We start from the raw sequence: 258,496 nt of genomic DNA, 5'->3' as shown, positions 1-258,496 counted from the left end.
TTGGCCGCGCCGACCCTTGGTTTAAATATGTAAAAAACGCGCTTTCCTGCTTTCCCGGTTAAACGAATCCGGGGCTCGAGGTCCTAATACATCATATGCGAGTAGGTCTGTGTGTTAAATATTGCATTTATGTGAAATTATTAAGAGTTTTTTGACTCGAAGGAGACGCTTCCTAGTTTGACAGCTTCTCGTGGGCGTGGATTTGAATCGGTCTGACCAATCATCGTTATTCCACGAGAAACAACGTGCTCTTGTAAACAAACCCATGAGAAGAGAGATCAGCACATCTGACAGGCAATTAAAAGCCCAGTGAAAATGTTTCTTACCATCAATCCTATCATAATATTACTTGCATTTCACAATCATATCTAAATTAATCAACCAAAATATATATTTTTTCTGTTGTTTGCACAGAAATGTTGATTTTGTCACTATCATGTACCATTTTCGTGACGATGCGTTTTTTTTTTTATGCCTTTTACCCTCTGGTTACTTTATTTTGATCTGAGCATAAAAATACATGAACACACTAATATACATACTGCCGCGTTTCCGGCGAGAGAAACACAAAATAAAACACATAAGACAGTTCTGTTCATACAAAATCAACGCGACAGCTTTCGTACATAAACACATGAACAAGAAATACTTCATTCATTTAACCTTTTGAAAGAACAAAATCCCAAGAATACATTTTTGGATGCGAAATCGGCGCGAACAGTAATCCCGCTCAACCCTTTGTGTATGTTAAAATACGTCACATCCGGGGTGAAGAAAAGTGTAGCTACGTAGTACGTACAATATATAAATAAACAACTTCGTGTACTAAATGAATGTCTCCCAAATGCAAAGATCCCCAATATTCTATGTTTCATGAACATTTATACAAAACTAAATTCTGAATGTCTGAGGGACCTCTTTGTAAGGGATTTTCAATTCAGCCAGTACAAAAAAAGCACTAACCTAATCTACTAGCACTGTCACAAATGAACTTTCTAATAAAGAATGTATTTTAATAGGCATTTTAATTTTGTGAGGGCATTAATTGTTTCCCTGGCCATATAAAAACAATGTGCCACCCAATTATTAACTGAAATACATCGTTAATTTGACAAATGTTGGCATCATTAATACTAAAGCAGCCACAAATAATCCACAAGACATAAAAAAGCAAATATGGTAGATTTTAGTTAATCTTTTCAGATCAAACGCCACCATATTAGCTTCAACATTGTGAATACAGATTTCTGTACCAGCTACAAGTCACTTGTCACTAGAAGAAGCTCATTACACTTCCATTTTAAATATATATTTATTGGGCATTTTTGAACCCGTCTACTATCAGCATGTAACCATCCAGGAGAAGAACAAGGAGAGCACGATTAAACGGGTACAGTTGGAAATCTGCATTATTAAGGTTAATACCCACACTGGTACAATGAATAATAAGCTTGCACTAATCATGGCATGGGATTCTTGAGAGATTAGTTGGGTTGAGTTACAGCTTGGTATGGATTCTTGAAATGCTCCTGAGTGGAAAGCTTTCATTATAATTTGGTGAGGTGATTAGATTACAGTATAACTTGCGCATATGATGCCAGAACATGCAAACACCTACCTAAGTCTTTAAAACTTACGCCATACTTACATATACACTATTTGAACATTTCTTTTTACTAAAACAAAGGAAGAAAACACTAGTTTGTATTAAAACATTTATTGAGAAGAGAGAATACATACTGACAAATAGTAGGTTTCAAGACATATGAAATGAACAATTTATTTGCAAATTATACAACCCATACAAAACAGTTTGTGTATGACATGTATCCAAAACATATCAGTACAAGAAAAAGATAAATAAACAATGCTAAAACCCTACACTTTTGGCAAAGTGCTGTATTATTCCAGTAAACTAAAAATCAACCAAAGCATAGTCTAAAACTTAGCAATGCCACAGAAAATATTCTTCACACATTAAACACAGAAAACGTTTGCTACATTTCGTGTAAAAAGTTGACAGAGCAAGTGGCTCACAGAGACAAGGTATTCCTCTGTGCATAGTAAAATTACATTTGTTTGTGTCCCTTTGGACAAATTTCAAGTTCTTCACGGATGCATTGTCATACTGTTCACCTGGAAGGCACATGATCCCCAAATGCAATTCAAGGCAAAATGAAATCCCTGTTTTGAATACCAAAAAAATCAGGCATCTACTGACATAGGGAAAGAGGGCCTCTCCAGTATTACTCAAGGAATATGAAGAGAACCTAACGTCCCTTGCTTTCCCTTCGTCCACAAAAATTAAAAGAAAAATGTCAGAAAATGCAATATACTGCTCAGCGCAGACTGCAGCAAGCAAAAGAAAAGAAGAGAAGCTGTAGTTGTTTTCCTTGAGTTGCTCATGCATATAATATGCATTCGGCTGAATGTCAGAGTTAATGAATTCAGTTTCATTCATTTAGGGGAGACATTTACCTTGGCAGTGTGACCGGAAATTTACAACACCAGGTCTCGCGTGATAAAGGAATAAAGAGTAACAAACATAACCTACGAAGAATTTTTAGTTTTTGCTACTTTAAATATGCCGCTCAGCAATATACAATGTGTAACTAGTCAAATAAAACATGAAAAAGGCATATAACACAAAAAGTCACTACATTGATAAAACTAAAAAAACCAAAGAAAGATTAAAATGCTAACAGTTTCACTCCGTCGTCAAAGTTTTTAACAGTCAATTAAGAGAAAGAGTTTGTTTCACAGTCCTCGGAGGAGCAAGCATTTTGCTTTCATTCAAAGTGTGAGATGCACGTTATGTTAAAGATTTACATCAATTACAAATATTTCCACAAGGTAACATACACGTCGACAAAGTTAGAGGTTCTCCAGTATGTACAAAGACAGTTTACCATCTGCAAGTAATATGCATTCTTAGCAAAGAGCGAAGGTGAACAGTGATGACCCTGAGACATGTACTGCAGATATAGAGCAAACATGAAAAATAACATTACAACACTTTTTTTTGTTGGTTTTCTCACCTGTTGGAAAATTAGCACTACACAGTCATACATCAAATCAGTCACTAAAAATAGGAAAAAAACTACTTACATACATATCTACGCAGATAACACACATTCTTATCAACTTCATACTGATATGTAATATATATTCAATATTTTTTTCTTTTGAAAATATTTTGGAAGTTTTTTAAATATATTTTATATATTTTGAAATTTACTATGGAAACAAGGCTTTTAGTGATAATAAACCCAGTATACTTTTTTAAAGAGAAAAAAAAACAAAGAGGAAGAAAGCACTGATCTACAGAGTCACAGGCAGGTTCCTTCCTAACCAGAAAAGTGCTGCTGATGATTTCATCACTGATGTGATTGAACTTAGTATGGCTTCAAAAAAGCAAAGAAAGCGTCAAGCTGCCTACTCATGATGCCTACAACATCATGCTCACTAGAACAAAACACTTGGTTATTCAACCTTCATGACATATAACATAAGACCGAACATAACAGATGGAGCTTATATAGGAAACACGTGACATGATGCAGACACATTCAGGTCGAGCGGAACCTGCCGTGAAGTAAAGTGACCTATGGCATTGATTCTAAAGGACTCCGTTCCTTCTGGCGAAAGACTAATTCTCCCAGTGTGGAGGGGGCGGCTTGCAGGGGAGGACGGGGGAGTGCAGTGGGAACCGTCTCAGTAGTTGTACTGCCTCTGTCCCGGCTGGTGAACGTAGCCTCCGGTGGCTTTGGCCTGTCTGGCTCCGCCTTCGCGCAGCAGGTTGAGGCGGCGAAGGGCGTTGCGAGACAGCTGCTGGCGCTCCACGTTGTCACGGATGCGCTGAGCCAGGCGGACGTTCTTGGTCTGCTCCAGAAAGCCTGCGTGAGCAGCGACCAGAGCGGCTGCGTAGCAGCCGGAAGCGTGACTTGGCCGACGCTGAACTTCAGATCTACAAAGACAAACAGAATCTGTCAGATTTTAATATAATATTATAATGTTATATAACACTCTGAATCTGCCCTTTACCTTAAAATCGATGGCTCACGGGTGCTGTCCTTGGCTGGTCGTTGACGAGGGCTGTGAACGGCGTACACGGACATGCTGGGGTGCTCGATCAGCAGGTTCTCCAGGGGACTGGTCTCTAGCAGGACCGGCGCTCTGCCTCCAGCCATGAAACACGGCGGAGGGGTGATGAACCAGCTCTCTTCTAGCCCACATGTCGCCTCTAGACGCAAGAAGCTGCTGTCCTCTGCGTCGGTGTCTGCCGCCGAATCCAGAGAGGAGCAGGAGGAGCAGCGCACAGGAGAGTCCAGGGGAGCGACGTTTTCAGAGCACACATCCACCAGATCATCTCCACACGCACCGGAACAGGCCTTCGCTACAGGAACAGAGAGGACGTTACTACAGTGAAATTATTATTTGAATTAAACTTCAGTGTTCACAACATTAAAGTCGGCATGAAATGGAAATTACAATCATCTTTTCTTCCCTATTGTGAAGTATTTCTGAGTGAAACAGCTTCTCAAATTAGAAAAATCTAGGGCAGGACTTAATTTTGTCTATTGGGAATTGATTGGAGTATTAGATCATTGTCATTTGTTAATTGCTGGAAAACCCCAGGTGAGTGATTTTAAAAAACTAATAATGTGCATGGATAAATTATTTATAACTTACACTGCAATATTCCATAAAATGTTAATGAAACCTTAAATCACTTGGCTTGTTCAGGAGAAATGTGCTATTAAAGGGTTAGTTTACCCCAAAATGAAAATTCTGTCATTAATTACTCACTCTCATGTCGTTCTAAACCTATAAGACTTTCGTTCATCTTCGGAACACAAATGAAGAACTTTCTGATGAAATCTGAAAGATGTCTGTCTATCCACTGACTGCCTTTGCAACAACCACTTTGACTCTTCAAAAAGTTCATAAAGAGATGGTAAAATTAATCCATATAAATCGAGCAGTTTAGTCCAGATTTTCTGAAGAGACTCGATCGCTTTTTATGATAAATAGATTTATTTTAGGCATTTATTCACATGTAAACATTGATCAGCGAACATAAGCAGAAGCTCAACCACCTGAATGAGGCACAAAAACAAACCCCTTTCCGGAAGCTCAAACATGCTGCGTAACACACAAGAATGAACCTCACTGGTTACGCAGCACGTTTGAGCAAACGTGGACGTTTGAGTTTGTTTATATATGAGTAAAAGCCTGGATTAAATCAAAAAGTGGCCGTTGCAAAGGCAGTCAATGGACAGACAGAAATATCTCAGATTTCATCAAAAAGATCTTCTTTTGTGTTCCGAAGATGAACGAAAGTCTTATGAGTTTGGAACGACGTGAGGCTAAGTAATTAATGACAGAATTTTCATTTTGGGGTGAACTAACCCTTTAATTTTGGAAGCAATCTGAAATGAAGGAGTACTATATATAGTACTATATATGTGAACAGTAAGAGGCTGCCTAGAATAACCTAGCAAGCACCTATCAACATACTAACAACCATACAAATCATCTTAGCAACGACTACGAAAAAAAATCCAAAAGAAAAAAAAAAAAACACATTTTTTTAATATATCAAACTTGTGAAGTTGTATAAATAAAATAAAATAAAATAGAACCATAATTCAGCACTGGTTTATATTGAAAACATCTAAACTCAGTGGAAACGTTTGAGATATCTAATTAAAATCAAAGTGTCACTGGTTCTATGGAAAACAAGTCATGTGTTTAGACAGAAACCAAGAGAGTCAATATTTTTGCCCACACTTAATTTCTATTTGTCTTTGTGGCTCCTGGCAGGTAACCAAAACTGGTGTAAACAGCTGGCTTTTGGGCAGAGCCTCTGAAGCGCTACACTTTCAGCGGCCTCTAGATGGCAGTATGACTGAACAATCCGTCACTCCCTTACTTGGACTGACCAAACACTGCGGAAACTTGACAGCTATCACATGCAGCTCGTGTGACAGATTAAAAAAAAACAGTGATATCAACTCATATATTTACACTAAATGTAACAAGACCAACTAGACACTAGAAAGTCCCACACCCACAGCATTGATGTTATAGTACACAACAGAACTTCCCTTGCACAGAGCCACACCTTGTTTATCTGTAGACTTGCAGCATCCTGCCAGATGACTGAACATTTTCTCATCTCAGCTGGTTAGAAAGCTCTTAACCTTCTTACAGCACTCTTCAATGTCCCTGAGAAGCCAGTTAACCTTTAATCCTCTCACCATGATGGGAAAGTACTCACTTAAAGATATTTCCATCAAGCTATATTGATATGAAACAAGAGATATGTTTTTAATCTCCAGTCCCCTCCCGTCTACCTCAGCCTTCAGGCAATGACTGATGTTTGTAATCATTCCGTGTTCAAGGCCTATTCTCGTTATGTGCATAAACGGCAACTTAATCGGTCCTATTTTTATCGCAGACCCCACCTAGACACTTTTGTCTGACAAGCTAAAAGCGTTGTTGCCCATAAACATGTCTGTCTCCTCCTGTCCTAAAAGAGGTGAAGTGGGCCAACCAGATTGCCTTGCACCTGAAATATTCACACACACACACAATATGAGAAGGCCTGTATTTGGGCAGGAAACTTATGAGGGGCATCATGTTAATGAGGGCAAAGCGTCTGTGCCAGGTTTTACAGAATCTGTAATATGGCTCCAGCCGACCATGTCATCAGTATCAACTGAGGTGAGTTAAGGTCATATCATACATAAGAGGAGTTTGCAAGCTCAATCTGCGGAAAATATGCAGTATTCTGTTGAATGCATTTAAAAGTCAATGCAAATTCTAGTTTGCAATCGTTTTTATATCTCTAATGTGAAATATTTTAGAGTAAAACAGGATATTCTATGTGAAAAATGTAGAGCGAGAATTTGGGAACTTTGTTCTATGCATCGGTTGTTGATTCGATTTTGAGATGTGGGCATTCCACTCAAAAAAATGGAGGCAATGTGCACTTGTGGGGACGGCATTTAAGTAGACTAAATAATTAGAGAGGTACTACATACATCAGCAAAGAGAGGTCTGTCGTTTTCACCAGAAGATCCAGCTGAGACATTTTAATGAATCATTTACAATTAGATCAATAACATGCATTTTCATTTCATGCCAGCTTTAACATTATCCCATGGACTGTACGGCCTAAGTGACGTAAGCAGAAAAAGAAATGTAGAAGAAAAGCAAGTACATTTTTATTAAAGATTCTGAAGACATTTTGCATCACGAACATGCATTAAAAAAGTAAAAGGATTTAATTTTATTTTCATGTTTACTTGAAACGTGTTAAACGAAACTGAGACTCTTAATGCAAACTAAGCCTGTTCATATCTGCGTTCAAGAAGAACACAAGGTCCATATTTCACTTTGCTGATCAAAAACAGGAAATGCAAGAAAGATCTCTCACCTAGATAATCAACCAGAATCCACTCATCGTCCTCCTCCTTCTCGTTGAAGTCTGGATCCACAGGACATCCACTGCCCTCCTCCAGGGAGTCTCCAAACAAGATGCTGGTGAACCTCTGGAACATGTTTTTGTCCCGGGCAGAGGCGTGAGGCTGGACAGTCCTGCTGGGAGTGGGTGAGGGCTGGGCTCTTTGGTCATCAGCTGCGGGAGCCGCTCACTGAGATCTTGGTAAAGGTGCTGAAGTGCATTAGTTACTCCTTCTCAGCTGAGGAACACCTGATGAAGTTCAGCCATTGCTCTTGTTGATAGTGCAAAAACAGGCCCTGGAGGACAAGCGAGAAGACAACATTGTTGTTCACAACACAAACTGACCAGCCTTCAAGTACACAACATTTCCTGGTGATGAACAGGTCATGTTCTGTTGCGATTAGCCATAAATTACAGGTACGCTAATAAAAGACAGACAGATATTCCCGAGAACAGAGCAGCCAAAACAAAACAGTCTAAAGTGTCACTGCTGTCACAGATACTGCCTGCCCTCTTCACACGAAGCTGATGCCTATGAAAACTGATCTTTGTACAGTTACACCCAGCCTCGTTCAGGACTGTGACTCATGAGGGTACCCTTATACGTTGTTTTGCTTGCAACAACAAAGAGGGACATCTGTGAAGTGAAGGACTACAAGCTGTTCTTCACCCCACAGCATTATTGAGACAAGACAACCAATTCATACTCCCTTCCACCTGCTCATATAGTCATGGCAGCAGTCTTTGTTTGTGTGATTAGGGGGGTGGGGGGCTACTATGGGGTCACATACATATAATAAGCACCCTTCAGAACCCCTAAAAAGAGGATTATAGACTGACAAGCAGCGATAAGCAGTACTGCGATGGCTTTGTGATGGCTGTATGGCTCAGAGCCAGAGGTTACTCTTCCATAGCTCAGGAGATGTAATTGTATAAAAATGTAATTGTATAAATATAACTGGGCACTCCATTTTGTATCATCTTGTTTTTTGTTTTTTTTCCCCCATTATTTAGGACATTATTACTATATATATTATATATATATATATATATATACACACACACACACACACACATTTTCCAAAGCCAAGAGACTCAAGCAAAAGTCTTAATTTGCTGCCCATTTAATCTCATGTCTATGTCATCCATGCAAAGATGATGTACAGACTAAAAAAAAAAACAAAAAAAAACCCCCACATCAGATCTGTCCTAATGTGTACAGATCATACAGCCCACTACAAGAAAAAGAAAGTCTGTAGAAAGGCTATTGATTCTACGTCTATTAAAAACAAAGCAAAAAAAATGGAAGTGCAATAATAGTGCACATTAAACTGCACTTGTTGCTTATGCCAATAAAATGACAATGGTCCCATATAGGCTGAAAATAAAAATGAAATTAAAGCAGAATATACTGAAACTACACTCCCTTCTGCAAAACCATCTTAAACTAAGGATGCTCCGATCCGCCTTTTTCGCTTCCGATACTGATTCCGATGCCGATACTGATCCGATATTCAAATAATAATAATAAAAAAAAGTGCTGAATTACCTAATAAACTGTATGCCTCACTGTGTGAAATAGACTGGGATCATTCTTTTGTGCAAGGCATCAGGCTTGACTTAAAACATTACTTTCCTAACTTTGTAAAACAAAATGATTGTGCATCAGAGCAACTACTGTAAATAAACCAATAGCTTCACTAGCTTGGTAGACATTCAAAATAATGATAGATAGGACAGAACAAAAAAGGCTATTAACAATACTTCATTGCACAAAAGTATGATATGATATGATATGATATCATATGATATGATATGATATGATATGATAATATGAACGGCTCCCATACAGAGCGGCACAAAGCGCTTATGCGCATCCCGTGTGCAGAATGATGCGCTTGAAGCAACATGGCATCACAGAGCGCAGCAGCAGCGCTCCGCATTGAAAAGTTCAAAGCACAAAGAGAAGATACATTGATGCGTATTGTATTACCGGTATCTTTGTCTACAGATGAAGTATAATAATAGAAACACTGAATCATCTTGGAGAGAGTTTCATTGTGTTGACTATCGCAACCGAACGCGACACGCAGTTTGAATGCTGAATTGAGAATGACTGACAGCCACAGCGGAAGGAGGCATTTACGTGAACTTTAATTTAACGAATTAAATATTTATCTGTACCTCAAATTAAACTATGGAATGGCTTCAGAACACTTGGAACATAGTGCACGAAAACTTTATGGTGCGTTTTAATGTTTTGTGCCTTTTGTGGGGATTAACAATAACAAAGAATAGTACACGCAGAATTTGGATCGGTCCCGTCCGGCCGATACCCGATCCGGCAAAAATGGCAGTATCGGAGCCGATACCCGATCTGAGTATCGGATCGGCGCATCCCTATCTTAAACCAGGCTAAAACTGGCCTCCCACCCTGGCCAAGATGGTCCTCAGCTGGTTTCCGCACCATATCTGGTGAAAAGTGCACAAAACCCTTCTAAAAAAAAAAAGTCAAAACCAGCAAACCATCTTAGACTGGTTAAGCCTTTTTTTACACCAGCTACTTCAACGTACTATTAGCCTACTACTTAAAGCGGTGATGTATAGTAGATTTTTTGCAGGCCCAAAACTGAACACTGCACATATTTCAATATTCATTCACAGATATTGTTCAAACTAATGGCTGACAATGGCAAATAAATAAATAAATAAAAATCGTAGAACAAAATTCATAAACAACTAATAACTGTATAACTCTTATCTAATCTGATAAAAACGTAAACATGCAGTGGGTAAGCAATTTGCATTGGGAAAGTGAAATTGCAAAGATGCAGAAATATACGAAAGCTGCGTTTTCTTGTCATATATTATGATGGTTTATTGACCCACAAACACAGAGACTGGCCGGGGGAGGGACGAGTGTAACCCTACACCGACCGACTGGGCGGAACGCGAACCCAAACGCTTCAACTGGCTCTGCCGAACAAAGCTTAATCCGTAAAATCCAAACATGCTTACATTGCAGAAACAAACAATGAACATTTGAGATGGCCTGTAGGCTTTGACAGGTTGTGCTGTGCAGAGCATCGATATATTTAAATGCATATTTTTTCTTTTCTTTTTTCTTCTTTTTTTTTACATTTCGTTGTAAAACATCTATTAATAAAAATTTGACGAAACATTCTTAGTATTTTATATGTCCAGAACTTAACCAGAATGTCTCTGTCGATCAACAACAAAGAGGTTTTAACTCACCTGCGGCAAAAAGTAATGTAAACAGGAAGAGGGTTGGCTTCAAGAACAAAAACAGATCACTTCAAGTGGTTGAGGTAGATTATTTGTCGTGGGATATATAAAAATATATAAATACAATTCTTCCTGGAAGAAATTAAAAGTTTCTGGACCCTTTAGTTCGGAGTTTTGCAGTCTGTACTTTCTCGTTTCTCCTCCGAGGTCTCAACTGCTCCCTTTGTTATTGTTGTGGAAAATTAACAGCTGATCGGTCGTTACGTATCTGAGGACGGCCCAAAGGCGGGGCTTGCCAGAACCCTCTCAGCCAATGAATTTGCGCCCCTCACTATGACTGACTGTCACCAACGCACGTGACCCCATCCCGGGAAAGGCAAGACCGGGCAGAGCGCTCCATGTTAAGGAGTGTCACCAAGTAAATGTTGGGTTGTACAAAGAATTTTTGAAAATATGCGTTACATTTTTTTATTATTATCATTTTGAATGGTTCAATATGTATTATTATCCTCTTTTAAACGATTTTTGACTGGACATGATCATGGTGGCCTAAATAATAAACTTTGACAGAATTTTAAAATAATTTACAACAATCTACTCACATAGCATAACTGAAATGACTGGAATTGTTTTCATTGAAGTTCATCTTTAACCAGAGTGCTAAAACGATCTGATTGCTCTAAGAACTTTTAACTATGTTAATTTGTACCTTTCTCAATTTTCATCCAACTAAACAAACTGCTAAAAGAGAGCAGCAAAATACAATGTACATTTAGTCAGTCATCATATAGGTACCATGAGATAAATCATAAAAATGCATTTATTTAGCTACTACCACATAAATAAATGGACGTAAAATACAGACTTGACTTTCATTAGAATAGAACAGCTCAATCATATAGAAATATCTGAATGCCACAATTGACCTATCAGTATCAAGTATTCTAGAGAGTGTTCAATAATTAAAAAGCTCAAGCAAAACTATCATTTTGGGGTACATTGTAAATGATATGTTCTTTTTAGCCCTTTAGTTAAATGAAAATGTCTAAAACAAAACATTGAAATCCTCCCTATTGAAGATGTAGGTCACCAGTTTTTAGGGAACAAAGCACTCCACCCCCTTCAACACCACTCAGATGGATGTATTGGTAAGAGAGGCCCATTCTAAGATTCAGCAATAGCCCATTCTCTGCCCCCGTGTTCAAAAAGAAACTGGTTTGAACAAAAAGACTTACACTCCGGTGAGTCATCATCTAATAAAGCAACCTAAACATGTTATTGCATCATCCATCTATCCAATATATTCACAGATTGCTACATTAATCTATATAGCTAACAGATCTATATCTATAATTACTGTATACCACATGACTGAGTATATAAATATCAGTTTGGCTCAGAATAATCTTTGTACGCCCTTTGTCCTGTCTCACTTTGAAATGAGACAGATGACCTTTTCATCAGGGTGGAAAAAAAATGTAACTTTCTTTCCTGGTTTGGAGCTCTGTCTTGGACAAAGCTTTTTCTCATTTTCTCTCAAATCAGTCTACTTCCACTCTTGTAGACCACAACACTGGTCCCGGCCGTTTGTATACAAGAGGGACAATCTTTCTGCCGGATAAATATTTTCTAACCATTCATTTTCCCACTGTAGGATGAAGTGAGAGTGAATCAGCATTCTCATGTGTTGCCATCATGTTTTTCCCTCCATTTCCTTTATTTACCCTCCAAAACAAGGCCACACCTGGGTTAAACCATAAAGATAAGCTACAACCCACCCTGACCCCGACAGGCCTTGTCTCAAAAGTGGTGTCAGAACACTCAGTCATTTATCTAAGTTATTAAAATTAGTTATTAAAAACCAGCCTACAAAAAATAGCTTATAAATCTCTTGTTATGCTATATTACCACCAAATATTGGATTCAAACTTGTTTTCTTTCAGTTAGGACAGGTTTTGTATTTCTTTTTGGAACTGATTGATTGTAGGCCTTATTGATCTGAGCATAACAAAAGATTTATAAGCTTTTTTTTTTTGTAGGCTGGTCGTTTTTGACCAGGAACACCACAAGTGTGACTTTGTTCCAGTTTGTACAAAATAAAAGCATTTTAAAACAAACCTCCTGGTTAAACATTAAAGCACACTAGTGTGATAAACAGTGCAAATCTGTCCCACATTTTGTTGAATATTGACAAATTTATCCACAATAATGCTTTTTTTACTCAAAAACCGAGGTGCATATGCTCAGATCAATAAGGCCTATGATCAATCAGTTCCAAAAATAAATACAAAACCTGTCCTAATTGAAAGAAAACAAGTTGACAAAAAGATTGAATCCAATATTTGGTGATAATATAGCATAATGCAAGATTTATAAGTAATATTTAAAAGGCTGGTCATTTTTAACCGGGAACACCAAAGGTGTGGGTTTAAAATAATCTTAAGATCACAAAATCTGAGCAAAACACAAGCCTAATTCCCACCCTAACTAGTCTGAAGATTTCTGATCTGTTGTCTTAACTGATTCTTATCAAACCCTGCTAAAACAGAACATATTGTTCATGATGATTCCACAGTATCCTGATATAAACAACATATCATTCACTCTATAGCGTATGCTGTTCAGAAGTCCATGCTTTGACACTCTGATGTAATTCTGTTAATGTTTAGGGCATGTACCAAACTTGTGCAATAAACCTTAGTCAAGTTAGACAAATGAAGGAAATGACAACAAGGCTGTGAGTGATCGAATGGATCAAAGTTTGGTCTTTATATGTATATTCTCAGTGGTAACCTTTTTGGTGTCTTTCTTTGGTGTCTTAGTGTTCATAGATGACTGAACTCATAAGTCACAGAATCCTCGTGACATTTGCAGAGCCTCTTTTTCTGACGTAAATAAAAGGCAAACGGGGAGTGTGACGGAGTTTAATCACAGAAAGCACAGAAAGTACACAGACACACTCTCTGAAAAAATTACCTGGTTTACTACCTGTTATTTAAGGTTAAACAAAGCAGACTGAAAAATGCAAACACAATCCACAAACTTCAGTGGCCCCCAAAACGTTGACTGTCATGCATTAAATATCTAACAAAATGACTTTTAAAAAAAGAGGAAATATATCACAAACACTTTTCAATCAAAACATTTCACAAAAAGAATTTAGTTAGATTTAAAATAATAAAAAATAATACAACATAAATTGAAATCAGTATTTGGACACTTTCTGGACATGTCCATAAAGTTCATGTTATGCGCTACGCCTAAGTTGAACTCAATTAATGAAATGTATACAATTTAAGTGTGGCTTAAGTGTCCAAATACTTTTTAGGACAAATGTAAATAGATTTCAAATACACAGCAATTTTAACATACTCTGATGCCAAGTGACAAATAGCTTACTAAGAAACACTACAGTGAATGACAAACCATTTGGAATGCTTATGTAATTGTAAACATGTGCATGGATCCAAATGTCAAGCTTCTGACCCCATTAGGGTAAACCCCATAAGAGTTCACTTTAAAGCAAACCTGTCTGATACCATCTGTACCACTGTGATCACATTGCAATCCTTATTAACATCTAATATAAATTGAAAATTAAAATCCATACCACATACAGACTGAACCCTAGCATCTAAAGTGACTAAGGTCCATGTTTAACTGTTTGAGTGGAGGGAGATCATGAGAACAGATGATGATGCAAAGAAGCTTACAGTGTGACATCTGGGTAGAGGATTGCATCATGTAAAGAGGACAGACAGGTGGGAGGCACAAGTCAGTGAGCCGCCAGCCGTGACATCCTGTCAGTCAGAACCTGTAGGTCTTGTTATTTTGAAAACTGCATTAATGCATTAAAGGCACCGTGAACTTGAAGTAGCGTCCAACATATTTTCAGAGTGAAACTGAATACTGAATGAGGAAAAATAGAGGGGGTGGCTTGTTTTTCCCACTGGGAATTGATTGGATCAAGAAAAGTGGGCGTTTCATTCTGCTCACTGTCAAAGCTCACAGCAGACTGACAGTTGGAGGGGATGTTCTACCCAGCATATCAGAGAAGGAAAGCCATTCCAGAGGGGAAGTGCACTGAATGAATGAATGAATGAATAGCACTTTACTATGTACTGTACTATACACCCAAAGTGCTTTACAATCATACTAGGGGGTCTCCTTCAGATTTTGTCCAAAGATTACAGATTTTTTTTGTGAATTAACTTGCATTGATGAATTGTTCACCACAAGACTAATGTACACTAGCAAAATAAATAGGTCCATTTTGATTTCATGCTGACTTTAAGAATAGGGAACTTGTAGTAGGAATCCTGTGCCTCTGGAAATATTCGTCTGCATACCAAACACCTTAAAGAATGTAGTAAAAAAATGTGATGGCATGATCTGTCAAGTTGAGGCCTGAAAAGCCTGCTGAACATAATGTATCAGAGCACCTCCTTCTTTACACCTTAAAGTGTACAATACTATTGTTACACTTTTGTTATGCTTGTGTTTTCTTTAGGGCTTGAGAAAAATACCATATATATGACTGTTCAGATGAAGAAAATGCAGTAAGTGTAAGCAGTTGAATAATTTGACCCCATCCTTAACCTTGTCAGATGCAAAATATGACAAACATATGGGTTTTGAGTTATGTAGTGGCAAAAAAATTCCAGACAAGCATGAAAAACAATGACGATCAATACAAATCATGTTAGTGGTAATGTTCATAATTTAATGGCAATGTACATAAAAACACAAATGGCTTTTGTTATTCTTTTTGTTAGTTACAGGTGATCTGTTTTTGGACCGATGGACGATGATATTTTAATAAAAAGTTTTATGTTAACAACAAATGTTGCCAACATATTGCAAGGAGATTTAGGGAATAGCATGTGGCATACAACGCTAATTGGAATGGCAAATAAATATTAGCACAGATAACTTCTGAGTAAAAGCCCCTTTTAGCACAAAAAAATCCTCATCTTCATGAACCATCATATGGTTCTGTGTAACATATCTGTGAAACACTTTTTCTGTTGAACACACCCAGGATAAACCGGATTTTAACTTTTCTCTGGTAGAACACACCTTTCATTTCGAGCAATGTGTCCCTTAATGACCTTACAAATTCATTATCTATTCTATCTCAAAACATATAAAACAGCAGTTCATTTGATTATCAGCCTGAACAGTATAAAACAGCACAGTAACAATCTTTATATAAGCTGAAATAGTTAATTAAATTTTAATCAACTGATCCGGTGCAAGGAAGATACAAATGACATCTGTTTTGCCAGGATGCTCAGAAGAAACGAGCCCTTTTGTGCACAAACACATACACAATATAAAAATAATTACCATTTCATACAGAAAAATAGTTCACATTATTTTGGATTAATTTTGTTTTGTACGTTCATTTGAGTTCAAAAGGTTAAGGATGAACCCAAGGTCATGAACAAGGCTTCAAGTAATCATCCTGGCCTTTATTTATGAGGACAAGAGAGATGTTACCTGCTAAACAGGTCAGGAACATAGGTTAGGCTGTAACTAACTTCAATGTCAAGCCAACCTGACCAGATGATTTGAATTAGAGAGATCCATAACAAAATAAGGCTGAATATCCACGATGGCTACATCAAATTAATGTACAACACTGCAAAAATTGTGCAGAAAAAAAAACCCCCCAGAACAAAATGTACCATTATTTATTATTCATGTTCTTTTGATAGCAATTTCTTTTGCTTAACAACAGAAACACAACATAAAAATCAGCAGTTTAAAACATTGAATGCTCTGATTAGCATCATGACCGAACCGGCGGGGACAAACAAGTACCCTCTCTAACCTGTGCGGAATCTGCTTGCTTGGTTAGATTTAAAAAAAAAAAAAAAACTACATCAAAAACCTGTATTGAAGTCTTTCTCCCCATTTGCTTACAAGGTGATCAGCATAGAGGTCGCTCACAGCGAAGTTCATATGCAAAGCAGGCAATGAACCAGGTGGAAGTTAATAAACAGTCAAATGTATCACGTTGCAGACAAATGCCTTTCACTATTTAAAAGATATTTAACTCTTAGAACATCACTTAGAACATCACTTTCTGGGCAACATTTCACCTCAAAATAAAAAACAAAACGCACATATATACATATATATAAATATATAAATATTTATATACATAAACACACACACACACACACACACACACATATATATATAAAATGTTTGATATTTTTGATAAATTTTTACTAGTGGGTGCAGGCCACTATAGTTCATTTATGTAAATGAGGATAGCAAAATGAAGTAAACTGTGACATATTATAAAATTTGGAACCAAAGATTATTCAGAGACTTTGAACTGACCATGTTTTGCTTAAGTGTTATCTGACATAATTAAGATTATTTTTTTCTGACACAGTTTAACTCTGAGATCTTGTCATATTTTATTACCATTTTTTTTAAACTATAGTGAATAAACTGTATTAATGAATGAAATGTTCAAGGTGTCTGAATAAATTTTGGTTTGACTATATATTATATATATATATATATATATATATATATATATATCAAATCAGCACAAATGAAAAAAAAAAGTACAAGTACTACCATGATGTATAAATAATTTACATTTTAATAAATATATAATTTTTGTGTGTCAGTCATGAGAATTTAGAAATTTTCTATTACAATGAGAAAAATTGGGCAGAGAAAATGTACTTATGATTATGATTAAAATAATGTCACAACTTGAAAAATGTTAATGGTCCAAATTAGGCTTAATTTTTTTTAGGGAAAAATATAATTACTAAATTCATTTGATTTTGGGGTGTAATATGACCTGGAATGTTTTGACAGGTTTAATAAGATTCATCATTCCACTTGCCTCTGTGTTTGCTTGTGAAATTCTTAAAACAAGGCAAGATTAAATCTATTTTAATGCAAACAGGAAACAGCACAACTACTAACTTGGGTTAATGTTCCTCTTCCATAATATTTGTGTCACGTTTCAGAGCTAAAACAGAACCTGACAAAACACGTCGAATCCAAAGCCTGGATTCAGTTTCAGAATAGAGAAAAAGAGCAACTATGTGCTAAGCACAGAAGAAATGTCCTTCTCTGGCTTTTCTAGAGAACGTGATTGTTTTCTAGAGAAACAATCCAGGCCTTGATTTTTTTTTTTTTTTTTTTTTTTTTTTCCATAATGTGTTTCTATGGCTGGTTTTAAGTGACAACAAACAAAACAGCACCATGAGAAGACTGGCAAGGTGTTCACAGAATCAAAAGGGCTGACGGTGGAATCACAATAAACTGAATGACCTCTTGTGCCGCAGGGAAAAAAAAAAAAAAAATCATTCAATAAAACTATGTTTCAAAATAGCAGTTTGGCAAGTTCCAGCAGGAAGGATTCTGCAAAAAGAGTTCATAGTTCAAAACTAGTCTGTTCCTATGGCAACAGGTGGAACAACTGGGCCATTCTGTCATAACATGAAACTGTTGTAAAAACCTAAACAAACAAGATGATGTGCTAAAGGCAGTCAAACTGCACAATCAGGGCACTTGGCATGTGTGAGCAGAGTTGGCTGGCGTCTACAGACTCAGCGGGGGCGAATATGAACGCACCGAGGCGCGCAGACAGCTGTTCGGATGCTAACGCCCATCTCTTTGTCCATCATTGCCAATTTGGACAGCTCAAATCTGAGGACGAAGAGGCCCTTCCAAAAGTTCATCAATTCACAGCATGAACAAACAAACCCTTTCCTAATGAGGGCTTGTGCTGGCTAGCTAGCTTCTCTCGGCCCTCGGCTGATGGCACAATTGCGTGAAACCGCACACACATGCATGCATTTTGAAACATTAAGAGGAGTCTTGCGAGTCATAGTCTTCTTGCTGAAAGAGAACTTTCTCAGACTTTGTCCCATGCACTCTTCCTCGCTCCGTGGCCCCGATGATCTCTCCCAACGGCAAGTAGGAGTAGTCCGCCCTCTGTCCGCGCGCTTTGGATTTTCTGCACGTCTGGATAAGGTTACCGGCGAGGCTGGCCAGCAGCAACGTTGCCAGGATAGAGCAGACAACCAGCCAGCTTTGTCTGCACACACATAAACAAAACACTCTCAGGGTGAGGAGTTGCACTTTGACCTCTGACTCCACCACTGCTGCCCACAGCCTCCACAAAGCACTTGACTGCAACCATGGAAACACTGCACAATCCCTTACTTGCATGTGAAAGGCCGAGCTGACTAATAAATTCATCTGTGCCACTCCGCTGCCGCAGAGTTGTTTACCAGTACAGTCGGGGCACTTGGTTCAGACTTGTCCGAAAGCCCGTTCTGCTAAACACGGGCCTGGAATTTGTCAGAGTGAATTTCCTTGGCGATAATCAAGTTACTCAAACACGCAGATAGGGAATGGTATAATGACAAGTTGTTTGAGATAACAGATTTTTTCCTATGTTGTGGAAACTGTGGCTTTAAGGCATAGAAAAAACCTGTCACATAATTGTAACCAACAGTTTTTAAAATAGAAACATTTACCCTCTAAAATGAATCAGATGATCACTAGAATGTTCTCAACAAATGCACCATGCAATTGATTTATTTCTTCAAAACCACCTGTTCTCAGATAACAACTCAATTCTTCACATAGACCAAAATGGTAACACTTTACAATAAGGTTCATTTGTTAACATTAGTTAATGTATATTAACTAACATGAACTAACCATGAGCAATACATTTGTTACTGTATTCGTTAATCTTTGTTCATGTTAGTTAATAAAAATACTGTCGTTCATTTTTCATATTAGTTCACAGTGCATTAAAGGATTAGTTCACTTTTAAATTAAAATTTCCTGATGATTTACTCACCCCCATGTCATCCAAGATGTTTATGTCTTTCTTTCTTCAGTCGAAATTAAATTAAGGTTTTTGATGAAAACATTCCAGGATTAGTTTCCTTATAGTGGACTTCAACAAACCCCAAATGGCTGAAGGTCATCAGTGCAGCCTCAAAGGGCTTTAAACAATACCAGACGAGGAATAAGGGTCTTATCTAGCGAAACGTTCTGCCATTTTCTAAAATATATCTAAAATATGCTTTATAAACGCAAATGCTCGCCTTGCAAGTGCTTCCGCCAGACCGCCTTCCATATTCTTCAAAAAGCTTACGCTGTATGTCCTACACCTTCCCTATTCAACTTATGGAACTAACGCAGCGCCAGTTCTGTTTTTCTGCAAGTTGAATACGGAAGGCGTTCTGGCGGAAGCTAGATATTTGACTTCATAAGTTGTTTAAATATGGATATTTTTTATACAAACGCATCGCTTCGCTTCAGAAGGCCTTTATTAACCCCCCGGAGCCGTGTGGAGTACACGTTTATGATGGATGGACGTGGATGGAAGCTTTTTCTTCAGCTCATACTCGTGGGTCCCGTTCATTGCCATTATAAAGCTCAGATGCTTCAGGATATTTATTAATATTTCTTTGATTATGTTCATCAGAAAGAAGAAAGTCATTCACCTAGGATGGCTTGAGGGTGAGTAAAGCTTGGGCTAATTTTCATTTGATAGTGAACTAATCCTTTAACTAATATTAACAAATACAACTTTTGATTTTAATATTGTATTAGTAAGTGTTGAAATTAACATTGACTAAGATTAATTAATACTGTAGAAGTGCAGTTCATTATTAGTTCATGTTAACTAAAGTAGTTAACTAATGGTAAAGACCCTCTGTGGTGAAAATCAAGTTTTTAATGATGTTTATATGTCTATGTGGTGCTTTTAACAGATTTTAAGACAAACCATGTGCAAATTCATGTCAACACCATTGCTGAGTGTTTTCTCCTTAAAACTGCAGTGAAAAAAGACAATCTCAAACCCACGCTTTGAAATCGCTGGCGTCTGTGACGTCACAAACTACCTTGTAACCAATCACGTCAATGTGCATATTAACAGCAAACAAGGAGGGGAGTCTCGAGAGAAGCCAGGTTATATTTTATATTCTGTTGCTATCAAAAATCCTTTAGATTTAGCAATATAGCGAGTGTATGATGTATATTACGATGTTATCAATTATATGCCTTTCTCCACTGACGATCTGAGTTGTTCAAAGCGTTTGTAAGGATACTGATTGTTAGAAGGCAGCTGTCTGACTCTGATATGGTGAACTGGAACATGGGTTGTGTAACATTAGCAACACATTTTTAGCTGTTTGATAACATATTCAAGCAAAAGGCTAATCATATTAATTACCGTTATGTGTCCAATGTTTTAAAGAGCGATACCTTTGTGCAGCGTTTACCTCAGTAAGTTGACTGAGTGGATCTCTGAGTGGAGGCGGGGCTAATTTACATACTCATTGATCCGCATATACTAAATGAGGCAAGGGTGTAGAGTTACATTCAAGCTATTTTAAGGCATGAAGAATTTTTTTTCAAAGTAAAAAACATTTAAATATGTCATTTTGGTGATCAAGGATGAGTTTTAAGGGATAAAAGGGGGACTTTAACTAATGAAACCTTGTAAAATGTTACCATTAAAATATATAATAATTTTTATCTGACAGTATTGACATACTAAGTCATTAAAAGCTGACAAAATGTTATGTCTCAAGAAGCAGTGAGAGGACACATCTGTTATGGTATGTGTGTGTGGGTGTGTGTTTCGGGGGTTTAGAGCACTTACTCAGATAAATAGGGTCTGGGAGCATGAGCTTCCTCCTCTTGTCTCCATTCCCTCCACATCTGGGTAGCCAGACAGTGACCAGCTGAAAGAATGCAGGGGAAAAAAACAATGTTTTTGAATCAAATCCCTTGTTGGGACAACAACTCTCCTCAACAGGCATATTTCTCCTTTCCCCCCTTTCCTAACTTCAGATGTAACTGTGGGAAACAAAAGTGGCAACTGTTTTTTGTTAGTGTTGGTAAATCAGCGCTGTCTGTATTACTGTCAAAGAAATTACTGTTTTTGATGAACATCCAAATGTGGCTCTAGAGCAGGGGTGCCCAACCCTGTTCCTGGAGATCTACCTTCCTGCAGAGTTCAGCTCCAGCCCTGCTCAACACACCTTTCTGTAATTATCAAGTGCTCCTGGAGATCTTAATTAGCTGATTCAGGTGTGTTTTATCAGGGTTGGAGCTAAACTTTGCAGGTAGGTAGATCTCCAGGAACAGGGTTGGGCACCCCTGCTCTAGAGTAAAGGTGCAGTCACATTAGCGAAATTACGGCGAATTCGCACTGTCTACATGTCTAGTACAGCTTGTGTTGCCCCATTATTCAATAACAGCCTTTGGAAAGCCTGTTAGATTGTGCAAGATCAGGAGCCTTGTTAAAAATAATGAGTTGTTTTTGCAGTTCCAAGTTCCAAAAAAGTAGTCTTTTTGGACTGACATTTTGGAAAATTATAGTATTTGATATAGTATACAGTATGTTTTCATAGCGCAACACATTATATTTCAAAACATCCAGGAAAGATCCCTCTGGATTTCTCATGATATGAAATCCTTCACGTGGAGCGTAAAATGGAGAAGGCTGTCACCCTGAAGACAGATAGATAAGCAGAAAGCTGTTCACATGCACAGCAGATGGGAGATTCCAATCGTAATGAGCCTGTGGTGTCATGCGAAGGGCTGTTCCTGAACTCAAGAGCACAGAGGGTTTGGGGCTTGTTATTTCTGTGCAGGGAAGCTTGAGAATGCATCTTCTGCTTACATTAAATGACAGAGGTCAGAGAGTTAAGACAGAACGGGCTGACACTGACAGGGTCTTTTTTTTTCTGGTCTTGACACCAACACAGCTTCTCTGTCACAGAGGTCATCAGTAACACAAGGGGCTGTTGGGTAGACTGTGATTCTCCAAGGTCTCTTTTTCTCAACCCCCCTCCACAAACACCCAGTAGCTTTGTTTATCAGAGATTGTTTGAGTGTGTGTGCGCAAGTTTGAGTAGAGAGGTTGCAATCGTGTGATGATCACTGAGCAGCCAGAGAAAGAAAAAGCGAAAGTAGATATTTTGAAGAATGTCAATAACCAAACAGTTGATGGGCCCCTTTGACTTTCATAGTATTTTTCTTCCACACTATAGAAGTCAATGGGGCCCATCAACTGTTATTCTTCAAAATATCTTCTTTTGTGTTCAACAAATGAAAGAAATTCATACAGGTTTGGAACAACTTGAGGGTGAGTAAATGATGGCAGAATTTTCATTTTTGGGTGAACTATCCTATGAAAGCTGTTTCCGCCACTAAATAAAAAAATAAAAACAGTAATTGCGACTTTTTATCTCAGAATTCTGACTTTTTATCTCGCAATTGCGAGTTTATATCTCACAATTCTGACTTTTTTCCCCCCTCACAATTCTGACATTTTTTCCTCACAATTGCGAATTATAAAGTCAGAATTCTGAGATATAAACTTGCAATTGTGTGATATAAAGTCAGAATTGCGAGACATAAACTCGCAGTTGTGTGATATAAAGTCACAATTCTGAGATATAAACTCGAAATGGCGAGAAAAAAAGTCAGAATTACAAGAAAAAAAGTCAGAATTGTGACTTTATATCATGCAATTGCGAGTTTATATCTCGCAATTCTGACTTTATAACTCGCAATTGTGAGAGAAAAAAAGTCAGAATTCTGAGATAAAAAGTCGAAATTACTGTTTTTATTTTTTTATTTAGTGGCGGAAACGGGCTTCCATACTATCCCTTTAAACTTATTTTTTTTAATTAACTGAATTAAATGGATGGGTATAGCCCTAGTGAAAACATTTCCAGGGAACTAAAGGCTAGTGAGAAATGGAAGGCTCATATTTCAGTCAACTGGCGTGGCATGTTCTGTGCCATGATCTACAGTAGAGAAGCGTGGTCAAACATGAGCATTCGCACACATATAGAAAGACAATGAGGAATGCTGATGGCCGAAGCTATAAGTAGATAGAGTGCTGAGGAAGTGTGAACATTAAACTGATCTATAGAGATATCACACGTGGAATGTGTTGTTTACATGTCGTGTGAGTGTTAATAGGGGCTGTACCACACCTCTATGCAGACTGTAGTTTCTCTCTCCCTGGTATGTGGTATTGCAGCTTCCAGTGACAGCGTTACATGGGCACATGTCGTGGCATTGGCACGGCTGCTTGCAGTTCAGCCCGTAGAAGCCAAGAGGGCACTCTGGGATGACAAAGAGAGACACGGTTAAAAAAAAACAACTATTCATAGAATTGATTTACACCAAAAGTGAGTTGCCTGCTTAAGCAAGATTTTAGAGCATTATAAGTACAGGCTCAAAATTTAAGCTGTTTCTTGCAGTACTCAGCAATATTATGCTGTTTTATATGACATTTTTGAGCAAAATCTGCAGCATTGCATGTATCGCTCATGGATAAGTTATATATTATTAGTGCTTATATGAGTATTGCATTGTTAGATTAGCAACATGCTAATGCTAAACTATTGGAATCAATGATGAGCACTGGGTAAGTCATTTATGGGTGAACATGATTTCCCAAGTACAACATGTTCCTGGATCAACATCTTTGTTGATCCTGGGACAACATTCCAATCAACCAATCAGATTTGAGGGACAAGTTTACAGTTTATGTCAAGTTTAGGCTTACAACCACTTCTACATAAGTGTTATTTTAACTATCATTTCCCTCTGATTTTAGGATTAAGTTATGGGTAGGGTTAGGTTTAGAGGTAGGGATAGGACTAAATTTTCAGACAGAATGTTGTTCCAGGACCAACAAATTATGTTGATCCAGGAAGATGTCTTACTTGTCAAAATCACGGCGACCTCATTTGTGCGCTAACATTAAGCTCCTGGGCCCGGTTGCATGAAACCTCTTAAGTTGAGAAAACCCTTATAAGGTTAAGGGTAGCCTTAGTGAAATGTGGGTTGTAAGAAAAAAAAACCTAAGGGTCCACTTAAGGAAGGCTGTCAATCTTAACCTTAGTAACCGTTTCACCTTAAAAAAATTTAAGGGACCAAAACAGCTCCCTTAAGTCATCTAAACTCAAGCACGATTGCTGACTTCACGGCGATTGAAGAGGAGAGATTACCTAGGCGCATTTTTAATGATCAAAATAATCCGTTGGAGACTATGAATGATTCCCAATTATTGAGGGAATATAGGTTTGGCCGTCAGTCAATACTTCGTCTCACCGCGGTACTAGAGGCTGACAATAAGCACCAAACCCGAAGGAGTCATGCACTCCCGGCACTTCTTCAAGCTTTAATTGCTTTGAGGTTTTTTTTGCTTGTGGTACTTTTCAGTCTGTCATTGTCGACGTCTTCAAGGTACACAAATCCAGTTTGCAGAGCTGTCCATCGAGTGGCCTTAGCCCTGTGTCGCCAAATTGACACATATGTGAAATTTCCAGACAGCAAAATAACAAATGTTGTACTGTGGCCTGGCAGTACCCACGACGCACGTGTGCTGCCTGAAAGTAACATTTATCGCGGTTTTGAGGATGGAACACACAGGCTTACTTTTGGGGGACAGTGGTTATCCCTGTCGTTCATGGCTGATGCCACCTTTTAGAAATCCAGTAGGAGCTGCACAGGTAAAATTCATTTAAATAACATCAGCTTAGCTATTTAGATGAATACATCAATAAAATTAGTTAAATATTGTATGGAAATAGAGGTAGCTATCATCTTCCATTTTTCATATCGCAGGGACCATACAACACTGCTCTAACAAAAACCAGAGTAATCTTAGAAAGGAAGATTGGCCAGCTTAAAAGGAGATTTCATTGTCTTTACGGAGAGAAATGTTTGGAACCAACAAGAGCAGGGAGAGTCATCATTGCATGCGTCATCCTGTTTAACATATCAAAAGACTGGTGTGCTCATGGACGAACATGCCGACCCTGATGAAGCAGTGCAGCCAAATCAAGACGTGGAGGCTGTAACAATCGAGGGACACGCTATCCGAGACATGCTTGTGCAAACATTTTTTTCCTAAAGTGGGCTAGAATATGTCCTACAATAAACTGTATATTAAATTCCAGATTAGATGCTGTAACTAAGTTAATAAGTTAATAATAAAATAAATAAAATGAACAAAGACTTCAATATATGAAACTACATTTTTATTTAGGCTATAGATAAAAAAAAGAAACAGACATTGAAACATTTACAATAAGAAAATGACACTGGATTATTATGTATAGAAAATGAATATATACGTAGGCCTATTAAAAATCATTTGAATAATAAATGCCCTATCCACCTTATTTTTCAGGTAAGAATGGGAGCAGCCATTTGTAAATTTAATGTGTCTGGCTTCCGTTGTCATTCGCTTCCAGTTATTTTTTGCTGTACAAAAGAGCTCATTATGCTGCTTGACCAGCTTGACCAGCAAACTGGTATTTCTTACCATATTATTTTAATGCATTGTCTTAATTACAAACACGCTGATTTGTAGCGCAAACAGTTTTACAGTTTAGCGCACTTTGATATTCTTCTCGTTTTTTCCATATAGCGGCTAATAAATCTGTCTCTCACATTCACAGAAAAAATCTTACTTCTGTGTTGAAAAATAAGGTGGATACCAACAGATTATTTGTGTTATTCTTCTTTTATTGGCTGTAAAATGATTAATCCCTCTTGAGCAAGTTTGTTAATTTTGTATTATTGTATTATGTTCTGCATATTTAAGTTTTCTTTTTCATTTCTAATTCTGAAATCTCCAAATCTGCTTTCCTCTTATGCAGCAAAATAATTTCTTGTTGAAGTTCAGCAAGCCCTGAAGTTACTCTGGGCGATCCTATCTCCTTAGATGAATGTCTGAAAACAAAACAAATAACTTTTTATTTACAGTGCATCCGGAAAGTATTCACAGCGCTTCATTTTTTTCCACAATTTGTTATGTTACATGTTGTTTAAATGATGGTTGTTCATTATGTTTGTTTAAAATCTTTGGAAATTTATAAAAAAAAAAAAAAAACGAAAAAAAAAAAAAAAAAATTCACATGTACATAAGTATTCACAGCTTTTGCTTAATACTTTGTTGAAGCACCTTTGGCACCAATTACAGCCTCACGTCTTTTTGAGTATGATGCTACAAGCTTGGCACACCTATTTTTGGGCAGTTTCTCCCATTCTTCTTTGCAGGACCTCTCGAGCTCCATCAGATTGGATGGGGAGCGTCGGTGCACAGCCATTTTCAGATCTCTCCAGAGATGTTCAATCGGGTTCAAGTCTGGGCTCTGGCTGGGCCACTCAAGGACATTCACAGAGTTGTCCCGTAGCCACTCCTTTGTTATCTTGGCTGTGTGCTTAGGGTCGTTGTCCTCTTGGAAGATGAACCTTTGCCCCAGTCTGAGGTCCAGAGCACTCTGGAGCAGGTTTTCATCAAGGATGTCTCTGTACATTGCTGCATTCATCTTTCCCTCAATCCTGACTAGTCTCCCAGTTCCTGCCGCTGAATAACATCCCCACAGCATGATGCTGCCACCACCATGCTTCACTGTAGGGATGGTATTGGCCAGGTGATGAGCGGTGCCTGGTTTCCTCCAGACATGACGCTTGCTATTCAGGCCAGAGAGTTCAATCTTTGTTTCATCAGACCAGAGAATTTTGTTTCTCATGGTCTGAGAGTCCTCCAGGCAGGCTGTCATGTGCCTTTTAGTGAGGAGTGGCTTCCGTCTGGCTACTTTACCATACAGGCCTGATTGGTGGAGTGCTGCAGAGATGGTTGTTCTTAGGGAAGGTTCTCCTCTCTCCACAGAGGAACGCTGGAGCTCTGTCAGAATGACCATCAGGTTCTTGGTCACCGCCCTTCTCCCACGATCACTCAGTTTGGCCGGGCGACCCGCTCTAGGAAGAGTCCTGGTGGTTCCAAACTTCTTCCATTCACAGATGATGTAGGCCACTGTGCTCATTGGGACCTTCAATGCTGCAGTACCCTTCCCCAGATCTGCGCCTCGATAGAATCCTGTCTCGGAGGTCTACAGACAATTCCTTGGTCTTCATGGCTTGGTTTGTGCTCTGACATGAATTGTGGGACCTTATATAGACAGGTGTGTGCCTTCCCAAATCATGTCCAATCAACTGAATTTACCACAGGTGGACTCCAATCAAGTTGTAGAAACATCTCAAAGATGGTCAGTGGAAACAGGATGCATCTGAGCTCAATTTTGAGTGCCATGGCAAAGGCTGCAAATACTTATGTACATGTGATTTTTTCATTTTTTATTTTAAATAAATTTGCAAAGATTTCAAACAACCTTCTTTCACTTTGTCATTATGTGGTATTGTTTGTAGAATTTTGAGGAAATTAATGAATTTAATCCATTTTGGAATAAGGCTGTAACATAATGTGGAAAAAGTGAAGCGCTGTGAATATTTTCCGGATGCACTGTATATTAACGATGGAATTTTGAAACGATTTTGTTTTTACTCTTTACCAAATCTGACACAGCTGTCACTAATAACCTAGATGTCGCTAACCTCTCAGCTGAATGGCTGGGAGTGGGGCTTGTCGCTCCCAGAACATTCTCCCAGTTTGGGGTAGGTAGGCTGAGAAAAAAAAAAGATTTATTATTATTATTATTATTATTATTATTATAGCACCTTACCCAAACTATCTTTACATCATGAAAATCTTTGAAAGCAAAAGGCATTTTACAAAATGAATTTGCGCTCATCTGCATTATTTTACCTGCTTTCTGAGCTGCTTTGAGTAGGCGAATCCTTCCCTAATGTGTCTTGTACCAATTCCGATGTCTCGGACAGGTCTTGTGGTGGTGGCCCTCCTCCTTTACACAATAAAACATTTGTTAAACTGTATTAACCAAGCATGCTACTTTTTTGATACAATATATCCAGTCAAGTAAATCAATTTAGCTGGAATGTAACTCACCTTTTTTTTTTCAGATTCCTTTCTTTAGCTGCTTATTTCTTTTCTTGAGCTCACAACTACATTTTCATACTTTTTCATGACTTCTACTGTGCGCTTGACAGCAAGATTTCTTGAATTTATTTTTTCCGTTATCTCCTGCCAGGCTTTTGTGTTGTGCACATGAGTAACTGATGGATCATGTCGACTTTTGAGAGTGTTTTTCTTCCGGAATTTTCCAAAAGAATGGCCTTTTCATCCTCAGTCCAGTTTGGTTTATGTTTTTTGTTTTCAGTAATGTTATTATTCTCCATAACTCAATTATTTTAACATAGCCATGGTTGTAGCAAATGTTTGGTTTGCGGTCTGTTATATTCTGTTTATTGTGTGAGATGTAGTAACTATAGCAACCACAGCTTCCATTGCCGTACTTTGCCAATAACTACCATGAAATGCTTAGTATAAACACGTAGGTAAGGGTGACGGTTAAGACGTTTGTTGCAATGCTCTGAAAGAAATACCTTGCCTCAGGGATTTTTCCCCCTCAGTGATACTCTTACTTAAGAGGTTTCATGCATCCAGGCTGAACAGCATTTCAAATGAGTCAAATCAATGTAGAAAATGTAATTACATTTATATTCAGTTGACACTTTTATCTAAATTAACTTGTGTTGCATTCAGAGTTCATGTAAAAGTTTAGGCATCTCCTAAACATTTACTTGGAAATATATCTCCAACATTTTTTCATTACTTTTTTGCCACACTGACCCAACTCTCAGGACACTCAGTTGCATGTTAAATGTGTTTATAAATTGTGCATCTGTTTATTGAGATAAGACTGCATACCTTTCTCGCAGGAATCTCCATGGAAACCAGCAGGACAGGTGCACCGTCCGTGGACGGGATCACATGAGCCTCCATTTGTGCATGTGCATGTTTGATTGCAGCCATCACCATAGAAACCTGTCGCACATACTGCAAGGATACAGATGTTGTTCACTGTATTAGTATGAGGGACGTTCAGATGAACATACTGGTTTAGAATAATTAAAATCGCTGACTATAACAAATATGTTGCAACCAAAAGAACACTTATGTAATGATCTCCCAGTAAAAAGCCAGTCAGATCTTTATTTGATAGTTTGATACAAGTCTATAAGTCTGAACATGTGTGACAGCCAAGCTAACTTTGCCTTTACCTTGGCTACAATTTAAACCCATCCATCCGGCGTCACACACACATCCATCTGTTCAGAGACAGGGACAAGAAGAGAGAAATAGAGAGAGAACAGGGTTATCCAAAAATACAAACTTTAATGCAAGAGCATTTTCTTTGTTACAAAACATTCAGTAACTATGAACAATCTGTCAAAATCTGTTATTTTTGGACAATAATATTCATTGAATGTAACAGATGCAAAATTAAACCACAGAAGTCACCAAGTATTCCAAACAGAAAATGACACTAAAATGTTGGTAACACTTTGCTTGAAAACTTTTTGTATAATGCATTATAAAGATATTCATAATGTACGCTGCAATGCATTATACATTTTCATAAATCATTGTGAATGTGAGCATAGTTAAAATGAAATATATTATTTGTAGATTCCTTATTTTTATAATTGGTTGTCATGTGTTTTAATTCATATTTTCTAGAAGTGTAACAATGAACAGATCAGTATTATATTTAAACTGTAGCTAATTAGATCATACAATGCATTATAAGGTGCATTACAAGGCATGATTAATGCATTACAAATATTTTTATAATGTATTATACACTGCCCAGCCAAAAAAAAAAAAAAAAAAAAAAAAGTCGCTGTTTGGATTTAAATAGGCAAAACTGATGCACCTTTTGATGGAAATAAATGTTGTGATGTTATTTCCATCAAGAGGTGCATCAATTTTTTGATAAAGAATTGAAAAGAAAAAAGTATTGACAATGCAAAAGTCAAGCAACTCTGTAAAGTCTACTCCAGCACAATGAATTTAAGGTCTGGACTCTTCATTCTTCATGCTCCCTCCCAACCATTCTTTCACAATTTGAGCCTGATGAATCTTGGCTTTGTCATCCTGGAATATAGGAATGATGTGTCTTCCTAGATGGTTATTTAAGAAATGAAAAGCTACACACTCCATCAATTAGGGTTAAAAGAACTGATCCCAAACATATAGAAGCATAATAATCACAGCAATAATGATCCAGTCATGGGGCCAGATTTACTAACAGCTTGCGAAAGTGCAACCCTCTTTTGGCGTTAAAAAACTACTGTCGGGATTTACTAAAGACACGCAGTGCAAAATTAGCGCTGAAAAGGTGTGGGCTGAGTTGTTTTTGCGGCTGACCTTATTGCATATGCATTTGTAGGAGTTTCCCTTTCAGACGCAAAATTTATGGGAGGAGAGTATTTAAATGAATCACACAACGTGATTTACTAATCTTTGCGTTTGTAAATTTACTGGTATTTGCGCCATTATTTAACGGCCAAAAAAAAGCATGTCTTAACCCATTTTGTGACATAGCTGAGAGCACAGAGAGCGCATGGCAGAAGGGAGAAAATATTTTTCACTCATATTAATTTCTTTGGAATGCCAGAGGAAGACGTTATCCGAACATAAGCCACGTTGCGCCTGTGTCGACCCGCACCTGATGAGAGCATCAGCTCTGCTTATTTGCATCCCAAAGATAATTTGCGCTGCTCTTATTAGATTGCATTGGTCATTATGTAAATAACTGTGACTGCATCTGTGTTCTTTAATTTGCGCATCAGCAGTAGATTGCGCGCAAAGCTTGCCACTCCCATCGGCGCATTTGTGAAATTGCGCTCTCACGCTAATTTGCCCTGTTTAGTAAATCTGGCCCATAGACTCTTAAGTATTTGCCTATTTAAAGGGTTAGTTCACCCAAAAATCAAATTCCTGTCATTAATTACTCACCCTCATGTTGTTCCAAACCCCTAAGACCTTTGTTCATCTTCGGAACACAAATTGAGATATTTTTGATGAAACGCAAGAGCATTCTGACCCCTCTATAGACAGCAACATAATTACCACTTTCAAGGCCCAGAAAGGTAGTAAAGACATCATTAAAACAGTCTACACTACAGTGGTTCAACCTTAATGTTATGAAGTAGGGCTGGGCGATACGACCTAAAATCAAGATCTCGAATAACTGAACATTTTACCTCGATTATGATTAATGAACAATTATTTTGTTTTTGCTTCCTTTTTTTAGCCCTCATAGTTCACTGACAAGTTTTGTACTGTAAATATGCTTTACTATTAAAGGTGGAATATTTTTTTCCTAATGAAAGAGTGCTCCGACATGACAGCTCTCTTTCAGCTGTTATTTTATCTATGGTTTGTAATATTTCTTACAGATTTCAGCTTGTCGTAAATCAGATAGAGATAAATTAACACAGTACCAGTAAATTTATTTCAAAGCATTAATGAGAGAGCGACTGCATGTGTGAATTAGTCATACTGTCTCTCTGTTAATTGTGAAGCTGTGGGTTGTAAGTACTTCAAAAGTAGAAAAATATATTCTATAACTTGAGTTTCTAAGCTACGTTAGTGATAAATCACAGGACAGCGCTGACAACTAGTTTCTGTGCTCCTCTCTGTGCGCGGTCTTCACTTGATGTACGAGCTGTCTGTATGAGTGTTCGTGCCACAATGCAGCTGCGCGAGCGTGGTAGCTCAATATAATAATACACATCCGATCATCCAAAATCGCTTGAATGTCCAAACTGGCAAGCCTTAAAACACATACAACTGACAAAGTTTAGTGAAGACGAAAGTGAAAGTGATCTCAGTTCGGGGCTCTGTGTGTGTGTTGACTGCGAAATAACCGAAATAACCGACATGGAACAAATACGTTGGTTTCGATTACTTTTTGATTAATTGTTCAGCCCTATTATAAAGCACCGAGAATATTTTCGTGCGCAAAAATAAAACAAAACTAAAACAAAAATAATGACAATTCAACAATTTCTTCTCTTCTGTGTCAGCCTCTGACGCTGTTCACGTGAGCACCACAACGTATGCATGTGGTGCTGACGCAGGAGCCGGCCAATACTGAGCCGGCGTTCTGACATATAACCTGGAAGTACTGCACTGTGTTTACAACGTGAACAGCACTGACACAGAGACTGACACCAAAGAGAAGAATTTGTTAAATAATTGTTTTTTTGTGCATAAAAAGTATTCTTTTCACTTCATAACATTAAGGTTGACCCACTGTAGTCACATAGACTATTTTAACTATATCTTTACTAAATTTCTGAGCCTTGAAAGTGGTAATTGTGTTTCAGTCTTTTGGAGGTCAGAGCTCTCGGATTTTAATAAAAAATATCTTAATTTGTGTTCCGAAGATGAACAAAGGTCTCGCAGGTTTGGAACGACATGAGGGCGAGTAATTAATGACAGAAATTTAATTTTTGTGTGAACTAACCCTTTAAATCCAAACAGCAACTTTTTTTTGGCCAGGCAGTGTATATAAAAGCTTCAAGTAAAGTGTTACCATAATGTTATCTTGTGATCTAATGAAGTGTAAGAGAGAGCGACTTACTCTCAGTGCAGATCCCGTGCTCTCCACATTCAGACTGGCATGTGAGATTGGCACATCCTGTCCCACCCCAGCCTTGCTGACACACACACTGGCCCTCCACGCAGTGCCCATGTCCGCTGCAGTCCTCCGGCTGGCACAGCCTCTCATGAACACACAACACAGAGGATACCGCCCGCGGGCAGCGCCACTTTGAAGTTGCACTAAAGGCAAAAATATTGTGATCAAATTGACAAACTCACCACACTGTTGTTTGTATATGTGTATTTTTGCTGTTGCTTTTACATACCACTGGTCTGAAGGGTAATTGGCCAGGGATCCGTTCAGGATGTAAGTGGCCGAGCCACCTCCGTCCAGATTGATAGCGTTAATGACATTCTGATCTTTCAGAAACTTTGCCACTTGCCAGAGGTTCATTCTGCAAAGACAGTAGTTGACTAAACACATGTAAATCAAACTGAAAGAACTAAACTGTACTAGAACTCCTGGTATGCAAAAAATTATTCAGAAATCAGATTTCACAACCATGAGAATATGAATGATATGCAAATTAGCATAATATTGGTATTTAAATATAGATCTTGTATGTTTAATTTCATGTAAGTGCAATTTTAAGTGAGTTTAATTAAGTGAGACTAAATCAAAGAGACAAGACTACACTGCTGTTCAAAAGTTTGTGATTGGTAAGATTTTTTTTTAAGTTTCTGAAAGAAAATGCTTACAAAGGCTTCATTTATTTGATAAAACAATATTACTGTTTTTACTGTATTTTAATATATTATTACAATTTAAAATGAATTTACTAAAGTGTAATTTTTTCCTGTGATGACAAAGCTGAATTTTCAGCATCATTACTCCAGTCTTCAGTGTCACATGATCCTTCAGAAATCATTATAATATGCTGATTTGGTGCTCAAAAAACATTTCTTATTATTATCAATGATAAAAAGAGTTGTGCAGCTTACTATTTTTTGTGGAAACCAAGACACATTTTTCAGGATTTGATGAATAGAACATTAAAAACAGCATTTATTTTAAATAGAAATCTTTTGTAACATTATAAATCTGTTTACTTTAATGCATCTTTGCTGAAAAAAAGTATTAAATTATTTCTAAATCTTACTGACCCCAAACCTTTAAATGGTATATTATCATGCTTCAAGCAACCCTGAGTAATTGCACAAGTGCACTCAGAGTAAATAAAACAGATAAAAAGCCAATAAAGTCTTGAATATGGTCTCACTGGAAAAATGATTCATATCTGCTGCTTTTGCTTCTTCTTGAGCAATAAATCATTCTGGTTTAGTTTGTGTTGTAGCATGCACAGACAGACAGACACAGAGAGTGATAAACAGCTGAGATCAGCTCAGATTCAAAGTCCATTCTCACCCTCGTATACCCGTCTGACCATCGACATGGAAGAGGATGAGTTTCCCCTCTGCATCGTGACCCACGGCCGTACGGGCAGATATTACGTCCACAAAGTGTTTAAAGTTTCCTGCAACATAAAAGATTAACAGCCTATTGTATCTTATATTATAATCTTTCAGTATGAATAGGTTCAAAAAGAACAGGACTAAGAAATACCTGAACTACTATACACAGTTTTTTCTGATATAAGACTCTCAGGTCAAAATATTTCAGGGAGCCAGATAAACAAGCTTATTATATGGTCACACTTCAGACAGGATCTTGTCAAATCTTACCAGTCTCCTGTGTTTTGTCACATTCTGCCTTAATGCTCTCATGGATGTAGATCTCACCGTTTCTCAGCAGCCACACCACCCCACTGATCAACTGCACGAAGGGATTTACCTTATCCAGTACATCCTCCTCAGACAGGTAACTAAAAATATACAGGGAAGAAAACACAAGAAAGAGGAGTAAGAATGAGCAAGTGAGACAGGTCAAGATGAGGTGGTGCAGCCTAATGGATAAAGATTTGGGCTGGTAACAAACCCCCACAAGAGGTTCTGCTCTTGATCAAGAAAACTCCAAGAATATGTTTATAGGCACAATTTTCTTCCCTGTGTCAATGTATCTCCTGTTTTAACAGGAAGGTCAGATGCAACATCTTTTTCATTAATAGCCTGCAGCCTATAGCTTACACTGCTGTTACAAAAGTTTGGGGTCGCTACAATTTCTTTTCATATTTTTGAAAGAAATTTGCTCACAAAATACAGTAAAAACAATAATGGTGTGAAATATTTTTACAATTTAAAATAATTGTTTTCTTTTTTTAATATATTTTAAAATGTATTCATTACTTTATTCCTCTGATGGCTGAATTTTCAGCATCCTTCAGAAATCATTCTAATACGCTGATGTGTTGCTTAATAAACATTTGTTATTATTATTAGTGCTGAAAATAGTTGCTTAATATTTTTGTGTAAACCTTGATACATTTTTTTCAGGTTTCTTTGATGAACAGAAAGTTGAAAATAACAGTATTTATTTAAGATGGAAATCTTTTGTAACATTATGAATATAACAGTATTGTACATCACAGCTCAGCAAAACCACACCTGACAGATTGCACTATGGACGGAAGCAATGAACGCACTTTCAGAAACTATTAAATCCAGCAACTTGGTTGTTTGGAAAGGCAATGAAGTATAAATATTAGCACAACCCAAGGCACACAGACAATCATTTGCTACTTTCTACTGCTAGCCAGACTATTTTAGTGGGAGAAAACAAGCCTTTTACTTCACAAATAAAACAAAACTGTATATAAAAACACATTTTTTTTGGTCTGTTTTTTTTTTGCCAGATGAGACTGTAAATGTGTTTGTCTGTTAATGCTTAACTTAGTACACTCAAAGCTAACAGACATGGACTAAAAGCCACGACAAGGCTGGTCCAGAAGGTCTTTCTCTATAATAACTCTATTGTAATTCACTTTAGATAAAAGCATGAGCTAAATGAGAAATTAGTAATTAGCAAAAAAAAAAAAAAACAAAGAAAAACATTTGATTATCAGTGCCAGCAAAGCCACACATACACTTTATTGACAACAGTTATGCTGTTTTAACTCCTTGAAGCTCATTCAGGTGAATGTCCAAATATGCTATGTAAACAACACCTTATCTAACACCAGAACATTCTGGTTAAAGGCTCTTAACGTCATAATGAATGAGAGACCGAGACACCCTGGGTACACGGAGTTCCAAAGCACTGGCTATTATTAAGAGCACTGGTGCGTTATGCAATATTGCCATGTTTTTGTAAGGTTTCTATTTTAGGAAACAGATGTTCTAAGGGCCCTGCGTTCCCACGACTAACTTCCTCCAAATTCTGCACCCACATTTAGGTTGTGGTTAGTTCAGAAGACTGCTACAGGCACCCTGCAGTGGACGAAACCACTTTGTGCTTACAGACGTATGCTAACAGATATTTCACTAAGATTCACTAAGTACACTCTACTAAATAAATATCTTCTTTTGTGCTCCACAAAAGAAAAAAACTAAATCAAATGTTTTCAAACAGCATGAGGGTGAGAAGATATTGACAGGATTTTCATTTTTGAGTGACCTATCCCTTTAAGGGTGCAATACAAATATAAAAGCATAGCTTAAAGGGATAGTTCAACCAAAAATTTAAAATGTCATCATTTACTCACCCTCATGTTGTTCCAAACCTGTATGAGTTAAAGAAGATATTTTGAAGGATATCAGTAACTAGACAGTTGACAGCACCCATTGACTTCCATAGTATTTTTTCCTTCTATGGAAGTCAATGGGTGCCATCAACTATCTGGTTACCAACATTCGTCAAAAAATCTTTTTGTGTTCAACAGAAGAAAGAAACTCATACAGGTTTGGAATAACTTGAGAGTGAGTAAATGATGACAAAAATTTAATTTTGGGTTGAACTATCCCTTTAATTATAGGCAGGTCAAAAGTACACCAGCACCCAACCAGGAAAGACCAGCTCAATTTTCAATTGTTTCTTGTGTCTCCACACAAAAACAAACCCTGTGGTAATGCAAAACATCACGCGCGCCAGGAGAAAGGCTGCAAAGAAGAGTGAGACCTCAGAGTATGTCCTTACCCAAACACTAGTGTCCCATCCTTTCTGATGCCAAACTGAGCATTTTGAATTCCTTCACCGTTCATCACCACTTTCCCATCACTTATGACATTCCCTAAACACTGCCCGGTTTTAGTGTTAAAGTAGCCTCCGTTTTGGGCGATAAGGCACTTTCTAGTTTTGGCAGTGAGCTCCACCAGCTCTCTTTGATTCCGCTCGCACCCTCCGGGGCCTCCTGGTTCCAAAACGGACACGGATCTCAGCGGGTCATGCACCTCCGTGATGTGGCCGCTCACCCATCTGTGAGCGCCAGAGTCATCAGTGATGGAGGAGATGAATATATTTGACTTGAACACTGGAGAGTCAGAGTGTTTGCTTGCTCCCCAGGTCTCATGGGTTACGTTGCCATGGGCGATGGGCTGACAGTCTCTCACATGGCGGTGAGAATGAGATGGGCCGTGGGATTTGGTGTAGGGTAACAAGAGGTCATCATCCAAAGAATGTCTGTCAAGAAAATGCAGAAAATTAACATGATTAAATCAGAGGAACAAAGAGCAAATTGTGTTTGTTAAGCTAGTTAGGTTAACTTGGAGCATATGTGTTTAACTGATTCAGAGAGAATGGATCCCCATCCAAGTTGTACAAAGTAGCATGTGGATGTGGTTCATTGTTCTGCGGCGTAAGCACATTTTCATGCATACAACTTCCTTTTAAAGAAACCTGCAGATTTGCTTTTTTCTCAAGTCTAAACATAAGACAATATTATCTGAGGAAAAAGTAAAAATCAATTGAGGAGCAGCAGATGTTTAGTTGTGCAAGCCTGGGTTCAGTATGTGGTTTCTGAGATCCTCCTACATTATGCAAATGCAAGATGCAAATTAGCTGTAAATTCAGTTGGAGTGAAGTACTGTACTGCAAGTGTTTGTACACAAAGCTTAATGAAAGTTAACTTCAGTTAAGCCAATAATGCTTTAAAAATAACTAATTACTGATCTGTAAAATGATATTAAAGTTTCTATAGTGTGGTAAAATTCCTTTAACAATGTGTTGGAGCAAACGCACATCTTTTGGAGGTGCAAGTTAGAGAAAAAAATCTTTACAGAGGCAAAGTCTAACTGCACACTCACTTCAGCATTTTATTTATTTTGACGTTTTGGCAACAAGCCTTTGTCAAGGTACACTGACAAAGGCTTGTTGCTGCAATGTCAGAATAAATAAGTGAGTGAGCCTCTAAAAAGTTTAAAAACAGACAGCAGGGATTCTGTTGTTACAGTTTCAGATTTAGATAACTTTGAAATAAAAATGTTAAAATTAAATGAAAATAGACAAAGGAGCTATACATTAGTAAATTTATATACATATATAATAATAAAAAAAAAATCTACAATTTAATAAATAAAAAAAAAAAGAACAACAGAAATAAAGGTAACATTTACACAGATGTTTACAGGCATTTTCTGCATGTTGATGCACAGTGTTGATATTATTTTCCAGTCAGCTAGCTGTAGTGACTTCTGCACCACAAGTGGCAAAAATATGACTGTTTCTGAACAAGCTTCCCAAATATTTTTTTCTAAAGACCAACCCATTCTGTCATTGGTCAGACTAATTAAGGCACTGGCAGAGAGCTTCCTCCAAGTTCTCTGATTGGATAACTCATACAGGCCAAGATGAGATTCTTTTTTTTGCGGTTAACATTTTACAAACCTTAGGGATGTCAGACGAGTGTAAACGAGTTTCAGTGATAACTATAAGGAAGTAAAGAGATTTTATGAATTCTATTCCAAAAATCACTTACAGCATCTTTAAGAAAACAAGCAACTTTTTTTTTTTCTTGTACGATATTTAGGCAACAATTGAGGGATATTGTTAAACTGAAACCTTATTTATAATTTTAACCCTCAATGGGACTAATTGTGAAATCACAGCTAGAAAAAAAATAATTATTTTATATTTTACATATATTTAAAACTAAAATCATTTTCCAAAATTAGGCTGTGTGTCCACCAAAGCATTTTTTCCCGAGGCTAGCAAATGTTTCTAATCGTTTTCAATGGTGCCACGTTTTTTAAAACAGCAGCAGCGTGACAAGTTGCTGAGTATCTATTACATGCTGAGCTCGGAGCACTCTGCGTTTTTTACCAGTTGCAGAGAGTTGAAGAATGTTTAACTTTGGGTAAAATGCAGCAATCATCACTGGCACTTTTTGCCCAGCCGTCCAATCGCAGTGGAGGAGGGGGCGGGACAAATACCACACCGACCAACAGTCACATTCTGCTTGTTCAAAATGAACTACACTAGCCTGCCACTGGCTGGCGAGATCTGCCGGTTGCAGGTGGGGGAGGAGTACTGAGATGGCCATCAGGTCGGACACTTTGTGCTTTCCGTAGTGTGCTGAACCAACATCATTCATGGCAGACCACGTGATTTTTGCGCTTATTGTAGCCGAAGAAGTGGATGCGATTGAAATTCCCATGTTTTGAATATCATATATTCAGTGTCAAGTTTGGCTAAATACAGGAACTTGTCTAAGAAAAAAACACCCTTGTCATCACAGAATCAATGAGAATAAAATGTGTCGTCATCGAGGCTTTCGCAGCCGATTTTGATCAAGTGCAGTGCCTGACCTAGGCGGTTGTTCTCGTTTTGCTCTCAAAGTACTTTGATGGCACATGTGATCGTAAGGCAGATGCAGCGACGATCAAAGTCGGACAAATTTTCTAACCAGAATGCATTGCTTTTGTCAGGCAGCAGCCAATCTTTGCAGCACCGCATGAAGTCGAACAGGCCTAATTATAACAAATGACAACAACAAGCACATCTCTTCATCCAAAACTAGTGCAAGAGCAAGTACGTTACATTGTGTCAACATTTTTATATTCAGAAACAAACTATTTGCGAAATCAGATATTAGTAACAGTCCTGCGGATATTCCGTAATACAGCACATGTAGCATCTCAAGCAGTGTTGGGGGTAACGCATTGCAAGTAATACGAGTTATGTAATCAGATTACTTTTTCAAGTAACTCGTAAAGTAAGGCATTACTTTTAAATTTACATCAAAATATCTGAGTTACTTTTTCAAATTTGTTTACCCATGTATTGACTAACAGCTATCCTGTCCCCATGTTGAGAGAAATCAGGAGTGCAGAGGTGTCGTGTGTGCTTGATGGTTATTCTAGACTAGTTCTAGAGTAAATGTGTGCATACATTTGCTCATTTACTTCTCCTGCGTCCTATTCTTCTGTATTCCAGAATTGCAGCACAGCTGAAAGGCTTGTTTGTTTGAACTGTGCCCTCTACTGTACAGGTGTGAATTTGCATTTCCTTCAGCCTTAGGCTTATTCATTTCACTTTTGGTGTGAAAGAGCCTTTACATTTGCCAAAAACAGAACTTTTTGTTGTTATAAAAACAAACAAACAAACAAACAGCCTAGCCCAGATGATATACAAAACATAAAAGTAACGTAACACATTACTTTCCATAAAAAGTAACTAAATAATGCAATTAGTTACTTTTTTGGGGAGCAGCACAATATTGTAATGAATTACTTTTAAAAGCAACTTTCCCCAATACTGGTCTCAACTGGAAAAAAATGCTGCACCGCAGAAGCGTTCTCAAGCACCCGCAGCAAGGCCTTTTCAGGGGCCGGTTACATAAACATAGCTATTATGTTAAGACAATGTCTTAAGATCTAGTATGATCCACTAGCAGTTACTCAAGAGGCAGTCAGTCTTACTTTTCGGTATCAAATTAGACCAATCTACGTTTTTATTAAAGTTATGAACAGTCTTAAAGAAAGAAAAAATGCAACCGGCCAGAAGAGCACTGGTGTTTTCAGGCATTGGCTTAAAACGCTTTAGTGGACACATGGCCTTGGTTTTCTACATTTGACATTAGGAAGCGATCACTTAAAACTGATTTTGTTCTATTGGAGTAAATTATTTTTGGCAAACACATTCAAATGCATTTTCACTCTCTTAACAGGAGTAAAATGGTCTTAGTGTTTCAAAAAACATTAAAAAAAAAAAAAAAAAAAAAAAAAAAAACTCTAACATTCCATTTCATTTTGTGCTACAATATTTCATTTGGAACTCACATGAGAAAATGTCTAAAACTTGACAGAAATTCATATGCAATCGCACTGCCTGAAAAGTAGTGAAAAGGCCTTAGCATTTCAAAAAGCTTTAACAAAAACTTTAACACTCCGTTTCTTTCTTTTAATTTCAAATCCACTATTGTAGCACAAGTGAAAATCTTTTTCAGTGTAGCCCACACATTCCACACGTAACTTGATTTTGACCTAGTCAGTCATAATTTTTGCAGCATCCCTGCTTGTCAGTGTAGTGAGGTCAATAGGCAGTGGCATCTTTCCTGACCTCTGGTTGTAGTATGAATCACATATTCCAAACTGGCTTAGGATAATGTACCCAAATGCCTGACTTCCACAACAATCTATGACTTATTTTCTTCATCTGTGCCATCACCCTTCACTGCTTCTATCCTCCTTGAGCCTCAACTTCTTCCTTTCTTACTATGACCTTATTTTCTGATGCACTGCCATCACTCTCATTAAAACTTTCTTTAAAAGGTACAGCTTTTTCTCTCTGTCTTCTATAAAACTTACTAACATCAACCTAAAACACAGGCAAAAGGACATACTGCCTGCCAGTACTTAAAAATAGTGCCAGCTGCATAGAAAATGTATTCCATAAAGATCATTTATGCATGATGCACAGATTTTTTTTGGTCTTTGAGTTATTGTTTTTACAAAATGTGTGTTAAAAATGACCAAAACCTTTAGCAAGAACATTTGAATGTACAATGCCATTTTTCTAAATTGGAATTTATATATATTTTCTAATCTAAAATTAACTCACTATGGAGCCTTAACAGCATGTGACCTAACGTGTGCTAATGTCTCCTTCACTTCCTTGTTGCCAAAAATGTCAAGCACATGGCAAATAGATTTGAATTTTATTGGCAAAAGTGGATTGTCATATGATATTACTACAATTATTATTATTATTATTATGGCTGAACATTATTAGTGTATTTTAAATGCAATTTTCTTAGCCAATAAATATTTCATAACATGTCCCATAGAGTGTTAAGTCTTTTAGAATCAAAAAAGCTAATTGCAAGAGATTTACAAAATAGTTCAAAACTGCATAATACATTAACCCAAGAAGAACATCCTACAAAACTGTTTTCTAAATCTCAATCCCAACCAGGCGTTTGAAAACATAATACACCTTCATGTGTTTTAACATGATACACGTCCTTACCGGATGTCTTTGCACTGGCATAGACATGCTCCTAGACATATTAGAAACAAATTCACAGACGATTTTGCCATAAGACCTCTGTATAACATAAAAAAATAAAATAAGTTACTGTCCCGTTTCTATCCGCTTGCTTCGATAAAAGGACTTTCCTGTGTGTTGGTCATGTGATGCGAATCACATGATCAAGCCAACTGATCTTATCTGTCAATCATTTCTTTTCCCTAAGCGCAAACAACTGTGCGAACATATTTAATATCTATAGACCGCATTCACGTGAACATTAATTACATTTATGTACCTTAAAGACAGTGTGGTTCACTCTGAAACGTAGCTTAATTGCTTTTGGATGAAAACAGATTGTTTACATCGGAGCGGAACGTACTGTCAGAAGTTCTTGCGAACAGGGGAGTTGTAATATGACGCACACGCAAGAGGAGGTACAGCTCAAGGATACTGGATGCATGGGCTTTGCTATGGCATCCAGTGTAAACATAAAGAATGGATTTTTAACCACCAAAAACTCCCTGCATATAAAGATTCCCTATCCCACATTTATACAGAGGGCAACCGAGATCAAATGCACAAGAGCATTAACAAATTCGACAGGACAGCACAATGAACAGTATTGCATTGATATTGTAAGGTAAGTTATGAGTTTAAAAATCGATTTACTTTGAATATTTTTACCTGGAAGCAAATAAATCTTCATTTTTTATGCAACTTAATGAATTTTAACTTCAGAGTATTATTCCAGTGCGCGTATTTTTCTTTCTTTTTCTTTTGCTCAAAAATAACTTTATATGCAGTATATAGGACAAAATTAACTTTTCTATTAAAATTAAAATTCGTTTTTAAAATTAATGTTAGAAATGTTTACATGGTATATCTGTCCAGATATTGAAAAGAAATAGAAAATTTCTTATTAATCTGAAATGAAAAAAAGAAATGCAAAATTAATTCGGAAATTTTTTTTTACTTGAAATTCAGTATGCAAGGAATTTTAGTACTTTTTATCTGATGGTTACAACACTTTTTTTAGACATTAAATAGATAAAATGGTATACACATTTTACAAAAAAAGTAAGAAACAGGCATGAATAAAAGATGCTTTAAACTGGATTTTTAAAGTCACCATGAAATCAACATTGACAATTCCTAGTTTTATGTAATATTGCAGTATTATTATAAATGATTTATAATAAGTCCCCCTTACTTTTTTCCTCGTTCAAGAAGTCATTTAACTCAGAAATCCTTCATTTTGTAAATCCTTATTTGTCATTGATGCAAATAAATGTATATGACAATTGTTATGCCAACAGAAATTTCAGTGTCTGTTAAGACATAGTCAGTTTTGTAAATTAAGTGTAAATAACAACAGTCCCAGTGTGTAGTGTATAACATTGAACTGTCACCCATAGGAAGAGGGACTATGATGGATTTTTATGTTCATTGCTTTTTCCTGAGGCTGTTCGTCGCTCTGCACTGGCACTGAGGGCGTTCAATGTAGAACTGGCACAGGCAGGTATTCCAGATAATAAGTGCAACAATCAATGTACAATCTTATTTATTCAGTTCAGATTTTGCTAATTTATGTCCATTTCTAACTGTGTGTCATGGTACAAAAACCAAGCCTTGAGACATAAAAGTGCCTGTAGTAAGAAACACCTGTATATGCTCATATTTTTGCTTCTTCCCTTTTAGATTAAGGACTCTGTTTCCCAGAAAACCATTGGTTTAATGCGAATGCAGTTCTGGAAGAGCGCCGTGGAAGACATTTACAGAGATGACCCCCCAGCCCAGCCCGTCAGTGCAGAACTATGGAGAGTGGGTTTTCCTTCCTTCCTAAATGAAAGAGTTACAGGATTAGTTCACTTCAGAATTAAAATTTCCTGATAATTTACTCACCTCCATGTCATTCAAGATGTTTATGTCTTTCTTTCTTCAGTTAAAAAGAAATTAAGGTTTTTGAGGAAAACATTCCAGGATTTTTCTCCATATAGTGAACTTCAACGGCTACCAATGGGTTGAAGGTCCAAATTGCAGTTTCAGTGCAGCTTCAAAGGCTCTACATGATCCCAGCCGAGGAATAAGGGTCTTATCTAGCGAAATGATCAGTCATTTTCTAAAAAAATATATAAATTTATATACTTTTATATACCACACATGCTCGTCTTGCACTAGCTCTGCGATGCGCCACGCATTACGTAATCACGTTGGAAAGGTCACGAGTGACGTAAGCGGAGTAACTGTTGTAGTGTGAAAAACTCCATCTCATTTTCTCCTCCAGTGTTTGACTTAGTCTTTGCACATTCGCTTTGTAAACACTTGCTCGATACTTCCGCCTACATCACGGTTGACATTTTCAACATGATGATTGCATTAGAGAGCTAGTGCAAGATGAGCATATGTGGTTAAAAAGTATATAAACTTTTATTTTTTTACAAAAAGGCCAAACGTTTCGTTAGATAAGATCCTTATTCGTCGCTGGGATCATGTAGAGCCCTTTGAAGCTGCACTGAAACTGCAATTTGGACCTTCAACCTGTTGTACCCCAGTGAAGTCCACTATATGGAGAAAAATTCTGGAATGTTTTCCTCAAAAACCTTAATTTCTTTTCGACTGAAGAAAGAAAGACATAAGGTGAAAAAATTATCAGGAAATTTTAATTCTGAAGTGAACTTATCATTTAAATGACTAGGGATGAAGATGGTTCACCCAAAAATTAAAATTCTGTCGCCATTTACTATGGCTTAAAAGTTTGGGTTAAAAGTTTAAGTAGATGATACTTTTTTCAGCAAGGCCACATTAAACTAATCACAAGAGACCATAAAGACATTTATAATGTTACAAAAGATTTCTATTTCAAATTAATGCTGTTCTTTTAAACTTTCTATTCATCAAAAAAGTGTTTCATAGTTTCCTCAAAAATATTAAGCAGCACAACTGTTTTCAACATTGATAATAATTAGAAATGTTCCTTGAGCAGCAAATCAGCATATTAGAATGATTTCTGAAGGATCATGTGACACTGAAAATTCAGCTTTGTCATAACAGGAATAAATTACATTTTATACATTTATAAACTGAATTACATGTCGTTTCACACATTTATGACTATCTTATTTTCTGTGTAACACAAAAGAAAATATTTTGAAAACTTTTTTGGGACCCCAAAGTTTTTAAAAATATTGGGCATTGATATACTGTAACTGCTCTGTGTTCTCAGGCAGTAAGAAAGCACACATTAACAAGGAGGTGGATGTTGAGAATCATATCTGAAAGAGTGAGTACTAAATTCTGTCCTAATATATGAGTAAAGAAAATACTGGAAAGTTCTCTTAAAATTTTTTGTTTTGAAAAGGAGAAAGACATGGAGGACAGAGCGTACAGGAACCTTCAGGAGCTGGAGGCCTATGGTGAAAACACACAATCCTCTCTTCTGTACTTGTTGCTGGAGGCACTTGGTAAGCAGCTTTTTCTTGATCTTCCGCTTAAAGGAATAGTTGGAAAAATGAATGTAGCAAAAATGAAAATTCTGTGATTTACACATAATAATCATGTTTTACCTGACCCATATGACTTTCTTTCTTCTGTTGAACAATGGAGGAGATTGGAATATTAGGAGCTAACAGCCTTTTTTTTTTTCATTTTATTTTATTCCTGTGATGGAATTTTAAGCATCATTACTCCAGTCTTCAGTGTCACATGATCCTTCAGAAATCGTTCTAATATGCTGACTTGGTGCTCAAGAAACATTTCTTGTTATTATGAATGTGAAAAACAGCTGTGCTGATCATTTTTGTTCAGGATTCTTTGATGAATACAAGGTTCAAAATTAATTGAATGTAAAAGTCTTTACTGTCACTTTTTATCAATTTAATGCATCCTTGCTTAAAAGTATTAATTCCTTTAAAAAAAAAAAAAAAAAAAAAAAAACCTGATTAACCCCAAAATTTTAATGGGTATTGTTTGCCACATCCTTCAAAAACAGCCTTGCATTACAAGAACACAAAACAGTCCACTGAAAAAATGAAGCATAAGCTGAAAATATCAGACTGAGTAAGTTTCTAGTCAGTATATGCTTTTCATAATACATCAAAACTCATATTTAATTTTTTTGAAGTTGTAATATTAGATTGGATTGGATATTCACAATTTGACACAAATCAGTTGAAACTCAAAACTGGTCTCATGAAGTTGTGTGCTTTGTGCATGTGTTTATGTAGGTGTGAAAAACGTCCACGCAGATCACGCCGCAAGCCACATCGGCAAAGCCCAGGGCATCCTGACCTGCCTGCGGGCGACCCCCTATAACAGCAGCAGACGCAAGGTCTACCTGCCCATGGACATCTGCATGCTGGTGGGTAAATCTGCTGTCACCCTATGATGTGTGTAGCTGGCTGTAATTCCATGCTTTTCTGACATCAGAGTTACTGTTGTGAAGGAATAGAGACAATCCATGTGCCAGTCAGCATATACTTGGATGAAGCTGCCCAGTGCCCTCTCGCCTGCAAAGCTCAATCCCATGGGCTTTGTTTCAGCCATCTGTCGCCATTGCTGGATGAACAAACCATTAGAAATGGGATTTAGAAGATCTTTCCCTTAGTGTAACAAAAGAAAAGATTATCATCTATCGTTTATCCTCAGCTAATCTCAGCTTGAGTCGGTGTACAGTATATTAAGATCAAATTGCGTTATGTACAGTAGTGGCCAAAAGTGATGTCTGGAAGGGAATTGGTTTGCAGATTTGTTTTTAATGACCCTAAGTTCGATTAAACCATCAAAATAGGAGTAAAATATTTTATATTCTTAAATATTTTAAATATGAGGAAAGAAAAAAACACTAAACTTGGTTAAAGGGATAGTTCACCCAAAAATGAAAATTCTGTCATCATTCACTCACCCTCAAGTTGTTCCAAACCTGTATACATTTCTTTCTTCTGCTGAACATAAAGGAAGATATTTTGAAGAATATGGGAAACTGAACAGTTCTGGGGCACCATTGACTTCCATTGTATTTTTTTTTTCCTACTATGGAAGTCAATGGTGCCCCAAAGCAGCCTGGTTACAAACTTTCTTCAAAATATCTTCCTTTATGTTCAGCAGAAGAAAGAAACTCATACAGGTTTGGAACAACTTGAGGGTGAGTGAATGATGACAGAATTTTCATTTTTGGGTGATCTATCCCTTTAAGGTATATATCTGAAAAAAAATATGTGGCAAAAAGGGGTAAACTACAGCTACATGTTAAAAAAAAAAAAGCATAGAAAAACAAAAAGCTTACAGGAAAAAGCATATACTGACTACAGCATAATCAATAATACTTTGTTGGTTCTTTCTTGTTTTTGCATGTGTTCATAATTTCTTTGTATGAAAGCCTGGACAAATGTCCACACAATTTGGCATGTTTCATTGCGTTATCACAAATTAACCAATAGACTCGCGCACTACGCAATATGAGACACAACTATGCAATATGCTTACAAAATCTTTGATGTCAAAAGATTTGATGTCAATTTTCCTAGGTCGGACATCACTGTGTGCCACTACTGTAGATTGTTTTGCTGTATGATTGCACTTTCACCAGAAGGGGGCACTGTTGTTTCACCATGAATTATGTGAACATGTTTGTTTGGTTTCTGAGGTTGCCAGAAGCTCACTAAAGGCCAATCAGACCAGATTAGAGTACGTAATTTCTCAGACATTCTACGACCCAACAAACGCATAATCAATATGTTCAATTGGCAAAAACAAGCGCTGACCAACGCCAACAGGTGTAATAACACACTGGTCCAACAAGTCTCTCTTGCCATTAGTCGGTGCAGTGTGAACTGGCCTTAAAACATAATACTTTTTGAATAGATACATACATACTTTATTTTTTTCGTTAGTGGTTTGCTGCAGCATGACTACTTATTTAATTGCAGTGCAAGGAAGTTCCTTACTAATTGTTTTCACTCATTATTTAAAGCTAACTTTGTGAAACTTCCTTTCTTGAGTAAAAAATGTTGAGACAATAATGTATAGATAAGCTTTTAAAACTGTAATTGATGTCTTTAATAATGCATTGCAAGTGCAATGTTGAATTAAAGGAAATGGAAAGTCTTTGAAGCTTTATCTGCATTCATTCCAGTAAACAATATTAATGTGCAACCTGTCAAGATTAGGCAAATGTGTTTGTAAAACAATGAAATGTGTACTTGTGGGTATTTTTTGTTAGGTAAACTCTGAATACTAGCCTCTGGGTGTCTGCAAGCCATTTTTGTCACAGTTTAAAGGCTCTGCTTGACGTGAAACCCCCGTACAAGAGTCAGATCAGAGCAATAGTAATAGACCCATATGATTACACTGCCTGGTTATTCATGATGTTGATTACCTGCCAATGCTTTATGTTGCCGTACAGCTTTTGTTTAAGGAACAATTGACTTTTAAATTAGATACTAAATGAAAGCCTTTGCAGTATGTGTTTATTGATCACTTGCTATCATGGATTTATTCATGTTTTTTTAGATCACAGTTGTGGCATATCACAGGCAAGAAGAATTATACCCTTGTTCATTTATGTCTTTGTTTGAATAAATAAATAAGTGTAATTTCAGTAAATATTTCTTCTGAAGAAGTCTTGGGATGCTTCGTCGTAAGCACACCACCTCTTACGTTCTGCATACAGATTTTTCACATTTTCATCCAGCATACTAATTTCTTCTGCTGTTGAAGAATGTTTGTTGAATGCTGGAAGATCTATAAAGATCTCATGAAAACTGTCAAGAAATGTCTGGGTCGTATTTCACCCCACAATCCAAAAAAAGAGAACTATTCTTTGGGAAATTAATCCTATATTTAAGACCATGACCGTATTGTGACATTATTTTCATGCTTACTTTCATGAATTTAGCACATCCTCCTCCTCCTAATTTTCAGTAGCCTACTCTAAAGCGAAAAAATTCGAATTAGGCCAAAAAGTTATTGTTATTTTAATTGTAAAATAGTACAATTGTCTTTTTGTTGTTGTTGTTGTTCTGAAACTGATTTGTTCTAATAAAATAGTAAAAAGATATAATAATAACAATTATAACAATAATTATTACTTATGAGTGAGTTTTTTATAACAGTAATGAGAATTGAAGGGGGAAATGCGCTTAATATGTGTGCTTTGTTTTTTAAATGTCTTTGATTTTGGGGTAAAATATGACAGGTATGTTATTGTGATGGTGCCTGAAATAGGGAGGGATAAGAAAAAGATTGTGATATCATCAAGCTCATCTTTCTGTCTATTAGCAGAGATTTACTGATAATGCATTTTCACTGTTTCTCACCCAGCATGGAGCGTCTCAAGAGGACTTCATCCGTGGCAGCAGGGACCAGAACGTCAGGGACGTAGTTTATGACATTGCCAGCCAAGCCCATGTCCATCTCCAGCACGTATGCAAAACCCTTCAGTTTATTATCTGTGGTCAGATAAGAGAAGCTGACTGTGTTGTATGTTCCCAATTTGCATACTAACTTCATTAAATTTCAAAAGGGAGAGCACCCCTCCTCCACCAGCAGCTCTTATGACCCTTGATTGTTGCCCTCTCCTCATTACTGAAATTATTAAAAGCCAAGTGTAACCACAAAGCATTTCAGGGAATATTAAAGGAAATGTTACTCAGAGATTTTGTCAGATATTGTTCACCCCACTTTGCATATGTGGTTACCGCTAAATTAACTCAAAGTGGTGAAGACCACATTTAAAATATAACAAACAAACAAGGGCTAAACTGGAATTTGATCCTTTCAATCTAACTTTTTATGTATTTGTGTGGGTTAAAAGTTTGGGTGATTCATGAGAACATTGCCTTTCCCCAAAAAAATCAAAAGAAAATTAATTACATTTTGCATAAATAATGTTTTTAGAATCAAGATTTTCATGACAATTAAAGGGATAGTTCACCCAAAAATGAAAATTCTGTCATCATTTACTTGCCCTCAAGTAGCTCCAAACCTGTATAAATTTCTTTGTTCTGCTGAACACAAAGAAAGATATTTGGAAGAATGTCAGTAACTAAACATATTTACTACAATAGTATTTATTTTTCCTACTATGGTAGTAAATGGGGGTGAGATCTGTTTAGTTACTGACATTCTTCCAAATATCTTTCTTTGTGTTCAGCAGAACAAAAAAATTTATACAGGTTTGGAACTACTTGAGGGTGAATTTTCATTTTTGGGTGAACTATCCCTTTAAGCACATTTTGCCCTCATAATTTGCATTATGAAAAGGCATTCAGATGTTTTATTTGTATGTTTTTTGCAATTCCAATTATCCTTTAAGCACAATAATTAGTTACATTAGTTCACTTTGAAATTAAAATTACCCCAAGCTTTATTCACCATCAAGCCATCCTAGGTGTATTTGACTTTCTTCTTTCTGATGAACACAATCAGAGTTATATTAATAAATATCCTGACCCATCTAAGCTTTATAATGGCAATGAACGGGAAACAACCAGTATGAAGCTCAAGAAAGTGCATCCATCCATTATAAACGTACTCCACACGGCTCCGGGGGGTTAATAAAGTCTTTCTGAAGCAAAGTGATGCATTTGTGTAAGAAGAATATCCATATTTAACAAGTTATAAAGTAAAATATCTAGCTTCTGTCAGACCACCTTCCATATTCAAATTAGGAAGAATGTGTAAGGCCTCTCGCAGTTCAAAATGCTTACACTATATGCTTTTTTTGTAAGTTGAATACGGAAGGCGTAGGACGTAGCGCAAGCGATTTGAACAGCGAGAGGCATTAGACTTTCTTCATAAGTTGAATACGGAAGGCGGTCCGGCGGATAGCTAGAACGGCTATAAAAATATAAAAAATGCTATAATTGTCTGTAAGCAAAATATGATTTTATTTATTTATTTATTTTTATATTGAGGTGAAATATGATCTTGACAGGTTTGTTTGGCCCAATTTGATTCACCACGAGACTCACTCAGTAATTAAGAGGTTTGTGTGATATACTATATAGCACAGTTGCGCGAACTTTGATATCTTGATATCTCTTACAGGCAAGATCATTCAGTGAGAACGTTCCACATGCAGCCATGCCTGCCTTCCTGCAAACGGTGAGTAATTTCATCTCTTTCAGCTTCTCTCCCCTCCCCATGCCTCACTAATGTGTTGTGACACAGAGAAGCTCATGGCTTATCCTCATTCTGCCTTCAAAGAGGTGGAGCCTCATCGTCCCGCATGACTCCTGCTCCCTGGAGGCGCCACTACCATCTCATGGTCTGATTACACATCTTAAGCCTTTTTTTTTTACTCTCTTACAGTCATTTCTCTTAAAGGAAGCCCGCCTCAGAAGAGCTGAGGGAAAAACTCTTTGCGTATTACGAGGCAAAGCATAGGGAAACACTGTAATTTTCAGTACAATTTCAGCCTGTTGTTGATGCTTTAGCCAGCTAAATGCTTTCTATGAACTAAATGGCCTGTAAAGCATTTTTATTTCACTTTCTGTCACTGTAATATTCTGCTCTTATCTTCCATTTCCACATCCCTGTGTTTAACTGTCATTCGAATTCTTTAAAGCCATCCATTCCCCACAGGCCATCTAGTGACACATTGCGCTCCACTTGCTTTGGCTGGTGTTAACCGTAACTGTGTGCTCACTAAAGGACTTTACTGTACGGTTTGACATTTGAGGAATTCACTTTGTACAAGAAAAAGTATGTGTTCTTGTGAATGACAAATTCCAGAAATTTTTTAGGACAGGTTAGCAATAATCTAGGAATTCACATAGTTTTCCCATCTTCCACTGTGAATCTTTACATGGTAAACTATATTGTAAACTATGTTGTTCAAAACAAATGTTTTTTTTTTTTTAAGAAATGAAATGCTTTTATTCAGCAAGGATGCTTTAAATTGTTCAAAAGTGACAGTAATGACATTTATATGTTACAAAATGTAACATTTATGTTACAAAAGTTTTTTTTAAATAAATGCTGTTTTTTGAATGTCCTAATTATCTAAGAATCCTGAAAAAAATGTTATATTAAGCAGCACAAATGTTTTCAACATTGATAGTAATAAATGATTGAGCAATGAGCATTAAATCAGCATATTAGAATGATTTCTGAAGGATCGTGTAACACTGAAGATTGGAGTAATGATGCTGAAAATTCAGCTTAAAATATGTGACCCTGGACCACAAAACCAGCCTTAAGTCGCACGGGTATATTTGTAGCAATAGCCAACAATACATTGTATGGGTCAAAATTATCGATTTTTCTTTTATGCCAAAAATCATCAGGATATTAAGTAAAAATCATGTTCCATGAAGATTTTTTGTAAATTTCCTACCGTAAATATATCAAAAATTTATTTTTGTAAGTAATAATGCATTGCTAAGGACTTCATTTGGACAACTTTAAAGGCGATTTTCTCATTTTTTTTTTTTTTTTTTTTTTTTTTTGCACCCTCAGATTCCAGATTTTCAATTAGTTGTATCACGGTCAAATATTGTCCTATCCTAACCATACATTAATGGAAAGCTTATTTATTCAGCTTTCAGATGATGTATAAATTTCAATTTAAAAAAATGTACCCATATGACTGGTTTTGTGGTCCAGGGTCACATATATTAAAATAGAATACAGTTCTTTTAAATTGTAAATATGTTTCACTAATACTGTTTTGCAGAATTTTTGATTAAATAAGTGCAGCCTTGGGCAGTATAAGAGACTTAAACGGTAGTGTACGTTTAGTGAAGACCTGAAAACATTTTGTGTGTTATTGATTGTTATATTGTTGTGACTTTTTACTAAGCAAGTCTTTAACAAATTTATGCACAAATCCAGGTAAATCCGAAGGGTTCACATACTTTTTCCTGCAGCTGTATCTCAACCCCACATCAAGATCTTTTCCATTTTTTTTAAAGATTTTAAAAGAGAAAAGCTGTGTAATGTCACCACTATCTACTAAATTTCCATCTGTATCATTTTTTGCAATTCATTCTTTTTCTTTAAACTTTTAAGTTCTCTCAATAATGTATCATCCTCCAGGCTTGCAAAAAAGTAATTAAACTAAGAGTTTCTGAGCGTCTTTGTCTTGTCCCACAGGTTGTTTTGGAGGACTACCTGCAGAGAGTGAGGAAAGTAGATTTCGATGTGTTTCACTCCAGCCTACAGAAGAGGAATCCAATGATGCCCCTTCAGCTGTATTTACGATCATGGAGGAAGATCTATTGATATGTTCGATTAAAACACCATCTGATTGTTTTAGATGAATTCCCTGTCAAACAAGCCAAGCACTTGCAATAAATCATCTAGCTACTGTATGTTGACAATTTTCATGTATTCAAGTCCTCTTTTGTGCTGGTATACTCTAGAAGAAAGGAAAGTGTTTGATTACTAAATAATTACTAAGACTCACAGAAAATATCCACAACCAAAACAGTCTATTAAATTAATTTAAAATGTGTTTAAACTCAGCAACAAATAACAACAAAACACATTTTGAGAGATAATACAAACTGTTAAATTATTTTGAATTTGTTAAGGTATCTGCATAGTTGGTGGAATTGAAGCAGATATTTTAACAACTTGGCCCGTGGAACGTGTTTCCTTATAAATCAAATTATTTAAGGCATTTGCAAACAAATTGGCAACAATTTTACATATTTATAGGTGAGGAATGTCTCACATGCCCCTCATGATAGGCAAGGTCAACCAATTCTGTTTCATGCTGCAAGTGTGATGCAAGGTGGTGTATTTTTAGTGGCACAATCATGAGTTTATTTAGTCATAAAAAATACAGTCCTCCCTCTGCCACAAAAGCTCTCATCTGATCGACAAGAAAACAACTTCGGGCTGTTTGTGACTGCTCTTGAACTGCAGAGAATATTTTGCTGGGAGTGAGATCCTTTTTTCTTTGCTTTACAAAACAGATATATGTAAGCATTGCGTTCTGTAATGTGTGTGACACTCGTAGCCAGATATGCGCATACTGTAAATAAAGAAAAGTAGCTTGCGGACTAGCTAAACCAGCTTGACAAGGCTGGGAGACCAGCTAAGACCAGTTTAGGCTGATTTAAGATGCTTTTCCAAAAGGTAATTTATGCTTTTATGTGTTTCCTGATGAGTTTAGTTTCAGAATTTTATTGCCATATGTGACAAGACCACTGAAATGATCTCATTCATTAGACATAGGAACAAAGAAACTAGAAAATGTTTTCATTATAAACATAATTAGAAAATTTCTATACATAATATGCATTCTAATAGCATGCTTGTGTATGAATTATTCATGAGCTATCCACAGAGTTTAATTGATTTGGTTTAAAGCACATGCTTTCAAAACACTGAATCTCCACGTACTGTAAAACACAAAATGTGTCTGGCGCTCATTAGTCTACTTCTGCTCATAGATAATAAGAACATTTAAAGCTCATTTCTGTTCCCAAATACTATTTAGTCAGCTGGGGGTCAGTGATTAAGTTCTGCCCCTTTGAATAGAGGTGCAGAAGTGAAAAGAGACACATTTCAAGTAATTATCATCTGAAAAAACTTGCAAATAATTGCCTTCTTCTCTGAGATATGTCAGGGTCATACTGAATCTTTGTATTAATAAAAGTGTGTTGAGACGTTCTGATCCTGACATGTTCTTTTAAAGACTGGAGTTCTGCTTTTCCTGCCCATTTAGAAATCTCATCCAGTGGTTTATAGCAGCATGTTTTACTGTCTTCAACGTTTAGACTACCATCAGATTTCCCTCTTTCTTGATTTAATGTAAAGCTACAAATATGATAAAATATTTTATTTTTGTGCCTCATTAATCTATTGACAATCTCTAATGACATTCTCTTCTAACTATTTCTCTATCGAGAAGAATTAGGAGAGGATGGAGAGGTTCTTTTCAGAAAGTTAGATAACGTTCTTACCTTTCATTTGTTTACGTTTTTTTTCTGGCCAATGGAGATGTGATGCATTTTGAAAACAGTTTCTAATTGCTGCACTGCACCTCTAAAATGGAAGTGACAGCTTATACTGGCCCATCACGGTCCTCTTATTCGCATTCAGATCTCGAGATTGAGGTGAATTGCTGTTCATTTTATGACCCAAGGCAAATGGTATGTCTATTATTTATAAAGTGACAAGAACTATTTATCAACTTAGGAGATAATTGACTACAAATGAAACACCTGTCACTACAAAACATGTCAAAACCATTAAATACCCATCCAAACCTGGTTTGCTGCTGAATGCCAGTATGATCTCTGTTCAAAAAAAGTGTTTGTGATCTCACCATTTTGTTGACACCAATATAAATGGGTAAAATTCCATTTATCCCTATGAAATATTGCTCAAGAGTAAACGCCAAATTTTTTGGATGAGCAGAAACACATTTCTTTGTCCTCTGATTTACTTTATTGTTGAGCTTCAGCAGAGTTAGAAGCAATTATGATTGTGTCTTCCATCATGAAAAGAACAAATTATAATCAGCATCTAAGTTCTTATTGGCAATCTGAATACTATAGAATTATAGCACCGTAGACAAAGGATTTGTGCAGCAGTGGTATAGATAAAGCCCCTCAGCAATACTCTTATCTTTCTGTAAAGAATTTCTAAAAGGTGACGCAGTGACCCTATGAGACCTTTATTATCTTAGAGCAGTGAGGTATTTTTCCACTGATTGTTGCAGTCTTGCTTTTCATCTTTCCATGTTTCCCTCCCCACCCCAACAAACATATTCCACTGGGTTCCAAGTTTGTTTTGGATTTTCATTAAATTGACCAAAACAGTTGATGCATTCTTAAAAATATCTTCTTTGTGTTCAACAGAAGAATGAATGTCATATTTGGAATGACTTGAGGGTGAGTAAACAATGACAGAATATTCACTTTTGGCTAAACTATCCCTTTAAAAGTTTAAAGGAATAATTCGCCAAGACATGAAAGAAGTGGAAATTCTTTCATCAACTTTCTTTAACACAAAAGGAGAATGTTTTAATATTCTTGCCATTCTTTTCCACATACTGAAAGTGTTTTTGAGTTTTTGAGGATTCATTTTAAGTCTGTAGAAAGCTACTAAAAAGAATCCATTCTTACTACTTCAAATTCTTCATTAGTTTAAAAAGGTTTTAAATAAGTAATATGAGGCACACAAAAGCCCAAACTTTTTTATGGAATTCACTCATGGAAGTAAGATTATTAACTGTCTACATTATTAGAGAGCCTATCTACATTATTACCAGCCTGAATCTGCGTTGAATATCATCAATTTGTCTTTTATTCTTGCAGCCACTATTATCGTGTTAGATCACTGGCATATGAAGTCATCGAATGCATTTCATCCCTTGCATCTCTGCCATGTATAATGAGGGGTATTGTGTCTGATCAACTGTTCTGACATTTGGCTGTCATTTCTTATGTTCGCATGGATTCCACTGAAGTGGTATATTTAGGGTAATTTTCTTCAAGCAGGGACAGACCTGTAAAAAGCAGTTACGGAATCTGAGAGGGAAAAAAAAAACACTAAAATGCTGCTGGATTTGGTCGTTGCTCATTTTAAAGCATGCAAATGTGCATAATTCTTTCTCCCAAAGAGTTTTCTGAGGTTTTATATTTTAATGTATGTAACTGTGTCACAAATTAAACCAATACATCACGCATGTATGTGACTTTCATATGTTCCATGGTGGCAAACAGCCACCAGCAAAGGCAAATTAGAGTAATGCGACCTTCCTCCTAGTATGATGTGCCAGTTTTACAGAGGCAATTCCGGGTCATAATTTTTATGGATGCCAGACACGCATCCTTCATTATGACCTCATAAACGTCATTTTAAATAGACTTGTTTTGCAGGGTATAAATGGACAAACAGGAACTCAGTATTAATGAAAACCACTTTGCACAAAAAATGTAGCATTACATCAACTCTGTCTGCAATAAATAAGATGAAGTATACAATACCAGCACTAAATTCAATTATATTTATAGCTATTTAAAATCTTAAAGGGTTCTGTCAGGTTCTTCATAATTATTTAGGTGTTCCCATCATTGGATTTTACAGATTTACTTTTAATTAATTAATTTTGTTTTAATTCATTTTTAATTTGAATTACATTTCATGAATTAAACAGCTCATAAACATACTTTATCAATGGATATAAAATTAAATAACCCATTAAACATGAAAATATTGTACAATCATTTTAGTAATTTCTCCCTAACTGTTCTGGCATAAAGTGTTTTTTTAAATTGAGTCCCCACTGAACCTATTACATGAAGAGTATAGCATGAGTGTGTTTTATATATACTGTGACCTCAAAGGTGAACATATACACACATATGTACTGGCCTCCTGCACATACACGTGACTGGCACACTCTCCAGAGGCTTCCCCTCCGTTACAAAATGTGTAGTGAAAAAAAAAAAGAAACACATTGTTTACCAGAGGCCCTATATGAGTAAGGCAGCTGCCATATTTTGTTGTGATAAATAATGATCTTGCTATTGCTCCACTGAAATGACATTGAAATTAAAAAAAAAAAAAAATGCCAAAGCCAGGCCATCTGCCCTCCTCTCAAGGTCTTATGGGAATTGGACAGCCCCTGGGTTCAAAATTGGACCCTCCAGGCTTGTCACATCTATGAGGGGACGAATGATTGGAGCTTCACCAGACAGTAATCTCAGAAACAAGATTAAAGACAGCTTAGTAAAATTCAGACTTAAGATTAACATTTGCCTACTGCTGGATCTTTAGATGTATCATGTAGTTGCAACACATCTGTGTGAGTGTATTTGTATGATGAGAGATTAAAGGTTTTGACGGGTATGTTGTTCATTTGAGCCGTTAAGGCACGTGTGAAGCACTGAGATTGAGCTGTTCGGTATTTTGCTCTAATTTTGATAAAGTATGTATAGTATAGTTAATTAGTCTATTAGAGGATTATATGTTTAGCTAATTTAAGAAACAGACATTTAAAGTGCATTGTCATGGTCAAAAAAAAAAATACCTGGGATTGGGATTATTAAATCAATTAAAACAGAACTTTAATGAAGAATGCTTTATTGTATATAGTACAAAACTGTGCAAAAGAATAATGGTCTGAATAAATAATAAATCAATCACTGAACATCAACCATAGTTTGGTATTCTATACAGTAATGTGCTGGCCCTTGTGTGATAAGAGAAACAAACTATGCGAATACACTGATGAGAAATGCATTTGTGTTTTATGACATTTCGTGACACACCCTTCTAGCACTGACCTATTTTTTTTTTAAATTACATAAGCCAATGAACAATTAACCCTATATTCATTTGTACTTTAGCTCCCAAGAGTTTACATTGATCCTTTACATATCGGTTCTTTGTTGAGTGTATTTTATATACACACAAACATTTTATTGAAGCAACACAATATCTTGAAATATCAGTTCTCAGTATCAATGAAAAAAGAAGCAAAAGCAAATCAACATCCTACAGAAGCATCCATGTTACAAGTATGTATAAGGACCTCAATGCAGATTTGTGGGACTTTCGTGATCCATGCTTATGTATATTCAAATGCATGGTGAAATCTTGTGACAATGAAAAGTCATGCAAAGTTTAGTATAAATCAAAACAGTTGACCTGAGGATAGCAGCAGATGCCACTCAATAGGTGGTTATGAAGGCATTAAAACACATAGGCACCTTAATTGTGGCCTAATGGTTGGATATTTAGGCTGAAAATAAAAACATAGTAAGTTTGATTACAAGGGATGATCCATATCCACAATATGTCTTTAAGAAAGACACTTAAAGGGTTAGTTTACCCAAAAATGAAAATTATGTCATTAATTACTCACCCTCATGTCGTTCCACACCCGTAAGACCTTCGTTCATCTTCAGAACACAAATTAAGATATTTTTGATAAAATACGATGGCTCAGTGAGGCCTCCATTGAAAGCAAGTTAATTTACACTTTCAAACACCCAGAAAGGTACTAAAGACGTATTTAAAACAGTTTATGTGACTACAGTGGTTCAACCTTAATGTTATGAAGCAACGAAAATACTTTTTGTGCGCAAAACAAAATAACAACTTTATTCAACAATATCTAATGATGGGCGATTTTAAAACACTACTTCATGAAGCTTTGAAGCTTTACAAATCTTTTGTTTCGAATCAGTGGTTCGGAGCGCCAAAGTCACATGATTTCAGTAAACGATGCTTTGTTACATCATAAGTGTTTCGAAATTTCAATGGTTCACGTGACTTTGGCAGTTCGATACGCGCTCCGAACGACTGATTCGAAACAAAAGATTTGTAAAGCTTCGAAGTTTTAAATATAACTTTAGTACCTTTCTGGGCATTTGAAAGTGCTTTTAATGGAGGCTTCACTGAGCCATTGGATTTTATCAAAAATATCTTAATTTGTGTTCCGAAGATGAACGAAGGTCTTACGGGTGTGGAACGACATGAGGGTGTGTATTTAATGACAGAATTTTCACTTTTGGGTGAACTAACCCTTTAACCTCAAGTTGATCCAGGGAGATTGGAAAAGCTGGCAGGTTAAGGTGGCAGCTGTGTTTAGAATGGTTACTAGCTGGTCTAAGGTGGACCTTGGACCAGCAACAAACCAGCTATTTTTTATAAGCTAGTTTATGGAACATTGTAGCTGGTACGCTAACTACTAACCAGCTTGCTTCCTTGCAATGCCCAGATACTAACTTGGGGGGGCCTGTTATGAACACAGTAGCACCACCTAAATTGGGATATTGATCAGTAAGATCAGTAATTAGGTTTGCTTGACTATTTCCTCATTGAGTTTCCCCTCATTTACAGTGTTTTCATACTCAGTTTTTTTGGGCACAGTGTTCAAATGAGTGGATATGAGCAGCTGATACACACGACTTCTGAACTTCTGGTCTCTCACACCATATATAATAACATTCCAGCAGCTGTTAGTGGTCAAAATCCAAAAGGCAAAAAATGAAAAAGTGCACCATTCATTTCCCAACACATTTCCAACTACAAACACGGCGATGGGAGTGAAAGAAGCAGTGAAAGCCAACGTCAGAGTGCCTATCGTCTTGGCAGCCTTGATGTCGGAGAAGGTTGGTTTCGTTGCGTTTTGCCTCTCTGTCTCTGCGAGATGTTTTCTTCTTTTTGAATGCTGGCGGATTGTGGTGAGCGATATGATATTGATGACAACAGTACCTCCGAGCAGCGTAAAGTCAAAGGCAGGGAAGAGTAAGAGAATGTTCCAAGCCTGGGATGGGAAGTCTGTGCTTCCCAGCGCGTAATTGCACATGCGGCTGCAAGGATTGTACTCCAACGCGATTTCATTACTGAAAACCATTGGAGATACTGCCAGGAAAAAACTGCCCATCCAGGAAAAGACTATTAGTATGCTTGTTCTTTTTTTAGTTATGACAGATTCCTTGTGCAGTGGCTTCAAAACGGCAATGCTCCTTTCAATGGTCAGGAGGAAAATGGTTGTAATGGACACTAAAGTGCATCCCGCAAACACAGGTCCGATGAAACTGCACGGGTGGAAAGGAGTGGATTGGGAATTGCGCGCTGTCCACTCCGGCATTGAATTGTAGATCATGAGGGATATTTCAGCGTAAACCGAAATGGGTACCACAAAAATTCCCACAGCCAGGTCTGCCACGGCCAGTGAGGCTTTTAAATAACCCTGTGGAGTGTGGAAATGTTTAGTTCCGAAGACCACTGCTAATGTCAAGAGGTTTCCAAAGAGTATGGCAAGTATCAGTGATATCATGAAGACCACCATGAGTATCTTATTGGTCGTGGTACAGCAACACACACTGCAGTTTGCAAGCTCCTCTGGCATCCTTGTTCAGCTGCGCGTAAATTCCTGTCAGTAGCACAGTGGGATTTCTCCTCTTGGCTCGGAGGCAAGGCACGGCAACCTACGCATGGTGCTCTGTCCAAATTGAGAAATTCACACCTGCCAAGTGCAATGATATAATGATGAATATAACGTTATGAATAAATGGCAACACTTCTCATGAAAAGGATATTCAACAAAAATGGTTCCTTTATATTTGTACACAAGACATTAACCATTAAAAGCTGACACAAACTACTACTACTAGGCTACTGCCAGCATTTTGGCCACATCGACAAAAATCCAGTATAGCCTACCTTTTCAATTATTTTTTTTTTGTCTGCAGCTCTGTTTTCAAGTTCTTCTTGGTGCAGTAATAATGCACATTGTGAATGAAAATCAAATAGTATTTATTCTCTCTATATTGTTTTTGGATTTTAGAGTACATTTTATTAAAACGTCTTGTTGAAGAAGTTATGGATCAGATGCATCAACCCTACCTTTGTAACTAGCCCAAATAATTTGAATATTTGCCTGATAGGATGTTTAAAATAAAATTACGTTAAAACCAGCTTTTCAAAATGGAAAAGCCATCCATTTGTCGAAATGACCCAAAGACGTTCACAAAATTTACACTGAACACTATCAGAAAACACCATACGATTAGAGTAAAAGCGTAAAGACCATTTGCGAGAGCAATTACTACATAGGCTAGATGTGTGTGTAGTGCATATAGCATTATTGTAATGAGGTACAGCTGATGTGAACATACCTTAAAACGAAAATCCAAATCTTCAACTTCTCGTCGTCTTTCAGCACATTTGAGAAAATATTCTATTGGAGTCCGGAATATTCTGTGAATATTATTTTCACAATTTATAAGCAACCCCCCACAACTTAGCCTTAGTTTTGCATTTAGAGAAATGTGGAAATGTCCCCCTGCAATCCCCTTCCTCTGACTGCTCTTTACATTCCGCTTGTGCGCGAACAGCGTTGAGCGCGTGCAGTAATGTCAGTCTGACGCGCACTGTTGCAGTCACTGGATTCCCCAGTGGCTATTGTTTACTTTTCCCACAATTACTATGCAGGCATGAGCATTAGGGAAGATATAATAAATGATCAATCATCATAGGTTATCAACAGCTCAGTTATTAGAGCACCACGCCATTAGCCAAAAAGAAATTGTCACTGACAGGTTGTGCAAGAAAATCATTTAATTGCAACTAAATGCAATAAACAAAGTGACACCTAAAAATACCCGATAAATCAAAAATAAACGTTTTATTATTTTGTTTGCACCGTAATAAGACAGGGGTGTATACCTTTGTATGCAAACAAGCAGGCACCTGGGGGCAGCAGAGAGTTTCACTGCAAATTGCATTTCAATGTTAAAGGTGGATCAATCAAATGTGAAACCTAAAATTATCTTCAGAAATAAATTTGCCATCTGATCTTTTAAGTAGTTAATATATTTGATTTGGTTTTTAATTCTTATGCTTAATAGTGCCAATGGATTCATTTCTGACCAAACAGTACAACAATATAAAATAGCCTATTGCATTAAACATGTTTAATTAATATGAATCTGTCATACAATATGTTAATATATATATATATATATAATATGAATTCATTGTATAAAGTTAAACATACTGCAATCTCTTCATCACACCAGAAATAACCTGCAACCTAATTGATAACAATGAAAATGAAAATCTTTATAACAGAGCTGTGCAGTGTCCTCAGCAGTCAGGCTGTTCCATGTCATAGGCTACAACCTGCGTTGTAATCAGCGAAGCAGTTACAGTTTCATGTGGTACATGGGTATCGCGTATAGATGACAATGCTATTCTCTGTAGAAACAAGAAATACAGTGAATGGCCTTAATATAGATGTGCTGAATCACTAGCGGCCACTTCCCTCACACAACACAGGAAAACATTCTTGGGATTCTTTGGTACTATGAAAACAGAGAAATGCTTGCTGCTACTTTTTTGTGTTTACTAGAGTACTTAACTGAAGCTTATGCAACACAATATAATATACAACATTATTAGTTTTCAGTTTTTTTGAAAAAAAAAAAATGGAATGAGACAAAAGGTTCATATTTACAGGTCTTTATGTGAGTGGATAAAGGTGGGTCTGGTTGCTATTTACATAAACAGCTAGAAGCGTTGTGAAACACTGCAAAACATGGCATTACCCACTTAATGATGGAAATTAGAAAACTTTTTTGTTGTGTTTGTTGTTGTTATGAATAGTCATAGCTACATGTCAACTTACCTGAGAAAGACCAAGGTCATGTGTGTTTGCTGCAAACCTAAAGAAAAAATAGTAGGCTAATTGTCATCATAACCCAATAGCCCAGTTGTAAAACTAAAGTTTATGCCTTTATAACTTTGCAGTTTTCAGTTGGGACACTTACCCACATGAGGCAGTTATAAATCTGCGGTTTATAAACATGCAAGTGCATGATTACAGCGAGAAAGAAAAGTGAAATGAACTACAGAAACACTAGAGTACTTCAGTGTTTATCCAGATTAGTCCCTGCCCCTTCTCCCACACCACCCCGACCCGGAGTCACGCTAGTGACGCTTACATTCCCTGCTCCTGCCCTCAGCCATATTGAAACTGCAGTTTCCGACTTTGGCTGCCCGGGAAGGTGGCAGACGAACCTCAAACTGACGCTTTTTGAATCTGGAATTTAAATATTTTTGCTACTGGAAAACTTACCGGAGATTGCGGCTTTGCGTCTACAGCGGTTGATCAGTTGCGTTGAGGTAAGTTGCGCGTGCCTGTGCCTAAACTTACGGAGCGCTCGCGAATGGTCTAGTTTCCATTCGCGCCTGCCAGAGCAAGTTGTTGTTGTTGAACTACTACTTGTTTACCGTGGTTTTATTTTTTATTATTTCGGCTACAGTGGTGTTAGTGAAATGTGTTTCAGTCAGTTAAGTTTGAAAGCTGTTGGAGGAGGTCAAGGAACTATTCGTGCGGTATGGGACAGTCCATGCGCCTTGTTAGCTTATAGCATGCTAACGTGAGGGAAAACTTTATCAAAGACAAAATGTAAAACTGAATTGGCAACAACAATATAGGTGGTTTGTGGTTTGGATATGTTACTCTAATTTATAGCTCATTTTAATCAGTCAATATCAAGTTCTTGTACAAACTCTGTGTGATTTGCTATTCTGGTTCAGCTGTCAGTGTCAAAACAAGTTAAGACTATTAAGTCAAAAAAAAGAAGTTGAAAATAGAACTATATGACAAAGTACATTCATTCAATCTGTTTCAAACTTTAGGGTTTTGATCTAACGAAACACCAGTTTTACTATTAACCTCGCCTGTGTGACAGCTAGTGATCGGTGAGTCATCGAAACTAGTGAAAACCACCCAACCCGTTCCTTGCCTAAACAGCTTGACAGCAGTCGTAGTAATTGGAAAACTGAGGAGTAGCAGTTTTTCTTTTCTCAAATCGCATGTCATAGAGTATATTTGCAATTGCTTTAGATTTAAGGTCTCTCAAGTTAACTAGTAACACAGTTGTGGTAGTTTGGACCTAGAAGGTTTGGATATACTAGGACGAAATGACATGGGTAATATTATACAGCGTCCAACTGCACGATCAAGGATAAAAAACCAAACAAAAAAAAGCAATAACAACAACAAAAAACGTATGCGTTCAAACATTTTTAGCAGTAGAGGACTTTTTTTTTATTAAACTTTTATTTAGTTGCTGTAAAACCATGAATTAAGGAAGCAGTCCCAGACTGCTTTTTTGCTTCACAATAGGAATACATGTACATGATTTTCTTATGACCACACAATGAGCATTCATTTTAGAGTTTTTTTCAAACGTCCCCTCAGAAATGTTTAATATATCATATCGTGAGAGTTTCACTTCTGCATTCATATGGCTGTTTGATTCACACCTGCACTTTTAAAAAGGCCACTGGAGTTGGGTGTTTCATTTTGAGAGTATGGATAAATGTGAATTAAACAACTTTTCTGGTAAATTTTAAGTAAATTTGGCCAATAAGGTCTTAACAGTCATATATTTATAAGACTGTTTGGAGTGTTGTAATTGTTTAGCTTGAAATGATACCACTTAACAATGAATGTCTTACTACTTTTACTTCAATAGAGACTGTTGACTAAAACACTTGTATTTTATTTTTATATGTAATTGAAATGAAGAAGAAAAAAAAAACAAGTATTCAGCATATTCCCTATCATTATTAATGTTGTCTGGTGGCACAGCTGATATTCATCAGGTGGTGCAACCATGTACATTCTTGATTTAAATCAACAAATTTTCAAAGTGAAAAAATGGCTGAAAAATAGATTGTGATTAGCTATTGTATTGAATGCATTTACTGGTATATTCTGTCTTTAAAAGTAAAATCAGATTCTAAAGATACTAAATACCTGGCCACTATAGAATGCAATAGTTCTAAATTAATATGAATAAAAAAGTCTACTCAACCACAAAAAATAATGTGTTAGGCACTGTAGACACTCAAGGGTTACTTTGCTATGGTTACTTGCTACATGACAAAAAAAATCTGTCAAAAAATGAATTTAAACACTTGAACATTTAAAAACTTGTTTAAACACATTGTTTGTGAGTCAAAAATATGGCTTACATCAATTTTGAAAAGATTTTTAAGAAATATATTTTTTGAAGCTTAAAGGATTAGTTCACTTTAAAATTAAAATTACCCCAAGATTTGGCCATCCTAGGTGTATATGACTTTCTTCTTTCTGATGAACACAATCGGAGCTCGGGAGCGTCAGGATATTTAAAAATTTTTATTAATAATGTAATGCCTCTCGCAGTTCAAAATGCTTACGCTACGTCCTACGCCTTCCGTATTCAACTTACGAAAAAAGCTTAACTGATGCGATGCCAATTCCGCTTTTTTCGTAACTTGAATACGGAAGGCGGTCTGGCGGAAGCTAGATATTTCACTTAGTAACTTGTTAAATATGGATATTTTTCTTACACAAACACATCACTTTGCTTCAGAAGGCCTTTATTAACCTACGGACAGTGTTGGGTGTAACCTGTTACTAAGTAATGCGTTACTGTAATTAAATTACTTCTCCACTGTAAAAGTAAAGTAAGGGATTACTGCTCATTTTTAGGTAATTTAATTACAGTTACTTATAATGTACTTGCGTTACATACTGTAAATTAGTTCAACAGTTCTGTTTAAATCAATATTGAATTTAAAATCTAAATTTGTCGTTTAAAGGTAAAAGTGAACGCTGCTTCTTTAAAATCGTTAGCTGTAGTGCGGTTGAGCGCACCAGTTGGCTGCTGTCTGAAGATGTCGGCAGAAGTGAGTGGCTGTTTTGCAGAATGGAAATAATGCAATTACATCACTTTTTTGACACAGGTAGGCAAGAACATTACGGTAAAATGTAAGCTATGTCCTAGAGAGAAAAAACTGTGCGTGCTCTCTGAGAGACGGTCTTCAGTCAATGCGGTCACAATCAAAGCGCTCACACATAGCCGCCTCTCGCGAGTGTCAAATTTTTGCGGTTTATTATACGTAAACGTTCAAAAGTATTATAGTATTATACTAAAAATATTATAGTATATGTTTTAATAAAGTTAAAATATTTTAAAAAGCTATAAAAGGCTAAACTATTCCATGTTTGACTAAATTATTAAAAGTTTCCTTTCAATTGTCTATCCAGTCAAGGTTTATAGTGATTTTAAGAAATAATTAGTAAGTTACTTATTGAGTATCTAAATTACTTTTCAGACAGAGTAATCAGAAAAGTATTTTAAATACAACATTGATGATGTAATCAGTAATTAGTAATTAATTACTTTTTTGAAGTAACTTACCCAACACTGTCTACGGATGAACTTTCTTGAACTTCATACTTGTTGGTCCCGTTCACTGCCATTATAAAGCTCAGATGCGTCAGATTGTAACTCAGATTGTGTTCATCAGAAAGAAGAAAGTCATATACACATAGGATGGCTTAAGGGTGAGTAAAGCTTGGGCTAATTTTCATTTTAAAGTGAACTAATCCTTTAATTTGTCATTAACTCATGTCTGCTGTGATTTTGCGGAATAATTTTTTTCAGCAAATATCGTAAACGTAAAAACGATATGTATTCTGAAGAAACTGCTGAGTCAACCATTCATAATGCTCTAAATGAATCTTACAACAAATAATAATATGATTTTGTACTCCCAAGGAGCAGCTTGTGCTTATGCAAGTCTGTCTTAGTTGTCAAAGTAGAGGTTGTTGAAATGGTGCTGCTAACTTAGTCATGTCTGTAATAATGGGTACAGGCATATGTCTGAGCAGTGTCAGCAAGACAGGCAGAAAGGTCCAATTGAAAAGTTATTTAGTGTAATTAAGCAAAAGCTACTTAAGTGATTTTTGTTTTGTTATATGCCAAAGATTATGTCCTATTGTCTGCCAAGGACCTGTTTGAACCCCTCCTGTCTTACAAGCTGTGCACACACAGTTTAATGTAGATTTTCATTTTCATTGCCTAAATTCAAGGCCCTACTCATTACAAAGCCCTGAACAACATGACTACTGCAATACAATTCTTTTTCAAACAATTATGAATTTATCCACCAGAAACAATTTGGTTTGATTTAAAAGCGAGGTGAGACAAAACTTTACAGATACAGTGAAGTTCCATGCAGTGTGCAACATTGGAAAAATAGCATGAAGGGTGCTTTTTTTGTCTTTATATTGTAAAATATCACAGAAGATTGAAAGAGTACATATTTTCTTTTCTGTTTGTGAATCATCAGGAGCACAGTCCCTTTTTTGTAGTTAAAAGACTTAACGTTAATCTTATGTGGTTATTGGATTTTTTTGTTGCACAATAACCTGTATTTTCTTTAACACCAGTAAGTGATAAATAATCATTTGCTTTTGTCCCCAATTTATTGTTGGCATCAACCTCTATTTTTCAGCCAATGAAGAATTTGGAATCGGGTTGTGACTCCCAAGTCAAAATTGAATTGAATCACGAGGTGCCTAAAGATTCCCACCCATTGGCATGCGATCAAAACAACTTTAACAGATGCTAGACAGTAGACACAAAAAGTGTCTATTACTTAATCCATAGAACAGATCCAGTGGTGATTAGTAGGAAATTGGCTTAGGCCTTCAACGTAACCAAGTACCTGGAAATAGTGATTGACCTCATTCTTGAACACAGCTTATTCAAATGTCTTTTCAGCTGACAGTGCATGTTGGGCAAGATTCCAAAACACTCCAATAAACCTTGTGTAAGCCGCAAAAGGCAGTATGAGAACTGTACCCTCCAGTCTGAACATGTTGTTTAGTGAGGGGTAATCTATGGCTTGTTACCAGGCGAGTTGTTTGAGTTATTACACTAAGCAGCACATGCTTTATATTCCTTAAGTCTGAAACAACAGTCTTCGTTTGCAGAGACGTTTTACAGCTAACAGACATGTGAACACTTCTTGTGAATTTAGTGTAAAGTCACTGATTTCATGTACAGACTGTGCTGAGCGATTTAATGATGCTGGAAGATGGTTTAACATTGTTAGCAGTAGGATGGTCAAATGTACCGGTACCAGTCGGTACTAAAAAAAGGTTGAGGGTACCAGGACTTCTGCAGTACTGGTAGTACGGAGTACTGGGTATATTCGGTATAAACGCGCTCTGCAAACAAAGATTTGTATTTACAGCATGTTTTTGTTGTTGTTGTTGTTGTTTGTTTTTACAATTGTTGAGCACTGTAGCCTGTCACAATCATATCTGGTGATTCAACAGTTTTTGCTTTGGTACTGAAATTGGTACCAAGAACTGCAAAATTTTACTGGTTATTGGTACCGACTAGGGCTGGGAAAAAAAATCTATTGACCTATCACAATTTTTTTGTTTACGATTTTTTTATTTTTTTAAATTCCAGAATCGATATTAATTCAAATTAAATTGCTTTATTTTAGTCTTTGATTATAGACGAGGTGGACAGAAGTTACCACTTTTGTTCCAACATCAAAATGCATTGACTGCCACAATGTATCCTGTATCCTTTAATAACGATGTCTCACTTCATGAATATTACATAGTAATGAATGCACTGAAAAGCCCTCACGCTACTCATATAGGCTACGCTTTGCGTCAGATATCAGTGCTGAGAGAATAAGACAGTAGATCTGCAGTAGAATATGACAGTAGAGCTGCACGATCTTTAAAATATTGTGATCTCGAATCAAACGGCCACATGATCTTATTGCTAAATGACAACAATTCGTCTGTCTATTAAACCTTTGACAAAAGCATAGCATAACATTCAAATGTGTTGGCGTTGCCACTGATCCAGAGAGAGCATTATTTCAACCTCATAGTTTCATTATTTCTGTGATACAATAGTTCAAATTATCATAGAAGTACTGGGATAAAAGTTTATAGTTTAAATATAATCACTGATATCTACAGTAGCGATTAAAATAGTTATCACCTTTTGAAAACGGCGCTTCAAATAACGACTGTATCGTTTATTTTTTGCCACTAGGTGGCGACAAATGGCTGTTAAAAATGTTTGTCATTGAATCATTTATTCAAGAGAATGTAGTAGGCTACTGTAATGTATGATGCTTCTGAAATAAGATTCAAATATGACTCATAATACATCATGTACAGTCTGTATGGGTGTATGATTCAACTTTTCCTCAACAAAGCAAAATCACAATACATTGCAATATCGAATGGCAATACTTGTAGAATCACAATTCTTGAAAAAAATCGCAATACATATCGTATCGGCACCCAAATATCGTGATAGTATCGAAACGGGAGATGTGTATATTGTCCCATCCCTCGTATCGACTACTGAAATTTTGGTACCGTGACAACCCTAGTTAGCAGTATTAAAGCAAAGGAACCATGCATTATGAGTTTAACCTATACTGCAGAATGCAGAGTGCTTTTAAATGCTATTTTACTCATTGCTGCTTTCATTATATCTGTAAAGCTGGAGTCCTCAATGTGGTGATATTATCTCATGTTTTACCTGTGGGTTATGTATGTATGTTGATGTTACAGGATGTATGGTTAGAATTTGTGTGTGAATGTTTGTATTTTTGAACGGGCCTAATCTAATTTTGAGGGCTCAAAGATTTGCGTAGCTCGTAACGGTTGACTTTGAAGATCTTGTTTATGTCTTGAGATGATGGAGAAACCAAAAGATCTGAAGTAGTTAAGATTTTTTTAACAGATAAAAATATTCTGTGGTGTAGCCTATGAATAGTTCTGCTGTACTTCCTTAATCTTGACTTACTGAAAGGCACAATGTTGGCATCATTAAACTATATAATTTGCCCAGAATGGTTTATTGGCATATAAAGTGCCCCTATTATGCCATTTTTAAGGTTCCTAATATTGTTTTGGGAGTCTCCTACAACAGGTTTACATGCATGCAAGGTCAAAAAACACTTAAGTTTTCTCATAATGTACATTTAATATCACCTAATTTCTCAAAGATTCTTAAACGATTCGTTCGAAGCAGTTCGAAGATTCAGTCTCTCTAAACCCCTCCTTTCCGTGAGCCTACTCTGCTCTGATTGGTCAGATTGCCCAATCTGTTTTGATTAGTCTACCACGTACACCACGTGTTGAAAACAAAACGGCCATTGCCATAACTGAATTACAGCTCCAGAGGTTTATCAATTCTCAAGAGATTGTATACAATCAATGTATGGACAGAAAAGATGGCATTGATTTTGACCCATCTTTCAACAGCAAGCGTTTTGCGAATCCTGCGTTTGAAAAGCAGTTGTCAGTTAAATGATGGGAACGCAACATAAGATTGGGATTGTACTAGGGCTGGTCCGAAAACCTTTTTTTGAGCTTCGAAGCTCTGCAGTAATCAGCACCAAATATTCGAAGCTTCGGCGGGAGGAAGCTGAAGATATTCTCTCTAATAAAGGCATGTGTAACGAGTAGAAATATGGTGTGGCCCCTTTAAGAGCTGCGCGCTCCCGGTTGAACTGTCTCGAACGATTCAAGTACCGCATGTATGCGGGTTATTTCTGTTTTTCTGTTGCTCATTTAAAGTTATTTTCTTTATTAAGTAACGCTGTGGACGGCATAACATTTGCGACGGACAGTTACACGAGTTTCATGGGGAATAAAGCACCAGCTGTGAAATGTCAGTCGCCTCCGTGAAGTCTGTCTGGTATCAGTAACTCAAGCTAAGTGAGCTAACGTATCCCTGTTTGCTCTGTACAGAAAAGCGTTACAGCAGGAATCTCTGTGTGTCTGTTTGCATTTTGATTATGTCGAAAACGCGTTCAGAATTAATAAACTTTTAATAAATTACAGAACAGCATGAGCCGGAAGCGGTGCGCCTCACGCGGGCAGGGCTTATATGCTCCGAGAACAGACACTGCACTAGTGATATAAAACACAGGTCTGTTAAGAGCAATACTTTTAAAAAGGTAGCCTAACATTTTTCTGACAAACAAATCGCTCCAAAATTAGAAATTAGCAGCACAGTAATAGAGTACCTCAGGGATGACGTGTTTTTGTAGGCCAACCCGGAAGTTAGCGGCGCACAGGTTCCCTCGATCGAAAGCCAATGCATTTTTCCCGTAGACTTTTGGAAAATCGCAAAAAATAAGCTCTGTGTTTAACAAAGGGTTATGACACTTACACGTTTTGTCTATCAAGATAATCTTTACAAGTTAACACAACATTTATACATTTTGAAGCCTAAATAAAGTCGTCAAATATATAAAGCTAACAGTAGGCTATAAACGGACTACAGCACACCATGGTCGCGGATCAACGTCACCACCACCAAGCTTCCTCAAACTTTATTTAGAAAACAACTTTTTTTAAAAACATGCTCGCTGATTATGATCTGCGCTGTGTATGAATACTTATCCACTTTTTCATGAGAAATGCTGTCCAAATGTCCTGTTTATCATGATGACGTCTAAAGTCTTGCCTACAAAAACACATCATCCCTGAGGTACTCTATTACTGACACAGTAAAGGGTAGGCTATTTAAATAAAAGACGAACGAAAAATAAACGAACGAACGGTAATAAATAAAGATCACGCCGTCCTAGTAAAATCTCACGTTTTAGTTTTAACAAGCTCCTATATTTCGCAGTAGATTCATTTAGACTGATAATAACGGGTAAAAAGGCTAATACATTTTGTTTCTATTATTCTATTTTCCACAATGTTAAAGCAACAAAGCTTAACCCAAAATACAAGCTTGTGCAGTTGTGCGCTTCAGACAGAGAAAACTCCAGTTGCAGGGAACACACAGTAGGCTAAGAAGCAAATATAAGGGGGATGCCAGGTGTGCAAAAAAATAAAAATAAAAAATGAATATTCAAATCCCAAAATTGAAAATCGAATACCAACCTACCAAACGAATATTTGAATAATCGAATATTCTGGTCCAGCCCTAGATTGTACTTCTGTGGTGTCGTTGAAAAAAAAAAAAAAAAACATTTCTTCGCAGCTGTAAAATAACTCTCAGATGTCTCTAGAGTGTGTATGTCAAATTTTAGCTCAAAATACCCCACAGATCTTTTTTTTTTTATAGCATGTTAAAATTGCCACTTTTGGGGGATGAGCAAAAACATGCCATTTTTGTGTGTCCCTTGAAATGCAAATGAGCTGCTGCTCCCGGCCTGCTTTCAAGGAGAGGGCGGAGCTTCAAGAGCTCATGCAACAAACAAACAGGACAATCTCAAGCACTGAAAATGTCCGAAACTGTTGGCAGCGGTGTTCAGTTTGAACCAGAGTCGAACAATGATGTCTACAGAGCAACAGAATATATGCTGCATGGAGATAGAACAGGTATAGTTTAGTTTAATTACAGTTATAAATTGTTGTCATCTTGCTTTTATCCACTATTATTACAAGCCTGTTGTAGCGGACCCTGTCCGAATGATGGCCAAAACTATACTGATGAGTTTTATGAAGTTGTCACTACAGTTGCTCTGGCCTGGAGAAAATGTACAGCTCACTCAAGGTGGGATCTATGCTAATACAGCAGAGTCTGTCAGCAGTCGTGGGCGGGGCTTGTGCTAAAATTAATGTCACTGCGCCCAGAATCTGCAAGGGACTTGTTCTGAGACACTGCTTATGATTCATGGGGATTAAGAAATGATGAGTGGGTGGATTTTTATCTTTATAGGGTGGTTGTGTACACACACTGCCAACACACATTTATGTTCAAACACCATGTAAAAGTGAATTTTAGATAATAGGTACTCTTTAAGGTCAGGCATTTACTGTACAAAACTGCTGATTACAGGTGCTTTGCACAGGTTGGTTGAGATCTAGTGCTCTGAGACTATTCCAGAAGTAGTCACACAAGCCATTACCTACTTTGTGTCTGCAGCGCTGACTTTAATGCTGGTTTTAGATTAAAGTAAAATTTAATTACAAAAATGTAGTCCCAAATGAATAAACTTCAGTATCAAATCGCAAGGGCTGTAATTTAATTAAATATATATGCTGCATGTTTCAAACTGAAGCACGGGACTGTGTTCTGAGCTTATGATACCGTTTGCAGTAAATGCTGCTCCACATGAACTTCTGCATCTCTGCTCTGAGTTTGAGTCACTTATAATATACATTTAGGAACACAACATGTAGACTGCTATGATTTGGCAGACAGAATTGTGAAATTCAGTCATAAAAGGAATTTAATGTAATGCAAAATTCCACAGAATTTGGCAAAGTTAGGAAGAATAAATCAAAAGTAAGACTGTACAATTAATCAAATCATGATATAGACTAGTCTATGAAGAATAAACTGCAAATAGACTGCTATTTAAATATATAGCCTGCATGTTCTGCACGTCTCTGTGTGAATAAGTGGCATAGTTTCATCTGTTACACATACTCAAGAACACGTGATCCTTGTGGTGTTTTTAGTGTTTGCCGACTCATTATATGAGGACACTCCAAATGACCTTCCTTTTCAGACCTGCTCTGAGAGTCATTTAATTAGCGATTCACCATTTCATTTGACAAAACTATCATCATATCATACATATATTATATATATATATATATATAATTTTTTTTTTTTTTTGATGGTTTAACATTTGAGGGATATTAAGACAGACATTCTGTAAATGTTAGTATTGCAATTTTATAGTTGTACTGTAAAACAGTTATATATTTTTTCTTTAATACTCTTTTTTTTATTTTTTTTATTTTACAGTGAAATATTACAATAGTGATATTTCTTATTTTCTTATGTTTTTATAAAAATCCTAATAATCCAAAATGTTCGGTCAAAATGTGCAGCCCCTAGACAAGCACAGCAAATCTTCCCTAGCTTCAGTCCTCTTTGGAATGGTGTTAGTCCTGAGTGCATAGTGGGATATTACGCCAGTTTGTAGAAATGATTTAAATGATGATTTGTTTTCAGGAGTCGAAGACAGATTTATTCAAACATACATTAAAAAATGAAGACATCACTAGGTTAGATAAAATATACTGTAGTGAATGTAATACAGTGCATAGCAAAATGCTGCTCTCTAAAGTTATTTTTATGGACATTGGATGGCTTTTGACAGCGAATGATCTGTCACGCCATATTAAAGAGCACTAAAACGACATCTATTCTTTGAATTTCATGATAAAATTGGCAAAATTTGAAAGTTGAAACTTTGTTTCATATTAAAACTAACAAGGCACAAAGCATATTGAGATTATTGAATGGCAGGTGTGCTACAAATGTTTAGTGAAGTTTTGTTGACACATCAGCAGAAAACAGCATAGACTAATGGGCTGTTTACACAACACCATTTTCAACTAAAAACAGAAAACTTTTAATGCATTTTGGCCATTCATTTACAAGATAACGGCGTTTGGGTGGCCTGAAAATGCAAACTTTTGAAAACTGGTTTCAAAGTGAAAGTTTTTGAAAACTATACCATTGTCATGTCCATGTAAACTGCAAAAAACGTGAATCTATGAAAATGGTGATGGCATGCACATGCGTATTACGTGTTTAGTCTATCCACCTTATTTGTCAATGCTGAATTAAGGTATTTAAGGTTGTGTGAGACTTCCGATTTATTAGCCGTTTTAGGAAGAATATCAAAGTGCAGTAAACTATAAAAATAAGGTGGATAGGCATGGTGCATCCCTAATGATCATTAAATCATTTGACTTGATTCTAAGGAGATTGCTGTCTATGATTACAAATTCATTTCTAACAGCTGGCAGCAGACATTGTGGGTTCAAGGGAATCTTTGGCTATTCAAATGTAAACCTATCTTTATTTTAGAAATAGTATTGTTTTGTAAATAACACTTATTGGAACTTTTTGCTGCTATTTCTCAAGGCTTCAGGTTTTGTGCTTCTTTTAGTGGATGTGCATTGGCCTTGGAGACGTATGGTTTCCAAATAGCAGCCCTGTCATAAATTCCAGCTTTATGAAGCAAATGATATGCAGTTTTTGTCATGATTTGAAGCTTGTGTAGTTTTTAGGCTATACTATTGTGGCATTTTATTATTTAGCTGTAAAAGTGTCTGTATATACCATTCATAACCGTGTCCTAAACAGGTGTGATGCAATAGAATTAGATATTTTCGATCACTTGGTTTCTATTCATTTTGCTTGGTAGCCCCACTTAAAGTGAAATATCACTGGATGAAAATCCCACACTGCATAGCTGTATATTAAACATCAAAAATGTTCTCATTGGTATGTTGCATCATGCAGCATTTTCACTTTCAATTTAAATGTGGACAGTCTGGAAAGATCAGAGGCAAATGTGATGTGTTTGTAATGTACAAAAACACTTTCATTATGTAACCTTAGTATGGCCTGTAATATGCTGATGGTTTTATTTTGATCAGCAATCATCTTATAAATATCAGTGCATTTATATTTATTATGCGTTTTTTTTTTTTCTGCATCATTTTATTGCTGTTAGTATGTTCCAGACGTGCTTGGATAAACATGGAAACTAAGCACGTCATTAATTAGTTGGTGTAGTCTGAGCCTTCAGTTGTCTTATCTCCAAGCTGTTAGACATTAATCTTCTTTCACGGCCTCTTCCATCCCATTCCCACCCTATGTCACCTTCCTGACACATTTTGAGGAGGCTTGGGAATCAGGTCATACCAAGCTCCTTCAGTCTTTGGATACTTTGAGCTAATATGTGTCATTTCATCCACAGCACACCATTGTGATTTGCCACTAATTTGAGAGTACTGTCTCACCGCACTCATAATCACATAAATCTGCATCTAGAAAGCAGTTAGAGACCATTTGTGCTTTGTTTTTGTTGTTGATTGACATGATTGACAGATCCTGCTTTCCTCTGGCAGATGGACTATCAAATTGCTTGGCTTCTGGAGGGCCAGGTGCTGGCTGTTAGACCTGCAATATGTTAGTGTTCGGCAGAGAAAGAGAGGTCTGGTCTGCACCTGCTGCTCCTCTCCCACCTGCAGCTGTCTGATCTCCCGTGCAAGTGTCCGAAAGTGTCAAGATGTGCTTTTCCACATAACAGCTGATGTACTGCAAAGCAACTGTGTCTGAAATGGAGGAAAAACACATGACACACACTATATTTGTGTTACAATGATTATAGCTAACATGATTATAAGTATAACATGATCTGAGAAATCTTTAAAAAAAAAAAAAAAAAAAACAGCAAGGACACATTAAACTGATCTAAAATGACAGTAAGCATAATTTATAATTTTATATATTCCAAATATTTGATTGGACATCGCTTGATAAACATTCTCTTTGGTTCCTGCCTGTTGAATGATGAAAGAGCTTTTTGCAGGGTTTGCGAACTGAGTGAAATAGATGCTGTGGCTAATGCTTTAGTGAGTCATACCAGAGCGAGTCTAATTATGGAGACAGGCACCCATCCATCAGCCTTCGTCATGAAGGCTGGCAGAATTAGGATGACATCTTTTTATATGGCCAGCACATCCAGAGTAGGCCTTCCAGGCTTCTCTTCCAGATCACATTCACTTAGTCATTGCCAGCAGGCCATCTAAGCAAATTCGGTCAGGGACTTAATAACCAGACTCATATGCTTCAGCAACGGAAATAAGCGTTTGAGCAATCTAGTGAAGCAGACAGTAAATATGCCTGTTTCTCTTTTGTGCTTTGAGGGGCTACAGTAATTAAAGTCTCCGACATACTTCAAGCGGAATCGAAGAACGAACTGGTGTGATTTCATTTAGAAGAAAATCAAGCCAAAATGAAGTTCGTTTGGAGTTTTTTTTGGGAGTTCGAAACAGCTTGCCAAAGTAAACTTTCTGGAAAAGTTTGCTCCAGCTGGTAAACACCTTCGAACTACCATTGGTCCATGGTGATTACGTAATAGATAAGTGCGCTCTTAAGCTCCTCCCTCTTTGACGTGGAACTTCTTTTTACCCCTAAACGATATGCTTGTGAGTATATCGGTGCCTTAATACGCACTTTTTAAGCACGTTTGTATTGATCTCTGCAACAAGAATGTCCCCACCCCCTCAATATTGTAGTAATACATTCAAATTTAGTGTTAATAATAGGGCTGGGTAAAAAAGTATTGATTTCTCGATTTTAATCGATTCTCATTTTTACGAACCGATATCGATCCTTAAATCCCAAGAATCGATTAGTCTAGTCTGTTTTCAGTTGATGAATGAACAGAACATGTAGCGCGCCTCCCATTCAATAAATCACAATTATCTTTATGCTTTGTTATTTTTGATATGAAGCAAAGTCTCAGATTTCAAATGACGTCCATCTTATTATGAGATTCAAAAAATAAATACCATTTTGGTGCTGTTTAATGTGGCGTGACAGATCGCTGTAGCGCCTCAGTTAAAGAGAAGCGGCAGCACGGAGCGCGTGTGAACATCCTCTCCTCTGCTTTAATACCAGTTACAGCGCGAAATAAACATGACTAAACATCTGACGGTATGCTAAAAGATACAGTACAACTTACCGAAATCCGTATCATGTCTCATGTAATAGCTCAATCAGTGTTTCAACCTCAGAAAGACGTTAATAAAACGTAACATCACATTTACCTCAGAAAAACCATATTCAGTGACCATAAACTCATTAGTCAGCTAGAAAAATGAACTCTAGAGAGCAGCATTCTGATAAATATATGCGCGTTACATATTCGTTATAATTTTTAATGTTCTTCAATATTTAATGCATGTTTGATTAAATCAGTTATGACAGCCACGATTTAAATGTTTATTTCAAAAAAACGAATGGGAGTAGAAATATGATTATGTAATTCTAAACTTTGTTATAAAAAACATCCAAAATAATCAATATCGAATCGAATTGCAAGCATGTGAATAGAAATCGAATCGAATCATGAAAATTGTGTCAATACCCAGCCCTAGTTAATAATGGTATATAAATTACAGCTTGTTCTGGCCAAGAACTGCCCGCTCAAACAGGAGGAGACCATCTGACTGACATGTAAACAAACCCAGGTGTGTTTTTTAACTTGATTTCTTGGAACGCGCAACATTATTCAGTGTGTTGACGTAATTTCAACTGAAACAGGAAGACAGGGTGGGATATATCGCAATAGCGTTTCGTTTATATCACAGCTTGGCCAGAGCCGCTGAGCTTGGTAAAGCTTTGGTTTCCTTCTAATATCTAACCGTTTCTCCTCCTAATCTCCTCTATATCCCTTTAAAATACAGCATTCTGTACAGAATTCAAATGGGTCCAATACGTTTTGTGGTCTGCACTGACTCGCCCATATGATCCACTTTGTGCTCTCGTGTCTCTGGACCGGAGCAGACTGTGCTCGCGCTGCGGCGGTTCACTTGACACTAACGTGAAAACGGACTTCATTTGCATCAATGTAAAGCATATTTACACTGTCTGAATCGTTCCCTATCCTCTATGTAGTGCTTGTAGAAACTAGTAAATGTGTATGTGTCTGTTTATAGTGTAGGAGGGGGCGGGACTTCAGATTCTAGAGAGCATTTGATTGGACAGAAGATTTGATGAGAAGCTAAAGTCCTTGGTGATGTCATGAAAATCTGTGATCCATTTTAGTGGAAGTGAGAGACTGTAAGTCTATATATCTCCTAAATGCAAATTTTGTCATTGTTTTGGAACACACCAGCTTATTCATAACCTTAAGGCTAACATATTAATACTAAAAGCTAAAGAAAAATGTAACTTTTAAGTAGAGTATAAAAAAAAATTCATACTACTACAGAGCGTAGTCAGAGATTATAGATATAGAAATAGAATGGCGGTTCACTACTATTAGGTATGAATGGGAGAAACTGCGATGCGCAATATGGCGGAATATGTCCCGCCTTCTAAGTAACAGAGCCAGTCGTTGATTGATAAAGTCATTGCATCACTGCATCTGCCGTTAGAAGCTCCGGTTCCCATAGAAACCTGAGACTCATGCTTAGGGCTGCACATGCGCATTGGCTCATCTAGCCTGAAAAATTAGCTTTTTTTACTGATGTTTGAGCATAAGAAACAACATTTATGGGATAGTTAATGTCAGATTTTGTTGCTGATTTGAAATATGTTATTTAATTGTGAGTTCGGCAAGCAGTTTTTGAGATTTCAGGATTCCCCCATTCAAATGAATAGGACTTGGTCTTGGATGCCTGAAATAGCTGCCCGGAGATGTTGCAAATATGGCCACCGAGTGAACAGATTTTCCTTGAAAAGGACTTTGGTATAGTGTCTCAAACATCTGCTGTATCGTTCATCTGAGGATTTCACATGGAACGTGCCTTTTTTTGTGCAGTATGCATTTCTTTTGCAGTTTTTCTAAGGCTGATTGTAAAATTAGGCTTTACACAGCAATTCCCAATCTGATTTGTTACCATTTCTTTGGACTGAGATGAAGAATGTATATGCTTGATATTCTCAATTGCTGGCAAGATGCTTAATGTGTCATTGCTAAGAGTGTTCATCATTGACCTTTATGTCACTCAGCGACAAGAGAGCAAACCTTTTACAAGGCAGCTATTAAGAAGCTTTGTGCTTCTCATTTTTAAACCAGAGGCCGGTTTAGGGAAGCCTCTGAAAAGAGTGGGTGTTTGGAGCACATGACACATTTTTTGCATTTTTTTTTTTTTTCTCTGTGGAACACAAAAGATACATTTTGCCCATACCATGAAAGCCAGTGGAGTTCAAAGTTGTTGGTAGTGTATGGACCAAAAATATCTTTGTTCCTAGAAGAAAGAAAGTCATACAGGTTTGGAACGACATGAGGTAAATTACTATACTTTTAAAAACATTGAAACTGGATCTTTTCACAAGTGAAAAGGCAAAGGTTTTTTAGTGTTAGGTTTTGTCTACAAGGTCTAAATTTGTCTTTGCTGGTACATTTTTGTTTGGCTTTGTGGATTGCCATAACATTATGGTTCTGTCTAGAATGTTTATGCAGTTGTCTGTGGCATTGTAGTACAGTGTTTACTATGACTTTTGTTAGGTTAATGTGTTGATAATACTGCAGAAACATGTAAAGCACAATGCATCTAATGCTCAAAGTATCACTGGATTTCACTGTGGAAATTAAAATGCTAGTAACTGCAATATCTTTGGCTATTCTAAACATGTAGTATTGCCCACAGCATGTGTGGAGTAACTTTGCAGTAGTTTTCATTTTCATGAGAAAGGAGGAAGTGAGTCAGGAAAGCGCTGCTGTGTAGGAGGCAGTGGTGTCCTTTCACTGAGTTTCGGGCACACACAGCTTCTTTACTGCCCATCACGTTACTTCAAAATTCATGCTGAGCGTCTATGTTTGAGTGTCTATGTTAAAGATAGTGGAGGTAATGTGGAAGTGGAAGTAAACCGCATAAATGGTTAATGCTTAATTAGTTGTTCTACAGCTGACTAATCGATTGGTGAGTTGCAGTAAAACCTTCTTGGAAAAGTTGCATCTTTTAAGCTAATCCCCTTTAAAGCACCGTCACTGCGGCTATACTCATTCAGATGGACGTCTTTGGCTGTTGCATCATGTCTTGTGCAGTTATTTGAGCATCCCACCATTTTTAAGACATTCATGTTAAAAATAGTCTAACCTTTAAAAGCATGTTTTGAGACCGATGCATTCTGTTCAAGTGTCACGTCCTTTTGGCACATGGTAAGATATTGTCTGATATGATACAATTTGCTGACATTAAAGGGATATTTCACCCTCCCTCAAATTATGTCGTAATTTACTCACTTCATGTTGTCCCAAATCTGTATGACTTTCTTTCTTCTATTTTGTACAATATTTCAGTCATTTCTGTCCTTACATTTAAAGTTACTGGGGTCCAAAGTTGTTTTGACCTCATCAACTTTCATTGTATGGACACAAAAACTTTTGTGCGTCATCTTTTGTGTAACGCAGAAGAAAGAAGTAATACAGGTTTTAAACATGAGGGTGAGTAAATACCCTCTTTTAATTAGTTGTCTGGTGATGTTTCCTGCTCAGGGGGTGGTGCGATTGGAGAAGATTGCATTAGATTAATATGTGGTTTATGTGTGAATTGTGAAGTTGTACATGGGCAAGCTCTGTTTTTCAGCATCAAGGTCAACATGTAGGATGTATTAAATGTCATGGTGTTCCCCTCTAGGGGAAGGGGCTGGTTTTGTTTGCCATATCATCAGATTACGATATACTAGTCATAACAGAACCAGACCTGGGGTTTACCTTATACATGGCATAATGGAAATACGCCCAGTACTGTTTTCTGGTCACTTAATCCCCCAGCGTTTAACTGATCTCATGAAAATCTCGTGACTTGTGAGTTCACCAAGCTTTACAATGACCCCTTCCTACCCTAGGCGTCTACAGACCTCAGATTTTCCATTTTCAAACACCCTTGGAAACCCAGTTAGCGTGATGGTGATACCCGGTTTGATAATTTCTAATTCACAAAGAGGAAATGATATGAAACCAAATATGTGAATAGTAGCTTTTGCATGGCACCAAACCAGTGTGCGTTTGTCATGATCTGCTCTGCCATCTGAAGAGGCTTTGGATTATGTCATTTATTTACATCCAAAGGCAAGTGAATAAACAAGGGTGACACTGCAGTATTATACACTAGCTTGATTTTAGCACCTGCTTATTAAATGAATCAGTAGTTTTATGAGATGTTTGTCATTTGCTTGTCACATGATTGTTGGTTGTTGTTTTTTTTAAACTGGTGCAGTTCATTTATTAGACCAGCACAGATACGACTGCAGAGGCGGACAGACAGGATGTAATGTGAGAATGATCAGTTCCTGCTGTCCTATCTTGAGTAGCTCATGTAGCTCTGTTTGACTCTTGCGCTGTAAAAGGATATTCTGTGATAATGTAGTGATCAAAAAGATGCAGTTTGAGTTGGTTTCGATTTATTGGAGGATCACTATTAGAGCTGCAAATAACAACTAGGGCCTATTTTGATAATCTGTTGATTTTTCTGTGATGAAATGGAAAAAATGAATTTTATATTCCCCATTTTATTGTAAAAGCTTGTCATTATACATATTGACTCATTCTTTCCATCAAACAATCTGCACATTGAAATTGATTCCAACAACAACAACATCAAATGTCCACAATGATGTATATTGTTCTGCAGGAACACACATTTCCTCCTTTGAACAGACTTGTCTTTCTTGTGATGTAAGAGCCTAGGGCTGCAACTAACAATTATTTTGATAATCGATTAATCTGTTGATGATTTTTTTCGATTTAAAATCTAAAAATTATACATTAAAAATTCTTCTTGATAGATCTTGCCAGATCTTTAATAAGTTAATAAGTTTCAACAGATTGAATTCGCTTTTATATATTTTTATCAAATGATTATCTACCATTATAGCTTGTATTGGAGGTTGCAAAATATATTAAAGTGTCTTTTAGGTTTTTCAATGGTTTCTAACAAAGTATAACCAGAAATTGTTGATAAATCTGATACAATGTCATTGACAGGCGTCACAATGACACTGGTTGTTACACTGGTTAAAATAGCTGATTTCTCTGGATTTAAACATTGTTGGAAACATTTGGGATAACACAAGTAAACAAAATATATAAAATTGCTGTAGTGTTTTTCTTTCTTTCTGTAATTGTAGTGTCTTGAATTTTATTGTTTTTTTCCCTTGCCATATAAATCGTGATATCAGTCTATCCAATTAAGTAAGATGTTGTATACTTACCTCTATAGAAAGTGTTTGGAAAAGATACAGAAATCATGGAAGTATATTTATATTAATTGTTTCAATTCTAAAATATAAACCTAGATATGGTAGAAGATTCCAGGTATATCTGATTTCATGTTATAATGCAGTGGCTTGTAATTTACATCGGATAAGCCTGTGATATCTCTGGGTATATGAATCCCTAAATATTTCAAAGAATCCTCTCCACATTTAAACTCTCAAATAAATATATATACACTATATTGCCAAAAGTATTGGGACACCCCTCCAAATCATTGAATTCAGGTGTTCCAGTCACTTCCATGGCCACAGGTGTATAAAATCAAGCACCTAGGCATGCAGACTGCTTCTACAAACATTTGTGAAAGAATGGGTCGCTCTCAGGAGCTCAGTGAATTCAAGCGTGGTACCATGAAATTTCCTCACTACTAAATATTCCACGGTCAACTGTTAGTGCTATCATAACAAAGTGGAAGCAATTGGGAACAACAGCAACTCAGCCATGAAGTGGTGGGCCACGTAAAATCACAGAGCGGGGTCAGCGCATGCTGAGGCGCACAGTGCGCAGAAGTCGCCAACTTTCTGCAGAGTCAATAGCTACAGACCTCTAAACTTTGTGTGGCCTTCAGATTAGCTCAAGAACAGTGCGTAGAGAGCTTCATGGAATGGGTTTCCATGGCCGAGCAGCTGCATCCAAGCCTTACATCACCAAGTGCAATGCAAAGTGTCGGATGCAGTGGTGTAAAGCACGCCGCAACTGGACTCTAGAGCAGTGGAGACGTGTTCTCTGGAGTGACGAATCACGCTTCTCTGTCTGCCAATCCGATGGATGAGTCTGGGTTTGCCGGTTGCCAGGAGAATGGTACTTGCCTGACTGCATTGTGCCAAGTGTAAAGTTTGGTGGAGCGGGGATTATGGTGTGGGGTTGTTTTTCAGGGGTTGGGTTTGGCCCCTTAGTTCCAGTGAAAGGAACTCTTAATGCTTCAGCATACCAAGACATTTTGGACAATTTCATGCTCCCAACTTTGTGGGAACAGTTTGGGGATGGCCCCTTCCTGTTCCAACATGACTGCGCACCAGTGCACAAAGCAAGGTCCATAAAGACATGAATGACCGAGTTTGGTGTGGAGGAACTTGACTGGCCTGCACAGAGTCCTGACCTCAACCCGATAGAACACCTTTGGGATGAATTAGAGCGGAGACTCTCGAGCCAGGCCTTCTCGTCCAACATCACTGCCTGACCTCATAAATGCGCTTCTAGAAGAACAGTCAAAAATTCCCATAAACACACTAAACCTTGTGGAAAGCCTTCTCAGAAAAGTTGAAGCTGTTGATAGCTGCAAAGGGTGGGTCAACTCCATATTAAACCCATGGGATTAAGAATGGGATGTCAATAAAGTTCATGTGCACGTAAAGGCAGGCGTCCCAAAACTTTTGGCAATATAGTGTATGTATAGATGGTTGACAATTAAAAGTTAAGATTTGAGTTTTTTGTACAATTAATTTATAGCCTGATAATTCTCAGAAAAAACTTTGTTTCCATCTGGACTTTTAATGATTAAATTGGTTGTCTTAAAAAATCTAATATCATCTGTGAAAAAAGGTAACTTCTGTTCTGTTCTCCTCCAATTATATCTATTCCCTTAATATCTGTATTTTGTTTTATATATTGGCTTAACGGCTCTAAAAGTAAAGCAAACAGAAGTGGGGACATCCCTGTCTATAATTTGTTTAAAACAGAAATTGGATGATAATTTTTATACTCTATTTTATCTGTCCTGTCTTTAGGAATAATTGTAATTGTAGCCAGGGCCATACGCAGGGATTTATAAATACTGAGGTCCAAAAATGGAGCTTGCTAGCAGGGTTCAGGGGCATTTTGCAGAGGAAATTTTGATTTCCCTGATCTACATTTTAAGATGTTTGAAGGCCAAAAAAAAAATTGGGATAACACTAGCTTTAAAACCAGTGAGCAGCAGCATAAATGATTAGTCAAGCAGATAACTCTTAAACATGAGAATCAGATTAAATGTTGCAATGAATGATCCACACAAACTGGAAATACAGATGAGGCTAGTTTATGTTTATTGATGACGATACACGATCACATAGCCCAAACAGGAATCTCCTTAAATAAGAAATGTTTCAATACTATTCCTCTCTCATCTCCATCACCTTCTTTCTTTCTTTTTCTCTGTGTCCTTATCTTACTCTGTATATCATCCCCCACCAAAACTGAGCTTTAACTGATATAGTCTTTTCATTCTTGTTTGTATCAGTTAAGGAAGTAAACACAGGGTGAACTAATATGTATGTTTTATGAATCGTATTCTCAACTGAATTTACTTAAGGCTACCAGAAAAGCTAGGCAACTAAGTAACTTCATTCACAATTTGTGCACATTCCTTATTAATCTTAGGCCTAATATGATGAAAACTACTTTGTTAATGGTTCTTGTCAAATTGACAGTTGCAAATTACATTATGTGAATTGCGTAGGTTATATATTTTCAATTCAAAATGGTGAAATTAGACAAAAGTTTAATAGTTTGCATCCCTGATTATTTCTTTCAGTCATTTAACATTTCTATTGTAAAACTGTCAAAATATTAAATGTATAGTTTAGCTACTTACATCTTATCTCACTCTTTTTTGAACTGAAGCGTCGTGCTGGAATTCACGGTCAGCAGCTTCTGTGAACATAATGCCTGCCTACTTTGATTTGTCATCTCAAGTATTTTGACATTGACAAGTGCTATCTGCCCGCTGAGGCAGCTCATAAGAGGGTTGGTTATTGGCGTTGCGCAATATCCTTGCAGCACCAAAGTAGAGTTAAAATTAGGCAATTATTTCACAACCTTTACTATAGGCCTACTTCTTGGAAAATACTGAGGTCCGGAACTCGGGGACCTCAATGGTGGGTACGGCCCTGATTGTAGCTTCCCTCCAGGAAGGGGGAATCTCCCCCTTTTGGAGAGCCCAGTTGCATGCAGTTTGGAATCTGGGGACTATCTGTTTTTGAAAGCTTTTGTTCCATTCAGATGTGTATCCATCTATACCTGGGCCTTTTTAGCTTTGTTATTGATGCATTTATTTCCATTTCCGTAATTTCTTTCATTAAGCTGGCATTCTGCTCTTCAGTGACTTCTGGCAGGTATACACCGTGTTCCAAATTATTATGCAAGTGACATATCAGTAAGATTTCAGTACAATAAACATTCAGATTTTAGTTTTTCTAAGAAAATGTTTGTTTGTTTGTTTATTTATCCATGTCTTTTTAGATAACTGGTATCAATTTCAGACAAAATAATTTGCCAGGTCTATGGAAACCCTACTTAGAGGTCGTTCCACATTATTAAGCAAGTCACAGTTCTCATGCAATATGGGGAGGAAGAAAGATCTTTCTGAAGATGAAAAGCATGAAATGGTGAAATGTTGTCCAAAAGGCATGAAAACAACTAATATTGTGTGAAAACTGAATGGAGATTATCGAATTATCATAAGATTTGTGAGTGATTTAGAGCACAGCTGGGATAAATAAACAAACAAACATTTTCTTAGAAAAACTAAAATCTGAATGTTTATTCTACTGAAATCTTACTAATATGTCACTTGCATGATAATTTGGAACGCGGTGTAAGTAAACATTTGACTGAGTAATTGTGTAATAACTGTGTAAAAGTAAACAATCAGTAATAAAGAACAAAGATTGAAAATAAGGGTAGTAAATGGTTGGACACATCATTGCACTCATAAGTACTTCAAGATTTAACATTGATAGCAATGGTTAATCAGTTACATACGATGATAATATTTACATTTTAATGAAATATTCTTATCTGTAACAACGGCATTAAACAGCATAGGCAATCTCTCACAGCATTTGGCAGCCTGACTATGTGAAAATATGCTGATGACTTTCTTGGAGGCATAATAATAATAATAAAGAAAATGAATATTGAAATTGATTGGTGTCAGACTTTGGGACCTCTGTGTGTATAAAACAAAAGCATTTGTATTTATATAAGTAGCCACTGATTAATCTCAAAATTGAGAAGATTCAGGGAATTATTTATAAGCCACAAAGCATCGGTTAAGATTTGATAAACCAGAAGTGTTCTTGCCTTAACTCTGTTATGTGTGGTTATATTGTCAGAGTCATTATAATCAGTTTCTGTTCCTGCTCCCATTATAACCCTTTATTTTTCTATTTCACTTTCCCAGGCGTCTGAAAGATGGTGGACCGCTTGGCAAACAGTGAGGCCAACTCTAAGCGCATCGGGTTCGTGGAAGCATGCTTTGGCACAGCAGGTCAACCGCTGGCCATCCCAGGTCGAGTGCTCATCGGGGAGGGTGTTCTCACAAAGCTGTGCCGCAAAAAACCCAAAGCCCGGCAGTTCTTCCTCTTCAATGACATCCTGGTGTACGGCAACATCGTCATCCTGAAGAAGAAATACAATAAGCAGCACATCATCCCTCTGGAGAGCGTCACCATAGACACTGTGGAGGATGAGGGCGAACTGCGCAATGGCTGGCTCATTAAAACGCCCACCAAATCCTTCGCCGTCTATGCTGCAACAGCAACAGAGAAGTCCGAGTGGATGAGCCACATCAGCAAGTGTGTTTCGGACCTGCTGGAAAAAAGCGGAAAATCTCCCACCGGCGAGCACGCAGCGGTCTGGGTGCCCGACTCGGAGGCGACCGTGTGCATGCGCTGCCAGAAGATGAAATTCACCCCCGTCAACCGCCGCCACCACTGCCGGAAGTGCGGCTTTGTCGTGTGCGGCCCCTGTTCAGAGAAGAAGTTCCTGCTGCCCAGTCAGTCATCCAAACCAGTGCGTGTGTGCGAGTTCTGTTACAAGCAGCTCTCCACGGGTGCCACCCTTCCGCCCCACTCGGACAGCCGGCATGGCTCGGAGTTTTCCAGCAACAACATGTCGGACGACGACGATGAAGACGACAGCAGTGACTAAGGGTCACTTTTAGGAATATTGACAATTTACAGATCATGTCTCGATATTTTAGTCTCTCTAATTTTCATTCAGGGTTTGCAAAGGTTCCTGTCGCAATAACACTTACCCGAAACAATTAAAGGCCCCGCACATATGAACAAAAGGTTTGATGGGAAATGTTCCTGCGTATTCATGAACACTACTTGCCTGCTCGCTCTACTTTCACATTAATTTCACTCTCATAGACCATTTTAACCTCCTTCATATAGATTCATTTCTTGGCGATGGTGCTCTTTCATCAACTTTATTTGACCTTGTTTCCTTCCTTTTTGCTACCTTATTCTTTCTGCTACTATGCTGCTATTCGCTGGAACAGAGAATGTTGGGTAATGTGATTGCGGGCTGTTCCTAGGCATACACTCCCTCAGGTGAAACTGTGTAGTGCATTATAACTAGGTTTTAAACAAGGAGCTGCATTTAATGCTTTGTACAACTAACCACTAACAAACCATGAAAGTATGTTCGGGTGAAGGTCTTCTGTTTCTCACTTCAGTCAGTGTCTAGTAATTGCAAATGACAAATCAAATAGATGCTACTAAGCTTGTAAATGTGTATATAGTACTGTGGTGTAGGAAGTCTATTGCATAATTCATCTGACAAGGTCGTCGCTGCCTCAGTGCCTTATTTATCCTCAGGAAGTAGATCCTGGAAGCGTGAAAATATTTAGACTACAGTATGACTTGGGTCGATTCTTTTACTTTCAGACACCTGCCGCCTTTTGATATCACACCACATGACATATCCTGTTTAGAGGCACACAGGGTACCATTCAGTGACCATATGAGTGAAGTTATGATCAAAACTAGACCGACAGTTTCAGTTGAGTACAGTCCAAATCATTATATTATCCAAATAGCTTTTAGACCAATGATCCCATTTGAAGCACGATTCCAGTATCTTGCATCTGTACTCCACATGTCCTGAACTACACTAGTGTCTTTCTACAGCCCTGACTTTAACTCTATAGAAATATACACGTTAACATGAAGCTCGCAGAAATCGCACGTCACTAAGGCGAAGGACGCGCCATCCAAGCCCTTTCTCATTGGGGGTCTTTATGTATGCGAGGTCACATGTCAGGCCATGACAGTCAATCCTACACATTTTGAACGGGAATCGAAAGCATTATGAGGAAGTGACAGCCACCCAGCCACCTTTTGTTTTTTTTTAATGGCTGTTCAACACAAGAAAAACTGCACTAACAGCTTTCCAAAATGGTGTTTTATACAGAGATATAGCGGTGTTGGACTGTTTAGAGAGATACAGTAGTAGTATATTTCATCAACGATCTGACAGGTTTACAGTTGTTTTTACTTTTACACAAGTCAAGCTGGTTCAAACGTCTTGAAGACTGTGTCTCAGTACTGAATACTTGATCTCCTGTGAAGATGTTTTTTTTTTTTTTTTTGCTTGTGTCAGAATAACAAAACTGACATTGAAAAGGGAACCTAACTCTGGCTAAAGAGTCTGCTCCGACTGTCTAGTTCATATGCAATGACATACACTTTTTTTTTTTTTTTTTGCTTTTACACATTTATGTGAGACTTATTTGAGATTTAGAAATAGGTTTACAGTGATTGACTTAAGGTAATCTAATCTTGCTTTTGGAATATAACTGTAGATTCCAGGATAGTTATATATTGCGTAATATTTGATTTAATGGATTGTTTTAATCATTCCAAATTTAACCTGAGTTGATTTCTTTGTTTTAATTTGACTTATATGTTGTAATATTCTGCTTCAGTTGAAATATTCTGAGATGATTATGATTTTGCATGTTGTAAACTTTGTACAGTTTTTTTGATATATATTTACTCTTCGTTGGGTTTGCAGCTGTTTTTCTTCTGCATAGCGTTTCCGTGTGGTTCATGTGTGCATTTCCTGAACACCTCTGGATCAGCTACCAGCACTTTACTCTCTCTGCAAACCACAAGAGAGAGGTGGGGCCTGAGTGGGGAGGGGCTTGTGTAGGATGTGGCCGGGGACTACACATCTTCACATATCTGGCAAAGATCTTAATAATTTGAGCAAAACATCAGAGTAGAGGTTAAACAGGATTGACATTTACTTTCCATTTGTTTCCTTTTGCAATTTCTTGAACATGTAATTTATAATTGTCTGTTCTTGAATGAACTTTGGGGATATTCTGTTTTCTTGTACATTTTTGCCATTTTTAATTCTCATGTAAAACTCTGAAAGGGCTGAAAACTGAATGTAATCCATCATATCATCATTATTAGATACTAATTTTGAGGAAATATACGCATTGCTTAAACTCTTGTGTCTTGTTATCTGTAATACTTGCCAAATCCTAATGTGCCTAAAGTGCTAATTTCTCAGCATGTGCAGCAGAGAGTATTTAGGCTGTCAGTCCAGATCCAGTTTTGGTCCATATCCAATTGAAATCCAACCAGATTTATCAAGTGTGAACAGCCAAAAATCACATATAATTTGATTTTTACAAATCCGTTTCGAGATAGATTCATATGTGGTTTGAAATCCTATTCAAATCTCATTTCTGGAAATCTGTTTCAGTCCGACTGCTCTGATCGGATTTTGCGTGGTTAGTGCCAGATGAGAAGAAAATGACAATATAACGGAGACATGATTTGTAACAGACGGAGATGACAGTACAGAATAAAGCCACACATACCAGCCTCCTACGGTTCTGCCTCTGCCTCATAAGATGCAGTAGTCCAGTGCGGTTTCTTCTTGTCCGGTGTGGTGAGAAATCGAGTCCCCCCAGGAATCGGGTCTCCTTTAGGACCCCGAGTGATCATATTGGTTCAACAGACTTTTAATGAGTTGTATTTTTAGCGCCTGGTTATAATTCCTGTGTTGCATTGGTATGTATGCCTACGCCAAAAAGCAACAGAGTTTGCAATACAGATGTTGTCATTACGCTAGATTTATGAGGCAGCTTAAGAAATGTAGGAAGCTGGAATGCATGGCTTTATTCCGTGTTGCCGTCTCTGCCGGTCTCAAAATTCAAAGAGGTGTGAACCTCTTCACAACAACATATCCTTGTTCCCTTGTAAAAGACATTCAGTATGTTTTCTACAAAAAACATCTGACGTGTTTACATTTTACATGGCGTGAGAAAGTGACAGGCAAAAAAACCTACGCAAAATCCGATCAGAGCGGTCAGACAAACTGATTTCCAGAAATGCGATTTGAATAGGATTTAAAACCCCATATGAATGTAGCTTGAAACGGATCTGTAACATTCGTATTTCATGTGAATTTTTTTATTTTTTTCTCACACGTGCTAAATATAATCTGATTCCAATCGGATATGCACAAAAATCGGATTTGGACTGACAGTCTGAATAAGGCTTGCATGTCACCAGAAGTAGACTTCCTGGGATCAGAACCAACTGAACTGCTAGGTTATGTTCAGACTGAGAAACATCTGTAAAAGTCTGATTGGAATTGCATTTCAACACCTCCACATGTGGTTTGAATCAGATTTGAAAAAATCCGATTGCATGTTTTTTTTTTTTTTTTTTTTTTTTTTTTTACAAACCCATCTGAATGAAATTTGAATATGCAAAAAATCTGAATTTTGTTGGCAGTCTGAACATTGCCTTGCAGAGTGTAGCCTGTCGTTGTGATGGATAATCTGTCTGTTACAGTTTAGTCTTATTTGTGTCAACCTTTATATCCATGCCACGTGATAACATGCGGTAGTATGGAAAAGAGATTACAACATTACTTGTCACTGGGGTTAATGTGCCATTTTAATTCCTTATTTAACATGATTTTTTTGTTTTGTTTTATGTTTTATTAGCATTTGTTCTGAAACTTTTGGCCTATAATGGTCACAAATGGTCCCTAAAATCTAGCTATTTATTTAGAATAATGAGCTTTAAGGACTGGGTTTGTGGCACTCTCTTGGAACCACTGAAGCCTGAAATGCAAAAACCACACATTTCTATGCAGCTGATTGACAAGCGTGGAAATAAATTGGTTGTTTAATCACTCATTTGTGCTGTGACATGACTGTCAACATTATTCGGTCATTTGCCAGTCAATGCCTTCATCGCATTGACTGTCTGATTTTTTTTAAAATAAGCTTTAGAGGTATGACGTACTTAATCCCTGAACCGCCATCAGTTTTGTGGGAAATTTTAAATTACCCTGCCCACCGGACCGGGAAGAATATTTGGGTGTGTCTATATTTATAACAGGTTTCACTGCAGATCATTTGGTGTATAATAACCTGTTGGGACTGTTCGTTTCTCTCAGGGCCTTCAGCTGCAGATGTTGAACCCTTCTGCTCTGCACATGGGGATTATGCATGCTGATATAAGCGATTATATATCACGTGCATGTTGCGACAAGACAAATCTTCATAATACAAACAGTTATCAGTGTGTGGATTGCTAAGGTTAAAACAAATTCAAGGATTTTACATTCTAATATGACCTTTAAACTTTTGGAAAGTGAAATCAATGACCAAATGACTATAACCAGAGTAATCTCTGGTCACCTGTGCTAATACTAGAGTTTACCATATTATACACATTGGCAATCGTGTTTTAAGACTCCAGAAACAAGATATGCGCACGCTGCTGGTGTTGTATGCATTTTAAAGCATTATTTAGATTATTATGCACTGTCTGTACTCTGCAGTCACATGATTTTCTCTCATAAATCATTTGCCCTTTACTTTTCAGTCATGGTGATTAAAATGTTCCCCTTAGTCTCAGAGAAAGTGCCATTTTGAAAAGAAAAAGCAAACAAAAGGAAAGACAAGTGCTTTTTGTGAATAGAAGTTGATGTGTTTAAAGTAAAGTTCATTTAACTCATTCTTTAAACTGTAACATTATAGCATTCTCAACATTGAGACTAGCTTAAAGGAATAGTTCACCATAAAATGAAAATGTCTCTTTTTTTTTTTTGTCCATACAATGCAAGTCAATGGTAACCGAAACGGTATGATTTCCAACACAGAAGAATGGAAGTTATGCAGGTTTGGAACGATATAATGGTGAGTCAATGATGACAGAATTTTCATTTTTGGGTTAACTATACCTTTAAACAAAAAATTCACCGTAAAATTAAAATTCTGTCATCCTCATGTCGTTCCTAACCTGTATGTCCTTCTTCCATCAAACACAAACGATGTTTTGATCTCAATTACATGCTGGGAAATTGTTCATATAATCATAATATTAAAACTTTGAATTTACCGAAATTAAAGATGTTGTTCTCGGAAGGTCGTGTCCTCCACACAGTAGCTTTCAAATCTCATTCGTGCCTTTGTGCATTCAAAATTGCCATACATTTCTGCCAGGTCTGACGTCACTGACACGTTTGTGATTTAGGCCTCTTTGAATAGTGCCAAAGTCTTTGATAGTGCTATGGAATATGGGGTCAGAAGGCTGATTTTATGTACTTTTTTTTTTTTTTTTAACTCACTTTAAGGATTTCATGCAGTAAAATGTGTTTGTATATGCAGTTTGCAAATTAGTAGTTACTGCAAACAACTCATTCTAAGTTCGAATTTAATCCTTGAGCTGAAAAATCAAAATTGAAATTTTTTGATACGCCTGCACAAGTTATCAAGCATCAGTTAAGTTTGACAGAATGCGCTTCCTGTATCAGATGCATTTCAATGAGTTTGAGTTCTGTCTCTGTGTAGGTGGAAGGAAAGGAAAAAAACTAACAGAATGTCAGATTGAATGAGATCCACCACGTCAGTTTTACAGTGTGCTTCATAATTACAGCTAAAGTGCGCTCCCTGCTGGCAGCAAACAGTTGCGTCCTTTTTTCTTTTTTCTTTTTTTTTTTTTTTGTGTGGAAACTTTGAATTTGCCAAGATTTTTTAGCTTTATTCTGTCAAGTCCAGGAACCACCTTAAACAGAAAGAGACTGTATTACGAACATGTAACGTTTGAAACTACAGTAATACACTGGTGAGGAAAATTTTACTTCAGTAATGTTGTGGCAGTCTCAGCAAATACACATGAATATACTGTAAAGGCTCTGTAATCAGAATTTCTGCATGTCCCAAAGTATTAAGTACAGACTATGTCACAGAAATAACAGAGAACAAATCTTGCTCATGGATATCTAGAGTTGTTGTGATGCAGGTTGTGTGCATATCCACTGGTATGACTCATTTATTTTAGTTTACCTTCCCTATTTTATGTATAGCCTATGACTTGAATGTGTGACATGGTAGTAGCGACTGCCCAAATCAGATGCATTTTAAGGCAACATCAGTCCTTAGGAGGAGTTCTTTTAACCTCAGTGATCAGAGGGAGTGCACACACACACACACTGCAGGATATGAGGCTTTCATCTCATCTTTTAAAAATGCTGGATGTGCTTTTGCCCTTTGTGTCTGATAGCATAATGCATGAGGAGAGTAGGAGGAAGATCTTTCTCCGTTCCTTAACACCCATCATTACTATGCAATAGTCTGCTCTGTGACCGCACAATTTAGAGCTGGCTGGGCTTTCTGATATTACTTTGCTTTGTGTAACATGCGACCCCCTACGACACTGCATAATAGGAGTCAGTTTTTGAATTTTGATTGTGCTTTTATAGTTGTTTTTGGTCCTTTTCGGAGCTTGACAATGCTGTGAACCTTTATATGGCAAAAGCTGTGTAATGATTCTTCAAAATGTCTATTTTGTTCCACAGAAAATAACAATATACAGCATTGAAACAACATTTTTAGCTTAACTATTTCTTTATCATACACAGCTTATATTGAAGGACACCAGTTAGCACTGAATGAATTGGAAGGTTTCTGGCAGATAATGTTAATTGGATGTGAAAATGTCAAGTTATTTCTCTTCTCTAGAAAATACAAGGCAATTTTACAACAGATTTATATGTTTTCTGAAGAAAAAGGCATGCTTGAATTTGCAAAACTTGCCAACAATGCTATTGTTGTCAGTGTTTGCCATGGGGTTGCTATAGGATTATCATGATTTTGCCAAGTAAGACATGTTCCTGGATCAACATATTTTGTTGATCCTGGAACAACATCTCTTTCTGAAAATTTAGTCGTACTAACCCTATCCCTATCCCTACCCCTAAACCTAACCCTGCCCATAACACCTATAAAATCAGAGGGAAATGATAGGTGGATAACACTAATGTAAAGCAGCTAACCCTGGTTATAAGCTTAAACTTGACATAAACTGTAAACTTGTCTCTCAAATCTGATTGGTTGATTGGAATGTTGTTCCAGTTTCATCAAAGATGTTAATCCAGAAACATGTTGTACTTGGTAAAAAAAAATCATGTTTACTATTGATATGGGGTGTTAATGTGTTGTGGCCGGTTGCTATGGCACTGCTAGGTGGTTGCTAGGGTGGACTGGATGGTTTTTAGGGAGTTGCCAGCTAAGCTTACTGTCTATTCTGGTCCCTCGATACAGTGTTTTGTTATTCCAGTGTAATATTCCATATACTTTATTAATATACAAAACCTTAAAAATTCAAGTAAGTAAACATACTTCATTTTGAAGTTATTTGTATGAGTTAAAATATTCATTGAATTCTATTTGAACCACCTATATTTAATGCAGTACTCAAAACAATAACCTTAATATACCATGTTCTCTCATTCATCATCCTCCAAAGTAATCACATGAGTTATTCTATTTCCTAAAAACCAAATAACCATATTTTGAATGAACAAACACAATTTTAAAGCAATTAACTTTCATGTAAAGCGGAATCCACTGAAACCTGTGGATAATGGTGTGGAAATTGCTTTTCCTCAAGGAAATGTGATTGACTGTGTCATAACGTGGCAGTGCCCCGGCGTGTGGCTTTATTTAGATTCTGCAGAAGGAATCAATGGGAAAAAAGCTCCACAGCTGCGGCTTGATGAATTCCATCTTATCAAAGGCAACAGGTCTTGTGTAAGAGAAATAGTATTTACAGAAATCTAAAGTGTGAGAAGTGTTGTATTGGCGTCATTCTCATGCGTTACGCTTCCTGACTTTGCCTTCACATTCATGCACCTAGATTACCTTTCCTTTCTGATTTATACCTCTCTGCACTTTGAACCAATAAATGAATAAAGCATTTATTGTTCTACAAGTGTGGGCCTTGAATTTGAAGAAGGAAACATGTATGTGTTTAAAAAAAAAAAAAAAAAAAAATCCCAGATCTAAACGTTGCTCATCCTGTCATTTTGTCAGGTTGTTCTGTTCAAACTGGTACAGTGCATGGTAATTTATTTTGTAAAGACAATGTCTGCCTTAGACAGGGTTAAATGGAGAATCCCCCCCAAGAGTCCAAATCAAACTGACAGTGTGAGATGTTGACAAAAGGTTTTCGCAGCACTTGTCAGTTCACCAAATCCATGTTAACATTAAGGGCTAATAGCTGGAAGAATAGACTACGGTAATTAGTAGGTCAGGAATGTGCTGTATGGCAGGCAGAAGAGGAGTGCGTGACTGGTATAATTGTGTGCGTTTCTGAAAGAGTGCAAAGGATGTACTTCACATCAGCTCGAGCGATGTCAGGTTGTGGGTGGAATGATCTCGCTTCTCTGTCTAAAAGCTCTGAGATAACACCTAATTAGTGGTTACAACATTAACACATACCCTCTATAGGATACACAGAGCAACTGGGAATATTCATGTTTACATACACTAACACAAACAGCTCAGTTGGTACCTTCTGTCCTCTGTCTTTTTGTCTATCTATCCATCCATCCATCCATCCATCCCAAGAGATCTGTTTTTTTCTGTAGTTTGGGGGTATTTGTTAAGAGTTCTATTTTTGAAGGATTGTGTTTTGTGAGAAGTGTTTGTTTTTGCAAACCCAGCGATTGGGTTGTTTTGACCCAGTGATTGGATTAAATGTTTGACCCAACCTTCTGGGTAGTTTTATTTAACTCAAATATTGTTTAAAAATTACTATGCAGTATTGCTCACCTAATTATTAATAAATAATAATTAAATAATAAACATTTATTAAATTGCGTATTAATAAATATTCACCTTTTGATTATTACGTTTGCCTCTAGTAATTGTGTCTGATTTTTAAAAAGGGGTGGTTGATCATGATTTCACTTTTTTTTTAACTTTAGTTAGTGTGTAATGTTGCTGTTTGAGCATAAACAGCATCTGCACAGTTATGATGCTCAAAGTTCAGAGAAAAGGGAGATATTTTCTTTTAAAGAAATCGCTTTTTAAGGACTACAGCAAATGCCTGGTAGGGACTACAACCTTCCCGCGTTAGTGACATCACTAACCCTAAAATTTACATAAACCCTGCCCCTGAGAACACGCAACAAAGGGATGAGGCCATGTTATTGCTGTTACAGTAAAACCAAGACAACAACATAAGTTAATTTAAATGCAGCATATATTCTCTGACTCTGTAGGCATCTTACAACAGTTCCCACGATTTATAGATTATCATGACAGAATATGCTAATCAATAACTTTAAGATAGTTAACTCCACATCAGCTACATAAATTCATCAACTAACTGTTCAGAAACGTCCTGTTGCATTCTACATGTTGTCACTTCTTGAGTCTCTCCATCATTGTCCGACTTCGGTTTGAGCATAACAGGCTGAACAGTTTCTAACATTTTCAGTGAGTCTGCGTGAGGTAATCGGAGCTGCTAAACTCCGCCCTCTTCTTGGGAGCGGCAGCTCATTTGCATTTAAAGGGACACACAAAAACATTACGTTTACATTTGCATTTAGTCATTTAGCAGACGCTTTTCTCCAGAGCGACTTACAAATGAGAATAATAGAAGCAATCAAATCAACATGAGTACAACAGTATGTAAGTCCTGTGTCAAGTCACAGTTTCATCAGTAAAGTGCTCGTGGCAAGGTTTTTTTTTTTTTTTTTTTTTTTTTTTTTTAAATATATACGAAAATATATGGAGAAAGAATAGAAAATCAAAAAAAGAACAGTAAAACATAAATAAAAAAGTGCTATATTACTGGGTCAAATGTTGACGAAAAAGATATGTCTTTAGCAGTTTTTTGAAAACGGCTAAAGACTCAGCTGCTCGGATAGAGCGTGGTAGGTCATTCCACCAACCAGGAACAGACCAGGAGAAGGTCTGTGAGAGTGATTTTGTGCCCCTTTGGGATGGCACCACAAGATGCCGTTCACTTGCAGAATGCAAGCTTCTGGAGGGCGCATAAGTCTGAAGTAGTGAGTTTAGGTATAGTGGTGCAGAGCCAGTGGATGTTCTGTAGGTAAACATTGAATTGGATGCGAGCAGCTATTGGCAGCCAATGCAAACTGATGAAGAGAGGTGTGACATGCGCTCTCTTCGGTTCGTTAAAGACTAGTCTTGCTGCAGCATTCTGGATCAGTTGTAGAGGCTTGACAGTGCATGCTGGAAGGCCTGCCAAGAGAGCATTACAATAGTCCAGTCTTGATAGAACAAGAGCTTGGACAAGAATTTGTGTGGAAAGCTCCGATAGGAAGGGTCTAATCTTCCTAATGTTGTACAGAGCAAATCTGCAGGACCGGGCCGTTGTAGCGATGTGATCTGTGAAGCTTAAACAATCATCCATCACCACTCCAAGGTTCCTGGCCATCCTGGAAGGAGTTATGATTGACGACCCAAGTTGAATGGTAGGTTATGATGAACCCAAGGTTATGATGAAGTGTTGGGTTGGCACCGACCACAAGCAGTTCCGTTTTTGCAAGGTTGAGTTGAAGGTGGTGGTCCTTCATCCAGGCACAAATGGCTGTCAGGCAGGCTGCGATGCGACCAGCAACTGTCGGATCATCTGGATTGAATGAGAGGTAGAGTTGTGTCATCAGCATAACAGTGATAGGAAAAACCATGTTCCTGAATGACAGATTATAGTGATGACATGTAGATGGAGAAGAGAAGTGGTCCAAGCACAGAGCCCTGAGGGACCCCAGTAGCAAGATGATGCGACTTGGACACCTCACCTCTCCAAGATACCCTGAAGGACCTACCTTATGAGAGGTAAGACTCGAACCACTGGAGTGCGATTCCTGAGATGCCCTTCGACCTGAGGGTTGACAGGAGGATCTGGTGGTTAACTGTGTCAAAAGCAGCAGACAGATCCAGCAAGATGAGTAGCGATGGTTTCGAAGTTGCTCGTGCCAGTCTCAGGGCTTCAGTAACTGAGAGCAGGGCAGTCTCAGTTGAGTGGCCACTCTTGAAGCCAGACTGGTTGTTGTCAAGGAGGTTGTTCTGTGTGAGATAAGTAGACAGTTGGTTGAACACAACTCTCTCAAGTGTCTTCGCAATGAATGGAAGAAGGGATACCGGTCTATAGTTATCTAAAAGTGCTGGATTCAGAGTGGGTTTTTTAAGCAGTGGTGTAATCCTAGCCTGCTTAAAAGCTGTGGGAAATGTACCAGTGTGAAGAGAAGAATTGATCATGTGAGTGAGTGCAGGTACAATTGAGGAGGAGATGGCCTGAAAAAGATGAGTGGGGATAGGGTCAAGCGGACAGGTAGTGATTGGAAAGGATGAGTTTGGAAACATCTGCCTCAGAGAGCAAAGAGAAGGAGGGGAGAATTTGTGTGTTTTCCGTTAAGATGTTATTGTCAGTATGTGGTGTGGAGAATTGGCCGCTGATGGTTGTTATTTTATGTGTGAAGAATGTGGCAAAGTCATCAGCTGTAAGAGCTGATGTGGGAGGGAGGGGAGGAGGGCAAAGAAGAGAAGAGAAAGTTTTGAAAAGTGTGCGGGAATCAGTAGAATTGTTAGTTTTATTGTGATAGTACGTGGTTTTAGCATTGGAGACATTTGTAGAGAAAGAAGAAAGGAGTGAAGTGTGGATCAGACCAAAGAGGATAGGTCGGAGGGTGAGAGTGAGCGTAGGTTTCGCCGAAAAAGTAACATGTGGTGGAGTGTGTTTTGAGTTAGCGGTCAGGTTGAGATTAAAAGTGATGAGGAAATGGTCAGAGGTGTGTAGTGGAGTGACCAGTATATTATCAGTGGAGCAGCAGCGTGTGTAGATGAGGTCCAATTGGTTACCTGATTTGTGGGTAGCTGTAGTAGACACTCGCTTGAGATCAAATGAGGCAAGCAGAGTGCAGAAGTCAGCAGCCTGAGGTTTGTCTAGATGGATGTTGAAATATCCAAGTACTAGCAGAGGAGTACCATCCTCAGGGAAGGATGATAGTAACACATCTAACTCCTCCAAGAAGTTACCTAGCTGACCTGGGGGACGATAAAGCACTACAATATGGATTTTAGCAGGGTAGGTGATAGTATTTGCATGTGATTCAAATGTGCTATTGTCACAGAGAGCTGGTAGAGGATTAAACTTCCATTCATTGAACATAAGCAGACCAGTACCACCACCCCTCCCAATCTGGCGTGGGGTGTGGGAGAAAGTGAAATTAGAGGAGAGGGCTGCCGGTGTGGCATTGATTGGTTCTGATTGGTTCTGACTTGCAGCATTTGCATGTTCAGATGAACAGGAAACTATAATTACTTCTACTATAAATTATTCACTAACATACGTTATTTGTACACTTCAATGCATATAGTATGCATCAAATTTATTGTTAAATAAACAAAATAACTGGTAAAAAAACACACCTTAGTATTGATATTTTAATTTAAGTATCGACACTTTCAATACTCAACATCAGTATCGATATATCGATACTTCATATCAATCTGCCCATCCTTACAAAGCAGCACCATTTTTACACTCCTAGCTCTTGTTTGGTTACCTAAAAGCTGTGTGAAAATACCCATAAACTGCATGCTCTGTAATTTAAAATTTTATTACAACTGCACATTTACCTTTACACAATCATGTTCTCAGAGGTGTTCTTACTGCAGCAACTTAACAATAAAGTGCACATCTCCAACGGTACTTGCAAAAGCTTTCAGCAGATGCCGAAGTCCAGCGAACAGCGTTGGCCATTTGAGAGTAAACATTTGCCATTTGTCCTTCATAATCTATATCCTGGTCTGTGGTCTAATGCACTGTTACTTTGAAGGCTTGGATGATAAACAGGCACATTCTGAGTTTTTCATCCTGTTACTTTACTTCCTTCCCACTTCTGATCAAGGTTTTATACTAAAAATCACCCAACTGCTGCATTCGCTATAGTGGATGCTTTTCTCCTCTTATTCAGTTGCACTCTGCTGCCTGTGATGTTCTGTTTCATTGTTCAGACACCATAAAAGCAAAACTGCTCTTATCATGAACCAAATGAAATCAGTGGTGCATACCCCATATTTTTATCTGTACGGAGCATGAGGTTATTGTCATAATTTGCCATGTGAATTTAGTGTGCTTTTATCTGTTTGCAAGTTTCCATCAAGATAAGGCCAAAGAGATGCTGAAAGTTAAAACTGCTTTTGTTATTTAAAATGTCATTGGTCAGTATTCAGCTCTATACCACATCAATGTGTTTTCCAAATTCCTCTGCCATTGCAGGAAGGTGAGGAAAATCACTGTTGGGACGTGAGCCTGTCCAAGAAGATATGTGAGATATGTGTGTACGTGAGACCTGTTGTGGAGACTTGAAGAAGGGCAATTGCTTTTGTTTAGGCATTTTAAACATGTAGAGTAAGTAAAGAAGCTGACATGAAAAACTGTGTTGTTCTTTTCTTCATCAGCAGTCAGGGACGTTTTCTTTCTCTTGGTTAATAGATGGATAGTTCTGTTTATTTCAGCTCACCTGCCCTTGTCCATCTATATTTTATTTAAAGTCAATAAATTCACCTTTTACTACTGTCCAAATGTTTGGGGTTGGGAAGATTTTGAAAGAAGTCTCTTATGCTCACCAAGGCTACATTTATTTGATTAAAAATACAGCAAACACAGTTATATTGTGAAATATCATTGAATATTTTAAAATGTAATTTATTCCTGTGATGGCCTGATTCAGCACCATTACTCCAGTCTTCAGTGTCACATGATCCTTCAGAAATCGAATATGCCGATTTGTTGCTCAAGAAACATTTCTTATTATTATCAATGTTGAAAACAGTTGTGCTGCTTAATATTTTTTGTGTTAACTGCATGTTTCAGGATTTGATTACTAGAAAGTACAAAATAACAGCATTTATGAAATAGAGTTACTTTTTAAAATATAAAAGCCTTTATTGTCACTTTCACTGATCAATTTATTGTCCTTGCTGAATATGTTTTAAAGTTTTCTCAGCCTTAAACTTTTGAACACTAGTGTATGCTGTAAAAAAGAATTGTTGGTTTAACTTAAAAAAGTAAGTTACCTAGTTTCCTTAAAATTTTGAGTTCATTGAAATTAAAAATTTGAGTTAATTTAATGAAGGTGATTGGTTTAATCAACAGAAACTCATATATTATGTTATCTGAACCACACTAATTATACTAATTAAGTTGATTTGACAAATGAAAAAATGTGTAACAAATCATGAAAATATTTTTTACAGTGTATATTTTGTAAATACATCTGTAAATTAATACAATTATGCATTTTCTTGTCTTCCTACTGTATTGTTCACAGTGAGAACAAAACAGAACATAACAAAAATGGATGTGAATAAAGAATCATTAAACATACATTGGAGTCAGATCACATACAGTATCTGAGATTACAAATCAAATTTAATCCTGGAAAAAAATATGCTCATAATGTAATTTGAAAGTTCAGTTAAGAAAGTTCAGAGGGAGTTCAATCTCACTGTTTCACACTTCTGGCAGCGTCAAAAACAAGCAGAATTCTCCTTTAGCGTCATACAGGGTTGCCAGGGGAACTGTGTCGTACATAAAGGATTTACTGAACAAGTAAATAGCATTAGTTTGAAAGCTATGAAGAAGTGGGACTTAGAAATGTTGACATCAAGTGCCCTCGAAAAAAAACAAAAAACAATTACTATGTTGTACAATTAATCTTCATCTCATTGAGACACCAGGAGGAATAAAACACTAATTACAGCCTAATTTGCCACAAAGTCAGAAAAGGAAATGAATGCAATTATTGTGAAAGGAGTCTGCTGTGCTTTTTTCAAGTTTAGTTGTAATTATTGCTTTCAGTGTTTAATAGGAGAAAATTGAAGCTTTATCTCAAAGCCATGACTTTGAATACATAAAAAAAACACCAAGTCAAAAGTGTACTTTCTATGCATTTTTCAGATCTACATCTAACTTTTTCTGACAAGGTCATTCAGATTTTATTTTTAATTGCTATGCTTTAGCATATGTCAGTTCCGGTGTTATGATCATATGACCTTTTTGACTCATTACTAATGCTACTGAGCATAGTGAATTAAATTCTCTCTCTAGGTGGTCTTCCAAATGCAGGCCATGTTGGGTCAGTTTTTTTGTTGTTCTTTGCAGAGCCATGGTGTAACGCTTAACAACCACAAAGACCGTGGCAGCTGACAGCACTGCATATCTAGCAAGATGCTGAAGTAAACTACAAATCAATACAGAGCAAAGAGAAAATGGGCAGTGCAGTGTTCTTGTAGCCTGATGGTGAGATCTAGATGATTGTGCATGAGTTTGAGCATGAGTGCATGATGGAAAGTCCAATCTGACAATGTTCAGAAACACACAGTTCCTTAATCTATTTCCTCAACCTTTGATAGAGCTCACCTATAGGGATATATGTGATAGTTCTGAGAAACTGTCCAGCGTCATTTATTTGCACATGCCACTTTTTTGACATGACTCAAACTTACTCATAGACAGTCACTTATTACCACCTACTGGTGTTATCTTGTAACCTGCAGAAAGAGTCACAAAACTAACCGGTTTGTGTTTGTCAACTGGGGCACGTTCAAGCTCAAACTGCTGCGCAACGTTTTGCTATGATTTCCGGGTTGAATGACACATTTCCTGGAAACGGTGTGCAACGGGGTTTGATATGTTTTATCTTGTTTGGTGGGTGTGTCAAAAATGCCATCCCAATCAGCAGCAACATGTATATAAACCACGTGGTATTAAAGAGACAGCTTGCACAATGGGTCATTTACAAATGTGTCCACTGCAGCTCGGTATATGCAACAATTGAAGATATTAGAAAACATGTTTGTCGTAAGAGTTTTATGTAAGCAATAAAGTACGAGAGGCTGTGCTGTATCGTGAATAAGTCACGGCTGAAGGGCGTTGTTAGGTTGCCTGCAACCCCTTCAGCCGTGACTTATTCACGATACAGCACCAGCCTCGAGTACCTTACTGCTTTTATAAAATGGTTACCACACAATACAAATATTAAAGCCAAAAAATATATGTATCAACGCAACTTTCATGAAGTAAAATAACTAAAAGCCTTTTTTCCACTGGAATAAATAGTCCCTGACCGTGAACAGCAACAGAAGTTACATTAGATGGTGGCAAAGACTGTCTTTATGAATGAGTCAGTCAGACTTTCATATTGAAAAGACTGAATTGTTGTGAACACGGAACAAGACGCAACTGACAAATGCTTTGACTAGCACTGTCAGTCACTGGAAAACCCCTTAACTGTTAAAAGGACAAGATATTGCAGCGGACATTTAAACAGATTTTTTTATTATGAACATAGGACTGACCTGAAGGAAAATGCTAAATCTGAATGCAGGTAATAAACTCGCTCACTCGATCTCTTTCTCACGGTACTCTTCTACATAATAGGCCTACAGTAAGCTTAAATTAACAATATCAACTGAGAACAAACAGTTTACGTTGCTAAGAGTGGTTGCTAAGCGTGTTGTGTAGTGATACACAGAACCGTTGGGTGAAGTGCCATAGCCATGTTTTATCGTGAATAAAACACAGCTATTGACCAATCAGAATCAAGGACAGGAACTGTTTTATAAAGTAAAAATATAGCATATCAACATGATGATGTAGTTGTTTATATTTTTAGCTTCATTTATTTATTTACCAAATTTCATACACAATGGTAATTAAGTGCTTTCTTAAGTGCTGTTCTCTTTTATTCTGGATGGCAAGGGCAGTGACTGTAACATTGAGTGTGTTTTGGAGTATTAAACACATATTTATACCGAATTCAGCATCCTCCAAAAATTCTTCAAAAAGAACACAAAGAAAAGCCTTCTCAGCTGCCATAGTTGCAACTCTTGCGTCGTCAGAACAGGTTGTTCAACACACCACCGTTTCCGTTTAAAAAACTTTTTGCAACGTTTTGTCGGGGCTTAACGCAGCTCTGAATAGTGCAATATTATTCTAGTGTAGTATTCGTACTATTTGTGCCATATAAATATTTTACAGAAATAGTAAAGTAGTATGGTTATGTTATCAATTATCAATTCAACCGATTCGTTCAACAACTCTGATTCGTTCAAGAACGATTGTACAATAGGCTTGTTCGAGATGCATCGGCGCTGCGCAGACCGATTGACGTATGACATCAAAGTACCGCGAGAGTGATTCAAAAGAATAAGGAGTCGGTTACTCTCCAGTCGCTCTCGCGGTACTTTGATGTCATACGCCGATCGGTCTGCGCAGCTCCGATGCATCTCAAACAAGCCTAATGAGTTATTGAATCATTCAGTCAACCGATTCATTCACTCTGATTCATTCATGAACGGTACCTGCTTTGTGTTGCTCGGAGACTGAAATATTGATACTGTTGTGGCTTCGTTTGGAATGATTACTGTCTGCGGAGCAAAAACAGACAAAGAAACGGACAATATAGTGTCAAAAACGTAAGTTATTAAATATTAACTTATTGTTTGTCTTATATAAAAGCAATATCACTCTCGCGCGCTAACCCCTACAGGGATTGTTATCAGGGTCTGTAAAGCGAGCCTCCATCTGCACCATTTTTTGGAAGGTAAAAACAGTGCAGTGTGCTCACTGACACAAAAGTGAGCCAGCCAATTATTGAAAGAATGCTGGATTATGACTACTACCAGTAAACAGTTGTTTCTGTGCTAGCTCAAACTGTTAATTTCTTGCCTTTCTACCTAGTGTCCTAGGCTGTTTATTTTGGTGGTATCGAGTCACTTATATAGGCCTACCTTGTCATTATTGGGATGATGTGGGACTGTATATATTTTCATTGAAGTTACAACTCTGGGTCTAATAACTTTATTTGATGTTTACTATTGACATTGAGCAGAAATGTTGCACAGTCTGGTTTCGTGGGGTCAGTAAACAATGAGTTGACACAAAAGAAAAACCTGCTAATATAGTGAAATTGAAAAAAAAAAAAAAAAGGGTTTGATGTCTCATCCTTCAAATAATGGTCAGGGTCTTTCTCCCTATAGTGTATGAATCATTTATTAAATGATTAATTTTTAATGAATGCTTTGTGGTGGTCAGCTCTTTGGCATTTGAGGGTTGGAGGAGCGCTTGAGGAATCTCAAGAGCCTTTTATGTTCATACTGTGTCCTGTTTTAATTACTGCAACCAATATGCTAATTGTCATGATAATTAAGAATAAAGCATTTGAATTAGCCATGGACAGTCCATGGGTAGACAAACATCACCAACTCTATGACAATAAAGTCTGTAGAGGCCAATTCACTTGGACAGTTTGCTTGTTGTCATGCCTTCATAGAAGAACCTGGACCAAACAAGTGACAGGATGGACAGTTTAAATGACAAAAATATATCCCAAAGGACGGTGGCTGATTATGTTTGTGATTTGTTTGTTTACATTTAGAGTGTTAATGATTAATAAGATAGTCGATTAATATATTTCATTGTCTAATCATTGTCTAATTCCTTTAGCACAGTTAACACAGATATTATTTAAAATACAGAAGATATATTACTTTGACAATGCTCAGGCAGGTCTTTTCAGTTTTTTTTTTTTTAGTTTTCAGAAACAAGCTTTCATTTATTTTAGCAAATTTTTTATTATAATAGGGTGTCTGTTCATATCCTTTTTTTCCAATAGATATTTTACTTTTAGATCTTATCTGTTTACAAGCATATGAACAGCTCTCTGTACCAAACAGACACTTGCAGACACAAAAATCTGGCTTGAACTAGCCACGTATAACCAACTTTAGTGTGTTTCCTGAATCACTCGGATCTCAGGAAATAAATAGTTACAAGACTATAGTGGTTGCCTGTGAAAAGAGATGTGATTGAACCCAGCATTGTATGTCTTAATTGAGGTCAGAGAACTCCTTACTGAATAGTATAAAATGACACATATTATGGATTGTTATGAATTTGCTTGTTCTGTGAGGGTTTTGAGTAAGAATAATAGTCTATACTTAATAATGAAATGTCACCTGGATGACCTGAGCTGTAGGTGTATTGGATAAAAAATACTACCACTGCCAGTGGTCTTCACACAGTTTGATGGAAAGAAAGTTTTTTTTTTGACCTGCAGGATTTCATTAAAACCAGATCTGCTCTTGAGAATAATAGCCCACACAAAATAAAATGTCAACAACTTTTTGAAATACAGTCGCTTTTCCTGGTGTGATGTGTAGCATATGAATATGTTTGTTTGGTTATATCAGAATCATTTATAGAGGGACGTTTCCAGATATTGTATTTGATTTTTGTTTGTAAGTTTTATCGACCATTTATACAAGAGATTCATGGGTCGGTCGAATCACTTGCCTGTCAGCAGTTCACCTCTGATCCTCAATGTAGATGAAAATAACCTGCAATTTCAGCCCATTTAGTGTGACAGTAAATCTGTTTCACGCACTGACGGTAATTTGTTGTTTGGTAGCCTACTGTGAGTCAGGTCTCTGTGTTCTCTGATGTCTTTTATGAATTAAACAATACAAATAGACCTTATTCACAGCTGCAACATCTTTAACGGGAATAAAAGCGAAGCTGTGAGGGATAGACATACAGTACATCTCTTCAGAGGGCTGTACTGTTAAAAAACTCTGGACAACATGAGCTGTGATAAATGATAAGTGATCTAGGAGGTTTATACAGTTTTTTGCAGCGGATGCCTTTGAAAATATGCTAAGCAACTCCTTCACAGCCTCGCTTTCATACCTGTCATGGTGCTGCGAGTAAGGTCTATAGATGTGGCATGACCTCCAGTGAGTGGATTTATTGAAGATGCCTCTTGGAAAACGAGTTCCAGAAGGGGCCTGTCATCTCTGATGTGCTCTAAACATGTTTGTAGGACTTATGTTTTCATCTGTAGAGCAAGATGTTTTCATTTTATCTAACTGAATTATTAAAGATGTGGTTTTGTTATTAAGGTAACACTTATACACAGGTCTCTGGAATACTTGATTTTTATTGGTCAGTTGTGCCATTGAGTGCTAAACTAGATATCTGAACGTTGGCCATGGCAACATACCCATCTACTTTATGTCTTTCTTATAACTCCTTTCATGCCAAAGCAAGTTAGAATAGCTCAATGTTGCCATCTTGTGGCTCTAAATGCGTAGCTACCTACTGCAGCAAAATGGCATTGGAGGGCATTAGTATTCATTTTAATTTATATGGTGAGCATAAATTCTTTGAGAGATGGCTAGACACAAAGAACAGCATGAGAGATATCTTAAAGGGTTAGTTCACCCAAAAATTAAATTTCTGTCATTAATTACTCACCGTTGTGTCGTTCCAAACTTGTAAGACCTTCGTTCATCTTCGGAACACAAATTAAGATATTTTTGATGAAATCCGAGAGGTTTTTTTATCTCATAGAAAGCATTGTAATTTCCGCCATTCAAGGTCCATAAAGGTATTAAAGACATCGTTAAAATAGTCAACGTGACTACGGCGGTTCAATCTTAATGTTATGAAGCGACGAAAATACTTTTTGTGCGCAAAAACAAAACAAAAATAACGACTTTATTCAACAATTTCTTCTTTACCCTGTCAGTCTCGTACGCATGAGGGGTTTAAAATGACATGAGGGTGAGTAATTAATGACATAAATTTCACTTTTGGGTGAACTAACCCATTAAATGTAAATGTAAGCAAAATAGCCCATCCCACAGTGAAAAATAACTTGTCTTGCAAATGAAGTTATGTAGTATATAGCCTATATAAATGTAAACGTATATCATCATGTTAATGTTTATTAAAGCAAAAATCCATTATAGATCATATATGTTACAAAGTGGATAACAAGCAAACAATCTTGTTTTGGGTACTTTTTTTTTTTTAAAGAAATTAATACCTTTATTCAGCATGGAATAAATTGTTCAAAAGTGGCAGGAAAGACATATATTTAATATTACAAAATATTTCAATTTTAAATTAATGCTGTTCTTTTGATCTTCAGAGAATCCTTAAAAAAAATCATGATTTCCACAAAAATATTAAGCAGCAAAACTGTTTTCAAAATTGATAATAACAAAGAGCATCAGATGAATAAATTTTAAAATATATATATAAAAAAAGAAAATGGTTATTTTACATTAATATTAATATTTCACAATGTTACTGTTTTTACTGTATTACATAAACGCAGCATTGGTGAGCCTAAAGTGTTACAGGCCCCATTACAGGCCCCAACCTTTTGAACAGTAATGTAGCCTATATATTACATTATATAATTGAGGCTATAAATGTGAGGTAGCTAGTTAGCCTGATAACAGCATACTGCCTAGGTTAATTAGTTTGAAGAAAATATTTGGTTCTTTTTGTTCAGGTTTTGCACAGCTACTGCTTGGGGTCTAAGAGTGGTAACATTTGACAAGATAAGAGATTAATAACTAGCTGACTGTACATTTTCACTCTATATCTAAAAATATACAGTGACTCAAGTGTTGTCCTTGAACAGCTTTGCTTTTAGGACTGTGTACTGTTAGCATGAAGGTTTCCTGAGAGGCCCATAATGCTGAGAAAGCCATAACCTGTTGTGTTTTCTATTAGCAGAGATGAGAGAAAGATCTCGGTGCATTTGTGCTGTGGAGACGCAAATCTTTTTTACTCAGCAGTGTTTCGACCAGCATATAATATCTCCTGTGGCTGACAATGTGGCCACAGCAGTCGACCTGAAATCACTAACAACATGAAACGGATGTTGAAATAAATACACAAAGTTAAAGGTGATACATGAATGGTGGATACTTTTCACACTTCAGCTATACTTCAAGAAAATCAAATAACATTAGAGCTTCCCTCTTGTGGTTATGCACAGATATGCAGCTAAAAAGTATACCAGAAGAACTTTTACATTTTTACAATTTTTACATTTTATAAAAAAAAAAAAAAAAAAAAAAAACCATCCAAAGTTGTTGCCACGATGACATGATGTTGTTGGTGGTTGTCAGGCTGTTGCTATGCTAGAGGGTTGGTGTTTCCTGGTTGCTTATTGTCAAAGGAGTCTCTGTGATTGGCCTGGGTTCCTCCTTTAATAAGATTTGTTTTCATGACTTTACATTAAGTCACCCATGTGAAAGGTACAATCCTTAAAGGTTCATCCCTTGTGGGGTCAAATGTGCGACCTTACGGTAACCAGCCCAGGACTGCATTTCCCAAAAGCATCATAAGCCTAATCATAGAACAATTGCCACCAATGGTCTCTATAGGTCAACTTCACTCACGATGCTTTTGAGAAACACATCCCAGGTCTTTAACCACTAAGCCACGCTATCCCATAATGCTCAGTTCACCCAAAGCTGCATTAGATCTGCAACATTTCTAAGAGTCTCAGTTTGAGCGATTCCCAAAAATCTGGTTAGATCACTGAAAGTCCACATGAAAGAAAGGTCAAGTTATTCTTTATTTTCATTTCGAACTCTATAAAGAAAATTTGCTACAGTTTTTCAGTACTATCAGCCAGAAATTATGTTCAATTTTAATGTATTTGTTTAGTGCTTTTCACAATACATATCATTTCAGAGCAGTTTTACAGAAAATGCATGTTTCTGCATTACAGTTTAAAGTAATTTGTTTTCAGAGGTGACTTTGTCCAAGTAATGTCCGTATGTCCAGAAATGTACACTTCTAAGATAATTCAAATCATGCAGTTAGCTAACATCATGTATTCATTTAGGCAAACAATGATCTCATTAAAGCAGTTATTACAAGTTGTGATCATAATCATTACAATATATAGAAAATTTGGCAGTTGTGTATGTTGATTCAGAGTTGGTGTCATCTGAAGTCCTGGCAGAGGTTGGCGTCATTTCACAGGTGTTGATCATCTGAAATCTTTGTGAGAGGCTGGATCCAATCTGGAGCTGGTATAATCTCTAGTTACCTCAGGATGGGCATCCTGAGATAAAACAGAAAAGCAAATGGAAAATAATTAGTGTAGCTGCTGTTCATACAATTTCATGCAAAAGATAATTATGTGCATTTCATCTGATATAACTGGAGTACAAGGCTTATGAGATGTATTATGTGAATGCTTGGCTAAAGAGATGTGTCTTTAATCTAGATTCAAACTGAGAGTGTGTGTCTGAGTCCCGAACATTTTCAGGAAGGCTATTCCAGAATTCAGAAGCCAAATGGGAAATGCTCTCCCTCCTTTAGTGGACTTAGATATCCTAGATACTTCCAAAAGTCTAGAGTTTTGTGACCTTAAAGTGCGTGATGGATTGTATGGCGATAGAAGATCGGTTAAATACACAGGAGCTGAACCATTTAGGGCCTAATGGGTCAGTAGCAATACTTTGCAATCGATATAGAACTTAAAGGATTAGTTCACTTTGAAATTAAAATTACCCCAAGCTTTACTCACCCTCAAGCCATCCTAGGTGTATATGACTTTCTTCTTTCTGATGAACACAATCTGAGTTATATTAATAAATATCCTGACGCGTCCAAGCTTTATAATGGCAGTGAACGGGACCAACGAGAAAGTGCATCCATCCAAAGCAAAACATACTCGACACGGCTCCGGGGGGTAAATAAAGGCCTTCTGAAGCGAAACGATGCGTTTGTGTAAGAAAAATATCCATATTTAACAAGTTATAAAGAAAAATATCTAGCTTCCGCCAGACCGTCTTCCGTATTCAGCTTACGAAGAAAGTGTAACTGACGCAACGTCATGAATGCATGAATTAGCCTTTCTGCATCAGAAACAGATAGCATGTTTCATAGCTTAGCGATGTTTCTGAGGTTAGGGCCCTATGATTTCCACGATGCAGAAAACGCGGATGGAATCGCAGAATCCAGTCATAAAAACGGAATTTAGTATATAACGCGGAATGTCACGGAATTTGTCCAATTTTTGATGAATGAATAAAAAGCAGGTCAGTACACTTAAATCACGATATAGACTTGTGTTCGTGAATATTAAACCGCAAATAGACTATTTAAATATAAATCCTGCATGTCCATGTGCTTCTGAAATGAATGACGTGGAAAATTTCTGAAAAAAAAATAAAAAACCTTATAAAAATACTTTTTTTTTTTAAATTAATAAATTTTGTTGTTTTTAAGAATTCAATTAATTAGACATGCTTTTTGATTATTAAAATGTAATTAAACAATTAAAATGGAATCCAGAAAAGTTAAAACAGAATTTGGTAAAAATAAAACAGAATTTGAGGGGAAAAAATAAAACGTGTATCATAGGGCCCTAAAAAATGTAATTTTTTGTTAAACTTTTAATAAATTGTTGTTAAATTGGATAAGTTTCATTATTTCAATCAATTAGACATGCTTTTTGATTACTAAAATTTAATTTAAACTATTAAAATCCAGCCCAAAAAAAAATTAAACTGAAAAAAACGGAATCCAGAAAAATTAAAACAGAAAAAAACGGAATTTGGGAAAAAAATAAAATGGATTTCATAGGGCCCTATGAGGTGGAAGAATGCTGTTTTTGTAACATACGAAATATGATTTTTGAAAGATAAGTTGTTGTCTAATAATATTCCCATACAACTGTGGTTCTAAATTGATTTTACACTGGAAAAGTAGAAAAGTTGCAAAGTAAAAAAGTTAAGTTGGAAAGACAAGTGATGACGCAACAGTACTATTGTTTGTCATACATAGGTCCAACAGTGTAAAATGTGCAGTGGCTGAATAGGAAAAAAAAAAGGGCTTCTACACAGCTGATACTCCAATTTCAATGGTTTCATGCTCTTGGCAATAATTCACCACAAAACACATTGCGGTTGGCACAAACATGCTTTATATTTTCATTGCAAGTGAACCTGTATTTAATGCAGTCTGGGTCATATTTTCTTTTTACCTTGCGCAGTTTCATTCCTGCTTTTTAAAGCTGAAGGTATGTCATGCAACCTGTTCATATTGGCATCTGTCTAATTTGGCTGGCTTATAGCAAATGACAGATGAATTTACATCAAAAAACCATTTGATTGGACACATGGCCTTTGATGTCAACAACAAAAGATATGAGAAACCTTTTCTCCTCCATTTTAAAAGCTTATTTTGTTCGATGGATTCTATTATTTGCATTTAGCTATTTTCCTTGCTCCCATATCAGAAAAAAATAATAAAAATTGGTCCATGACCACCAGTTTCTCTGTAATGCAGAAATCCAATAAGATAAGGTAATGGACATCTTGCTTGAAGTCTGGGAAAGTGGATGCAAGTGTAGGAGGGTCTGCTTTGACGTCTTAAACTAAAACACTGTTTCTTGTAATTTAGGCTTGATGATAACAACAAACTATTCATCTACATACAGCTATTCATTGTCCCTTCAGTTCATTAATTGAATGCCAGGCCAATGATGAATTGATGACTGATGAATTGGGCTTCATGATGAACGCTTAATCGAGTCTCGCTAGCTTGAGCCTTTTGTTTAATACTCAAAGAAACTCCAAAAGTCTTTAATGAACTGGAGGGAAATGAAAGGAAAAAAAAAAAGCTTGGTTACAAAACTAATGCTAGAATCGAAACTCCATTATCCACTGAAACATATTTTTAAAGCAGTCCAAAATGAGGTGAAATATGAAGTGAAAGTTTATTGGTATAACACCGCAAATGTGCACTTGACCTGGCTGTGACGGTAGCAAAATAGGGTGTGTGTTTGTGGTAGTGAGTGCATATGTGAGGCATGATGCTCGAATTCGCCCCGTAGTGGAAACCACATGCAGCAACTGCACAAACACCAAAGGCTGAAGGTGCAGGGTCACGTTCATCAGTCAGAGTAACTCTCCGTCAGGGACGAACAGAAATCTTTGGCTGTTAGGCTGACTGACTGAGAGATGCCACTTCTGCTGCTGTGTGTTGTTCTCCAGGCTTTGTCCGTGTCTCAAGGTAAAATGGTTCTGATGTATGGTTTGTGTAGGCAGGCTGGGTCTTTCATCTAAAGAGCTTGAGTTCAACTGCGATGTGTTATATTCTATATTCTAAAAAAAATGTTTAAACATATTTTAATATTTAATTTAAAAAGTCTATTAAGTTGATAATACTTTAGCAGAGAGGTTGTACAATTTTCAAAGGCTATTGCACAATACATCTAACTAGCTCTTGAGAGACAATCACTATCATAGATGGAAAATCAAATGTGCACTTTCAACAAAAGACTTGTTGTAAGACATGCTTTGTGGTTAAAACAAAGCTCAGTTTAACTAATGCAGCACTATGCAATCTGAAGGTTTTTTTTTAAAGTTACAAAAGAAAGTACACCGATGCCTCGGCTCATTACGACGCTTTTCCAAAGAGCTGCTTGCACAAAGTGCAACCAGAGATTCATTTATGCACTTCAGTGCACCATGACACATTGGTAAGTAAATAAGATTAACTTCACAGGAGATTAAATGAAGAACGATGACTTTATTTGTAAGTCAAATGCATAAGATGGCTAAAAGTAAAAAAAAAACAAATCATATAGCTAAATTTTCCTAATAGCCAGTTTTAGACTATATGGAGTCCATTTAAGATTGCGTACAACAAGCTGCAGATGTTATTAACATGACAAGTAGACATTTACAAGGCTTTACATTTATAGAAAAGTGTTTCAATAATAGAATAAGACAAATGTTATATTTTTTAAGTGTTTTGCTGTAAAGAATGCATAGTGCAGATAGGATCCAGACAGAAATAGAGCATAATAATACAAATACAAATTGTGTTTTGATTAAAAAAAAAAAGAAAAAAAGATTGGTCTATATAAAATAACTGTTAATCTGAGAAAAAAATCTTACAAATTAATTTTTTAATTTTGTTAATTTTTAATTAATAATTAATTCTCCTTTTGTAATACAACAAATCTAGTGTCATAGAGCATATTAAATTATTAATTGTAAACTTAAACTTATTTATTACATTTATTTTATTCTGTGAGAGTCATTTTTCCCCCCTAAATAAAGTACCAAAAGCGGACATAGACATCAAGCCATTTTTGTAAGAATTTTTTTTTTTTTTTTGGGATTCGCTGAGAACACTTAAATAGTATGAGAACATACTAGTCACAAATGCAATTATCTTTTTTTTTTCTGAATCAATTTCATTCTGTGACTTTTTTGAGTATGTGTTAATGACCAAGACGAGCATCAGCTCCGAGTTTCCACCGTTTGTAACTACTTCATGTAAGACATATGGAGAAACAAATTTAGAGGACCATGCTGTGTTAAAATACACAATCAGCAGCCATTTTAGTCTGCTTTAACACAGCAGGGTTTCAATAAATAGTCCTACAATAACTACAATGACTTAACTTTATTATTAGATAGCTTGTACATATTTTATCTCACAGTCTCATTCATATTGTGTAAAACTGTCAAATATCTACATGTTTTCTTCACACAACAGGATATTCAAACTTATTCCATGTTATGTATTTTAATTTTTCACACCTTGACAGTCTTCAGATGTGAACTAAATGCAAAGACATCTTTGTAACCCAACACAAACATTACCGAAGTTTTGCAGAACATCATTTTTTGTTGTTTTTCTGTTGAGCTGAGCTCTTTTAATGCATCTTGTTCAACAGTGTCTCATTGCTGTTGTCTTTGATGATAATTGTTTTTGTAGACTGTGAAGACTTACAGCAGATTGGAAGACCGTAGATTTGAGCGCTCTGTTCTACTTTTACTCTTTAGACTGAAGTGACAGTTTTTGGCCTCTGGCCTCAAGCATCATGTTCTCAGAAATACTCATGATGATGTTCATCTTTTCATCTTCAGGGCTCAATGGTACAGATGCCCGACAGAGTGTGGAAGAGCATGCTGACAAACCGAGTAAGTTAAATGATTTCTACTACTCTTAAGAAAACTCATGCCTTTCCTTTGAAATTATCATGTATAGATCAGTGTTATCAGTGGGTGCAGTTAACAGCAATCTCATGATGATCAAAAAAAGCTCACTTATTCAAAAGTGGGCCACAGAGGAATCAAGCATTTAATCAAGATGTTGAACAATATGCATGACAACATTGTTTGGGGTAGGCCTGCTGAGACCAAGCCGCTATCATCAAACAGAACAAGAGATCAGCAAGATTGCACAAAGCTGTGAGAGCAATCTACCACCCCAGAGACAGCCGCTTCATTTTTTCGCAGGCTAGAATTAATTTTAAAATCATTAAGCTCTGTTTAATATGTGCAAGTAAATGCTGTACAGAATCGCACAGATATCAGACATGAAGAAGGTAAAGAAAAGCTGGAGTCCCACAGAAAAGTCCTTACGCTTAATTGGGAGACCCTTGTCTCTCGACCGTATCCAACAATTAAACATAACAATGTCATAATTTTGACAATCTGTTGAATTGATGTAATTACTAATTAAAATTAATTATCAAAAATGTAATTTTATATAATATTTAACACAATTTTGACCCTTTCTACACCATTATGGGAAGACAAGTAAATAATCTCATTCCATTTTCCCAATTTGTTCAAATATTGCTGTGTTATTCAAGTTGTGAAAAATTGTATTTTTCTTTATCTTTTTAAAAGTGTAATTTTATTTACAAACCAACATTTGCTTCCAAACTAGCAAAGTATTTAATTTTTTATTATTTATTTTACACAATGTGCCTATTTCATGTTGGTGGTTATTTAATGTTTAAATAAATCAAGGTTTAATTAGTATTATAAAACCGATAGTTCCTGTCCTTGATTTTTGACTTGTTGAGCCACGTTCAAAGCTGTTGTAAATTACTCTAAAAACATAAACATGTGACCTCAATACATCAGTATTACTTTATACGGTATTATTCCGCTCTGCGTCGTGCCTAACAACTGTTCTAAATTCACTGTAAACCAAGGCTTCTTGGGGCTTATTGTTTTATTTATACACACCCTAAATTGCTAACAGAGTTGTTAAAGTTGCAGACCTTGGAGAAAATGAACAGAAAATAAAAGACGCTCATATAATGTTTAATATGATCTCCTGAGGTTGATAAGTATGTATTAACATTTTCGACCGATTAAGCACCTCCTGTCATCGACCATTTGTTGAGAAAAAAAAAACAAAAACAAAAAACTAGAAGACTTTTTTTGAGTGTCAGACCCTATTTTGTAGCCCATTTGTGAAAAGTGACAGATATCCATGATTCGGCATCAACTACGCTACAAAACGTTTTGGGTCTGTAAAATTTTTTATTGTTTTGTTGAAAGCCGTCTTTTATGCTGACCAATACTGCATTTATTTGATCAAAAACACAGCAAAAGATAAATGTAATACTGTAAAATATTATTACAATTTAAAATAACTGTTTTCTATTTTAATATATTTTAAAATGTAATTATTTCTGTAATGACAAATTACTCCAGACTTCAGTGACCCATGATCCTTCAGAAATCATTTTTATATGTTGATTTGGTGCTCAAGAAGCATGTCTTATTAATAACCCTGTTGAAATCAGTTTGTGAAAACCTTGATACATTTTTCCAGAATTTTTCCAGTAGAAAGAACAGAATTTATATGAAATAGATTTTTTTTTTTTTTTTTTTTTAACTATGTAAAAGTCTTAACTGTCACTTTTATTCAATTTAATATGTCCTTTCGGAATAAAAGAAGAAAAAAAAAAAAACGTACTGACCACAAACGTTTGAAAGGTAGTGTGTTTCACCACCAACAGTGTGGAACATCAGACCAGTGACCTCTGACCCTCTTCAGAAATCACCCCAAAGAAAGACCTTCAGAATGAGTCATAATTCCACAAACAGACACAGTCTGCATCCTGTAATCATAAATCAGGAGAACTTCATGCACTCAAACCACACTGCGGAGGCAATGTAATAAACTTTCTAAAAAAAAAGTTCTTTCCCCAGTGTCCTCCATGCTACAATATGACATTTCCACAGGAAGTGACTCACGGGATGTGGCTCTGTTGCAGTGTACTGCTACAACGCTTTGCAACACAAAACAATGCCCCACAGTTTACACATTCACTTTGGTGTTTGGGTCTAAATAAAAGTCTAGTGTCTGATTTGCTAGAAATACACACTGAGAATAGAATTAACAGTCAGATAAGATCAGTGCCAGGATGCGATGCTGGAAAAGTTTTTGACTCAACCCAGCATGCTGTGAAGATAAAAATGTGACTACATTCATGAGAATGACAGGAAGAGTTAAGGCAGATGATTCAATGAAATCAATTATGACCTTTTTCTCCTTCTGAACTAGTTGAGCTCTCCACACTAAGTCTGTCCAATGGCTGCTCTGGCGTGCTCAGTGCTCTTCATCAGAACACTACAGTCGATTTGATCCTCAACCCTCTGGATGAGGAAAATAAAAAGCTTGCTCTCCAAATCTGTGAACGTTTTAATTGTGGCCACGTTTTTAAGATCAACACGACTGCAACAGTGCACAATGTCACTTGCATCTTGAACAACTCAAAGCTGCACAACTGCACTACAGCCGCAGAAGGCGACTGCACAGTTGCAACTGAAGTAATTTGCGGTGAGTCATCTGAGATCTTCTCAGAGATGTTTTGATAAGCACCCTACTTTTGTCTTCGCTTTAATTGTGATTTGATTGGGCTTCTGTCCTCCAGAGCACCAGGTGGTCAGATTGGTCGGAGGACAAGATCGCTGTGCCGGACGGGTGGAGCTGCTGCATTCTGGGCAATGGGGAACGGTGTGTGATGATGATTTTAACATCACAAGTGGACAAGTAGTATGTGCCCAGCTGAGATGTGGCAGTGCAAAAAGAGTGGACTCTTTTGGGGCCGGCAGCAGAGCCATCCACATCAGCAAAATGAAATGTAATGGCACAGAGAGAAACTTATGGGAGTGCGGCCCCATCAACAACACTGCTGGTTACTGTGGACATAAGGAAGATGCTGGCATTGTGTGTTCAGGTACTATAGACATGTACACTTAATGGGCAAGTGCTTAATAACATTAAACACCACTCTTTTCTACACAAAAAAACATTGAAGTCAAGGTGAATTAAAGTTTGCAACCCATTTTACTGCCGTAATGTGGCATATTTCAGAGTGACACAGGATTTTCAATGAGAAAATATGTAGCGTGCGAATTTTTACTCATCAGGAATTGTTTGGATGGTAAAACATGGACCTTACATACCAGAATGGAGAATGCAAGTTTGTTTACTTTAAACAATAATAAATGGCCATTTGGCAATTGTTTAACATTATTGATGCAGTCCACATGGCCTGAATGATACTTATTATATTTAGCTTAAAGATTACGAACACATTTTGTTTGGAATAACATGCATGTGCAGTAAAAAGGGGCAATTTCATCTTCATGCTGACTTTAGCATCATAACATTTCATGTGTAGACATTGACTGCATCCCAATTCACCTACTTATACTATGCCTTGAAAGTATGTTCTGCTGTTTTGAAGAAAAAGGACATACTTTTGAGTGTGTAGCAGAATAGTAGGCAAGTTTTGGGACATACTACTTTGTCATAATTTTACCGGACTGCTCTGACGCTTAGTTTCATCCTGTCACCATTTAAACTGCCCTGTCAATCATCTTGTCACAGTTAAAATCCTTCACATTCAGTTTAATAATATTTCCTACCATTACGAAAAGAAATGTAGCAGCACTTTGATCTGCCAGTTATGTGTCTTACATGCGGAGAACTCTTCTTATGTGTTTGCATAATGATGCATTTAAAAGATAATGACCAAATGCGTATTTATAAAAGTTCACAGTGCTGTTGCAGATGAAATATGGATAACAATGAATAGATATTTTTCACTAGGTTAGACACTGATTATTAATCACTCAAATCCTTTATCTAAACCTTAACCATCGGTCTCACACTTCCGCCACAGTTGTAGTTTTTACAGTTTGTAGTTCTAATCGAATCCTCGTCCAATGTGCAATGGGTTGTGGGCAACATTTACTGTTAGAGTGTGCAAGGATCTGTACTTCGGAAATAGTAGACCATCCAGGTATCTCTGGAATACTCATTTCAACATACTACGATTTGAGACACTAATTATAACTTCAAATACTATTTAGGATGTATAGTATGCAAATTGGGACGCAGGAACTAACTTTTTCTGCCAAATGTATTGCTTAGCAACTGAATTTCCTGTGTGTATTTGAGGTTGTAGTATGTGACCTCTTGAGGTGGAACATTAACATAATTTGTTTCAGCTCTTAGTCTCAGTTGTAGGTCAAATTTAACTTTTTGGGGTGGTAGGACATATTTCCACATCAGTTGGTCTGAAAATAGGTTAAAAGAAGGGTATTTTTATACATACAGTATTTTTGAAATGTCAAAGCACACATATATAAGCTTCAGCTTGTTAGTGTCTTGTTGTGAAATCCAGAGTGACAGGTCTTGGTTATTTGTATTTCTTTGATGTATCCAATGGATTAAATCTCTTTCATACAGAAAGTGTTGAGATCACAAACACAAACAGCACAACCGAGCTGGAGTTAACAACACCGGTGACAGGTGATGCTTTAGTTTCTTCTTTTTTTAAAAGAGAAAATAAAAGATTAAAAAATGGTGACATGATTTTTGTCAATAACACCTCTGTTTATTTTAGTGACAACCGCAGTGGCAGCAACAGAACGCATCGGTGGAGTTTCAGCAGCAGCAATTGGCTGCATCATCTTATCTATTGCCTTGTTTATGTTTATTATGATAAATTCTGCTGTCTGTGTGCATTTCAAAAGAGCAAAGGGCAAGTACAGTATAAGCACTTTTTATATACAAAAGCACTCATCAGTCATTTCTTTTGTTGGAATTAGTGCCATTGAAATGTTCTAATATGGTGTTAGAAAGTAAATAATATCCGCCAAAAAATATTCAGACTATTTTAGACACTTTACTCACATTAAAAAATCTGATTGATAGATAGATAGATAGATAGATAGATAGATAGATAGATGACAAAATATCAAAGTGGCATTAGAAAAGGAATAATGTACAAGTTTTCTTAGAACTAAATGAAATGGAAATGAGCAAATAGAGCTGAGCTATAAAAAACAGACTTGTAGTTATTTTTTATCATTGCTTAGCTTCGAGAACATCTCTGAGTAGTAGTAGTAGTAGTACAACACTTAGGTTTTTAAAAATATTTTATTGTTATTGTGCATAAACTTCAAATGAATGTACTCACTTCTTGCCCAATTTCTGTATGCATTCAGTGCATTCCATTCAAATAACAGGAAATGCTTTTTCATAGAATATGAAGAGAGTCAAACCTTTTGTGAAATATTTCTTTTGATATTAGCTACTACAGCAATACAAAAGCTTAAGGCAGAGGCTTAGTGCTGCATGAGGGAGTTTAAGCTATTCTTTTTTGTCCTCTTTGCCAACAGCATGTGTGATTAACCAACATCACAGTAGTTCCTACAGAAGCCTGGAGGACCAGCCCAATGAACAGATAGGAGTCTATAACACACAAATTGTCCCGGCTGCCAGGGGGCATCAGTACGGTTTGTGTTATAATATTTTTTTTTCTATATCCTCATAACTGATTATATCTATTATTAGTATTTTGTACATATCAATTTGTCGATTTTAATCGATTCTCATTTTGAATAACTGAAAATGTTGTCAATTTAACTACGCAATTCAATCAATAAATACCGTTGTGGAGCTTTTTAATGTGGCATGACGGATCACTTTTTTATTCGTTCAAGAGATGCGCGGAGAGCATGTGAATTGACCATCTCTTCCACTTTACTGCTAATTATTGCACAAATAAACATGAATAAACATCAGAAGGTATGTTGAAAAAAAACAGTACAACTTACTGAATGTCTCGTATGCTCAATCAGTGTTTCAACCACGGAAAGACTTTAATAAAACCGCTTATTTAAATGTTTGTATACACTTCAGTTAATTTTAACTTTTGATATTACAGTTATGTACCAACTGACAGGGTTCCCTGTATAGTTTACAGCATTTGAGAGATTTTTTTTCTCTTGAGAAAATTTGCTATATACTTTATCTGATATATCCAAATTAACCAATATCAAATCAAATTGATTCGAAATCGGAATTGAATCGAATCACAAGTTTGTTAATTGAATTCGAATTGTGAATTTTGTGTCAATACCCAGTCCTAGATTTTTTTCAATTCACAAAATATGGGTTAAACTACATTATTTTTCAATTTCTGTAAACAAGTGATTCAATGTTTATGCATTGGATCTGTAATGATTAATATACATAAAATGACATGACTTTTATATTTGTCATAAACATGAAATGTTTTATAATTTCTGTAATGGTCAAACTTTCAATTTTGCACAAATGTGCACTTTCTGTTTTTCATTCTTCAGAAAGTCTTGGCCCAAGAATGAGCTCAAATTATGGCCGTAAATTCAGCAAGAGAACAAATCAACCCACTCACAACTCTGACACTGATTCGGAGCAAGAACATCACAACAGCGTTCGACCGCAAAGACTGCATCTAAACAACTCACCAAGTATGCTGCTTTAGCAGACAACACTTCTACTGCAAATGACCACAAATATATAATCAGTCCTCATCTAAAATTACACACATCAAGAAAAGTCGCTTTGTAGAGTATCAGCTAACATATATTACTGGCATAAGCCATTTTTACATAAAAAAGAGTCTGTGCGGGTCGCTGATGGAAAATAGTTTCTCTCTGTACTTTAGTTCACATTAAACTACTAAACCACTGTCAGTGCAACTGCTGAGCACGACTTCAGCTTCTGACAAGTCACTTCAAAGTTTTAGTTGTCTTTCCTCACCATCTACAAATAATTTCCCCAATTATAACATTGTTTATTATGAGCCACATGAAAAAATACTATAGTAATTCATAGTAAATACTATAGTATTTTTGAACCATACTATAGTATTTTTGAACCATATTATAGTAAAGTACTTGAATTAATTTGCTGTGGTAATTCTATAGTTGCTGTGTTAATATAACAATTATAATAATATAAACAAATTACTTTACCCAATACTGTACTAAACTTTCTACAACTATAGGGTATATTATACTACAATACACTAGCCTACAGTTTATTGTAGTTAAAAACTAAAGTTTACTATGGTATTTATTACAGTTTATCAGTTCACTATAGTTAATACTACAGTATGCTGTAGCATTCATTAACAAAGTGTTGTAAATACTATAATATATACAGTATACTACAATTTACTATAGTATGGTTCAAAAACATATGGTATTTACTATAAATTAGGCTACTATAGTATTTTTCATGCTCTTAACATGCTGATTAATGATGCTAAATGTAAAAAAAAAAAAAGTCTTGTCAAAAAATGTGTTTATTTGAACATAAATTGAAAATAATTGTATTTGCTACATTACGCTTTACGCTTTACGTCTTTAGCGGCAGAGAGAAGCATCGCACACAGAACGGAAAAAGGCTTGAATGAAACGCGTTTGGCTCTAGATAAAAATATCAGAGGATATAGCGCCGAAAGATCATTACACCTTGTGGTGTGTACTATTGCGTTGTTTTGACGCGCTGCTCACTTTAAACTATAGAAACTGTAAAATGTTGTTACCGTTGTCATTATGTCTCACGGTCGGGGTTGGAAGTTGGAACCAAGCCAGGGTCCGGAACTAAAGCGCGGTCCGCTATTTGCGGACCCCTTCTAGGCTATATGGTATCAGAAATATGCTTCTATTTTTACTTTTGACACATAAACAACTTAATATTCAAGGTACTATTCAATTCAGTGGAAAACTTTCATTTCAGTACTATAAAGAGACAAAACAGGAAATAATTTAGCCCACATGGGTAGGTTTCATGAATAGAAATAATAAATTTAGTAGGTCAAAAACTGGTGATTTTGCTTACCGTTTACCATTTAGAATGTCAAGAGAAATGGTGAAAAATGTCATTAATTGTAAATTAACAAGATGTACACTATTAAAAATTAAAAAATTTGGAGTTGTTTTTTTTTTTTTTATGTTTTAGAATTAAGTCTCTAATGCTTACGATTTATTTATTCCAAAATACTTTAAAAACAATATTATTACAATTCAGAATATCTGTTTTCTATTTTAACATATTTTAAAATGTAATTTACTCTTGTGATGACAAAACTGAATTTTCAGCATAATTACTCCAGTCTTCAGTATCACATGATCCTTCAGAAATCATTCTAATATATTGATTTGATGCTCAAGAAACATTTCTTATTATTATCAATGTTGAAAACTGTTGTGCTGCTTAATATTGTGGAAACTGTGATACATTTTTACACATTCTTTGTAACAGTAAGTCTTAAGTCATTTTTGATCAATTTCAGGTGTCCTTGCTGAATATAAGTAGGCTATTGATCTCTTTCTTTAAAAAAAAAAAAAAAAAATCTTGACGCCAAACTTTTGAACTGTAGTATAGAGCAAAATAGTTCACTAGTTTTTCTGTTTTAGCATTGTGGACATATCACATACTCTTGTTAAAGTTAATGAGGAGTTAAAGTTAAAGTTAAAAAGGATAAACAGTGACTTGTGAAGAACCACATTTCATATATATGAATTCTTCTCCACTCTGTCCAACAGGAGACATGAATGATGGAGACAGTACCTGCTCCGGAGAAGGATATGAACACAACGTGCAAATCAACATGGACACCATCAAGTCAGGTATGCACAAATAAATCATAATTGGATTCAATCAATATTTTACTCTTACCTAAAATTGGTTATCTTTTTTTAATCAACCAATATTTTATCGTTATTTGTTTTGAAGGTGATAAACCCCCACTGTCTTTTGTTGCCCCTCACACCTACAGTCAAGGTACACTGATCTAATGTGACCGTATTTATTCAACTTATAGTAAGGAAATAAATCTGGAATGCATACATTTTTCTTTGCTCTATGCACAGATGATTCAAGCAGTACATCTTCTGGAGAGTTCTATCAAAACAACAAGACTGACACAGACAACATTCCCAAGTCACGTATGCACAAATAAATCATATTTTGGGTTTATTTGATATTTTGATGCACCTTTATTTGATTAATCCAAAGAGAACGTGTCTAGATGTATGTATCATAATAATAAAATAGTATGATTATTTGTATTATTACTGTGAATATTCATAAAATACTAACATTTGAACTTTTTTTCCTTCATGAAGGTGCGGAAACACAATTACTTCATGAAAAGTCACCATTGACACTCCTGTCTTTTGATGACCATCACTTACCAGGAACAGAAAGTAAAGGTAAAGCTGATTGAAACCTCAGATTTGAAATATTTCTCTTCTAAGAAGTTGCATTACAGAGAAAATTGTATTTTTCATAGGGGAATAAAATTTCAAATTGATGAACCCCTTTTTGTTTCTAGCAGTAGATGTGAATGATTCAAGCAGTACATCTTCTGGAGAGTTCTATCAAAACACAGAGACCGACATAGACAACAACTTCAAGTCACGTATGCAAAAATAAATCATACATTGGTTTAATTTGAATCATTTAATCCAGAGAGAACACGTCTAGGTGTATTTACTAATATATGATCTCTTTTCCCCACTCATGAAGGTGAGGAAGCGCCATCATTGCATGAAAATTCACAGTTTGCACCCCTGTCCTATGGTGACAGTCAAGGTAAAGCCCTGATTATCACTCTGATTTTAAATATTTCTCCCACCTTTAAGGGTGAACAGTATCTTGTAATAGTAGGGAAATACATTTCAGATTCATGAATTCTCTTTGTCTTCAGCGGTAGATGTGAATGATTCAAGCAGTACATCTTCTGACGAGTGCTATCAAAACACAGAGATTGACATGGACAACATTCTCCACTGTGGTAGGCTTATGTAAAGCAATTTATATTGAAGCTTGATGAGTATTGTCAAGGAGCCTTCCGTCAGCTAAACCTTAGGCATCTGTTTTCTGCAGAAGACGAGGAAAGCCCATCGCTTCTTGAGAAGTCACTACAGACATCCCACAGCACTCAGATGACAGGAAACTCTGCTGATTACAGCGGCTGTCATGTACCTCGTGCCCACAGTCGAGGTACCTGTTTGATTTAACAAAGCAACAATATTGCCAACAATGTATTTTGATAAGGAAGCATGTAAATTCTTCTCTGCTTTGCAGATGGGAATGATTCAGACAGTACTTCATCTGAAGAGTGCTATCAGAACACAGAGATTGGTGAAAACGCTCTTCTCTATTATGGTATGAATGAACCATATTACAATAAACAAACAGTTTTTATAATTTAATATAAATATTTTCATTATCAGCAAAATACTTTGAGTAAAGTTGAGAGAAAAATTAAAAACATGAAATCTGTAAATTTGTATTGGCCCTGGAAATAGTGCATAATTTTTAATGTTTTATTGTCATTTTGTCATATTGTTTCTTTGATTTAAATACAATTATCATTATCCTAAAAACCCTGGTTATTTCCCTGTTTAAATTACACTACTTTTCAAAAGGTTGTTCTTTTTTTGAAAAGAAATTAATACTTTTACTCAGCAAGGGCGCATTAAATTGATCAAAAGAGGCGCTAAAGACATTTATAATATTACAAAAAATTTCTAGTTCAAATAAATGCTGTTCTTTTGAACTTTTAATTCATCAAAGTATCCTAATAAATTATCAGTTTTCACAAAAATACTAAGCAGCATAGCTGTTTTCAACCTTGACAATAATAAGAAATTTTTTTGTGCACTAAATCAGCATATTGTAATTTCTGAATGTGACACTGAAAACTGGAATAATTTGCCATCACAGGAATAAATAACATTTTAAGATATATTCAAACAGTTATTTTAAATTATATTTCATAATATTACTGTCTTTACTGTAGTTTTTATCAAACATAAGAGACTTCATGTAAAAACGACCCCCAAACTTGTTCATTTTCAATATATTTTTTAAACTCTTTTTAATAGATCTGGAAACTACTGTATATTTGACTTATCTGCATAATGTTAGTTGCACCTTTTAAACAGCTTAATAGTTACAAAAACATCTAAAAACATGTTACAGTAATTCGTCTCTCTTGTTTTTGGAAGGTGAGGAAAGCCCATCACTTCCTGAGATGTCTTTTCAGAATCCCCACATTGCACAGATGACAGAAAGTACTGACGGTTACGAAGACCAGCATGTACCTAGAAACCTCAGTCAAGGTATCTCTTGTACTTAACCATGTGACAGTATTTCTTTTCACAGAGCTTCCTTTCTGAAATCCCCTAGCTCTTTTGAACCTGGATCTTTTGTACAGCAACCTTGAGCCTTAAAGCAAGCAGACTCAATTTGGAGGTAAAACAAAAACACTGACACTGACTTTTTTATTTTAGAAACAGATAGTAGTAGTACAGCATCAGAGGCATCGTACGTGAATGTACCATCTAAAAATGAGATGGAGGACAATTCTGATGCATCTTCCGATAATGACTACGTTGACACTGGAAACTGGTGAATTCAGCATGATAACTGCAAGAGATTTTTCTCAGCAGGTAAAGTATATAAAAAAAAAACTTCAAAAAGCACACATCATTCTTTTATTTTTTATTCTCTTTATTCTGTGGACAATGTTGTGCATTTATCATTTTAGACAGATGATTCTCCCTGAAAACTGTGGAATGTAACACAAATGGGCCGTTGCAATACCTGAGTGTTTCTTAAGAATATACTGGAAGAACAGAAAAATAAATCAACATTGTTCATCTATATTATAATAAACATTCTAAACAATGATCAAGCATTCTATTATTAACCTTTATAGAGGGATCCAATCTCATTATTCTTTTATAATTCTCAATTGTGCAAAATGTCTAAAAATGCGCATGTGTATTTAAAATATTAGAACACGTTACTCAAAATAATAGAGTCCATATAATATAAACCATCCACTGTGCTTTATCATTCTAAGGGAGAATGTAGTGTAGACAACACTGGAGAGTTCACACGTAAAACAAAAAAAACCTACACTTTATAGAAGAAAACAGAAAAAAAAATTATCATCAAACCCCACAAATTGCACAAAACACAATTTTGAAAATGGCCAGCATTCTCTTTTTTGAGGAGGAGAGCGCACAACACTTGCTGGTGGACACAGATAAGATTTCCGATGGAGAACTGTTGCAGACTCAAGTTCATGCCTTGTGTTTTCCACAAACCCACTTTAGCTGCTGTTGCTCCCTCAGGTCTGAGAGGGACAGGGCAGAGTGCCAGCTACACTGGCAGGCATATGCACGCCCACCCTTTCTTTTCTTCAGTTTGCCTTTTAGTTTGTGATAGTCTGGCATGTTGTTTCTAAAGAAAGGGAAAAGAGCAGAAGCTTTGTGAGGATTTGAATATATTTCTGTGCTTGTAGTTCACAGATCGCCAATTTAACCCAGTCACACAATTGGCTCACTGCTTCGGGTTATCTCTGGAACTTTATCACTGACTGCAACCCTTTTTTTTTTTTGTTTTTGTACATTTACATCCCATTTTGTAGAACACATTTTAAGAACTAATATCTTATATGTGGGTCTGCTTCTCTCACTTCAAATTGGGGCTGGCTGTTTTGAACAAAAGTTGAGTGGTTACCCCAGACTTTTTTTCCAGGTCTCATTTCACCCCAGAAACATAACAATAATAATAATATATATAAAAAAATAAAAAAATACAAATAAAAAAAAGTTTTTTATTGCGACACTAGTGGCACCTAACGGCAATTACAAAAGTGAAGCATATTTTCCAACAACCTTGCAAATGCCTCTTTATTGCAACTCAAACACAAATACAGCTCTTACCGGTGTTTGTCAAGGCGTGTCTCAACAAGTAAAATTAGGCTACTTTCAATAAAAGGTCCAACATATAAGGAATACTTTTAGCTGTGTTGCTATGTGTTATGACCAGTGTTGGGGATAGTTACTTTTAAAAGTAATGTATTGCAATATTGCATTACTCTTTACAAAAGTAACTTATTGCATTAGTTACTTTTTATGAAAAGTAATGCATTACATTACTTTTGCATTACTTTTTCTCACCTGGGCTGGGCTTGCTTGTTTTTTTTTTTTTATTAATATTTTTTTTTAATAACAACAACAAAAAATTCTATTTTTGGCAAATGTAAAGGCTCTTTCACACCAAAAGTGAAATGAATAAGCCTCAGGCTGAAGGAAATGCATATTTACTCCTGTACAATAGAGGGCGCAGCTCAAACAAACCTTTCAGCTGTGCTGCGATTCTGGATTAAAGAAGAATGGGATACAAGAGAAGGAAGTTCAACACTCTTATTTCTAAATCTAATCTAAAGTAATTTTTGCTTATTAGTGGTTGAATTGGATCATTGAAGATCAGCAGCAAAGACATTAGTTAATAAAGTGAGATTAAATACATAAAGTTTCAAGAAATTTAATATAGTTAATTATTACAGGTTTGTGTAAAATTGAGTTTTCATTTCACTGTTTTTATTCATTTTGAGGAATACTGAATGTTTTCATGCAAGTGAGATAACTAAACGCTCACATTTAGTCTAGAACTACAATAACCATCAAGTTTACAAAGCGCACACAACACCTCTGCACTTTATTTCTCTCAACATGGGGACAGGAGAGCTGTCAGTCAATAAATGTGAACTTGCGTTACTTATTTGAAAAAGTAACTTAGATATTTTGTTGTAAATTAAAAGAGTAATGCCTTACTTTACTAGTTACTTGAAAAAGTAATCTGATTATGTAACTCAAGTTACTTGTAATGCGTTACCCCAACACTGGTTATGACTAAGCAAAAACTCTGGCCGTTTACACAACACCGTTTTCAATTAAAAACTGAAAACTTTTTATGCATTTTGGCCGTTCTTATTACGTATTCAGTCTATAGGCGCATAGTTTCTTTGCAAAGTGGCATCGCCAACTACTGGCCCGGCATGCATAATACAGTGTTTTTAATCTTTTTCTCGGATCCTTGTGAACGGGGATCGTTTTGACAACTGTCGCCTGTACGTGAAAAACGCAAAGGAAAAAGTTTTCTGTTTTTAGTACATCGTTGTTGCGTAAACGTACCCCAAAGCTGAATGTCTTTTCCTGTGCAAGGCCAGCCATGGTCCCACACTGGCTCCACCTGCTACAGTAGCCACGCCCCAAACTCACGCTATTGGTTGAGCTGGATAGAGACTGACAGATCTGAGCAAACCACTCTCAATGTTTTGATGGTGCCTGGGGGTTTTATTTAAACCCATAAATGGCATACTAATAATAGTCAATGAACAATAAACTGTGTTAAAAGAATGTATTTTAAAATAAAAAATCATACATACTTTATCTTTTAAGGGTTAGTTCACTCAAAAATGAAAATTATCTCATAATTTACTCACCCTCAAGCCATCCTAGGTGTATATGACTTTATAATGGGAGTGAATGGTACCTTTTTTTTGTTTGAAGCCCAAAAAAGTGCATCCATCCATCCATCATAAAAGTAATCCATACGGCTCCAGGGGGTTATTAAGGCCTTCTGAAGCGACGAGAGGTGTTTTTGTAAGAAAAATATCCGTATTTAAAACTTTATAAACTATAATCACTGGCTTCCGGTAACGGCCGTACGCAAGTCAAGTTTTGGTCGAAGAGTGACCTCTGACCAGAAGCATGACATAGGACATAGGAGTAGCGTGAGCTTAGATGAGAGTAGGCGCCTCTTGTGGTTCAAACAAATAGGGCTGGGCTACAAACTCAAGCTGCTCCAACATTTCACTTTAACAAAAGTCTTGTTTTAGACTTACAATTTCGTGACTGGTGTTTTGTTTTGCTCTATCCTTTTGCGCTTCTGCGTCCATCAATATGTCATGCGTCGGGTCAAAGTTCACTCTGCTGCCAGATTCGACTCTCATACGGCAGTTACTGGAAGCCAGTGGTACTCTTCACACCCATTATAAAGCTTGGAAGAGCCAGAATATTTTTTTTTAAAATAACACTGATTGTGTTTGGCTGAAAGAAGAAAGTCATATACACCTAGAATGGCTTGAGGGTGAGTAAATTATGGGATAATTTACATTTTTGGGTGAACTAACACTTTAAGGATCATTTTATTTTCTTCTATATACCTGGATCTTAACAAGAACTATTAGTATGAAGACATTATAAACATAGGGTTAAAATTTTCAAGCTATCCAAATATCCTCAGAGTTTTTAATCCTTTGCAGACAATCTGCATCTATTTAAGTGGTTAACTCCTGATATGGACTGTCACCCAGAAAGTATTTTGAAGAGATTATACTTCAGAAGTATAAAGGGTTCTTTTCATACTGTTCTATCATTTATTTTTAACTACAGCATGTAATGTAAGCAATGTAAAATGAAGCAATAATCCTGAACAGATGGTTTCTTGATGAGCCTTTACATCACCTGTTTAAAAGGGGAGGCCGTAAGTTGAAGATTTTAAAGCTTCATTGACAAATTCCAACCACATGCTCTCCTAATTAAAGTTACAGGCTTGAACATCTCAAAAAAGCAGATCATTAAAACATAAAGGCCCTTCAACTTAAGAGCTCGACTGTGTCTGAGCATGCAGCAAAGTGCATCATGGCCTAAATATGGAAGATAACTACATAAAAGACATGGTACGAATGATTCACTGTCTGTTTGATGCTAAAGTTGAGTGAGACGCTGCAAGACTCTGTTGCTGAAGATAATAAGGAAATGACGTAGTCCGGCGGAAAACAGGGTTTGCACAAAAAAGGTAGCGTTTTGCGTTGTTGAATGCTTATGTATAAACGTATTTCTTTATCAGCCCGTCCAAACATTTAATAAAGCTTATCTGTAAGAGGGTGACATGATGACTTCAACAAAGACATCATTAACTGACATGCTGATACTGTGCCAAAACAAGGGCTAAAGGATGTGTGGGGCAGTCTAAAAATGCCTCATCTGCTACAGTGGGATACACAGATCAATGCTGCCCCCTCCTGATATTTTTGCAGAAATTGCAGATACCTTACCTGAAAAATAAATAGTTGCAGGATGAGTCCCACTCCTGATCCTCAAACATGAGTACGCTGAAGTCACAAGACGTACATCTTAATCGGTTGCAGGCCCTTCAAAAACAAAACAGTTCTGTTGTTATTATTGTGCTCATTAGAACATAATTAAAATATGCATGTGGCCCACAAGTCCAGGCAAGACGGATTCTGATGTTATTTCCACCTTTGAGAAATGCTGGTTCCAATACCATGTAGTACAGAGCTTCCACCAAGAAACACAGGGCAACATCTGTTTGAGGAAAAAGTGAATAATAATTGACAACACATCTTACATCTTGAATCTAGTTATGTCTTGTGTTTGAAATGCTCCATTTCTCCTGTATAACTTCTACCTGCATGTTTGGATTTTTTTCAGGCCCAATGAAACCAAAAACTTACTTGAGCATAGTCTGAGAACATGAATCACTTGTGGAAGTCTTTGCTGAAATGGGTTCCTGTTCAGATCATAAAATAGATATTTACATATGATTAATATGCACTGTTAAAAACCACTAACAATATTAATGTTATCCAGTGTTATTTGAAAAATAAAAAAGTATTACTTTGTTCACTGATCGTGGCAAGGTTTTGTCGAGTTAGTTGACTTACATGTGTGCTGATGGGTTGATAATCATCATCCAGAATTTCCTGCAGCATAGCATCAATATCATCATTCTCATGTTCAGCTCTTTTACAGCCTTGTTTTCTGAAAAAAAAAAGTAGACATAAAAATCGAAATGTTACAAGTTTGACTCGGAAGAATCTGATCTTGTTTAGATCTTTGAGACGATGTTAAGGTTGTATTGATAAGACTTGTATGATAATTATACAATATAGCAATGTGACGCTGTTTTGTTAGCCTCATAGCAAATATTTTTTAGCATTTAAGTCCGATTGGTAATATAAAACAGTGCACATCTACAACGCATTAAAAATGTTTGGCTATACTGTTTTAGTTTTATATTTGCATTAGTCTTAGCTATGTTAGCTCCGGTGCTAATCCCGCTAGCCTACTACCTTGACTGTTGTTTGTCCTTGAGATTGGCACACATTTGGTCCATTTGTTTTGAAACATAACTTGACTGTTTAGACGCTGACGTGCTACAACAAAACTTTGATTCGACTTCATCAAGTAAATCGTCCAAATCATCCGCCATGATTATTTGGTGGAGAACGCCACGTTTGTTACCATAGAAACGTGCGGAAAATGTATTTGTGTTCCGCTCAGAAAAGCTTCATATAACTGGTTACATTTTACAAAATCAACTTTAATGTCCCGGTAAACATCTTATTAACGTGTTCTCCATGCAGACATGACGCTTCCGGCTTGCTGGTTGGTGTAAGTTCTAGAAAGAAAAACGTTTCGTTGTCGGCAGGATTCGAACCTGCGCGGGGAGACCCCAATGGATTTCTAGTCCATCGCCTTAACCACTCGGCCACGACAACTCATACGTAAAATTATTGATGCTCTGTTGTACAAATCAGGGTTTATGTGGTGAAAACATCACATAAATGTTAAGCAAATAAATATTGACTAAAAAAATTCCGTGTTCTCTTGTACCCATTATCTAACACAGTGACTGTGGCCGACTAGGAGTGAACAGGGAAAACAGGAAAACAAAAGTGTTTCTTTAACAGCCTGTCTAAACATTTAATAAAACATATCTGTAAGAGACTTCAACAAAGGCATAATTAACTGACATGCTGATGCTGTGAAAAAACGAAGGCTAAAGGATGTGTGGGGCAGTCTAAAAATGCCTCATCTGCTACAGTAGGATACATGGATCATTGCTGCCCCCTCCTGGTAGTTTTGCCGGTGGTGTTTTAAAATAAGGAGGCAGAGTCTTAAATTTACATTTGATATTTAAATATAAAAATATGTCCCTGTTGAGCTTAATTTTGGCTAAATAAACATTACATGAAAAAGAGAGACCAAATACAATTCTATTTTCTATTTAATGTTCTAATTATTAAAACCAAGTATAAATTTCATAAAGTTAGTGTTTTTGCGCATTTTTTTTACATATTCCAAAATAACTATAGGCAGTAATAATTTAAACTATATATTTCCTCACTAAAAACCACAGTCAACATGTTTTCAGGCCATTTCAAGTTTGATTTTGACGTGACATAAAACGGTGATATCTAAGTGTTAGGATTGTTAGGACTTGTGTTAGGAATTATTTGTAATTTGTTAGGACTTATTTAGAGTGTGTTAGGACTTATTTAGAATGTGTTAGGACTTATTTAGAGTGTGTTAGGACTTATTTAGAATGTGTTAGGACTTATTTAGAGTGTTAGGACTTGTGACAAATAGGACTAGTTTAGCTGTCCGACAACTCACATAGATTCATACGTTACCTGAAAATAAATAGTAGCAGTACGAGTCCCACTCGTGAGTCAAACATAAATACACTAGTCAAGACTTAGGCTACTTAATCAGTTGCAGGCCCTTCAAAAAAATTATAGTCAGAATAAATTTGCTCATGTAAGTAAATCTGTCATTACTGAATTACTTGGTCAAACGCTTACAAAAATGTAATAAAACTTTAAAATAATTGGTGTTCTCCATGATGACGTGACGCTTCCGGTTTGGTAGTTGGTGCCAGAAGAACCAAAAATGTTACGTTGTCGGCAGGATTCGAACCTGCGCGGGGAGACCCCAATGGATTTCTAGTCCATCGCCTTAACCACTCGGCCACGACAACTTGCTGCTTACGTCTGGTAACATACAGAACATGGCTTGCAAAACAGGGCTTGCTCAAAAAATTGCGTTGTTGAACCCTTTGTTGTTGAAGTGTTTCTTTATCAGTCCAACATTTAATAAAGCTTGTCTGTAAGAGGTTGATATCATGTCAATCAATGCATCATTGTTTGACATGCTGATGCTGTACAAAAACAAGGGCTAAAGGACTCGTGAGGCAGTAAGAATATCAGTGCTAATAAAGAACAAACTGTCAGGCAGTTTGCGTCAATGCAGTCAATGCTGCCCCCTCCTGGCTGCTGATGAAATGATTTTACCTCCTGAAATCTTTGCAGACCTGAACCTTACCATAGGGTCCTTTATGCAAATAAGTACATTACATTTATCTGTTGAAAAGGCTTGTTTTAATGTAGGAGCGCTAGTACTAAATATTATTGTACCCATCTTTAAACATGGCGGAGGGGAGAGCGGTTGCTGCTGTGAGTAGTAGCCTGTTGTTCATTAGTTTTTTCCCCCCCACAACAGCTACATTGCCTTGTATTTTCAAGTAGTGCATAGATCCGATTTCCCCCAAAATAGGCAAGAATAAACTCGGTGCCCTCCATGAGTCATGTTCTTTCCGACAACAAAGTACTTGAACGCGACAAGCACGTAATCACGACTTTAGATGTGGGAAGTAGGAACTTTCCGATAGCGCTTAAAGGTAGCACAATGGTGGTAATGTTGAAATTATACGACTTTTATTCATTTTATTAAAAGCAAGTTTAAAAGTTTACGTTCCCTGACCGGGAATCGAACCCGGGCCGCGGCGGTGAGAGCGCCGAATCCTAACCACTAGACCACCAGGGACTTCATAAAAATACATCCTTAAAGTTTGTCCAGCACACCATACATTATCTGTGTCTATTATACAATAACACATTTAATATTCATCAATGTCATTGATCTGACTGTACTGACACTATTGGATGACAACTGAACTGGACGATGACATCACTGTTTTGTACAGCGCTGCTTTTAGTTGAATTGAACTCATTTCATATTTGATGATCTTTACACAATTACTGAATGGAACTGAATCAACACTGAACGGACCTCATCAGAACAATGACAACATTTTCTTTTTAGAGCTGCTTTACAGCAAAATTGAACTCCGTTTGCATCATTGATACTGTTATTTTCATGTTTATTACTGTGAAGCTGCTTTAAAACAATCTGTATTGTATAAAGGTGACTTGACTATACCCCAAGTCTGAAATTAAGAATTGCAAATAACTGAACAATTAGAAGATTTTATTTCATTATGAGATAGTAAAAAAAACATGCAGACAGTCAATAAATTAATACACAAGACTTTGGAAAAAATTTTACAAAAATATGGCTAATTTATGCTGGTCATTATGAGGGAACGGGTTTGCGAAATTTACTCTGCAGGAACACTCGGGGAACACACAGACCCTCTTTTTTATTCACAGTTTCTCTCAACACATACTCGTTCACAAGAGTCTCAAATCCTGCCTGTTGGAACAAACCAGCCAAGTGCTCTATAAGAACAGATGGAAGAAAGAAAAAAGAAAACACATTAACTTCATTGCAGTAATACAGATAATCAAAATCAAAGTCTACACTGACCTCTTGAGAAGAAAAAGGAACGGGTCCCGTCCTGTCTAACATAGAAATTCTCCCCCAGCTTATTGCCTGACTTAAACCTCAACATGGCATGATCATACAGTCCATAGTCCCTGAAGAGGACAATACCTCCTGGTCTTAATACCTGTGAGTTTGTTTAGGAAGCAGAAATTACTTGAGAATGCAAAGAAACTGAATGATCCAAAGACACATGAAATATCACCATCAGTTATAAGTTTGCTTGTTTTAAATGACATGTTGATGCACTGTGATAGAGTTCCAGTCTTCCAAAATGTGCACAGCAGTACCTTAAAAATCTGTTCCAGGGCTTTCTGCATCTTTTCAGGATGAATTGCAGACAAAACAAATATCAATGTGGCTACATCCACTGTTTCTACTTGTATGGTAGCCTGAAGATCATCCTTAGTGAGGTCACACTGAAACGCAAGGCATCGCTCGGTGCAATACAAGGAATTTTGCTGCAATAATAATGAATAATCATAAATAAAGACAGAGTACATACAACACAATTAGTATATGAACGTGTGACATTATAAGGTTGGAAAAAGTTTAACCAGATATCGGTTTTAAAGTGAAAGGAAACGCAATTCCGTCACTTTTACCTTCACAAACTCAACAGCTCGTGGAGAGAAGTCACAGGCATAGATGAAGACATTGAGATCCTCTTCTAGAAGGGGGAAAATGCAGTTTCCAACCCCACAGCCAGCCTCCAACAACACCAGCTTCTCTCCTTCAGACTGAAAGAATAGAAAGTTACAATCATCCATACAAACTCAAACATGTTACAGCAAAAGCGTGCAAAATCTTTTACTTCTCTGCAGTTTTTCAATTCATCAAACTCTCTGGTGGTCCAGTGTCTGTCTTTGAAAAAGTTCGTCGTGTTTCTTTTATAAAATAAGTCCCAGTTTTTCTGAGCATCCGATTCGAGTTTCTGCTGCTTGAAGTCTGACACTAAAACCCGGTCATTTCTGAGTTTCTCGATCTCTTCTGGTGTCAGTGTCCTTTCACTCAGATCAGTGGACTGATGGGGGGATTCGAGCGAGTCTAACTCACCTGTCACTGACATGATTGTTTGAGCTCCTGATCTTTATTATTAAAACTGAGGCAACGACTTAAAATCTGATGCCGTGAAGTTATATCATAAAAGTCACAGCACGTTAATAAAAAAGTTACAGGCAGCCATCTCAGTAAAAAACACACACAAAGTTAGCTAGTTTCAAATAATTACATGTACTTTAACTACCGATACATTTAGCGAGCTAAATGATTAGAGTAAAAAATATTAGTATGTTTATATACGTAAAACTAAAGCTCACGGATTGAAAACGACGCATGTTGCCATTTACTAGACTAGAGACATCTCTCTTACTCGCACAAATGCTACTGCGGTGATGAAGGATCATGATCATAACCGTCACCGCCACCTACTGGACTGGATGAGACGCGCACAACGACCTTTTTGACTTTTTAGCCAATCTTTGCGAAAATTACAAAAACGCTGTATTTACTGGTATTAACTACTGTGATATGTTTGGCCAGATTTCCGCTATTAGTTTATTGTATATGTTACAAACGTCTTATGATAACATCATTTTAACCTTCTAAATAAAACAATGATGGAGGATAGTTTAGAAAACTTTATTTAAGAACAGAAATGTATAACACAAAATGGTTAAAAAACTTTTTCGTTAAAAGTAGCTATCAGTTTCTCTAATTACATGTATGTGTGTTTTTTATTTATGTATTTATACAGTTGCAACTCTTACAAACTTGAATATTATTCTCTTATCCTTGAATATTATTCTTAATAGCCATTGTTAAAGTAAGTTTGTAGCATCCTAGAACAAAACAGTGTATATTCTTTATGTGAACAGTATAAACATAAAATCATAATCTATCTATCTATCTATCTATCTATCTATCTAATCTGTGTATTAATATTATTCACAGAGAATTTTAAATGTGGATAAATAATAAATGAGGGAAAAATCACATATTTGGTTTCATGCATCACCAAACATTTATGGCTAAGCTACTGTTGTGTGTGATGTATATTTATGCTTGTTCAGACAATAAATAAATTACAAACAAATACAAACTCAGTATTGTTTATTTGACATACAGGTGCTTTTGATTTCTGGTCAGATGGCTTCAATGGAAAGCTCAGATCCTGTTTATACAGACAGGCAAATCAACACTTTGTTCGGAGAAAACTGAAGTTAAAACATTGCAGCGAGAGTGTTGTTGCTCATCCAGTATGAAGAAAGCCAGTTCATTAGCCATTTACACCAATCAACATGCAGTCTCAGCCTCTGGCGGCAGGCAATGTCCGCGGTGGCAGTAAGCATGCTCATTTTTAATTTACTCAGCCCCCCAAAAATACAGAAGTTTATACAACAACTCTACTTTAATGTCACAAAAACCTACATTCAAACCATGATACAGTGCTGTACCTGGACCCCCTTTAAAAAAACCATTCCACGGATCATCGGACATGCCCAGCCCCACGCTACACAGTTCAGCCTCAATCCAGCACCAGACCGGGCCCAAGGGGGGTGAAGGGTGCCCTCTGAAGGAGAAGTTCGAGGGGCGTCCTGACTGTCTGCATTTGTGTGGATGACGAGCGCCCCCTCTCTCATGTGCATATACAGTATACGTTTAAATTATACAGGTAGCAGCAACACCCCCTCGGCGAGGGGTTAAGAGGGTGAGGGGGTGACACGGACTGATAGGGGAAAGAAAGGCAGAGGAGCAGCGAGGAGCAGCATCTCTTTATACTGTTCCAGCGTCCCTGCACTGATCCCTCCGGCGACGGTGCTCAGTTTTGTTCCGGCTTTCCGAATCTTCCCGTTCGATCGTCTCCTTCTCTCGTTCTCTCTTCCTTTCTTGACGGGCCTCGGAGTTTTCTTTCTCCTGCAGGTTAAAGCGTTTTTTCTTCTCTCCCCGCCGCTGGCCTTTTGCTGGCTTACCTGCAAGGACAATTGGTGATAGTGTGAGCCATTTTAAACATTTAAATACAGTATAAATCTATGTATTTTATCATCTGCCAGGTAAAAATCTGATCACTTAGAGAAGTAATAGTACACCTCTCCTAAAAAACTACATGATCTGATATACACTACAGTTCAAAAGTTTGGGGACAGTAATTTATTTATTTTTAAAGAAATTAATACTTTTATTCAACAAGGATGCATGAAACTGATCAAAAGTGACAGTAAAGATATAACATTACAAAAGATTTATATTTAATAAATGCTGTTATTTTAAACACTCTATTCATCAAAGAATCCTGAAAATTATTATGGTTTCCACAAAAATATTAAGCACCACAGCTGTTTCTTGAACACAAAATTAGCATATTAGAATGATTTCTGTAGGATCGTGTGACTCTGAAGACTGGAGTAATGATACTGAAAATTCAGCTTTACCATCACAGGAATAAATTACATTTTAAAATATATTAAAATGGAAAACAGTTCTATTAAATTGTAATAATATTTCACAATATTATCGTTTTAACTGTATCAAATAAACGCAGCCTTGGTGAGCATAACAAACTTTCAAAAACATTACAAAATCTTAACCGATCCCGAACTTTTGAACGGTAGTGTATCATTCATGCCTGCAGCACAAACAAGTTACACGTTAACATTTACGGTTTGGGGTGTGTTCAAAAGTAACAATCGCGATGATTTTAAGCACCACAGTGTTTACAGTTTACGGGAAAATGACTTACAATGTCTTTGCACATTAATCTGGGATACGAGAAAGTATTGTAACCAGAAAAAGTGCACACATAATATGAAGAGTCAGAGTTTGGCAGGCGTCTGGGCTGATTTATTTCCCATACAGGCATGTTGAATCATTCTATCATTCTATTAATCAGGCTTTAGTGATTTTCCCATCATCCCTCATTTCTCTCCCGCTCCAGATGGCATTACTCATTCAACCTAAGATGACCATTGTTCTTCATTTTGGGCTGTTTTGGTTGGGAGACATCCCTTCAGCAATCATCACTTCTATTTAAAAGTATTTTTCATAGATTATTAAGAGTTTGATGGAATCCAGGATGAAGACCCATTTATAAAGTTGTGAAACAGCAGAACCATCTGGTGGGTTGTGTGATTGGTTGTGTCTGGTCTACCACAAGATGACAGTCTTGTACGAAATCTTTTTCCATTTCATTTTTCTTTCTTTAACACTGTTAATGACTGGTTGATCAGTGTTTTAAAGGTATGGTTTACTGAAAAATGAAAATTCTGCTATTATTTTCTCACCATTACTTTTAAAACTAAAACTGAAATAAAAATAAAGCAAGTATTTAAAAAAAATATAAAAATATTAATAATACTAATTCTAAATATTAATAAATATAATGGTGTATAAATAATACTAAGAATAATACTAAAAATGAAAACAACATCAGTCCTGGTGTCAAGTGTTTATGGGGATATGAACAATCATACATTTCAGTTTCTCACACAGCTACTTTTTCCTTCAGAAAGAATATAGTGCAAATGTTGCATGCACTATGTTTATGGTGCTTATTTTTGTGTTTTTGGCCCTTTTTGGACTAATCTGGTCACTGTGAACTGTTGTATTGAATTGTTGTACAGAGAAGTGAAGATCTTCAAAGATTCTTCTTTAAGGTAAAGTAGGCAATGTTTTTCAGAAACACTTGTTATACTGGTTGAAACTCACTTCACATCCTGATAGCAATCAATAATAGAAGTAGTGGTCTAAACATTCAGTTTACATTCAGTCTAAATGCAATGATAGAATGTCCTGCCTGTCAACCTATGTATTTCCATATCAGACATCACATGTCATCTGCACGTTCCACGAGTTGTAGACAGACAGTCACCGAGCGCTGCAAACAAACAGCAGCCACCTTTTACAGTTCCTCCTGAACCAAAACAATGACCTTATGCTGCGTCCACACCATAACTACCATAATTACGAGATGGCAAACCGTGACATTCTACTCATAGCGGTTCACGTCCTCAGACTCGGATTTATGGGTTTCTAACACTATCAATGCCAAAATGAATCTGCAGCAGTCAGGTAGTATACAAGTCAGCACTCTTTAAAGGCGCTTTTCCACTGCATGGTATGCTTTACTTTGGTTCAGGATGCTTTTCCACTAGTTTAGTACCGCTTTAAAGTTGGTGGGATTATAGACTGATCGTTATAGATGCGCCTCCACCTCGTCTACTGACCACGATACAGCCTTTTTTTTTTTTTCAAGTTGCGTGCAACAGTTGTTTAAGGGGACATTCACATATTGTGCCTTTTGCGTGCTCAAATTCGTTATTTCAAATGTAGGCGCGTGGCAGGCACGCTCATAATGAAAAATTCTCAAATTTTCAGAATGCCGCAAGCGCACCGCAGGTCATGTGACAAGAACCAACCGATCAGCTTCGGCCTTTCCGTAACAAAACATCAAAAGCTCAGCCGAACAGCTGATCATAGCTGTACAGGGTGGTTTTTATATCTCATCTCCATAAATACATCTAGTAGTAAAGCTAATGCAAGGGCTAGAAATCAATTTATCCTTTGCTGAAACTTCCTCATCGTCATGGAGAGCGCAGTTCATGGTTGCATAGCAAAGACAGACATAGCAAAGACAGACGCCACATGTTTTCAGATGCGATATGTAAATGGCCCCTAAGGCTAGTCGTTTTCAAAAAGTCATATGAACAAATGATACTGTGGTAGCTGTTGCTGACTATTTAAATCTAGCGGGTTTGGTGTCTCGTGTCGCAAATCCAATGATGCTGGTAGTGACGATTTTCTCTGAACAATCAGTGATCTGCACATCACATTTTAGTATCGGTACGGCTCGCTTGGAACCTCAACCGAGGCTGTACTAAAAAAAGTACCAGGTACTAGGTACTGTACACAGTGTAAACCCCCCCAAAAATGAGCCGTACCATGCAGTGGAAAAGTGCCATAAGTTATGTTCATTATTATTGTAATGTTATGTGTTTTGAAACATGAGGTAATGTAACGCTTTGCAGACTCTGCTCTGGCTGTGCACGTTCATGTGTTTTGGAGGAGACGTCGCTGATGGGAGGGTGGGATCTTATGCTTTCAAAGCTAGCTTGCTATTGCTAGCCTCTCCAAAATTACCTACCCTACCTTTAACAAAAAATAACAGCATATGGTTTCAGAACAATATGAGGGTAAGTAAATTATGACAGCATTTTCATTTTTTGAAAAAATTAGACACTGGAAATGCAAAAAGGTAAGTGGTGACCCATCAATTGCAGAGTCAGAGAATTTTATCACTATTGTGCTCTTGAGCAACCAGTCCAGTTTCTTCCAGGAACGCAATTCCTGCAATCAGCGCACAGTACGTCTCTTTGGAATAAAGCTGTCAAGATGAGCAACCGAGATGAAGCCGCCCAGCTGAATGTTTGACACCAGAATAAGCTAACAACCGATAACCACATAAAAAATAGAAAGACTTAAAATACAAATTCCGTTAATATTACTTTATCTCGCCATTGCTCAACACTCACGGCTAGCCAATTTCCATTATTGTCAGAGGCTTATCGGTGGGGCACAGATGAGGATTGGAAAAATGCTGAGGTGGACAGCCTCACCGTTCTGCTCCCCCCACCCCCCAAAGCAGGCTCTATCAATCAGCCAGACTCTCTCTGGACTCCCTGCCCACTGCAACCCACACTGACCCACACATTCCTGGGGTCCAGCCAGGGCGATAGGGGGCCACCACAGCCCTGGCTGTTGAAATAAACTCAGCCATGAGGATGACGACTCTTGTTTTGTGACTGAAACAAGTTCAGGAGGATGAAGTGAAATTCTCTCCCGACCTCTCGTGGGCTCGAGGATGTTGTGATTGTACTGTGCATTCTCAACGGGCTGACTCATGTACGGTGTCTGACCGATCAAAACATACCCGTGCACACACACATTTCATTCGCTGTCGTCACCTCCCCTCTCGCCGTCTCTTTAAACACAGGAAGTTCCCTCCACGCACACTGTTGTCTTTGTCATAACGATTAGGAGATCAGTGGATTAGGCGTAATCCTCTGCCTTTCCCATAAACCAAGGCGTAACATGACCAGAGCACTGTGGTGATTTTTATAGAGATGTTTATTGCCACCCTTTCAGAGCTGGAAGGCTGTCAAGTTTTTCAATAAACTGTCAAGCGATGATCTGAATATAAGTCATTTCCTCAGGGATGGACCATGTTCTTGAGCATCTGGTCACCACTGCAGTAGCAGATGCAATCCCAGAGGAAAGTGTCATGGTTCAAAGCTCATGCAAGAGACCTAATAGAGTTAGTTCATGGTTTTGTTACATTTACGTATCAATTTTGACACGAATGAGACAATTTATGTCATACAATATAAATACAGTGTCATAAAATTAAAATGGGTAGCATAGCTCAGATCATTTGTTCTGGAAGGAATTTGATGAGAAATATATGATATATCAAAAGTTGACTTTTTATCTTGAGCACATTGAGCAGAATTTGAGATGTTGTTTTCTTCTGAAATTCTAGAGGTGACCCATGTAAGGGCCATCTGAAAAACAGGAAAGTCCCATTGGAAAAGTCTCCATTTGTTCTCCATTTAATCTCACTGAATAAATCTCTAAGGGCCAGTTGGTCAAAAAGTTTAATCTGGATCAGAATGATCTAGATTTGGAAATCCCATGTTTTGCTATCCAGGATCAGGTAATCCATCTTACTTGTGTGCTGATTTTTCAAAGCAAAATTGGATTGGATCACCCTTAGCCAGATTCTCACTTTTTCAGATTTCCAAATCTGGATTACTAGTGCTCTACGGAGCCCCTAAAGGGACATGGTGATATGAGATATGAGAATATGAGATGGGGGAGAAAAACAAACAAACAAAAAAAAGCTTTTGCATTCTCTCAGAAAAGTTTCACGTAACGTTCACCGAGGAAACTTTCTGTTCGCTCGCAAAGAACTTATGCACAAAAAAATATGTGCATGTATGTATATTACATGAAAAAATGTTGTAGGCTATTTTTTGACCAGTTTTAAAGTTTTTTTTTTTTTTTTTTTTTACATTTTGTTCCTGAAATCCACCCTTCTGATGGGATCAGTATAATCCAGATTTTTTTGGATCAAAGGTATCCTAATCTTACTAAAAAGTTTTGAACAAACTGATGCTTTTATCCAGATCAAAACCAAGATTGGATTTTTTGATCTAATCTGATTTCAGAATCCTTTTTTCCTTTTGAACAACCAATTTTCAAGATTTGATCCAATCCGATAGCTGAAATCCAATCAGATTACTTTTGAACAACTGGCCCTAAGATATTAAAGATATCTTTTGTGAATTTTCTTTCCTATGGGATACTCCTTTAGTTATGAAAGCCTGTTTCAGCCTTAGGGTAAAAACAAGTACATTTAAAATGTAAAAAAAGTATATAAAGTTAAAAGTGAGATTTACTCCAGTCTTCAGTCATATGATCCTTTAGAAATGATTCTAATATGCTGATCTAGTGCTCAAGAAAAATTTCTTATTATTATCAATGTTAAAAACAGTTGTGCTGCTTAATATTTTTTTTTGGATACATATTTTTCGGGATTTTTTGATGAATAGAAAGTTAAAAAGAACAGAATTTATTTGATATAGAAATCTTTTGTGACATTATAAATGTCTTTATTGTCACTTTTAATCAATTTATTGCATCCTTGCTGAATAAAAAAATATTAATTTCGTTAAAAAAATCTTTCTAAAATTTTTGTTTAACTTTGTGACGGCAAAGGGCTTCCATTTAAAGTTGAATCTGAGTACAGGTGCTCTATCTACAGCTGAAAATAGCCATATGATAATGGGTCTATTCATCATTTCTGGATGAATCAATGGATTGCAGTTCCATCCTCCTCTAAGATATGTTGCAAGAATGATTTAGAACAAGTTTTTTGTGTCTATCATACTTGTGTCTATCTAGATGTTTCAGCATAGGTGAAACGAGGAGTCATCTGGCTCTGATTATACAATATTCTTGAAAGAGTGATTGAGAGGGGAGAAAAGGAGGAGATCTGAAAGAAGGAGGGAGATGAGAGGGTGAAAAGTGTGTCAGGACAGATAGAAGATTGGGGGGTGTAACTGTTGCACAGTCAGTAAAATGTGAAATGCTCTAAAATCAACCCTGACAACCCAAATCATCCCAGTCTGCTGCTGTTAAGGACACAGAGGTAGAGGTGGTTGAAATAGGATATGATGTCGGGTGCAGTGGGGCACATTTTCATTAATGAACCCTGGGGGTGGGGAGGGGTTGGATGGAGGGAGGCGTGCTGTCGTCCGGGGGTTTTTGGCAGGAGCCAGTCGGGGATTAAGGGCTCTGGCTCGTCCCACAGGAGGAATGCCTGGGCTTTGAAGGCCCAGTATAGCTGCTCTCCCTTAGGGAGGTTGGTGCTAGTGTGCAGGGCAGAGGCGCGCATGGCTACATACAGAGGCTAAGAGTTCAGTGGACGACTGAGATACACACACACGAAAACACAAAACAACAATGGTGGAATTCCAGATTCTGTACTTACATTAAAAATAATTTAGACTCCAGTCTTCAGTGTCACATGATTCTTCCAACCCGATCTCACAGCAATTAGTATATATTTTATGAGGTGGCTAATTTGTACAAACTCATACAACATCACTTGTACAAATTTGTACGATTTTTGCTAAATCGTACATATTTTACGTGTTGCCAAATTTGTATGAATTAGTACAAATGACCTCCCCCTAACCCCGCCCCTAAACCTATCTATCTATCTTTCTATCTCTCTATCTCTCTATCTATCTATCTATCTATCTATCTGTATGTCTGTCTGTATCCATCTCAATGTTAAAAACCTCAATGAGCACATGTTGACACTAGGAGTTGAGTCTAGAGTTGTAAAGCCTGAAAGGGAAAGGACAGGGGCCAGACGCAGGGTTGCGTTTGGACAAGCTGTGTAAGAAAAAGGTCAGGATTAGTCAGAGGGAGAACACGAAAGAAAAACAAATGACAAGTAACGGGAGAAGATTTGGCTGGGGCAACAACAAGTAAAGCAGTTGCATGTGTGTGTGTATTGGGAGTGGGGGGCGGACAAGGAGGATGTATCAGTGTCAGAGGGCGGCTTGGGATTACTTTGAGCTGGCGGGGGTCGGACCACTGACCCTGCTGGTGTATGTGGAACATAAACACGGACAGGACAGAACCCCAGCCGATAATTAGCGTGCAGTTGATGTTCAAGGAGTAGGGGCAGCTGGGTAATCACAAGCGGGGGCGAGGTCGATAACCGAGCCTGCAGTGTATAAAACGCACCCCTCAGCCGTGGCCCCCGGCGGATCAACACTGCACTGAATCCTCGCTTTGATTTAACATGGAACAAAAAGTCTTTTTGTGCACAAGCAAAGAGGTTGTGATGAAAGAGAGAACACACGTTTAAGATGAGATGTAAGCTTTGTTCCTACATAAAAAGGAACCGCATAAGTGACTGATTTGGAACTCACAAAAAAAACATACAGGTGACTTGACAATTTAATATGCATAAATATATTTTGGGTAAAACAGTTCTGTTAGTTATTAATTATACTGAATTTATTCACTAAAATGAAAAACAACCAAAAAGACTTTTTTCAATATTTTTTTACTAATTGCATTATATATATATATATATATATATATATATATATGAGATAACTATAGCGATAACTATATTAGTGTCCACACCAGCAGACAATATTGTTCTTTTTATTCTAAGTGTGCGCTGCAATTATGTCATCTAGTGCTTTAAATGTAGGTGGATTCTGATTGGCTATCGTTTTTATCGTTCATCAGCTGGAAAAAATTGTTTTGAAAGTGATTCCAATGATATTGTTTCTCTGTGCCGTTACTGTTATAGTTGTGGTTTGGACTCTTTTATATTTAGAATGATTTTTAGAACTGATCTTTATTGTTATAGATATAGCCATCATCCTTGGTGTGAACGGGCCTATAAAGGATTAGTTCACTTCAGAATTAAAATTTCATGATAATTTTCTCACCCCCATGTCATCCAAGATGTTTATGTCTTTCTTTCTTCAGTCAAAAAGAAATTAAGGTTTTTGAGGAAAACATTCCAGGATTTTTCTCCATATAGTGGACTTCACTGGGGTACAACGGGTTGAAGGTCCAAATCACAGTTTCAGTGCAGCTTCAAAGGGCTCTACATGATCCCAGCCAAAGAATAAGGGTCTTATCTAGCAAAACGATCGGTCATTTTCTAAAAAACAAAATAAAAATGATATACTTATTAACCACAAATGCTTGTCTTGCACTAGCTTCAACCCATTGTACCCCAATGAAGTCCACTATATGGAGAAAAATCCTGGAATGTTTTCCTCAAAAACCTTTTTAATTTCTTTTCGACTGTAGAAAGAAAGACATAAACATATTGAATGACATGCGGGTGAGTAAATTATCAAGAAATTTTAATTCTGAAGTGAACTAATCCTTTAAGTGTGAACTTTTTTTGTGTGTGTTTTACTGTTGCATTTTTGTGTGTGATCAAGCCATGTCATTGTTCTTTGGAGTCAGAGAAGTTCACATGTGAATCTCCACCTCCTTTATTTTCCCTTCTTCCCTCTCTCTGCGCTGAGGCCCTGAGTGTTTATGAGGTGGAGAGCGATGGAGCGTCGAGTTGGCCTGCTGTCTGTCATAAAGCAGCAATGTCCCACAAATACCACTACACAAATAAACATTCAAAACATAACTGGCCAAATATGGCTAAGCTTACAACTGCACAGATCCTTGAATCTGCTCCATGTATTTGTTTTTCATCGGTTGGGAAATATTTCTGCCTCTTTCATTTATAATTATAATCCAGACGATACAAAACAAGCATTTATATGATAATAAAATGAGCAGAGTCAATGTTTTTTGTACTAAAGATGTGGAAATTGGATAACAGCCTACTAGTAATTCCATTCGCTAAGACAAGCATCACTATTATTATTTCTTATGCACAGGGTTTGTTCTTAGCATTAGATTTTGGTGTAAACCTCATCCCATACTGTTAGTGTTACAAACACGAATGATACATCAAAGGATGCTGCTTTTTACTTTTCTAAGTGATCAGGCTTACAATTTTCAGGGACGATTGGGTCTATTTATCAATAATTGTATTGTCCACTTACATCTTCTTTTTTTGACAACGCAAACCCTCTTTTCAGAAGTCTGTGGGCATGCGCTCCCCATTGGTGAGGGATTTTGTAGGACCTTCCTGGTCCTTGTTTCTTCACCCCATTTGAAGCCGCAGGTTTTTCCTAAGCGCGAGCAGGGGCTCCACTCGCCCCATTCGCCCACTTCACAGTGCACTAAAATACAGTTAACAAGTCGGTGAAGCCACATAACACACACATACAGCATTGGGTGTACAGTATATTAGAGACTGACCTGTCGGGATGCACTCCATTGAGTTGTTGGACTCAAACTCGTCCGGGCAGATGTGATAACATTGCCCATGCAGGAGGTAGTGTCCCGGCACACACCTTGTACACGTGTCACTGGTCTGACAGGAGTCGCAGTCCACAGGACATGCTGTAAAACCATCAGACACACACACACACACACACACACACACACACACAGTAACTAACTAAATGTAGTGATGCTACTAACTGTGAACGTCGACTGTGAATGACAACATTTTTCAGTACACCGTAAAAAATGAATTTTCGAAGTTATAAAACAGATTAATGGAGTATGTTTTACAAGGAATTTGCTAGAAATTTCTGGTTGAAAATTTTTCTACACCAAATTTTTTTCAGTGCAGTAGTTCAGCTATTTTCATGACATGAAGTTTTTAACAAACTACTTTTTCAAACAAGTAATGCTGTTGCGCATCCAAACTCCACATGGCTGTTTTTTTTAGACGGCCCTCTGTCTTATGTAGCAGTGAAAGTCTAATTCATTGTAGTGAATTGGTTCATTCAGATGGTCCTCTCTTGAATATCATCGCTGTCAGGCAGAAAACTATCTGCATATTTTTTTTATTTTTTTATTTTTTTCCCATTATCACTTTTGATACCGTTATCACTATACAAATCATTATCACTATTGTTCACCCTTAACGTCTGTCTGTGGGTTTTGCAAATATTTAACCAATGAAAAGTATTAAAAAGAGATTTTGGCCAAATAAAAAACTGTAAACTTAAGAATGTGTAAGTTGATGAAAACATAATGCGATGCACTTACTGCCTCAGATGTGGCCATTCAAATGACGGACAAAACAAAATTCTCAGAAATTTGCTGGTCAAAAACCTCGTAACTCCATTTGAGCTTTGATTTTGGTAAAATGTCTGACCATATATAAAGCCACAGTATCAACTTTGACAACATGGTGTTTAATTATTTAAAAAAGACTTTGTTTTTTTTCATATCCTGAAAAGTAGCGTTTCTGGAGATAGACAAGTTTTCCGCCCGACAGCGATGATACTGTATGTAGCTTTTAATGATTGGACTCATTCTAGTGAAGTGGTTCATTCGGACGGTCCTCTCTCTCATATGTAGTTTTCAATGTTAGATCAATTCTGGTGAGTCATTCAGATGGCTCTCTCTCTAATATGTAGCTTTTGAAAGTCTGTGTAATGGTGGTCCATGTAAATAAACAGATTAACAAATAGTTTAGACTGTCCTCTCTTTCATATGCAGTTTTCAGATTCATTCTTGTGAATCAGTTCATTCGGACAGTCTTCTCTCTAACATGTACCTTTTGAAAATCTGATTCATTTCAGTGAATCAGTTCATTTAGATGGTCCACTCTTTAATGTGTAGCTTTTAATCATTTTATTCATTCTAGTGAATAAGTTCATTTGGATTGTCCATGTAAATAAATCGATTAACCAAAAATTATTCACCAATGAACATCCCTGTACTATGTAGTATATTTTCACCTCAGTTGTGTAAATGAAGGTTTTATTAAATTTATCTGTTCAAGTTTGATCTTGTCACCATCATTTCATTCATGCAAATTTATTTCATTCCTAATTGTTTTTGTGCCAGCAAAAACTACAGCTCTAATTAAATGATAAATTATAACATTAGATATTTAGATTGACTAGATTTACCCTTACAGTTAGTAACTTCAATGCATATGGCTACTTTTTGATTATAGCTTGTAGTGTAGTTAACTACTTTGGCAAAACAATCGCTTGACTGTTTTACTACTTCAAATTATGATTAGATTTGTAGCTTGGAAAGCTACAGTTTCAAAGTAGCTTCCACAATACTGGTTACCACACAAAAAGGAACTAAAAACTATCTATCATATCCCTGGCTATCAACTGAACACTCACCAGGGACACACTCTTTCTTGGTATCGCTGGGCACCAGCCCATCTGGACAGCTCTCCATGCACTTGCCCTTGTGCAAGTAGGATCCCGCTCTGCAGCGCAGGCAGAAGTTCCTGTTAAAGCACGAGTCGCACTCTGACCCACACTCTGAAAGACAGGTTATGCACGCGTTACCACATTCCCTGAACTGAGAAGACAATGCTGTAGCATGCAAGACAAAGTCGTCTGTAGTGTAAATATTTCAAGAAGAAGCTGAGGTGAAACGTGTCTTACTTATGCAGTCGTTCCTGTCGGGGGAACGGGTGCCGTAGAAACCATTGGGGCAGGAGGCCAGGCACACTCCGATCTGCCTCATCCCGTCCCTCTCCAGGTGAATAAAAAGCTTGGGTTTGCACGTCAGACAGCCATTGTAAACGGAGCAGGTCTGACAGCCTCCCTGGCATCCCTGGGTGCTCACGCCTGAACCCTCTGTGGTAGAAACATAATTTTTACATTAGGATCAAATAACATGTGCGCTCAAAATGATGTATGAAAATGTAAAGATCTGAGATGTGTAATGGATACACATAAATTATGTATTTTCTGGAGTGTGAAACCTCTGGTGTCAGTCTAGGCCTTTTCTTTCATGTGGAAGTCTTTGGAAAACATACTTTTGCACAGCTAAAATATTACTTGTTATATATTATGTAAGGGATAATGTGCAGTCAGCTTGTCATCATTGCAAAATAAACCAAAAATTTGGATGCTGACAGATGCAAAAAAAGACAAAGATATTATTCTAAAATCTAGCATATTTAGATCAAATGTAACATGTTTATCCTGTTACTATGTGTAATGTATATTATATGTTCGTCTATTTTAAAGTTTTCTCTTATCAAGCAGTAGTTGGTGTATCATCACTGTTTATTTCCTTTAAAGTTCAACTTTATTTAACTTTGCTGCACCAAAAATAGTTGCACAAAAAGTTTTCATGTTAGTATTAATAGTCTCATTAGTCTCTGTTTTCTCTTGTGGCTATTTCTAACCAGATTGGCTGCTTTTACTGCTTTCCAAGAGTAAAGGGCACAAGGGATTTTTTTTTATCTTCCTCCACTGATTCAATGGACGCTTTTGAGGACTAAATAATCACTGTTTTACTGCCAAAGTTTGACTAGTGGCATCATATATTTGAAAGCTATTTAAAGTTTTGTTTGAAACTGTTAGAAGCATGTTATATCAATTTACATTTAATGCCATGGCATATCGTTTAAAAGTTTGGGGTCAATACGATTTTTAAAAAGAAAATAATGCGATAAATTCACCATTCGCCGGGAGTTTGTTTGACAGGGGATCTAACCAATCATAACGTAGAATCTGACGTTTTGTCTGACAAAGCAGTCAGGGGAGTCGGTAGATTAACGTTGGTGGACTTGAACTTGAAAAATGGTGTGTACTGACGTCCTTCCGTGATTGAAACAACATTCCTTCTGATGTTCATTCATTTGATGCTATAAATGAACTAGTAGGAAGAGATGATTGGTAGAGGCGCTACAGCGATCTGTCACGACACACTAAAGAGGCACAAAACGGTATTTTTTGTTTAAATTTCTTTTAAAAAAATCACAAAATTTGAGACTTTGTTTAATATCAAAAGTAACCTGCTTGGTCTTGTCTGTTGACGAGTTGTCAGTGTCCTCTTTGCTTTCTGATGTATTTTTCACTGTATGAGAACATGATGTGTGGCTTGAGAGCGGCATGGCTTGTCGGACAGTAACTAAAGGGGGCGGGTCTTTGTGAACGGTCAATTGATCAAAAGTGACAGCAAAGACAATTACAATGCAACCCCACCCCCTTCTCATCAATTCCTGTCCTCTGTCCACTTCCTCTAAAAAAATGTTACAAATATATTTGCAAAAAATGACACTTTATTAAACAGTTTCACATTTCAAGATATAATGTGTAGGAATCCATATTTTTTGGAGTCTAGAAAACCGAACAGAAAACCTTGTTTCTCCTGCCAGCACCTAGTTACAACAAAACATACTTGGCATTTACTTGGACATTCTCAACATTTATAAGAGCAAACAGGAATGGTGGGTACAACTAAATGGTTCCAGGTTCTCCGAGGAAAGAACAGAGCCATCAATTAAGGCTACAACAGTGACCATAATATAGTGTAATAATAAACACGACAGGAAGCACAGTCATCTGTGGATTCTCCTGGCAGAGAAACTAATCAACAGAGACACGGTGCATACCGGGGTTTGCACGCAAATGGCAGCACAGTAGCCTTTGTGTTCATAAGCGCAAACAGAGCGGCCTCACTGTGACAAAACTCCAGACAGAATCAACTCGTCTCCACTGGAGACCTCCAGCTGCGAATATGTGCTGAAGCAGTCCACCACAAATGCATGACGAAGAGCTTTCTCAATGTCCTAGTGACATATTTAGAAAACACTCTCACTCACAGATCCCTTAAGATCTACTCTTAAATTATAGAGCTGATCGCTGACCTGTTATATGACCTGACAAGCTTCTGGACAGAACGACTCTGAAAGAAAAAGTGATGATATTTCGGAGAAATAGTCTTGACTGTGTTTAAGGGGATTAAGAGAACGTTTTCTTCAGCTTTTTGCTCAAGGGATTGTGAATAATGTCTATGCACTATGGCCTCATTGTTTTGGCTCGGGAACTGAAGAAGTCAAAAGTGATTGGGTTCACAGTTACTGTGAGAAGAACAGACGTTCACTGATCTAATCGCATCATACTGTAAAGTACAGTGCAGTACCTCGCTGAATCCAGCAAGGTAAAAATGGAAGGTGCTTCAGGGAGCATCTCTGATTAAAGTCAATCGGTTCCAGGTGTCTCTGAAAAGTGAGTCTCAGATGGTTAAAAGCTCTGCATTTTAGAAGGGACTGACCCGGTCTAAGCATCTGGATGAGGGTGAGGTAGGGGCAAAACATAGATTGGTCTAGCTCAACTTAAGAGAGGCAAAAAATAGCTTCTGCTTCTACTTTCATTTATGTCATTTGAAATGATATGGCTTGAAAGGACGTTACATAATGAGGATTATACCACGCGGTATAATATGGTATAATGAGGATTATACCATAGTGAGCCACAATACCATGCCAAACGCTATGAAATGGTGAGAGATCATTGTGCTTGGTACGTTTTTAGTCTTCAAACCAAACTTATGTCTTCAACCGAGTTTAAATCCCTTCTGGATCGCGTGCTTCTCATAATGTTTACACGTTAGGCCATTAGGCGGAGAGTAGGCGGTATTTAGTGGCTGTACTTTGAACACATTCGACCACATGAGCGTCTACACTAAAGCCGGGTGCACACTGTGCGATTTTGGCCACAATTTGGTCGTCTGAGACAAATTTTGAGAATCCTAAAAGATACCTATATTCCGAGGCTAAAATCTGTAGTCTTTGATCTCTAGTTTGACATGTTCACAGACAGCCGATTAATGACCGTTGCGATCAAATTTTACCTCCGACGAAATTCTGGCAGTCCTGCAGTGTCGAATGTCAAATTGTCTTCGTTTTTCAAGACAAGCCGTGATCAAAATTAACGCTAAAGATGTCTTTGTTAGCCACCATTTCAGTCCCGCGTGTAATGCAGCTCACTGTCACCGAATGTGTGTGGGTTGATGATGTAAAACTCCGGACAAGTTTTCATGCGCATGTCCATTTTTAATGTGTCTTGACTGTCGTACAGTCTGACATAAATGACAGCTGTGACATGAGGATCATGAACGTACAGTCTGACAAGCAACAACTGTAAAGCACTATTATAAATCGCACAGTGTGCACCCGCCTTAAGAAGGCAATCCGGTCGAATGCGTTTTTAAGATAGATAGATAGATAGATAGATACATAGATAGAGCTGTTTTCAACCTGCTCTTACATTCCATACTACTGAACTCGGGCATCATTGTTGTTTTTTTTTCCTGTCTCCCTCCCCTGATTTTCAGAGTTCAGTCCTGGCTGCCAGATTGCCATAGATCAAGGATATTCTGTTTGACATATCTAAGCAATCTTTACAACTGCTGTCCATTTGCCCACATGTGTTCCTGCCAAAGCTCTCTAATTCACAGAACCCTTTACACAGAGGAATTCTGCCTGCCCTTACACTGCCACAGCCCCTGGGTCGACTTGCATAACAACCACACGAGCACTCGTGCCACGGTTCAAACTCAACGACCACAAAAGCAAGCATTCCCAGCATCTATTGGTAAAGCGGCAGAGTTAAAACCTAATTAAATAACAAAATGTCAGACATCGACATTAAGCAAAAGCATTTGCTTATTGCCCAAAGACCTGTGGTCTGAGTCGGTGAGGCAAGCCGACACAATTTCCTGGGATATTTACAACATGGGGAGGCCACACACAAGTAGAGATAATTTACTAAAAAACACAGCCATGACTTTATTCACAAGGAAATTAATTACCACATACTGTCATTGACAAAGCTGTGTGGGACGTTATTTGTGAAACTTCATTTTAAACTTAAATGGTGACCTTACCTTTCATATCCTCTGTGACCTAGTACACTTATATTAGAAAAAAGTGTATTCCTGTATCACAAATACACTCACATTAAAAATAAATACTCTTGCAAAGCAGTCATATGCAGAGAAGACATTCTGATATTATAAGTATCAGATGTTACAAATACTTTGGCATTAAAAGGTGTCTATTTTAAATGCAAATCAAAGCCTTGTGGCTTCTACTTGCAGAGACACAGAAATGCACACGCAGAACACAGGAAGTGTTTGAGGTCAGACGACCGTTTGGTCACTCGCTGTAAACTGATAAATTAGTCATGGTCATTCACCCAGGTTTCTGTCCATCACAGACATTTCAAAGTCTCTTAATTAGCAGCCCTGATGATGCCTGATGCATACAAGAGGACAGCGGTCATCATGTTTGTCACACTTCACTGTCAAAGTGTTATACAGCAAAGATTTGACCTTGCATTTAAAGATTCATCACCCTGCACACCTGTATCTATTTATAACATCACTTTGGAATATTTTGATATGTTAGTCAAAATCTGATTGGGGTAATTAAATGTAACAAATCGTGTAAAAATGTATCATCTTTTATTTTAAAATTAAACAATATTTTTATTAAACTTTGATAACTGCCTTAATCTTTTAAACAACTGAGAAGATGGTGATCAAACTACATTTTATAAAAATCACGTCAAGTTTATAATATATTATAGCATAAATTACATCAGCATATGAGAGTCAAATTGGATAACTACAGGGACTCATCTCAAGATCACTCATTTAACAGTTCATCAAAATTATGAAAAAAGATAAGTCAAGAATAAAAAATTATTGAAAATTTTCAAATCAGGAATGTCAGAATCAGAATGCGTAGTTTGTAGATAAAAAAAAAAAACATCCGTCAAAACCAACACGTTGAACAATGTTCACTACCCAGCGAAGTTTTTCAAGTGGATAAGTGTTTATTTTCTTAAGCACGCAGTGTGAAGTATTTCCGATTCAATTTTAGCGTGTGATGAACAAGTTTATACTTATGTACGTTATCGTCTCTGACAGACAGCATGCTGACGCCGCTCAGGCAGCCATTTTATCCCTCTTCAATATCATGTTATTTTTTGACAGACATGTTGTGATATTCAAATGATCTGGATTTGAAAACAGATGGATCATAAGGTAATAATTATTTCTTAGCCAGCAAGTATACAGTGAAGTGATTGAGGCCCATAAGTGTGTTATGTTGATGTTTTTAGTTGTAATATTCCAAATGACAGCCAGTCTAAGTTTTTGACGGACGTGATAACGTGCATAAGGGGTGAACAATGTTCGATTGTTGAGTAATTATAAAATGAGCTGGAGACGTTCAAAATGCTTTTTGCATAGTTCATTATACTTATTTTACGGAATTAAGTTTATTTAAGGGCTTAAATCATTTACATGTTACTCAGAGACTGTTTAGCTGGTCAAAAAAGTTATATTCAGCTGTCGCAAATTCGTTGACCTTTGAAAATCAAGTTCATTTTTTTACCAGGAAAGGAATGGCTTTGATGCACAAAGTTGCTTTTATTGGCTATATCAAAAAATCTTTTATTTAAACCCATGAAAATGCAGATCCTGTTGTAAATAATAGCAGATTTTGACTCGTATGAATTGATCAAAAACTATGCTGAAATGAGTGAAATGATTCTGCTCTTTAAGGATAACCCAAAATTGTTTCTTCTTTAAATTCAAAATGACAGTTGTGTGCTCAACTAAATAGCTGTCAAAGTCAGATTAGACACATATTTTTCTTATATGCCACATGAGAGCACATACTTAGTATGCTGAAGACAATGTCCTGACCACAGTCCACAATTCTGGCATCATCTCAGTTTTAAACAGAAAATATGGCTAAGGGTTTTGTATTTTGAATTCCATAATATTATTTTGTTCTATCAGACTTAAAGTAACCCAGTGAACACCACATAGCCATAATGGCATTTTTGTGGCTCTCTGATACCAAAAGTTATTCTCTTGCTCTAATTGGCTTTGTCACAACTAATTTGGACCACATGTTTATACATTCATTCTAATCAAGCCTTTCAAGTCATATTTGCAGATTACTTTTTCTTATTAAAATAAAAATCATACTCAGTTCCACAGTCCTGGAGCCTGTCATGCATGCATTGCTTATTTCAAAGCCAAGTTTTCCAAAATTACGTTTCTTTCTCCCATATAAACCAAAAATATTCATATAAACACTTCATCCAGGGCCATAACCACCATAGACAGTGAGGGGGGCATGACCACCAAATTACACTTAGTCCGCCACAATCCTGAGTATTTGGTTACAACCTTGACTTAATGCTTCTTATTAAAATGGCCTTTTGAAAAAAATGGGGAATTTCTTATGCTACCTTCAACTAAAACTATTAAACTTTGTGCTATAAATGATAAAACATGTACCAGCAGCAGGTCTTTTATGTCCTCAACTATATAGATGCCCCAATGGCCATGTGAAGGCGTGAGAGAGGTTCGGGACAGAAAATGTGTAACAACTAAATTTAAAAATGTGTTTTTCAAATTAATTCAGCATTGTTACAAACTGGAAGAAACTGGAAGCGCAGTTTTTTTTTATCAATACTGAACTTAGTGATACATATTGTCGCGTCTCCGCGAGCAGGAACAGTCAACATATGCGTGAAACGGACCAAGCGCACTACAAAGGGTTTTCAACGTAATGCAGTGGCCGCTAGAGAGCGATCCAAACAAGAAATTGGACTGGCCATAGATAGCCTACTAGACGAACAGTTCACAACGTAAGTATAATAATAATGGTAAACAAATTCATGCTTTCATGTTCGCTGTGCTAACTAAAATAACAGCACGAGACTGTAAAGCAAAACACGAGCAAAACGTTACTCGTCAACGGAAGGTAGACTAACTTAAGAACTGCATCATAGCCAAATACATGATTTAAATCACATTATAAAACCAGCGGTCTGTTCCTCGCCGATGTAGGCTAAGCTACGTGTCCAAATTAAACCACACAAGCGTCTACTAAAAAGAAAACATCTGTCGTGACTTGCGCGGATGTCTTCTAACTCGACTTTTACCTCAGCGCAACATTTCCCATCAGATGTTTATCTAGGATGTCTAAGTAGCCTAGCTGTTTTCTCCCTTCCAAAACGCACTGTAGTGACACATATGTGGAATACCCCTTAATTAAGCCATCAAAACGAAACCATGAGGAACACAGCCACTCTTTAGTGACAGGCGCAGTTTCACTGAGATACGGGCTCATCTCAAGCAACAGTTTGCAGGGTTGCCAAGTCTTTGTAACAAACTATTCTAAAACCAGCCTAATTATAAGACCAAACCCCTTAAAAACAAACCGATAGCAAACTACAGTATTATACGCATTTTAAAATCCTTATGCATTTTCAAATTGTATGTATTAAAAACATTAAGTTTACTTTACTATTTTCGAAGTTTGCAATAAAAATGTAACCGGACAGAGGGTTGTGTGGATAATGTACACAGTGCCATACTGCTATACTTCATATGGACCTCATTCAGAGTACAGACCATATTGAATTTTGCCCGTATGAAAACGAGGCTGTGGGAGATAGGCGTATGTAGCCTATACAGACTGTTCAATGGGGCAACATTGAGAAAATACCTTTCCCCCCAAAAAAGAAGAAGAAAATAAAATTAGACATAACATAGGCTTATAAGACTACTGAACTATATGAACAGCATAAAATAACATATGGCATCTACTCTGAGTAAGGTTATTACTTACTGTTTCACTACATTCACTATAGCTATTGTTTCTTAATCACAGATGGTCTGCCTATCTACATAAAATATAATTCATTTAACCTGTTGTTGGCTGGTTGAACAAAACATTCTTTCCATTTAACCCTCACACCACAGAAAAAATAAAATAAAATCAACCCACTCCCACAAATGTTGAGTATTTCTGCGGGAAACAGCGCATTTGGCAACCCAGGCTGTTTGTCAAAATACAAACGGAGAAAACAGCGATATACTCCTGTTGTCATAAGAACAAAAATAGCATATCTATTTCGATAACAATAACTCAATCACAGTTCTTCCAGCTGGTTAGAAATATTTAACTGCTTTAGTTGTCAGCTGTCTATATGCCAAACCACAGAAGAGATTCCACTGGTTTTCTTTTTAGCTTTTGAATTTTTTTAATTTTTATTTTTTATTTTTTATTATTTTTGCAATGGCGCGTCTTCGTTGACAAGAAAAAAGTTTCTTTCTCTTAGTAAACCTTGACCTTAATCAGTTTCCTATCACCTGATCATTTTGCCATTTCAATATTCTCCCATAAACGATTTTTTTTTTTTTTAAGGCTAAACAATAATTTTACTTTTCTAAGTCTTTTCAAATGAGAAAAAGCATGACATATGTTTTAAAACATGATGACCACAAAGAAGCAATTGACAAAAAACAGCCAGTACAAGTCACGGTGCAGGTGTGCGCAAAGCATCAGATCAGCCGCGCGCAGAACTTACGTTTGTGTAGCCGGTGCCTGGAGCCGTGATGCTGACAGTTTGTGTATTCCATACAATGCAAGATCAAAACAATGGAGATCAGTTGTAATTGCATAGTAATCAGGGGAATGATGCTTGTCTTGTCAATTTCAATGTCCCTTATCGCACTTTGATCTGTGCAAAACTCAATATGTTATTCCTAAATCGGGCAGAAGCCCCAGCTCTGCTCACGCGCAAGAGGAACAGAATTTTCAATGGCCCAAATGCACCTGGGCCGACTCGGCAGTAACATATTGGAGGCAATCCACATATGTGCCACTGTGAGATATCCAAAGAGAGAGCCACTCATTCCATGGAAACAATGAAAGTGTTAGTTCTCCATCCAGCGCACTGTAAGCAAAACGGGGAGAAGGGAATCAAATTAAATTGGCATGGTGATAAATTTGGATTGTCTTCCTTAATGACTGTATGTATTCCCCTCTGTGATCCAGCACGACACGTCCAGGTGTGAAGTTACTTTATTTATTGAGCCTGGCATGTAGGAGGTTCTCGCGTCATCCTCATCATAGCATCTCGAGGAACTTTCAGTGAAACGCTTGATTGTTGATTGGCGCTTGATTTGTAAATAGTCGCCGAAACTTCGCTCTTCTCTGTTCAATCTCTATAGCTCACAGTTTCACGGTTGAGCAATTCACTATCTCTCCCTTTCTCTCGCCTGCTCCCAGCTCGTATGCTCGTCTGGTAACTGATGACTTCAGCTCTCTGCCTTCTCTTTCCCCCCTCTGAACTCCAAAGTTTATTTAGAGGGCGAGCCCCCCACGTCAGACACCCCACGGGCTACCAACACTCGCTTTTTTCATTATATCACGTTTTCCAAAACTCGAGAACTTGAATGGAAAAAGCAGACAGGCAGACAGACAAGCAGAAAGACAGACAGACAGACAAGATAGATAGATAGACAACATAACACATTTATCCAAGACATTAACCAAGAAATTAATCAATTACAAATTCATTTCTGTAACCTTTGTATTTATTAAGTTAGTTAAGCCTTTTGACTTGTATTTGGAATACATTACACTATATAATTTTCTCAGGTTTCATATTTTTCAGATGTTAATTTTATATTCAAATACATCTCAATAATATTAACTGGCTGGCTATACATGTTTGCGATAATAGAGGAAGTTCCATTGTGATCCTCTAGAGGGAGTCAGTGCTATAAGAGCCACATTGCTGAGCACAGAACTGCATACGGGCAAATAAACTGCGTGTCTTTTGTTTTAGCACGTCTGAGATGCATTTTCAGTTGATATGCATGCCATGGCCACATAATGACAAATCTGTGTGCTGTGGAGCATAAACAATGGTGGTGATCACTGGTGTACGTGAGAGCGCTGCACAGCGCAGTGGTTCCCTCTTCTCCCAGAGGGAAGCTTATTTACACGTCTGGCAGTGGGACGGGGAGGCCTGCTTTTCTTAACCAGCGTGTTGATGTTTATAAGAATATGAGGTGGACCAATGTTTCCCCTGTTGTGGCTGCTCCATCAATCACAATGGGTGCAGAGGGGAAAAATGCTATAACTTTTGGAGGACTCCTTCTAGTAAAGTGCAGTTTTTCGTGCCCAGTACTGCTGAGAAGGAGGTCGCTTTTCAGATTAGAGGGATTTAATGGACGTTTTTTGTTCTTGATTATTCATTAATGAGTAGTCTTTGGTAAATTCAGCTGCAAGGGATAAAACATGGTTTAGTCTGTGGTTGTCGATGTGGGGGGTGGACATTCCAAGGGAGTTGATCTTCATATGGGAAGGGGGGACAGAATAAAGCTCCTCTTTGTGCCCCCTACTCCTCTGATAAATTAGTCACAGCGACAAGCTCTAACGGGGAGCAGGGAAGAGGAGGTGAGGTCATTTGGTCACTCTATGCGACGGCCGATGAGAGAAGCCGTCAGCAGCCTGAAATGAAGCCGGGCAGGTGCACCACGCCGACAAGGAGCAAAGGTAACTGAAAATGTGTGAGGCCTGCGATATCACACATGGAAGTAGTCAGCGTAAATGGCTGCATGGATGCTAACTGCGCTACTTTTGTCTAATCCTGACACTGGAGTATTTAAGAAGACCAGACAGAGTATATTTTTATTACAGGACCTTGTTGCTCCAAGAGGCATTACAGAGTGGACCACATGGCTGCATGCACTCTCATCCATCTTGATCCCATCACATTCTCCACCCATAAACCTCACGGACGAGAGATCCCAGTGCAGGGAATGGTGTGATGTGCTATTGTGCAGAGCTGACCTAATAAGTAGGCAGTTGCGTCATGAAATACTCTTATTTGGAGTCGAGTGGATTAAAACAGCAGTACACAAGGTAATTAGTGGTACTGAAGCAGGAAGGAGACAGGAGAAGATGAAGATTCTGCCATGTGCTAAGGGCAGATAAACAAGGGTTTGGGTCTGTCAGCTGCATAAGCAAAACTTAAACACCAGGAAGTGGTGAGTGACATGCAAACTCACGTGTACATGTGTGCTGTGGTCTCACTTTCACCTGCTCTCCGAAATCCTCAGCAGAATTAAGGTCTTCTGACAGAAGTTCCAAACAGCAGAGCTGTGCAAATTTCAGAATTGAGAAGAATGCCTGTTAAATTCTTAATATGATTTAAACTGAAGTAAAAAAAAAAAAAAAAAAAAGGATACAGAATTGCTATTTGAATTTGAATGTAAAGAAGTAGAATGGAAATACAGTGCTCAGTGTAAATGAGTACACCCCCTTTGAAAAGTAACATTTTAAACAATATCTCAATGAACACAAAAACAATTTCCAAAATGTTGACAAGACTAAGTTTAATATAACATCTGTTTAACTTATAACATGAAAGTAAGGTTAATAATATAACTTAGAGAACAAAATTTTCAGTTTTACTCAAATTAGGGTGATGCAAAAATGAGTACACCCCACTGAAAGTCTCTGGAGCAAAGCAAAATTTTAGACTACAAATGTCTAATTTAACAAGAATTCAACCACAGTTGAGTCTAATTATTGATTACACAGGTGTCCAGCAGACAGTTGACTATAAAAGGGTGTTAAAACCCCTTCCCATTTCATGCTGTCAGCAATGGCACCACATGGAAGAGAAATGTCACAAGAAAATAATTTCTTTAAACCAGAAAGGTGAAGGCTACAAGAAGATCAGCAAAGCTTTACTTATCAGTCAGAATACTGTAGCAAAAGTGGTACAAAAAGTTTAAAAAGGTGGAACTGCAACCATCTCACAGACACGTCCAGGTCATCCACGGAAGTTAACACCTCGACAGGAGTGTCTTCTGATGAGAAGGGTTGAAGAAAATCGGCATGCAAGTTCACTACAGTTATCTAAAGAAGTAGAAAGCCAAACTGGGGTGACTATTTCCTGTGACACAATATGGCGTACACTGCAGAGGAACGGCATGCATGGGTGCCGTCCACGAAAGAAGTCTCTCCTAAAGCCCAGGCACAAAAAAAGCCCGCCTAGAGTTTGCCAGGGCCCATGTTGACAAAGATGAAGACTACTGGGACTCTATACTCTGGAGTGATGAGACCAAGATAAATGTTTTTGGAACTGATGGCTTCAAAACTGTATGGTGTCGCAAAGGTGAGGAATACAAAGAAAAATGCATGGTGCCTACAGTGAAACATGGTGGTGGCAGTGTCCTTATGTGGGGCTGCATGAGTGCTGCTGGTGTCGAGGAGCTGCATTTTATTGATGGGATCATGAATTCACAGATGTACTGCTCTATACTGAAAGAGAAGATGCTACCATCACACCATTCCCTTGGTCGTCATGCACTTTTCCAACATGACAATGATCCTAAACACACATCTAAGGCCACTGTTGGATTTCTGAAGAAGAACAGGGTGAAAGTGATTCAGTGGTTCCTGATTTGAACCCAATCAAACACCTATGGGGAATTCTGAAGAGACAAGTTGAGCATCACTCTCCATCCAGCATCCAGTCTCTAAAAGAGGTCATTGTTGAAGAATGGAAAAAGATAGATGTTCCAAAATGTCGCCAACTTGTTCATTCCATGCCTAGAAGACTTGGTGCTGTCATTAAAAATCATGGAGGCCATACAAACTACTAGATGTAGTAGTTTTTGTTGTGGGGTGTACTCATTTTTGCATCACCCTAATTTGAGTAAAACTGAAAAATGTGTAATCTAAGTTATGTTATTAACCTTACTTTCATGTTATAAGTTAAACAGATGTTATATTAAACTTAGTCTTGTCAACATTTTGGAAATTGTTTTTGTGTTCTTTGAGATATTGTTTAAAATGTTACTTTTCAAAGGGGGTGTACTCATTTACGCTGAGCACTGTAAATTTAAATTCAAAGAAATTTATATAAGAAATTCATATTATCCTGCTGAAAGTGGCCACAGCCACCAGGGAATACCGTTTCCATGGAAGGGTGTACATGGTCTGCAACAATGCTTAGGTAGGTGATTCCACATGGATGGCAGGACCCAAGGTTATGCCTTCTTCGCATAGTGCATCCTGGTGACGTGTTCCCCAGGTAAGTGATGCACACGCACATGGCCATCCATGTGATGTAAAAAGAAAACGTGATCCATCAGACCAGGCCACCTTCTTCCATTGCTCTGTGGTTTAGTTCTGGTGCTCAAGTGCCCACTGTTGGCGCTTTCGGCGGTGGACAGGGGTCAGCATGGGCACCTTGACTGGTCTGCAGATATGCAGCCCCATTTGCAACATACTGTGTTGCACTGTGTATTTTGACACCTTTCTATCAGAACCAGCATTAACTTCTTGAGCAATTTGAGCTATAGTAGCTTGTCTGTTGGATTGGACCACACGGGCCAGCCTTCGCTCCCCACGTGCATCAATGAGCCTTGGCTGCCCATGACCCTGTCACCAGTTCACCACTGTATATATATACCCATGTTGAATTTATTTGAATCAAATCAGTGAATTTCAATTCTGGTTCAACTTTCTTTAAGATGTGGCCAATTCAATTTCACACTTATGAATTGAAAAGAAGCCAATTCTTCAGTTCACAACCCTGGCTTATAGACATTTTAACAGGGCCAGAACTGCCTAAAATCTAAATAAACAAAGAGTCTTGCTCATAGATCAGTGTCTGGTGCACTGCTTCTTTAAGCCTGACCGCTGCCACATGAAACATATGTACCCAATAAAAGTGTGAAAGCTCTTTGAAATCGATCTAATCTGAGACAACAGATTGAGCAAAGCCTACAACATACGCAGACTTCAGCGGGATTTGCAGGCTGCTGAATTCCTGTGGCGAGACAGCTGCTCGGTACAGAGGAGTCGAACCAACGGCGCTCTAGAGCTTTAATCACGGCAGTTCCAACACTTCATTCAGTCTCGCTGTTGCCGAGCAACCCGTGAGCCAACCTGGGCCGTTCCGAGTGAGGGGATCGGCTGTCTATAAAGGGTCTGGTGGTTTATATTAATCAGCATGATGCCGTTAGATTCTTTCATTTTGATTAAGGTTCCTCCCCACCTCCTGACAGGTGGTCTGTCTGTCCCAGACTGCCCTATTGTCCCGCAGTAATCACTCTCTGCCCTGGACATGTCAGGGAGGATTGGGGAACGGTCACCCTGGTGTGTGAACGTCTGCAGTTTTTCTGCCAGGCCACTACGGGTGTTGCATTTCAGCTGCCCTTGAGCTCTCTCGCGTTTGTTTGTTTGCACTTAAACACTCATTATAGTGCGGATTTTATGATGCCACCCCCCAACTTTTTTACAGGCTTTCAATGAGCCGGAGTGAGAGAGAGCAGGGACACCTGGAGGCACAGCTGACATCCACTCAGTTTAAAAAGGAGTTAAAGAATCAGACAGCACACAAGTGAAGGGAGACAATAAGTCAAAACTTATCCACCAGCTCAGCACAGACACTCTACTCGCTCGTCAGTAATTCAGCCTCAGTGGCTAAATTTGAAATCCATTTGATATGATACACATAATTCTGACAAATCTACTGAAGCTTTTTAAACTATTTTTTAACATCAACTGTAGATACTTATAGGGTTAGTTCACCCCAAAATAAAAATTCTCTCATAATTTACCTTACACTCTTATGACTTTCTTTCTTCTGTAGAAAACAAAAGAAGTTATTTTTAAAAATGTCTCAGTGGTTTTTTTTTGTCCATATAGTGTAGTGTTATTATTCTAATTATATACTTTATTAATATTTTGAATTAGCTTATATTTTCAGTTTTCAATTTTATTTCAAGTTTTAGTAATTTTGTTATGTGCTTTTGTCATTTTTATTAGTTTTAGGTTTTTCTGAAATATTTCTATGTAACTTTTATTTATTTTAATTTAAGTTTTAGTTTCAGTAATTTAGTACTTCAGTATTTTCTTCAGTATTTTATTTCACAATTTTTTTTTTTTAATGACTTTTTCATCTAATATTAATATTTCATTTTATTTCAATAAATGAAGATCATTTTTAATAGTTTTAGTTAACAATAACCACACTGGTATAATGTAAGTCAATGGGGTTCAGTGTCTGGTGACTACAGCATTCTTCAGAGTATCTTCTTTTGTGTTCCATAAAACAACGGAAGTCATAAAAGTTTGGAATGACATGAGGGAGAGTAAATGATGACAGAAGATTCCATTTTGGGTGAACTATACCGTTAAGTTTTTTTTCCTGTTTGATGGTACATCCATTTTTGTTATATGCTTCAGTCAAAAAAATAAAGGCAAATCCAGTTTTATTTTAATTATGTGACAAAATGGCAAAGATGGTATACTGATTGATATACTGTATAAAAATTAACAGCTTAAATGCACACAGAGCCTATGTAGTGTGTATGTGCAGTTGTGGTGCTCCTCAGCCAGAAGTTTTATATTTTCCACTTTTTCAGCATGAAATTCAAACTGCGGAATGACTCTCTTTGGTGCTATTAAGCTTACTTTATTTTACTGGGAATCATTCTAGCACCAAGAAAACTGACAGGATACTTAAACACAGAACTCTACAGAGGACAGAACTTGAGAAAAGGTCATGGAGGACAAAAAAAACAAAAAACAAAAAAAAACCTACCCCTGAGGACACTGCCCCGATCTGGAAAATTAAAGGGATAGTTCACCCGAAAATGAAAACTCTATCATCATCTATTCACCCTTATGTTGTTCCAGATGCATGTGACTTTATTTCATCTGTGAATCACAAAAGGATTTTGAATATGACTCATTCAGACTGGTTCTGTGAACTGGATCAACTGATTCAATGAGATTCAAATCAAAAGAACGATTCATGAATTGAACATATCTCTTCTCAAGCATCTCATGAATGATATATTCTTGAACAGTGTTATATATTTTGTTGACTTGTGTACTTACATTATCCCAAATGTGTCTAAGAATGTTTAAATCCAGAGAAATAAGCAACCAGGACACAGACCGTGTCTGTGCATCGCCTATCAATGACATCATACCCGTGTTATCCTCGATTTGGAACCATGGAAACATCAAAGATGCTTTTTAGCAACTGTTTGGATACATTCATCGACAGAAAACTAATCATGTTACATAGCTCAACACAGTAACACTGTCCTAACCAGACGCGATGCGATAATTGGATTGTCCACACTAGACGTGACGCGACACGACACGACACGACACGACACGACAATGAGAAGAGATAAAATCAATCAAAAAACACAGCCAATCAGAAGAGAGTGTAGGCGGGCTCTCCTGGCAAGAACACAGCAGCCACAATGAAATGGGTAAGTACATAGTAAAATTCATAAATATTACATCATTTAAACATTATTTAAAGTACATACGGAGTGACTGAACCAATCTTTGTCATAGAGTACGCTTGTTTGTTCACACTGAGTTCACAGTTTGAACGTTCTTGTGCCCATTTATTTATTTTCAAGATCTGAGGTGAATTAGCCAGTGTTGTTTTCATTACAGCTAAAAAGCTGGGATCACCGAATGATATTTTGAATATGACTCATTCAGATTGGTTTTGTAAACTGGATCAACTGATTCATGAATTGAACATATCTCTTCTCAAGCACACTCATGAATGATATATATTTCTTCAAAAGTTTACCTTTTGTATTCCATGGTAAAGGTCATACGGGTTTGGAATGGTAGGAGGGTGAATAAATGATGACAGAATTTTTTTGGAGTGAACTATTCCTTTAAAAAAGCCTTTGAAAGAAGACAAACTAAAAAAAACAAACGTTTTCTTCCAGCCTTAAAATGTTAAAGACGTTATCAGCCTGAAAAACAATGGAACATGAACTTTATTCAGAAAAACAAAACCTCCCTTTCCATTTAGTGTTTGCAATGGAAACTTGTAAAATGAAAAACAGACTAATTTCACCTCTTTGAATGTGTTGTGGCAGAACCAGCTTTAATAATACCACATGATTGGAGTGGAGTGGAAATTTTGTCCAAAAATGTCCATAAAATGAGCCCCCTGCCCATTACAGAGAAAGGTGCATTGGGCATACTTGCTCCTGTTCAGCCGTTGGGATTTTTTCTATTTTTCCTTTCACTTTCTCTCCCAGTTACTCACTCCTTCAACATCAGGCCAGGATGCCCTGTGAAAGCATGCTAATTAGGGTTGCACTGCTATTATTTTGACTGGGTCAGTTTTGGGTCAGTAACATCTTAAACCTTCCATCGCCATATTATAAACCCACATTAGTCAAGGTATTTCAGAAAACCATGCAACTAATTGTAGCCTAAAGCACCTTGTTAGAAAGGCCATAAAGATAAAAAAAAAAGGAATTACATAACTAAGAGGTTTAACTGAATAGAAGGTAGACATAAAATCAATTTGGACATTGAATAAATGTTACCAAATACTTGCTTGTTATTCATACCACTTAATACAACTTGTTTAGTTGTTCAAATGTACTGATCATGTGACCATCAAATATAAATCAATAGTTGTCCTCAAACAATGCTGGACCCTAAAGATGCCTGTTTTAAATTAAGTCAGGACATTTGGCCATTAAGTTACAAGATCTTTGTATTTCATAATTTGAAAGAAAAATAAAAGTGTTCAAACTTGTTAAAACTCAGTGGCGCTAATTACATTCTTAAAAGCCCATCATATAAAACTATACCAAAGACCTATAAAACAGTGTGATTCAAGGAATGGGTTTTTATTATCAAAACCTACCGAATAATTAAGACCAAAATTGGAGGAAACTAATGGCCACAAGACTGGCCTTGCTAGGACTGACTGACGTGACGGGATTCTGATCGATTGCGATGGTAAAAGGAAACACATGCATGCCGTGTGTCGGGTACAAGAGGCCCGTAAAAAAGCCCCTGCCTGACTGCTGGGGTGGAGAATGGCCACTTTTGGCTGTTTATGGCGAGTGATAATAGCCCCTCCATAAAACAAACCCTGTGCTAATTATGCTGGTGGTCGCTCAACAGCACCTCAGCAGAGCTCTAATGAGTTACACTATGTAAATCCAGTAGATATGGATCCTATGGACATGTTACAAATTACCAAATTACCAACATAAAAATGCTTAAACATGAGTAAACCATTTTGGTCTCTTTAAACAGTAACATTAAGTTCATTTTATGTGGCAAATGTTGTTTTATATCAGCATATTAAAGGCACAATATGTAAGATTTTTGGATTAAAATATCCAAAAACCACTAGAACAGTGTTATATATTTTGTTGACTTGCGTACTTACATCATCCCAAATGTTTCCAAGAATGTTTAAATCCAGAGAAATAAGCAATTTTAACCAGGACACGGACCATGTCCGTGCGTCACCTATCAATAACATCATACCCGTGTTATCCTCGATTTGGAACCATGGAAACACCAAAGACGCTTTAATATGTTATGTGTTTTATTAGACAGGTGAGAAACTGTTTGGATACATTCATCGACAGAAAACTAATCAGTGTTATATAGCTCAACACAGTAAGTCTTATTGTTTAAATCTCGTTTTCTTGATTACCATGTTTTACCATGTCTAATATCAATCTAGCTTACTGCAGTGTGCAACAAGTGCCTCATAGCAGCCTCCAAGCGAATGCATTATCAGCATTATAACAACTTTCAACACACAAATATATCTAATATGATAAAACAGCACTGCGTTACTCTACATACGCTTGACTGGAAGAAGCGGAAGCAGTGACTGTGGCATAATAAAAGCTCCACTGTTCTCGAGCCGTGTGTCACGCTTGTCTCTCATTAGCAATCGCTCCAGCGGCCTCATTCCGCTCCAACGGCTTTCAGCCACACCCTGTTTCATACTACATTCATACTACTGATTTCTGCCAGAGTCTCGTCGGATTCTTTTCCACCGGCTGTAGACGTGAAGACAACACCACCCATGTGTCCACGAAATCAAGGTGTCACCAAGCTACGCCTTTGTTTTGAATAAGCGTCCTCTAGAGGCAAAAACTACATAGTGTACCTTTAAGACTTGATATTAAATTTACATACTGTCAAGAAAAAAGATTTTTTTTTTTAGCTTGTCACTGAGGCAGTAACCAAAAAGGTACACCCTTTTTAACCTTATTTATTCCTAAAGGATGGATATGAGTACCTTAAAGAGATAGTTCACCTCAAAATAAAACATCTGTCATCATTTACTCAACATAAATGCGTTCTAAACCTGACTTTCTTCTGAAAAACACAACAGAAAATATTAAGCTATAAGGTGCGGTTTTTGTACTTTCATGTTCTGAAAGTGCAGATCTTCCTCTTTTCAGATTCTGCTGGAGAGAAAACAGCTCTGATGATCTAACAGCATAATCTGGAAGTAGGGGGCACTGTTTAAGCATGACCCGGAGATGAGCAATTTCCATTATAGATGACTCATGTTTGTCTTATATTTAAACTTACTGGAATTTTGTAATGGCCAACAGGTGGCAAAGAAAGAATGTGAGGAAAAAAGAGATAGAAATACATTTATCTGTGGGGAAGATCCTCCAAATTACACTGAGAAAATAAAGATCATCCTACGTCCTCTTGCACATGGACATTTCATACAGCGCAAAAACATAAATATATTTTCATCAACTTCTTATAATATATTACATTATATATTGATGTTAAATATATATTTATATAAATGTATATATATAGTTTTATATATGTATAGATATATAGTTTTAGTCGCTTTTATTTCCTCATTTTTATATAAATGTATTTTTTGATATTTTTTCTTCATTTAAATAAATAAATAAGCATTGTTTACAACATACATATTTAGCATATATTTCAAATATAGATCGAGATTAATGGGAATGCTAATGATAGCTCACATAAACATGCAATTTCTCTTGTTATTTTGGACAAAAGACTCAGAAAGGAAGTTAAGTTTGTAGTATAGGTGGTCCTGGATCTAACTCCAGATACTAACTAATTCTGAACAGAAGTATCTCTCTCTCTCATTTTATCAAACACACAAATTAACTTTGCTGGCCAGACTTCTTGTGTTTCTGGTTTTCTCATTTCAGATTTACTAACAATACAGTTCAGACATCATAGCCTTAATATGAAAGCAGTTCCTTATTTGGTTAGACAATCTCTTTTTCCATCCCTTATCCTGAGGAGTGCTTGGAACTCAGGACCCTGCAGATAAAAGCCTAACCGGCCATAAAGACTTATTTATACTTTTTAGCATCAATAAAGTAATCATCCTCAAACTATTTAATCTACTAGATTTTAACGCTGACTGTTAGGAGAAAGAGATTAACGAGCACTGCGAGGTGTTTCATGAGAACGGAAAAACACAGCCTTAACAGCGACCTGGCACGCCGCTCGTCCAAACCCTTGACTACAGTCCTCTCTCTTTTCAATTTTACTGTGCACATAAAGCCCCAACAGGAATATTAGTCTATCCATCCATGATTCGATCCTCCCAGACGTCCTCTTCCTGCCACGGTCGCTCGTTCGCAGTTGTAAAAGGTAGGCCTGTAAATATACTGTCAACGGTTACAACTACAACAACACGAGAGCTTTTACAGTAATGGAATAAAATACTGATACACCATCTCTCCACGTGCTGCCCTGCGTTTCAGAGTGCCAAAAAAAAAATGCAACAAAACTCCCTTGATATGAAGACATTCTTTGTTCATCCCTGTTGCACTGTACTGTTTGTACTGTGTGTTTGTGAGCTCAAGTGTGGCACATGGCAATGTATTCTGTTATGGTAGCACAAGGCATACTGAGAACATACATGATATTCTGAGGGAAGATGCATGCTTTGAGTGGCAGTATGCAAAGGTTGTGTCTGTTGTGTCTGTGGCAAGCTGCAGTTTGCCCTTGTGGCAGCTTGTATTTCACACACTGTTTGAAGAACTTTAGAGTGAAAACAAATCAACAAACACCACAGCCCTACTGAACGACCACAAACACACACATTCTCCGCTCACCAACACCCCACACAATGCTGTCTCAGAGCTCCCATTGAGAACTGTCATCAGTTGGAAGCTCTGGTGATGACATTCGCTCGGCGCAGAGAGAAAACACACTGTTCCCCAGAGAAAGACGATAGAGAGAGAGAGGTTGAGAAAGTGAAAGATGCAGAGTGAGGAGAGGGTGAAAAGCAAGGGAACGAGAGAAGTGGATAGAACGGATAATGAACAAGAAATCAAAAGGGGACAAATAGGGATCAGCTGCTTTTCCCTGCTCACCTGTGTTCAAAGGCCAGGCCCTGGCCCAGTATCCCAGGGTCATGCCTCATTGGAACACAAACATCCTGCCCGGCCCATGTGGCTTTTTATCTGCTCCCTTCCATGCCCTCCCCTCCACTAGAGCAACCTGTAACCATATCCTACCTGCAGCGTATCCCTTACAGGCATTCATCAACATCAGCCATTAAGGCCCGTTCTGGGCACAGAAAAAACATAAGTAGAATTTTGAGGTATAGAGAAAAAAATATTACATTATAGTTAATAGCTTTTGATGAAAACAGTAAAAAAATTTAATGATTCTGGTTACTTAGTGTTTTTAACAGTTCTTCTAGTACTTTAAAAGTGCACCTTATTGTGCATTTTCGAATATTACCTTTCATGCAGTGTGTAATATAACTGAATGTAAATGATCTGCAAAGTTTTGATCTTTAAAGTGCATGACAAATTTGTCTCCTAAAAGAAAAAAAAAAAAAAAAAAAAAAATTCTAAACTGCCGAAATGAGTCGTCAGCAATTCCAGTCTCACTTCCTGTTAAATACCTACGCAACAATGTAACAAATTTGCATAATGCCAGCCTATGGTCTTCATTGGCTGTCAGCGAACAATATCTACTTTGACCCTGAAACACTGTAGTTGTAGCTGAGGCCTGGAAAAGTTTGGTTCATGTTGTCGACATGTTGAGAAGATGCTGTTTTCAGCGCTGATAATCTACTTTTCATAAACTTTAAAAGGATGAGGACTCGCGCTGGAATTTATACAGTAAAACTGAAGCCATCATTTATATCACTGTGTATCAAGTGCTAAGGAAGCCTCTGGAGCTGAAATTCAGACATGGTAATAGACATTTCGTTTCTGACACGCACTGTAAGCGGTAGACAAATCACAACAGACTGGGCCATCTGACCAATCAGAGCAAAGAAGGCTTATGGAAAAGAGGGGTTTAGACAGACTGAATCTTCGAACTAACTGTTTTCAGGCTTTGTGAGAAATGAGGTGATGTGCAGTGTATACTGTGAGAAAATTAAAGTGTTTTTTGACCTTGGATGCATGTAAACCTCCAAAACAAAATTATAGGAACCATAGGGGCAGTTTAAGGAAATGCAATTGCATTTCCAACTAATGAGATAAATTCAATAATAAATATACAATTCAAAGGTTTGGGGTCGGTAAGATTTTTTTTTGTTTTTGAAAGAAGTCTCTTATGCTCACCAAGGCCGCATTTATTTGATCAAAAATACCATAAAAACAGTAATATATTAAATATTATTAAAATATTTTAATACATTTTAAAATGTTAATGTCACATTTCGCCCGTTTTAGTGACTTTGAGTTGCTTTTGCACTGTGTTCTGTTCAGTTTCGTGTCTTTGTTCATCTGATGCCATAGTGTTTGATTTGCCCTCACATGTTACACATGTGTCTTGTTAATTATCTTGTTCAGGCCCTCCCTGTCTATATATAGCCCCATGTTTGTTTCAGTCTGTGTCAGATCTCGTCTCATTATAAGCGGTTGTTCCGTTTCCCGCGCTGTTTTTCATGTATTCCTGAAGTGTAATTTTGAGTTTGTTTTGATTAAAGAACTGCATGTGATTAGATCCTGCCTTTATTTTCATTTTTCCTGCAACCCTTTGCTGACAGTTATTCATTCCTGTGATGGTAAAGCTGAATTTTCAGCAGCCATATAGTCTTCAGTGCCACATGATCTTTCAGAAATAATTCTAATATGCTTATTTGGTGCTCAAGAAAAATGTATTATTATTATCAGTGTCTAAAACAGTTGAATAAAAGTTTAAAAGAACAGCATTTACCTGAAATAAACATCTTTTGTTACATTAATATTTCTTTGTCACCTTTGTTCTATTAATGCATTGTTGATGAATAAAAGTATTAAAATCTTATTGACCCCAAGAACAGTAAACAGTACAGTACAGTAAAGAATGCAAAACAATTCTTGCAAAAAGTGTACACATCACACAGAGTGTTTAATGACATTTCACAGGCTGCATAAATGCAAAAAAAAAAAAAATTTAAACTCCATAATTCCAAACCCATATGACTAATTCTTCCATAGAACACAAAAGGAGAAATTCTGAATGTAGTAGTCATTGCTCTTATGACAATACAACGGGAACTAAAGTTTTCAAGCAGCACCATAGAATATTCATAAATGTTATCTACAGGATTATCATTGCATAACAACTTAGATTTCCATGTGCTTCTCAAACAAAGCTATCAAACGGCTTCAGAAGACTTGCATTATAGCACACAGACTGTTATTAACTACAAATGTGCCTTTGCTCGTGGCAAGGTAACTGCAGACAAGAGCACAGGGCTGTATCAGACGCCACCAGCACCCCGCTTTTAGACAATTTCCGGAGAGACTTCCAAACTTTTACCTTGAATGAACAGCAATTACATGCCAGCTGGCACATCAGATAGAGAACCTCCTCGGGCAATGGAGAAGTGTCAGTCAGACTACATACAGATAGAGAGAGAGAGAGGTGTTGGTAAGAGGGGAACTGACTCTTCCTTTGTCCCTTTGCTATAAATGGAGACACTTTTTATCTGCCAAAACAAAGAATGAGCATATGAAGCCATATTCTGCTCCTACAACACCTGGGTCAATAATAAATACTTCCACCTTGAAAGTAACTAGAATATTTCCTAAGGCGTTCTAAGTGGTTGCTAATGTGTTAAGATTTTGGAAGATGTGCAAGAAAAAATGTTTATTTAATTAGTTAATCAAGTCAAAACAGGCAGCTGGATATTTGCTGGATGTAGCTTGAACGCACTATAGGAAGAAAAAAAATATAAAGATACTTTTATTACGGTGTACATATTCAAAGAAGTCTGTTTTGACTTTGTATTAGGCGGGTGCAGAGCTTTTATCTCTTCTCTTTCAGCAATTTGTCAGTCCTTCTATTGTCTTACATCTCTGTGCAACTGGATTTCTCACTTTCATTTCTGTGCTGTTCATGTTCTCCTGTGTTGTAGGTGATGGTATGACCACGAGTCATACATTGAAAAACAGACCAACAAGAACTCAGGAATGTCTCTGAGGTGGTAGAACATTTTTCTAGACCAAACTACTTAGTACTGGAAATGTTCAGCACTCTCACCAACACCAGTTCCAGCTTAAAGGGAGAGAGTTCACTGTAAAAAGTAATTCGCTATATCTACTTCATAAAATTATGGCAACAGACTACGAGCAATATTATTAATTAAATTCAACAAATAGAATTGAGTTAGAATTAATCAAATTAATTCCTTAAATATCAACCATTTAAAATGAGTAAAATTTAAGTAAAATTTAAACCAAAATATTTGAATAACAGACAGACATCAAAGATGAATTAAGAACTCTTTATTTTGTATTGCCAACATTGAAGACAGCTGATGATAACAAGCAGAATTACTGAAGGAAAGAGAAACACAAGAATTAACAGAGGTTTAGATGTTGATGTTGATTTTATTTAAAATGTTCGGTCACTATTATGATGATCAGTGTTTCATTTAGTTGGGCAGTTTAACTATTTGCTTTTTATGTCAGTTTGTGGTTTTTGTAATGGTGTCTGCTAATTTTACACATTTTAAATGGTTGACTTTTAAGGAATTCACTTGATTAATTCTAACTAAATTCTTATATGTTGAATTTAATGAATAATATTGCTTGTAGTCTGTTGCTACAATTTTATTGAGCAGATAGAACGTATTACTTTTTACAGTGTTCCAGAGCCTTAGAGCCACAACACAGAATGGTGTTGTGTATATATTCAAAGGTTTGGGGTCAAAGAAATTTTTTAACAACAAATTAATACTTTTATTCAGCAAGGATGCATTAAACTGATCAAAAGTGACAGTAAAGACATTTGTCATGACAACTCTCTGAGTGATTGACATGGTAATGGATATGACAATGTTGATATGTTTGGTCTTGGTGGAATAGATCTGCTACACTGCTGCTGGTGTTATTGCTGCTGCTGCAGAAAAAGTATGGGACTTGCTACTGCCAATACATACACGACACACTGCTGTGAGCAAGCAAGACATGCTGCTGTTATACAAAATAGCATATATGAATTACCCGTAGTAGATCTATACAGGTGGAGCCGGGGAAGGTGGAGGGTTTCTGAAAGCGTGCTGCAAACTGCTACAGCTAATGCTGGTTAAGTATTTGAAGTTTGAGGAGCGAGCTCATTGGCTATTGATATAGCAGGAACCAATCAGCTGTGCCCTATAAAGAATAACGTGATTGCACACAGATTGAATTAAGGACCTATCAGCCTGCGCAATCTAGAGTTTCATGACAGAACTTTGTATTTATTATATGACAAAAGATTTAAAATAAATGTTCTTTTGAACTTTCTAATCATCAAAGAATTCAGAAAAAAAGGTAGAAAAAATATTTTAGGGTTTCCACAAAAATATTAAGCAGCACAACTGTTCTCAACATTGATAATAATAAGAAATGTTTCTTGAGCACCAAATTAGCATATTAGAATGATTTCTGAAGGATCATGTGATGCTGAAAATTCAACTTTGCCATCACAGGAATAAATTATATTTTAAAATATATTAACATAGAATAGAGTTATTTTAAATTGTAATAATATTTCACAATATTACTGTTTTTATATGTGTCAGCTATTTTTATAGATAACATTAGTCATTTACAGAATTTTTATATATGGCAGCTGCTATTTTGATAGATAGCAGTCATTTACGGTCAGGGGCGGTTTCTTCATTAGGGCAATAGGGCCCACCAAAGTGCAAAAGGGATGGATTTTTTTCAATCACATTCAACCACAGTTACACTAGCTGTCACTACTATACTATTTGTTCTGCCTCTGGATATACGCTATAGTCCAATCAGCGTCAAGTCACGTTCTGTGAAGCACCGCCTCTTTTTGGGCGATTTCACTCTGGTCGAGAATTGCCCCAAGTGCTCCCACAGACTTCCATTCAAAAAACTTTTTTTTTTTTTTTTTTCGAACTGCAGGCACTACAGTGCAATCTCTATGGCTTCCGGGAGGGCTAGCACTAACGTGCCTTTCGTCATCATACGTAACCTTAACTTGTGCAGCGATTGGTGGAAACAAACATTCCTCTATTAATAACTTTTTAAGCTAAAGTGACATCCAGTAATTTCCTTAGTGCATAACTTACATTTCACAGACATATTCTCCATCTATAAATGTTAGAAAGTCGAGGAAATTTTCCATTTTGCAGCCAGAAGTGGACAAGCCTTTAGCAAGCACAAACCTCCGTGAACGAGCGCCGCCAAACAGACAGAGTTCAATTGAATAGGAGTGCAATAATTCTGACTAAAATTTGCTACATTTTGCTAAAAATATTTATGTTGAAAATTTGTTTTTGTTGGCGAACATAATTATGCCATACTTCGATCCTACAACTAAGTGTATTTTTTTTAATGAGAGCTGTAAAGTGACTATTGTAGGGTAATCAAATTAGCCTAATAATTAGTCTGTGCTTTTGTTTTTATTTATTTTCATTTTTAGTTTAGTGTATTTAACTTTTTGTTTTTAGATTGTAATGTTACAATGTTAGAATGTTGATATGTTCATGTTTGTTTTCATAGCCTTCAATATGAACATTGTTTGTAGGACAATAATGGGCAGGATGTGAAATAACAGTTTTTTAATTAAATACAGCTTTTTTTTTTTTTTTTTTTTTTTTTTTTTTTAGATCCCAGCCCTTTGGCATGCTTTAAATACTGAATTTTCCCTGTTTTAGATAAGCAGTAATGATACATTATATCACTTGTTAAATGGTTATTCAACAATTAGCCTACATTCATTCCGGGTTTGCACCCCCCAAATTTTAGCACCAGCTGCCACTGTTTACGGTATTTTTTATATGGCAGCTGCTATTTTGATAGATAGCATTAGTCATATTTGCTCTTAAATGCTCTGACCCAGAGGACTTTATCGTGCAAGAGGTGGTTGCAGGCATTTCTTTGTGTATATGGGTTTGATGTGAGTCCGTGTTTGCTGTGGGGCCATTCCTTCACCCGCATGAGTGCAAAGCAGATTATGATGCCCCCATCAAACTTTACACCTTCTTTACCCCACCACGCTCTTTTGCCTTTCCTCTCTAAACATCTTCAGCAAAGTTGCAACAGATCCAAAATTCTTTTGTGCCCCTAGTGAACCAAAGTAATGTTGTTTGGGTATGGATATGGACAGCCCACCTTTCCAGAATCAAAAACAAACAATATTAATCAATAATCACCACTGATTATTATATACAATACAGTTTAAATAATCACCACTGGTGGAAACGTAAGCTACAATGGACTGAGGAAGTTTTCCTTCCACTGTTCTATGTACTCAACAGACCAGATGTAATTGGTTGTAGTTAATGTGGTTGGCCTGAATCAGTGCATTGCTGTGGTCACAGATAAGGAGTTCTACCATCTACCCATATTCCCCCATTTCCCATACTTTCACTGGGCCACATAGAGGGCTCTGATTGGCTGAGCTGATAGCCCTAGGCCATGCTTTTCACACTACTACTTTTATCTTTCTATCTCACACAATTTGTCTCACACAATCCCTGTAAGCAAAATCAAAGCTACAGACCCAACAAATGTGGTATCACTCAGCAATATAATGATTTACCTTTGTTCTTACATAGTGACACATTATGAAATTACATATGGATACTCATCTGATTTGACCTCTCTTATTGCTACAAATAAATGCAGAGTCAACCAGTTAAGTTTCAACAGGTTGATCAGCACCCCAATGAGAAGTGGGATTCAATAGTGTAAGACCATTAGCCCTCTACCGCATGGTGTTGCCATATGGCAACATACTCTTTGCGTTCATTTCCTTGCCACTGTCTCTTGAAGAGAACATTCTCATTTTTTTTGTTGGTAAGAGAAGACCTTAGTTTAGCCAATGATGTGCTTTGGTTAAATCACATGACATGCAATTTTTTTCGGTGGCGCGATTTCTGACAGACTGCAATCTCTTGTTGGTAGTTGCTGAAAGCAAACTAAAACGTCAGTAACAAACAAGGACCCGCCCATGTCACATTCACAAAAAAATTGGTAACATCATCTCAGGTAAGTTATGATGACATATTCACCACTCAAAAAAGTTATGAAAATAGTTTTTGGTAAATCGATAAAATGTCTGTGTTGCCATATGGCAACACTGTGCAATAATGGAATGACATTATTGTAATAGTTTAGCTAGCTAGCAAAGGTCAGCTGCAGTCTGTTAAGCTGTAACAATAACAACATTAATGCTAGTGATATAATGTTGATTAGTCGTATGTTAAGGACTGCCATGGCATTTGTATTATGGATTAAATCAACATCGGAGACCTGCCTGCCCACTGCCACCACAGCCAGTACTACTGGCCCAGACCTACCACCGGCCTAACATGGTGTCTCAAAAAGGCAGGTGCAAGTGGCTGTAAGTGTATTGTTAGGGTGAAGTGCACCAAATGTGATGTGTACCTGTGCCTCACCTCTAAAAAAAAAAAACCTGCTTTTTGAAGTTTCGTACAGAAAAAAGGTGAAGTTTCGAGGATTATTATTCATGTTCATAACCTTCCTCTCATAAGATTGCATAATGTTGAATTATCATGAACTGCAATGTTTTTGGTTTTATGTCAGTGTTTTATGATACATGATGAACAGTATTATATTTGTTTTTAACTGTCTAAATTTGCAATTTAAGTAATATTCATGAAAAACGTAATGAAATTCAAAGAATATAAAGCATTATCCAGCAAAAGAGAATGGAATAAATAAAAGCACACGATGTTGGAAAATATGTATAAGGTGTTGTTTATAATTACTGCTAAAGCTTGTAATAGCACCGACTGATTCAATACAAACAACATTTCTGAGGAAAAATATTAACTATATACACTTACACTTATTCTAAGTTATTTCCACTATTGTACGTTGTTGCCATATGGCAACATATAATAAAGTACCTTAAAATAATATTTTTTTTTATAGCACTTCAAGTTAAGCCATTCTAAGAAAAGAAAAAGAGTCAAATATTTTTTTCTATAAATTTATCATAATGCGTGCGGTAGAGGGTTAGTGATGCTTCAAATTTGATTAGTTTTTTTTTTGCATCTTTTTGATCAAAACAACCCTTTGAGTTTTTTCAAATTTACATTTGTCCAACTTGCTTTAGTGATAGCAGCAATTGAGCATGAACATGAAGTCAATGTCACAAATTTGCTTATTTCATTTGTGACCTAGAAATACTGTAGAATCTTAAATATCTATTATTAATTTTGTCATAATGTCGATTTGTTTAGATTTTTTCAGCTATGTAGGAAATCTGTCAGTTATACATTTTAGCAGTATTTGTAAAAAAAAAAGAAAAAAAAAAAGAACTGAATTCCACTATTGACCAATCTGAGTCAACTTTCTAGAGAGTTGTATGATAAGAACACCTACAACTATACAGGATGAGAAGTACGTGCACTCTCTCAAATGTTTAGATGTCTGATGGGGCCTCAAAAGGACAAAGCACAAAAGCAAAACAGAAAAGAGAACTTACATTACAGTGTCAGTGTATCTCTCTGGATCTGTTTATTTCTGCTGTGTGTTGAAAGGAAATCTTTCATCTGATCTGGGCAGTAAAATCTGTTCTCACAGAGGAAGCTGAGTTTTTATCTGTCAAAGATTTACACAGAGAGCTTCAGAGACAAGTTCAATGTTAAGTGCAGTGATTGATAAGAACTCAGAAATATCTGTTTGTTTCTGGCGTGTGTGTTTAGGCCTCATCCCCTGATGCCGAGAGCTTTCCAGGTGAGATAAATCACAACCTGTTTATTTTACATGGGAAAATCTTTTTCTTAATCATTTTTTGTCTTGTTTTCCAGTAAAAACATCCTTAAAACAAGATATATTTAAATGATAAGCAAAGCTATTGCTTATGTAGGCTTGTTTTCAGATAATATATCAATTAAGTTTATTTTCTTACCCATTCCACAATTTTGTTTCTTGTTTAATGCATAAATCTAACACAATTTTGAGAGGTTTATGTTTAAAACAAGAAAAAGTTTCACAAAGTTTGTGTGTATATATACACACACATACACAGTGCCTATAGAAAATCATCATACCCCTTTGAAATAGTTACTTTATTTGTAAATTAATTTGTTATATACAAAATTAATAAACAAAAAAACTGACAAACTAGAATAACAGGGTTGGAAAAGTCATCAGTCCCCTGATTTAATACTTAGTAGAGCGACCTTTTGTTTTAACTACATCTATTAATCTTTTTGGATATGTCTGTACTAGCTTTGCACACCTAGAATGGGGAATATTTGCCCATTCTTCCTTGCAGAATTGCTCAAGTTCAGTCAAATTCCGTGGTGACTGCTTTATCCAAGTCCATCCTCAGATTTAAGTTGGCTCTGACTTGGCCACTCAAGGACATTCACCTTCCTATCCTTAAAGGATTTGTTCACTTTCATATTAAAATTTCCTGATAATTTACTCACCCCCATGTCATCCAAGATGTCCATGTCCTTCTTTCTTCATTCGAAAAGAAATTAAGGTTTTCGATGAAAACATTCCAGGATTATTCTCCTTATAGTGGACTTCAATTGACCCCAAACTGTTGAAGGTCAAAATTACAGTTTCAGTGCAGCTTCAAAGGGCTTTAAATGATACCAGACGAGCGAAATGATCATAAAAAAAATAATAAATAAAAATAAAAACGTATATGCTTTATAAACACAAATGATCACCTCGCAAGTGCTTCCGCCAGACCGCCTTCCATATTCTTCAAAAAGCTTACGCTGTATGTCCTACACCTTTCCTATTCTACTTATGGAAAAAACGGAACTGGTGCCACGTTCGTTCCGTAATTTGAATAGGGAAGGTGTAGGACATACAACGTAAGCTTTTTGAAGAATACGGAAGGCGGTCTGGCGGAAACACTTGCGAGGCAATCATTTGTGTTTATAAAGCATATACATTTTTTTTTTAGAAAATGACCGATCGTTTCGCTAGATAAGACCCTTATTCCTCGTCTGGTATCGTTTAGAGCCCTTTGAAGCTGCACTGAAACTGTAATTTTGACCTTCAACTGTTTGGGGTCAATTGAAGTCCACTATAAGGAGAGTAATCCTGGAATGTTTTCATCAAAAACCTTAATTTCTTTTCAACTGAAGTAAGAAGGACATGGACATCTTGGATGACATAGGGGTGAGTAAATTATCTGGAAATTTTAATATGAAAGTGAACTAATCCTTTAAGCCATTTTGTTGTTCTTTTGGCGGTATGTTTAGGATCACTGTCATGTTGGAAAGCACTTTCCCAACCATGGTCAATTCTTTGCAGTACCATGCCATATTAACAGTGGAAACTGCTAGTTTCTGAAGTAATCGAAACCATTACAATTGATGTCAGGTGGGGCAATTAGCCTGGTGTTTGTTCTGGAAGTTAACTGGTTGCACCTGAGCAAGTTTGTAATGGCATACTCTAAGGGTACGTTTACACGACAACGATATGGTTAAAACGGAGAAGTTTTTCTTTTGAGTTTTCCACGTACAGACGACACCATTGTCAAAACGATCCCCATTCATACGAATCCGTGAAAATGACTAGAAACGCTGTATTCTGCTGGCAGGACATTAGATGGCGATGAAACACTATAGACTAAACATGTAATGCACATGTGCATGACGACATCATTTTCACAGATTTGCGTTTTTGTTGTTTACACGGAGACTGTTTTCAAAAACTTGCACTTTGAAACCCGTTTTCAAAAGTTTGCGTTTTCAGGCCACCAAAAATGCCACTGTCGTGTAAATGAACGGCCAAAACGCATAAAAAGTTTTCAGTTTTTAGTTGAAGAAGGTGTCGTGTAAATGGCACCTAAGGGGCTGATCACTTTACCAAACCAGGTATTTCACTAATTAATTTTTAATAATACTCCAGAATGATTTAAAATGTTATTTTCACTTTGATGAAGAGGGTTATAATGTGCAGATAAATCTCAAAAAAGTTAGACTTAATTTATTTTATTTTCCATGGTATAATGTGACAAAAGGTAAAGATTTTCACCAGGTATGATGACTTTCTATAGGCACTGTATATACATGTTTTACAGTCTGAGAAGGCGGCAATCCTGAACTAAACTTTAAATAAAAAGTTAAATAGAAAAGATAAATAGGCTACAATTTATCCTTACCAAACATTTCTTCAAGTGTGGGTGCAAACACAGTTAAAGTGGTGACGATCAAAGAAAGACAAGGAAAACGGGGTCAAAATAACACCTTTCCAGCTCCTCAGAGAGACAGTCTGGGTGTGAAAAAGAGGACCACGTCCAAAAACGTTTGTTTTCAAACTTGTGACGGCTGTGTACATTCCTGCACGGCTCCTCACTCAGCCTCTGGGCTTTAGGTACACAATCAGAGTCACTGTTCCATCCCTCTTATCGCAGCAAGAGCACATAGAATCGCCTCACCTCCTCTCCCGCAGCCCAAACACACAGTATATTCACCCAGCGTGTCGGTCGTGCCAGTCTCTAACCTGGGCATGCCCTCCCCCTGCATCGCTCATGCAGGCACCTATAGTGTCATTTTCATTGTCATCAGCACCGTCATAAATGTTGCATCACAATATTCAACAGGCTCACATATCTGTCTGTCTGGCTAAAATTTAAATATCTTGATTAGCACTATATTTATTCCAGTTGAATACATTCTAATATTATGACCTAATATAAACTCTTCTGGTTTAATTTCTCTCCATGGGAGAGAAAATTGTGAAGGCCAACATCACATGCCTCACACGGAAGACCACTGACATTTGGAATGATTCCTATCGCAAGTGTTCCATAAAACCAGTCCCATCTTTGGGAAGATTCAAAGGGAGGAAAACAGAGGGGGAGAGGGAGAGATGTCCTCTGGATCAAGCACTGAATCAGCTCCTGACTGCTGAGCAGGATGACAGGGGCCTGTGCGGTTTGGTAAAAGGATATCTGCATCAAATTCAAAGCAGGTACAGTGCATGGGAGAAAGACTCTCACACATGCCAAACTAATAACCAGCAAACAAAATGTGTGTGGTTGCACTCAGGAAATCAGTACCAAACGGTATATTTAGGTCAAGATAAGGAGACCAAAATGCTTGCTCAAAGGCATCAAGTTCAATACATCTTTGGAGAGCGCACGGCTCTCGCCAGCCAGCTAAGGAAGCGTCTGAGAATGCATGAGTCACACACAGCATGCATTGTTTTCTCTGTTTGTTTTTTTTTTTTTTTTTCAGTTTTTTCCTCATTGCAGTTTAAACCAATTACAGACTCAGAAAACTATTGGTTGAAACTAATTCAGTTTTGGACACTGATTCCAAACATTGGAAATGGGTTTTCTTAACATTAGATTAAACAGTGACCTCAAATGCCTTGTGTAGCAGAAATCCAAATGAATTGAGAAAACACAATAAAATCAAAGTAACCCAACGGAGTCTCTTGCAGTTAACTACAAGAGAGCAATAGTGCAAACAGACTCACTGAACCAAGAACTGAACCTTTAAACATACAGACTCATAATGTTTGGCTCATGCATTGAAAAGTTGATAGTAAGAGAATTTGAAATGAAGAGAATTTTCACAGATGGGGCAAAAAGTAAGTTACTTTGTTATCACACACATTTAATATACACTGCTCAAAAAAATTAATGGAACACTTTGAAAACACATCAGATCTCAATGGGGAAAAATATTATGCTGGATATCTATACTGATATGGACTGGGTAATGTGTTAGGAACGAATGGATGCCACATCGTTTGATGAAAATGAAAATTATCAACCTACAGAGGACTGAATTCAAAGACACCTCGAAAATCAAAGTGAAAAAATGATGCAGCAGGCTAGTCCATTTTGCTGAAATTTCATTGCAGCAACTCAAAATGGTACTCAGTAGTTTGTATGACCCCCACGTGCTTGTATGCATGCCTGACAACGACGGGGCATGCTCCTAATGAGACAACGGATGGTGTCCTGGGGTATTTCCTCCCAGATCTGGACCGGGGCATCACTTAGCTCCTGGACAGTCTGAGGTGCAACCTGGTGGCAATCAAGCTCCACTGTACCGGGCAGTGAGCACAGGGCCCACTAGAGGATGTCGGGCGCTCAGGCCACCCTCATGAAGTCTGTTTCTGATTGTTTGGTCAGAGACATTCACACCAGTGGCCTGCTGGAGGTCATTTTGCAGGGCTCTGGCAGTGCTCATCCTGTTCCTCCTAGCACAAAGTAGCAGATACCGATCCTGCTGATGGGTTAAGGACCTTCTACGGCCCTGTTCAGCTCTCCTAGAGTAATTGCCTGTCTCCTGGAATCTCCTCCATGCTCTTGAGACTGTGCTGAGTGACACAGCAAACCTTCTGGTAATGGCACGTATTGATGTGCCATCCTAGAGGAGTTGTACTGCCTGTGCAACCTCTGTAGGGTCCAGGTATCGCCTCATGCTACCAGTAGTGACACTGACCCTAGCCAAATGCAAAACTAGTAAAAAAACAGTCAGAAAAGATGAGTAGGGGAAAAAAAAGTCAGTGGCCTCCACCTGTAAAACCATTCCTGTTTTGGGGGTCGTCTCATTGTTGACCATCTAGTGCACCTGTTGTTAATTTCATTAACACCAAAGCTGTTGAAACTGATTAACAACCCCCTCTGCTACTTAACTGACCAGATCAATATCCCAGGAGTTTAACTGACTTGATGCTATTCTCTGATTAAAAAGTGTTCCTTTAATGTTTTTGAGCAGTGTATTTTGTATTAAATGTAATTTTTATATTATTTATATTAATATTACTTATATTTAAATTATTTTTTTAGTGTTTCAGATTTTTGTTTTCCTTTAGTCCAGTTTTGAAAGTCACAATGCGACACAAACTGTATGCTTCAGATTTCATTGCTGGAAATTCTTCAGTATGTTAAATTGTGAAAGGCTGACAAGGGTAAGAAAAGAATGTACAAAATTACTAAATGCAATTTCCCAAGCGGAGATCACGTTCTTAAAGCATTCACCTCATCCTCCTCTGCAACGAGCTCCAGCAGTGCTCCATGTCCTGTCCCAGAAACAAAGCCCATATGGGTCAGCTCCATCAGTAAGATCTTGGGAAAGAAAAAACAACCTCAGAGCATAATTTAATGTATTTTTAATTTCATGTGGCCAGTCTCTCTGATCCACTGGCCATGCGTCAAGTACATCCCTGCTTATACTTGTACTGGATCTATATCAAATTTATCTGAAAAATGGTGCACAGTGCACACGCCAGTAGAGACCAGACTCTAGAGTCTCAGTTTGCAAAATTGCAAGCAGGTGTTTGTTCGTCATCCCCCTCTTTAGCTCACTTCAGAATGCCTCTATTTCTATAGTAATTGCTGCGTTTAAGCACAACTTGCATCAAGCTCCACAAGCTTTCGTTTCATGCTGCTGGTCGTAAACATGAGGACGGCGTAATGCTGTTTCTTGGAACTAGTGTATAAGGTGGCCATAAATGAAGCCTGGTTTCCTCCACGCTTCCTGCTGTAAAGAACAGTCATCATTTTTTGGCACTGAGAAACCGAGGGGAATGTTAGGGAGTAACACGCCGTTTAATACGAGACCTGACAAATACTCTGATGATTTACTCTGAAACAGATCTGGAATAAGAGGGCGGCATTCTGTAGGTTTTATAATGCACTAAACACCCACATGCGCACACCGCTGGATATTGTTAGTGTAAACAGCATAAAGGGAAGGGGTTTATGACCGCACCATGTGTGCTTTAAAGGGGTTAATCCGATGGATGCTGGTTCTCAATGATAGCCCAGATCTGGGGGTGCGGCCCCTAATGCAGGTGAGGAAAGGCTGGGGCCCATTTGAACAGGTTCTTTGAGTTTACTGAATCACTGTATACCTTAATTATTCGGCAAAGCTCAAAAATTTTTAGGTAATCCTTTAACTTAAAAAAGTTTTTTTAAGTTAAAGGATTGTCATTTTGTTTTCTTTTGCCATTTGTTTTCTTATCGTTTGTTATTTTGATTGTTTTGACGTTCTCTTCGCCCTATGGGAAAATGGACAGGTAGTATGTCACGTGACGTACATGTTGCAACACCAAGTGACTTCAATGTATAGACACATCAGTTTAGAAGTGAGCGCCACTTTTGTATGTTTATGTTTTGTTTAGAGAGAATAGGTAAGTTATGGTGTGAAACACGCTGAAGACTTGCTTTTCTTATTTTTCCTTTTCATTAGTTAGGTTAGACATTCGTTTTGTTTTGTTCTTTTCTTTGGTGCCACTTTTGTCCTTTTCCCCGGTTTAATATATATTTTTTTCTTTTATTGTTTATTTAAATATTGTATATATTTTTTAATATATTATATTATATAAATTTTTCCTTCTGTTATTTTGTTACTTTTGTTTATATCATATTGTTTATATCATTATTATTTCACGCCTTTTCTTGAGTGTAAAATAAAACCACGTTTATTGGCAGTTTGTGTAGCGTTTTGTCATTGCCACCAGCACACGTAATATGATCACAATCTCAATGTTGCCTCTTCTAACCCTAGACCAAAATTAGGAAGTTGTAACAATGATAAATGATTTATCTGTGCACAACATTTTGATTAAATGCATGTGCCCTCATAATCTTTAATCAAAATAACTTCCCCTCCCTCTTGCAGTAACATCCCTTCTCTTTTCTGATGACGTGTTTACCAGTGAAAGGGCAGCACAACCTGTCACTCACATAAGAACACAGCAGTAGCAAACAACAACGATCTAACGAGCCGATCAATTCCTGATCTAGTCGCCCCCTACATTTTTTCTTGTTCGAAAAGCCATTTCATAAGTGTAGAAAAGATGATCGTAACTTCCACCGACTTTAAGTTAATATAATCAGTTACTGAGTTCATGTAACTTTGTTCTATTAAGTACAATGAACTTGAATGAACAATGAAGTCCACCATCCTATTCAGATCCAACTGATTTCTCAAAAACAAAGCATTTACTCAGTAATCTGGGTATGAATGTCTCAGAAGTCGCGAAGCACCGCTTGAAAGCAGTCGGCTCCGGAGAAGCCCTGCTGTTCGCACCATTTCACACTTTAACACCCCACAGCTGTGGTTCTAAGAAGAGTCCATCCACCTTTGAGAGTTCCTCCGATCGCCTGAGGCTGCTGGATGGGTGGAGCACTGAAAACATAAGGGATCAAAGTTGTGCTGTTGTGTACACACAGCAAGACAAAACTGACAAACATATGCTTTATCTGAACCCAGGACAAACTGAACTAGCCACACTCTATGCAAAATGATCAATTTCTCTCGCTTTTTTCTTTTAAAGAAACAGTTCATTGAAAAATGAAAATTTTGTCATTATTAACTCACCCTCATGTCATTCCAAACCAGTATGTTTGAAAAATCTTCACGCAACTGTTTTCTATAAAATTACTGTTCATAGTGGCCAGCTCTGGGAAAAAAACCCCCACCACAAACACATGACTAGTGCTCTATATTGCAAGTCTTCTGAAACCAACAAATTTTACATTTAACTTGCGTCACTGTCACCCTGTTTGAAAGCAGCAATGAGGAGGAATGAATGAGTATGTGAAAACTGACTTATATTTTAAGTTTGTTTATCACATAAAGTTTTCATATTGCTTAAGAAACTTTGGAATATAGCAAGCAAGATAAATAGACAACTTCTATGCTACTTTGATATTGCTTTTTGTCCCTTTTTGACCTGGTGTTTCGCAGAAGAAAGCAATTGGTAGGTGCTGTCTTCACGTCTACAGCCGGTGGAAAAGAATCAGGATGGGACTCGGGCAGAAATCATGTTCATGGATGAGATTATTACTATTATAGTACGAAGCAGAGCAGCGCCGAGTGCTGTGTGAGCAGAAACAAGGCCGCTAGAGCGATCGCTAATGAGAGACAAGCGCAACACATGCCTCGAGAGCAGTGGAACTTTTATTATGCCGCAGTCGCTGCTTCCACTTCTTCCGGTCATATGTATGTGGGGTAAAGCACCACTGTTTTATCATATTAGATACATGTGTGTGTTGAAAGTTGTTATAGTGATACTCTGCGTTCACTCGGCGTCTACTATGAGACACTTGTTGTACCCTGAAGTAAGCTAGATCGACATGGTAAAACATGGTACTCGCTGTAAATCAAGAAAACGAGATTTAAACAATAAGAGCTATATAACATGATTAGATTTCTGTCGATGAATGTATCCAAACAGTTGCTTGCCTGTCTAATAAAACACATAATATATTAAAGCGTCTTTGGTGTTTCCATGGATTCTACAAAATAAATCCGGAAACAGGTGGCAATGCGGGTATGATGTCATTGATAGGCGACGCACGGACACGGTCCGTGTCCTGGTTAAAATTGCTTATTTCTCTGGATATAAACATTCTTCAAAACATTTGGGATGATGTAAGTACGCAAGTCAACAAAATATATAACATTGTTCTAGTGGTTTTTGGATATTTTAATCCAAAAATCTTACATATTGTGCCTTTAAAGAAACATAGTCATGAAAGCCTACTCTCTTGAAACACTTAGGTGGCCTTTTATTTCATAAATATTACATCATCTTTTAAGTTTTGAAGTAGACTACAAGTGCACATTGAATACTTTCAAGCACAATTCTTTTTAACAAGGCATTCCTTTAAAAGTTTTATTGCCTCAGATTTCAATTTGTAAAATTGAGGAATAATACCAAAAACCATTATGGTTATGACTATGGACAGTGTTATAACCCTCAACCATGTCACTCTTTTCTAGCTAAAACTGTGAGAGGCCAAAGAGGAGGCAAAGTGTTTTCATGACTCTTTCAACCTGTGGCCTTGAAGGACACAAACAAGCCATTTGCTCTCAGATAAGTGAGTCTGTCTCGTGCTAAAGACACCCCCTCCGCAGGCACAGAAACACACTGGTACATATCTCCTCGACCAATTTGTCTGCACATATCTGCAAAAGGCTGGTGAGAAGTGAAGTCAAATCTCCTGGATTTGGAATCCCGGCATCTTCTTTTAAACCTTCGGCTAGATTGATGGTTAGCGTAAGTGCTCTCATTTCCTGAAGTTATTAAACACATTTATCAAGCATCTCGCAAGTGACGGAGAGAAAAGGGCTTAAGTGCTGGCATGCTGCGTGGCGTGATTAAAGAGCGTTTAACGAGCTGCAAAAACTTCTCCCACAGCTCGAGTTCTCTCATCACACCCTCTCTACCGGAGACGCCCAATCAGAGTGTTTGTGTGTTTTAGCGCACAGTGTGACTCCATCAGTCTTAGGTCATTCTTTGGATGGGCACCTCACATGTGGCGCTGAATGCTGAGTAAGGTTTGATTACCAACTTGGCATACTGAAGTACAGGTGCTGGGTGGGCTAATAAAGCCTTTCTGCCAGGACATGAGAGTCGTGAATTTAGATTTTGTCTCTTTTTCCTATAAGCACTGTTAGATTTATTCACATTACATTTATTCATTTGGCAGACGCTTTTATACAACTTAAAGTTAATAATCAAATCTATTTACTTTCCTAATGCATGTTTCTAGTATTATTGTGCATGTTTAATCACTGCATGTTATTTTGAAGAAAATAACATCCTCGTAATCCCTTTAAATGTAACTTGTTCTGTCAAGGCTGAACAGCCAATTTATTAATGTTAGCCTACAGCCAAGTAGCTATTTTGTCATAGTTCTACTCTTGTAGGTAATTTTGTAATAAAGGTTACAGAATAAAAGCAAGTAATGTTACATATGGAGATATGAGATATGTTGGGATGTTCTTGTGGGTGACCTTGACCTTCAGACTCAACATCCTGGTCAAAACGCCTCCTCAAAAATGGGTATCATTGTTTCAGAAGGGGAGAAAATCCTGAACAATCCACTGCAAACATTTCTGTAGCTACATTTTGTATATACTTTGAAATAATATAGATGTATTGACAGCATGAAAACGTATAAATATTTACATATGGTCAGCTTTAGAAATGCAAACATCTTTATGAATCCTTTTATATACTATTATATTTATATTATAAATATGAATAGGTACATTTTACTATTATACAGAAAATTTTGAGCCCTTAACCCCACCTATATCTATCCACTTCTTAACAATATAACTAATAAGCAGATAAATGTACATTGACAATGCTTTTAATTACAATATACAGTTATATATTTTTTCATGCATAAAGAATTAAATTACAGTCTTTTCTCCTCATATCATATGACTTCTGAAGACTTGGAATATAATGCACAAATAGATTAAATTATGCTTATGATAATTTTATGGTGCATTTGATTTATTTTTTATTTTTTAGCTACAGCTGTCGAATGGCGAACAAAATAAAAATCTAATTATTCAATTATATGCAATGTTATAATATCAAATGTGTTAAAGAAATGTGATGGCATTGAACACATTTAAGTAATGTCATAAATTAAATGCGAAACCAACCAGTTAATTCTGTGGATTCCATTTTCTATCAATCTAAAGTTGATTCATAAACATTTTGGATTCATTTGTATGTCTCTAAAGTTGCTTACATTTCAGATGCTGTCAAAATGTTAAAAATGTATGTTTCAGTGCCTATACAAACCGAAATATATATGTGCTACAACCTCACTTTACATATGAATTCTTAGAATTACTAATGAGAAGTAAACTGGATTCTGACCCCTGTGGTTCTAAGGAGGGTTCCTTTTGGGAGGCTTCTATTTAAAGGCTTTCTATCAAAAACTAAATGAGAAATGAGGTCTTCAAAGACACGTTACAAATAAAGTTATTTAAACGTCATCGCCAAGACAGAAAAAAGGAAGTGTTAATGAAATAATTTATCTTTTTAGTAAGAAATAAGATAACGCCTCCATTTTTGTGAGCAAATTCCTCTTTAATCAAAGGGGCCGATGACTTCTTCACACTTTCTGTGGTATTCTGTGAAATGCACTGTTTAGTTAACCACTGCACAACAGAGCTGTCCATCACCACGCTGTCATGTGTCCTGTGGCCCCAACACGCGCTGATGTCTGTGTAAACGAGAGAACTGGCCCAGCAGATTGAAACCTGACCTGAGATCAGTGTAATATTAATGAGTGTGTGAGTCGTGACCTCTGCTCTGCCTCTGAGCATGTCGGAGCTACTCACTGACTGCTTCTCATTTGCTCGCAATACTGCTGCCCGTCCGCCATACAATCCCAGACATTCCACGCACACAATTTATGGATTTTATTAAACCTCTCGAGATGAATGCCCTTGGCACTGTTAGGAAACTTCAGTTTGGCAGTATCTAAAAGATTTTTTTCCCTCCATTTCTCCTGCATTCACACAAGTCATATTGGTTCCATCTAAATATTTCATTCAGTGCTGTTTTAGACAGCGGTGCTGCTCTAATCGAAGGAAAAGCCTTTAGAGGCATGTTGGAAAGAGATTTCTAAAGCCTCTACTTCATTCTGGAAATTCAGCTGGACGTTGCCAGCCAATGCCAGCAGGATGGACTGCTGTTCACACTTAGAAAAATATACTGGATTTATACTGTTTTTTTAATTGCCACATGTTTAATGGTTTTTCTTGGACCACTTCAAGCTTCTAACGGTTTCCCTGCGTCAGTTTTCCAAAGCTTTAACTGCAATCATGGAGATTTTCTGCTCTCCATAGCCTTTGATGCCCAGTGCTCTCTAGTGCGTAATTCACCAAAAGTTTAAAGCAGAGGCATAGCAACCATTTTAACTGCCTGCCTCACTATTTGGGCAATAATCATTATATTTCAGTCATTGTGAACTGGCTGAATAAATGACAGCGAGCACACCATGTGCAAATGAATGAATGCACAACTGATAAGCTGTAGTCATATTATGGCAAGCACCGTTTTTTTTAGCAAAAGAGTTACAAGTACTTAAAATTGCATCACCTAATTAATATTCATGAGCCAGGATAATAATATTTATATAATGTGCACCACTCTTTTCAGATTGCCCGTATATTTCCCTGGTTTAAGACCTGTTTTACAACGCATAGACTAGCCTGTGTTGTCCTTTCACACTAAACAGCGTTTCTACAAAGCTCTGACAAAAAGTTAATACACTACTGTTCAAAAATTTGGGTTTAGTAAGATGTTTTTTAAAAGAAATTAATACTTTTATTCAGCAAGAATGGATTAAATTGAGCAAAAGTGACAGTAAAGATGTTTATAAAGTTACAAAAAAAAAAATGTGTCATGGTTTCCACAAAATTATCAGCACAACCATTATCAACTTTAATTCAGAATATTAGAATGATCATGTGATACTGATATTGTAATAATATTTCACAATATCACTGTTTTTTTTTTTTTTTTTTTTACTGTATTTTGGATCAAATAAATGCAGCCGTGAGCATAAGAGAGACATCTTTCAGAAACGTCTTACAGACCCCAAACTTTTGAACAGTGGTGTATGTAAATATTTAAAAAATATTAATATTAAAATGATAACATATGGTAACCTATGCAGAACAGAACACAAACTGAAGCAATAAACTGCCTAAGTCATCATAATTCAGTCAGAACACGTCTGACAATGTGTGTTTGAATTGCATCAAATTTGACTGAATAATAGTTTTTTTATACAATTAGTTAGCAATTAAAAAACAAACAAACAAAAAAAAACAATGAAAAGATCATGCTGATAATAGGTGAATTTCTTAATGTATTTTCTTCTACTTGTGGTAAAAACAAGCTCACCACTGCTTTCTTGTGCACTGTGAATAATATAACTTGTAAATAACTATACCAATATAAATGGGCAAAAAACATTATGGAGATATAATTAATTTTGAATTTTATTAAGTGTTAACAATGAGATTGTGTTTTTTATAATCAATTAACACTGCTTTTGCCATTTTTTACAAGATGGACAAAATGTGTCACCAAAAAACCAAACAAAAATTTCGGTTTTACCGAATGAGACTTTTGGTTATACCGAATGAATGAATTTCAAACAATGCTAACAGGCTGATATCTTGCTAGCTTGCAAAAGGACAATCAGACATTTTATATTTAATACAGGTTTTTAAAATATTACAACATTTTCCATGTTTTATAGCGGTTGTACCGAATGACCTGATGCAAACCATGTGGTCCTTTGCAGGTGTCTGAATGATGTCACATCCTGTCACACATTATTGACCGCATGACTTGATCCAAAATAGTCCCTTTATATTGGTTTCTCCGAATGACATCAGTGAAATTCATTTTTCCGGACGTTCTTTCTCATAACAAAACAACGGCTTCTACACATAATTTTAATACCATTCTGCAATATGTTGATATATGATGTTATAAAATAAAAAATATATACATTTATTACATTTTAAGATATTTTAATCACAAATGAAATGGATGTAATGGCCTTTGGACAGTTAAACCGAATGACCTTTTGACACTTCAAAATCTTTAAAATACCTTTATATGTAGTAAAATATATATATATATATATATATATATATATATATAAAGAGATCTTACTACCTTACATACTTTGGATGTCATATCTTTGTTTTTTATTATTATTAAGGCCTTTGAAAAAAAAAAAAAAAATCACGTCATTGACCTAAATACATTTAAGTGTGTGGTGTGAAACAGGCCTAAAAAAGTAAGAGAAACAGAGGGAGATAAGTGAAGTGCCAGAGAGAGAGCGCAGATCTAGCTTTTGTCTCAGGCAGTGGGAATGTGAACATTGAGATCCCTGACAGGATTTTTCAGTGGAAGCGCAGCAGGTTTACAGGTGTTTACATGTACTGGACAGGGAGCAGAAGGTTCCAGCAAACCATTATAAAGCTCCCTTGAAGCCGCACATACAGGTGGCTCTCTGAAATCTGCAGCAAAAAACCAGCCAGCAAGCTTTGATCTACCACCTGACAGACCCACACCGTATTTCAGAGAAGAGATGGGAATTTCAAAACCAAGCATTAATCGCAGATGACCCAAAGCTGAACAATACAATATACAACTACATTACATCAATTCATGTTACTCAAAACTTGACTATTACTATGTATTCACCGATATAGAAATTTTGGCTGATATACATACACTGTAAAACCTAACAGTGAAATTCACTAAATGAAAAGTTCATTTACCTTTAAAAAAGTTAATTCAACTTAACAAATTTTGTGATGTGAACTCAAAAACTTTATTAAGCAGAACTCAATCTAAATAAGTTACTAGAAATATGTTATTTCTAACTCTAATGGTTTAAGTTACAGAAATTCATTTAATCTAGAAGCGATACATCTATGGCTGAATAAATAACTAAAAGCTATCAAATAAATACACCAACAATAATAAATGCATTAATCTATATCATGTTAAGCCTATTCTTTAGGTTCTGACTAATAACCAGTAAAAGGCTGGTAATCACGATTTTATATAATTTTGTCTAAAATAGACATAAATTTAAAAATAAATTACTAAAAACTGAAATCAATGTATTTTAATGCTAAAAGATAATTTAGGCATCACAAAATAATAAACCATACAAAAATTAAATTGATATTCATATTGAGATTGGCTAAATTTCATTTAACAGTGTTATTAAATTATCAGTGTTTTTAAAGATGAGTGACAATCTAAATGTAAAAATAGGGGAATTAACTTGCACAATTTAATATCCAATATTGACCTATATACTGTACTGTATATTAATATAATACTACAGTATTGGCTGATACCAAAAAGTATAATCACTAATACCTTCCAATAATCAATAAGTTACTGATATATCATGCATCCCTAACAATTTTCCTGCAAAAAAGACAACAACAAAAAAAACAAAGTTGTAATCAAAACAGGTTATAAACTAAATGTCAAATCTGTTCTTTTCCTTAGAATAAAAACACAAATTGACTATTATTTAAATGATTCATAACGGAATTGCTACAGAATCCCACGTAGTACTATGCACATCTCGTTCTGACTTCAAGCTCTGAGCATTAAGCAATCTTACTGAAAGTAAAATATTGACTGAAATGACAAAACCACAATCAGTGTAGATTATTTTTGCTGTTTAAATGTACAATTTAGAGGAGGATTTTGGAACAAAACAGAACCCAAGCAACTGACAAAATGTCAAGGGCAGAAAAAAAAAAGCACGATAAAAAAACCCCAGATGAAAATGGAAGAGATGTTTTATCGTGTTGCGCCTAGTTAACATAGTGATACATGATTGATTATATAAGTCACTGGTGAAAAATTAATATTCAAAATAAATGCATTGGCCAAAAAATGCTGTATTTTAATATCTCCAGAACTTTTCCCCTCAGCTGGCCTTTGTTGAGCACATGAGTAGCTGTTCATCAATGAACAAAACCTTCTCCCCAGTCAAACCACAATCACAGACACATGTAGGGCCTTAAATGCATTAACCTTCATGTGCAGTGACGGAAAACCACTTCCTCGAGTGCCCGCTGCCCATCGCACGCTCTCACAGCAAGAGAACAACGGATGGGCTAAACCGATGACAGATATCATTTAGAGTCGCGACGCAAACTGAACAGTAGTCATACAGCTGTCTCATCCTACACAACCTCTAACTCTTACTAATGCTGAAGACACGAGGGTTTAGTAAGTACAAATGAACGCAACTGGACATATGTGATTTGAATGGTTGCAGGCAAATGTTGCGCAATGTTGATGAGATGACGGCCTTACAGAAGTTTCCAATCAGGTCGCTGTTCTGACAAAACAGATTTGTTTTATGAGAAAAATTACAAATAGTACACATTCAGTTTGATTTAAATGCACACAAAGGACTATGACTCAAATAGGAAAGGTTTTATATTTTTTAAAAATGTCACAGATTAGATTGAAAGGGCTTTGTGATGGTCATGTGGCTCTTTTCAAACTACAATTTAACTAAGGTCCAAATGGAAACACTCTTTGGTTTGTTTGGTGTGACAAAGGATGTTCTTGGGAATCAATTTCTTCCAAGAAAGATATTATTTTTCTTTTTACAGTGACCACAGACTGTAAAGCTCAAATAAGGACAAAAAGTCGAACAAAAGTCATACGATAGCTTTGTGCAGGGAACATTTAAGACGTTACGTACAGTGGTTTAATTTAAATTTTCTGTATGGCCTTTTAGGTTCCATGCATTTGTTAGAATGTCATTTGATAGGCCTTTCATACATAACGTCAGAATCATCACAAATGAGATACAGTACACATATGACTTTAGTTAAAGTGAAAATGCAGCTCTTTTGTGTTTACTTTAACATATACCCAGGCAGCGGTCTCTTTAAGAATTATTGCTATGGTAATTGCAATATTTTTTCACTTTTATAAACACTTCTCTTGGTGACGTGTGACTGAAAATGACTACGATTTTCACTTTTGGGCCAGCTTTTTCCATGCTATTATGACTCCAGCAAACACGAGCGGTTTCACTGCTTTGGTGAGCAGTAAACAACACCAATGAGTGACATTGTTTCAAGGAATGTGTTGAGCTGTAGATCAGTGGTTCTCAACTGGTGGGTCATGACCCAAAGATAAATAATGCAATGCAATTAAATACAATATATATACACAATACAATAAAATACAAAAGTCTCATCATCTTATCAAATCAAAAAGGATATATGCTTTTTTGTTGTTGATGTCAAAGGTAATGTGTCCAATCAAACCCTACAAAATATGGCTAGATTCACTTCGAACAGCTGGAAAGTTGTATTACCTAACCAAAGTATTCAAGTATTCAACTAGATTGAAAAGTTCGTTGAGACAAACTTTGAAGTTGGCTTGAGAAAATTGGACCAGAAAGTTTGAAAAAGTTTTAAAAGCGTTAAGTTTGATGGTCTTCAGTTGTTTTAGCATGATATAACATGTTGATAGCATTTTACCACATAGCTAGCATGATTTAACACTTTGTTAGCATGAATTAACAGATTTTAACACATTGTAAACATATTTACTATGTTGCTAGCATGATTTAGCAGGTTGATAGCATGGTTTAACATGTTGGTAGCATGTTTTAACACATTGGTAGGCTGCTAACATGAATTAGAATGTTGCTACCAAGTTAACACTTTGCTAGCATGAATTAACATGTTAACATGAATTAAACATGTTGCTAGCATGATATAGTGTCACGTAGCCAGACCTTCAGACTGACGGCAGAAGGTCTGCACTCTATCACAGCTTTCATTGGCCAAGGAACGCCCAAGGGGACGTTTGACTGACATGTAACGCAACCAATTACAGTTAGTTTTGTTCCGCGTCATGTTTAGGGGCGTAAAAATATAAAGTCGATGTCCCTGTGATAACAGACGGGCATTGATCTAATTAATCATTTAGGAATGTCGTGCAAGTTTACTGCAACAAAGGAGCCGCGAATTTCACATACTTTTGAATATCCAGCGTTTAGTTGATCATGGTGAGTGCTCATTGTCACAGTTGTAAACACGACGGTGTTCTTCTTCCACAAGGGGGTTTGGCGTCACAGCATTTGTTTCCAGGTGGACCATTAAAGAACGCAACACACACGTCTCCTGGACATCCTGTAGAATTCAACCAACCAGATGATGACTTCAAAAATCCTGGAGTGTTTCCAGTTAAGTGTGCCATATGCATCAGACGTTCAGCCAACGGTCCGTGGGCGCGAGGCCTGAGGCTGAGAAGCATGTTTTAATACATTGCTAACATGAATTAGCATATTTTAACACATTGCTAACATTGTTAACATGTTGCTAACATGTTTTAACACATTTCTAGTATTGATTTAACACTTTGCAAGCATGAATTAGCATGTTGCTAGCATTTTTAACATGTTGCTAACATGAATTAGCAGGTTTTAACACATTGCTAAAATGAATTATGTTGTTATTTCTAGCATGATTTAATACTTTGCTTGCATGCTTTAACACATTGCTAACATGAATTAGCATGTTTGAGCACATTGTTAACATGAATTAGCATTAACTAAAATAAAATAATAAATCACCCAACCTAAATATCTCAAGCCCTGGCTGCTTCTAGACGCATTCAAAACACAGAAAGAAGCAGCAGAAAGCAATAGCATGCAAAATTCATTATTTGTGGGAAAAAAGTAGTTGATTGTGTATGTGTTATAAAAAGTATTCCAGATTATAAATGGGAATTTATCTCAAATTTACAGATTGAATTTCCCTTACAGGTTCTGTCTGTCTCTCCACCAATGAGCTCTTTCCTTTTTTTCAGAAGAGGCTGAACATAACTGGCTAGTCTCATTAACAAACCACTTTACTTCAAAAGAGGAATAAACAAAAAAATAAATAACAGCTCAAAACTTCAAAACAAATGACATTGTGTGGGCAAGTGGATGTCCTGTTTAACAGTATTAAAGTGTCTAAGGGTGGAAATTTCCTTTAAGGGTTCATGCTAGTGATAAACTTGTTTACAAAGTTTCATAAAATACATCCAAAGCCTTTTGAATGTGCATGTGGTTGAACGGAGAGAAATTAAACATTTGGTCAGGAAGTATCATCAGGTCCTCGAGCCATGCGCTCTAAACCGAGGTCTACTTGCATGCAACACTAAAACAAATTACCTTAAACTTTAATGACAAAGAGCTCCACCCAACCTCATCTCACGCACATGCATTCGACACACAACATGATGGATTGTTCTTTGATTTAGTACTAAAAATTCAGGTACTGAAACTTTTATTTCATCCATCGTCACCGAAATTGCAAACAGATCTCAGATGTGCACGCAAGTCTCCTTGTTTATATCCTTTAATCTATTTGATTTGTATGGTATCATTTCATTTTCCTACAGTAACTCTGGTTGTCTCTAAGCACACCATTAGGGTACTTCAAAGATATTTCGACCTGGACGCATGTATTGGCATGTGCTGTCTGACCTCAGACACTATTACGATGGTGGTTTAGATCGCTGCTGCATTCTCATTAGGCTGAGTGATGAAAGCAAAGCATCCTAGACTTACAGGACATTTGAGAGAGTCCAATTCATGAGCTAAACAAGTGTAATCTCATTTCTCATACACTACCTCACAAACTAGACAATAACAAGTTAATCAGCATATTGAGAAATAAGCCCCGCTTGTGTGACGAGCGTATTGTTTTTAAAAATCCAACAGCTGCTAAGTGATGAAGATTAAACCAGAGATGGAAATATCTGTAAACAAACCCAATGATGTAAGAAAATTGGATCTTCTTTATACTGACAGCATACTGGCTTATAAAAGAGAATAAAATCAACGAATTAAACTGTCTTGGGGTCAGATTTTTTTTTTAAAGAAATTAATAGTTTTATTCATTAAAGTTGTATTAAATTGATCAAAAAAGTGACAGTAAAGACATCTATAATGTTACAAAAGATTTACAGTACCTGTCAAATGTTTGGAAACATTTTTTAATGTTTTTGAAGCAGTCACTTATGCTCACTAAGGCTGCATTTATTTAATGAATAATACCGTAAAAACAATTTTACTGCCTTTTTTTTTTTAAATAATTGTTTTCTATTTAATAAAAATGTAATTTATCTCTGTGATGCCAAAGCTGAATTTTCAGGATCATTACTCCAGAGTTCAGTGTCACATGATCCTTCAGAAATCATTCTAATATGCTGATTTGCTGCTCAAGAAACATTTATTAAGATTATTATCAATATTGAAAACGTTTTTTGCTGCTTAACATTTTTGTGGAAACAATGATACTTTTCAAACATTTGTGGAAAGATTAAAAAAAGAGAGAAAAATGAATACTTTTATTCATCAAGGATACATTAAATTGATTAAAAGTGACAGTGAAGACATTTATTATGTTACAAAATATTTCAATTTAATAAATGCAAATAAATGCTGTTTATTGAACTTTCTATTCATCAAAGAGTATTACCATTTCCACCAAAATGTTACAGCAAAATGTTTTCATGCGTTTCAACATGTTTCAAAACTGTTTTCAACATTAATAATAATAAGAAATGTTTCTTGAGCACCAAACCAGCATATTAGAATGATTTCTGAAGGATCATGTGACACTGAAGACTGGAGTAATGATGCTGAAAATTCAGCTTTGCCATCACAGGAATAACTAAAAACTAAACTTAAAATGTAGTTTTAAAACTAAAATAAAATAATAAATGAAAGGATTAGTACACCCAAAAATGAAAATTGTCATTTATTACTCACCCTCATGTCCTTCCACACCCGTAAGACATTCGTTCATCTTCTGAACACAAATTAAGATATTTTTGATAAAATCCGATGGTCAGTGAGGCCTGCATTCACAGCAAGACAATTAAAGCTACTAAGGACATATTATAACAGTTCATGTGACTACAGTGGTTCAACCTTAATGTTATGAAGCAACGAGAATACTTTTTGTGCACCAAAAAAACAAAATAACGACTTTACTCACTGCTTCATGAAGCTTCGATGCTTTACGAATCTTTTGTTTCGAATCAGTGGTTCGGAGCGTGTATCAAACTGCCAAAGTCAAGTGATTTCAGTAAACGAGGCTTTGTTACGTCATAAGTGTTTCGAAACTTCAATGGTTCACATGACTGGCAGTTTGATACACACAAAAGATTCGTAAAGCGTCGAAGCTTCATGAAGCAGTGTTTTGAAATCTTCCATCACTAGATATTGTTGAATAAATTCATTATTTAGTTTTTTTTGGCGCACAAAAAGTATTCTTGTCACTTCATAACATTAAGGTTGAACCACTGTACTCACATGAACTGTTTTAAATACGTCATTAATACCTTTCTGGGCATTTGAAAGTGTAAATTAACTTGCTGTCAAAACAGGCCAACACTGAGCCATCGGATTTTATCAAAAATATCTTAATTTGTGTTCTGAAGATGAACGAAGGTCTTACAGGTGTGGGACTTAATGTCGGGTGAGTAATTAATGACAGAATTTTCATTTTTGGGTGAACTAACCCTTTAACAAATCTAAATATCTCTAATCTGCAAAGATACATTTAAAAACAGAAAGCAACTGCAAGCAAAATTCATTATTTGCCCAAAACGAAAAATCTCTTAAAAGCAGTTATGCAGAGCCACTTCGCGCTAAACTGCAAGACACATCATCTCCAATTCATTCTGCTCACAGGCAGCACTGATTTACAGCTGGGCCCACGAGCCCAACCTAGTCAACACCTACAGGCATAGAGCACATCTCATCAGCGTGCAAGTGCCAGATTATGAAGGTTATCTCCATCAGAAGCAGCCAACCGCAAACTGCATGCTACTTGCGTTTCTTTGCGTACACTGTGCACTGCTTAGCGGCGACCATGCCAGACGTGCCTGGATTTGGGATCTCACTCTAATTGCAAAACAAAGAGCATCTTGTTTTGGACACTCTCTCCCCTCTTTGTACTTCAAGTGTTTAGTTTTGAGATGCCGGGGTGGCAATAAAATGTGAGCCCCCTCCCCCAGCCCTCTCCTTTCTCTATGAAAAAAACAAGAAAAAAAAAAAAACATGATGCTGCAAGAGCGCAGAATGCCAGACATTCCAAGGAGGTGTAGTGAAACATGGAGTTGAGGGGCAACTGAGCACTAAGTGCTTTCAAAACAAACACCCACCATCCACAACTGTGGGACAGGGTCACTGCGCTGCCATGGCAACAGTCGCTATGCAGCTAGAGGAAACAGAGGGACGTTTCTTTGCTTCCCGTCAAGCAGGGCATCAACACTTCCTAATCACCATCACCAGTGCGTTATTGCGGTTATTTTTAGGGCTACACTAAATGTCAGTTCTCGTAATTATTGCGTGGAGCAGCACCAAACAGCTGGGTCACGAAGCCGGACAGACCAGACTGAACTAAGGAGAGGTGGAAAGTTTATTGGGATGCATTCTGAGGCACTTCTCTTTGGGATAAAAGGAGAAGGAGGCACCGTCAATAGAGTCGAGTGAAGTTCAGTGCTGCCTTTGTTTGTTTTCTGTGGGTAAGTGAGTAATTAGTTCGAAGGAGAATTGAGCTGGGTTATGGAATAACAGATCATTCATCTTTTCCTGGCCTTCTTGGGAACACAGGAGCGATTACTTAAGGCAGCAGTCCGGATGAAGGTCAAACTATGGAGGGAGTACCACATCACAGCAGGTGACTGTCACCAGAAATGACTTAGAGGAGAAAAACGACAATTTATTCTGTCGACTGGGGTCTTAAACCTAAATAAATTCCTGCTGTGCGACAGCAGGCATCACACAGACAGATTTTTCCAGTCACAAATTAAGCTAACTCTAGAATATCCAAATCCTTGTCTAATATCCTGCTTATATGATCCAGAAGAAACCAGCAGCAGTGTTGTTTTCAGTCAGTCTATTCACTCAACCCTTCACCCTCCTTTCTAAGAGTAAAACATGAAGTAAAAACAGATGTCGAGTTTGTTTTAAACATGCAAAGCAGCTGGGTAAACTGCGGGCATGGGTGTAATATTCCACCCGCTATAAGATTTCCACATCTCTTTTACTGGTTGTGAAAGATTCAGTTTTGAGTGCAACCAAAATAAAATATAATGTACAAAACCTGTTTTCATAATAATGTAGCTTTTCCAGTAAATAGCTTTTTGTGGAGTAGAACAAATAAATATTGTTTAACATGAGTTTTCAGAGTGAGAAAGGCTGATTCATTCTAGTGAATCGGTTCATCCTAAAAGCTCCTCACTCAGTGGAGAGTCGGATTCATTCTAGAGAATCGGTTCATCCTAAAAGTTCCTCCCTCTCATATGGCTGTCCCAAATGGCACTCTAAATACCCTGCGGTCTTCCTACGAATCTGCACTTTCGTGACGTAACGCCACTTTGACTGTCGGGAAGAAGTCTGCTGTGGAGCTCGCTTCAGTGCGGGCTCGGCAAAAGTGTGCATCAAGGGCGCATATCGACCACAATGGGGGCGCTCGCGAGCACCCTTTTGAAACCTAAAGTGACAAATGGGACACCCTATCTCAGTCTCATGGACTTAAAATGGCTGCCTTGTGCGTGTGTCCATTAAGTCGTCAAGACTAAAAGTGCATATGAAGTGTGCCATTTGGGACATGGCCATATATAGCATTGGAAAGTTTGATTCATTCTAGTGAATCAGTTCAGCCTAAATAGTCCTCTCTCTCATATGTAGAATTGGAAAGTCTAATTCATTCAGGTGAATCAGTTCATCTTAAACTGTTCTCCCTCTTATATGTAGCATTGGAAAGTATGATTCATTCTAGTGAATTGGTTCATCCTAAACAGTCCTCACTCTCATATGTAGCATTGGAAAGTCTAATTCATTCAAGTGAATCAGTTCATCCTAAATGGTCCTCACTCTCATATGTAGCATTGGAAAGTGTGATTCATTCTAGTGAATTGGTTCATCCTAAAAACAGTCCTCACTCTCATACGTAGCATTGGTAGGTTTGATTCATTCTAGTAAATCGGTTCATCGTAAATGGTCCTCAGTCTCATATGTAGCATTGGAAAGTCTAATTCATTCAAGTGAATCAGTTCATCCTAAACGGTCCTCCCTCTCATATGTAGCATTGGAAAGTTTGATTCATTCTAGTGAATCAGTTCAACTTAAACGGTCCTCCCTCTCATATCTAGCATTGGAAAGTATGATTCATTCTAGTGAATCAGTTTATCCTAAACAGTCCTCACTCTCATATGTAGCATTGGAAAGTATGATTAATTCTAGTGAATCGGTTGATGCGGATTCTTTTAAATGAACAAAAATGATTCACCAGTTTGAGTCCCTGTATGTACTATGCTTTGGTCTCATTTATTTAAATTATGGTATTTTTTGTATTTTGTATAAATTAACCTGTTCAAGTTTGATAGTCATCCTAACTGAGATTCAGATGAATCAACAGGAGTGAAGTCAGTGGAGCTCATGTGATCTGTCTCCTGTGAAATATTTCAGTCGAGATTATAATGAAATTAATGTTACTGTGAGCGATTTCACTTTTGAAATTGTATCTGTCTCTACTCACAAACAGTAATATAATAAAAAAATGATGCATTAAAAACCGTGTCACAAACCAAGAAAATTTTAATGGTGTGACATGGCTAAAGAACTACTTTTAACAATTTAAAACTTAATAGTTTGGCCTAAAGTATACTATGAAGGTCTAAACTGGCAGTATCACATAGGCCTAAGCGAATACTGATTTGACTCATCATCAGCGTTAGAATTACAGTGTTAGTCAACACTGCCTGCAGCTTAGCAGCCCACCGGTGGTAGAGTAGCTAAAGCCTATATTTAATATCATTTAGCCCTGCTCACGGTCTCTGTGAACACATCATTTGGTTGGAACTCCAACGATTTACCAAACTGATATGTATGATAAACTTCAAAATACCACAGTGACCACATAAACTCAACAGTCTCACTCAACTGCTGTCACATAGTTCATATTCTGCAAATACAAACCACAACGCTGAATCATATGAATATGCAAACAATTTCAGAAGTTGGTTTTAAATGAAATTGCACTGGCATCTAAGAGGTCATTCAACCCGTCTCTTTTTCCAAAGCTGTGGTGCGGGCCAGAAGAAGTGTCATCTGTTTCCAATGAGAAGGCTCTTTGATTGTTGAACTTCTCGAAGGGCTGTCTGACAAAGACCTCTTTCGCTCTTTCGCTTTTTGGACAAAATAAACAGGAAAAGGTCGTGTAACCAGGGGCCAATTTTTCAAAAATAATAGTAAAACGTAAGCTTATGGAATAAATTAAATCCCAAGATATGTTCAGGTGTGTTCCTTTGCTGCTGGTTAGCCAGATGTGTGCTTTCATTGTTAGCGTCATTACAAGGTCACCCCACACATAAACCCATTTACAACATAAGACAAAAAGAAGTTAAACCTTTCATACTGATGCAGTGGCAATGTTTGCAGAATGTTTATTGATATCATCAGCCATTTCAAATCGAAATCAAATAGGCCAAATCAAAGTGTCCTATTATAAGCAAAGCTTGTTCAATAATCAAAGTTTACAGGTTAAATCAAAATGGAACCTGATTCAACTTTATAACATGTTAAACAAGACCAAACAAGTTGAATTCATTAAACAGAACAATAGGAGTCTGTCCATTTATCTACATATTACCTCATAAAGCTCAGTTTTTTTTGTTTGTTTTTTACATTAAATTCAATTCAGGCTGAGGGGCAGGATCATCTACAGGGGTGGTCTACAATTTGAAATGCTGAAGATAGGGTTATATATTCAATATTTTAGGCAGACATGGAATAAAAGGGATCACAGTCAACACTGATACAGACCTCCAAGTTACAACAGATGAAACCAATATATCAGCTTGCCAGTGTGGACGACCGTTAATCCAAGTGAGTTGTCTTTGGATGTGTCACTACACTGGGAGCAACAACTGACCTTGTACAAATGCTTCCTCTACATCCCAGGAAACTGATACCAAAACCACCATGTGCCATTGATCAAGGGTATATGATTTTGCACTCAGCAATTTTCTCCGGTTACAAACGGGTCTTGTGACTGCGAGTGTGGGTCTGGACCCATTGTGCTGAATGGCTTTGGCACTCTATATGAGATCTGAGAGCTGAAGGTATGCTAGCATGTATAGATGCTGGACAATGGACTTACTGTTTTAATCTTCTCAAAGACTTATATGAGGCGTCCTTTTACTGCTGGTCGCACCTTAGTGGACATCTACAGTCCACTACAACTCTGCTCAGAGAGAAATAAAACCAGAAAGCCCTTTTGCTGGAAATATATATATATAAAAATAAGAAGTAATAAATTCTGAGAATAATAAATCTTCAGACAAAGCTTCACTTCCCACTCCCTCAACAACAGTTGGTGCTCAATTTAATGACTCTTAAACCCAAGAAATTCTAGAATGCAGTTCGAAGGTTCCAAACTCAATTCTTTGTGCATGCCATACTAGTTCTTCCACGTCTAAGTAAACTTTCTTTATGGACCTCAACTTTGTGCACTTACTAGGTATCTATACATCTTTCTGATTCACAAGCTCTTGATTCAGCTGGATTCTGATCTGGGTTTATTTCAGTTATAATGTCCATTGCTTACACTACTGTTAATTTTTTGAAAGAAATTAATACTTTTATTAAACATGCAATATTTTATTCAGGATTAAACTGATAAAGTGACAGTAAAAAGTTTTAAAATGCTGTTCAAAAAATCCTGAAAAAAAACAAAAAAACAACAACATGTCACTGTTTATTATATTATTAATATTAATAAATATTAAGCAGCACAACCATTTTCAACTGTAATAATAATAATAATAAATGTGACCTAAGCACCAAATTAGCATATTAGAATGATTTCTGAAGGACACTGAAGTAATGACTTAAGAAATTTTCAGCTTTGCCATCACAGGAATAACTTACATTTTAAAACATTAAAATAGAAAACTATTATTTTAAATTATAGTTATTTCACAATATTACTACTTTACTGTATTTTTAAATCAAATACATGCAGCCTTGGTGAGCATAGAGGCTTGTTTCAAAAACAAAAAAATCTTACCAACTACACTGTTCATGCTGCATGATTTTGATTCACTAAAAAGAACCATCGAGTTTGTGAATCGGACTACACTGGACACGTTGCACGTTTGTTTCACGTGAAGCTCACAAGGCCAACTCAACAGAAATCCATTTCTTCTGCTATTTTATGTATTGTAATACAAAGTCTTATTATTATATGCATCACAATCAAAACAGACTGCACTCTAAAAACGCTGGGTTAAAAACAGCCCATGTTGGGTTGAAAATGAACAAACCCAGCAATTGACCATTCGCAAAGACCCGCCCCCTTTTAGTTACTGTTGCTACGTCCGACAAGTCATGCCGCTCTCAAGCCACATCATGTTCTCACGCAGTGAAAAAATACATTGCGGAGCAAAGAGGACACTGATAAAGACAGAGCAGATTACTTCTGATATGGAACAAAGTCTCAAATTTCACATTTGGTCATTTTTAAAGAAATTTAAACAATACCGTTTTGTGGCTCTTTAAAGGATTAGTCCACTTTCAAATAAACTTTTCCTGATAATTTACTCACCCCCATGTCATCCAAGATGTTCATGTCTTTCTTTCTTCAGTCGAAAAGAAATTAAAGTTTTTGATGAAAACATTCCAGGATTATTCTCCTTATAATGGACTTCAATGGCCTCCAAACGGTTGAAGGTCAAAATTACAGTTTCAGTGCAGCTTCAAAGGGCTTTAAACGATACCAGACTAGGAATAAGGGTCTTATCTAGCGAAACAATCGGTCATTTTCGAAAAAAAATACAACTGTATATGTTTTATATAAACAAACGTTCGCCTTCTAAGTGCCTCCGCCAGAACCGAATTTCCGCATTCTCCAAAATGCTTACGCTGTATGTCCTACACCTTCCCTATTCTACTTACGGAAAAAAATGTAACTGGCGCTGCGTTCGTTCCGTAAGTTGAATAGGGAAGGCGTAGGACATACAGCGTAAGCTTTTTGAAGAATACAGAAATGCGGTTTTGGCGAACGTTTGTTTATATATAGCATATACAGTTGTATTTTTTTTTTTGAAAATGACCGATCGTTTCGCTAGGTAAGACCCTCATTCCTCATCTGGTATCGTTTAAAGCCCTTTGAAGCTGCACTGAAACTGTAATTTTGACCTTCAACCGTTTGGAGGCCATTGAAGTCCACTATCACGAGAATAATCCTGGAATGTTTTCATCAAAAACCTTAATTTCTTTTCGACTGAAGAAAGAAAGACATGAACATCTTGGATGACATGGGGGTGAGTAAATTATCAGCAAATTTTCATTCAGAAGTGAACTAATCCTTTAATCTGTCGAGACAGATCGCTGTAGCGCCTCAGTTCAAGTGGCTCGTGAACCAATCATCTCTTCCAACTAGTTCATTCATAGCATCAAATAAACATGAATAAGCATCATAAGGAATGTTGTTTCAATCGCGGAAAGACGTCAGCACACACCATTTTTCAAGTTCAAGTCCATCTGCTAACTCCCCTGACTGCTTTGTCAGACAAAATGGCGGATTCGCCGTTATGATTGGTTAGATCACCTGTCAATCAAACTCCTGGCGAAGGTCAAATGTTTGCCCAACCTGGGGGATATAGTTTTATTTAACTCAACTATTGTTTAAAAATTACTGTATTGCTTGTAATTATAGTAATTATGTGTCTGATTTTTAATTTAAAACCTATTTTGGATTTATTTTAAGCCAGCCATATAGTAATTTTTAAACAATAGTTGGGTTAAATAAAACATTTAACCCAATCGCTGGTTTTCCCCATTTTCAACCCAGCAAACTCTCATTTCCAACCAAGGTAAAACATGATTTCTTTCAGGGACAAACTATGCAGCTGAGTCATTTATTTCAACAGAATACAATGACATTTGCAGGATGGGCAGCTCTTCACAAATAGGCTACATTTAAAAATCAGAAAAATCAATATTCTTACCCAGCCCTGTGCAGAGGCACATTGTCATACTAGAACATAAAAGCATCCTCCAGTAACTCTTGCCATAAAGTTAGAAGCACACAATTCTCTAGAATGTCATTATATAGTGTAACATTAAGATTTGCCAAACATGTTCATTAAACATGTCCACATTAATCACCCCATATAGAAATATATAGTTTAATATTATTAATGACTGCTCTTCTATGCTGTTTCCACCAAGACTAAAACTCATCGTGGTAAACACCGTGGTGCCTGGCTACGAGATCAACTGTGTATTTTGTAACTACGCTGAACAAGTTGACAATTAATAGCACTTGGGAAACTCCAGACACTGGCACAGGACACATTTGGGGGACACAGACAGGGTGAAGAACAACACGTGATGATGACTTTGCTAATGGTCTAGCAGAGATCCTAACTGCTGAGAGATTTATCTTATGTCAATCAGTGCTTCCCTCCGCTGTCTGAGCTCTGCTCTCTCAATCATTCCCTCATTCCTTCTCTTCCCTCACGCGTTTCTTTCGTTCAGACGTCTGCAGACCCCCGGAGCAGTGTCTCATCTGTCCGTCTGTCAGTGGCCGGGTAATTGGAGTTGTTTAGGAGGTCATCTAATACAGGTAGGCGGGGGAAGGAATGTGTGATAGACCAACTACTAAGTCTTCCCACGCCTGTATGGCCTAGTGATCGCACTTGTAATACTATTGGTCAAACAAGACTGATTATATACCATATGGCTACAGCTCAAAGCTCAAGAGAAAAAAAAGCTTATTAAGGACAGATTTTTTTTTACATTCGCAGAGCCGTTCACCGTCACGTCCTCAGGGAGACGGGACTATTTACTCAAACTTCCTGAACTATATTTCAGAAGCTGAGACAAAGGTGTTTAGACACGAGTGTCTTGTGCGGTACAACCGCCCACGTGCGGATTAAGATTTATAACCTAAATGCACCAATGTTTATAGAAACAAATGTTACCGAGTCGATTTTCAAACAGTCTGTATGAAATTGATCGAACGGTCTCATGTTTGCAACACTTTGCTTAGACTGACGGTAGACTTGATACTATTTATGAAAACTGTCAGCGGCGAGAAACTAAAACAGTATTCTTTTCCTCTTTGTATAATCGAAATGTGTGCTGCATGGCATAAAGATGAATGAGATGATATGTTTTTGTGTCCGTGTGATTGGCTGGCCGGTGTGTGTGTGTATTGAAGTGCTGTCAGATGTAATCACCCTGATGACGCTTTATGTGTCACTGTAAACAAAGAAAGGAAAAAGAGAAACAGATAGGGAAATCAGTAACAGACAGAAGCCACATCTGCACAAATGATTGTGACACGTAATTTACAAGATCGTGTTGTGTGATGAGTAAACCGGGCATGTTGAGGAATTTGAATTACAAAAAAAAAAGATTTTTTAAAATGTTAAATTAATTAGGTTATACTTTCGATGGTACACTATTTCAATGGGCATTCTACTAACTATAAGCAACTACATGTCAACTAACTCTCATTAGAGTATTAGTAGACTCTAGTAGTAGGACGCCCGTCCCGAGGTGACTAGAGAGTACATCAGTTTCAGTTTGGATCCAGCCTCTTAAGAAGACCTCAGATGACTAAAACTTTGGAAGAGACGGCGCCAACTCCGGCGATGACTTCAGAAGATGCAACATCTGGATCAACACGCACATTCACATTCTATAAATCCTAATTATTGTTAATATGTAATTCATTTTTCCAGGAGCTCTTTGCTTCTACCTCCAATTAAATTGCTAACAGTGATTGTATGTTAATCGCCTAAATTATTACATTATTAGCTAACTGCAGTCTCCAAATTGTAATGTTGATATGCATTCTCTGTAAAGCTGCTTTGAAACGATATGTATCGTGAAAAGCGCTATACAAATAAATGTGAATTGAATTGAATTGAATAGTAGATTATTAGTAGACTGTTAGGTTAGAGTTGGGTGTTAGAGATAGTAGAATAAGTTGACAAGTACTTGCAAAGTTACTTATAGTCAGTAGAATGTCTGTTGGGGAGCATCAAAATAAAGTGTCAGATATTATAAAGATATTATATTATAAAGAGCAGATATTAAGCAGACAGTCTACTAATACTCTTATTGTAAAAAAGAATTGTTGGTTTAACTTACAACCTGAATTCCAGAAATGTTGGAACATTTTGAAAATTTGGAATATTTAAAATTTGAATAAAATGAAAACTAAAAGACTTTCAAATCACATGAGCCAATATTTTATTCATAATAGAACATAGATAACATAACAAATGTTTAAACGGAGAAATCTTACACTTTTATCCACTAAATGAACTCATTTCAAATTTGATGCCTGCTACAGGTCTCAAAAGTTGGCACGGGGGCAACAAATGGCTAAAAAAGCAAGAAATTTTGAAACGATTTAGCTGGGAGAACATCTAGCAACTAATTAAGTTAATTGATATCAGGTCTGTAACATGATTAGCTATAAAAGGGATGTCTTAGAGAGGCAAAGTCTCTCAGAAGTAAAGATGGGCAGAGGCTCTCCAATCTATGAAAGAGTGCATAAAAAGATTGTGGAAAACAATGTTCCTCAACGTCAAATTGCAAAGGCTTTGCAAATTTCATCATCTACAGTGAATAACATAATCAAAAGATTCACAGAAACTGGAGAAATCTCTGTGTGTAAGGGACAAGGCCGAAAACCTTTATTGGATGCCGGTGGTCTTCGGGCCCTCGGACGACACTGCATCACTCATATGCATGATTGTGTCAATGACTTTACTAAATAGGCCCAGGAATACTTCCAGAAACGGTCGGTAAACACAGTCCGCCGTGCCATCTGCAGATGCCAACTAAAGCTCTATCATGCAAAAAGGAAGCCTTATGTGAACATGGTCCAGAAGCGCCGTCGTGTCCTGTGGGCCAAGGCTCTTTTAAAATGGACTGTTTCAGGTGGAAAAGTGTTCTATGGTCAGACGAGTTTAAATTTGACATTCTTGTTGAAAATCATGGACGCCGTGTCCTCCGGGCTAAAGAGGAGGGAGACCTTCCAGCGTGTTATCATCGTTCAGTTTAAAAGCCAGCATCTTTGATGGTATGGGCAGCTTGCATGTTTTTAAAGGCACTATGAATGCTGAAAGGTATATAAAGTTTTTAGAGCAACATATGCTCCCCTCCAGAAAACGTCTATTTCAGGGAAGGCCTTGTGTATTTCAGCAGGACAATGCAAAACCACATACTGCAGCTATTACAACAGCATAGTTTCGTTGTAGAAGAGTCCAGGTGCTGAATTGGCCTGCCTGCAGTCCAGATCTTTCACCTATAGAGAACATTTGGCACATCATTAAACGAAAAATATGTCAAAGATGACCACGAACTCTTCAGCAGCTGGAAACCTATATCAGGCAGGAATGGGACCAAATTCCAACACCAAAACTCCAGAAACTCAAAACCTCAATGCCCAGATGTCTTCATACTGTTTTGAAAAGAAGAGGAGATGCTACACCATGGTAAACATTCCCCCATCCCAACTATTTTGAGACCTGTAGCAGGCATCAAATTTGAAATGAGCTCATTTTGTGCATTATATTGTTAAAATTATATTTTAGGAAGGGTCATCATATTTGGGTCACTGGCATCAAAACATTTGAAAACCCTTAATTAAAAGATAATTTCCTCTTCAACTGTATTTATGATCTTTTAATTCATTCTCCATTTGAGTTAATGGGATACTTAACACAAAATGAAGCTTGTCATCATTTACTCACCCTCATGTCGTCCCAAACAAGTATAACTTTTTCTTTTCTGTAAAAACATATCAATGAGACAGTAGCAACTGTGACTAGTTGCAGCAAGAGAATACGTGATGTGCACACGCTGCAAGCTGGTTTCAATCTGGGGCTTTTTGTCACAGACTAGTTGCAGACTTAAAAAATGAAAGCCTGACAGGTCTTGTAGTGTGTGCTTGGCTTATAAGTCATGGAAAATGAGCTGGAAGAGAAGTAAGAGTGTAACTGATTCCTCAAAATTGAAAAAAATGCACAATCAATCATAATTTAAAAAAAATTTCTACAAATAATGGAGATTTAGATCTATGATTTGAATATACAACAGGTTCAAAGATTCATGGATGTGTGAGGGAGAAAGCATATGTCTGGTGTTTGTGTAGGGGGCTGGATGTGGGGTCGGAATGAAGTTGGGAAACGCTCACGGTTTGTTTTTCTCTCCGAACAGGGTCATGAGGAAAGGTCTTAAGAGCCATTAAGGCTCTTGGGAATAATATTCACCATTTATAACCAACCTCACTTTCCCGTATTAACCTATAATGCGCCCCAGTGGTGTCATTTCCAAATCCCAAGAGATGGGATTTGAAATATGCTTTAACATATGTAACGCTGACGTTATTCGGGGCTTTTCGTTTACGCATTAGTAAGTGGAATTTTTAAACATACTCGTTCTGTTCTGCCAGCAAAATTACACAAGCATACTGTCATTTCTCCTCACAAGTATAAGCAAATCGGCCGGTGTGATAACGTCGGTGAGGTGAGATCTTGTTATGCGGGGGTTTGTTGACATTACACAAGGAATTTTTACACAGCAACTCGGGCTGTTTAGCACATGCTTTGTGCTCCGCAGTGCCTGTTCTGAATCTGCGAGAACCCTTTCCTGAGTGGTCAGATCTTGGAGTTTAGATGTCAAAGGGAGGCTTGAGTGGAAAATACCCTCTTCACACATGCTGCCAGTTTGCACAACACAAGTGTACAGGAAACTAGAACGTAGAAAAGGAATATTGCAATGCAAACGACAAGCTCTGTTAATTGCAAGCAGATAAAGTCTATAGGGGTGTGGAAATTGGGACAGAACCCTAGGCATGCTTACTCAAGTCTTCCTGCACTAGAAGCCAGGGGCATTAGGAGTGGGTACGCTTTATTTTTTCCATTTTTGTCCAGCGTACAGTAACTAAATCTTTAGACTTGGTTGGTCAGAACTGAACGCATATAAACTATACAAAGCTGTGACCTTGCCTGGAGGGGGTCTTGATCTGTAAGCTTTAACTCCTGTGAAATGACAGTGCTTGCGTGCTGAAAATGACAAATGTGTTACCAAACATTGACACCAATTCACATTGACAGATGCCGACAGTCGGGTTTTATCGGATCAGTGTATTACCCCGTCTGCGTTTCTTGCCATTGATCAGTGCTTGTTTTCGCATACTGAGCATGTTGAATTGGCATTTGGACATTTGCATACTGTACATAACCATACCGAGAATTACACAAGAGATGTTTTCATGGGATATTTTTCTCTTTGCATATACAGTCTAAATCAGGGGTGTCCAAAGTCAGTCCTGGAGGGCCACTGTCCTGCAGAGTTTAGCTCCAACTTACCACAACACCCCTGCCTGGAAGTTTCCTGTATGCCTAAAAACCTTAATTAGCTGGTTCAGGTGTGTTTAATTGGGGTTGGATCTAAACTCTGCAGGACAGTGGTCCTCCAGGAGCAGGATTGGACACCCCTTGTTTAAATGATCAGAGTGTTGCATCAAGGGGGACACAGTTTGTGTTACACCATGTCTACACCAGATGTGACCATTGTCGCGTCACATCGCGCCGCAACAGCTAAAAGCTGTCTACACTAAACGCGACAAACCGACCACTGCAAAGCACTGTACAGGGAATCTGTTTACTGTCAGGAAACTGTTGTGTCATGTCGCGTCTTTTAACGCAACGCATCGCATCGCTCACGTCTGGTGTAGACACGGTGTTATAGTAGAAGTCACTAGGTTACACCATAGGAAAGCATATTAGACCACTGGCACAAACCAGCTCTTAAATTCGAATGATCTGCAGTTTTGGATTACTGCCTTGCAGTGGGGAAAGTAAATACCTGCTTTATTGCAGCTCATCCATTTGGTTTATGCCTTATTAAATTATGGACCAGGTGGAATAATAACAGACAGGTCACCCCCCCCACCTGACCTACAGTACATGTACTCCAGGATTTTATTCCAATATGAAATGAGTATGCCATGTTTGCCATGAAACAAGTGGTCAGGAATTCTGAAAGCGTTTTTTTTTTTTTTTTTGTTTAATGTTTGTAGAAAATACCTTATTTGACCTGTAAAATTGTCAAAATCAATTGCAGTGGTGAGACTATAGTACAATTCTAGGCATATTAATGTCTGGTTTTGTGTTACCAGCCTAATTCCTTTCTCTTGTCTTTCTGCATAGTATGCAAAAGTTACAGGGTTTAAAGTTACATGATCATGACAGGAGAAAATTAGACTGCAAAACTTTGAACACGCTATAGTCTCATGTTAAAATGTGCAATGCTGAATATGCTTTAAATTACATTGCTTTGCCCATAGTTTGTTTTTTCAAAGTTAGGGGTGATTCAGAATCATTTTCTTTGGTAATGGACAGCATGGACAGTTATTTCAGCATGCTTTACGACAACAATATAAATGAGGTGTACAAATCTAATGTGTAAACAATACACTCACCAGCATGCATATTGTTTGTGCTGTTCATATGGCTGAGATTCTATATAACTGCATTTGCCTTTACTTAAACTGATTGAAGTGGTGTTTTTTTTCAGTCCTTCAGAGTGAATTAGTAATTATTTTTCTTTAAGAAAATAATGAAAAACTCAGAATAAAAGAATACAGACATATGACAGCCAAGAATAAAAGTAATTCACTGTGTAAGACTGCAGGCTTATAATAATGTGTGACAATTGCACAAGAAGAATTTAAAACACAATGTTCTGCCATTTAAAGTGCAAATTCATCATTTCCTACTACGCACAATAAAAATAAATAAAAGTGCCATATTACAGCCACACCCAAATGTCTAACTAAAATAAACCAATGTTCTACATAAAACTACATTTCATTTCGCAGTGGTTTCTCGGTTTTCCACAGTACTTGCTTCCCTATAGAGTGAATCTAAAAGAATTACTTAAATGTGATCACAACTCTCAAGAATTCAAATAAACAGACATTCACAAGTAACATGTTTAAGATGTCACAAGAGGACTCCCCCATTCGTCTTATGTCGTGGCGGCTGCGGTGCTGTCAATGCATGTTAACAGGAAACTAGAAGGGGCCGAAAAGCTATATCACAAATTACATGCAAGTGCCAAATCAGTCAGCTGCAGGACTTGGAAATAATTACTTGAAAATAAATAAAGTGAAAGCACAATATACAAGTCAAAGAACACAGAGACAGATGCACATCAAAAGCTTGGAGGGCAAGATAGCAGGTTGTGAAGCCTCCACAGAATCAATGCGTCACTGTGCTCTCAGTCAAATAAGGTCACCTCCAGCTGGTGTTCTTCTTCCTGATGTTGAATTATATTCCAATCAGAAGGTCAAAGATCTTCTAAATCATTCAGTATGTTTACTTGCATAGTTCGAGTTAAAGCAATCTGACTGTTCTAACAATGCGTAACTCAAAAATTTGAATCTTTAAAAGAACATTCTGTATCAGTACTAGTCAAGTTAAATCGTCAGAATTCTGGGAATAATGTTGATTACCACAAAAATTAATTTCAACTTGTTTCCTATAAGAAAAACAAAAACCTGGCTATACTACCATTCAAAGTTGGGGGTCATTTTTTGTTTTTAACAGAAAAAAAAAATCTAAATTACAGTTTCAACAATATATTAAGCATGTTTTTAAGTATAAAACATGTATAATATATAAAGTATGATATATTTTAAGTATATTAATCTGTTTTTAATTCAATTCAATTCAGTTTATTTATAAAGCACATTTAAAATCAACCTTGGTTGGCCAAAGTGCTGTACATAGAATAGAAAAATACAAATAATAAAATAATTAAAAAAAAAACAGAACAATATAAAAATCAAAAACAATTAAAAGCATGGGAGAACAGATACGTCTTCAACGAAGATTTGAATTCGGCTAACGTAGGAGCTGTTCTGACAGACAGTGGCAGATTATTCCACAGCTTAGGGCCAGCTACTGCGAAAGCTCGGTCTCCCCTGCGTTGTAGGCGGGATCGTGGAACAAACAGGAGGTGACAGTTCCGTGATCATAGTGATCTGGATGGGTTATTAGGAACAAGTAGATCAGTGAGATATTTTGGGGCTAAATTATTAAGAGCTTTATAAACGAATAAAAATTTTTTGAAATCGATTCGGTAACTGACTGGCAACCAGTGCAAAGAGCATAAAATAGGTGTGATATGGTCACGTTTGTGGTTTACTGTGAGTCGATGGGCTGCTGCGTTCTAGACCATTTGGAGGCGAGAAATGTAGGAAAGAGGTAATCCGATGTACAACGAATTACAATAATCTAATCGTGTAGAAATAAAATCATGAATGACAGTTTCAAAGCTTTGCCTGCTTAAAAACGGTTTAACTTTAGCTAACCGGCGAAGATGGTAAAAACTAGCACTAACTACAGCATTAATTTGTTTATTTAATTTAAGACTATTGTCAAGGTAAAATCCTAGGTCTTTAACATCTGAGGTAAGATAAGGCGCAAGGGTGCCAAGATCAATATAATTGCCGTCCGAGTGCTCTTTTGGCCTATGATTTGGGTTTTATCATCGTTAAGAAGCATGAAGTTGCTCATGAGCCACAATTTCAATTTGTGGAGACAGGCTTCCAACATCTTATATGCCAGATTATCTTTACATTTTATGGGTATATACAGTTGCGTGTCGTCCGCATAACAGTGATAAGACACATTAAATTTACTCATAATAGAACCCAAGGGTAGCATGTACAGCGTGAACAGTAGTGGTGGCAAAATTGATCCCTGGGGTACACCACAAGTGATGGGAGCCACAGATGATGAATGAACACCTAAGCTAAGAGAAAAACATCTATTTGACAGGAAAGATTGGAACCATCGGAGTACCGTACCCATGATAAAAATCGAACGTTTCAGTCAAGATAGAAGGATCCTGTGGTCCGCAAAGTCAAAGGCTGCGCTCAAGGAGCACTAAAACCATAGTGTCGCCAGCATCTGTGGTTATTAAAATATCATTAAATACTTTTAAATGTTTTCGACACTGATGATAATAAGAAATGTTTCTTACACTTTATTTTATATTTCGATGGGCCACTTTAGACATTCTGCTAACTATAATTAATTTTGCAACTACATGTAAACTAACTTTCATTAGAGTATTAGTAGACTGTCTGCTTAATATCTGCTAATACTTTAATTTGATGCTCCCCAACAGATTGACAAATCAACATTAAATTGATTTCTGAAAGAACATGTCACACTGAAGACTGGAGTAATGGCTGTTTTAAAATATATTAAATAGAAAAATATTTTATTTAAATTGTAAAATCATTACACAATTTTATGGTTTTTATTGAATTTTTGATCAAATAAATGCAGCCTTCGTGGGCATTAGAGACTTCTTTTAAAATATTTCCAACCCCAAACTTTTGAGGAATGGGGCCAATCTGTAAACATTAAAATACTGTTTAAATATTATAGCAATTATAAAGTTTCATACAATTTTACAATTTTGTCAGCATGAACATTTTTTTTTTTTAACTTTTCAGCTCAAATTTTTACAAGTTCAACAAAAGAATTAATGTTTATAAAATGATGAGCTTCAAATTTCTGCATTTAAATTCTCTAAAACTGGCCCCATTCATTTCCATTAAGTGGCTCACAGTAATTTTTTGTACAAATAAGGTACAAGTCTTTTTTTTTTGTGGTAATCAACATTATTTCACAAATTTTGACAACTGAATGCTTATAATGAACCTGTAATATTCCTTCAAATACACGTCACATGCCACTTTTGTCCCACCCCCGGAGCAAGTGCACAACGCAGAGACCAATTATGGTTTGATTAACATGAAGCCTATACAAAACCAATTGCATTATCTGAGTCTGTTAATTCTACTTCAAAAATTCTACTTTAGCTCAAACCATGCAAAAAACAAACAAACAAAAACATGCACTTTTCAAAAAATAAAACTAAACAGAACTAAAAAGCAAACAACTGGGCTTTTTACTTTCTATTTGCAACACAATTGCAAATAATTTGTTTTTATCTCAAAATGTGACTTTATATCTAAAAAAAATTCACTCTTACAATTTTAGATTAAAAATTTGACAAATTATTGCTTTAGTCCAACTGAAGTCGAACTTTTAAAATGCATGTAATGCACTGAGTATTAATTAGTGATGAACGCCCTCTTATGTGTGTTCTACAACAAAGTTTTCCTCCACATTTTCATCGGAAGAGCCATATTAAGTTGTTAATAAGTCCACAATCATCCTCTTTACAGAAAAAAAAAAAAAAGATGAGAAGAACACTGGTTTCATTTTAGAGTATAGTGTGTGAGAGGCAACTGGAACAATGAAACGTTTTACTGCGTTGCAAATTCCTGTTCTGATTATGGAGCCAGCACAAGTCATAAATTTAGCACTTTATTCCCTGAACAAATAAATAAATAAAAGGATGAGTAATGGAGAGAAGCCTACGGTCAGTCTTTTTTACCCTGGACTGCCTCACTATAGAATTTCTCCATTTATCAGCTCCCAGAAGCCTTCCTGACCAGATGACGGCGGACAATGAAGCTCAGCTCCGTTCTCCTCAGTAAACTGTTACTGACCCTAAAATGGGCAATAAATTCTCCCATTTGGCGTGAAAACAACATATCTGAAGGACTGTTTCAATCTCGTCTTAGTTTCAGAACAGAAATGGAGCAGTCTCAGATGATGTCATCTAAGCGAGGAGACAAAAGACAAATAAAAGCAACAAATTTTGATCTCTCAGAGTTCATCAATCGATCAGTTGCATCTTTGAGGTGAATTATTGTGTACTCTTCCATCCTGAGCATGTGAAGGGTCCGTCCAGGGCCCACACAGGGGCTCCGTCCATGACAGTGACCACAGGGGTTATCGGTGATAATGGCAGCCACATGCTCCACACAATCCCTTTACTGTAAATATGCTTTCACACTTAAAGCTAACAGAGAGCGTGAGAAAACCCTCATATTTCCCCCTCCCCCATCTGTCTCTCCGTCTTCTGTGCTGCAGATGTTGGGGAGTTTCTGTGCGTTATGTAAGTGGTGAGTAAGGTCAGGGGCCCGGGGTCTTAATCAGGCAAAGATAAGAATGTTTCCCCTTTAATACTGCGCTGCATTTCCTGATTCACACCTTAAAAGGTGAAGTATGTAGTTTCTGCATCATTAGCGGTAACAAATGGATTGTAAAAATACTGATTGTTTCCAAACAGATTTCCCACTTCCAAACAGATTTCCCAAACTTCCCCAGCTCAAATTTTTGAATTTGTTAAAAAAAAATTCTGTAGAAAGACAAACATAAATAGTGATGAAAGCCAAAATATTAAATGTCACATATGTACAGCGCTCAGCGTAAATGAGTACACCCCCCTTTGAAAAGTAACATTTTAAACAATATCTCAATGAACACAGAAACAATTTCCAAAATGTTGACAAGACTAAGTTTTAAATAACATCTGTTTAACTTTTAACATGAAAGTAAGGTTAATAATATAACTTAGATTTCACATTTTTCAGTTTTACTCAAATTAGGGTGATGCAAAAATGAGTACACTGAAAGTCTCTGGAGCAAAGCTAAATTTTAGACTACAAATGTCTAATTTAACAAGAATTCAACCTCAGGTGAGTATAATTATTCATTACACAGGTGTCCAGCAGACACCCTATAGACACCCTATACAACGGTGTTAAAACCCCTTCCCATTTCATGCTGTCAGCAATGGCACCACATGGAAGAGAAATGTCACAAGACCTGAGAAAGAAAATAATTTCTTTACACCAGAAAGGTGAAGGCTACAAGAAGATCAGCAAAGCTTTACTTATCAGTCAGAATACTGTAGCAAAAGTGGTACAAAAAGTTTAAAAAGGTGGAACTGCAACCATCTCACAGAGACGTCCAGGTCGTCCACGGAAGTTAACACCTCGACAGGAGCGTCTTCTGATGAGAAGGGTTGAAGAAAATCGGCATGCAGGTTCACTGCAGTTATCTAAAGAAGTAGAAAGCCAAACTGGGGTGACTATTTACCGTGACACAATACGGCATACACTGCAGAGGAATGGCATGCATGGGTGCCGTCCACGAAAGAAGCCTCTCCTAAAGCCCAGGCACAAAAAAGCCCACCTAGAGTTTGCCAGGGCCCATGCTGACAAAGATGAAGACTACTGGGACTCTGTTCTCTGGAATGATGAGACAAGATAAATGTTTTTGGAACTGATGGCTTCAAAACTGTATGGTGTCGCAAAGGTGAGGAATACAAAGAAAAATGCATGGTGCCTACAGTGAAACATGGTGGTGGCAGTGTCCTTATGTGGGGCTGCATGAGTGCCGCTGGTGTCGGGGAGCTGCATTTCATTGATGGCATCATGAATTCACAGATGTACTGCTCTATACTGAAAGAGAGGATGCTACCATCACCCCGTTCCCTTGGTCGTTGTGCACTTTTCCAACATGACAATAATCCTAAACACACATCTAAGGCCACTGTTGGATTTCTGAAGAAGAACAGGGTGAAAGTGATTCAGTGGCTTCTGATCTGAACCCAATCTAATTCTGAAGAGACAAGTTGAGCATCACTCTCCATCCAGCATCCAGTCTCTAAAAGAGGTCATTCTTAAGAATGGAAAAAGATATATGTTGCAAAATGTCACCAACTTGTTCATTCCATGCCTAAAAGACTTGGTGCCGTTATTAAAAATCATGGAGGCCATACAAAGTACTAGATGTAGTAGTTTTTGTTGTGGGGTGTGCTCATTTTTGCATCACCTTAATTTGAGTAAAACTGAAAAATGTGTAATCTAAGTTATATTATCAACCTTACTTTCATGTTATAAGTTAAACAGATGTTATATTAAATTTAGTCTTGTCAACATTTTGGAAATTGTTTTTGTGTTCATTGAGATATTGTTTAAAATGTTACTTTTCAAAGGGGGTGTACTCATTAATGCTGAGCACTGGATATTTACTGAGTAATCCGTTATTTTGTAGAGGGGGGTCAAAATGACAATTTTCACCTGAGATTTGGAGCCAAATTACAGGGGTGTAAAAATAACTTTAGAAAGATGGCAGCATCATTATTTTGTTTTTACACAGAGATTGATAGGTCTATTAGTAAAATATGTTGACTTTAGCCATCTTTGTTGCATTCTATGCCAACAGTAACAGTTCAAAAATGGGAAAAAGCACTTCTTGTGTTTTTTTTTTACCTCAAGTTTGCATGCCTGTACCTTTAAGAAGATATCTTAATATCCTTTTAGATTCTGTTTCTTAAACTTTCATTTTGGTATCTTTATTTGAAAGGCCTTCTATGGTTTAATCCCAGAGATATGCAGATCTTAATGCGGCTCCATGAGTAAATTGGTAAATTGTACTCATTTTAAGTGGTCAAAAACCAAATGTCACTTCGCATACAGCTGATACTTTTTTCTTTTAAAGAGGAATATCTGAAGAACAAATAATGTTGAATCTATCAACTCAATTGCATAGAACATACCTGTCTGAGTGCCATAAATGTTTCTTTTTCAAAATTTGCCTGTAACTCTAAAAGTATTCAAGAGCAACAGATTTTACTAATAGACCTATAATGATGCTGCCATCTTTCTAAAGTCATTTTACACCCCTCTAATTTGGCTCCAAATCTCAGGTGAAAATGGTCATTTTGACCCCCCTCTACAAAATTGTGGATTACTCAGTAAATATACATCTGTGACATTTAATATTTTGGCTTTCATCACTAATTATGTTTGTCTTTCTACAGAAAAAATATTAATAAAATCAAAAATTTGAGCCGGGGACCTCTGGTTGTGACTGTATACATGTATCTAATAATGCAACTTTATTTCTTATTTTTAACTTAATCCCACAATTCCCAGATTTATTTTTTAAAGGGTTAGTTCACCCAAAAATGAAATTTCATGTCATTCCACACCCGTAAGACCCTCGTTCATCTTTGGAACACAAATTAAGATACACATAGGCAGCAACGTCATTGCACCTTTTGACGTCCATAAAGGTAGTTAAAAACATGGTTAAAATAGTCAACGTGACTACAGTGGTTCAACCTTAATGTTATGAAGTAACGAGAATACTTTTTGTGCGCAAAAAAAAACAAAAAAACGACTTTATTCAACAATTTGAATCATTGTCATATGTAGTGAACTCAGTGCAGGCTTCCTTGTTTACGTCAGAATGCCAGCTCATTATTGGCCGGATCCTTTGATTTCATCAAAAATATCTTAATTTGTGTTCCGAAGATGAACAATGGAACGGGTGTGGAACGACATGAGGGTGAGTAATTCATGACAGAAATTTCATTTTTGGGTGAACTAACCCTTTAACTCTGGCTTCCTTCCAGAAAATACTCTTATTGAACATTACACAGGTCAAAAAAACCTTTGATAAATACAAAACTAGGGCATAAACAGTTTAGTTTTTGAGGCTATACGCATCTGTAGACAGAGTAATCATTAATGCGTTCAATCAATCAGTGACTCACTCTAACAGAAATCAGTTGGTATGTGAAAAAAACTGATTAATAATGACTTTCCATGTGCCTCTGTTGACTGTTTAGCAGACATAATCCACCCCCCTCCCCATGATCTTAAAAAACACCACTATCACAAGTATTCTTCAACAATGTGACTTCTCACTCTCTTCACCACACCAATATGACCTCTGAGCCCTGGATGTGTTGAGAAGACACCGGGGTGAGTGTCTGTCACTGCAAGGAGACAGGGTGACGGACAATGGTGGGCTGAAAAATGGTTACTTGTTTAGGGGTGCGTGTGAGCTGCATGTTAATCACAAATGACAAAGTGGAAAAGTGAGTTCAGGATATAATTTACACCGAGCACATAAATCAGGACTTGACATGAGGCATCTCCCTTTCTTCCACTCAACAACAACTCAACAAGTACCGAAAGCACAGTCAATATGTCGTCAAGCTCACTGTAAATATGTGATCCGAAAAAAGCGGCACTGAATTTCACCAAGTCACATCCATCTTTGCCTGTCTGCAGCTGTTTTTGCGAAAAACTGTAAACATAACAGGCACAACCTTTATTATGAGAGTCAATAATCAAATACTGAAGCCATGACATTTAAATTACAAATAGCTCACGTGCACGCTACAGATGGATCAGGGTTTCCCTCTAAAGACTAATTCTTTATCCAAAAATGACTTGCATAAATCTAAAGAAACCTTCTCTGACACTGAGGAGAGGGGCCACCGCTCCTGTAAAAGCTATGAAATCATTCTGCAAGCTGAGAAATAATTTCTAGTGAGGTCAAAAGCGCAGTGACCCCAAAGGGGCTGATGCGATTGACTGAATCTCACACCATGGTCTGTGAAACACATAAACATACAGTCGTGGGTTAATAGAAGTGTGAGTGCGAGAGATTCTAGGGCCTTACATAGACAAGAGGAGGAAGCTTGATGCTTCCGTCCCAAGGCAAGCAAACCTGGTGCTCACTCAGCCCCTTGTACCAAGTGGAAATAGCCTGTCAAAGAGGTCTGCGGGCAGACCGGGTCAAGCAGGGTCAAGAGTACCGGGGTGATGGAGAATAGCTTCCTTACAGCGGTAAGAAGAAAAGATAACAGCTCCAAATCCATCTGTCAAAGAGCAAGACCCTACGTCCGTTCACTCCATTCTGCCTCGAGACGAAGCAATCACAGCATCTCTGTATAGGAGCACAAATGTGAGTGAGCATGCTGGTTTTCTCTGCGGGAGCCGAAATAAAACTCAAGCCGTTGCTATTGAGCATGAAAAGACTTACTGGGCCGTAACGACTTTGCCGCCACCACGCCAAGATTGTTTGTGGTTAATGTGTTTATAAGAATTTCATGAATTAAAAAGTACAAAGACTACTTTTAGCAAGCAATAAAAATGAGAAAATTTCTTCATTTTCTCAAACAATCTCAGTTCTTGTGAAGCTCAAAATAATAAGGACTTATAGTAATGAGTAAATAAAAAGTTGTTTCTGACAAATGAAGTGCAAATGAGAGGGAACTTGTAAATGGGTGTTTCTTCTATATGGGCACTTTCTGTCCCCCAAAAATAAAATAAAATAAATGTTTGGTAACAAATCTTTGGTAACAAAGTTCACTAAAAAAACATTTTGATTAAACTATTTTAGGAGCAAAACTGTTGGGTATGGTGGAAATGACACCACAAATGAGGGATAGTTGAAATGTTTAAAAAAATTGATCAATCAAAACATGTTCATACAACAAGCAGAGAAATGGATAAAGAGCGTTTCACTCTTTGTTTAGATAATCATAGTTTTAAATATAATAATTCATTTCATAATGGATTTTCATTTTAAGACTGAACGACAAAGGCAAAACAAAACCTACAGTATAAATGAAGGGCATTTGAAAAATAAATAAATGCAGGTTTTAATGTGACCATCAAAAAAAAGTTAAAAAAACAAACAAAAAAAAATCTGTTCTTTTTAATAAAAAAACAACCTCGGGACACAAATGTGCCTGTAATTGAAGAAAAACCCAATTACATGCATCATGGTCTACATTTAAAGAGTAGCATCAGATGATTGGACACCCAAAGTTCTGGCCCTGCTTACATTTAGAAAGATGGACAACTGGTGTGTAAGTTCAACGAAGTCAAACGAATAACACAACTTTTTTCCCAACTGACACTGTGAATCATTTCTGTCAGTTCTAATAAAAATGAAGTGTGTTGCAGCTGGGAAATGACGCAGTGTGTCATTTCCCAGCTGCAACTGTATTTGTGTTTTAGAGGAACTCAAGGTGGTGGGGGGGTTACAATATTGAGACAGCAGTATCCCGTAAATCAAATCAGTGACAATTATAGTATGAGTAACTCTGTCATGGCTATGCAGAATAAGTCAGTCATGACTGCAACAGCTCTTCTCAATAGGTCAATATAATAATCACAGAGTGAAGATGATGTCACAGTCAGTGATGATTTGGGCTGCAATGTCGTCTGCTGGTGTTGGTCTACTGTGTTTTCCACAGTCCACAGTCAATACAGCCATCTACCAGGAAATTTTAGAGCACTTCATGCTTCCTTCTGCTGACAAGCTTTATGGAGATGCTGATTTCATTTTCCAGCAGGATTTGGCACCTGCCCTCACTGCCAAAGGTACCAAAAGCTAGTTCAATGACCATGGTGTTACTGTGCTTGATTGGCAAACTCGCCTGACCGGAACCCCATAGAGAATCTATGGGGTACTGTCAAGAGGAAGATGAGAGACACCAGACCCAACAATGCAGATGACCTGAAGGCCGCTATCAAAGCAGCCTGGGCTTCCATTACATCTGAGCAGTGCCACAGACTGATCGCCTCCATTGCACGCCGCATTGATGCAGTAATTCATGCAAAAGGAGGCCCAACCAAGTATTGAGTGCATAGAAATGAACATACTTTTCAGAAGCCTGACATTTCTGTTTAAAATATCCTTTTTTTATTGATCTTATGAAGTATTCTAATCTATTGAGATAGTGAATTGGTGGGTTTTTGTTAAATGTGAGCCAAAATCATCACAATTAAAAGAACAAAAGACTTAAAGTACTTCAGTCTGTGTGCATTGAATTTATTTAATACACAAGTTCCACAATTTGAGTTGAATTACTGAAATAAATGAACTTTTCCACGACATTCTAATTTATTGAGATGCACCTGTGTGTGTATATATATGTATATATATATATATATATATATATATATATATATATATATATATATATATATAGTTGTACATAGTGCAGCAGGAATCAGAGTTCACCAATCATGTGACAAAAGAAAGTGACGAGATGACTAACAAGACCATGGCAGAGGACTTGTTGCACAAACAACAGAGCCTTATGTCTTATCCTGTAGAATGCGCGCTCAGCACTGCCACTCCCTATTCACTGAGTATGAATTTGAAAGTGAAAGTAAAGCGCGAGTGCACACTCAAATGTAATTTCAATACCCCACATTTTAAAAGCAGCTCCCTGATGCATGCAAATATCTCCCAATATGAAAGCTATCTTAGGCCTGGCTGTGTAGTTGTAACCATTTCTCAGCTCTGTATCATGCTTGAAAATGTTGGTCTCTATTTGCACTTTGAATATTGAGAGAGTACTTTGATTATGGTTGCACTTGTTTGCACTTAATAAGACTAAGAAAAAACTTATTAATTTTTATTTATACTGTTTTTATTTCTATGATCAATTTGTGGAAAGGATTTGTGCAAAAGTTCTAAAAGCTCATAATTCATGTACAGTAAGGTCTGAAGAGACACATATGAAATCATACAGGAGAGAAGCCAGTCAGTTGAGTTTATGGAAAAACCTTTTACAGTGCTTGTATATTGTTGTCTTTTACTGCATATGATAATTCATACTCAGAAAGTAGAACTGAAATGACATTCATTACAAGATAATTAGTTAAAACATTTCAAATGCACCTGCAGATTATTTTTCTAGTGATGAAATACATCACTAGAAAAATAGTCTGCAGGTGCATTTCAGTTCTATCTTTCACTTATTGTTTATTTTAATATATTATTATAATATATTTAATTATATATATATATATATATATATATATATATATATAAAAAAATAAACAATAAGTGAAAGATACAAAAAAACAACAAAAATATTTTGGGCAAAAAAATAAAAAACAAAAAACAAAATAAAATAATAAAAAATAAAACTGAAACTGAAATAACATTCATTACAAGATGATTAGTTAAAACATTTCAAATGCACCTGCAGACTATTTTTCTAGTGATGTATTTCATCATTGAGATTTTTAAAAAAAATACTGTGTAAAATATATATACAAATATATATATATATATATAAATAATTTATATATATATATATATATATATATATATATATATATATATATATATATATATATATATATATATATATATATATATATATATATATATATATATTAAAATAAACAATAAGTGAAAGATGCAAAAAATAAAATAAAATAATAAAATAACATTTTATTTAATAAAATAACATTTCATTTAGTCCAACTAGGTCAAACTAAATTTGATTAGGAGCTGCATGCTTGCATACATTCCATGACCGCCTGAGCAAGTGGTAATCTGGATTAAATAGGGAACACCTCACCCTGTTCTCCATTCACCAGCTGCAGACTGAGGTCAAAGGTCTGACCTGAGGTCAGTGCAGTTCTCAGTGCAACGGACACTGAACAGGACAGTCATTTAAAAATTAGACCTCGAGTCTCTGCAAGCCTATTAACAAGCTGAGTCGACCCACACTCCAGCACAGAATCCAGCTATACCGCACAAGTGTCACATTCGCTTCCCATTTGTTTTGTTCTTCTCCTTTTCCCTGTTCTTGGGCGTTGAGAATCCGAGGGAGCCGTAAAAAAGGGAAACGCAAAGCTCTCAGCCATAACAGCAATACATCCTGAGTGAAACTTTAGACAGCCATTAAGCTAATGGGCCACTCAGGCTGTGGTAACCGTCTCCTCGGGTTTCAGCTCTGGAGGCCCCCGGACCTCATATTGATATAAACATTGTGCAATAAGTAACGTTTATGAAGCATTAAATAGACTTTGATGGGCTGCTTTCAGGTAGAGCAAATTCAGTCCAGGTGCTTGCTGTTATTTCAATCAAAAAATTCCCGGGGTGAGACATCATCAAGAATGGAACCGCAATTTCAGCTCTCAATAACCGAAGACCAAAGTCAAACATTGATATATTTAGTGGAAATAAAGATGAGCGCGTAAGACAAGACGGCCGATGAGGATTCCACATGCAACATGTGCAGATGTTTTAAATATTACAATAGGTTTAATTATTGAACTCTGCTTGACACTTATACTTATGACCTGCAAACTCCCAACAGACCATCATCAGCATCGTCGTCAGCAGAAGAAATATGGCGTATTCCACGCAGCCTGTGCGGTTCTGATGAAGTGTTGAGATGTTTTACGAGTTGACATCAGTGAGCAAATGAGAAATGAAGCTGAGCTAACATTGACAAAACACATTTGAATCATTACCCTGTTAAAAGCATATTTGGTCTTTATATGCACTTAGAATAAGAAGATCATTATTCTTCAGACTAGTCCCATTGTGCACTGACAGAAAAGCTGAGGAATAGTTATCTAAAGCTACACACTCAGTGTCCAAGTGGAAGTGGGAAAGAGAGAGACCAGGTGCTGCTTACAGAGAAGACTGGGGCTAGTTGTCACAAGAGCTACAGTTCAAATTTTTTTTTGTTTTTTTTAAAGATTAATTAATACTTTTATTTATCAAGGATGCATTAAATTGATAAAAAATAGACAGTAAATGCATTTATAATGTTACACAAGATTTCTATTTTAAATAAATGCTATTTTTTTTATATACTTTAAAGATTCATGAAGAGGGTTTGCACCAAAAAAATTAAGCAGCATAAGTTTTTTTTTTTTTTTTTAAATTGATAAAAAGAAATGTTTCTTGAGCAACAAATCAGCATATTAGAATGATTTCTGAAGGATCATACTGAAATAATGGTTGCAATAAATTCAGCTGTCGTAAATAATATTTTACAATATTACTGATTTTACTGTATTTTTGATTAAATAAATGCAGACTTGGTGACCCTAAGAGACTTAATTAAAAAAAATATCAAAAGAAAATCTTTACCCTCAAAAAAAAATTCTTTTCCTTACATTCTTTAGTGAGGTGATTTTGTGATTTTCTTTTGTAAAAAATTTAGTAACACAAATGTGTATTTTCTCTACGGTTTTGTAAATTATGATTATTGTTTATGAATTCTGTCATCAAAACTAATACACACACACACACACACACGTATATACACTACCGTTCAGAAGTTTGGGATCGGTAAGACTTTTAATGTTTTTAAAATAAGTTTCGTCTGCTCACCAAGGCTGCATTTATTTTATTAAAAATACAATAAAACCAGTAATATTGTGAAATATTATTGCAATTTAAAATAACTTTTCTATTTGAAAATATTTTAAAATGTAATTTATTTCTGTGATGGTAAAGCTGAATTTTCAGCATCATTACTCCAGTCTTTAGTCTTCAGAAATCATTCTAATTTGCTAATTTGCTGCTCAAGAAACATGTATGATTATTATCAATGTTGAAACTTTTTTTTTTTTTTTTTTCAGGATTCCTTGATGAATAGAAAGTTCAAAGAACAGCATTTATCTGAAATACAAAGCATTTGTAACATTACACACTACTGTTCAAAAGTTTGGGGGTCAGTAAGAATTTTTATTTCTTTGAAAAGAAATTAAAGAAATTAATACTTTTATTCAGCAAGGATGCATTAATTCGATCAAAAGTGACAGTAAAGACATTTATAATGTTACAAAAGATTATATTTCAAATAAACGCTGTTCTTTTGAACTTTCTATTCATCAAAGAATACACAATATTTGTACACAAATATTTTGTACAATTATACACATTAAAAGTTTCTTGAGCAGCAAATCAGCATATTAGAATGATTTCTGAAGGATCATGTGACACTGAACACTGGAGTAATGATAGATATATACACACACACACTTTTTTTTTGTCTGGGCAGGTCATTTGTATCAGAGCATGGCATCATATTCCTATAATTTATGGACAAAACAATGGTTTGATATTCATTTACATTTCTACTGTTTCATAAATGTTGTGCTTCATAACCATTTTACCATTTACGTTTTGCTGAAAAGCCCATAATAGCCTGTTTAATAGCCAGTGTGACAATATGCCCCTCCTACATGTGTTAAATGACCTATGCTTTTCTTCTGGGCAATAGGCGTGGATTACAATAACATCCTGTAACTAAGACTTTAAGATGTATGTCAATACAGAAAATAACTTTCAAAAATAAACCTACCCTGAGAACCACTGACTGGAGTGAAAAGTTTGACAACTAGCCTCAGTCTCCCTTTCTGGTGTGTCCATCCACGGTATGGCAACACACTCATGAGGAGGAAGAGAAAATAAAGGGATTAGTGCATCATCTCAGAGGCTCCAGACCTCCTTCCCCAGTCTGTTTGTTTTTACCACTAAGGGAGTGATATCGTCCCCAATTAGATGGGAAGTGCTTTTTTATGGGTTCTTCTCTGGAGGTGCAGCTCTGGAGTACTGAAAAGTGCCACAAACAATGATCTCCTCTCCCCAGTCGCTCTCACAGTCAAAGCCATTTGGAGTACTCATCCACAGCAGGCGTATACCAACACAACACACACACAAACACATTCATACATAGATCCACAGGGGAGGACAAAAGAAAGGAGGGATTAGTACATCTTCTCACAGGCTCCAGACCTCCCTCCCGGGTCTGTTTGGTTTTACCACTGATGATATCAACCTCAATTAGAGAGGAAGTGCTTTTTTATGGATACATAGAAATGTCTGCACACACACACACACACACACACACACACACACACACACACACACACACACACACACACAAAGCAGATGCACTAAACTCTGTCATATGAGTTCTGTAAAATATGAGTCATAAGGTTCTGAGGTGTTTGTCACCTGAGAAAAGAATTACAAGAAGTATAACAACATGCTGGTCTTGACATGTCCGTCAATTTGATAGAAACTGCATAAATTATCCCAGTCAAAGATACCACCTTCAAAATATTGGGGTCAGTAAGATTTTGTGGAAGATCTTTTTAAAAGAAATTAATAATTTTATTCATAAGATGTAACATAAAACCCTAATGTACATAACTTAAGAACTAAAACTAAGAAGAAACAGTTATTTCAATGCAAATGTGAGCTGTCACACAGAGAATTGTCAATTTACATTTTTTATTGTAAATTATAAGATGATTTTTTTTCTTTATCACTTCCAAAAACTGTACATTTAACAGTATTTTACTGTAAAATGGCATGAAATGTGCCATTAGATCTATAGCAGTTTTTCACTGTGTAGAGTATGGTAACTTACCATTAACCATTTAACAAGTTTTTTTCTTTTAAAGTCTTTTGCTGTTAAAACTACTATAATTTTTTACATTGCAGCTCATAATTATCCAGTGACAAATATTAGACAATTTAACCTCCCACCTGTTCAGATGAAATAAATCTCACAAATAATGATGTTCCAATGAAAATTCAAGATTATTAAGAGCATATACGCATTCAACCAATGTGTTGAAATTAGATTTACAACTATGATCAAGAAAAATGCATTAAAAGTACCCCATCTTTCGCAATACATGTCTAACCCTAAGATCTGATTGCGGCCCTGATGCAGAGGAATGTTGTTCCTTTTGTAAATCACATTAAGCCACATTTCTAAGATTACCAATCATAAACCGCAGTGCACTAACGAATGGTTTAAGCCATCCAAAAAACATATTATTATTCATATTGAGTTTCATGCTTTTACTTCCTATGATACCTTCGGCAGACTTTATGTGAGCCATTGTGAGCCTACACAACAAGAAGCTGAGATATCACAGGAGAAAAGCTTTAAGACACACAAAAAAGGTGATTTCCCACAAGCATGCTGTGCTTCATCTCAGTAAGCAGGCCCCTGAGAGGATGCCGCTAAAGCCTTCCACCTAGACCTCAGACATGCTGGAAACAACTTTCATTTCCCTCTTTGTGTGTTCAAGAGGGTGGACACTCACCCCCCTTCCATTCCCAACAATAGGAGGACACGGGGGAGTAGAGGAGCAGGAGGTCTCCATCTTCAGGACCGGGACCTCCTCTATAGGTGTAGATGAAGAGGAGGGGGAGACTGAGCTGCCGATGCCCCCCTAACTCCACAGCGGGAGAACCAGAGTAATGAAAGGGAGGGCGGCTGGACTGGGATTCCAGGCCGCCTCTGTGGAGAGCCTCTTTCTCCTGGCCCGGCAGGCAGCGAGGACCGAACCCGCAGGTCAAGATTCCTGCACTTGCTTGCTTTATTCCTCTGACGACCAAGCTAATCACACTTCCCACACCGCAGCCCCCTCACTACAGTTGGTTTCTCATCTAAAAAATAAAAATATGGCTACATCCAAAATCGCATACTCTCTGAGTGCATACTTCTTTTGAATAGTTAATTACTTTGCAACCATTAAAAAACTTTGTTCTATATAGTAAGTGTGTAGCATGATTGTAATCCAGACATACTACATCCACAGTTGTGACCCTGGACCACAAAACCAGTCATAAGGGTAATTTTTTTCAAATTGATATTTATATATCATCTGAAAGCTGAATAAACAAGCTTTCTGTTGATGTATGGTTTGTTAGGATAGGACAATATTTGGCCGAGATACAACTATTTGAATATCTGGAATCTGAGGGTGCAGCAAAAAAAAAAAAAAAAAAAAAATCGCCTTTAAAGTTGTCCAAATTAAGTCTTTAGCAATGGATATCCACTCACAAAAATACATTTTTTATATATTTACAGTAGGAAATTTACAAAATATCATCATGGAACATGATATTTACTTAATATCCTAATGATTTTTGGCATAAAAGAGAATAATTTTGACCCGTACAATGTATAGTTGGCTATTGCTACATATACACCCGTATGACTTAAGACTGGTTTTGTGGTCCAGGGTCACAATTGTCATGTGACCTACCAGCATCAGTTGCGTTGCTTCACTGCCTTCACAAATGCTCTCCGGGTACTTTTTGGCTACTGCTCTATGAATTTGGACATGCTACTTTTTTCATATTAATTTTTTGCCTACTACACTCTTAAAAAATAAATGTTCCAAAATGGGGGTTTCACAGTGATGCCTTGGAACCACCATTATTGGTTCCTCGAAGAACCATTCAGTGAACAGTTCTTAAAAGAACCATTTTTCCCCCAATGGTGAAGAACATTTGTAATCTAAAGTAACTTTTTGCAAGTACCTTTTGTGCATTGAAAAGGTTCCATGGATGTTAAGTAAGCAATAATGGACGAGAGGCTGTGCTGTATTGTGAATAAGTCACGGCTGAAGGGCGTGGTTAGGCACGACGTGAAGCGTGCATTTATAAAACGGTTACCACACAATACAAATATTAAAGCCAAAAATATACATGTATCAATGCAACTTTCATGAAGAAACTCACTAAAAGCCTTCCTTCCACCGGAAAAAAAAAAAAAGTCCCTGGCCGTGAACAGCAACAAAAGTTACATTATTACACCATTAGATGGCAGCAAAGACTGTCTTTATGAGTGTGTCAGTCAGTAGCGAAGACTTTTACATTGAAAAGACTGAATTGTTGTGAACAACACGGAACAAGGCGCAACTGACAAATGCTCTGACTAGCGCTGTCAGTCACGGGAAAACCCCTTAACTGTTAAAAGGACAAGATAATACATCGGACATTCAAACAGATTTTTTATTATGAACAGAGGACTGACCTGAAGGAAAATGCTAAATCTGAATGCAGGTAATAAACTCGATCTCTTTCTCACAATACTCTTCTACATAATACAGAATCAGAATCAAGGACAGGAACTAACCGTTTTATAAAGATTCTTCATGGAACCATCAATGCCAATAAAGAACCTTTATTTTTAAGTGTGTATATAGTAGGAAGTATGTGATTTCAGATGCAACCTGTTATAGTCATATTTAGGCCCTTTCTCTGATAATGACCCTTGGAGAATTCCCTCTGCCCACCATTGTTCCCAGCTACTCTGTTACTCCGCATCTGCAAGTTAAGTCACACTGAGATGATTTAAATGTTAGGTGAATACCTCCATTCGGTAAAAAACGTCCAGGGTGGCCCCTAGGAGCCCATGAAATCGCGCGCACACACACACACACACACATAACCACAGAACCTCCTGTGCTTCGCCCCCGTTGTTTCTAAAAGTGCATTCCATCCTCCCACTAGCCTCGTTTCTCGAGCCTTCATTTTCCCTCGGTATCGGAGTGTGAGCCTTGGGAGGCAACCTGCCACAGACAGACCTGCCAAATAAAAGCTCATTACTGCTAATGTTGCTCTAACATGCCACTCACAGGGGGTGGGCCGAGTGAGGTCATGGTTCAGCAAACCAGGGCACCAACTAAAGTTAATTACACTCTCCCCGGTGGTTCCCAGGCGCTTAACCCGCTCAGGATGATGCTGGGACGTCCTGCAGAGCTTCAGATACAACACGACAAGAGGCCTCGTTTAACTCACTTCTTCAAGAGATAATACAAGACACTTGACGAAAAAACTGTGCATTGAAGCAGGGTCACATCCTGCTTTCAAAGAATGACAGGCACTTCATATGATGGTAATGGAGGAAGTGATAGCAAAAAGTCTGCAATAAGAGCAACATGAGTTCAAAACACTGGGAATGAGCAAGCGCAAACAATGATGGGGAATGTTTTCTCCTATTATTATTTAAATGATTAAATACTTAGCCATCTTGTTTAAATGAATGCTACACTACCCTGCAAATGTTTTGAGTGTGTTTAATAGTGGTGGAGAGCGGTCCGGCTGCCTGTCGAGACTGTGGTCAGCACTCTTGGGGATGCATTTGAGGGTTTTAAAGGGGGCCGATTATGCACAATTCACTTTTATAAGGTGTTTGAACACAGATGTGTGTCCACAGTGTGTGTAAACAATCAGCCTATAATGGTAGAAATCCACACACTCCTTTTTTTTAATAATCCTCATAAATCATAAACAGTCTCTCCAAAGAAGCGGTTCCAGATATCCCCCTACTCTTACGTAGTAGGGGGAAGCCCCGCCCATGACTGGCGACGGAATCTGTCCATTAGCTTAGCTCCTCCCCTTAGTGAGCTATACACAGTCCGCCATGTTTATCTCCTTGCCTGAGCATTTAACAGCAGCATTCAAGTAAGAAATGTATTCATATTAAAGATACTAAAGTTATTTAATCAAGAGCAGCGATTTTCTGTTTTTCTTTTGGTGTTTGGTTCATATTAACAGCATATACAGCAGTAGGTACTGTATCACGCTGATGTCACTTTAATACACAGATCTAATATATACATGCAATTTCTTTCCCTGCTGTTTACGTTCACAGACATAACCGACTGTGTTTGTGAACTTTGTATGTTTTTGACATAATCTTGTGTGTATTTGACAGTTTAAATGCAATAAGATGTGTAAGATACTCATGTGACGCGCCGTCTGACAGCCAGCTTTCTGTGTGCGAGCTTAAACTATTATGGCTTTAAAACACATGCAAATTAACTTTCATGATGACAAAGAACTGCAATGTCACGTTAGCATGGCCGCGATAGAGATGTTAATCAAAACCAAACATTTTGTTAGTTTTTGGCATTTTTTGGCAGTATCTGAGGCACGAGTTGTACAGGCTCTGCCCTCTTCTGGAAAGTGGGGTGGGGAGCAGATCCATGCACGAAAATAGCATGTTTTTCCTTCCACTCAAAAAATGGGCATTTACAACATATAATAAATGATCTGTGGGGTATTTTGAGCGGAAACTTCACAGACACATTCTGGGGACACCTGAGACTTATATTACATCTTAAAAGGGGCATAATATGTATTACTATAAGAACATGACCTGCTTACCAGAGCTTCCTTATATTCCAGGAGGCTTCGGTCTCTTCTAGAGAAGGATGTGTAGAGTGTACAAACATCAACTTAATAAGAAGACCTCTAGATAGTCTCAGCATTCTCCCTAAAAACTACTAAACCTAAATCAAGGGTGTTAAAGATAAAGCAAAACAGTGTTCCATTGAACAGTCTGAGAACTGGAAGGTGCTAAAAGTGTTCACACTGCAGCTAAATTCGGTTGTCACTCCTCTTCTGAGTGCTCAATGTTGTTCTGTTCACACAATTCTGTAATTCGGGAGTGACAACTGCATTCTACAACCAAATTACTCCTGAAAAGTTCAGGTAGTGGCAACGGCATTTACATTACATTTACATAATGTGCACAAAATCAAACTGAGATGTTAATTGGACACTGACATTTTGTCTAAATTTACTTCATGCGAAATCGAGAAACAAACTCATGTGACACCATTTCAAACTAAATAAGGCAAAAAACCAACAACAACAACAAAAAAAGAAGTTAGTTTGGTGTTCATTTCAGGAGTTTGAAACAGCTTGCCAAAGTGAACTTTCTGGAAAAGTGCCTTTCCAATGCGGTGTAGAAAAACTTCTCACAACTGGTTTTGGTTTGAGGCTCATAGTTGAAAGAGACAAAAGGTAAGAATGCAGTCAAGTCCAAGAAGGCAGTCATTATTTGGAAATATTTTGAGAAATATTTAAATCACATAAAAAACAAGTTTGATAGACTCACAACCATGCAGCTCCAGGCAATGACCATGGCTTGATATCTGGGGATAACAAAAGGTTTGGACAATTGTCTAACTCATTAAATAATGATATAATTGAATCAAATGTCCAAAAACCATTCTAAACACAACTGGTCCCTGCTCTCAGCATGATTAAAGAACTGAAAAACTCTTCTCCTTCTCTAGCAGGGTCTGCACTACCAGGCACAAAATGATGCATTCACATACTTCAGAGAGAGTCTGGTCTTTAATGGTCTGGAACCTGCACTGTGAGGACAGATTTCCAGAGAGGCTTTTGTCACTCATTGGTAATGTGTGGTCTCCTATCTACACCTTCTCCATATGAAATGAAATCTACACTACAGTTCAAATGTTTGGGGTCAGAAGATTTTTTTTGTTTGTTCTTAAAGAAATTAATACTTTTTTTTTTTTTTTCAGAAAGGATGCATTAAATTGGAACAAAACTGACATCAAAGACGTTATAAAAATTGATATTTCAAATGCTGTTCTTTTGAATTTTCTTTTCTTAAATGCATAATTACCTGCAACTAACCCTAAACAAAACCAAACCCTAATCCTAACCCTATAGTAAGTACATGTAGTTACTTAATATTACTCCGTTCTTAAATGTATAATTACAGTGTAACAAAGACGCCTCAAAATAAAGTGTAACCGAAATGTTTCTTGAGCACCAAATCAGCATATTACAAGGATCATGTGACACTGAAGACTGGAGTTTGCCATCACAGGAAAAATTGCATTTTAAAAATATAAAATATAAAACATTTTTAATGATAATATATCACAATTCTGTTTTACTGATCTTGATGAGCATAAGAAACTTCCTTCAAAAGCATTAAAAAAAAAAGCCAAACTTTTGAACGGTAGTGTATATGTAGACGGAATTACAAATCTAGATTATTTAGAATCATTTAATGAAGAGGAGAATATCCTGCACATCACAAGAAACATTTTTGGAAGTGTCTGTAGGTCAATGGCATAAAAAATATATCTCCCCTGGTTGCATCCCACCCATATATCTAACAAAATTTTACGTAATGTAATATTCTTCAGCAATTCAGCAATACCACCCATCCTTAAATATTTATTTAATCCACGAGCCAAACTAACTACTGACGGCTGTTTACACACACCCTGGCTCTTTGCTGGGGAGTGGGGTGAAAGGGAGGAACATTTGCAAAAATGTTTTCATAAGAGGTGAAGTGTGCTTTTCAACACATTCCATATTCCAAAGCATAGTGGTTTCTGAGTCACTGCCATATGACCTCATTACCTTATAAAAAGGACAATTATACAGGATATCATCTAAGTGGAGTAATAAATGTAGCATAAAGAGAGGGGAACGTCTGGCACATGCTTTGAAAATGAGCCACGCTCTCTGACCAAGCAAGGCCCCGTTGACAGAGGCAGAGATGGCATCTACTGATAACGGCTGTTCATCATCACATTGCTCTATGCTGGCGCATGGCATCGCTAGAGGAGATGGGCCCACACTTACTTCAAACCGGCCATCAACCCGACCGGTCAAAGTCTTGAGGCATGTATGGCTGTGGAGAGTGGACAAAAGCCATAAATGATGACAGACAGAATGAAGAGGGGCAGAGCGCATGTAAACAATGTCCTGCCAGAAGTGATTCCCCCCCAAAATGGGCTCTTTACAGGATTTAAGTGTCAGGAAGCAGTGATTAAAGGCCTTGGATGGGACAAGCGGCATTATATATTTCACTGTTCGTGTTCGTACAATAGCATCAAACAGATTTCTCCCAATTCAGCTAATAAATATTGTGATGGGTGATAAGGAGATTAAGGTCTGTCAAAGTTTGCTAAAACCTAGCAGTGTCTTCATAAAAGCAATGACATTAGGAAAATTCAAAAAGAGAAGTCAACAGTCAACACATCTCTGAATGCAGCCATTAGTGCTTCAATTTAAAGCACACTGGCCATAGTTTGGTGCGCCAAGGTCTTGAGAACATGTTTGAAACTAGGCATGGAGTAAAGTCCATGTCTCTTCAACAAAGCATGTTATTCTGCACACTAAGCAAAACTAAGACCAAGCCAATGCCACATTTCTCAACTTGGAGCTTTTTTTCTGCTCTTCTGAAACTAAATACACCTCTATGTTTTGCTTGGCAGTCATGCTAACACTGAAGCGTAGCTGAACAGGTTCTGGCCAGTGCGTTACCCAGAGTGCTCAAGGGATTGTAGAGTGCAATGGAAACTCTCTGTTGCTTAAACTTCACAAAGTCTCAAAATTAACATGCTAAAATCACAATGAACCTTTTAAACCAATACACTGTATAAACAAATTTCACATGAAAACACGCTGGAAATGTACATTGCAATATCTGTCAAGGATTTTCTCAACAAAATACCTTAAAGGGTTAGATCAAGCAAAAATGAAAATTCTGTCATTAATTACTTACCCTCATGTCGTTCCACACTTGTAAGACCTTCGTTTATTTTCGGAACACAAATTAAGATATTTTTGATAAAATCCGATGGCTCAGTGAGGCCTCCATTGACAGCAAGATAATTACAAGACTACAGTGGTTCAACCTTAATGTTATGAAGCGACGAGAATACTTTTTGTGTTTTTTTTTTTTTTTTTGGTGCACAAAAAGTATTCTCGTCGCTTCATAACATTAAAGGATTAGTTCACTTTCAAATGAAAATTAGCCCAAGCTTTACTCATCCTCAAGCCAACCTAGTTGTATATGACTTTCTTCTTTTTGATGAACTTAATTGAAGAAATATTAATAAATATCCTGACACATCTGAGCTTTGTAATGGCAGTCAACAGGGTTCACTATGAGCTGATGAAAGTGCTTCCATCCACATCCATCCATCATAAACATACTCCACACGGCTCCGGGGGTTTAACAAAGGCCCTCTGAAGTGAAGTGATGCGTTTGTATAAAAAAAAAAAAAAAAAAATCCATATTTAAACAAGTTAAGTATCAAAGTCAAATATTTAGCTTCCGCCAGAATGCCTTCCATATTCAAATTACGGAAAAACGGAACTGGTGCCGCGTTAGTTCCGTAAGTTGAATAGGGAAGGTGTAGGACATGCAGCGTAAGCTTTTTGAAGAATATGGAAGGCTGTTTGGCAGAAACATTTGTGTTTATAAAACATATACATTTTTATTTTTTTTTTTAGAAAATGACCGATCGTTTCGCTAGATAAGACCCTTATTCCTCATCTGGTATCGTTTAAAGCCCTTTGAAGCTGCACTGAAACGGTAATTTTGACCTTCAACCGTTTGGGGTCCGTTGAAGTCCACTATAAGGAGAATAATCCTGGAATGTTTTCATCAAAAACCTTAATTTCTTTTCGACTGAAGAAAGAAAGACAAACATCTTGGATGACATGGGGGTGAGTAAATTATCAGGAAATTTTAATTTGAAAGTGAACTAATCCTTTAAGGTTGAACCACTGTAGTCACATGAACTGTTTTAAATACATCTTTAGTAGCTTTCTGGGCATTGAAAGTGTTAATTATCTTGCTGGCAATAGAGGCTTCACTTAGCAATCGGATTTTATGAAAAATATCTTAATTTGTGTTCTGAAGATGAACGAGGGTCTTACGGGTGTGGAACGACATAAGTGTGAGTAATTAATGACTTAACCCTTTAAAGGATTATTTCACTTCAGAATTAAAATTTGCTGATAATTTACTCACCCCCATGTCATCCAAGATGTTTATGTCTTTCCTTCTTTAGCCGAAAATAAATTAAGGCTTTGGAGGAAAACATTCAGGATTTTTCTCCATATAGTGGACTTCACTGTGGTGCAACGGGTTGAAGGTCCAAATCACGCGTGACATGTTCACACGTGGAAGTTCTGCGGTAGGGCGAAAAACTCCATCTTATTTTCTCCTTCAACCTCAAAATCGTCCGACATCGTCGTTTTACCTTTTTTTTGTAAAGGCCATTTGACTTAGTCTTTGCACTTTCGCTTTTTAGACAATTTTCGCTTTTTGGATCAGTACTTTCGCCTACGTCACGTGATTATGTAATGCGTGGCACATTTCAGAGCTAGTGCAAGACGAGCATTTGTGGTTAAAAAGTATATAATTTCTTTTCGACTGAAGAAAGACAGACATAAACATCTTGGATGACATGGGGGTGAGTAAATTATCAGGAAATTTGAATTCTGAAGTGAACTAATCCTTTAAGAAACTGCAGATAATAACTCTGAGAAAAGCGTGCACCAAAAAGTGAACAAAATCTGATATCTTTGTAAAGTAACAAATTATTGAACAGATATACTGGATAGTTGAACTATCTTTATTTTTGCCTCTCTAGCACTCCTTGTAGAAAAAAAGATTATTATATTTTATGAACAAAACATCTAACTTAATTAACTCTAGGAAAAGCATGCGAAAAATATACCAAAAAAGAAAAATATGCATCTATTGCTTAAATTATTGTATAGCAAAATTGAATAGTTGAACCTTCTTTTAGCTTAAGCACTCCTTGTAGAAAAACTAATGTCAAAAGTGCATTGCAGCTGTGAACAGGAAATGTCTTTGTAAATCACTATACATCTGTCAAAAATTATTTTATTTTATCACCAAAAAGTCTAACTTAAGTAATTGCTGTTCAGAAACCTCACAGAAACTCTGTGTCTGGATTTAGAACAAAACTCAAACAGGTTAGATTGTGATGCTGGGCTGTTTAATGCAAAATAACAGCATAATTGCATAGCAAACCATGGAATAGTGATTAGTCATCATTACTAGTGAAGCGCAGCCAAAAACTTCAGAATGTTTCCTAGATGCAGAGATATCGCTGTGAAATATTTCTCAACTCTGGAAAATGTCTGCAAAAAAGCATATACCTAAAAGAGAAACGAAGCATGCTTAGGAAATAAAGCATCTGATGACCTGTGAAATAACTACACTGAATTTTCCATTGTATACAAGACTAGTTTCAAAATCGCCAGAATTGCTTTTCTAACTAACAAATTCTAAGAAAAAAACAAAACAAAAAAAAACAGTTCACACACCATGCTAACCGTGTTGGTGAAGCACCTCAGATTAGCAGGTCAGTATCCATGTTGCCCTGCGCTAAACAGTTAGTGTAGCAGAGCCCGCCAGTCTCAGTCAGGGGTAATTGGGCCTAGGGTTTGTTTTCCCATGAGTCATCTATAAACTCCGCTCAGGTGTGCAGTGTCCTCATCCAGTGTTTTACACACATCGTGTGATGTCATCCACTCACTGGACAGCCAGCGCAGCAAAAACAATATTTAGCCTCAAAAAGTGTTTCTTGGATTGGTTTCTATGGTTACTTAAATATTGTGAAGAGCTGGTGGGACACCCAATAACACTATAGAGGACAAAGGTTAAGCTTTACTTCATATTGTCTGCCAGTTTCACTAGACTTTGGGCTCTGGATGATCTTTAAAGGAGCTTTGAATAAACGCATCTGGATATTTTAAAATACATCAATGGACGAATAAATAAATAACTGATAAAGATCTACCGACCAGAAAATCATGGTGTAGTACAGAGAATACTGCTGTAGGGCAGTACTGTCCAACACTGTATGTGTGGTGATTGAAACTAGTCCATGGTATTTTTCATGGAGGATTACCAGGTTTACCTCTGTACTGAATTTTGTGAGACGGCACAATGGTCTGCAGCAACTCAAGTCCAAGAACTACCCCCTTCTGCTCACCCCTTAAAAATAGCCTTAAACAAGAGGTTCTCTCACTGGGCCAACATCAACATCCAATAAAGCTCAAAGATAAACATGGGGCGGGCTCCATGGCAGAGTAGATTTCATCCCTTGGGAAACGTGGCCAATTCTCCCCCATCTGCTCAAACACAAACCTGCTGGCTTTTACGCCAAACAAAAATGACTCCCGTTAGAAAACATTACCTGGAATTTTTATGTGATTGTCTTCATGCTGCTGGGAGCATTATATATCATGGTGACCTTCAGTTTTGATTGGCTTGTATCAGCGACAGGTCCGTTTCTCTTGGAATCGGCCGTTCATATGATTCCCTCCTGCACACTTTTGAGGGAGAGAGTGGTTTGAGTTTAAAAACATCAGCAACGTTGCCATCTCACTTTCACAATGTCCTTGACTGTGTACCAAGATAAAGAGAACAATTTTATGCTGGAGCACGTTCAAGAAGTGGACGAGACGCAGGTGTTGCACTGCAAACAGAGGAACCTTGTTGAGATAAGGCCAACACTTAAATAGGGTATAACATTAGGGTATAAACATTGCAGACAACTAACAATGCATAACTTCTCACTGCACTTTGGATCCGCAATGCATCTGACCTGTAAAAACAATTAGGTCTATAGGGGTTAGTTGTTAAAACATGAACCAGTTGTGGGGTTTCTATTTTTGCTCAGTTATCTAAGAACTATTTTTTCCATCAAAGGCAAGCAACCAAGTGCAACAACTAAGGAACATGGTTTCATGTGCATCTGCGTAATTATATTATCTAATCATCTTAACTGATTGGGTTGAACCATGTGAAAACTTCTAGAGGGTCTTCTCCCATCGCCTGGACCTTCGGTGTGTTGTTTGAAGTCAAATATCAGGCGAGTTGGAGTATTTCGGCCATTCAACACACTCCTCCCTTGTCAACAGATGTTTCAAAGCAATGAAGCAGCAGGAATCATGTGACAGGGGAAGAGTGTGGGAATGAGCTCGAAACGACGACTAAATGTGTGTTTTTTGTGCGAAAGTCAATTCGTGCATTACCCCAATCTACTGCAGATCTGTCACTATGTGCCAGTGAGCAGATGTTTGGCTTTTTAATGATGCAGCATCTGGGATTTCTTACAACAGCATATGATACAATAACACAACCATCATTTACACCGAACCCAAAATACTTTGTGAAGTACAACGAGTTACATTGAGTGTTTACAAGTGTCTCTTTTAGGCATGTCACCAAATTACTGAGCTGTAATTTACAAAAGTGACTTCTCAGAATCAGTTTCATTATATCGAATCTGCTACAACATTGTTACGTGTGTGTTCTACTGACAAAAATGCCTCAAATTGTGCAGAATTGTGCAGAAGAAAAGGTGTGTTGTTACTTATAATTTTTGCTTGGCAGGCAAAAAAGGAAGAAAATATATGATCTACATACAATTATACTTATATTTAAGTACATATATTTATTTACATAAAAATAACTAATATTTATATTAAAATTAAGGTTTGCTAGGGGGCGGAAAATTTACGATAAATTTCCGGAAACTTTCCATGAGAAGTTAATCTGTGTAATTTTGGGAATATTCCAAGTTGGACACTTAATGAGAATTTACAGGAATTAAAGGGGATTAATTTGATATTTGAGGTAATTTATACACAATATATAACTTTATCATATACAAACAATTTGTTTGGTCATAAGCAGACATGCATGCAAACTAATACAAATTTTACAAAAAACATTTTTAACTTCACCCAGCATAATCATGTAGTTTTAGGGAACTATTGGCTGCAGGTAACTGCTGAAACTGAGATGAATAGACTTCATACACTTGCTATATTACCATTGGCTATATGACAAGACACATTAGTTCTGAAGTAAAGGCTAGCAGCAAGTTAGCAACAATTTGGGGCTTTTTTTTGTGTGTGCACAAATTTCCCTTTTGTTGTGAAGTGTTCCCTTTAATTCTCATTCCGATAAATTCCCATTAACTTCTATGGAAAGTTTCCATCTTTGAAAATTCCTGAATTTTGCAACCCTAATTAAAATGCATTTTAAAAGGCTACCACAGAGACTTATGGGTGAGCTCTCTTAACTTGGGCCAGACAGCAACCACAAAAACCACCCTAGCAACCACATAGCAACATGCTTAAATCCTTTCAGAACACCTTAGCAACCACACAGCAACATCCTGGAAACCCTAGAATCATGGCTGCAAATTTTGCATGGGTAATGAACACAAAAATAAAAACCCATTGCAAACCCTAATGCATGTTGACATTAAATCATTTTTGATTACCAATTGACCCTTCGCCGGGAGTTTGAGTGACAAGCGATCTAAACAATCATAATGCCGAATCCGCCATTTTGTCCAACAAAGCAGTCAGGAGCTAGAAGATTAACCTCGGTGGACTTGAACTTGAAAAATGATGTGTAGTTACATCTTTCCGCATTTGAAACAACATTCTTTCTCACGTTCATTCACGTTTATTTGATGCTATAAATTAACTAGTAGGAAGAGATGATTGGTTCACGAGCCGCTTGAGCTGAGGCGGTACAGCAATCTGTCACGAACAGGTCAAGATACTTTAAAGAGCCACAAAACGGTTTTTATTGTTCGAATTTCTTAACAAATGACACAACTTAAAAGCTGGGACTTTGTTTAATATCATAAGTAACCTGCTCTGTCTTGTCTGTCGACGTGTTGTCGGTGTCCTCTTTGCTCCGTGATATATTTTTCACTGCGTGTGGCGTGACAGCGCCATGGCTTGTCGGAAAAAGCAACAATAACTAAGGGGGGCGGGTCTTTGCGAAGGGTCAATTGTAATAATAGCAATAATAAAGTTCAGCTCAGGTACAGAGGGCTAAATTAGATCATCCGCAAAGAGCGGGTTGGGAGCTAGATGAAAGGAGAGCAGGGACAGACTGGGGCTTTCAAATGTTCTCCACCTCCAATAACTCTAATGAAGATCTGGAACTGCCTGTAATCAAATGCACCTGAATCGTGCTGGTTCTAATTCTCTCTGAAGATCATGTTAATATTAAAATCCCTGTTATTAGAGAATGAGGTCCAAAGAATTTACCAGCTCTGCTTACATCACCCCCTCTCTGCCTGGGGTAAAACCAGAGTAAACTGTTGTTATTCTGCTCTGACATACTGAATTGTTTTGCACTGGAATCAACCGTCTAGGAATTAAAACAGCTGGTTTAGAGACTAAAAACAAACATTTCCATGCGGATCAAGGAGATCCTGCAATATTGACTGTTTATGTACTGTAGTTATATTATAACTGGCATCTTGCCTAAGACAAAGGAAAAGAGAATGAATCAAGAAAAAAATGGTATCTGTTACTGATATGGTTTTGGTTTCAACCCAGGGTGTAGACAGTTATATGGGTAATCCCATTACCCATCTAAACATTAGGCTACAGGCCAGAAGGATCTAGAGCTTTAGCTGTGATTGATTGATTCCCCCTCATCTAACACATACAGGTCTCTTAAAGTGAAACGAAACCATTTTTGGAAATTAAGAGCCATTCTGCATCTGTGCTCTAGATGGATAATTTCACAAAGACCTCTCAATAGCCAGGTTTTCATCCACATTTTCATGTGATATTGAGTTGAAATGCTGGATTGAAACACAGGGATGAAATGTACAAAATGTGCTTCATCAGAAGACGTGCGCATAATTCACACCGCACAGACAAACGGCAACAAACAAGTTAGCCATTGGATTTAGGATTTTATGAAAAATAACTGTCATGTTCACACTGACCCAACAGAGACCAACAAATGCTGATTGAACACGTTAACTCGGGTGAAAACAAACCCCAGCCAATGCCAAAAGACGCCGACAGGGGTAACACACTGATCCAACAAAACACAACAAACGTGTTTGTTGGCGTTTGTCTGTGCGGTGTGAATTGGCCTTAAACTGTGATAGAAACACATTTACTGAATAAATTCCTAGATATGAAAAAAGTCATGTGACTTTGCCTCAAGTCATGTGACTGAATAGATTAAATAGGTTGGTGAAGCAACACTAAGATCATGGGTTCAATTACCAAGGACTGCATGAAATGGAAAAACAAGAGGAAAAAAAAAAAAAAACAACAACAACAGGAATGCAATATAAGTCTCTTTGGAAAAAACATCTGCCAAAATGCATAAATGAAAATTAAATTTATAACACACCCAGAGAAGAAAAGAAAATGTTACTCTGGTCATTCATAAAATGCCAAAGCTTTTCATCAAAAAGATTAGCTACTGATTTTGCTCCAAGACATAAGAGGATGGAAAGGAATTGATATAGCTGCTTTATTCGCAAATTGTTTTTACGAAATTTCCATAAATTTCCAAATATATCGGAATGTAACTTGGATGGAAACAAAGCTTGGTTTCAAAATGGGGTTTTAGACAATATCTGTGCAAATCCTTACCACATCTTGACATAAATGTTAAAGTGTTTTTTTTTATGTTCTAAACTCTTATTTTTTATGCACTGAAATGAGCTTCATTGTTTACAGTATCAATGCAAAGTCATCAGAAAATGCTTTTTCCAAACCCCACTTTGCCTTAGGGTGATTCCAGAATTTTGAAAGACACAGTATAGCCACTGACCACACTAGACTCTCCAGGAAGAATATTGTAAATTCAAAAGTATTTGTGTTTATGCAATTCTTTGACAAAAACAAGCTTTTCTTTTTTTGCAAAAATCATTGGCTACAGTCAAGCCACAAGTAAGTGCTCCAAACACCATGTCCAATTTTAATTCTTCAGCATTTTCATTGGGTTATCAAATTAAATCTGCATACTCTGAGTTGGTCCTGGGCATCGTAGGATCTATGTGGGATTCTGGACAAGTAAAACAACCAAGACCCTCGAAAAGTCAGGCCAGTCGTGTGCATTTAGAGAAGAGGCAGATCTGAGTGGGCCTAGGGGCAAGAAAGAAAAGATTTATACCACAGCCCAGAGACAAAGAGGTAGATGTGTGGGCCGTGAGCCAGCTGGTACTGATGGTTAACTAGTGAGGTAAGGAACTGTGTTAAACTCCTTCACCTGGAACAGCATCTGTAAATATCCAGCTGTGCAAATACATATGTGTGGAGAGTGCTCCAGGCTGGGTGCCTTGCATCAGGGCATGTGTAACACAAACAAACAAATTCAAAGCCATTTAAATGTAATGACTTCTGTGGTGTAATGAAACCAAGCATGGCAGATACGTTTCAATACTCTTCTTCCGCCCATGACCTGCAGAAACACATTTACTAAAAGCTGAATAGAGTCTAATCTTTTTTTTTTTTTTTTTTTTTTTTGTTGCTTCATTCTTTGCAGGTTCATATTTTAGTTGGTACACCAAGAGATTATAAAAGCTTATCTAAAGTAACTTGAAGGAAACTGTTTGCTGCGGGTTCTTCAGGGTTTAACAATAAGAATGGCCCACTGGCCTGGGGCCATGTGCCAAAGTTTTGGGTCAGGTTCACACATCAGTAAGAATGTGTTGAAAACAAAAGGCTTTATTTTGCATTGTATACCATTGTTTAACAGCAAGAATGCATTTATGAATTTACAGCAGTAGATTATAGCTGCATAATTTCCAGCTTGTTGCCATTTTTTTGTAACAAAAATATATAAAATAACATAATTAGAAAATATTATATTTATATTTATTATAATGTTGGCAGGACAAGGAAAAAAACTAAATTACCACAGCTGGGCAAATGCATTCAAATTCATCTGAATGACTCTAAAACTAGAATAAAATAAAAATGCAATAATATTGCAAAAAAAAATAAAAAAATAAAAATAAATAAATAAATATTGATTCTTTTTATTTGTATAAATTTGTAGCAATACTAAAAACTACAATAAAACTAAAATAAAACCTAGAAAACAGTAATAGAATGAAAACTATTGAATGATAAACTAAATTGAAGACAAAATGAAAATATATTATAGAAAAACTAAATTAAAACAATAATAATTTCTTAGGGTTCTGGAATAGAGCCTTGAGATGGTGCAAGGGCAAAATAAAATAAACCTGGAAAATCTGCAATAAATGTAGTAAGCCACACTGAGCATCAAAAAAAGTGTTTTGAGAAACCAGCATGGTCTTAAACCTCAAATGATCAATGTTCCATGGCAGAGAAACATCACATGTATTTTACCATAATGAACGTCTTTCCAATGCATCATGGCACATGTTTTGGCGAGCGAATGTGTGTTTCCAGCTCAATAATACAAGCTAAGTGTTCTGCAAGCCACGGTTAAGTAAAAAGACCAACCTATGTTTGGCACTCATCTGGCACATGAACACCTAACATGACATCAGAAGGCCTGGAGCTCTTTTAAATCATGTCCCAGCAGGGTTTTATAACGCCAAGGGTCAGTGCAGACCGCTGGGTAACATAAGCAGGTGGGGATGAGGAATCCCTACCAAAAACCGCAATGCCACAAAGGGTCAGCTTCTATGGCATCACCATTACGCTACTTCAGAGAGGGCATAAACAGCGTTTGGCTCCTGAAGCTGGTTTGGGCTGGGAAAGCAGAAGGACCATCTCCCCAAGAGGACCATACCCCATTGCAATGGCAGGAAGAGTTCCATTAGCTCAACGCTGCATGAGTCACAAAAACCTTAGGAGTTTGCAAAGACACACCAATAGTGTTAAGTTCCCTTTTATGGAGAACAAGGAAATTCTGAGAGAAAGAAGTATATGACATTTTCTTTGATAGACTCTGGACTCTGTGATGGAGCTGGTCCCTAATATGACTATATAAGACTCACATCTACACTCTCAGACAAAAAAGTACAGAAGCTGTCCCTGCGGCACTACCCTTTCAAAAATGTACTAACATGTACACTTTAGGTACTAATATGTACCGTTAAAATCACAATAAAAATCAAATTTGACAATTATCATTTTAAAATGGAATATTTAAGTATTTATTATAGATGATTTCTCTGTGCACATCATTATTTGTTTTAAATGCATGTGCCCACATAATCTTTAATCAAAATAACTTCCCCTCCCTTTTGCAGCAACATCTCTTCTCTTCTCTGAAGAAGTGTTTACTGGTGTGAAGCGTGAGGGTGGGACAACCTGTCAATCACATGAGATCACAGCAATAGAAAACCACAACGATCCAATCAATTCCCAGTGGACAAAATTGAGATCCACTCTACATTTTTTCTTGTTTGAAAAGCCATTTCACTTGGATATACATTACAATAGGGAAGAAAAGACTATTGCAACTTCCGTTTCATGCCAACTTTAAAGAACCAAAATGGACCATTTAGGGGTAAATAAGGTACAAAGGTGTACTTTTTTTTTTTAAAGGGTACCATCCCAGTGACAGCTTTTGCACCTTTTTTTCCTGAGAGTGTACCTCCTTAAATTTTTAGCCAGTTAATGGAAGAACTGTACGATACTCCTTTTCCACTGAAATGGTCCTGAAGCCGACGCTCAACCAAGAAATCTGGGAAGCTTTCTCAGAAAATGTCCGTTCCCACTTATTGTACTTTAGAAACAAGCATTGATGTAACCTTCCTATAAGCAAACACATTTACATAATGGTGGGAGGTTATTTATATAACAACACTGAAATTTGCTGGAGTAAAAAATTAAGTGCAGGCTGAAGTAGCTGTGCAGTGCAACAAAACAAAAGATGTTTTTTGTCAACTGAAAGGGCCAAATTTGGCCCCCAAGCTCTGACACCAGCACCCTGTCAGAAGAAAGAAGGATATGAATAAGTCACAACTAACTCTTCATTATGACCAAAGTTGAGACATTGCATACGTGACACTACTCCATATCCATAAATGATTAAAAAAGTAGCAAAAAGCCCAACAGATTCTATATAGCACCTAAACATTAAAAAAATCTAATAAAAAAAATAAAATAATAGTAGTAATAATAATAATACACCCCCAACACTTTATGGACGTTCTGGGCATACGGCTCTCTATGGACTGCGAGAAACGTCTTTAAATGATTAGTTCACTTCAGAATTCAAATTTCCTGATAGTTTACTAGCCCCCATGTCATCCAAGATTATAATGTCTTTCTTTCTTCAGTTGAAAAAAAATTAAGGTTTGAGGAAAACATTCCAGGACTTTTCTCCATATAGTGGACTTCAACGGCTACCAATGGGTTGAAGGTCCAAATTGCAGTTTCAATGCAGCTTCAAAGGGCTCTACATGATCCCAGCCGAGGAATAAGGTTCATATCTAGCGAAACGATCTGTCACTTTCTAAAAAAACAAAAACAAAATGTATATACTTTTTAACCACAAATGCTCATCTTGCACTGCTCTGCGATGTGCCACGCATTAAGTAATCACGTTGCAAAGGTCATGAGTGACGTAGGCGGAAGCCCCGATCCAGTGTCTACAAAGTGAATGTGCAAAGACTAAAGGCTTGTTTGGCACTGCGCAGACCAATCGGCGTATGCCATCAAAGTACCACGAGAGTGTTCGAGAGCATACGACTCCTTATGCTTTTGAATCGCTCTTGCTGTACTTTGATGTCATATGCCGATCAATCTGCACCTCGAACAAGCCTTAAGTCAAACAGCCAATCGGTCTGATTGTTTCACTAGATAAGACCCTTATTCCTCACCTGGGTTCATGTAGAACCATTTGAAGCTGCATTGAAACTGCAATTTGGAACCATTGAAGTCCACTATATGGAGAAAAATCCTGAAATGTTTTCCTCAAAAACCTTAATGTCTTTAAGACTGAAGAAAGAAAGACATGAACATCTTGGATGACATGAGGGTGAATAAATTATCAGGAAATTTTAATTCTGAAGTGAACTAATCCTGTAAGTGAAAAGTTTTATTTGCATGTTTGATATCTATTTTAACAGCATCCAGAGTAATAGACCATTTTTAAAGTATTTAGTGTAAATAAAAAAATAAAATAAAATAAAAAATGTCTACATGTTGGATGTATTCTCATTGTTGCCCTCTTCTGGTCATACATGACAAGGCTAATCATGATTGCTTTTTTTTTTTTTTTAGTCTGCTCCTGTCAAAGAGACAAACTACATTTCAAAGAGCATGATGATGAAAAAGTAGAAGAATAAACAGCACTCTTCCCGCTGTGAGGATGTAGATGGCTGAGGATGAACAGGATGAAGATGACATACATGAAAGATGAAGATAAGAGAGGTGGATTCAGAGGTCTGGAGAACATTCTAGACTGTTATCAACAGGCAACTCTTGTCAAAACTTAAAGGCGGGCAGAAAGTACAAACACTACACTGATCAATCCCTGGCAGTCCAATTAATTCTGACAGAAGGATTAGAGGAGGGTGATTCCCAGGTCACGTGATCATTGGTGGGATACACCCGAAAAGTGAGACCCAAACATTTACTTTCCTGTGGTCCTGGGGTCAGGTCAGGCCCTTTGGTCCCACACAACATGTAGCAGGAAGCATGGAACAGATGCAAGTACAGAACTGTCTGACACCTGAGGAGACCAATTTTATAGACACTACATACACTACTGTTCAAAAGTCTGGGGTCAGTAAAAGTTTTGTTTTTTGAAAGAAATAAATACTTTTATTCAGCAAGGACTTATTAAATTGATCAAAAGTGAAAGTAGAGTTTTACATTGTTACAAAAAATGTCTATTTCAAATAAATTCTGTTCTTTTTTACTTTCTATTCATCAAAATATCCTAAAAAAAAAAAAAAAAAAAATTATCACAGTTTCCACAAAAATATTAAGCAGCACAACGGTTTTCAACATTGATAATAATAAAAAGTGTTTCTTGATCATTAATGATTCCTGAAGAATCATGTGACACTGAAGACCAGAGTAATGATACTGAAAATTCAGCTTTGCCATCAATTTAAAAGAGATTAAAATTTTCACAATATTACTGTTTTTACTGTATTTTTGATCAAATAAATGCAATCTTGGTGAGACTTCTTTCAAAAACATTTAATAATCTTATCGACCCTAAACTTTTGAACGGTAGTGTATTTGTCAGAAACACTAAAGTTCATGTTCTTGACAGATTTCATGATATTTACCGAAGTATTTTCTTCGTCAGTTAGATTAAATTTGAAATGAAAATTACAAGATGTCTGTTTGATACTGTGTCAACACAGGAGAGCGAAATATCATCCGAGCGAACTTTCCTGCTAAAAACCTGCTTTCGTGAGCAGCCAGTGATAATGGTCCCAATGTTGTCAGTGGCCGAGAGCCAGATATCTTGTTGCTTTACAGAGCGAGGAAAGAAACACTGCATGGTTACTCAACCATGTGCTACCCAAGTTAAGTGGTACAAATTGTTTATTAACAGGTATTAAGTCATAATACGATCCAAAGCGATGAGGGACACATGTGTTGCTGTAGATATCTGGGCTAGATACTGTCTATCATTGTTTACACAAATCTTAAAAAGAAAACGTTCAACAGTCCTGAAGAAAAAATGATCATGGATTACAGCCTAATATCGGGCCCAACTTGAGATAAGGCAACATAAATTCCATCGTACACATAAAAAGCCCTAAGGTAATAATAGTAAAAGTAAAATGTTCATCTTTGACAATCCCAAATTTGTAGTGTGTTCCATACCATAGCTCACACATACTGAAGACTTTAAGCAAATTTTAGGTCACAGGGTCAATGCTGTTGAACAAACAAAGGGTTGTGATGGGGAGCTCCTGTCATCCATGTCATCCGCGTGTGCTCTTTAACAGTTTCTGTAACAAAGAGAAGAAATATAATTACTTTAGCAGGGGTCAGCACTGGAGGGGGAATCCCTGGCATGCGAGAAATAGCCTATTAATTTGTTTTATTTATGTATTTTAAAAAGGACTCTTGCTCCTGTATGTCAATCTAATTCTTGCAGTAATCCTTCCTCAGTTCTTAGCTATGAGATGAATTGGAAGCCAAACACTATTAAAGGGCGATGAAACGGCAATAGTCAACAAACTTCAGCATCACAAACCTCTGATCAGTTTGTGCAGCACTGCACTTTAATGCAAGTAAACCATTGTGCTTTGCATGGTTGATAGCCTAGGGTCTTGTTCAGCTTTTTGCTTTCTGGGAAATACTTGGAAGTTAACAGTGTTGGTGTGTTCATTCATACATGTGACCCTGGACCACAAAACCTTAAGTCTTAAGCCGCACGGGTATATTTGTAGCAATAGCCAACAATACATTGTATGGGTCAAAATTATTGATTTTTCTTTTATGCCAAAAATCATTAGGATATTAAGTAAAGATCATGTTTCATGAAGATATTTTGTAAATTTCCTACCATAAATATCAAAAACTTATTTTTGTGAGAGGATATGCATTGCTAAGGACTTCATTTGGACAACTTTAAAGGCGATTTTCTCAATATTTTGATTTTTTTGCACCCTCAGATTCCAGATTTTCAAATATTGTCCTATCCTAACAAACCATACATCAATGGAAAGCTTATTTATTTAGCTTTCAGATGTATACATCTTGAAGGGTGGATTCTGGAATCCACTGCCGCTTCCATACATATCTTTTGAGATATTAATTAACATTTATCTTTCTAAATATTACATTTTTTTAATGACTTCATCAACTTATGTTAAAGCATTTATTTTCCTTTTCAAACACTAGAAAATAATTTTGAATGTTGTCTGTACCTCTCACTGAGAGAAAAGTACAACTTATCAGTATGTTTTGGGAAAGTTTCCTACTCAGAGCAGAGCTCAGGCCAACTTCAACCTTGAAGAAGCTGTGAATCATGTGTATCTGTGTATGGGCGCTAAGTGTTCTGTGCAGGTCCTTTGGCAACTGGCACCCTGCTGGAGAGCAGACAGACGCCATGTCATGACTTAAACAGGACATCCAGTACCTAAATCCAGGGTCCCCTCGTTAGCATCCTGACAAATGGAGATATGCTTCTGACTATCTGTCCATGTGTGGAAGATTCCTAATCTTGTCTATTTTTCTTAGTCAATCAGAATCATTCAACCTGAAGTAATGACGTAGTTAGTTGACTCTGTTAGAGTATAATTGTTGTGGAAATGTGAATGTATGCAGAGCGGCCTACGAACTCTGTGTGAGACTTGAAGCTGGCTTCTGCTGATAAAAACGGCAACCTATTCTTCAGTAAAATTTTCTTCAATTTATTTTTTTAAACTCTGACTCCGGGTTTTTATTCAACATATCTGGTCTTTAACTGTAAAATTCCCATACAATCCCAATTTCAAAAAAGTTGACCCTTATAAGTGGTTTTGTGATCCAGGGTCACATGTACATATGGGTGGGTGTATATGTGTGTGCAAATTAGCGCTGTCAATCGATTAAAAAAAAATTAACTATTTAATCGCACATTTTCTGTAGTTAATTATGATTAATCGCACCTTAAAACTAAAGATTAATATTTTATTATAATAATTTCACATTTAATCTCCAAATGAATGTAGAAACAACATAAAGACAGTATATTTTAAATATTTGATCTAACGTGTACGAAATATACAGAATCAAAGCAGTTATCAAACACTTTATAGTCTTCACTGCATAATTTAGATTAAAATAAGAAAATGTAAAGCTACAAAAGTTAATTAAGAGCAGTGAGTGATTTTCTTTTGTTCTTTGATTAACATTAAAAGCAGACTGTAGCAGGTTTATTAGGCTGCTATCACTTTAAGACTTGCTGCACATGATGCGGATCGGCATCCTTTTCTCACAACTCTTTGTGTTCATTAGACTTCATTTGGTTTAAAAGCATTTGCATTAATAAGAGTGTGATCATATAATGTAACACTTTGTATTTATATATTTGATCATATTATATATTATTAAAAATGAAATATATAAATATGTATATATTTTAAGATATATACTTTTTTCTATGGATGAACTGAAATATATATACTTGTGTATGGATTCAATGTATTTACAGTGAAACTAAAATACAAAAAAAAAAAATGCACTTCATGTTAGAGGTACTACTAATAAGCCTATATCGTGTGGTAACACCCAGTTTCCCAGTCACGCCCCCATTTTTTCCCCCTCAAATTCCCACTTTCCATGGCAGAGCTCTACATTACACACCTGTTTTCAGAGGCGGCCATGCTGAACCAGTCTGCGCCTGAACTCTGTAAAGCGTGTAATTCCTAACATGTTTAGTTGTGACAGGCCATCATGACTTCTTGATTTGGAACAAGCATAGCATTTTTCATGCCCCTGCTGCTCAAGTGCATCTGTACAAGGAGCACTCTGCACACAATTACATCTTAATCAAATAAGCTGCCTTCCCTCGTCAAAATAAACGCAGCCCGATGACTCAAAATTGGCCGGATCTCTGTTCAGTGTTATTGTGACTCATTTGATGTGGTGCCCTGTTCAAATCTATAGCGCTGGAGAAAAAATATCCATCAAAGGGGCAGTTGCAAGATGATGTAGCTGGATTCCGGCTGCAATACGAGCGTGTTCATTTGCTGCCTTAATTCCTTTTTCAGGTCATGAAGGTCCTGAACTTCAAAACAATAGATGAATAAATAAATAAAAAATACAGGAGATTCAGCTGGGCCTAATCTATAGTAAAACACTATATCTAAACTAAATCCAACAGCAATCAACACTAAGCATGGACTGCATTCACGATTAAACTTCAAACGCATGCTTTCATACCTGAAAATTTAGTCTGTTAAAAATGTCTAATCATTTTAGTGTGAATTTCACTAAGCCCATCAAGATCATGTACAGGTCAAAACAATGTGTCAGTGGAAAAAAATTGTAATGTTCCTAAAATTAGACTTGAATTCTTTACCGAAAATATAATTTTGTCTTTTTTTGACCTGTAATTGGACCGGTGAGTGGGAGTGTGTTTTTCTGCGATTTTGTACTGATTTGTTTAAAACAAAATTCCATGCACTCCAGCATGGTGTTTAAAGTCATATTAAAATCTATCGTAATCAGCACAGGGGTGCACACAGCTGCCAATTCCTTCCCATTTGTGAGTGTTGATGTGAACTCATCCAGTCTCACTCTAAAAAAAAACTGCACTGGTATCAGACCTAGAGATAAGCTGCCATTCACATAATGTATCTCTTGGCAGTTTACTAACGACCAAATTGATTGCTGTAATACATACTGTTGAGAAGATCAATAGGGCGGCCACGGGTGACATCTGCTAACAATGCAGCCTGATTAAATTAATATGCATTGGAAACCTAACCCTGCCAATCTCAGGTACCCACTGTGCTTGTTAGAGAACATCACTGCCTCAACAACACATTG

The 258,496-nt window shown here is 37.0% G+C and overlaps 9 protein-coding genes and 3 non-coding genes across 28 annotated transcripts in view; 2 read left to right on the top strand and 10 right to left on the bottom strand.

Annotated features, from left to right (window-relative positions):
* Positions 1 to 1,701: 1,701 nt before the first annotated feature.
* On the bottom strand, positions 1,702 to 10,989 carry tp53inp1 (tumor protein p53 inducible nuclear protein 1). Its single transcript, XM_051865592.1, has 4 exons — positions 10,727 to 10,989; positions 7,445 to 7,767; positions 4,045 to 4,396; positions 1,702 to 3,967 (listed from the first exon to the last, which is right to left on the bottom strand). Exons 2-4 carry the CDS (start codon positions 7,566 to 7,568, stop codon positions 3,715 to 3,717), a joined length of 729 nt encoding a protein of 242 aa, XP_051721552.1. The 5' UTR covers positions 7,569 to 7,767; positions 10,727 to 10,989; the 3' UTR covers positions 1,702 to 3,714.
* Positions 10,990 to 15,419: 4,430 nt separating this feature from the next.
* On the bottom strand, positions 15,420 to 42,612 carry nagpa (N-acetylglucosamine-1-phosphodiester alpha-N-acetylglucosaminidase). Of its 4 annotated transcripts, XM_051865118.1 has the most exons (13): positions 42,442 to 42,612; positions 37,174 to 37,656; positions 34,827 to 34,966; positions 34,510 to 34,618; positions 33,410 to 33,538; positions 33,124 to 33,323; positions 29,750 to 29,797; positions 29,397 to 29,525; positions 28,374 to 28,470; positions 28,163 to 28,231; positions 23,743 to 23,874; positions 21,393 to 21,474; positions 18,640 to 18,797 (listed from the first exon to the last, which is right to left on the bottom strand). In XM_051865118.1, the coding sequence occupies exons 1-11, from the start codon at positions 42,528 to 42,530 to the stop codon at positions 23,805 to 23,807; spliced, it is 1,563 nt and encodes a 520-aa protein (XP_051721078.1). In that variant the 5' UTR covers positions 42,531 to 42,612; the 3' UTR covers positions 18,640 to 18,797; positions 21,393 to 21,474; positions 23,743 to 23,804. The 4 variants fall into 4 exon arrangements, with proteins under 4 accessions (XP_051721076.1, XP_051721078.1, XP_051721079.1 ...); XM_051865119.1 differs by lacking the exon at positions 28,163 to 28,231; XM_051865116.1 differs by lacking the exons at positions 28,163 to 28,231; positions 28,374 to 28,470 and having other exon boundaries at positions 15,420 to 18,797.
* Positions 42,613 to 42,673: 61 nt separating this feature from the next.
* On the top strand, positions 42,674 to 53,767 carry ndufaf6 (NADH:ubiquinone oxidoreductase complex assembly factor 6). 3 transcript variants are annotated; one of them, XM_051865120.1, is made up of 9 exons: positions 42,674 to 43,084; positions 43,860 to 43,959; positions 44,143 to 44,265; positions 45,668 to 45,724; positions 45,803 to 45,905; positions 46,668 to 46,801; positions 49,762 to 49,863; positions 51,490 to 51,546; positions 53,539 to 53,767. In XM_051865120.1, the coding sequence occupies exons 1-9, from the start codon at positions 42,858 to 42,860 to the stop codon at positions 53,665 to 53,667; spliced, it is 1,032 nt and encodes a 343-aa protein (XP_051721080.1). In that variant the 5' UTR covers positions 42,674 to 42,857; the 3' UTR covers positions 53,668 to 53,767. The 3 variants fall into 3 exon arrangements, with proteins under 3 accessions (XP_051721080.1, XP_051721082.1, XP_051721081.1); XM_051865121.1 differs by having other exon boundaries at positions 42,958 to 43,084; positions 43,860 to 43,963; XM_051865122.1 differs by lacking the exon at positions 43,860 to 43,959 and having other exon boundaries at positions 42,917 to 43,084.
* A 4,710-nt stretch (positions 53,768 to 58,477) lies between these two features.
* Positions 58,478 to 63,827, bottom strand: LOC127496948 (beta-1 adrenergic receptor). Of its 5 annotated transcripts, XM_051864958.1 has the most exons (5): positions 63,690 to 63,778; positions 63,548 to 63,584; positions 63,377 to 63,448; positions 62,037 to 63,117; positions 58,478 to 61,384 (listed from the first exon to the last, which is right to left on the bottom strand). In XM_051864958.1, the coding sequence occupies exon 5, from the start codon at positions 61,265 to 61,267 to the stop codon at positions 60,206 to 60,208; it is 1,062 nt and encodes a 353-aa protein (XP_051720918.1). In that variant the 5' UTR covers positions 61,268 to 61,384; positions 62,037 to 63,117; positions 63,377 to 63,448; positions 63,548 to 63,584; positions 63,690 to 63,778; the 3' UTR covers positions 58,478 to 60,205. The 5 variants fall into 5 exon arrangements, with proteins under 5 accessions (XP_051720918.1, XP_051720921.1, XP_051720920.1 ...); XM_051864961.1 differs by having other exon boundaries at positions 63,377 to 63,584; positions 63,690 to 63,827; XM_051864960.1 differs by having other exon boundaries at positions 62,037 to 63,448; positions 63,690 to 63,827.
* On the top strand, positions 63,814 to 128,255 carry LOC127496947 (pleckstrin homology domain-containing family F member 2). 8 transcript variants are annotated; one of them, XM_051864952.1, is made up of 20 exons: positions 63,886 to 64,044; positions 116,324 to 116,377; positions 118,767 to 119,042; positions 119,137 to 119,442; positions 120,963 to 121,025; positions 121,120 to 121,257; positions 121,898 to 122,014; positions 122,867 to 123,013; positions 125,099 to 125,182; positions 125,289 to 125,336; positions 125,426 to 125,500; positions 125,681 to 125,767; positions 125,890 to 125,976; positions 126,084 to 126,149; positions 126,265 to 126,351; positions 126,444 to 126,560; positions 126,645 to 126,725; positions 127,571 to 127,684; positions 127,856 to 128,014; positions 128,113 to 128,255. In XM_051864952.1, exons 4-19 carry the CDS (start codon positions 119,340 to 119,342, stop codon positions 127,975 to 127,977), a joined length of 1,536 nt encoding a protein of 511 aa, XP_051720912.1. In that variant the 5' UTR covers positions 63,886 to 64,044; positions 116,324 to 116,377; positions 118,767 to 119,042; positions 119,137 to 119,339; the 3' UTR covers positions 127,978 to 128,014; positions 128,113 to 128,255. The 8 variants fall into 8 exon arrangements, 7 of the variants coding, with proteins under 7 accessions (XP_051720915.1, XP_051720912.1, XP_051720916.1 ...); XM_051864951.1 differs by lacking the exon at positions 63,886 to 64,044 and adding an exon at positions 114,262 to 114,452 and having other exon boundaries at positions 125,893 to 125,976; XM_051864950.1 differs by lacking the exon at positions 63,886 to 64,044 and adding an exon at positions 114,262 to 114,452.
* cfap418 (cilia and flagella associated protein 418) lies at positions 128,052 to 133,914 on the bottom strand. The gene is made up of 6 exons (XM_051864963.1): positions 133,519 to 133,914; positions 133,111 to 133,207; positions 132,901 to 132,956; positions 132,686 to 132,751; positions 132,481 to 132,576; positions 128,052 to 128,813 (listed from the first exon to the last, which is right to left on the bottom strand). Exons 1-6 carry the CDS (start codon positions 133,656 to 133,658, stop codon positions 128,654 to 128,656), a joined length of 615 nt encoding a protein of 204 aa, XP_051720923.1. The 5' UTR covers positions 133,659 to 133,914; the 3' UTR covers positions 128,052 to 128,653.
* trnas-aga (transfer RNA serine (anticodon AGA)) lies at positions 133,866 to 133,947 on the bottom strand. The gene has a single exon. It is a non-coding gene; the product is annotated as a tRNA-Ser (tRNA).
* Positions 133,948 to 135,127: 1,180 nt separating this feature from the next.
* trnas-aga (transfer RNA serine (anticodon AGA)) lies at positions 135,128 to 135,209 on the bottom strand. The gene has a single exon. It is a non-coding gene; the product is annotated as a tRNA-Ser (tRNA).
* A 773-nt stretch (positions 135,210 to 135,982) lies between these two features.
* On the bottom strand, positions 135,983 to 136,054 carry trnae-cuc (transfer RNA glutamic acid (anticodon CUC)). Its single transcript has one exon. It is a non-coding gene; the product is annotated as a tRNA-Glu (tRNA).
* A 427-nt stretch (positions 136,055 to 136,481) lies between these two features.
* mettl6 (methyltransferase 6, methylcytidine) lies at positions 136,482 to 138,279 on the bottom strand. The gene is made up of 5 exons (XM_051865935.1): positions 137,667 to 138,279; positions 137,458 to 137,592; positions 137,143 to 137,313; positions 136,838 to 136,979; positions 136,482 to 136,749 (listed from the first exon to the last, which is right to left on the bottom strand). The coding sequence occupies exons 1-5, from the start codon at positions 137,919 to 137,921 to the stop codon at positions 136,604 to 136,606; spliced, it is 849 nt and encodes a 282-aa protein (XP_051721895.1). The 5' UTR covers positions 137,922 to 138,279; the 3' UTR covers positions 136,482 to 136,603.
* Positions 138,280 to 138,947: 668 nt separating this feature from the next.
* rspo3 (R-spondin 3) lies at positions 138,948 to 160,941 on the bottom strand. Its single transcript, XM_051865934.1, has 6 exons — positions 160,204 to 160,941; positions 151,450 to 151,644; positions 151,180 to 151,323; positions 149,279 to 149,422; positions 149,020 to 149,199; positions 138,948 to 139,824 (listed from the first exon to the last, which is right to left on the bottom strand). The coding sequence occupies exons 1-6, from the start codon at positions 160,295 to 160,297 to the stop codon at positions 139,628 to 139,630; spliced, it is 954 nt and encodes a 317-aa protein (XP_051721894.1). The 5' UTR covers positions 160,298 to 160,941; the 3' UTR covers positions 138,948 to 139,627.
* Positions 160,942 to 254,533: 93,592 nt separating this feature from the next.
* cenpw (centromere protein W) overlaps positions 254,534 to 258,496 on the bottom strand; it is a 14,805-nt gene continuing 10,842 nt past the window's right edge. Inside the window, exon 3 of the mRNA XM_051866391.1 lies at positions 254,534 to 254,964. Within this exon, the coding sequence (XP_051722351.1) occupies positions 254,938 to 254,964 (27 nt within the window). The 3' untranslated portion in view covers positions 254,534 to 254,937. The remainder of the gene's footprint in view (positions 254,965 to 258,496) is intronic.

The sequence above is a fragment of the Ctenopharyngodon idella genome, chromosome 16 (assembly GCF_019924925.1).
Source record: "Ctenopharyngodon idella isolate HZGC_01 chromosome 16, HZGC01, whole genome shotgun sequence".
Classification (NCBI taxonomy): Eukaryota; Metazoa; Chordata; class Actinopteri; order Cypriniformes; family Xenocyprididae; genus Ctenopharyngodon; species Ctenopharyngodon idella.
Note: the sequence above shows the minus strand (reverse complement) of the source record. Positions and strands in the feature narration are given on the sequence as shown.

What these genes read in the sequence shown, in the direction of transcription:
- tp53inp1 (XM_051865592.1), bottom strand. Translation starts at nt 7,568, where the DNA reads ATGTTCCAGAGGTTCACCAGCATCTTGTTTGGAGACTCCCTGGAGGAG. An exon ending in GATTCTGGTTGATTATCTAG is followed by an intron (nt 4,397 to 7,444) that starts GTGAGAGATCTT and finishes CTGTTCCTGTAG; the next exon opens with CGAAGGCCTGTTCCGGTGCG. An exon ending in CGTGAGCCATCGATTTTAAG is followed by an intron (nt 3,968 to 4,044) that starts GTAAAGGGCAGA and finishes TTGTCTTTGTAG; the next exon opens with ATCTGAAGTTCAGCGTCGGC.
- nagpa (XM_051865116.1), bottom strand. Translation starts at nt 42,530, where the DNA reads ATGTTATACAGAGGTCTTATGGCAAAATCGTCTGTGAATTTGTTTCTA. An exon ending in TGCCAGTGCAAAGACATCCG is followed by an intron (nt 37,657 to 42,441) that starts GTAAGGACGTGT and finishes TTTTCTTGACAG; the next exon opens with ACATTCTTTGGATGATGACC. An exon ending in AAACTACAGTCTGCATAGAG is followed by an intron (nt 21,475 to 23,742) that starts GTGTGGTACAGC and finishes GCATTCTTTCAG; the next exon opens with CTGGTCACTGTCTGGCTACC.
- ndufaf6 (XM_051865120.1), top strand. Translation starts at nt 42,858, where the DNA reads ATGACGCACACGCAAGAGGAGGTACAGCTCAAGGATACTGGATGCATG. An exon ending in TGAGAATCATATCTGAAAGA is followed by an intron (nt 45,725 to 45,802) that starts GTGAGTACTAAA and finishes TGTTTTGAAAAG; the next exon opens with GAGAAAGACATGGAGGACAG. An exon ending in CTTGTTGCTGGAGGCACTTG is followed by an intron (nt 45,906 to 46,667) that starts GTAAGCAGCTTT and finishes GTGTTTATGTAG; the next exon opens with GTGTGAAAAACGTCCACGCA.
- LOC127496948 (XM_051864959.1), bottom strand. Translation starts at nt 61,267, where the DNA reads ATGCCAGAGGAGCTTGCAAACTGCAGTGTGTGTTGCTGTACCACGACC.
- LOC127496947 (XM_051864950.1), top strand. Translation starts at nt 114,401, where the DNA reads ATGCCACTTCTGCTGCTGTGTGTTGTTCTCCAGGCTTTGTCCGTGTCT. An exon ending in GGCTTTGTCCGTGTCTCAAG is followed by an intron (nt 114,453 to 116,323) that starts GTAAAATGGTTC and finishes TTTCATCTTCAG; the next exon opens with GGCTCAATGGTACAGATGCC. An exon ending in TGCCAGGGGGCATCAGTACG is followed by an intron (nt 122,015 to 122,866) that starts GTTTGTGTTATA and finishes TTCATTCTTCAG; the next exon opens with AAAGTCTTGGCCCAAGAATG.
- cfap418 (XM_051864963.1), bottom strand. Translation starts at nt 133,658, where the DNA reads ATGGCGGATGATTTGGACGATTTACTTGATGAAGTCGAATCAAAGTTT. An exon ending in ATCAACCCATCAGCACACAT is followed by an intron (nt 132,957 to 133,110) that starts GTAAGTCAACTA and finishes TGATCTGAACAG; the next exon opens with GAACCCATTTCAGCAAAGAC. An exon ending in TGTTCTCAGACTATGCTCAA is followed by an intron (nt 132,752 to 132,900) that starts GTAAGTTTTTGG and finishes TTCCTCAAACAG; the next exon opens with ATGTTGCCCTGTGTTTCTTG.
- mettl6 (XM_051865935.1), bottom strand. Translation starts at nt 137,921, where the DNA reads ATGTCAGTGACAGGTGAGTTAGACTCGCTCGAATCCCCCCATCAGTCC. An exon ending in AATTGAAAAACTGCAGAGAA is followed by an intron (nt 137,593 to 137,666) that starts GTAAAAGATTTT and finishes CTATTCTTTCAG; the next exon opens with TCTGAAGGAGAGAAGCTGGT. An exon ending in GAGCTGTTGAGTTTGTGAAG is followed by an intron (nt 137,314 to 137,457) that starts GTAAAAGTGACG and finishes TTATTATTGCAG; the next exon opens with CAAAATTCCTTGTATTGCAC.
- rspo3 (XM_051865934.1), bottom strand. Translation starts at nt 160,297, where the DNA reads ATGCAATTACAACTGATCTCCATTGTTTTGATCTTGCATTGTATGGAA. An exon ending in CGACAGGAACGACTGCATAA is followed by an intron (nt 151,324 to 151,449) that starts GTAAGACACGTT and finishes CCTGTCTTTCAG; the next exon opens with AGTGTGGGTCAGAGTGCGAC. An exon ending in CAAGAAAGAGTGTGTCCCTG is followed by an intron (nt 149,423 to 151,179) that starts GTGAGTGTTCAG and finishes ATGGTTTTACAG; the next exon opens with CATGTCCTGTGGACTGCGAC.